Raw genomic sequence first — 288,358 nt, 5'->3', positions numbered from 1 at the left:
CAGGAGCCTCCACTCGTCGTGCTCTGGAGTTAAGCTGTAAATAACCTGCTCTGTCATAAAAGACTGAGAGAAGAGAAAAATAACCAACAAGGTGCATTAACTCCAACCATATAATATCACTAGATAATAACTATATATATATATAATATATATGCTCACCAGATAATAACCTGCAATTCAAGCAAGTTACCAATCCTGAAGACAGGTCATCCATTCCAAGGAACTGGAATACCACTTTAAAGGGGTTATCACCCTTTAAAAAACTGATGGTCTATCAGTTTTAGGTTGGAGGGGGTCCAACTGTTAGGACCCTACAGATCAGTTGATCAGAGAATGCAGCTCCCAGCAATGTTTAAACATTGCTGGGAGCTGCATGCTCTGATCAGCTGGATGCTGTGCTGCTGCTTCATCTTGGAAATACATTATAACCATATCTCTTAATAACAACCGGCTAATGTAGGCTTCACTGTATAATCAATCACCAAAGCAACAGCGAACAAATCTTTAAAACATAACGTTTACTTCCACAGCTAAAAAAATATACACACCAAAAAATAACCAAAATGGGTTAAAATACCATATTATCAGACCTCTTCTATATTCAATACATAAAAAAGGTTTCGTCTTCCCAGCTGCTTTTTTATGGCATTCAACCAGTCCAGTCCTCACACAGTCTAGGTGTAAAATCTTTGCCCATTCAGACTTCTGCGCTATCCTCCGGTGGCATGTTACGGTGCAGGAGACATGTCCAGTTATGATCCTCTGCTTCTGTTGAGCATCGCTGAGAATTTGTTGCAGTGTACCAGTCCAGCCAGTACTATAAGTTCCTCTGGTTACTAAAGTGTTAACATTAGTAGCACTTTGATTGACATCCTTCTTTGCCAATCAAGCCTGGGGCGGATTCTTGATATCCTTTTATATAGTTTTCCAACCCTCTCTTGGATCCTTGCTATTAGTCTCTTTGAGCGTGCTAGTATTACTATTTCTATTATTATTTAAGAAGTGTAAAAAATGGCTGCACTCCAACAAATAGAAAAAAGTGTGGGTTTATTCCATTGCTACAAAAGCATCAATGAGTGCTTTTTTTATGGAGCAATGTAAATGGTCCCTTCCCCAGGTTTGTCCATGTATCCAGATTATGCAATAGAGCTACATCAGGGAGCAAATCCAGGGGAATGCCCAGTTCCTGACAAATACACATATCTTTATATCTCCCTATATTATAAAAATGAATTTCTGTCTGTCTGTCTGTCTGTCTGTGCTCTAATGCGAACCAAACGACTGGACCGATCTTCACCAAATTTGGTACAGAGATACTTCAGATATCCGGGAAGGTTTAAGACGAGACTCCAACTCGCTCGGACGTACCGTTGCTGAGATATAGCATTTCAAACACAGTGCCCCCCTTAGCCAATACAAACCTGCAAGACTTTCACTCATATTCCAACTGCAATACACACGGTCACTCCACATGCACAATACAGCACTGATATCCAAACTGAGATACACGCATCAGAGGATTAGATACACAGATCAGCACACAGTATCACACGCCAGAGGATTAGATACACGGGTCTGCACACAGTCCCACAAACCAGAGAATTAAATACGCACTTCTGCACACAGTTCCACACACTGAAGGATTTGATACACGCGTCTGCACACGGTTCCACATACCGAAGGATTAGATACAGGCGTCTACACACAGTTCCACACTCCAGAGGATTAGATACGCGCGTCTGCACACAGTTGTACACGCCATAGGATTAGATACACGCGTCTTCATACAGTACCACATGCAGTAGGATTAGATACATGCGTCTACACACAGTTCCACACGCCGAAGGATTAGATACGCGCCTATTCACGCAATACCACACAGGGAAAGATTAGATACGTGTGTGTGCACACAGTACCACACTTTGGAGGATGAGATACATGCCTCTGCACACAGTACCACAAGCCAGAGAATTAGATACGCGTCTCAGCACACAGTACCACATGGGGGAGGATTAGATACGCGCGTCTACACACAGTACCACATGCCATAGGATTATATACGCGCGTCTGCACACAGTACCACATGCTGGGGGATTGGATACATGCGTCTACACACAGTTCCACACACTGTAGGATTAGATACGCACCTCTTCACATAATACCACACAGGGGAGGATTAGATACACGTGTCTTCACACAGTTGTGCACGCCATAGGATTAGATACAAGCGTCTGCACACAGTACCACATGCCGTAGGATTAGATACGCGCGTCTACACACAGTACCACATGGGGGAGGATTAGATACGCGCTTCTGAACACAGTACCACATGCCGTAGAATTAGATACGCGCGTCTACACACAGTTCCACACTCCAGAGGATTAGATATGCGCGTCTGCACACAGTTGTACACGCCATAGGATTAGATACACACGTCTGCACAGAGTACCACATGCCGTAGGATTAGATACACACGTCTACACACAGTTCCACACTCCAGAGGATTAGATACACGCGTCTGCACACAGTTGTACACGCCATAGAATTAGATACACGCGTCTGCACACAGTACCACATGCAGTAGGATTAGATACGCGACTCTTCACACAGTACCACACAGGGGAGGATTAGATACGTGTGTGCACACAGTATCAAACTTTGGAGGATTAGATACATGCCTCTGCACACAGTACCACAAGCCAGAGAATTAGATACGCGTCTCAGCACACAGTATCACACGGGGGAGGATTAGATACGCGCCTCTTCACACAATACCACACAGGGGAGGATTAGATACAGACCTCTGCATACAGTACCACATGCCAGAGAATTAGATACGCGTCTCAGCACACAGTTCCACATGGGGGAGGATTAGATACGCGAATCTGCACACTGTACCACACGCCAGAGTCATTAGATACGCGCATCTGCACACAGTTTCACTTACTGGAGGATTAGATACGCGCCTCTTCACACAATATCACATGGGGAGGATTAGATATGTGCATCTGCACAAAGTACCACACCAACAAGAATTAGACACTTGCATCTAAACACAGTACTACACGGGGAAGGATTAGATACAGCTTTACTCCAGGTATCCATAACAACTGATCACAGGTTTTTCACTGACATCCAAAATGAGATACAGATAATCACATGACGCTTATGGACATACACACAAACCACATACAAAATACACCAGTGCAAAATTGGACAATTCTTATGGGGCCAGTACACAAACATAAAATGTAATATACCCGTGCGAAGCCGGGTCCTCCCTCTAGTATATATATATATATATATATATATATATATATATATCTCCCTATCTTATAAAAATGAATTCTTGTCTGTCTGTCTGTCTGTCTGTCCGTCTGTCTGTCTGTCTGTACTCTAATGCGAACCAAACGACTGGACCGATCTTCACCAAATTTGGTACAGAGATACTTCAGGTATCCGGGAAGGTTTAAGATGAGACTCCAACTCGCTCGGACGTACCGTTGCTGAGAAACAGCATTCCAAATATAGTGCCCCCCCCCCCCCCCTTAGCCAATACAAACCTGCAAGTCTTTCACTCATATTCCAACTGCAATACACACGGTCACTCCACATGCACAATACAACACTGATATCCAAACTGAGATACACGCATCAGAGGATTGGATACACAGATAAGCACACAGTATCACATGCCAGAGGATTAGATACACGGGTCTGCACACAGTCCCACACACCAGAGGATTAAATACGCATTTCTGCACACAGTTCCACACACTGAAGGATTTGATACGTGCATTTGCACACGGTTTCACATGCCAAAGGATTAGATACAGGCGTCTACACACAGTTCCACACTCCAGAGGATTAGATATGTGCGTCTGCACACATTTGTACACGCCATAGGATTAGATACACGCATCTGCACACAGTTCCACATTCCAGAGGATTAGATATGCGCGTCTGCACACAGTTCCACATTCCAGAGGATTAGATACACGCGTCTGCACACAGTACCACATGCAGTAGGATTAGATACGCGAGTCTACACATAGCTCCACACGCCAAAGGATTAGATATGCACGTCTGCACACAGTACGACACGGGGGAGGATTAGATACGCGCGTCTACACACAGTACCACATGCCATAGGATTAGATACGCGCATCTGCACACAGTACCACATGCCGGGGGATTGGATACGCGCGTCTACACACAGTTCCACACGCCGTAGGATTAGATACGCGCCTCTTCACACAATACCATACAGGGGAGGATTAGATACACGTGTCTTCACATAGTTGTACACGCCATAGGATTAGATACACGGGTCTGCACACAGTCCCACACACCAGAGGATTAAATACGCACTTCTGCACACAGTACCACATGCCATAGGATTAGATACGTGCGCCTGCACACGGTTCCACATGCCGAAGCATTAGATACAGGCGTCTACACACAGTTCCACACTCCAGAGGATTAGATACACAGATCAGCACACAGTATCACACGCCAGAGGATTAGATACACGGGTCTCCACACAGTCCCACACACCAGAGGATTAAATACGCATTTCTGCACACAGTTCCACACACTGAAGGATTTGATACACGCGTCTGCACACGGTTCCACATGCCGAAGGATTAGATACAGGCGTCTACACACAGTTCCACACTCCAGAGCATTAGATACGTGTGTCTGCACACAGTTGTACACGCCATAGGATTAGATACACGCGTCTGCACAGAGTACCACATGCCGTAGGATTAGATACACGCGTCTACACACAGTTCCACATTCCAGAGGATTAGATACGCGCGTCTGCACACGGTTGTACACGCCATAGGATTAGATACACGCGTCTGCAGACAGTACCATATGCAGTAGGATTAGATACGCGCGTCTACACATAGTTCCACACGCCAAAGGATTAGATACGCGCCTCTTCACACAATACCACACTTTGGAGGATTAGATACGTGTCTCTGCACACAGTACCACAAGCCAGAGAATTAGATACGCGTCTCAGCACACAGTATCACACAGGGGAGGATTAGATACGCGTGTTTACACACAGTACCACACGGGGGAGGATTAGATACGCGCGTCTACACACAGTTCACATGCCATAGGATTAGATATGCGCATCTGCACACAGTACCACATGCCGGGGGATTGGATACACGCCTCTACACACAGTTCCACACACCGTAGGATTAGATACGCACCTCTTCACACAATACCACACAGGGGAGGATTAGATACACGTGTCTTCACACAGTTGTACACGCCATAGGATTAGATACACACGTCTGCACACAGTACCACATGCCGTAGGATTAGATACGTGCGTCTACACACAGTACCACATGCCTTAGGATTAGATACACGCATCTACACACAGTACCACATGCCGTAGGATTAGATACGCGCGTCTACACACAGTTCCACACGCCGTAGGATTAGATACGCGCCTCTTCACACAATTCCACATGCCGTAGGATTAGATACGTGCCTCTTCACACAGTACCACACGGGGGAGGATTAAATACGTGCGTCTGCACACAGTACCACACGCCAGAGGATAAGATAAGCGCGTCTGCACACAGTACCAAATTCCGTAGGATTAGATACCCACGTCTACACACAGTTCCACATGCCGTAGGATTAGATACGCGCCTTTTCACACAATACCACACAGGGGAGGATTAGATACGTGCATCTGCACACAGTACCACATGCCAGAGTATTAGATACGCGCATCTGCACACGGTACCGCACGCCAGAGTCATTAGATATGCGCGTCTGCACACAGTTTCACTTACTGGAGGATTAGATACGCGCCTCTTCACACAATACCACACTGGGAGGATTAGATATGTGCATCTGCACACAGTACCACATCAACAAGGATTGGATACTTGCATCTAAACACAGTACTACATGGGGAAGGATTAGATACAGCTTTACTCCAGGTATCCATAACAACTGATCACAGGTTTTTCACTGACATCCAAAATGAGATACACATAATCACATGACGCTTATGGACATACACACAAACAGCATACAAAATACACCAGTGCAAAATTGGACAATTCTTATGGGGCCACTACACAAACATAAAATGTAATATACCCGTGCGAAGCCGGGTCTTCCCTCTAGTATATATATATGATGCACATATCTAATCCTCCCCGTATGGTATTGTGTGAAGAGGCGCGTATCTAATCCTCCAGTAAGTGAAACTGTGTGCAGACGCGCGTATCTTATGGTAGAGTTGGAAGGGACCTCAAGGGCCATCTGGTCCAACCCCCTGCGAGTGCAGGTTTTCCTAAATCATCCCAGCTATATGTTTATCCAGTTTCCGCTTGAAGATTTCCATTGATGGAGCGCCCACCACCTCCCGTGGCAGCCTATTCCACTCTCTCACTACCCTCACTGTCAGAAAGTTTTTCCTAATGTCTAATCTGTATCTCTTTCCCTTTAGTTTCATCCCATTGCTTCTTGTACTTCCTTGTGCTAATGAGAATAGGGTAGATCCCTCTGCACTGTGACTACCTTTCAGATATTTGTAGACTGCTATTAAATCTCCCCTCAGCCTTCTCTTCTGCAAACTAAACAATCCCAGTTCTTTTAGCCGCTCCTCATAGGACATGGTTTGCAGACCTTCCACCATTTTGGTTGCTCTTCTCTGGACTTGCTCCAATATATCGATGTCTTTCTTGAATTGAGGCGCCCAGAACTGCACACAGTATTCCAGGTGTGGTCTGACCAGGGAAGAGTACAGCGGAATAATGACCTCTCTTGATCTAGATTCAATGCTTGTCTTAATACATCCCAGAATTTTATTAGCCTTTTTTGCAGCAGCACCGCACTGTTGGCTCATGTTGAATTTGTGATCTACTATTATGCCCAAGTCCTTTTCCCCTATGCTATCACTTAGTTCTATTCCTCCCATACTATATATGTTTTTTACATTTCTGTTACCCAGATGTAGAACTTTGCATTTGTCCCTGTTAAATACCATTTTGTTCGCCTCAGCCCATTGTTCCAGTGTGTCTAAGTCCTTTTGAATACACTCTCTCTCCTCTCTAGTGTTGGCTATTCCTCCTATCTTCGTATCATCTACAAATTTTATGAGTTTCCCAATAATTCCATCGTCCAGATCATTTATAAAGATATTAAAAAGTACTGGGCCCAGAACAGAGCCCTGCGGCACCCCGCTTTTGACTTTCTTCCAGTTCAATGTGTAGCCATTTAGTATTACTCGTTGTGCCCGATCATTAAGCCAGTTGTGAATCCACCTAACTGATTTTTGTCAAAGCCATACTTAATCATTTTTTCAATAAGAAGGTTATGTGATACTTAATCAAATGCCTTACTGAAGTCAAGATATACTATGTCCACGGCATTCCCTTGGTCCAACCATTCAGTGATTTTGTTGTAGAAGGTAATCAGGTTAGTCTGACAAGATTTATTGGTCATAAAGCCGTGCTGGCTCTGGTTAATTAATGCCTTCCCTTCCAGGTACCGAAGTAAATGTTCCTTGACAATTTGCTCAAAGATTTTTCCTGCTATCGAGGTCAGACTTACCGGCCTGTAATTTCCTGGATCGTCCCTTTTCCCCTTTTTGTAGATGGGGACAACATTTGCCCTTTTCCAATCTAAAGGGACCACTCCTGTTTCCCATGACTTACCGAAGATTATAGCAAGGGGTTCTGTTATTTCCTCTGCTATCTCTTTCAGGACTCTAGGGTGTAAATCATCTGGTCCTGGGGACTTGGTTTCCTGTAACTTGGCTAAGTGCTCTCTTACTTCGCATATAGTCAGCTTGGAGTCCTCCTTCCCCTCATCTCCATCACCATTAATGTCGATATTTCCATTAGTTTCTTGGGAGAAGACGGATACAAAATATGAATTTAGTAGCTCCACCTGCTGTTCCACCATGTTAACTGTTTCTCCTTTGTCATTCTTCAGGACTCCAATGGTCTCCTTCACTTTTCTTTTGCTTTTAACATATCCCCAAAATCCTTTTACCTTACTCTTTGCCTCTTTTGCAAGATTCAATTCGTGTTCAGTCTTAGCTCCTTTGATGCTTGTCTTGCAGAGTCTGCAGACTGCTGTGTACTCTTCCTTAGGTATAGTTCCCATCTTCCACTTTTTGTATGTTTCCTTTTTCCTTTTTAGCAGGTTATGTAATTTTTTGGTCATCCATCCTGATATTTTTAGGTGCTTCCCATTTTTCTTCCTTCTAGGTATTGTTAGTTCCTGTGCTTTAATGATGTCCCTACGGAAGATTTCCCACCCTTCATGTGCATTTTTGTGCTTAAGAATTTAGCACCATGGAATTCTGCTAACCCTTGCCTTCAGGCTCTTGAAGTCTGCCCTGCTAAAGTCGAGCCTTGAAGTCTGTGTCTTCTCAGGTCTTCTTCTTCTTGCAACCTCAAACTCAAGTATAGCATGATCGCTGAATCCCAGTGTCCCTGCTACCCGTAGTCCCTTAACCATGTGCTCTTTGTTGGTTAGGACTAGGTCCAAAATGGATGTTCCTCTCGTGTTTTCTTCTACTAGCTGGGCAATGAAGTTGTCTGCTAGAGAGGATAAAAATTTGATGGAGCCTTTACTCTTGGCTGTGTGGGTTTCCCAATGAATGTCAGGGTAATTGAAGTCTCCCATGATCACTATTTCATGTTTCTTTGAGAGCGTGGTCATTTGCTGTGAAAAAATCTCATCCATGTCTTCTGTCTGTCCTGGTGGTCTGTAATAAACGCCTAGTATGATGTCCTTATCATTGTTTTTCCCTTGAATTACTACCCAAATAATTTCCAGTAGATTATCTTTCTGTAAAACTGTAATTTCTGTGGAGATGTGTTCTTTTTTAACATACAATGCAACTCCACCCCCTCTTTTATTAGTTCTATTCTTTTTGAATAAGTTGTATCCTTCCATCTGTATGTTCCAATCACGCATGTCGTTCCACCAGGTTTCTGTGATGCCGATGACATCATAGTTTTCCTTGTGTATCATCAGCTCTAGTTCTCCTTGTTTGTTTCCCATGCTTTGTGCGTTTGTGTAAAAACATTTCAGATTGTGCTCTGCTGCATCCTTTTTCGTATTTTCCTTCTGAGTATCCTGTCTTGGGTCCTCTTTACCACATCTAGTAACCTTGTTTAGTATGTCTTTTAGCTGCATGTTCTTGTCTTTCTTTTTTCTTCCCATCCCCTCTTCTTCTAGTTTAAAGCCCTTCTGATGAGTGTGGCAAGTCTTTTGGCAAATATGTTTTTCCCAGGTTTTGTGAGATGTATCCCGTCTCTAGCAAGGAGTCCATCATAGAGGTAATTCACGCCATGGTCCAGAAATCCAAATCCTTGCTCTCGGCACCACCGTCGAAGCCAGGTGTTTACCTCTAGTATTCTATTCCATCTCCTGATGCCATGACCATCAACTGGGAGGATTGATGAGAATACTACCTGCGCATCCAGTTCCTTCACTGTCTTCCCCAAATTTTCAAAGTCTTTATAGATAGTTGGTAAATCATTTTTTGCCGTGTCGTTTGTACCCACATGTATCAGTAGGAATGGGTAGTCGTCCTTGGAGCTGAGGAGGCTTGGTATCCTATTGGCCACATCCTTGATTTTTGCTCCTGGGAGGCAGCATACTTCTCGTGCGGTTAAGTCTGGCCTGCAGACAGCTGCCTCTGTGCCTCTTAGCAGTGAGTCACCCATAACCACTACTCTTCTTTTCTTCCTTGCAACACCATTTCTTGTTGCTCCTGATTGTCTCTGGGTGACTTTTGTTTCTTCTTTTGCTGATAGGTTATTTTTGTCATTTTCATCCGCCTGCATGAGAGTTTCATATCGGTTACTTAGCTGTGTGAGTGGTGATGGCCTTGTGATATATTTGCATCTCTTGGTCACATGTGTCCAGTTTTCTGCCTCTGTAGGTTCTCTAAAGTATTCTTCCCTTACTGTATTTGGGGTACTTGCATCAGTCTCTGCAACTGTAGGCTCTCTAGCACTTTCATCTCCTACTGTGTTCTGGAGGCTTGCTTCAGCTTCATCAATGAAAACCTCACTTTCTTTGATGCTTCTCAACGTCACTATTCTTTCTTCCAACCTCTGCACTTTTTCTTCTAAAAGGGCCACTAGTTTACATTTCATACAGGTGAAGTTGGCTTTATGGTCCGGCAGATCTGTAAACATATAGCAAGTGTTGCAGCTCACCATGTGGGTTTTCTCCTCTTCCATGATGCTCATTAAATTTGGATGAATGATCTTGTATATGTTTTTTTTTTTTTTCCTCGTCAGACGCCGTCTACGACTCTGGCGTGTGGTACTGTGTGCAGATGAGCGTATCTAATACTCTGGCGTGTGGTACTGTGTGCAGATGCACGTATCTAATCCTCCAAAGTGTGGTACTGTGTTCAGATGCACGTATCTAATCCTCCCCTGTGTGGTATTGTGTGAAGAGGCACGTATCTAATCCTACGGCGTATGGAACTGTGTGTAGACGCGCGTATCTAATCCTACAGCATGTGGTACTGTATGCAGACGTGTGTATCTAATCCTATAGCGTGTACAACTGTGTGAAGATGCATGTATTTATTCCTCTGGCGTGTGGATCTGTAAGCAGACGCACATATCTAATCCTACGGCATGTGGTACTGTGTGCAGACCTGCTTATCTAATCCTCTGGTGTGTGGAACTGTGTGCAGATGCACGTATCCAATCCTCTGGCATGTGGTATTGTGTTCAGACGCATGTATCCAATCCCCCGGCATGTGGTACTGTGTGCAGACACACGTATCTAATCCTACGGCATGTGGTACTGTGTGTAGATGCGCATATCTAATCCTACGGCATGTGGTACTGTGTGCAGACGCGTGTATCTAATCCTATGGCGTGTACAACTGTGTGAAGACATGTGTATCTAATCCTCCCCTGTGTGGTATTGTGTGAAGAGGCGCGTATCTAATCCTACGGTGTGTGGAACTGTGTGTAGACGCACATATCCAATCCGCCGGCATGTGGTACTGTGTGCAGACGCGCGTATCTAATCCTACGGCATTTGGTACTGTATGTAGACACGCGTATCTAATCCTCCTCCATGTGGTACTGTGTGCAGATGCGCAAATCTAATCCTCCAAAGTGTGATACTGTGTGCTGAGATGTGTATCTAATTCTCTGGCTTGTGGTACTGTGTGCAGAGGCATGTATCTAATCCTCCAAAGTGTGGTACTGTGTGCACATGCACGTATCTAATCCTCCCCTGTGTGGGATTGTGTGAAGAGGCGCGTATCTTTTCTTCGGCGTGTGGAACTATGTGTAGACGCACAAATCGAATCCGCTGGCATGTGGTACTGTGTGCAGACGCGCGTATCTAATCCTATGGCATTTGGTACTGTATGTAGACACGCGTATCTAATCCTCCCCCAGGTGGTACTGTGTGCAGGCGCGCGTATCTGATCCTCCAAAGTGTGATACTGTGTGCTGAGATGTGTATCTAATTCTCTGGCTTGTGGTACTGTGTGCAGAGGCATGTATCTAATTCTCCAAAGTGTGGTACTGTGTGCACATGCACGTATCTAATCCTCCCCTGTGTGGTATTGTGTGAAGAGGCGCGTATCTAATCCTTCGGCGTGTGGAACTATGTGTAGATGTGCGTATCTAATCCTACGGCATGTGGTACTGTGTGCAGACGCATGTATCTAATCCTATGGCGTGTACAACTGTGTGCAGACGCATGTATCTAATCCTATGGCATGTACAACTGTGTGCAGACGCGCGTATCTAATCCTCTGGAGTGTGGAACTGTGTGTAGACGCGTGTATCTAATCCTATGGCATGTGGTACGCTGTGCAGACGTGTGTATCTAATCCTATGGCGTGTACAAATGTGTGCAGACGTGCGTATCTAATCCTCTGGAGTGTGGAACTGTGTGCAGACACCCGTATCTAATCCTTCGGCATGTGGTACTGTGTGTAGATGCGCATATCTAATCCTACGGCATGTGGTACTGTGTGCAGACACGTGTATCTAATCCTCCCCTGTGTGGTATTGTGTGAAGAGGTGCGCATCTAATCCTACAGTGTGTGGAACTGTGTGTAGACGCGCGTATCTAATCCTATGGCATGTGGTACTGTGTGCAGACGCGCGTATCTAATCCTCCCCGTGTGATACTGTGTGCTGAGACGCGTATCAAATTCTCTGGTTTGTGGTACTGTGTGCAGAGGCATGTATCTAATCCTCCAAAGTGTGGTACTGTGTGCACACACATGTCTCTAATCCTCCCCTGTGTGGTATTGTGTGTAGAGGCACGTATCTAATCCTTCGGCATGTGGAACTATGTGTAGACGCGCGTATCTAATTCTACTGCATGTGGTACTGTGTGCAGACACGTGTATCTAATCCTATGGTGTGTACAACTGTGTGCAGATGCGCATATCTAATCCTCTGGAGTGTGGAACTGTGTGTAGACGCGTGTATCTAATCCTAAGGCATGTGGTACCCTGTGCAAAAGCGTGTATCTAATCCTATGGCATGTACAAATGTGTGCAGATGCGTGTATCTAATCCTCTGGAGTGTGGAACTGTGTGTAGATGCCTATATCTAATCCTTCGGCATGTGGAACCGTGTGAAGACGCGTGTATCAAATCCTTCAGTGTGTGGAACTGTGTGCAGAAGTGCGTATTTAATCCTCTGGTGTGTGGGACTGTATGCAGACCCGTGTATCTAATCCTACGGCATGTGGTACTGTGTGTAGACGCGCGTATCTAATCCTACGGCATGTGGTACTGTGTGTAGACGCGTGTATCTAATCCTACGGCATTTGGTACTGTGTGCAGATGCGCGTATCTAATCCTATGGCATGTGTTACTGTGTGTAGACACGCGTATCTAATCCTCCCCGTGTGGTACTGTGTGCAGACGCGCGTATCTAATCCTCCCCCGTGTGATACTGTGTGCTGAGACGCGTATCAAATTCTCTGGCTTGTGGTACTGTGTGCAGAGGCATGTATCTAATCCTCCAAAGTGTGGTACTGTGTGCGCACACACACGTATCTAATCCTCCCCTGTGTGGTATTGTGTGAAGAGGCGCATATCTAATCCTTCGGCGTGTGGAACTATGTGTAGACGCGCGTATCTAATCCTACTGCATGTGGTACTGTGTGCAGACGCGTGTATCTAATCCTATGGCGTGTACAACTGTGTGCAGACACGCGTATCTAATCCTCTGGAGTGTGGAACTGTGTGTAGACGCATGTATCTAATCCTAAGGCATGTGGTACTTTGTGCAGACGCGTGTATCTAATCCTATGACGTGTACAAATGTGTGAAGACGCTCGTATCTAATCCTCTAGAGTGTGGAACTGTGTGTAGACACCTGTATCTAATCCTTCGGCATGTGGAACCGTGTGCAGACGCACGTATCAAATTCTTCAGTGTGTGGAACTGTGTGCAGAAGTGCGTATTTAATCCTCTGGTGTGTGGGACTGTGTGCAGACCCGTGTATCTAATCCTCTGGCGTCTGATACTGTGTGCTGATCTGTGTATCTAATCCTCTGATGCGTGTATCTCAGTTTGGATATCAGTGTTGGGTTATGTATGTGGAGTGACCGTGTGTATTGCAGTTGAAATATGAGTGAAAGTCTTGCAGGTTTGTATTGGCTAAGGGGGGGGGCACTGTGTTTGGAATGCTGTATCTCAGCAACGTTACGTCCGAGCGAGTTGGAGTCTCATCTTAAACCTTCCCGGATATCTGAAGTATCTCTGTACCAAATTTGGTGAAGATCGGTCCAGTCGTTTGGTTCGCATTAGAGAACAGACAGACGGACAGACAGACAGACAAGAATTCATTTTTATAAAATAGAGATATATATATATATACTAGAGGGAGGACCCGGCTTCGCACGGGTATATTACATGTTATGTTTGTGTAGTGGCCCCATAAGAATTGTCCAATTTTGCACTGGTCTATTTTGTATTTTGTTTGTGTGTATGTCCATAAGCGTCTTGTGATTGTGTGTATCTCATTTTGGATATCAGTGAAAAACCTATGATCAGTTGTTATAGATACCTGGAGTAAAGTTGTATCTAAACCTTCCCCATGTAGTACTGTGTTTAGACTCAAGTATCTAATCCTTGTTGGTGTGGTACTGTTTGCAGATGCACATATCTAATCCTCCGGCGTGTGGTACTGTGTGCAGATGTGTGTATCTAATCCTCCCCTGTGTGGCATTGTGTGAAGAGGCACATATCTAATCCTCCGGTAAGTGAAACTGTGTGCAGACGTGCATATCTAATCTTACGGCATGTGGTACTATGTGCAGATGCGCGTATCTAATCTTCTGACGTTGTGGTACAGTGTGCAGACAGGTGTATCTAATCCTCTGGCATGAGGTACTGTGTGCAGATGCGCGTATCTAATCCTCCCCAGTGTGGTACTGTGTGTGGAGACGCGTATCTAATTATCTGGCATGTGGTACTGTGTGCAGAGGCATGTATCTAATCCTCCAAAGTGTGGTACTGTGTGAAGAGGCGCGTATCTAATCCTACGGCATGTGGAACTGTGTGTAGACACGCGTATCTAATCCTACAGCATGTGGTACTGTATGCAGACGCATGTATCTAATCCTATAGCGTGTACAACTGTGTGGAGACGTGCGTATCTCATCGTCTGGCATATGGAACTGTAAGCAGACGCGTGTATCTAATCCTATGGCATGTGTTACTGTGTGCAGACGTGCTTATCTAATCCTCTGGTGTGTGGAACTGTGTGCAGATGTGCGTATCTAATCCTCCCTTGTGTGGTATTGTGTGAAAAGGTGCGTATCTAATCCTACGGCGTGTGTGTAACTGTGTGTAGACGCGTGTATCTAATCCTACGGCATGTGGTACTGTGTGCAGATGCGCGTATCTAATCCTCTGGCTTGTGGTACTGAGTGCTGAGACGCGTATCTAATTCTCTGGCTTGTGGTACTGTGTGCAGAGGCATATATCTAATCCTCCAAAGTGTGGTACTGTGTGCAGACACACGTATCTAATCCTGCCCTGTGTGGTATTGTGTGTGAAGAGGCACATATCTAATCCTGAGGCATGTGGTACTTTGTGCAGACGCGCGTATGTAATCCTCCCCGTGTTGTACTGTGTGCTTAGACACGTATCTAATTCTCTGGCTTGTGGTACTGTGTGCAGACACACGTATCTAATCCTCACCTGTGTGGTATTGTGTTAAGAGGCACGTATCTAATTCTGCGGCGTGTGGAACTGTGTGTAGACGCGCATATCTAATCCTACGGCATGTGTTACTGTGTGCAGACGCGTATATCTAATCCTCTGGCGTGGGGTACTGTGTGCAGACGCACGTATCTAATCCTCCCTGTGTGGTACTGTGTGCTGAGACGCGTATCTAATTCTCTGGCTTGTGGTACTGTGTGCAGAGGCATGTATCTAATCCTCCAAAGTGTGGTACTGTATTCAGGCACACATATCTAATCCTCCCCTGTGTGGTATTGTGTGAAGAGGCGTGTATCTAATCATATTGCGTGTGGAACTGTGTGAAGACGCGCGTATCTAATCCTACGGCATGTGGTACTGTGTGAAGACGCGTGTATCTAATCCTCTGGCGTGTGGTACTGTGTGCAGATGTGTGTATCTAATCCTCTGGCATGTGGTACTGTGTGCAGATGTGCGTATCTAATCCTCTCCTGTGTGGTACTGTGTACAGATGCGCGTATCTAATCTTCTGGCATGTGGTACTATGTGCAGATGAGCGTTTCTAATCCTCCCCCGTGTGATACTGTGTGCTGAGACACACATCAAATTCTCTGACTTGTGGTACTGTGTGCAGAGGCATGTATCTAATCCTCCAAAGTGTGGTACTGTATGCAGACACATGTATCTAATCCTCCCCTGTGTGGTATTGTGTGAAGAGGTGCGTATCTAATCCTACAGTGTGTGGAACTGTGTGTAGATGCATGTATTCAATCCCCCAGCATGTGGTACTGTGTGCAGACGCGCGTATATAATCCTATGTAATGTGGTACTGTGTGTAGACGCGCGTATCTAATCCTCCCCCATGTGGTACTGTGTGCTGAGACGCGTATCTAATTCTCTGGCTTGTGGTACTGTGTGCAGAGGCATGTATCTCATCCTCCAAAGTGTGGTACTGTGTGCACACACATGTATCTAATCTTTCCCTGTGTGGTATTGTGTGAAGAGGCGCGTATCTAATCCTTCGGCGTGTGGAACTGTGTGTAGACGCACGTATCTAATCCTACTGCATGTGGTACTGTGTGAAGATGCATGTATCTAATCCTATGGCGTGTACAACTGTGTGCAGACGCGCGTATCTAATCCTCTGGAGTGTGGAACTGTGTGAAGACACGTGTATCTAATCCTATGGCATGTACAAATGTGTGCAGACGCACGTATCTAATCCTCTGGAGTGTGGAACTGTGTGTAGACGCCTGTATCTAATCCTTTGGCATGTGAAACCGTGTGCAAATGCACGTATCAAATCCTTCAGTGTGTGGAACTGTGTGCAGAAATGCGTATTTAATCCTCTGGTGTGTGGGACTGTGTGCAGACCCGTGTATCTAATCCTCTGGCATGTGATACTGTGTGCTTATCTGTGTATCTAATCCTCTGATGCGTGTATCTCAGTTTGGATATCAGTGTTGTATTGTGTATGTGGAGTGACCGTGTGTATTGCAGTTGGAATATGAGTGAAAGACTTGCAGGTTTGTATTGGCTAAGGGGGGGGGGGGCACTGTATTTGGAATGCTGTATCTCAGCAACGGTACGTCCGAGCGAGTTGGAGTCTCGTTTTAAACCTTCCCGGATACCTGAAGTATCTCTGTACCAAATTTGGTGAAGATCGGTCAAGTCGTTTGGTTCGCATTAGAGTACAGACAGACAGACGGACAGACAGACAGACAGACAGACAGACAGACAGACAAGAATTCATTTTTATAAGATAGGGAGAGGAGATATATATATATATATATATATATATACTGCCGTTCAAAAGTTTAGGGTCACCCAGACAATTTCGTTTTTTCCATGAAAACTCACACTTTTATTTATCAATTGAGTTGCAAAATGAATATAGAATATAGTCAAGGCAGTGGCAAGGTTAGAAATAATGATTTTGTTTGAAATAATAATTTTCTCTTTCAAACTTTGCTTTCGTCACAGAAGGCTACATTTGCAGCATTTCCAGCATTGCAGACCTATCTGTTAGCTGTTGTTTTGCTGAGGTAATCTGGAGAAATTTCACCCCACACTTCCAGAAGCCCCTCCCACAAGTTGGATTGGCTTGATGAGCACGTTTTGCGTACTATACAGTCAAGCTGCTCCCACAACAGCTCAATGGGGTTAAGATCTGGTAGTACTGCAGCATTGTTAGGATTGTGCAGCAGGTGCGGCCATGATATGGGAGTTGCAGCCTGTTCCACTCTGCAATCCAGCATTGCACGGGTTAACCTTCCTTGCAGTAGCCGGGTGTGGTCGGCTGTCTGACTGACTGGGGTGTCGACCAATGTACGTTCAGCGTGGGCAGCTGGGCTGTTTGCTTGGGACCGCCCCTTCCCCATACCTCCCAACTTTTGAAGAACTGAAAGAGGGACAAAATGTGCGGCAAATTTAGCCCTGCCCACTTTTGTAATGACTCCGCCCACTCGTTAATTTTTCATGTACCCGCACACAGTATAATCCTCCTACAGTCACCCGTAAATTATATGTCCCCCCTCTATCTCTCCCCCAGTTTCATATACACCCTTCATCTGCCCCCAGTTTCATGTCTCCCTTCCATCTCTGCCCCGAGATTCATGTCCCCTCCATCTCTGCCCCCAGATTCATGTCCCCTCCATCTCTGCCCCCAGATTCATGTCCCCTCCATCTCTGCCCCCAGTTTCATGTCCCCTCCATCTCTGCCCCCAGATTCATGTCCCCCATCTCTGCCCCCAGATTCATGTCCCTACATCTCTGCCCCCAGATTCATGTCCCTCCATCTCTACCCCAGTGTCATGCCATCCTCTCCATCTCTGTCCCCAGTGTCATGCGTCCTCTCCATCTCTGCCCCCAGTGTCATGCCGTCCTCTCCTTCATCTGCCCCCAGTTTCACGTTCCACCTCCACATTACACTTACCTTCTCCTCCGCTCCCTCGCCGCTCTCTGCGCGCCTCCTCGCTTCGCCGCTGCCGCCGGTCTCGCTGACACATATGCGGCTGAAGCGAGGAGCTGACCTGTGTCAGCTCCTTGCTTCGCTGCTGCCGCCAGCTACTGGCTTGTAGACGCGATGTGTGTCACAAGCCAGTAGCCGGCGGCAGCGGCGAAGCGAGGAGCTGACACAGGTCAGCTCCTTGCTTCAGCCGCATATGTGTTCAACTCAGATCTGCGTCCTCTGGACGCAGATCTGAGTTGAAATCGGGACATACCTCCCTCCAACCGGGACCACGGGACCTGTCACCCAAATCGTGAATGTCCTGCGGAAATCGGGACGGTTGGGAGGTATGCTTCCCTATTTAAGGTGGCTGGTCTAGTTTGAACTAATATTAGTGTGAACTAATATTTAGTTGGCCTTAGTTTAGTAATTTCCCCTGAGACAGCAATCTCATTGCTAGTTGGGCAGTAAGCTGCCTTGTGTGTTGTGTGGAACTGGTAACACACACTGGTGAGTTGGTCTCTGTCTAGTTCAGGAGTTCTGGCTAGACAGTTTTGTTTGTTGTAGCTGCACAGGTTTGCTCTGTGATTTTAACAGAGCACACCCGGTTAGTGTAGTTATCTGGCAGTGACACTAACTGTCAGACTGTGTTCACACCAGGGTGTTATTGCACTTCAGAGTCCAGTAGGGCTCCGCAGAGTTTTTGTGTTTATTTATTTTTTAATAAACCCTGCTGACCATAACAGTATCTTAGAGACAGAGCCCCGCTGCATAATGGATTCACGTTCGCATTTAGCGAATCTTGTTGAAAGCCTGAATACATGCCTGGGCGCGGTGGAGCAACACTTGCAGCGATCTCCACCAGCTGCCCCAGCTGACATTTCCGCCCTGTCTCTGGGTTTATCAGGCTATGACTAAGTTGGTGGGTAGTCTGCCAACCCCTGCAGCATCACCGTGTCCACTCCCACCTCCGGAGCGGTATGCGGATGAGCCGCAGGGATGTCGGGGATTCATTCACCAGTGTGACACGTACTGTACATTGAGGCCTGTCCTAGTCTCTTCCCAGATGAGAAGTCTAAGGTGGCCTTTGTGGTTTCCTTGTTCACTGGGAGAGCATCAGCCTGAGTAACCCCGTTAAAAGAACGGGGCGCGGCGTAGTTGGCTACGCTAGCTTTGCTGTTTGAAGCACTACGCCTGGTGTTTCATGGCCCAGTGCCCCAGTCCACCTACGCCTCTCAGCTCTTGCGCTTAAGGCAAGGCCAGAGCTCGGTAGCGGACTTTGCCATTGAGTTTCAGACCTTGGCATCAGAGCTGGATTGGCCAGACAGGGTACTGATGGCAATTTTTTGGGAGCGTTTGTCCTCACGTATAAAGGACGAACTAGCAGGCCGGAAATCTTCTATTAGACTCTCAGCCCTTATAAATTCGTTGACTCGTTTTGATACACAGTTGTCAGATAGGAGAGTAGTGCAGGCACTCAAGCATTACCTCATGTCTCAGAGGGGGGTCTTTAAATCCACCACTGCCTCACCTGTTGAGGAGTCCACGGAACCTATGGACACCTCCCATGCTTCCTCTTCTGGTGGCAGCAGGAGAAGGAAAACTAGGGAGGTGATCTGCTACCGTTGGAACAAGCCAGGGCATATTGCCCTTCAATGCTTGACCTCAGCATAAAAATGTGCGAGCCAGGTGTCCATTGGGGGTGTTCTATTTGGTACACAAAAGTCCGGTACTTGTATCCGGTTCCCAGTAGCCCTTAAGCTGGGTAATGATTGGGTGAACACTAGGGCATTTGTAGACTGGGGCCATGGGTAATTTCGTGTCAGTTAAATTTACCCATGAAGCTCTCCAGACCCCCATTAACATTACGGTGGTTGACGGGTCTCAGATTCAGCCGCAGATCCGATTTGAGACGCCACCGTTGCTTCTGCAGAGTGGAGCACTGCACACAGAGCAGCTCTCCTTTTACATCGTTGAGGGCTTAACTGATTGCTTAACTGGGGCATAATAGTGTGTGCAGGGGCCACTATGGAGCATAATAGATTGTGCAGGAATGCGGGCAGGGTCTTTGGCGGCGACTGTCGGGGGGGGGCGCCGTTCCTAGTTACGGCACTGTGTATACTACTATATATACTACTGTATGGGGGCTACTGTTAGCATGTAATACTGTGTGGGGGCCACTGCTGAACACATAATACTATGTGGGGGCCACTGCTGAGCATATAATACTGTGTGGGGGTGTCTGTGAGCATATAATGCTGTGTGGGGGACACTGCTGAGCACATAATACAATGTGGGGTTCACTGCTGAGCATATTATACTGTGTGGGGGTGACTGTGAGCATATAATACTGTGTGGGAACCACTGTGAAACATATACTACTATGTGGGGACCACTTTGAGCACATAATAAACCCATTGTGGAGGTACCAGGTCAACACAACCTCTCAAAAGTGGAAGGGGCAGAAAGCCGCAGAGCCCCAAACAAGGCAGACATAAAATGGACTAATTGACTGATTGTTGATAATGAAACCATTCTGATTGAGGCAAACCCAGAGCAGAGGTGAGATAACTAAAAGGCTTAACAGGATATAGCGTAGGTGGGCCACCCAGTAGTAATGGTTACGGTGCGGAACTGATAAACCCCCTCAGCCTTACCAATCAACATGACAGAGCAAGGAATGCGCTGACATTTCTCTTTACATATAAATTGAAAAAGGGCCTTCTGGAGGGAGTGCAATTGATGTCAAGGAACAACTATACGGAGAGTCTCAAAATAGTGTAGAAACTCTGGCAATAATGTCACTTTAATCACTGTGATATGGCCTATAAATGATATGTGTAAAAGACGCCATTTATCTAGGAGGGAATAGCATTTGGGGAAAAGATGGGGGTAGTTAGAGTAGAGTAGAGTTGAGTAGGACTGTTAGTGGGCTGGTCAGAGCTTCAGGTAGTGAAGTCTCCGGTGAGAGGAGGTGACTGGGACAAATTTATTTTACAAAAGGAAGCTCAGTGGATCTATAGATTAGATACCCTGTCTCCTGTGGGACTCCATGAACAGTTGGATTTTACGTGTTACATATGATAATATTGTAGATCCAGACTCATTGACCCACAATGAAATAAGAGTGATTATCTCCTTTTGGAGTTTAGATTTGGCCCAATGACTGTGTGCTTCGCCTAGATCAACACTTATGGGCTAATAATAATAATTTTTTACATCATATCATATAGTGATGCCTTTTCTCCCTCCTGAATTTGTGTCTTTAAATTGTTTCCGGGGGACTTTGTACTGCTTTTGTTGTGCTTTTTTCTTGTTTATTCTTGTTTTTGTTTCAATGTTTCTTTCTTTCGTAATTAACCATCCTCTTATTAATAACACTAATCGAATCCTTGATAGCTCCGTAATTAGAGGCTTACGTGGACTGTAGTGATATATATAGGAATGTCCCCTTATATTGTGGACTAGCCACGTACATTTTTCCTGTCTATATGCTTAAATCGATAGGCAATGATAATGTGTATACAAAGTTTGTGAAGTTAGGGAGGTTATTTATATATACAGTCCTATGAAAAAGTTTGGGCACCCCTATTAATTTTAATCATTTTTAGTTCTAAATATTTTGGTGTTTGCAGAAGCCATTTCAGTTTGATATATCTAATAACTGATGGACACAGTAATATTTCAGGATTGAAATGAGGTTTATTGTACTAACAGAAAATGTGCAATATGCATTAAACCAAAATTTGACCGGTGCAAAAGTATGGGCACCTCAACAGAAAAGTGACATTAATATTTAGTAGATCCTCCTTTTGCAGAGATAACAGCCTCTAGTCGCTTCCTGTAGCTTTTAATCAGTTCCTGGATCCTGGATGAAGGTATTTTGGACCATTCCTCTTTACAAAACAATTCAAGTTCAGTTAAGTTTGATGGTCGCCGAACATGGGCAGCCCGCTCTCAAATGATCTGAAAACAAAGATTGTTCAACATAGTTGTTCATGGGCAGAATACAAAAAGTTGTCTCAGAGATTTAACCTGTCAGTTTCAACTGTGAGGAACATAGTAAGGAAATGGAAGACCACAGGGACAGTTCTTGTTAAGCCCAGAAGTGGCAGGCCAAGAAAAATATCAGAAAGGCAGAGAAGAAGAATAGTGAGAACAGTCAAGGACAATCCACAGACCACCTCCAAAGAGCTGCAGCATCATCTTGCTGCAGATGGTGTCACTATGCATCGGTCAGCAATACAGCGCACTTTGCACAAGGAGAAGCTGTATGGGAGATTGATGAGAAAGAAGCTGTTTCTGCAACCACGCCACAAACAGAGCCCCCTTAGGTATGTAAAAGCACATTTGGACAAGCCTGTGGACTGTTGAAACAAAGATTGAGTTGTTTGGTTATAAAAAAAAAGGCGTTATGCATGGCGTCCAAAAAAAAACAGCATTCCAAGAAAAACACTTGCTACCCACTGTAAAATTTGGTGGAGGTTCCATCATGCTTTGGGGCTGTGTGGCCAATGCCGGCAGCGGGAATCTTGTTAAAGTTGAAGGTCACATGGATTCCACTCAGTATCAGCAGATTCTTGAGAATAATGTTCAAGAATCAGTGACGAAGTTGAAGTTACGCCGGGGATAGATATTTCAGCAAGACAATGATCCAAAACACCGCTCCAAATCGACTCAGGCATTCATGCAGAGGAACAAGTACAATGTTCTGGAATGGCCACCCCAATCCCCAGACCTGAATATCATTGAATATCTGTGGGATGATTTGAAGCGGGCTGTCCATGCTCGGCGACCATCTAACTTAACTGAACTTGAATTGTTTTGTAAAGAGGAATGGTCCAAAATACCTTCATCCAGGATCCAGGAACTGATTAAAAGCTACAGGAAGCGACTAGAGGCTGTTATCTTTGCAAAAGGAGGATCTACTAAATATTAATGTCACTTTTCTGTTGAGGTGCCCATACTTTTGCACTGGTCAAATTTTGGTTTAATGCATATTGCACATTTTCTGTTAGTACAATAAACCTCATTTCAATCCTGAAATATTACTGTGTCCATCAGTTATTAGATATATAAAACTGAAATGGCTGTTGCAAACACCAAAATATTTAGAACTAAAAATGATTAAAATTAATAAGGGTGCCCAAACTTTTTCATAGGACTGTATATATAGCTTGAGGTGTAAATGATGTATAATACCATAGGCTAAGTATTTAAGTATAGGATCGACTAATGGGTGAACTTATTTTGTAAGATCGGATCATCACCTGAATGAAGTACATTAGCGATCTATTCTTACCTTAAGCATACTCTAAGTCCGCACGCGTGACGTCAGTAGGGCTTCAATAGTGAATGGCAGGCAAACAGACCAATGGTATCCCACAAGAGGCGCATGCGCAATATATAATAGGGGATTGTGAGAAAATGGGACCTATCTATGAACATGGGAGGCGCATGCGCATCAGGGAGTAAAAAGGGTGTGTGTTAATACCTACCAATCAGAATCCCTTTGCTAGCATCACATACATATGTATCGCATTGCTAAAAAGGATGGGCGCATATACCGAGCGTGATTGGCTCGGCTAAGGTACAGGAGGTGTGGCTAGTATTTTTAAATAGCTAAGCTATAGCAGTGCGCTTCACTGCTGCGTGTGGAGCATTCCTGCCAGCGGGCAGACCACTTACCGTCATGCTATTGGCATATGCAGTTTTGGCTGCTGGTAACAGTAAATCCTTTGTTAATAGTACCCCTGAAGATTCTCGTCCTGAGATGAAACGCGTAGTGTTATATTTGGAGCTATTTTTGCCTAAGCGCTTTGAATTGAGCTTTGCTTGACCCTGGGCGTGACTACCCTGAACCCTTACTCCCTGTTGGTGTGGCATTAGGCCAGTAGCCTCAGGAAAGGGGGGAAAGTGGCTGCCTTGTGCATTATCTGGGCAAGTGAACTCTTTACATGTTCGCACTACAGCATATTATTACTATAATTGAGGGAGGTAGGGCATTTGTTTATAGGGACACTTTCTAGTTTACACCCTTGCCCTACCCCTCATAGAAGATTTAATAGTAGACATATTTTTTGACCACTAGCAGTGGTAATATGGTCTGATATCATTGTTTTAACCTTTCAAATATTTTTATGATGATAAATAATAAAGGTGAAGTTTTATAATAATCTTTTTTCCTATTTTGGGAATTTGTGCCCTTCAGTGAAAATAGTTTGATAAAATAGGATATTCCATCATTGTTTCAGTGAATTATATGGGCTAGTCAGAGCTGGCATGGGTTAATCTCTGTATGCCTTAATTCTCTGGTGTTGCGTGGGGTTTTTCCCTGAGATTCTGCTACACCCTTTGGTGTGCTATTCAAGCTGTGTTCTGGCACCACTGCAGTGATGGCTATTCAGTTGAACTAGTGTGCTGGTAGTAGCGTTCTCCTGTTATCTGATTCCCTGTGAATATGACCCTTTTGCATTGACCTTGCCTTTGCCCCCTGACTTTGTATTGTGCCTGTTTCTCTTTACGACCTCTGCGCTTTCTTCTATTGTCCACAAGAAAATGGTGCTTGGGCATTTGAAGTAGTTCTCAGAAGTGAACGTTACTGCGCATGCCCAAGATTTCAAAACACAGGGATCAAGATTACAGAGAATAGAGGCGGTTCCACCTATGGAGGAGAAGAATATCACGGAGAGGTTCATTTGCATATCAGTTTTACCGATATGTAAAAAAAAATGGGGGGGGGGGTGTCTTTTCAAAATCTAGTATCCGCACTTGAATATACTTTTCAAAGGCTATTCAGGCATATCACTATCTAAAATGATGATTTCCAAATTATAGAGCCCCTTTAACGACTGGGGCCTTTGTTTCTTTGGCAAAAATAACAGAGACTCTATTAAATAACTAGATGTTGTCCTGATGGGGACCGACCAAGGGATCTGTACCAAGACCTATTTCAAAAAGGATGACTGCAATGGTTTTCTGGACATCCGCAGTCACAGTGCCGCACCTCCCATGAGGCGACCTGAAGCGAGCGCTTCAGGCGGCACTGTGCCAGGTCCTCAGGGAGGGCAGCATTTTTGCCAACCTAAGCCAGTCCAGGACAAGCTGTCCTGGACTGGCTTATCACCGAGCGGTGGTTTGGGGAGGCCAATGGAGCAGCGCTGCTCCAGCAGCGTCCCCTCACGCTCAGGCAGAGAGCAGGCAGACTCCGGGCCTACTCTCTGCCGGTGAATGGGGCTAAGCCCCGCCCCTTCACTCGGCCACGCCCCCATCCACACGGGCACGCCCCCATCCACCGACCACGCCCCCCAATCCGCCCCCTCCTCCCGGCGGGGTGGGGGGCGGCTTTCTGTAGTTAGCCTCGGGCGGCGAAAGGAGCAGGCTCACCCCTGCGCAGTCAGCACTATAGAAAGTGGAAGGCAAATGTGCCTTATGACCAATTTAAACAGATCCGTCGTAACTGCACTAAGGAATTTGAATATAAAATAGTCGGGTGCTGATTCAGCGAAAAACACTACTCGCATGAGATTTAGTGCGGCTGAACTCAGAGCACGGACACTCTCACAGTCGGACTCTTTGTAACCTAAAGAAGTGAAGGAGGCCAGCGACTTTCAACACAACTTTTTCACGACCTACAATGGCACCCATGAGAATATTAGACAGATCCTGAAGAAGCACTGGCACATTCTCTTGAATGATCCCCATCAGAGGGCTCTCTCCCCAGTGCCCCAAGACTGACGTACAGATGGGCCAGGACCTTCAAGAGCCTAGTGGCCCCGAGCCATTTGAGGAGAAGGTATGTTGTACAACAACATGAAGTGCCTACAACTACTAAGAAAGGAAGCTATAGATGCGATAAGAAGAGGTGCAAGTGTTGACTTTGCATCGGGTGAAAGCTTTCCTTTTAAGAACCATCTTGACTGCTCCTCTTCATTTGTGATATATCTGTTGGAGTACCCTTGCAGGCTCCAATACATAGGCCACACAATCATAAGCTTGAGGGAAAGAGTCAACAAACATTGATCGAATATTAATAATAGCTTCCTAAAGCACAGTGTATCCAGGCATGCTGCCAAAGCAAATAACAGTGACTATAATGGTTTTAGAATCACTCCTAGTGACACTATACATCCCGAGACATCGAATAGATTTGATACATTGAGAAAAAGAGAGATGTATTGGATTTTTAAGTTTGACACACTGGTCCCAAGGGACCTTAAAAAAGCATTGGAAAAGATTGCCTTCTAACCTCCATGCCTCTTATATAAAACTCTATGCCTTTTACGTTTTTTTGTTTTTTTTTACATCTCCATTTATAGATGTAAACAGGGAGATAGTGCCTCTATTATGCTGCCTTCTATTGGGAAGCACCCTGAACATCATGCCCGACTTTCCCAGAAGTCTTTACTGCATAATGCGGGGTTATAACCAAATCAATTTCTCAGCTACGGACGGCACCGTTGCTGTCTGGTTGGACTGCATCAGCGCAGCCTAGAGAGAACTGATTTGGTAAAAGTGAGAGGCTGAGAGACCAGATTATGGGGATAATGTCACTCCTTAGGGAGAGACCACCTTCACAGGTGTGTGGAGACTTATACAGCCATGCAAATCTGTCTCCCAAGATGTAAACAGGGAGACAGTGTCTCTGTTATGCTGCCCTCTATTGGGAAGCACCCTGACAGCAACCAGATAGAAACGGTGCCATCCGTAGCTGAGAAATTGATTTGGTTATAACCCCGCATTATGCAGTAAAGACTTATGGGAAAGTCGGGCATGATGTTCAGGGTGCTTCTCATAGAGGGCGGCATAACAGAGGCAATGTCTCCCTGTTTACATATTGGGAGACAGATTTTCATATTCTTCCCATGTTCCCTTGCAGTGGAGCAACTATGGCTGTATAACTCTCCACACACCTGAAAAGGTGGTCTCTACATAAGGATGGACATTATCCCCATAATCCATTTATATTGAGTTACTAATGTGTGATTTTTGTTTATCACTTTCTATTACATCTCCTTTTACATTTATTTATTGATGTATATTCACTTATGTTTAAATTTGTCACTGCTTATATTATTGTATTTTTCCCCTTTATAGATACCATTATTGTTACACGTATGCATTAAACTATCCTTTATGCATTATGCGTTTTACTGTTTATCCTTTACATGTTCATTAGCCATTTATTTGTATCTCAACAAGGTATTTATTATCACTTTGGGATTCAAATGCTTCATATATTTAGTTATTAATTATTATATTAATTATATATATGTATTTATTGTATGTTTTATGTATGAATTCCTTATCACCACATACATTTTTATTATTCCTTAATTATATTTGGCTTTGTGTGCATTTACAAACTGTCACGTTCTTATAATTTATTTATTTCCATATTTTACTAACCTTTCTGTGTTAGTTTTTTTTTTACGAGTGGTCTATTAGTTTACTTATTCCCGAGCTCCTTGTTTTGTACTAGGCCACTTTCTTTTTTCTTTTCTCATGTTTATTCACTATTTGTTTAATGTGCTATTGTGTTGGTTAGTCTTGCACAATCTCATTGGCAGCGAAGTGTTTCATTCATTCAAACTCTATTCAGTATGCATTATCCTTGTGCATACTCTATTCACTGGCATAGGACACTTGCTGAACTTGCACGTGCATCTGATTATTCCAGTGCGCATGGGCAACCTAAATTCACCTGGGAAATCCTCCTAGCGCATCTATTTTAAGAGCACAACATACTCACATGGCTTCAGGCTTTCAACCGTCGCACTTTGTGAGTTATTAGCATCTTTGTCTTTATTCCTCTGTACAGTCTGTTAATCTCTTTTTTTTGGATACAATACCTTCCATAACATCCCAGTTGCTTTTTTGGCAGTACAAGTGCACACAAATTTGGATAGATAGTCGCTCCCACTTCCAGTAATCTGTTAATGTCCATTTGATTATGCTTATTTGCTCATTTCTGTATTTAGGTGGCATTATTTGTATTTATCAGATCCGTTCATTTATATACATATTCTTACATGACCGGTGATGCATTCTTATACATTTCTATTGATTACAGAGATTCTATCATTGGGAAAACTCATTTTTAACTAAGCATATATTTGCATAGCCTTTAGAAAGGCTATTCCACACATACCTTTTGTTTGTAAATCTCTCAGCTGTTTTTGAATTAGCCAACTTTTATTGATATGCTAATTATCCTCTAGCGTGCACCTGGAAGTTCAGTGAGCACTGTCTGCTGTGTGTACATAGGGGTAGGTGAAAGCAGGGAGGCTGACGAAGTCAACAGCAGCAGCAGCCTCCCTATGTACACATATCACACAGGCAGTGCCAAGAGAGAATAATGGACACTTCCGTGTGCACGGTGGAGGCTAATTAGCATATCAATAAAAGCAGGCTAATGCAAAAACGGCTGGGAGAATTCACAAACAAAAGGTATATCTAGAATAACCTTTCTAAAGGCTATGCAAGTATATGCTTAGTTAAAAATCACTATAGCCAATGATAGAATCCCTTTAAGGGCTCTTCCCTTGCATGTGAACTATGATTTTACTCATGATGTGTACTTTGGCCATTAGTCCTTAATGTGTAACATTCAGCCTCCATAATTCTGGGCCAAAGTAACTGTTTATGAACAATTTGCTTCACTTATTTTATGTATTGGTGTTGTAATGTTCCTTCTGTGTTATCTGCACAGGGACATGTTTAACCATTTCATTTATTTCCGATATTTTATTTCTGTATGCATTTTTGTTTCATTTGAATTTATTTGTGAGCCATGTTTATTAGAGATGAGCGAACAGTGTTCTATCGAACACATGTTCGATCAGATATCAGGGTGTTCGCCATGTTCGAATCGAATCGAACACCACGTGGTAAAGTGCGCCAAAATTCGATTCCCCTCCCACCTTCCCTGGCGCCTTTTTTGCACCAATAACAGCGCAGGGGAGGTGGGACAGGAACTACGACACTGGGGGCATTGAAAAAAATTGGAAAAAGTCATTGGCTGCCGAAATCAGGTGACCTCCATTTTAGACGAATAGTGGATTTCAAATCCGGGTCATATGAGAATGTGAACTTTGTGACTATGAGACAGGGATAGCTGTACAGGCAGGGATAGCTAGGGATAACCTTTATTTAGGGGGGAATGTTATTAAAAATAACTTTTTGGGGCTCTATCGGGTGTGTAATTGTGATTTTTGTGAGATAAACTTTTTCCCATAGGGATGCATTGGCCAGCGCTGATTGGCCGAATTCCGTACTCTGGCCAATCAGTGCTGGCCAATGCATTCTATTAGCTTGATGAAGCAGAGTGTGCACAAGGGTTCAAGCGCACCCTCGGCTCTGATGTAGCAGAGCCGAGGCTGCACAAGGGTTCAAGCGCACCCTCGGCTCTGATGTAGGAGAGCCGAGGGTGCACTTGAACGCTTGTGCACCCTCAGCTCTGCTACATCAGAGCCGAGGGTGCGCTTGAACCCTTGTGCACACTCTGCTTCATCAAGCTAATAGAATGCATTGGCCAGCGCTGATTGGCCAATGTATTCTATTAGCCTGATGAAGTAGAGCTGAATGTGTGTGCTAAGCACACACATTCAGCTCTACTTCATCGGGCTAATAGAATGCATTGGCCAGAGTACGGAACTCGACCAATCAGCGCTGGCTCTGCTGGAGGAGGCGGAGTCTAAGATCGCTCCACACCAGTCTCCATTCAGGTCCGACCTTAGACTCCGCCTCCTCCGGCAGAGCCAGCGCTGATTGGCCGAAGGCTGGCCAATGCATTCCTATGCGAATGCAGAGACTTAGCAGTGCTGAGTCAGTTTTGCTCAACTACACATCTGATGCACACTCGGCACTGCTACATCAGATGTAGCAATCTGATGTAGCAGAGCCGAGGGTGCACTAGAACCCCTGTGCAAACTCAGTTCACGCTAATAGAATGCATTGGCCAGCGCTGATTGGCCAATGCATTCTATTAGCCCGATGAAGTAGAGCTGAATGTGTGTGCTAAGCACACACATTCAGCACTGCTTCATCACGCCAATACAATGCATTAGCCAGTGCTGATTGGCCAGAGTACGGAATTCGGCCAATCAGCGCTGGCTCTGCCGGAGGAGGCGGAGTCTAAGGTCGGACCTGAATGGAGACTGGTGTGGAGCGATCTTAGACTCCGCCTCCTCCAGCAGAGCCAGCGCTGATTGGTCGAGTTCCGTACTCTGGCCAATCGGCGCTGGCCAATGCATTCTATTAGCCCGATGAAGTAGAGCTGAATGTGTGTGCTTAGCACACACATTCAGCTCTACTTCATCAGGCTAATAGAATACATTGGCCAATCAGCGCTGGCCAATGCATTCTATTAGCTTGATGAAGCAGAGTGTGCACAAGGGTTCAAGCGCACCCTCGGCTCTGATGTAGCAGAGCTGAGGGTGCACAAGGGTTCAAGTGCACCCTCGGCTCTCCTACATCAGAGCCGAGGGTGCGCTTGAACCCTTGTGCAGCCTCGGCTCTGCTACATCAGAGCCGAGGGTGCGCTTGAACCCTTGTGCACACTCTGCTTCATCAAGCTAATAGAATGCATTGGCCAGCACTGATTGGCCAGAGTACGGAATTCGGCCAATCAGCGCTGGCCAATGCATTCTATTAGCCCGATGAAGTAGAGCTGAATGTGTGTGCTAAGCACACACATTCAGCACTGCTTCATCACGCCAATACAATGCATTAGCCAGTGCTGATTGGCCAGAGTACGGAATTCGGCCAATCAGCGCTGGCTCTGCTGGAGGAGGCGGAGTCTAAGATCGCTCCACACCAGTCTCCATTCAGGTCCGACCTTAGACTCCGCCTCCTCCAGCAGAGCCAGCGCTGATTGGCCGAATTCCGTACTCTGGCCAATCAGCACTGGCTAATGCATTGTATTGGCGTGATGAAGCAGTGCTGAATGTGTGTGCTTAGCACACACATTCAGCTCTACTTCATCGGGCTAATAGAATGCATTGGCCAGCGCTGATTGGCCGAATTCCGTACTCTGGCCAATCAGCACTGGCTAATGCATTGTATTGGCTTGATGAAGCAGTGCTGAATGTGTGTGCTTAGCACACACATTCAGCTCTACTTCATCGGGCTAATAGAATGCATTGGCCAATCAGCGCTGGCCAATGCATTCTATTAGCGTGAACTGAGTTTGCACAGGGGTTCTAGTGCACCCTCGGCTCTGCTACATCAGATTGCTACATCTGATGTAGCAGTGCCGAGTGTGCATCAGATGTGTAGTTGAGCAAAACTGACTCAGCACTGCTAAGTCTGCATTCGCATAGGAATGCATTGGCCAGCCTTCGGCCAATCAGCGCTGGCTCTGCCGGAGTCTAAGGTCGGACCTGAATGGAGACTGGTGTGGAGCGATCTTAGACTCCGCCTCCTCCAGCAGAGCCAGCGCTGATTGGTCGAGTTCCGTACTCTGGCCAATCAGCACTGGCCAATGCATTTCTATGGGGAAAAGTTAGCTTGCGAAAATCGCAAACTGACAGGGATTTCCATGAAATAAAGTGACTTTTATGCCCCCAGACATGCTTCCCCTGCTGTCCCAGTGTCATTCCAGGGTGTTGGTATCATTTCCTGGGGTGTCATAGTGGACTTGGTGACCCTCCAGACACGAATTTGGGTTTCCCCCTTAACGAGTTTATGTTCCCCATAGACTATAATGGGGTTCGAAACCCATTCGAACACTCGAACAGTGAGCGGCTGTTCGAATCGAATTTCGAACCTCGAACATTTTAGTGTTCGCTCATCTCTAATGTTTATATGTTTGTTTGTTTTTTTGTAGATTGTGAGCCCCACATAGAGCTCACAATGTACATTTTTTCCCTATCAGTATGTCTTTGGAATACGGGATGGAAATCCATGCAAACACGGGGAGAACATACAAACTCCTTGCAGATAGTTTTTTGCCCTTGGCGGGATTTGAACACCAGGACTCGAGCGCTGCAAGGCTGCAGTGCTAACCACTGAGCCACCGTGTGGCCCCTCCATGTTTATGTTTTTATTATTTATTTATCAGTCAATTTATGCATTTGAGAAAGGGTTATACCCAAAACGCGTTGTGTGTGCCTGCGCTATAAATTAAGAAAACTCTAGTTTACTCTATTGGATTAGCGCTGATCATTGTGTTAGTCCATTTGGTTGGTTCATCTTCATCTTGTGTGTTGACATCGAGGAGACGACAGATCTGGTTGCTGTCCTATAACTCATTTATTTCTATATGCTCTTTGGTAGTTGTGACTAGAGATGAGCGAACACTAAAATGTTCGAGGTTCGAAATTCGATTCGAACAGCCGCTCAATGTTCGTGTGTTCGAACGGGTTTCGAACCCCATTATAGTCTATGGGGAACAGATACTCGTTAAGGGGGAAACCCAAATCCGTGTCTGGAGGGTCACCAAGTCCACTATGACACCCCAGGAAATGATGCCAACACCTCTGGAATGACACTGGGACAGCAGGGGAAGCATGTCTGGGGGCATCTAACACACCAAAGACCCTCTATTACCCCAACATCACAGCCTAACAACTACACACTTTACACACTCAATACCACCTCTCTGACAGTAGGAAAACACCTTGAAACATGTGTATTTGGCACTTGCAGTGAGGAGAGCTTGTCACCAGCAGTGAATTTGGCCCTTGTAGTAAGTTGAGGTTGGCACCAACATTTGTTTTGAAAATCAGGGTGGATTGAGCCTCTAACCAGCAGAGTTTGGGCAAATTCATGGTGGAGGGAGCCTCTAAACACCCCAGTTTGGGCAAATTCATGGTGGAGGGAGCCTCTAAAAACCCCAGTTTGGACCAATTCATGGTGGAGGGAGCCTCTAACCAGCCCAGTTTGGGCAAATTCATGGTGGAGGGAGCCTCTAAAAAACCCAGTTTGGACCAATTCATGGTGGAGGGAGCCTCTAACCAGCCCAGTTTGGGCAAATTCATGGTGGAGGGAGCCTCTAACCAGCCCAGTTTGGACCAATTAATGGTGGAGGGAGCCTCTAACCAGCCCAGTTTGGACCAATTAATGGTGGAGGGAGCCTCTAACCAGCCCAGTTTGAACCAATTCATGGTGGAGGGAGCCTCTAAACAGCCCAGTTTGGGCAAATTCATGGTGGAGGGAGCCTCTAAAAAACCCAGTTTGGACCAATTCATGGTGGAGGGAGCCTCTAACCAGCCCAGTTTGGACCAATTAATGGTGGAGGGAGCCTCTAACCAGCCCAGTTTGGACCAATTCATGGTGGAGGGAGCCTCTAAACAGCCAAGTTTTGGGAAATTCATGGTGGAGGGAGCCTCTAACCAGCCCAGTTTGGACCAATTCATGGTGGAGGGAGCCTCTAAACAGCCAAGTTTTGGGAAATTCATGGTGGAGGGAGCCTCTAACCAGCCCAGTTTGGACCAATTCATGGTGGAGGGAGCCTCTAAAAAACCCAGTTTGGACCAATTCATGGTGGAGGGAGCCTCTAAACAGCCCAGTTTGGGCAAATTCATGGTGGAGGGAGCCTCTAACCAGCCCAGTTTGGACCAATTAATGGTGGAGGGAGCCTCTAAACAGCCCAGTTTGGGCAAATTCATGGTGGAGGGAGCCTCTAACCAGCCCAGTTTGGACCAATTCATGGTGGAGGGAGCCTCTAACCAGCCCAGTTTGGGCAAATTCATGGTGGAGGGAGCCTCTAAAAAACCCAGTTTGGACCAATTCATGGTGGAGGGAGCCTCTAACCAGCCCAGTTTGGGCAAATTCATGGTGGAGGGAGCCTCTAACCAGCCCAGTTTGGACCAATTAATGGTGGAGGGAGCCTCTAACCAGCCCAGTTTGGACCAATTCATGGTGGAGGGAGCCTCTAACCAGCCCAGTTTGGACCAATTAATGGTGGAGGGAGCCTCTAAACAGCCAAGTTTTGGGAAATTCATGGTGGAGGGAGCCTCTAACCAGCCCAGTTTGGACCAATTCATGGTGGAGGGAGCCTCTAAACAGCCCAGTTTGGACCAATTAATGGTGGAGGGAGCCTCTAAACAGCCAAGTTTGGACCAATTCATGGTGGAGGGAGCCTCTAAAAACCCCAGTTTGGACCAATTCATGGTGGAGGGAGCCTCTAACCAGCCCAGTTTGGACCAATTAATGGTGGAGGGAGCCTCTAACCAGCCCAGTTTGGACCAATTAATGGTGGAGGGAGCCTCTAACCACCCCAGTTTGGACCAATTCATGGTGGAGGGAGCCTCTAAACAGCCAAGTTTGGACCAATTCATGGTGAAGGGAGCCTCTAAAAACCCGTTTGGACCAATTCATGGTGGAGGGAGCCTCTAACCAGCCCAGTTTGGGCAAATTCATGGTGGAGGGAGCCTCTAAACAGCCCAGTTTGGGCAAATTCATGGTGGAGGGAGCCTCTAACCAGCCCAGTTTGGACCAATTAATGGTGGAGGGAGCCTCTAACCAGCCCAGTTTGGACCAATTAATGGTGGAGGGAGCCTCTAACCACCCCAGTTTGGACCAATTCATGGTGGAGGGAGCCTCTAAACAGCCAAGTTTGGACCAATTCATGGTGGAGGGAGCCTCTAAAAACCCCAGTTTGGACCAATTCATGGTGGAGGGAGCCTCTAACCAGCCCAGTTTGGACCAATTAATGGTGGAGGGAGCCTCTAAACAGCCAAGTTTTGGGAAATTCATGGTGGAGGGAGCCTCTAACCAGCCCAGTTTGGACCTATTTATGGTGGAGGGAGCCTCTAAACAGCCCAGTTTGGGCAAATTCATGGTGGAGGGAGCCTCTAAAAAACCCAGTTTGGACCAATTCATGGTGGAGGGAGCCTCTAATTAGCCCAGTTTGGACCAATTAATTGTGGAGGGAGCCTCTAACCAGCCCAGTTTGGACCAATTAATGGTGGAGGGAGCCTCTAAACAGCCCAGTTTGGGCAAATTCATGGTGGAGGGAGCCTCTAACCAGCCCAGTTTGGACCAATTCATGGTGGAGGGAGCCTCTAAAAAACCCAGTTTGGACCAATTCATGGTGGAGGGAGCCTCTAACCAGCCCAGTTTGGACCAATTCATGGTGGAGGGAGCCTCTAACCAGCCCAGTTTGGACCAATTAATGGTGGAGGGAGCCTCTAACCACCCCAGTTTGGACCAATTCATGGTGGAGGGAGCCTCTAAAAAACCCAGTTTGGACCAATTCATGGTGGAGGGAGCCTCTAAACAGCCCAGTTTGGGCAAATTCATGGTGGAGGGAGCCTCTAAACAGCCCAGTTTGGGCAAATTCATGGTGGAGGGAGCCTCTAACCAGCCCAGTTTGGACCAATTAATGGTGGAGGGAGCCTCTAACCAGCCCAGTTTGGACCAATTCATGGTGGAGGGAGCCTCTAAACAGCCCAGTTTGGGCAAATTCATGGTGGAAGGAGCCTCTAACCAGCAGAGTTGTGGGAAAGCAGGGTGGAGGGAGCCTCTAACCAGCAGAGTTGGTGGAAATCAGGGTGGAGGGAGCCTCTAACCAGCAGAGTTGGGGGAAATCATGTTGGAGGGAGCCTAGTATTAGCAGAATTGTGCAACGCTTATGGTGGATGAGTATGAGGATGCGGAGGAATTGGAGAGGTTGAGTACAGACATGGAGTTTCATGTTGGGGTGCTTTACACAGGTGGGCACAAAAATGAAGGCTCTATCCAGTGGTGGTTCATTTTTATCAAAGTGAGCCGGTCGGCACTCTCAGCTGACAGACGGGTGCGCTTGTCAGTGATGATGCCACCGGCTGCACTGAACACCCTCTCAGATAGGACGCTGGCGGCAGGACAGGACAGCACCTCCAAGGCATATAGGGCAAGTTCAAGCCACAGGTCCAACTTCGACACCCAATACGTGTAGGGCGCAGAGGGGTCGGAGAGGACAGGGCTGTGGTCGGAAAGGTATTCCCGCAACATGCGCCTATACTTCTCACGCCTGGTGACACTAGGACCCTCCGTGGCGGCACTTTGGCGAGGGGGTGCCATCAAGGTGTCCCAGACCTTAGACAGTGTGCCCCTCGTTTGTGTGGACCGGTGAGAACTTGGTTGCCTACTGGAGGAACTGCCCTCCCTGCCGCCACTGTCACATGCTGGAAACATCTCCATCATATTCTGCACCAATTGCCTGTGGCAAGCATTGATGCGATTGGCCCTCCCCTCTACCGGAATAAAAGACGAGATGTTGTTTTTATACCGGGGGTCAAGGATAGCAAAGATCCAGTACTGGTTGTCCTCCATGATTTTGACAATACGCTTGTCGGTTGTAAAGCACCCCAACATGAACTCAGCCATGTCTGCCACAGTGTTAGTTGGCATGACTCCTCTGGCCCCACCGGAAAGTTCAATCTCCATTTCCTCCTCATCCTCCATGTCTACCCATCCGCGCTGCAACAATGGGACGATTCGAAGTTGCCCGGAAGCCTCCTGTATCACCATCACATCATCGGACAACTCTTCTTCCTCCTCCTCCTCCTCCTCCTCCTCCATTAAACGCAGTGAAGCGGACAGATGTGTGGACCTACTCTCCAGCTGTGACGGATCGGATGCTATCCCTAACTCCTCTGTGTGATCTGAGTTATCCCTGATGTCAATCAGGGATTCTCTCAGAACACACAAGAGCGGGATTGTAAGGCTCACCATCGCATCCTCAGAGCTCACCCTCCTTGTGGACTCCTCAAAGACCCGTAGGATGTCACAAAGGTCTCTCATCCATGGCCACTCATGGATGTGAAACTGAGGCAGCTGACTTTGTGGCACCCTAGGGTTTTGTAGCTGGTATTCCATCAAAGGTCTCTGCTGCTCAACCACTCTATTCAACATCTGAAACGTTGAGTTCCAGCGTGTGGGGACGTCGCACAAAAGCCGGTGTTGTGGCACATGCAGGCGTTGCTGGAGAGATTTTAAGCTAGCAGCGGCTACTGTCGACTTGCGAAAGTGGGCGCACATGCGCCGCACTTTCACCAGTAGCTCTGGAACATTGGGGTAGCTCTTTAGGAAACGTTGCACCACTAGGTTGAAGACGTGGGCCAGGCATGGAACATGTTGGAGTCCGGCAAGCTCCAGAGCTGCTACCAGGTTCCGGCCGTTATCACAAACGACCATGCCTGGGCCCAGGTGCAGCGGCTCAAACCATATTGCCGTCTCATCGAGGAGGGCATCCCTCACCTCGGAGGCAGTGTGCTGTCTGTCCCCCAAGCTGATCAGCTTCAGCACAGCCTGCTGACGTCTACCAACGCCAGTGCTGCAACGTTTCCAACTCGTAGCTGGGGTCAATCTAACAGCGGAGGAGGAGGCGGTGGCGGAGGAGGAGGCGGTGGCGGAGGAGGAGGCGGTAGAGGAGGAGGAGGAGGGGGGTGTTCTTCTCGTGTCCCTGCCAGGAATGTTAGGCGGGGAGACGAGGTACACCGGGCCAGTTTGGGAAGCAGTCCCAGCCTCAACTACATTTACCCAGTGTGCCGTCAGTGAAATGTAGCGTCCCTGTCCGCATGCACTTGTCCACGCGTCGGTGGTCAAGTGGACCTTTGTGCAAAGCGCGGAACTAAGGGCCCGCCTGATGTTGAGTGACACGTGCTGGTGCAAGGCGGGGACGGCACACCGGGAGAAGTAGTGACGGCTAGGGACGGCATAGCGAGGTGCCGCAGTTGCCATCAGGTCCAGGAAGGCGGGAGTTTCAACAAGCCGGAACGCCAACATCTCCTGGGCCAGCAGTTTAGCGATGTTGGCGTTCAAGGCTTGCGCGTGTGGGTGGTTAGCAGTGTATTTCTGCCGCCGCTCCAATGTCTGAGAGATGGTGGGTTGTTGTAAAGAAACGCCTGATGGTGCCTTTGATGGTGCAGGAGAAGGAGATAAGACAGGACCAGGGGAGGATGAGGTAGAAGTCAACAAAGTGGCGGAGGCAGATGAAGTGGTGTCCTGGCTCGTCCTCTGGAGTGCATCGCCAGCACAGTCAGCAGTGGCAGTGGCAGAGGCAGAGGCAGAGGCAGTGGCAGTGGCGTGAACGGCAGGCGGCCTTTGTCCTGCCGTTGCTGCCTGCCACTGATTCCAGTGCTTGGATTCCAAATGACGGCGCATTGAAGTGGTGGACAGGTTGCTCTTCTCAGAGCCCCTAATCAATTTCGAGAGGCAAATTGTGCAGACAACACTATATCTGTCCTCGGCGCATTCCTTGAAAAAACTCCACACCTTCGAGAAACGTGCCCTCGAGGTGGGAGTTTTTCGGGGCTGGGTACGAACTGGAACATCTTGGGAGATTCCGGGTGTGGCCTGGCTTCGCCTAAGCTGCTGACCTCTGCCTCTGCCTCTAGCTACCCTTTTTGGTGCTGCACCTGCCTCAACATCCACACTACTTTCCCCGCTTGACATCCCCCCTGTCCAGGTCGGGTCAGTGTCCTCATCATCCACCACTTCCTCTTCCAACTCCTGTCTCATCTCCTCCTCCCGCACAATGCGCCAGTCAACTGGATGCCCTGACGGCAACTGCGTCACATCATCGTCGATGAGGGTGGGTTGCTGGTCATCCACCACCAAATCGAACGGAGATGGAGGAGACTCTAGTGTTTGAGCATCTGGACACAGATGCTCCTCTGTTAGGTTCGTGGAATCGTGACGTGGAGAGGCAGGTTGAGGGACAATGAAAGGAGCGGAGAACAGCTCTGGGGAGCAGGGACAGTTTGGGTTATTGTTCTGTAAAGCTTCGGAATTTTGGGAGGAAGGAAGACAAGACTGTTGGGTAATAGGAGGAGAGGAGGCAGAGTCTGACTGGCTGCTGGACAATGTGCTGTAAGCGTTCTCTGACAGCCATTGCAAGACCTGTTCCTGGTTCTCGGGCCTACTAAGGTTTGTACCCTGCAGTTTAGTTAATGTGGCAAGCAACCCTGGCACTGTGGAGTGGCGCAATGCTTGCTGCCCCACAGGAGTAGGCACGGGACGCCCTGTGGCTTCACTGCTACCTTGCTCCCCAGAACCATTCCCCCGACCTCGCCCACGGCCTCGTCCACGTCCCTTTCCGGGAGCCTTGCGCATTTTGAATTCCTAGTTAGAAATTGGCACTGTATACCAGTAGTAAAAATTGTGGGTGCACGTAACCCCAATATATTCTTTGAATTCCCAGTCAGACACTGGCACTATATGGCAGTAGCAAGAAATGAGGGTATTTGTATTCCCAATATACTCTTTGAATTCCCAGTCAGACAATGGCACTGTATACCAGTAGTAAAAATTGTGGGTGCACGTAACCCCAATATATTCTTTGAATTCCCAGTCAGACACTGGCACTATATGGCAGTAGCAAGAAATGAGGGTATTTGTATTCCCAATATACTCTTTGAATTCCCAGTCAGACAATGGCACTGTATACCAGTAGTAAAAATTGTGGGTGCACGTAACCCCAATATATTCTTTGAATTACCAGTCAGAAACTGGCACTATATGGCAGTAGCAAGAAATGAGGGTATTTATAACCCCAATATATTCTTTGAATTCCCAGTCAGACAATGGCACTGTATACCAGTAGTAAAAATTGTGGGTGCACGTAACCCCAATATATTCTTTGAATTACCAGTCAGAAACTGGCACTATATGGCAGTAGCAAGAAATGAGGGTATTTGTATTCCCAATATACTCTTTGAATTCCCAGTCAGACAATGGCACTGTATACCAGTAGTAAAAATTGTGGGTGCACGTAACCCCAATATATTCTTTGAATTACCAGTCAGAAACTGGCACTATATGGCAGTAGCAAGAAATGAGGGTATTTATAACCCCAATATATTCTTTGAATTCCCAGTCAGACAATGGCACTGTATACCAGTAGTAAAAATTGTGGGTGCACGTAACCCCAATATATTCTTTGAATTCCCAGTCAGAAACTGGCACTATATGGCAGTAGCAAGAAATGAGGGTATTTGTATTCCCAATATACTCTTTGAATTCCCAGTCAGACAATGGCACTGTATACCAGTAGTAAAAATTGTGGGTGCACGTAACCCCAATATATTCTTTGAATTACCAGTCAGAAACTGGCACTATATGGCAGTAGCAAGAAATGAGGGTATTTATAACCCCAATATATTCTTTGAATTCCCAGTCAGACAATGGCACTGTATACCAGTAGTAAAAATTGTGGGTGCACGTAACCCCAATATATTCTTTGAATTCCCAGTCAGAAACTGGCACTATATGGCAGTAGCAAGAAATGAGGGTATTTGTATTCCCAATATATTCTTTGAATTCCCAGTCAGACAATGGCACTGTATACCAGTAGTAAAAATTGTGGGTGCACGTAACCCCAATATATTCTTTGAATTACCAGTCAGAAACTGGCACTATATGGCAGTAGCAAGAAATGAGGGTATTTATAACCCCAATATATTCTTTGAATTCCCAGTCAGACAATGGCACTGTATACCAGTAGTAAAAATTGTGGGTGCACGTAACCCCAATATATTCTTTGAATTCCCAGTCAGACACTGGCACTATATGGCAGTAGCAAGAAATGAGGGTATTTGTATTCCCAATATACTCTTTGAATTCCCAGTCAGACAATGGCACTGTATACCAGTAGTAAAAATTGTGGGTGCACGTAACCCCAATATATTCTTTGAATTACCAGTCAGAAACTGGCACTATATGGCAGTAGCAAGAAATGAGGGTATTTATAACCCCAATATATTCTTTGAATTCCCAGTCAGACAATGGCACTGTATACCAGTAGTAAAAATTGTGGGTGCACGTAACCCCAATATATTCTTTGAATTACCAGTCAGAAACTGGCACTATATGGCAGTAGCAAGAAATGAGGGTATTTGTATTCCCAATATACTCTTTGAATTCCCAGTCAGACAATGGCACTGTATACCAGTAGTAAAAATTGTGGGTGCACGTAACCCCAATATATTCTTTGAATTACCAGTCAGAAACTGGCACTATATGGCAGTAGCAAGAAATGAGGGTATTTATAACCCCAATATATTCTTTGAATTCCCAGTCAGACAATGGCACTGTATACCAGTAGTAAAAATTGTGGGTGCACGTAACCCCAATATATTCTTTGAATTCCCAGTCAGAAACTGGCACTATATGGCAGTAGCAAGAAATGAGGGTATTTGTATTCCCAATATACTCTTTGAATTCCCAGTCAGACAATGGCACTGTATACCAGTAGTAAAAATTGTGGGTGCACGTAACCCCAATATATTCTTTGAATTACCAGTCAGAAACTGGCACTATATGGCAGTAGCAAGAAATGAGGGTATTTATAACCCCAATATATTCTTTGAATTCCCAGTCAGACAATGGCACTGTATACCAGTAGTAAAAATTGTGGGTGCACGTAACCCCAATATATTCTTTGAATTCCCAGTCAGACACTGGCACTATATGGCAGTAGCAAGAAATGAGGGTATTTGTATTCCCAATATACTCTTTGAATTCCCAGTCAGACAATGGCACTGTATACCAGTAGTAAAAATTGTGGGTGCACGTAACCCCAATATATTCTTTGAATTACCAGTCAGAAACTGGCACTATATGGCAGTAGCAAGAAATGAGGGTATTTGTATTCCCAATATACTCTTTGAATTCCCAGTCAGACAATGGCACTGTATACCAGTAGTAAAAATTGTGGGTGCACGTAACCCCAATATATTCTTTGAATTACCAGTCAGAAACTGGCACTATATGGCAGTAGCAAGAAATGAGGGTATTTATAACCCCAATATATTCTTTGAATTCCCAGTCAGACAATGGCACTGTATACCAGTAGTAAAAATTGTGGGTGCACGTAACCCCAATATATTCTTTGAATTCCCAGTCAGAAACTGGCACTATATGGCAGTAGCAAGAAATGAGGGTATTTGTATTCCCAATATACTCTTTGAATTCCCAGTCAGACAATGGCACTGTATACCAGTAGTAAAAATTGTGGGTGCACGTAACCCCAATATATTCTTTGAATTACCAGTCAGAAACTGGCACTATATGGCAGTAACAAGAAATGAGGGTATTTATAACCCCAATATATTCTTTGAATTCCCAGTCAGACAATGGCACTGTATACCAGTAGTAAAAATTGTGGGTGCACGTAACCCCAATATATTCTTTGAATTACCAGTCAGAAACTGGCACTATATGGCAGTAGCAAGAAATGAGGGTATTTGTATTCCCAATATACTCTTTGAATTCCCAGTCAGACAATGGCACTGTATACCAGTAGTAAAAATTGTGGGTGCACGTAACCCCAATATATTCTTTGAATTACCAGTCAGAAACTGGCACTATATGGCAGTAGCAAGAAATGAGGGTATTTATAACCCCAATATATTCTTTGAATTCCCAGTCAGACAATGGCACTGTATACCAGTAGTAAAAATTGTGGGTGCACGTAACCCCAATATATTCTTTGAATTCCCAGTCAGAAACTGGCACTATATGGCAGTAGCAAGAAATGAGGGTATTTGTATTCCCAATATACTCTTTGAATTCCCAGTCAGACAATGGCACTGTATACCAGTAGTAAAAATTGTGGGTGCACGTAACCCCAATATATTCTTTGAATTACCAGTCAGAAACTGGCACTATATGGCAGTAACAAGAAATGAGGGTATTTATAACCCCAATATATTCTTTGAATTCCCAGTCAGACAATGGCACTGTATACCAGTAGTAAAAATTGTGGGTGCACGTAACCCCAATATATTCTTTGAATTCCCAGTCAGAAACTGGCACTATATGGCAGTAGCAAGAAATGAGGGTATTTGTATTCCCAATATATTCTTTGAATTCCCAGTCAGACAATGGCACTGTATACCAGTAGTAAAAATTGTGGGTGCACGTAACCCCAATATATTCTTTGAATTACCAGTCAGAAACTGGCACTATATGGCAGTAGCAAGAAATGAGGGTATTTATAACCCCAATATATTCTTTGAATTCCCAGTCAGACAATGGCACTGTATACCAGTAGTAAAAATTGTGGGTGCACGTAACCCCAATATATTCTTTGAATTCCCAGTCAGAAACTGGCACTATATGGCAGTAGCAAGAAATGAGGGTATTTGTATTCCCAATATACTCTTTGAATTCCCAGTCAGACAATGGCACTGTATACCAGTAGTAAAAATTGTGGGTGCACGTAACCCCAATATATTCTTTGAATTACCAGTCAGAAACTGGCACTATATGGCAGTAGCAAGAAATGAGGGTATTTGTATTCCCAATATATTCTTTGAATTCCCAGTCAGACAATGGCACTGTATACCAGTAGTAAAAATTGTGGGTGTATATAGCCCCAATTCTATTGCTAGGGGACTTGCAGGGTATTTCTGGGGTGAAGGTGGGGGGGCACACCGTTGGAACGGGTATCGGGGTATATATCGGGTATACGGGAATACACTGACAGTGTATTCCATTCAGGATCCTGGGAAAGCTGGGTTGCGGCGATTGAGCCCGTCAGTGCCACGTTACACTGACAAGCTTCTCCCTGGAATTTAGCTCTTACAAGAGCTGTTGGTTGTCTTCTCCTTCCTATCCTAGCCTGTCCCTGCCTACCCAGAATCTAAGCCCTAGCTAGCTGGACGGAAACCTCCGTCCTCGGTGAATTGCAAGCTCAGAATGACGCGAAGCTGGGCGGCGCTGTTCTTTTAAATTAGAGGTCACATGTTTTCGGCAGCCAATGGGTTTTGCCTACTTTTTTCAACGTCACCGGTGTCGTAGTTCCTGTCCCACCTACCCTGCGCTGTTATTGGAGCAAAAAAGGCGCCAGGGAAGGTGGGAGGGGAATCGAGTAATGGCGCACTTTACCACGCGGTGTTCGATTCGATTCGAACATGCCGAACAGCCTAATATCCGATCGAACATGAGTTCGATAGAACACTGTTCGCTCATCTCTAGTTGTGACCTTTTCAGAACTCTAGAAGGTGAATGACCAATTCATTGATTTGTCTATCACTAGAGATGAGCGAACACTAAAATGTTCGAGGTTCGAAATTCGATTCGAACAGCCGCTCACTGTTCGAGTGTTCGAATGGGTTTCGAACCCCATTATAGTCTATGGGGAACATAAACTCGTTAAGGGGGAAACCCAAATTCGTGTCTGGAGGGTCACCAAGTCCACTATGACACCCCAGGAAATGATACCAACACCCTGGAATGACACTGGGACAGCAGCGGAAGCATGTCTGGGGGCATAAAAGTCACTTTATTTCATGGAAATCCCTGTCAGTTTGCGATTTTCGCAAGCTAACTTTTCCCCATAGAAATGCATTGGCCAGTGCTGATTGGCCAGAGTACGGAACTCGACCAATCAGCGCTGGCTCTGCTGGAGGAGGCGGAGTCTAAGATAGCTCCACACCAGTCTCCATTCAGGTCCGACCTTAGACTCCGCCTCCTCCGGCAGAGCCAGCGCTGATTGGCCGAAGGCTGGCCAATGCATTCCTATGCGAATGCAGACTTAGCAGTGCTGAGTCAGTTTTGCTCAACTACACATCTGATGCACACTCGGCACTGCTACATCAGATGTAGCAATCTGATGTAGCAGAGCCGAGGGTGCACTAGAACCCCTGTGCAAACTCAGTTCACGCTAATAGAATGCATTGGCCAGCGCTGATTGGCCAATGCATTCTATTAGCCCGATGAAGTAGAGCTGAATGTGTGTGCTAAGCACACACATTCAGCACTGCTTCATCAAGCCAATACAATGCATTAGCCAGTGCTGATTGGCCAGAGTACGGAATTCGGCCAATCAGCGCTGGCTCTGCTGGAGGAGGCGGAGTCTAAGATCGCTCCACACCAGTCTCCATTCAGGTCCGACCTTAGACTCCGCCTCCTCCGGCAGAGCCAGCGCTGATTGGCCGAAGGCTGGCCAATGCATTCCTATGCGAATGCAGACTTAGCAGTGCTGAGTCAGTTTTGCTCAACTACACATCTGATGCACACTCGGCACTGCTACATCAGATGTAGCAATCTGATGTAGCAGAGCCGAGGGTGCACTAGAACCCCTGTGCAAACTCAGTTCACGCTAATAGAATGCATTGGCCAGCGCTGATTGGCCAATGCATTCTATTAGCCCGATGAAGTAGAGCTGAATGTGTGTGCTAAGCACACACATTCAGCACTGCTTCATCAAGCCAATACAATGCATTAGCCAGTGCTGATTGGCCAGAGTACGGAATTCGGCCAATCAGCGCTGGCCAATGCATTCTATTAGCCCGATGAAGTAGAGCTGAATGTGTGTGCTAAGCACACACATTCAGCACTGCTTCATCAAGCCAATACAATGCATTAGCCAGTGCTGATTGGCCAGAGTACGGAATTCGGCCAATCAGCGCTGGCTCTGCTGGAGGAGGCGGAGTCTAAGATCGCTCCACACCAGTCTCCATTCAGGTCCGACCTTAGACTCCGCCTCCTCCGGCAGAGCCAGCGCTGATTGGCCGAAGGCTGGCCAATGCATTCCTATGCGAATGCAGACTTAGCAGTGCTGAGTCAGTTTTGCTCAACTACACATCTGATGCACACTCGGCACTGCTACATCAGATGTAGCAATCTGATGTAGCAGAGCCGAGGGTGCACTAGAACCCCTGTGCAAACTCAGTTCACGCTAATAGAATGCATTGGCCAGCGCTGATTGGCCAATGCATTCTATTAGCCCGATGAAGTAGAGCTGAATGTGTGTGCTAAGCACACACATTCAGCACTGCTTCATCAAGCCAATACAATGCATTAGCCAGTGCTGATTGGCCAGAGTATGGAATTCGGCCAATCAGCGCTGGCCAATGCATTCTATTAGCCCGATGAAGTAGAGCTGAATGTGTGTGCTAAGCACACACATTCAGCACTGCTTCATCAAGCCAATACAATGCATTAGCCAGTGCTGATTGGCCAGAGTACGGAATTCGGCCAATCAGCGCTGGCTCTGCCGGAGGAGGCGGAGTCTAAGGTCGGACCTGAATGGAGACTGGTGTGGAGCGATCTTAGACTCCGCCTCCTCCAGCAGAGCCAGCGCTGATTGGTCGAGTTCCGTACTCTGGCCAATCAGCGCTGGCCAATGCATTCTATTAGCCCGATGAAGTAGAGCTGAATGTGTGTGCTTAGCACACACATTCAGCTCTACTTCATCAGGCTAATAGAATACATTGGCCAATCAGCGCTGGCCAATGCATTCTATTAGCTTGATGAAGCAGAGTGTGCACAAGGGTTCAAGCGCACCCTCGGCTCTGATGTAGCAGAGCTGAGGGTGCACAAGGGTTCAAGTGCACCCTCGGCTCTCCTACATCAGAGCCGAGGGTGCGCTTGAACCCTTGTGCAGCCTCGGCTCTGCTACATCAGAGCCGAGGGTGCGCTTGAACCCTTGTGCACACTCTGCTTCATCAAGCTAATAGAATGCATTGGCCAGCACTGATTGGCCAGAGTACGGAATTCGGCCAATCAGCGCTGGCCAATGCATCCCTATGGGAAAAAGTTTATCTCACAAAAATCACAATTACACACCCGATAGAGCCCCAAAAAGTTATTTTTAATAACATTCCCCCCTAAATAAAGGTTATCCCTAGCTATCCCTGCCTGTACAGCTATCCCTGTCTCATAGTCACAAAGTTCACATTCTCATATGACCCGGATTTGAAATCCACTATTCGTCTAAAATGGAGGTCACCTGATTTCGGCAGCCAATGACTTTTTCCAATTTTTTTCAATGCCCCCAGTGTCGTAGTTCCTGTCCCACCTCCCCTGCGCTGTTATTGGTGCAAAAAAGGCGCCAGGGAAGGTGGGAGGGGAATCGAATTTTGGCGCATTTTACCACGTGGTGTTCGATTCGATTCGAACATGGCGAACACCCTGATATCCGATCGAACATGTGTTCGATAGAACACTGTTCGCTCATCTCTATCTATCACGCTTGACTTACCTGTCCCTGATGCTACAGAGTCATTGAGATTCTAGAAAGGAGTTTAGCCACATGTTAAATTATGCCTCACACACATAAGGAGGGCAGAACAAGGTCCAAATTTGTCATTTTCACAAAAGGGTAAAAAGAGAAAAATCAACTCACAGTTTGTTAAAGAATTTCTTCTGAACACAGCAAGTGGACTCAAAATCTTTGTGTCAGTTAATTAAAAACTGTGTCATAATTTATCACTTTAGGGCTCGTTCACATCTGCGCCCAGTCTCCGTTCTGGTTTCCGTTTCCTGCAAAAAACAGAGGCAGGAGACGGAAAACTGCAGGACTCTTTCATACCCATTCATTTGAATGGGTTTGAAAGATGTCTGGCGCTGAGCGGTGGTGAGCGTTTTATGCTCTCCGCCGCGAAACGTTTTTTTTTTTTAAATCGGACAGAGTCGGACATGCAGTACTCTGTGTCTGATTTTAAAAAAACGGTTTCGCGGCGGAGAGCATAAAACGCTCACCGCCGCTCACGGCCAGACCCGTGCATGCATGCAGAAGACGGAAACCGCAGAACGGAGACCCGAACGCTAGTGTGAACCTAGCGTAATTTTAAATATATTCTTGTGTCTCTTGTAATAGATAGTATTCCATATTTTATATACATTGTGTCACATATATATATATATATATATATATATATATATATATATACACACACATACTCGAGTAAACGCCGACCTGAATATAAGCAGAGGCCCCTAATTTTACCACAAAAAACAGGAAAACTTATTGACTCGAGTATAAGCCGAGGGGGGAAAATGCAGCAGCTACTGGAAAATTTCAAAAATTAAAATGGTCAGCGTTTTGGTGCAGTAGTTCCTGGGGGCTGGGAAAGGGGAGGGGGTGTTTTGGTTGTCTGTCTGCCCCTTCCCTGAGCTTGAGGGCTAGGTTTTTTTTTTTCCCCCACTTGGAACTCAGTCTGGCTGAATATAGGGTATCTGCAGTGCTCCTATTAACCCTTTCACGACGGAACAGGAGCACTGCAGATACCTTATATTCAGTAGAGCGGGCACTTTCAGACACAGGGATACCTAATGTGTATGTTTTTCACAGTAATTTTCTACTTTTATATGTATTCTAGGGAAAGGGGTGATTTAGAACTTTTATTTATTTTATTATATATTTTTTTAAAGCTTTTTTTTTTCACTATTGTCTGGGACATTCTATGCATTACTATTGCAGCTGGTCAAAAACTGTGCTGAAAAACTCAGATTATACTCAAGTATATACGGTATGTAAAACTCAAAATCTGCAGTAGTCTGCTCTATACAAATCCACAGTTCTCACCCGATTTGGGTGAAATTTAGCACACCTCCTCTCCACTTACAGGAGCAGAATACTGCGCATGTTGGATCTCGATAGCGTCCCCCCGTCATGAGATTGGGGCCCCTAAATTTAGGCCCTATGCATATAATGGGGAAAAGTGAAAGCGAAAGCGCTGAGGGGAAAACAACAGTTGTGACTGACAGGGATGGATTATAGCGACGGCGCCAAAGAGTCGCTGCTAAAGGGGCTGCACCACCACACACAAATATTTCACACACACCTTATAAACATCACACAGACAACACACATATACCAACCCACAAGCACACCATACAAATGCCACGACACACCACACAAACAGCAGACCACTCTAGACACACACAATATAAACAATACAACACAAATACCACAACACCACCCCATAAATACCACACACGCACGCAAAGACACTCAGATGGATGCACACTACACGCACGGATGAACAGAGCACACATGTGCACACACATACAAATAAATACACGCACATGCACACACACACATACACGGACCACACACATGCATGCACAAACGCATACACATGGATCACATGCATGCGCGCACACACATAAGCATACATAGACACGGACCATACACACGTGCATGCACACACGCATACAGTACATATACATGGATCACACATATGTACATGCACTAACAAAACATGTCTGGTATTCTTAGTGGCTGCTTGCACACTGCAGTATTTTTCACGGGCCTCCAGGAAATGGATTTGGCGGTTTCATAGACTTCTTTGTGCACTGAAGCACTACAAAAGATACTTGCGTAACTGTAAACCAATTTTTGGCCTGGGGCTCCACAGACCGGAAATGCTACGATTTGCCCGCATCAGAGATGCTGCAGGAAAAATCGCGGCGTTGTACAGTGCAGGCAAAGTGGATAGGATTCATACGAATCCCATCCCCACTTTGCGGAAAAGATCGCAGCGCGAACACGCTGCGATTTGCAAAGCTGTTGTGGCTTTGCAAATTACAGTATGTCAATTATATCTACGGAAACGCCGGTGGCTTTCCCGTAGATATAATGTTAAGAGAAAGTCCACAGAGGAAAACTCTGAACTTTCTCTTAAAAGCGCTGCGGAAAGAACTGTAATGCGTTCACGCAGAGGTTCTTCCCGCAGTGCTTTAGTGCGGATACGAACCGTGAGACTCTTAGCCTTACTCTTTTGTCCATGAACTACTTATAAATTACACGGAGGGAGGGGGAAGGGTTGCACTATGTTGTTAGTTGGGTGTACAGTGTTGGCCAAAAGTATTGGCACCCCTGCAATTTTGTCAGATAATACTCATTTTCTTCCAGAAAATGATTGTAAGCACAAACTCTTTGGTATTAATATCTTCATTTATTTTGCTTGCAATTAAAAAAAAAAACACAAAAGAGAATGAAAAAAAAGTCAAATCATTGATCAGTTTACACAAAACTCTAAAAATGGGCCGGACAAAAGTATTGGCACCCTCAGCCTAGTACTTGGTAGCACAACCTTTAGACAAAATAACTGCGGTCATTGTCCTGCTGGAAGACCCATGACCTCTGAGGGAGACCCAGCTTTCTGGGCCCCACACTATGCTGCAAAATTTGTTGGTATTCTTCAGACTTCATAATGCCATGCACACGGTCAAGCAGTCCACTGCCAGAGGTAGCAAAGCAACCCCAAAACATCAGGGAACCTCCGCCATGTTTGACTGTAGGGACCGTGTTCTTTTCTTTGAAGGCCTCTTTTTTTCCCTGTAAACTCTATTGATGCCTTTTCCCAAAAATCTCTACTTTTGTCTCATCTGACCAGAGAACATTCTTCCAAAACGTTTTTGGCTTTCTCAGGTAAGTTTTGGCAAACTCCAGCCTGGCGCTTTTTTATGTCTCTGGGTAAGAAGTGGGGTCTTCCTGGGTATCCTACCATACAGTCCCTTTTCATTCAGACGCCGACGGATAGTACGAGTTGACACTGTCGTACCCTCGGACTGCAGGGCAGCTTGACCTTTTTGGGATGTTAGTCGAGGTTCTTTATCCACCATGCGCAAAATCTTGCGTTGAAATCTCTCGTCAATTTTTCTTTTCTATCCACATCTAGGGAGGTTAGCCACAGTGCCATGGACTTTAAACTTCTTGATGACACTGTGCATGGTAAACACAGGAACATTCTGGTCTTTGAAGATGGACTTGTAGCCTTGAGATTGCTCATGCTTCCTCACAATTTTGTTTCTCAAGTCCTAAGACAGATCTTTGGTCTTCTTTCTTTTCTCCATGCTCAATGTGGTACACACAAGGACACAAGACAAAGGTTGAGTCAACTTTCATCCATTTCAACTGGCTGCAAGTATGATTTAGTTATTGCCACCACCTGTTAGGTGCTTCAGGTAAGTAACAGGTGCTGTTAATTACACAAATTAGAGAAGCATCACATGATTTTTCAAACAGTGTCAATACTTTTGTCCATCCCCTTTTTTATGTTTGCTCTGGAATTATATCCAATTTGGCTTTGTGACAATTCTTTTTGTGGTTTTCCATTGAAGATAAATTAAATGAAGATAATAATACCAAAGAGTTTGTGATTGCAATCATTTTCTGGAAGAAAATGAGTATTATCTGACAGAATTGCAGGGGTGCCAATACTTTTGGCAAACACTGTAAATCAGTGGCATAACTAGGAATGATGGGGCCCTATGGCAAACTTTTGACATGGCCCCTCCCCCGACGCTGAAAACCCTGACCAACCCACCCGCCCACATTCCTGCGCACACTATTATACTCCATAGTGACCCCTGCACACAGAATTATACCCCATAGTGGCCCCTTAACTCAGCATTATGCCCCATTGTGGCCCCTTCATCTAGCATTATGCCTCATTGTGGACACCCATGAACAATTATACTCTGGGGGCTTTTCAGAACCCAGAGCATAATAATCGGAGACCAAGGAGGGATACAAACATAAAAAAACCCACTGTTACTTACCTATCCCTGGCTTCACTGTACTTCCCACTGATGGCGGCCATCTTCAATGATGTCCGGGATGTCACGTAACCCGGGGGGCCTGCATCGCAACGGAAAGGACCGGTCATGTGAAGTCAGAGACGTCACACAAGTAGGCCCGAAGCCTGCCCGGAGAGGTAAGAAACTGTTTTTTATGTTCCATTACCTCTCCTGGGCCTCCGGTCATTATACTCGGAGGTCTTCACACCATCCGTGCTGAAGCAATGGGATGCACTGAACTTCCCCTCAAGCCTCGTGTGGGACAGTGACATGAAATGCCACTTCATCCCCCTCGTCTTCCTCCATTAGCCAACGGTGCGAAGATGATAGGAGTGTGCTCTGAATGCTTTCAGCTTAGCAGAGGCTACTTTTCACTTACGAAAATGGCCACACTTTCACCAGTATATCAGGCACAATGGTGTAGGTTTCAAGGAACATTTGCACCAACAAGTTGAAAACGTGGGCCATGTTTGAATCTGGCAAGCTCCAGATCTGCTACCAGGTTCCGGCCTTTATCACATATGCCAACATGCCTGGGCCCAGGTGCAGCGGGGAAAACCACATTGCCGTCGCATCGAGGATGGCATCCCTAACCTCGGGGGAAGTGTGTTTTCTGTTGGCCAAGCTGATGAGCTTCAGCACGACCTGCTGACATCTCCACACCCCAGTGCTGAAGCACTTACAGGTCGTAGGTGTGGTCGAGGTTGCAGCGGAGGAGTAGGCTTTCAGAGAGGCCCTGCCAGGAATTTTGGGCTGGGAGAGGAGATAGGCCACCCCAGTTTGCACCTCGGGCCCATCCTCAACTACATTCACTGCCTGTCATTAAAGAGAAGAAGTGTCCCTGACCACAGGCGCTTGTCCATGCATCGGTTGTCAATTGGACCTTACAGCAAAGCGCAGAACTCAGTGCCCGACTAATGTTAGGGGACACGTGCTGGCGCAAGGTGGGGACGGCACATCAACAGAGGTAGTGACAGCTAGGGGCATCATAGCGAGGTGCCACAGCTGCCATCAGGTCACGGAAGGCATGAGTCTCCACTAGCAGGAACGCCAACATTTCCAGGGTCAGCAGTTTTGATATGCAGCTGTTGAAGGCTCGGGCATGTGTGTGTGTGTGTGGGGGGGGTTGCGCTGTACTTCAGCCTGCAATGAAACGCCTGGGAGATGGGGAGTTGCTGGGAAGAGGCACATGATGGTGCAGGCGAGAGGAGCAGAGGCAGGAAAAGGGGCAGAAGAGGGGGCAAGGGTGGGATGAGTCTGTTGGGAAGACTGGGCATGTTGGGAGGAAGGAGGAGCAGACTCTTGGGTATGAACATGACTGCAGGTAGTGGCTGACTGGCTGGTGGAAAAGCAGCTGGAAGCATTATCTGCTAGCCATTGTAACACCTGTTCCTGGTGCTCGGGCCTGGTGTGCATTGTACCCTGCACCCTGCTTAACACAGCTGTCAAATCAGGAATTGTGATGAGCGCATGCTAATGTTTCTTTCATTTTAAAGTTATGTTTCTGTCCACATTAATGTAGAGGAAAGAAGGTTTCAAATTATTTATCCACTTTCATAGAGGTTCTAGTGAGTTTGTAAAGTGTCCAATGGAAAGGATGGGATAGTATTTCACATAAGTCTGTCATCCATGGGCACTCATGGTGCAGAAACTGAGGGGAGCTGACTTTGATGAACCTTTGGGTTTTGGAGATGGAACTCCAATCAAAGGTCTCTGCTGCTCACACACCCTGCTCAACATATGGTATCTAGGGTTTCAGCGTGCTGTGACCTCGCACAACAGCCGGAGCTTCAGGCAGATGTAGGCGTTGCTGGAGTGTATTGAGGCTAGCAGCAGCTACTGTAGACTTGCAAAAGTGGGCACATAAGCGCCGTACTTTCACCAGTAGCTCGATAACATTGGGGTACGTTTTTAAAGACCGTTGCACCAATAAGTTGAAAACGTTGGCCAGTCATGGACCGTGTTGGAGGCTGGCAAGCTCCAGAGCCGCTACCAGGTTCCGGCCATTATCACACACGAAAAAATGCCTGGGTCCAGGTGCAGCGATGAAAACCACATTGCCGTCCCATCCAGGATGGCATCCCTCACCACGGAGGCAGTGTGCTGTCTGTCCCCCAAGCTGACAAACTTCAGCACGGCCTGCTGATGTCTCCTCATGCCAGTGTTGCGTTTCCAGCTCGTAGCTGGGGTCGATTTAACGGTGGCAGAAGAGGAGGAGGGTGGTGTTTCAGCACTCCTGCTAGCAATATTGGGCGGGGAGACAAGGCAAGCAGTCACAGTTTACGACCCGGTCCCAGCCTCAACTACATTCACCCAGTGTGCCGTGATTGAGATGCAGTGTCCCTGGCCGCATGCACTTGTCCACGCATCGGTGGGCAAGTGGAACTTTGTGCAACTAATGGCCTGCCTGATATTACGGGGCACGTGCTTGTAGCACACAAAGTCGTCTGGTAGCTCCTGGGATTGGTGAAGTGGTTGGACAGTTAAAGGACCTGAAAACTTCTCCTGGGAGGGGGGAAATGTGGGATGACTGTGCTGGGAAGATTGGGCATGTTGAGATGAAGGAGGACCAGACTCTTGGCAAGGAAGAGGACTTGAGGTAGTGGCTGACTGGCTGGTAGATAAGGAGCTGTAAGCATTATCCGCTAGCCATTGTAACACTTGTTCCTGGTGCTTGGACCTGTTCAGTGTGGTACCCTGCTTAACGCAGCTATCAAGTCAGGGATTGTGATTAGTGCATGCTAATGCTTCTTTAGCTTGAAATTTGGGTTTCTGTACATACCATACCATAACATACATAACATACCATAGAGGTTGAATTGAGTGTGGAAAGTGTGTAGTTGTTAGGCTGTGATAGTGGGGTAATATTGTGACTTGGGTGTGTTAGATGCCCCCAGGCATGCTTCCCCTGCTGTCCCAGTTGCATTCCAGAGGTGTTGTCATCATTTGCTGAGGTGTCATAGTGGACTTGGTGACCCTCCTGAGTCGAATTTGGGTTTCCCCTGAAACAAACTTTTTTTTCCCATAGACTATAATGGGATTCGAAATTTGTTCGAATAGTCGAATATTGAAGGGCTATTCGAAACGAATATCAAATATTTTACTGTTCACTCATCTCTATTAACCATTTAAGCATTCAAGGCAATTAAAACAATATGGAGGTGAAATTTAGACTTTTTCCTTTTTTTTAAATAATACATTAATTTAGCCCTAAAATTAAAACATTCAGAAAGGGTTAAAGGAGAAAATGCATCTCACACTTTGTTATACAATTTATCCTTAGCACAGAAATACCCCACATGTGGGTGTAAACTGATTTTTCGGCACACAGCAGCGACACTGGGGGTATGAAAAGCAGATTTTGCTGCAAAAAGTTTTTGGTGCTATGCCTCATTTGCAGAGCCCCTAAAGTACCAATACAAAGGAAACCCCCAAAAAGTGACCCCATTTTGGAAATTACACACCCTGACAGAACTCATCAAGGGGTATTGTGAGCATTTTGATCGCACAGCTTTTTCACAGAGTTTATTAACAATGGGATGTGTAAATGAAAAGTTATTGAAATATCACTTTATACCCAAAGTTTTCATTTTCACAAGGAGTTAAAACAGAAAAAGCACCCCAAACGTTTGTTACACAATTTCTCCTGAACATAGCAATACCCCATATGTGATCATAATCTGCTGTATGGGCACATGGTGGGGCTTGGAATGGAAAGAGTGCTATTTGGCTTTTGGAGGGCAGATTTTGCTGGAATAGATTTCAGGTGCCATGTTGTCATTTGCAGAACCCCTAGAGTACCAGAATTCTGGAATCCCCAAAACCATTTTGGAAACTACACACCTCACAGAACATATCTAGGGATATAATGAGAATTTTTACCCTACAGCGGTTTAACATATTTTATTAATATTGGGATGTGAAAATGAAAAATTACTTTTTTTCGAGTAAACTGTAACTGTAGTCCCATATTTTTTATTTTCACAAGAGGTTAAAAGAGAAAAAGCTCCCCAAAGTTCTTTACACAATTTCTCCTAAACACGGCAATACCCGAAATGTGGTTGTAAACTGCTCTATGGGTACATGGAGGGGCTCACAATGGAAACAGTGCTATTTGACTTTTGGAGGACAGATTTTGCTGGAATAGTTTTCAGTTGCCATGTCACATTCGCACAGCTCCTAAAGTACCAGTAAGATGAAAATCCCCAAAAAAGGACCCCATTTTATAAACTAAACCCCTGAATGAATTTATCAAGGGGTATTATCACTGTATGTCCGTGCATTTCACGGTTCTAAAATTGTGTAATAATATCCAAAAACCAAACCATCTAAATCTGTGCTCAAAAAAAATAATAATGCTCTTTACCTTATATGCCTGGCTGCTTATACAGCAGTTTATACCTACATGTGAAATTAAGTACGTTATCCAGGGTACAACAGTGTCATACATACATGTTAGCATAAACTGCAGATTGGTTACACAGCAGGGTGCAGAAGGGAAGGAGCTCTATGTGGCTTTTGAAGTTTATATATAGATGTTAGGTATGTGGACGCCAAGTCATGTTTGCAGAGCCTAAATTACCAGAAAAGTGGAATCCCATAGGAATTACTCCATTTTGAAAACTGTACCCCTCAAAGAATTTATCAAGGGGTTTAGTGAGCATTAGTATCCCAGGCGTAAATGCACAGTGGATGGTGAAGATTGATTATGTAAGCTGTGCGGAGTACATTGGGAACACCAAGTTCCCCACTATATCCCCAGTAGCTCCTATGAATGGGGGGGGGGGGGGTCACTTCTGGTGTCTTTTACATTATTAGCTGTAAAGCTGGGGAATACCCTGAAATAGGCTGACTCAGCTCATACATTTCCTTCCTGCTGCAGTCAGTTGTGTTCTAATGATTTGGTGATTTGGGGGATTTTTGTCTTCATATTGTACAAGCTCTATTTTTTTTTAATCTTTCTGGTGGTGTAGCTACTTGAGGGTTTGTTTTTTGCGAGATAAGATGTATTTTATAATGACAAGATTTCTGGTTGCCTATAACTTATAGAATAAATTTTATCAACTCTTTTCTGGTAACATGTTACCTTTATTCAGTACAATTACGGAAATACCTCATTTATATTGTTTTATTTTTGCGTTACTACCGGTATTTCTGAAGAACAAAAAACCTTTTGGGGAAGGAAATCAATTATTTTTGCAACGCCATCTTCTGAGATGTTGAGCATTTTTTTTCGGTTGACAGAGTTGGTGTGGGTTTATTTTTTTCAGGATGTTCTGTGCTTTTTATTGGTACTGTTTTGGGGTATATTACTTTTTGATCACTTTTTATAGCATTTTTTTTAAGGCGACATGGCAAAAAATCATTATTTCTTTGCGTGATTAATTGATTTTTTTCATACACTTTTTTTTTCACTTTTTAGTGATGTCTACTAGGAGACCTAAATCATCAATGCACTAATCGCTGGTTCAGCGCTATAGACTGCAATACATGTGTATTACAGTCAATAGAAGAAGTCAGCCTATGCAGACGCATAGGCTGACTTCCTCACTTCTTGCCAAGATCAACCAGATATGGGGGATTTCAATCTCACCATGGGGTGTGCCCAAGGGGGACATTTTGGATGGCATTAAGGGGATAAAGACATGTATCAAAAGAGAATAGATATGCATATTAATTAACTGATTCATAAATTAGATAAAAGTGATAAAATTTGTGAATCAATTAATAATGAAATACACTATTAAGTAAATATAATGATAATATAATTAAGTGACTACAATGCTAGAGTGAAAAGATAAGTTTACAGGAGAAAACTGTACAATTGAAAGTAGGATCTGGTATCCTGATGGGTTACATCTAGCCTGGATACACCTGGAGGAAAGAACGTTTCATCGGCATCATAAATGTGGACTACTTATTGTAAGAGCAAGGGGGTATGAAACTCTCAGCGACAAAATGTTTTGATGGATTAATTGTACAGGTTGAAGAAGGGTCTGTATGCCTTTCTTAAGAAAAAAAATATTAATTAGATTATGATGAAGACTAGTTGATCCAAGGTTTTTATCTGTGGTCAGGAAGGTATTTTTTTCCTGACATAGGGCAATTGGCACCAGCCTCGCAATGTTTTTTTTGCCTTCCTCTAGATCAACATTGTAGAGTTACAGGTTGGACTTAATGAACCTGTGCACATCTAATCTCATCTACTACGTTACTATGACAAGAAAACTGAAGAAAGTTATTGTTTTATATGGATCAAACAATCCTCTCTACTGGTGGTCTGTCTGAGTCGGTGTGCATCTGTGCATGCCCTCAAGTACTCAACACCTACTAACTGCTGGGTTAGAGCTTTGCTCATTCCAATAATGTGCCTCTGCTCAAATTCTGTCAACTTGGCAAAATGTCTTTTAGTGGATTGTAGAGGTATACCTAGCCACCAATGATCTTTCACCAAGAGGTAAACTTATCTAAAAGCATCTTCTAGTAGCCTCTGATAGGAGGGGATGCATCTTTACACCCTCTTGTGTCAAGAACCAGTGTCTAAATCAAACCATACCATAATCCTTTACATATTTGCCTGAGTTATAAAAGAATATCAAGTTTTGCAGCACTCCATCCTTCTATTTGCATGCGCTATTTCTTTAGTCAGTAAGTGTATTTCATATATATTGTTGTTTCGCATTTAATTTTAAAAACAAATTTTAAAACAACCAAAATGACATTAGTGGTGCCCAGTAAAAAAAAAGAAAAATGCCCCTTTCTTTTGTGAACATTTTCCAACCTTTGGAACATTTCAAACAGAAAAAAGGTTAAGCTGCTTTCTCCTATTCTTTTCAGTGTATATGCAATGCAACTTGTGCAGCAGAATGAGAAGTAGGATGCGTGGCATGTTATATCAGTACTTGCCATTTCTTTTCAGCCTCAATAGTTCAACAATGTGTGCCACAGATGCCATGGTGCATGGTAGAAGTCCCTCAGAATGAAGTCACTACGTAAATGTCACGGACATATTTAAACACACACCTTATATATGCTTGCTTACCACATACAGTACTAGGAAACACACATTCATGCTCTCCACAAATATGCATGTACATAAAAGTAGGCTCACCACACAGTCTGTGTATGTCATGTTCGCTGGATGCATGCTAAAAACTAGTCAAGGCCAAGGCCCCAAGTAACGTAATCACTGCAATTTTGAGTTTTCCATATAAATGTAATTGAAACAGAAAACTTTGCAGACTTTCTGTGAGAAGTGCTGTGGGAAAAGCCATGATGTATTTCCGCCGCGGTTTTTCCTGCAATGTTTTTTTGGCTGCGGCGTGCTATGTGGGACCTTAGTCTAAGGCCGCTTTCACACAACATTTTCTTTCAGGCAGAAAACATATATATTTTCCCTCCTCCTCCTTTCGATTCACAGCCTCTGTCTCTTCCCTGCTAGTGGCACACGACTACTGCTCTACGATTGGCTTGTCCCTGTGATGACGTCACTACAAGGTCCTTCGTCGTCTATCATAGATCTCCATGTGTACATTAGATCCATGCTATGATACAGAGGGAGCTGCAGCCCCTGCTCTATATAGATCACTACTTAGAAGATGACCAAGGACCTTACCTTGTAGTGACGTCATCACAGGTCCTGTGCCACTAGCAGGGAAGAGACAGAGGCTGTGAATCAAAAGCAGGAGGAGGGACTTATATACAAGAACCAAGAGAGGAGGGCGTGAACAGGGTATGACGTGAGGGGTGCACAGGAACGCCCACAGTGCACATTTACATATACGTTTAAAAGGTAATTCATTAAAACGGGGTGGTCTTTTAACAAACGATTAGCTGGACCTGAATAACCTTTTTAAAGGCTATTCAGGCATATGTTTATCTAAAATAGCGAAAATCCAGTGATAGAGCCCCTTTAACCTAAAACTGGTGAGCAATAGGCAGGGCCATAATCAGTTCTTTTCAAATTACAGCACTATCATGTCAGTTATAGCATGTGGGGATGTTGCCTCACACAGACAAAGACACTTAAGAATCAAGCATGCATTAAAAGGTCGAAAACAGTCAACACAAGCAATGCTTGCACTTGTAATTCTATAAGACTTTCTTTGACATAGTGTGGTTTGAACTAGTTTATTGTCTTCCACATTTTTCACCTCGCGTTCCCTTTTAATTTTCATTATATCCACTTATATTTTAGTTTATAACATTAACAAAGAATACATTATTAACTTTGAGATGGACACATTTTAACTGGGAACATTCACAAAGAAATGAAATAAAAAGTATTGTTGAATATATGTTTTCCAATGGTACAACTTTATAAATACATCAAAAAACCAACATGCTACATGTTACCAGAATGGTACTGCCCCTACTATTCTGTTCAAAAGACATCAAGGACTTGGAATAAAATAAAAGGCAAACAATAGAGAAGTTTGTGTACAAATAAGGAGGGAGAATGTTTTATAGGTCCCACCTAAATTAAGGCCACTGATGTCATAGGGTATATTCAGACAGGGCAGTAGTGGTGCGGCAGAAAGTTATAAAACTGAGGCAAAAAATGCATGTATTTACATGCAGTTGTTTTTTTGTTTTTTTTTAATTTCTGTTTCTAACCGCCATGTGTAAATATACTCTTTCTGGTTTTATAAGCACCATGATAATTCTTGCTTGGCCAGAAAAAAAATCTAGCAGCAATATTTAGGCCTTTTGAAAGGGGAACTTTAAAATTATCCCTTACTAGCACCTGTAATCTTTTGTATAAAAGTCAATGGTTCTGAATTCTGAAAACAACTGTACAATTGTGAAACCATTCTTTCTTCTGCATTGTTTTTCCCTATCTTGTATTGAATTTTCATCCATTTTATGATGTGTAATAAAGAGTACACAAGTTTTCAATAAACACTATTATAACTTGCAGCTGACAAACAAGTCACTGTTTTTCATGATGCTACAAGTAGCTTGCATTTCAGTTCCACACAAGACAATATCTACTTCAGTAAAAGTATTTGACTGAAAAATTTCAGTGTGATTTTGGTCTAACAATGGCTCATTATACAATTGATTGCTGAGATTTCTGCTCCATATCAAATATTGCTGAATCCTTCACTATTTTTGTGGCAACTTTGCATTTTGTGTTCAGAATAAATACACGTTCTCACTGGTCGACTGAAGATGGAGAAAAGTCCTGTCCTAATTCTTAGATTGTCCCCACTATATTAATAGTAATGGATTTAGATTACTTATATAGGACTTCTGCACGAACAAACCGATACAGAAACATTGATAATAGCCAGAGGACAACACAAGAGGTTCAAATTCATGCTCTTTTTTGTAGGCAGGATCATTTATATGTATAACAAGGCTATAAAGCACCATGAAGTTTCAAACTCCAGTTTGGACATACTGAATAAAAAGGGAGAAAAGTTAACATCAGTACAGTTCTCTCGAATCTAACAAATTGTCTTAGCACCAATGCCAAATGCAGAGCCCTATACACCAGTCATTATTCTCCTACTTTCATGATATTAAAGTGGATCTGCCTGGTCTTCTATGCTATTGAAACTGAGGACAGCATGACATAGAGGGGTATAAAATGAGGTTAAAGACTATACAGTTTTTGATTTTTAATGCTGGATGAAATTGTAGACAATTTGTATACCTCTGACCTCAGCACTTCCCTGTCTATGACATGCTGGGAAACATAAGAGACCTGAAAAAGTCAATTTTAGGCAGGGGCCCCACGTGGTGAATCCCATCCACACCTTGCAGAAAAATATGTGCAGTGGACACACTGCGATTTCCAAAACCGTTGCATTTTTGGAAATCGCAGAATGTCAATTATACCTATCCTAAATGTATAAGTGAAGCAGAAACTCTTTCACTTTCTGTGAAAAACCCTGCGGGAAAAACCCCAATATGTTGGTGCCACAGTTTTTCTCGCAGCGCTTTTTTTTTTTTTTTTTGCTGTGGCTGCAATGTGGGGCCTTAGTCTTAGGCTAAGATCCCACAGAGCAAATTGCTGCAGCATTTTTCATAGAAAGTCCGCAGAGTTTATCTCTGTGAACTTTTTCCCCCTGTTATACGAACAATGCCAGTGTTTTTGAAATCGCAGTGTGTCCGTGATTTTTTTTTTCCTGCAGTTAATGTAACACCCAACACTGAGTGTTTGTAACATAGGGCCCCAGCCTCAGTCATGAAGACACTATCCTCCTCAACTTGCTTACCAGTTTTAAACCACAGAAAACATTAATGTGGAACAAACACTACAGTGCAGTTTAGATAAAGTGAACGTCATTAACTTAAACTCAGCACTAATGGTACATTAATTTTAACAGCACAAAATGCCTCTAAAATGCCCATTGCTTTTTTCAGCTGCAGGAGTTGCACACAAAATATAAACACCTGGAATAAAACTATTCTAAAACTTGAATTTTCAGTCATAGTCACCTAAACAACATTACTAGGGAGCTTTCTAAGTCTAATATGTAATGGAAAAGGCTCAACTTATAGCTTTTGAAAATGAGCATTTCCAGTTTGTATGTTGAAAGCGAGATAATTTCACTTGTTAGTGCTGTTATACAATTTTACACAATATCTCTGTCACCATAAGCAGTGTTGTAAGATTATGGGTCAAAAGAAGATTTGCTAACAATTACTAAGATATTTGTTGTAAGTGGCAAACAGAAGTCAATTGTCTTGTAGATCTACAATGTTTTAAGGAAAAAAGATACACAATTTATTTAGTGTACCATGTCAATGTTGATACTGAATAGAACACTCTACACCCTACATTGTTACAATATATTTAAGCAGTATTGACCAAAATATGAAATAAATAGCATGTCCTCAATGCTGGGGTACATTTCAGTGTGATCACAATGGCTTTACTCCATACTGAGAATTGATTGGCTACTTGTAGATGATAGTTCTTATATGATGATATGGTGTAAACATAATAAAATAGTCATAATGCTGAATTCAGATTATCTTATCAGGTTGTAGTTAATTAATGTATTGATCATTTGTTTTAAGTCACTTGGGTGAGGCTAGTCCAACTCAGTTTTGCAGGATATTAGCAAATACTAGGATAAAAGTCTAAAAAACATATTTGCATATAAGAAGGAAAGAGATTTCAGAATACATTTTAAAAATGAATAAAAAAAACTCACTCAAAATTCCTAAATCATATATCCCAATTTAGTGTATTGACATCAGTTATGTTGAGTTTCTTTTGTTTAATGTAATGTCTTGCTGCAATCACTAGTGAATTTCTATGTCTTGGTTTGTTTCAAATGGCTCTTAACTGTACGGTACTTGGAAAAGATATGTTCCACAGTCAACTATTTTCTTACTTGGAACTATACAAGCGATTTCAAATTTTTCAATAAAGAACATGTAGCAATATATACTGCCCAGATATAATGTCAGGCATGGTTTTTGTGAAAATTTAACAGTAGGGGGTCCCAACTGGCAGCAAGATAGAAAAACAAAAGAATAGCATGAGGAAAATGCTTCATGGAAAGAATGATATTTAGGTTAGGCCTACACAGAACAGTTTTGTGCAGCTTTTGATGTGTTTTCAAACTTATCTTCTTCTTTCCTGGATCCACACCTAGATTATGGAATAAATACATCAAACACTGTATGAAACTGCATTGTGTGAATTTTGACTTACATTATTTTTGATGGGTGCTTAGCCAAAGGCTGACAATCATACGTTCAATAATATTTGTCAAATTTTCATCTAAGAAATACAGTTATTCTAATAACAGTCTTGAAAGTGAACATTCTGTTTTCTCATATTTCATTTAAGTATAAAAAACAGTATCTACCTCTTTTGTCCTTGGCAAAAGAAGATGCCATCCATGGAATTAATTAACATTTTGTAATCAGACCTGGGAAATAATGTTAACTTGCATGTATAAGAAAGGAAATCTTAAGAAGTAAATTTCTTCAAAAGCTTGATTTGCGAATTTACCATGATAAAAAAAATGATTCAATATGTAGCAACATTTGGTTTCTGAGCCAGGATGGCAAAATTATTACGTAATACAGGTGAAAATAGGAAATAACAGGTGTAATAGACAGAGGGCATCTAACTAATGCAATCCCTCCCCATTTTGCAACTAGGGTTTTATGTAGAGGATAGATTTCCTTTTAAAATTTTAGACTGTTTTCAGAAGATATTAGATTCTTCAGATGGTGGAAGTTAAATCGCCATCACACATTGTCTCTCGGTCAGGTGATTCAATAAAATTGGCTGCTTCTTGGAGTTTTAAGAGCATTGCCATCTGCAAGACAAAAAAAAAATCTGTTAACTCACGACAGTCTAGCTAAATTTCTCATGTGTTTAGCTAACTCAATTGAGAACTAGTCTGTGAACCAATTACTTAACCTCCCTAAGGTTTTGGGTAAGCAGAACTTTGGGCTTGGGCTAAGGTCTGGTTTACATCTGCGTTCAGTATTCCGTTCAAGGAGTCCACTTGGTGACCCCCTCGAATGGAATACCGAACGCATTACAAAAAGGTTAGCAAAGAAACCACACGGACCCCATAGACTGCAAGTACCTAACTTGTTTTACAGAAAAAAAAAAGGAAAAATAGACTTTTTTTCCTCCTTGTTAAGGCTCCGTTCCCATGGAGTACCACGCTGCTCATTCTGACACGTTAACACATGTTAAAGTGAGCGCTGTAAAACAGAATCCCATTGACTTCAATGGGTGCCATCTTACGCATGCTACACATTGAAAAACCGGGTAGCCGCGACTGAAAGGTAGTGCACTGCACCGGCATCCAGCCGCGCACTCCGCTCCAGATTAGGCCTAATGAATGGGCCTAGTCCGGAGGAGGGAGTTTCTTCAGGCCGAAATGCGAGGCAACTCGGCCTGAAGAATGAACATCTCGCTTCTTTTTTTCTGGGAGCCGGAAGAATCGGCTCCCGGAAAAAAAGACCTGAGTGGCTCCTATTGATTTCAATGGGAGCCGTCTTTTTGGTCAGGTTTTGAGGAGGATACGGCCTCAAAACCCTGACCAAAATACTCCATGTGAACTCACCCTTAGGGTAAGTTCACACGTAGTTTTTTGGTCAGGATTTTGAGGCCGTATCCACCTCAAAATTCTCACCAAAAACACACATTGATTTCAATGGAAGCCGCTAAGGAGTTTTTTCTGGGAGCTGTTTCTTTGGGCTTATGGAAAAAAGAAGCGAGATGCTCACTCCTCAGGCCGAGTCGACTCGCAATTCAGCCTGAAGACACTCCCTCTTCCGGACTAGGCCCATTCATTGGGCCTTATTCCGGAGTGGAGTGCGTGGCTGCATGCCGTTGCAGTGGACCGGCTTTCAGTCGCGGCTACCTGGCTTTTGGACCGGAACCGCCACCTCAGGTTCCGGTCCAAAAAACCCAGTGTGAACTTACCCTGAGGGGGTTAAATGACTACAGTACACATAAAGAGTAAGCACAGGATCTATTAGCAGTATGTGATACACTGAAGAAAAGCTGCACCTTTCTACTTTCTTTATTCAGTAAGCTATTACTACGTCAGGCTAAGGTCCCATGCAGTAGATCGTAGCAAGAAAGGCGCAGTGAGAAAAACGGCAGCAATGCATCACAGTTTTTCCCTCAGTGCTTTTCACAGAAAGTCTGCAGAGGTTTCCTCTGCAGATTTTCTGCTTCAGTTATAACTATGTGGAAACAGTTGGAGTTTGAGTAGGTATAATTAACATACTGTGATTTCCAAAACTGCAATGTATTTGAAATTGCTGCATGTATTTTTCTGCAGGAGACTTAAAATGCCATGTTTTTTTCCACGGTATTTCCTGCACAGCCAAACCATAGGGTTTACACCACATGGGGCCCCAGTCTTAAGGTCCATACACACAGAGGAAAATGGTGAGGCATTTGGTGTGGAATTTCAGCGCTGAAATGGGTTACTTTTTTTACTAGCAGGCTTTTTTTTCAGCGCTGAAATTCCGCACCAAATTCCTCCCCATTTTCCTCCGTGTGAATGGTCCCTTAGGGGCCATTCACATGGAAGAACATGGTGAGGAATTTGGTGCATTGATTTCAATGGTTTAGCAGAATTTTCCGCTGTGGAAAAAAAAAGCTAGCAGAACCCATTGAAATCAATGGGAGGCTATTTTTTCAGTGTAGGAAATTCCACACCAAATTCCTCACCATTTTCTTCCGTGTGAATTGACCCTTATACAGATTTGAGTATTGGAACACACATCTTATTTAGAGATGAGCGAATACCGTTCGATCGAATAGGTATTCGATCGAATAGTAAGGTATTCGTGATATTCGATTCCAATCGAATACCACGTCCTAAACACACTAAACATTTGTATACCCTCCCACCTTCCCAGGCGCTTTTTTTGCACCAATAACTGTGCATGGGAGGTGGGACAGGAAGCAGGAAAATGTAGGCATAAAAAAAAAAAAGAAAAATAGGAGAAAGTCATTGGCTCGCTAAATCAGGTGACCTCGGTTCATAAGAATTGTGTCATATTCGTCTCGGTTTGGAGAGATAGGTTTGGAGTTGCGGTTTGGAGAGATAAGGAGAAACATCTGCTGAGGGTCAGATAGAATTGTAGCTTCTGTTAGGCAGGAAAACTGAACAACAACAGCTCTTTTCAGAGCTATACTGCAGGGAGAGGAGATATACACCTTCGGTATATCGAGTCAACCTATCAAAATATCCCAAAGACCTTTTTTCCCAACCACTGGTATACAGTATATACCTGTCCCATAGGGGTAAGCAGAAACCTGTATACTCACATAGGGTGTATAGGATCCCATATACGTTCAATCCAGATTTCCTCAGTGTATACCCCCCAAAAACCCAAAGTGGTATACAGAAAACCCATCAGGCCATATACGCTCAATCCAGCTTTCCTGGGTGTATCCCACAAAAAAACCGAAGTGGTATACAGCAAATCTGTTAGTACTATATATACACTTAATCCAGCTTTCCTGGTTGTCTTCTACTCCACTGTATACTCTGCTGGGGCAAGTGAACTGCAAGATGGGTGTGAAAGAATTAATCCTGCGGGTGGCACGGCTGAATTGGCACCAACGGGCACAAAAGAGATATATGTTTGTGGGCTGAAGCAACAAGGTGGGCCTGACCCTGTATACGCTGCTGGGGCAAGTGAACTGCAAGATGGGTGTGAAAGAATTAATCCTGCAGGTGGCACGGCTGAATTGGCACCAATGGGCACAAAAAGAGATATATGTTTGTGGGCTGAAGCAACAAGGTGGGCCTGACACTGTATACGCTGCTGGGGAAAGTGACAACTGCAAGATGGGGGTGAAAGAATTAATCCTGGGGTGGTACGGCTGAATTGGCACCAATGGGCACAAAAAGAGATATCTGTTTGTGGGCTAAAGCAAAATAATGGGGCATAAACTTAAAATGTAGGGGAACCAATCCACTCTAACTCAAGAGAGCATAGACACGAACGTTCTATCATGCAAGAGTGGCTCAGCAAGTGACAGTTGGGGTTCATTGTGTACACTCTATGCCACCAAAAAGGCTAACTGCGGGGCGTACTTGTACCCTTTTGCCAAACTCACCCAAACCTCAGCTGGGGGAAGCCTCCACTCACCCCAAGGGCCACAGGTCCAACTTCTACACCGGATAAGTGTAAGGCACAGAGGGATCAGAGAGGACAGGGCGCAACATGCGCCTATACTTTTCCTTCTTGATGACACTAGGCCCCTCAGTGGTGGTAGTTTGGCAGGGGGGAGGCATTAACGTTTCCCAGACTTTGGAGAGTTTTCCCCTGGTGGTTGTGGACCGGATGGCAGTTGTTAGCCTCTTGGAGGAAATCACTTCCCTGCCGCCAGCGAGGGTTTACAGAAACATTTCCATCATATTCTACACCAGTTGCTTGTGGCAATCATTTATGCAATTTTTCCTCTCCCCTACCAGAAATGTAAGACGTAAGAGATGTTTTTTTTCTACCGGGGGTTGAGGATTGTAAAAATCCAGTATTGTTTGTCTCCATGATGTGAACAATGCCTTTGTCTCTGGAAAAGCAGCCCAACATGATGTTTAGCCATGTGTGGCAGAGTGTTACTTGGCCTGACTTCGCTGCCCCCACCAGAAGGGTCACTCTCCATTTCCTCCACTTTCCACTCCCCTTCACACCATCCGTGCTGAAGCAATGGGATGCACTGAACTTCCCCACTAGCCTCGTGTGGGACAGTGATATGAAATGCCACTTCATCCCCCTCGTCTTCCTCCGTCAGCCAACGGTCAGAAGATGACAGGAGTGCGCTCTGAATGTTTTCAGGCTAGCAGAGCACTTACGAAAATGGCCACACTTTCACCAGTATAGCAGGCACAATGGTGTAGGTTTCAAAGAACCTTTGCACTAACAAATTGAAAACGTGGGCCATGTTTGAGTCTGGCAAGCTCCAGATCTGCTACCAGGTTCCGGCCATTATCACATATGCAAACATGCCTGGGCCCAGGTGCAGTGGCGAAAACCACATTGCCGTCGCATCGAGGATGGCATCCCTAACCTCGAGGGAAGTGTTTTTCCTGTTGGCCAAGCAGATGAGCTTCAGCATGACCTGCTGACGTCTCCACACCCCAGTGCTGAAGCATTTACAGGTTGCAGGTGTGGTCGAGGTTGCAGCACAGGAATAGGCTTTCAGAGAACCCCTGCTATAAATTTTGGGCTGGGAGAGGAGATAGGCCACCCCAGTTTACGCCCCGAACCCAGACTCCCTGACCGTAGGTACTTGTCCATGCGTCGGTGGTCAAGTGGACCTTACAGCAAAGTGCAGAAATTAGTGCCTGACTCATGTTAGGGGACACATGCTGGTGCAAGGGGGGACGGCAAACCAAGAGAGGTAGTGATGGCTAGGGGCAGCATAGAGAGGTGCCGCAGCTGCCATCAGGTCACGGAAGGCCTGAGTCTCCACTAGCATAAACGCCAACATCTCCAGGGCCAGTAGTTTTGAGATGAGGCCGTTGAAGGCATGTGGGTGGGTTGCGCAGTACTTCTGCCTGCAATGAAACAACTGGGAGATAGGGAGTTGCTGGGAAGAGGCTCATGATATTGCAGACGAAAGGAGCAGAGGCAGGAAAAGGGGCAGATGAGGGTGAACTCCCCAAAGTGTCAGAGGCAGATGTGGAGGTGTCCAGGCTGGTGGTCTGGACTGCAGCACCAGCACTGGAAACAGTAACAGAGGCAGTGTCAGCAACGCTGGCCGACGATTGTCCTGCGTTAGCTCCCTCCCACTGAGCCCAGGGCTTGCCTTAAAAATGACGGCACATGCCAGAGGTGCTCAGGTTGCTTTTCTCAGAGCCCCTATTTAATTTTGAGTTTAACAGTGTGCAAAACGCACTCAGTTTGTCGTCCACACCTACGTTTCAAAATCTATGCAACATCGAGGGAGGTGGCCAACTTGGGCAAGTGGATAGTACAGGGAAATTCTTGGGCCTTGCTGGCCCTGGCCTGGCTTCTGTGAAGCAGCTGTCCTGTGCCTCTGGGCATGCCTCTGCCTCTAGCCACCTTTTTTGCTGCTGCGTTTGCCTCCACATTTTCACTGCTTTCCCCGCTAGACATCGCACCTGTCCATGCCTCTGCCTCTAGCCACCTTTTTTGCTGCTGTGCTTGCCTCCACATCTACACTGCTTTTCCCACTAGACATCACCCCAATCCAAGTCAGCTTGGTGGCCTCGTCGATAACCACCTCCTCTTCCAATTGCTCACTCTCCTCTTACTGCAAACCGCACATAACCACAGCCTGCCCTGATGGCAACTGTGTCTCCTCATCATCACTGAGGCCCAGAAACGCTGGTTGTGTGTCCACAACCACAAAATTGGCAGAAATGGAGGATTCTCTAGTGTTTGGGCATCAGGACACACAAAGTCGTCTGCTAGCTCCTGGGATTCGGGAAGTGGTTCAACAGAGGAAGAGACAGTAAAAGGACCCGAAAACAGATCCTGGGAGGGGGAAAGGGTGACGTGACTCTGCTGGGAAGATTGGGCGTATTGGGAGGAAGGAGAGGCAGACTCTTGGGTATTAACACGACTGGAGGTAGTGGCTGACTGGCTGTTGGAAAAGCAGCTGGAAGCATTATCCACTAGCCATTGTAACACCAGACCTGGTCTGCGTTGTACCCTGCATCCTGCTTAACGCAGCTGTCAAGTCAGGAATTGTGATGAGCGCATGCTAAGGTTTCTTTAGGTTTAAATTTATGTTTCTGTCCATATTAATGTAGAGGAAAGAAGGTTTCCAAGTATTTTTCCACTTTCATAGAAGTTCTAGTGAGTTTGTAAAGTGTCCAGTGGAAAGGATGGGATAGGATTTCACATAAGTCTGCCATCTATGGGCACTCATGGTTGAAAAAGTAAGGGAGCTGACTTTGATGAACCCTTGGGTTTTGGAGTTGTAACTCTATCAAAGGTCTCTGCTACTCACACACCCTGCTCAACACATGTTATATAGGGTTTCAGCGTGTGGTGACCTCGAAAAAACAGCCTGCGCTTCAGGCAGATGTAGGCGTTGCTGGAGGCTAGCTGCTAGAGGCTAGCTGCTAGTAGCTGCAGGCTAGCAGCGGCTACTGTAGACATGCGAAAGTGGGTGCACAAGCGCCGCACTTTCACCACTAGCTCATGAACATTGGGGTATGTTTTTAAAAACCGTTGCACCACTAAGTTGAAAATGTGGGCCAGGCATGGACCGTGTTGGAGGCTGGCAAGCTCCAGAGCCGCTATCAGGTTCCGGCCATTATCACACACGAAAACATGCCTGGGCCCAGGTGCAGCGGCGAAAACCACATTGCCGTCTCATCCAGGATGGCATCCTTCACCTCGGAGGCAGTGTGCTGTCTGTCCCCCAAGCTGATGAGCTTCAGCACAGCCTGCTGACATCTCCCCACACCAGTGTTGCAGCGTTTCCAGCTCATAGCTGGGGTTGATTTAACGGCAGAGGAGGGTGGTGTTTCAGTGCCCCTGCCAGAAATGTTGGGTGGGGAGACAAGGCAGGCCGACACAGTTTGCGACCCAGTGTCAGCCTCAACTACATTCACCCAGTATGCCGTGATTGAAATGTAGCATCCCTGTCCGCATGCACATGTCTACGCGTCGGTGGTCAAGTGGAACTTTGTGCAAAGTGCGGAACTTAGGGCCCACCTGATCTTACGGGACACGTGCTGGTGCAAGGCGTGGATGGCACACCGGGAGAAGTAGGGACGGCATAGCGAGGTGCCGCAGTTGCCAGCAGGTCACAGAAAGCCTGAGTCTCCACAAGTCGGGATGGCAACATCTCCTGGGACAGCAGTTTTAAGATGAGGCCGTTGAAGGCTTGAGCATGTGGGTGGGTTGCGCTGTACTTCTGCCTGCGATGAAAGGCCTGGGAGATGGGGAGTAGCTGGGAAGAGGCGCATGATGGTGCAGGCAAAAGGAGCAGTGGCAGGAAAAGGGGAGGATGAGGGTGAACTCGCCAAAGTGTCAGAGGCAGATGTGGAGGTGACCTGGCTGGTGGTCTGGACTGCAGCGCCAGCACTGACAACAGAAGGAGAGGCAGTGGCGGCAACGCCGGATGACGATTGTCCTGCGATTGCTGTCTCCCACTGAGCCCAGTGCTTGCCTTACAAATGACAGCGCATGCCAGAGGTGGTAAGGTTGCTCTTTCCAAAGCCCCTACTCAGTTTAGACGTGGCCTGCTGGTGTAGAAGTATAGCCACCAGGGGATGGGACTGACATCAAGTTTGCTCAGCACTGTGTGTACAGATACTCCTGCAGCACAGTGCTGCACACTCACACACCAGCAGGTCCTGCAGTTCACACTAAGTTCCATTAGAGCTGCTCCGCCTCCTGGATGATGAATCACCCTGGCTCCCGTGGCTCTGCTCACTCTGTATCACTCTCCGTTGCTGCAGTTGCTGACCTGACACAGCCTAAGCACAGTGGGCAAAACAACTTTACCCAGAGTCAGTTTGGTGTAAGGTTTCTCCAATCTCCCTCCCAGTAGATCTGATCTAGTCCTGCTTCCTGCATAGAGCCGCCCTGTGCCCTGTTCACAAGCTTATAAAACAAGTAAGCATTAATGCAAGTAATGTTAATATGAATACAAGCAGGGGCGTAACTACTGTTGTAGCAGCAGAGGCAGCTGCCACGGGACATTAGGGGCCCAGTGACAGCCGCTACCGCTGCGTTTTTTTTTTTTTAATAGGCCGTTACAGTAATGGGCCCTATTTATTTACCAATCCTGGCTGAGCCGGGATCAGTAAGTGACAACGTGGGCCCCACAAACACTATCATTATACTCGGGGGTCTTTTGCAGGGGCCACTAAGGGACATAATAGAGCGCGCAGAATGCGGAGGAGGGGGTCAGTTGAGGTCTTCGGGGGCGGGGGGGATGTCAAAATTTTGCCACGGAGCCCCGCCATTCCTAGTTACGCCACTGAATACAAGCAATGCTATAAAATGTATTTATCCTCTATGCTTAGGATAGAGGATTGATGGGGGTCTGACCGCTGAGACTCTCACTGATCCTGAGGACAGGGGTCTTTTTCCCTCTGTTATGAAATCTGCCTGACTGAGACAAGCATACCCCCTATACCTGATATTTTATGTCTACCATGTGACCTTTTTATTATGATCATTATCGCTGTTTTGTCTATCTATGTATGCATTTATTTATTAAGTTTTATCATGTTTTGATTATTGATTTTAATTCTAGTATTTGTCTGTTACTGTATATTTTAGTGGCCTGAAGAAGACACCTGCCCAATGTCGAAACGCATAGCCGTTTTAAGCTGTTGTTTATGTCCTTGGAGCAATAAACAGAACCAATTCATCTTAACCATCCATATTGTTATTTTTATTTTCAAGTTTATTACGGATTTTGCTGCCATTAGCGTTCTATCATTTCCCGGTTTTTCTATACATCCTTTCCCTTCTCCTACCTTTGTTATTCTGATCCGCACTGCCGTTCCTGAGAAATTTTTAATTTCTTCCTAATGCAAATGAGTCTTCAGAAAGCACAGGCGGCATCCCCTTCTCCACAAGGACTCTCCAGCAATACCTCTGTCTTGTTTCACCGGCACCTCTCCACCGCGTCATCAAATGCATCATCAGCCGGCAGAATTCAACAGCAAGTGTCAGTTGAGTCTAATGTTATGTCTGTTGTGTATGTCCTCCAGATGCCACTGCATATTTCTCACTGCCAGGGACTGAGCAAGGGAGTACTTCAGAAATAAGGAACTGGAAATCCTGTTCTGTGGGCAGACCTCTGTGGCAAAGCCTGACAGGGGTCACCAGGTTGAGGAGCAGGGCCAGTAACTGAATTCAGCAGATCTTCTCCAGTGGGTTTGCTTGTGGGGGAAGAGGGGGGGGGGAAATCAGAGTCCTATGACAGACAGTCCATCTGGGGAGTTGGAGGAGATGGGTATTAGGAGTCAAACTGTAGGTGTGGGTGGCATAGTGGCTCAGTGGTTAGCCGTACAGCCCTGGAGTCCTAGGTTTGGACAACATCTGCAAAGAGTTTGTATGTTTTCCCTGTGTTTGTGTGGGTTTCCTCCCATACTCCAAAGACACACTGATAGGAGTAAAAAAAACGCTAGATGTGTGACTGTATGGGAATTCCCTTCCCACAGCCTAGACATTTCCAGGATGAGTTGTGAGAGGGCTACTACTTACCTGGACTCCTATATTCAGGACATGTGCTGGACAGCGCAGGCTTGCTGCAGACGAGCATCCAAGGAGGAGGAATCAGTGCCATTATAGCCACATTGCCAGGATCCAGAATGCAGAAGCTGTTCTAGGACAGACCTGAGAGTGTGGAGGCAGCAGGGTCCCTGCCAGCCGAGCTGATGCTTGGGGAATCCCTTGGAGCAGAATTTGTGGCAGCCGAGACCGTCGGAGCAGGCCAAGAAGGCTGTGGCCGCATGGAGACCCGGATAGTTGAGGAGGCTGGGGTAGTCAGATATTCGTCTACATTGGAGTAGTATACTTTCTTCCCCATAATCGCGGTGAGAAGTAACCCCAGGTTAGGAGCAGTGCAGGGTCAGAGCTCAAAGAGTCAGTGTCTTACTCCATGCGTGTTCATGGAACCCCCACATGTTTTACCAATCATTAGCACTGTAGATGGCAGATGGCCTTATGTGAGTGGCACAGAGCTCAGATTGGAAGCTCTTGTGAACTGTGTGAATGTACCCCCCTCCCCCATCTCCATTTCTAATTTGTATGCTCCATTAAAATCCAAAGTGTATGCTACAATCAAATCCAATAAGATAAAAAATAATCATTACTATCTGAACCATTGCATTAACAAAATCTGATTTAGGATATTTCTCCCTTGGATTCCTCTCTTTATTATCTGTCTTTTACTATTCCCTTCCTAGTTTTATTTGAATATGCTGTGCTGTGATCTTGCTCTCATATTATTGGACCCCTGTGTGGAGATTTTGCACTATATTTGTTATAGCATGGTGTATTTTTTGTTGTCCCTTGATAAAAAACCTTTTTGAAACTAAAGCTATAGATGGCCTATCCTAAGCAATATCAAATCAGTGGGGGTCTGACAATCCGGACCCCCATCAATCAGCTGTTCTCAGGATGAGCAGGAAACTGTGTATTTGCTGAGTCCAAGTTTATGGGAGATAATCGGCAGTAACCTGGGCAGGGGCTTACATTGTCGTAAATTATGCAACAACTTTTGTTGCAAGTGGTGTTTGAAAAGTCTCAAAACCCTTCTGTTACACCATGTTGTAACCAAACACTGATACTGTTGAAAATTTTTTACAGCACTAAGTCTCCTTTCACATCACGTTATCCAGGTACACTTGAGGCTGGGTTCACACCAGCATCCGATCTCCGTTCTGAGGTTTCCGTCTTCTGCATGCAGAAGACGGAAACCTGTCAGACCGTGTCCTGCCGTGAGCACAGGTGAGCGTTTTAAGCTCTCTGTGGCGAAACAGTTTTTTTGAATGGGTTTGAAAAATGCCGGCAGGTTTCAGTCTCCTGTCCAGTTTCGGAGATTGTTCATTTTCAATTTACTTTAGCTCCCTATGTAAATGGACGCGAGCGATTTAAGGTGCTTATAACATTCTGTTATGGTTTGTCATCCCCTCAAAAGGGAACCCTCCCCCATTAGCTACAACTCTGCCCCTTAAGCTTAGTTCACACGGAGTTAACGCGCGCGCATTCTGACACACATACACATGTCAGAATGTGAGCCCTCAAAACAGATCCCATTCATTTCAATGTGTCGGCTTACGGGCGTATAACGCGCATAATTTTGCGCCCACAAAATTACGCGCGTTATACAAAAAAAAAAAAAAGCCATTGAGCTCAATGGCTTACCACATTTTACACGTGTATTTTTCCATGTGTAATTTGTGGTAAAATGCTCGGAGCGTTACTCAGTGTGAAGGCTAAAAGCCTCTTATTGATTTCAATGTGTAGCGCCCGTAAGCCCACACATTGAAATGAATGGGATCTGTTTTGAGCGCTCACACTCTGACATGTGTATACATGTCAGAATGCGCGCGCGATAACTCCGTGTGAACTAAGCTTTACTTTCGTGCTGAAATCGTACACCAGGGTCTTGTAGGAAGGAGAAGTCAGTGGAACTCTCCATAAAGTAAGCCCAAACCCACTTCTTCCTTACCTAATCTCAGCATGAATGATCCTGCCATTGTGACCCTTATAGAGAAATGTCTCCAACGCCAGTCCTTTCTTCTCTTCCCCTGCCACGAGTAGTGCCGCCCCTCCCCCACCTCATCCAGAAGCCGAGACTGGCCAGTGATGAAAGGTGGGGGATGGGCGGCACTTGTGAAAGGCGAAAAGATAGGACTGGGATGGCGCTGGAGACATTCGGGACCCTGGACATACGAAAGGTGGGTGAGAGGCGGCAGCAGCAGCCATTTCTCTACTGGGGGTTACAAATGTCAGGATCATTCATGCTGGGACCAGGGGTAGCACACTTTGGGAGGTAATCAATCCCTAATGGCTGCCCCCCCCCTCCACATGTGCTACCGCTAATGGTATTAAGTGAAACACATGTTGGGGTAGCAGAGAAGCTGTCCCCCAAGCACTACAAGTCACAGCACAATTTTTTTTATTTGCACTGTAATTTGGAGTGCATGGGGACAGGGGTAGCACACGTGTTGGGGCAGCCATTGGCTATTGATTGCGCCCCCCCCTCCTTCCCACATGTGCTACCCCTGATGGTATTAGGTGAATCACGTGGGAGGTGGCACAGATCAACATAAAAAATGGATCCTTTTTTTTTTTTTTTTTAGCAAATAACTGATGCAAATGGATGCGCATTTGGTAACTGAGCAGTTTTTTTGATGCATGAATAAACATCAGTTTGTGTCAGTTTTTTGATTAAAATAATGGATCCGTTAAACTGATCAGTTGAACTGAGATTAAAAACATGTTGTAAAAGGCACATAAACTATGTGGAATGCATCCATATGGCCTGTATCAAAAGAGTATTTTTTTTTTTGGTTTATCTATGGGTGTAAGCTTGGCGTGGGAACCATTATGTTCAGTGGCCAACAGACAGAAAATAGCAGTCCTGCCATTCAGGGGCATATCTTCCATGAGGCGACAACCTTATGTAGCGCCTCATGGAATAAACTTGAGAGTGGCATATTTTTTTTTTTTTTTTTTTTTTAATTGGCCACTAATTATTGTATTATTGCAACAGGTAGCGACTGATAATTTACTCATCCATCCACGTTCCTGTCCAGGACGGTGACTGCTGCTACCTCTAGACGGCACTGTAGTTATGTCACGACACTGAAGAACAACAGGGCAACCTGGCATCCTTCAGCAACAGATACAGCGTGCCTTCGAGGAAAACTATAAGTTCTTTCTTTATATTTCCTATCTTTTGGCTCAAAAATACACTCTAAGGGTGCATGCACACTACGTAACGCCGGGCGTGTATGAGAGCCGTACACGCCGGCGTTACAGCAGGGCTGCCGAACACTTCCCATTCACTTCAATGGGAGCGCTCGTAAACGCCGCTGTTACGAGCGCTCCCATTGAAGTGAATGGGAAGTGTTTGGCAGTCTGCTGTAATGCCGGCGTGTACGGCTCTCATACACGCCCGGCGTTACTCAGTGTGCATGCACCCTAAAGTGTATGTTTGCATATGTCATGGGTAACATGATCTCAATCATGAGGTGAACCAAGTCAGATTTCATAAAATTGCAAGGCTTAGGCTTACCAGTGGGTCTGACTCCAAGGAAGCTGGGGGTGATTCTTTCACAATATGATCTCTAGGAGGCGATGCTGACAAACTCATGCCCATACTGGGTTGTGGTAGATGTAACAACTTTGACTGGTCCTGTTGTGCCAGAGGCCAGGGTAGTGTGTCTCTCACCCACTCAACAGGGTCCTCCCAGGCAGCTCTTTGTCCATGAACCTATAATGATAAAGAGAGAAAAAAAATTGCCTTTAGTGTTGGTCAAAACAATTCACATTATTACAATGAATATTAACCCTTTCACTGCCAGGGTTTTCAAATATTTTGCTTCTTTGGCTGCCAGGGCAATTTTCAGAGTTTTTAGATAGACCAATAAAAGTTAAATTGCATCATTAAAAAATTATGCTACCCCCCCCATACCTACAGTTGTATGCAAAAGTTTGGACACCCCTGGTCAAAATGACTGTTATTGTGAACAGTTATGCAAGTTAAAGATTAAATGATCTTTAAAAGGCATAAAGTTAAAGATTAACCCCTTCCTAACATTCGCCATACCTGTACGGCAGATGCCGGGTGTTTAACGATGTTTTAGGGTCTATTCACATGGAGTAAACGCGCGCTCATTTTGGCAAAATACATGTGTAAAAATACACGTGTAAAAATAAGACTCCCATTGACTTCAATGACATTTTTTTACACGTGTAAAAAAACACGTCAAAATACACGTGTAAAATGTCACTGAAGTCAATGGGAGTCTTATTTTTACACGTGTATTATTTACACGTGTATTTTGCCAAAAAGAGGGCATGTTTACTGCGTGTGAATGGACCCTTATACAGCAGACACCCGGTGCTAATACCTGCAATCGATGCCCATACCGATTGCGGGCATTAACCCCTCTGGCCCCTTGGTCAAAGCTGACCGAGGCGCCATTTTACTGGCAGCACGTGGGTGCGTTCAGTACTTCTGAACGTCTGGATGTTCCTGGTGACTACCGGCGAAAGTCCGGGGCTGGCATCACGTTTCTATGTCAGCTGAAGTGAAGTGACCATCTCCCCTCTGAAACCAGGTGAGATATACACCCCATCCACAATTTTACAATACACTTTATCACATATCCCCTTCACTCGCTCTTCTCCAGACCAAAGGTCTAAACACTTCTGAACATACAGTACACCTTGGCTAACATATCTGCATTTTCTTGTAATTTCCCTGGCCTATGTTCCACTTTAAAACTGAAAGTTTGAAACGAAAGAAACCATCTGGTCACTCTTGCATTTCTCTCCTTATTTTGTTTCATCCATGGTAGGGGAGAATGGTCCATCACCAATACAAATTCTCTACCCAGCAGATAATATTTCAGGGACTCCATCACCCACTTGATATCCAGACACTTTCTTTCCACTATGGCAGGGGTAGGGAACGTACGACTCTCCAGCTGTTGCAAAACTACAACTCCCAGCATGCATACTGGCTCTGCTGTTCTGGGAACTCCCATGGAAGTGAATGGAGCATGATGGGAGTTGTAGTTTCACAGCAGCTGGAGAGCCAAAGGTTCCCTACCCCTGCACAATGGCATAGTTCTTCTGTGCTGGGCTCAGTTTCCTACTTGGATACATTACCAGGTGTTCTTCCCCATTTACCACCTGTGGCAGGACGGCTCCCAAGCCTGTATCAGACGAATCCGTCTGAACTAGAAACTGTTTTCTGAAATCTGAGGACATGAGCATGCCTTTTCTGCCTCTGTAGTCCACTTCACCATGTCTGACTCACTGCCCTTTGTTAAGTCCATCAATGGTGATGCAACTGAGGCAAAACTGGGCATGAACCAGCGGTAATACCCAGTTATACCAAGGAAGGCTTTGACCTGTTTTTTTTTTTTTTTTTTTTTTTTTTTTTTACTGGCCTAGCCCAGTTCTGTATCGCCTCTGGGATTTAACCAGCCCTTTAGCCAAGGTATGTTGCTTCCTCTAGATGCACTGCATACTTCTCAGGGTTTATAGTTAGGCCTGCATCACTGATAGAGTCTAATACGGCCTGTACCTTACTTCTCCAGTCAGATGAAAAAATGACATCATCGTCCAGGTAAGCATCAAATTTTGACATCTCATTCAACTTTCTGAAGTCATTACAGAACCTCCATGTCCCATTGGGCTTTGGGATTACCACAATGGGGCTTGACCATTCACCGACGGACTCCTCAACAACATCCACTTCAAGCATGCACTTGACCTCAGAGGATTCCGCCTCTGAACCTGAAGCCATACAGGATATCAGAAGCGCTCACTTTATTGTTAGGCAGTGTTAATATGGTGTTTTATCAGGTGAGTATGGCCTGGTAGGTCAGAAAACTGTTTTCTGTTTTTCTGTAGGAATTCCCTTACCTCATGCTTCTGGTGCACTTACAATGCCTCACCTATCCTTCCTGGGGGTACTGGCTGCAACCCCTCTTTAACCACAGTTGAGGTGGCTACCAAAGACTCCAAATCGTTCCACTGCTCGATCAGGTTTACATGATAAACCTGGAAGGGCTTTCTCCTGTCTGTTTGATGCACCTTGTAGTTCACCTCACTCAACTTTTCTACAATCATATAGGGACCCTGCCACTTTGCCAGAAACTTACTTTTGACGGTGGGTACTAGAACCAGGACCCTGTCCCCAGGATTGAAGGCCCTCACCCTGGCAGAGTTGCTATAAATTCTGCTCAAGGCCTCCTGAGCTCTTTGCAGATGCTCTTTGACAATAGGCATCACATTCGCTATTCGTTCCTGCATCTGGGCCACGTGTTCAATAACACTTTTATATGGGGTGGCCTCGGTCTCCCAGGTTTCTTTGGCAATATCTAATAAACCCCTTGGATGCCGGCCATAGACTAACTCAAAAGGTGAAAACCCTGTAGACGCCTGGAGTACCTCTCTGATAGAGAACATGAAGTATGGTAACAGTTCCAGTCCCGGGCCATCCTTTTCCACTACCTTTTTTAGCATATGCTTCAGGGTTTTATGAAATCTCTCCACTAATCTGTCCATTTGAGGGTAGTACACTGATGTGCATGATTTTAAATAATTAGCACAGTTCTTTTATGACCTTCAATATAAAGGGTGTACCCTGGTCAGTAAGGATTTCTTTAGGGATCCCTGTATATGAAACAACTCCCATGCAATATTCTTGGACACCATGTTTCTTAAGGGTACTGACTCCAGGTACTGGTTACCATAATGTATTAATGTCCCCTAGCAGATTTGACAATGAGCCCCACCAGGTCTTTTGCAATTCTCTGAAATGGGACCTCAATTATGAGAAGTGGCACCAAAGGGCTACCAAAGTGTTTTGTTGTGGCACTTATAAGGCATGTGGGATAAAACTCACAGTATCTTCTCACTATTTTATATACCCCAGACAAAAAAAACCTTTGGAGGACCCGCTCTTGTGTTTTGCTAGTCTGCAAATGTCCGCCAATTACATGATTATGAGCTTTGTCCAACAACATTTCTTGGTATGGTTTTGGCACCAGAAGCTGTTCCACAATTCCACTGTTAACCTGGGTGACCTGGTACACCAGATCCCCATTCATGGCAAAATGTGGAAATTTCTGGCCAGCTTCTGGTTCTTGTGGTACACCATTTATTACCGTAACATTGGCCTGTGCAGTACTCAGAGTGGGGTCTCTCCCTTGCTGAGTTCCCAAGTTACCTCAAGACATTTCTAAATCTAACACCTGTTGACCAGGTAGGGAAGTATCATCTTCTTCTTCCCCAGCTAACACCTGCAAGGGGGAAAAGTCAGTAACATATATTTCAGGTAAATTCACTTTTCCATTTCACCCGTCATTGGTATCATTGTTTCCAATGATCATTTCACCTGATCCATTATTTACAAAGGAAGGTAAAGATTCTGTTGGAATTTTTTCACTGGTAGCAGAAGTGTTACCCCTCTTCCACAACTCCAAAACAAAGGGAAATCATGGCCTAATATTACTTTATACATAAGCCTTTTTACGATCCCGACTTCGTAGGTCACAGTTCCAGGTGAACATGCCAATTTAACAGGGGCCATGGGGTAAAGTACAACATCCCCGTGGATGCATAACACTTATGTGTTTGTCCGGCACATAGTCCCTTAGGCACAAGACTGGTCCAAACCAAAGTCACCTGGCTACCAAAGTCCAGAAGAGCCTTCAAGGAGCGGTCATTTAGCTTCACCACACAAACCTGCGGCTCAGTCCCTGGCTCTAGAATGGCTGCAGAAACAGATTCTGCAAACAGCAATTGTCGTCAACTAGCGTCACACACCATGGGCTCTGAGGTAAGAGGGCAATTGCCAGCCACATGGTCCCATTCACGGCACCTCCAGCACTGGGGGGTCCTGGGCCTCCTTAGCATGGAGTCCTTTCACAGGAGAACTAAACTCCACTTGTGGGGCTGAGCTGCAACAGTCTCTTTGAGTGTAGAAATCTGCTCCATTAACGGGCCATTTGTTTCCTATTGCTGCATATTGGCTTGCTGTTGCGCTTGTTGCTGAGCTTGTAAAGCCTCTGCATGAAACTTTAGTTGCTGTTCCATTGACACCAAGTTTACAAATTTTTATTTAGTTCATGGATATATTACATAATACTGGTTCACCTGCTTTACTATTCTATTTTATATGTAAACAAACAATACATATTTAGTATCGCCACTCTCATAATGACCCACAATATAAAAATAATGCCCTAATCAAACATGTTGAAAATTAATATGAATAATGTAAAATAAAACAGTTTGAAAATTGGGGCTTGTTACATCCCTCTCTGAAAGGGTTGACAACAACAGTAAGGTCCGTGACAGTGCATCCGCGCTCATTGGTATGAAGAAAATGCGCAGGTGGCCACAAGAAACTGGATGATGGGAAAGAACTCTGGACAAAAGTTGATTTGCACCTGAGAAAGGGCTTTTATACGGCCTGAAACACGTCGTGCCTTTCTGTTTTTATACTCATCAAATAAAGGATCTTTCCTCTTGAAACACTCGACCTGGGCATTTTCTTCATACCAGTCAGTGTTCGGGAAAATACTAAATACTTTCATCCCGAAGTATTTTAAATTGAAATACTAAATACTACTTCAAAAGTACCATATATGCTCGAGTATAAGTCAACTTTTTCAGCACATTTTTCATGCTGAAAAAGCTCACCTCGGCTTATACACGAGTCAAGGTCCACGGAGCACAGAAAACTGGAAGGACCTGGAAGAGGGGGGTCTTTTAGTGCTACTGCTCTGTGATTGGCTTGTCATGAGGTCACGTGACTGTGATGTCATCAAAGGTCCTGTAGCCACTAGTATGTAACATCTGCAGATAAGGTTGAGTCTAAATCCTAGTAGCTCCGCCCACACCAGAGTCCAATCACATAGTCATGACGTCATCAGAGGTCCTTTAGCACACTAGGATTTAGCATCTACCCTGCAGATGAGTGGCCAGGATTCATTGTGTCTTATGGAAGATGTCTGTTGTATGGAGGAGAGGAAGCTACAGTAAAGTGACACACAGGGACCTTCCTTTAGTTACTCTGCCTATTAATGTCAGGCATTTGGAGTTATTAATTTAGTTTCAGTAACACCATGTGCCTCACATTAATAACAGTTAACCCCATCATGTCCATCATATTAACCCCTGAGTGCCCCATATAAGGGTTACTAATATGTGAGACACATGAGGGTACTAATGAAGGACCTTAATTATGAAGATACCTAATTATTACCTCCATATGTCCTACATATCAGTAACTCTTATGTGAGGCACACAGGGAGTTAATGTAAGGGACATGATGGGGTTAACTGCTATTATTATGATCCCCATGGAATTACTAAGCAGCAATGCACATGACCAGACTTTTTATCTGCAATGGTGGATTTCCCCCCCCCCTCGGCTTATACTCGAGTTAATAAGTTTTCCCAGTTTTTTGTGGTAAAATTAGGGGTCTCGGCTTATACTCGAGTATATATGGTAGTTTAAAAATACTAAAATACTTGAAAAATTTAAACAAAAAATTTAATAAAAACAAAAAATAGAACAATTGAACATAGGCTAAAAGAAGCTAATTTACTGTATTTCATGACAGAATCATACAATAATACATTCCCGATCGGATACTTTTTAAAAAAAACAAGTAAATAACATGTAGACGTAAACGTAGAAATTTTTCGTTTTGATCATTAATCAATTAACAAGTTAACGCAGCGTGCGCGAGATTCTCGTCAATTCTCGTTAATCTCGGGACACGTGAGAAAATTCTTTGAACGTATTTTACTTGTTTTAAAAAAAGGTACTAATTTTGTTTTGTATATTTTATATAATTATATTTAATTTTTAATTTGAAATCGGCTTTTTATTTTAATTTTTAATAGTGTGATAAAAAAAATAAATCGACCAAAAAAAAAAAAAAAGGCAAAAGGCTTTTACTATCACTTTCAACTCACGCACCCCTAAACTGTACGTCCAGTTTTAGAAATTTGCTTCGGGGTTGGGGATTGTAAAATAAAAACCAAACCATGATGTAATTAAATAGCTTACCCTTAAGTGCTTAAAGGGATTCTACCATTAAAAATCTTTTTTCTGTGGCTAACACGTCGGAATAGCCTTTAGAAAGGCTATTCGTCTCTTACCTTTAGATGGGATCTCCGCCGCGCCGTTCCTTAGTAATACCGTTTTTTACCGGTATGTAAATTAGTTCTCTGGCAGCGATGGGGGTGGGCCCCAGCGCTGAAAATGCGATGTGGGCGTCCCCACCGCTGCCTGAGAACAGGATCCTGCGCCACCTCTATCTTCTGCTGGATCCTCCCCTTCTTTCTTCGTCTTTCTTCAGCGGCTTCACCTCTGTCGGCTCTGACACTAGTAGAGCCGACTGCGCATGCGCGCAATTGCGGCCTCGGAACTATGGCCGGGTATGCGCAGTCGGCTCTACTAGTGTCAGAGCCGACAGAGGTGAAGCCGCCGAAGAAAGGAGGAGAGGATCCAGCAGAAGATACTAAGGAACAACGTGGCGGAGATCCCATCTAAAGGAAAGAGACGAATAGACTTTCCAAAGGCTATTCCAACGTGTTAGCCACAGAAAAAAGGTTTTTAATGGTAGAATCCCTTTAAGGAAGTTGGACGTTGAGTTTATTTGACCCGTGAGTAGCTTGTTTGGACAGGCCTTGCAGTAAGCATACACTTTTTGTCCTGCCGCTTCGGATTTAGTCTTGTTAATTTTGAAAAATGTTCCATCCAAAATTGCAAGGAGATGTGGGTCTTTGAGATCTGAATCATTGTCGGTTGCATCCCCTTCTCTGGTATTACGATTTTTCTCCATTTTTGAAGTAATTTTATGGAATGGATTACGCAATCGGGATGATTAAAAACTAAAAATAAATCACACTTCACTACAATGCTGACTTGTGTTGCTGGAATGCGCTGGAACATTCCCTCCTCTCATCGCACATTGCACGAGATACGAGAAACGAGAGTGATGACGTGACTCGTGCTGTTGTTTGTTTTTTTTTTAAGTGCGGTGAAGCAGGTTATTTAAATTCCAACATTTGTTTTGAATTTAGACAGAAATTAAAATACGTAAAATACTTCCTAAAAGTATTTCAATTACAAATATAAAATACTGAATAAAAAAAGTATTTTAATTACAAAATACAAATACCTGACAAGTATTTTAAATACTATTTTAATTACTTGTATTTTAAATACTCCCGAACACTGATACCAGTGAGCGTGGATCCCCTGTCACGGACCTTACTGTTGTTGTCTACTGTTCTCTATGGTGCAAACAGGCTGAACCGCTGCCACCCTCGCCTTGATTCAACATCTACATGTATTATAGGGGGTTGTGAATGATCACAACCCCAAAAGATGAGAGGCCATCTGGTACCATACAATAAAATTATACTATCTCCAAGTTACTAGGTTTAATACTGCACTTAGTACGCTCAGTGTCGTTCTCCCCTTTTCTCTCTGAAAGGGTTGATTAACTTTAGTCAATAAGTTATAGCCATCCTGCAAAATACAAGCCCTCAAACAGCTATAGTGCCAGGAAAATTAATAGTTATGGCTTTCTGAATTTTGACAAGAAAATAAGGTCAAAACTGACTGCCCTTAAGGTATTAAAAAAAGCTTACCAGACAAACATTCTTCACAATATAGTATAACACTTGCCTTAAGTCCATCCTTCGCTCCTTCGGAAAGGTATGGAATAATAGAGTTGTTCCAAAGATCAATAAACCATACACGGAAGTCTTCAATTCCAATTGGACAGGATAAGAAAAAGCAGGGACCTAAAAAGGCATTTTATTAGGGGTCCAACCATTTTTGCAGTCAAATTCATTAAAGTTAAATATAAGCAGCTTAATGTAAAATAAGTCTGAAAAATCATTCTAGATGACTAGATTCTGGAGTGCAAAAATACAGTTACTGCTTTTAAAATGAATCTGAATGCATTGCTAAAAGTAAATTCACAGAAAATACAATACAAATACAATACAACAAAACTGTACACTCCTCAACATTGAAATTGCAAGATCAAGAAGGGCAAGGCATTGAAGGGTATGCACACTGATGAAATAACAGGGTTAATTAATTGCAAATGATCACATTTTCAAGCATCTAGCCAATCTGTGTCATGTGGGAAGGGCATAAAATCTAGATTGAAAGCAAAATTTTTCTAGGCACATGAAACCTCAAAGACAGGATTAGGTGGTGTTGATATATATAATGATAATTATGCAATGTCTCCTGTACCAGTACATGCCTCAATGTACCAGTTTTCGCCCCTTGCTGCAAACTGAGTGGAATAGAATCCTTAAACTGAGAGACCTTGGTTTATCGCTCCAGCAATTCGCTAGGTGCCTATCCCATACTGCCAGCACTGTTGAATGTTGCAGGTCCTGGAGAAAAATGGAATGACAGCATGAGGTGTGCTGAGAATCATTTGAATGTAAAAATGGCACATAGTGATCCATTCTGTACTGTAAGTGAAATTGGATATCACATCTCAAGCCTAGCGCACCTAACAGTGTCGATAAAAATCACAAGTCATTTGCATGACAATAGACTGCAAATTCCACTGACCTCATGCCACTGCTCTCAAAAGCTATTATGGTGCACAGGAAGATGGTAATGGGGACTGGAGGCTTATCCTCTTCAGGGCGAGTTCCACTTTTGTCTCTGATTTAATGATAGCCAGAGATTGGTCTGAGACCACATGGACGATGCCATAAAAAGGCCATCATAATCCTACTCCTATGATTATGGTGTGGGGTAGCATAATGTAAGGTAGCTGGACACCTCTAGTCATCCTTTCAGGTACACTAGTAGCTGAGCGGTACTTTGACTTGTTCTTCGAACCTTGATATGACCAATTCTACAAATTCTACAGAAAAACGCTAGGCTACAAGTGGATTCTGTGTAACAGTGACATAACATTCCTCCAGTAACCTTCCATAACCATTAATAACCTTATTATTACGGCAAGGAGTGTAATTGCATAAACGAATATGTTTTGGATATTGGTTTCCTTTTTTATCTTTTTATATCATTAATATGTTTATCAATTGTGTTATTTCCATAATTCCAAGAAATCCTTATTCATGTTGAAATTTCAATGTTGAGGAGTTTTTGTATACTGTAATCTTATATTTACTTTTCTGTATTACTGATATAAGTTTTATATCACTTAGAGCAGGGGTCCTCAAACTTTTTAAACAGTGGGCCAGTTCACTGTCCCTCGGACCATTGGAGGGCCGAAATATAGTTTAAAGGGATTCTACCATTAAAATCACATTTTTTCTTGATAACACGTAGGAATAGCCTTTAGAAAGGCTATTCTCCTAACTTTAGACGTCTTTCTTAAGGCTATTCCTATGTGTTATTGAGAAAAAATGGAGATGAATGCAACCGTGGGGTGGAGGGGCATACTCAATCTTCAATCTCAGGGGGCGTTCACACCTGTGCTCGGTGTCTGCTGTATGCATTCCATTGGGTTTCCATCTTCAGTCCCAGCGAAACCGGACAGGGGACGGAAATCCGGCAGTCACCTTTAAAACCCATTCAATTGAATGGGTTTGTAAAGGTGACCACCAGTGTCCGTTTTTTTTTAGCCAGACACAAAGTCAGACATGCAGGACTTTGTGTCCAGCTAAAAAAAAAACGGTTTCCCCGCAGACAGGCCACAGGCAGACACTGGTGGTCACCTTTGCAAACCCATTCAATTGAATGGGTTTTAAAGGTGACTGCCGGGTTTCCGTCCCCTGTCCAGTTTCGCTGGGACTGAAGATGGAAACTCGACAGAATGAATACACGAGACACTGAGCACAAGTGTGAACGCCCCTGAGGTGTTATTTATCCTACAGTAAGATATTATACTGCTTACTTCAGGGGGCACAGGTAGGGTCCGTCCAGGAAGGCAGCAGGCACTAAACCTGACCAGTGAGACCACTGCTGAGCGACACAGCAAACTGTAGTACGGTAGTGGCTTTGCTTACTGTAATGTGGGCTGCGTCAGGTCAGGTCACTTTGCTAGGGTGACCTGACTGACAAAGTGACGGAGGGGCACAGTTGACTATATTGGGCCAGGCCATGGAGAAAGCGCGCTTCACTTTACCTATTGGAGGGCACCGCTCCTGATGTGTGTGCGAACTGCGCTGCTTCCGGTGCCCGTCTGTGTCCTCCTGTCACATCGCTTGTATGTGATGTAAGGAGGATACAGGAGGCACCGCTCCTTATGTCTGCGTGGCCTGATCTGCCTCCGGTATCCTCCTTACATCGCATACATGCGATGTGACAGGCGGACATCGGAGGCAGAGCAGGTCGCACAGACATCGCGAGCGGTGCCTCCTGTATCCTCCTTACATCGCATACAAGCGAGGTGACAGGAGAACACACACTGACACCGGAGGCAGAGCAGGTCGCACAGACATCGGGAGCGGTGCCTGCCAATAGGTAAAGTCAAGTGCGCTCCATGGCCTGGTCTGAGCTCCCCAAGAGCTTCATTATAAATGTACACCTGCCGGGGCGGGGCTGGACAGAAGTGCTTGGCAGGCCGCATGTGGCCCACGGGCCGCAGTTTGAGGACCCCTGACTTAGAGACATGGGAATTAAATCAATGGCAAAGAAAAAAAATTGAATATGTAATGATATATACAGTAATGTAAAAAAAAAAAAAAAAAAAAAAACAAAGTAAAAAATAAAGCATAAAATTTTATTTATAAAGGAAAAAACATAACAAAAATTGTTTTGTATACCTATGAGGAAGTCTGGAGTACTGTGTTTCTCCAGGAAAGTGTGCAAGTGGTACCACAGCCGGGGGACCCAGTCAAGAACCTTGAGTAACTCCCCATGTCCAGTTCCAATGCTACCTTCAGATTCTAGCAGCTTACGACGTAAATATCGACCTAAGAAACCATTTGCTGGTTCCACATTATTTGAGAATGTTAGCATCCTGTGAAGGACAAAATGATTTTACTGTATAATATCCAAGTAAAACAGTGAAATGTGAAAATTAAGGGGCTCGTTCAAAACCAGCACTACTGCTTTCAATGGGAAGATTAAAGCCTCTTGTAGACGACCGTGACTGAGATCAGTGTGCTATCTGTGTTTTCCCCGTATAGCACACTGACCCATTAATTTCTACAGGCCAACAGTCAGAATATAGAACAGGTCCTATTCCTGTCCTATTTTGCAGCCCTGCTTTTGAAGCAGGGCCGATGCATGGGCGGCAAACAGGTGGCATCCACGTGTTCCCCTGTGTGCCGCCCGTGCTTTTAATTCACAGTCATCTGGAACCAACCTGATTCTGTGGCTGATTCAGCAAGATAAGCTAAACCACTAAGGGCTCGTTCACATCTGCGCCCGTACTCCGTTCTGCAGGTTTCCATTTCCTGCACAAAACAGGGCAGGAGATGGAAACCTGACGGCATTTTTCAAACCCATTCATTTGAATGGGCTTGAAAAGTTTCCAGCTGTGTGCGCCGGTGAGCATTTTATGCTCTCTGCGGCAAAACGGTTTTTTTAAAAAACCGGACACAGAGTTGCACTTGCAGTACTCTGTGTCCAGTTTAAAAAATAACGGTTTCGCCGCGGAGTGCATAAAACGCTCACGGCCGAACTCGGCATGACAGGTTTCCTTCTTCTGCACACAGAAGACGGAAACCTGAGAACGGAGATCGAACGCTGGTGTGAACCCAGCGTAATTAGGCATATTCGCACAACGAAGTATATCGGCAAAGTCTTGCCCAAGAACTCCATTAAAGGGAGTCTGCTGGCAAGAAATAGCATCATAAAGTACACACATTATCTTGATGGCCTTTGTATGCACTTTCAAAAGATATGTTTTACACATCAACTTTTAAAACCGTGCTCGGGTGCAGTGTGACGTCATGTACATTTTTAGTTGGTAAACATCGAGTTTGACGATGTCTCCCCAAAGCCCTGGTCCAGATAGAGGGCGGAACTACATGGCCTGTTCATGGGCTTTAAAGGGGTTTTCCAGGCAAAAAGGTCTCTTAGTGCTATTAATGAACTAATAAATGTTACCATAGCAGTGTTTTGACTGATTTCTGAGGTTCTCAGTAAGCTCATTGCATCCTTTGCATTTGTTTACATCCCTACCTTCCTCTTCTATATTTCCTACAAGTTCCAGGTTGCCTCACTTCTCCTCCCTCTCTCACTGACTGACCATTTCCTTTTCTCACACACTCCCCCCCTCCCTGTTTCCATAGCTAGCCCGCCCACTGCACCCTCAGCAGCCATCATTAGAATACTATATATCCATCACCACACCTTCCTCTCAAACTCAATGTCCCCCTACCTTTTAAAGCACTCCCCCTCCTTGTTTCCCTAGCTATCCCAGCCATTTCACCACCAGCAGCCACCTTTGTGACGGCGCCAGGCGGCTCACACATGCGCAATAGCCCACAATCGAATGCTGTGCGCTTGTCGTTGATGATGCAAGGTAATTGTGATGGGGAGGAATGTAGTGAGGGGAGGGGATGGTAAGTAAGGGGCCGGGAGAGGAGGGCTGGGAATGGGAGGAGTATAATGAAGGGAGGGGACAGAAAGTGAGTTGATATAGTATGTGACCCCCGTCTCCGGAAGTGGCAAGACGGAGAGTCACAGGATAATATGGAGATGTGCCTGGAACGATCACGGGACCGCCTCAGCGATCATGGTAAATAATACTTTTGCTAATAAAAGTAATTTTAATTTTAGTATAATGTAAAAAATTTTTTTATTTTTTTTTTTTTAATCCCAGACAACCCCTTTAAGGGCATGTAATAAACACATCACCCAAGCTCATAGCGAAAATTACATGCTCCTAAAGCCCACTGCAGCTAATCTGCATAGTTTTAAAAGTTATCTTTTCATAATCACAGAGCCTTGTACAGATACAGTAAACACATATTTTGAAAGTACATACAAAGGCCAGCAATATAAGTTGTGTACATTATCACGTTATTTCTTACTGACAGACTTCCTTTAACTACACATCCAAGTCTAAACTCAGTCAAGTGAATGAGGCATGAATCTAGTCACCAGGTAAAAGCCACGGTGAAAAGCTGGAGGGACATAAATGGATTAGGAATTTTAGGTGGAAGTCCTCTTCCATTTGTGCCATTTGTACTATTTACCTTTTGTGTTACCGCTATGCCCTGAATATAAAAATCTTTATTCTGAGTATGAGTGAAAATCTAAAACCTTATTAGCCTCTATAACATTTACCTGAAACTTAAATGAAGGCCATGGTTTGGACTCATTTTCACCGGCTGATTAGTAGTTCCAATAATGTAAGGGCTGCAAGTAAAGCATACAATAAAATAGGTTGTAAAATGAAAACAATAGTTTAAAATATAAACAGTTTACTATAGTAGATATCTGTCCTTAATATATAATAAACTTAGCATTAATAATATATTTATCTATCTTATATTCTATACCATGATCCAAATTATTATGCAAATGATATTTTTCTCTGATTATCTTAAATGGTCGATGCAAATGAGAGTCAGTATAATGTTCAAATCTTCAACTGTTAGAGAATAAATCTAATTTTGTTGGACAAACCTCCCAATGATACATTTTTTTTTCCACAAATTAAAAGATCAAAATATACTTTTCCAAATTATTATGCAAGACAGAGTTTATAAACATTTTACGGGTTGTAAAGATGTGAAAATGGTCATTTGTTTAATCTGCAGTACCAAGAGTTCAAATTTACTGAAATCAAAAGCTACAGTACACAACAATCCCCGATACCTTTTGCCTACAGCAGCAGCAGGCTTTCTCCACTGTCTCATCTGAGTCCATAGCTAATTGTGGCCACCGGTGAGTCTTGACTCCCCTGCCACAATGTCCCCTTCTCCTCTCCCCCTTCTTCTGCGCATGGCCATCTTGCTCTCCTCCATTTGCACAGCTCCTGATGTCTGAGCCTGTGGCCTCCATTGCATTGCGTGGCACTCCATTCAGCTGGGTGGTGGTGACAAAGGCAGGTCCATCTACCTGCCTTTGTCACCACCACCCAACTGTCCCCATGTGCTCCGCTCACAGCCCTGCCTCATGCTCTTCCAGGGGGCCTGCACCTTGATGTATGGGTAACTCAGACTGGGCTATAGGCCCACTAACTAAGAAGTCCTTATTCAAGTCTCCAGCCATTAAAAGACACATAGCATGCTCACTAACTGCTCTAAACTCTAACCTGTCCTCAGAAGAAGATGCAGACCCTCACCTCACATGCCGCAGGAACAAGTTTGAGGAGGGCGCCAGTGCCCCACACCAGAACACAGGCAATCCCTTCATCTCACTTCTTCTACTGTCGGAGGAGGTCAGGACCTACTCACCCTCCTTCCCAGCCCTGTGATGTTATCTGCAGGATACACTACTATACTCTCAAGGAAGTAAAAATTATGAAATCCAGAGAGCAAAATATCATTGACTTTGCCATTATTGGGGGAGGGATGCATTTCTGGTTTCTTTTCCCTTGTAAGCTCTAAATCTGGGGTGTCCCCGATAAATGCTTGCACAGCTTATACATTCTTTTCCTGTCACAGCCAGTTGTGTTCTGATTTTTGTCTACACAATGTGTAAGCCATATTTTTTTTACATTTTTCTGGTGATGTAGCCATATGAGGGCTATTTTATTGTGGGATGAGACCTATAAGTTATTTACTAAATTTTCTTAACTCATTTTTGATAGATTTAAAAACACGTTTAGATTAAAGTAACATGTTACCTTTAATCAGTATATGGTTATGATTACTGCAATACCTAATTTATATTTTTTATGTGTGTTTTTTTGCAGAACAAAAACCCACATTAATCAATTATTTTTGCAGCAAAATTTTCTGAGATGTGTAACTTTTTTTTCTAGTTGACAAAATTGGTTGAGGATTTATTTTTTTGTGGGACGACTTGTGCTTTTTATTAGTACTGTTTTGGGTATGAAACTGAAATCTCTATTGCAGACCCTGAACACTCTGGAACACAACATAAATTCTCCAATCTTCCACCCTTATTGCCATGATGGTGACATGCCATGAGATCAGGTCTCTGCTTGAGCACAAGCAACAGTGACTCCGAGTCAGCGATCCTTTAATGAATGGGGATAACAAAGTGGGCCATGTTCTAGCTTGTGCGATTCGGGATCAACAATCGGCCTTACACGTTGTGCCCAATAAAACCCCATCTGAATGAGTCTCCCATCTCATGAAAAACATAGCCTCGACCTTCCTGGAGTAATATGAGTCCCTTTATAATCTCCTCCACCCCATAACTCCAACCAGAAACCCGCTCTTCCTCTTAGCCTCTCTCAATATATCACAGGCACATCCCTGTCTTCCATTACAGCGGAAGACACAGTCTAGCTAGACTCTCCCTTTTCCCCATCAGAATTGGAGGTAGTCATTTCTGGCCTCCCAGGGGGGTTAGAGCCCAGGCCCAAATGGCTAACCAGCATACTTCTACAAAACCCTTTTATACTGAAAGCCTACAACGCAAACTCACCCAACACACTCTTCCCCTCTTCCTTCCACCATGCCCATTTTACAGTCATAACTAAAGAGGGTAAAGATCCCCAACTCTGTCCTAGCTACAGACCCATCTCCATGATTACAACTGATGCAAAATTATTTTAGCAATTGATTGCAAATAGACTAGGTCACTATAAGAGTGATTTAATCCATCCCGATCAGGTGGGCTTTATCCCACAGAGGGAAGCTTGGAACAACACTCTGAAGGCCTTCTCCGTCATCCACCATGCTCAACACTCTCAGACAACCTATGATGCTACTTTCCTTAAACGGGGAGAAGGCCTTTGACAGGGTAGATAGGAGATTCCTTGAATTAACCCCATAGACCCACTTTGCATTTAATGTAAAATGTGGCTCAAATCGCAGCATTGTCATGTGTTCATGACAAGAACATAGTTATGCCTCTATTCAAATCACAAGTAGTGCCTCACAGACTATTGTTTGCAATTTTAGGCTCCAGTGTCCAAAGAAGGACATAACTACACTAGAGAAAGTGCAGTGAAGGTCGACCAGTGAGTGAACTGGAGAACAGAGACAGATTAATACATTTGGGCTTACTCAGTTTGCTATTAGATATTCCTATAGACGTCTTTTCAATGTACAAACATATGAGGTGGTTACTTGTACTGGTTTTGAATTAACAGGTATGCCCTGTCAAGAGCAAAGTTCTGGAATTTCTTGCCTTCATAATGTGATTGAGACCATAAGTTGTGATGTGCAGAGGTAGGACTGTTTCCATACGGTGCCTTCAGATCAGAACCCACTTACATGCCTCACAGAGATCAAGTACCAAACACACCCCAACCTTAGTCAGAAAAGCAGGGCCAGCTCCAGGTTTATGTGGGGCCTTGGGCAACAGAACCTTATTTGGAACCTTTGTGATGCAAATGTACACCACTCACATGCATTCAGTCATCGCGACCCATCAGTTCTCTAGTAGCCCAAATCTTCAATTGACTGTGGCATCAAGGGGATTAAACCAAGTAGATGAAATCAAAGCATGTGGATAAGATTTGTTCAATCACAGTGGGTAAACTGCTGGCAAGCTTGTGGCGGCTGCTCGCTGTTATAGCTGTCTTGGCCATATCGATAAGTGCTATATAACCATACTAGATCCCAAAACTGTCCCATCATCAGAACGCATACAGATAGATAGAGATCACTATGCAGAAACTAAACAATACCTCCATATATGTGTACCTCCAATACCCCCTGTACAATCCTTAGCTACCGAGTTACCCAGCCTGGACAATAGTCAAATACAAAGTATATTTCACCTGTTATGATGTTGCACAGTTGATTAGTCCCTGATGAATGGTCCTAATCCGTGGGCTGTCTCAAATCACAAACTCTGTAGTTGAGTCAGCCAGAAATTCAGGGACAATATTGAGCAGGGCATTGCAATGGGAGGTATAATAAGATACTAAAATCTGCTGCTGATTTGTTGCTGAAATCTGATTGAACAGTTTATACAAATGTTGCAGCTAAATTTTTGGTCTTGTCGTTATTTTCTCAAAAACTAAAGCAAAAGTCACTGTAAAGTTTCATTAAAAGTGCAATAAGCAATCTCCCTATATTCCCTCATATGTACAAAAATTTCCAATATCATTCTGTCTCAGATTCACACACACTGGTTACAAGTATCTTGTTTTTATGAGACACAGAAAAGGTAAGCAGATGGTTTCTAATAGTATGGTTCCCACTGTTAAGCATGGGGGAGGAGGTATGATGGTGCAGAGGTGCTTTGCTGGTGACACTGTTGGTTAATCATTTACAGAAAATACAAGGCATACTTAACCAGCATTGCAACCAAAGTATTTAGCTACAACAATCAGTAATCAGAGCCGGGTATAAAAGTAAGAGACACAGAAATGGTTTCTACTCTTGTTAAATTTGATGTTTATACACACTCTCAGGCACTTGAAACAAAATAGAATATACAATTGAAGTCAGAAAACTCAACCTGCATGAGTCCAGCCTAACTGTTCACAAAAGCTGATATAATCAGGGGATCACCTCTCACTGTCCCATCCGGAGCTACTATCACTCAAAATGGCTCCTCACGATATTCCATTGGTGTTTTATAGCCCACTACCTCCTCCCCTTCAGGACTATCAAAGTTGTTCCGCTAACACAGAGAACGCACACAGAAGGGAAAGACACAGTGACATACGGGAAATACAATTTATTTCACCAGAGTTAGCTAGCACACAAAGGGGCATTTATGAATGATATAGGGCATATCCTCTCTGATTTGCTCTTAGTGGGACCATTATTTGATTTTCAACAGAACAATTATTTATTTATCTTACTTCTGTAGCAACATCATATTCAGATGCACTTTACAAGCACTGTCAGTCAGTGTTCCACATAGGGAATTTAGATTGTGAGCTTTATCTATATGTCTTTGAAATGTGGTAACCATTGCTGCAAGACAACGTGGCACTGAGTCATCCTGCTTGTTCAACCTCCAGATATGTTAAGGCTATATGACCAAGAACAAGAGTGATGAAGTGCTGTGTTAGATAGCATGGACTCCACAAACACTCAACCTAAATCCAATTGTGATGGGTTGGGATGAGCTGGACTGCAGAGTGAAAGAAAAGCAGCCAACAAATGTTCAGCACTTCTGAGAACTCCTGCAAGGCTGATGAAAAGCCATTCCAAGTGATTAACTTAGGCACTGATTGAGAAAATGACTACAGTGTGCAAAGCTATGATCAAAGCTAAACGAGGGCTGCTTTTAAGAATCTAAAATATAAAACATTCTGTTTAACACTTTTTTGGTGGTGGTCATTGGTTTCAATGGGGGGAACAGAAATAACTACACTTTGTAGGTAGCACTTTTTAATTTGATGTGAAAATTAAGTTATAGAAGTTATAAGTAATATGTATTTGTTCAGTTTGGATACAGTTTTGCTGTTGACTCTTACCACTTGTGATATTTGCAGGTCAAGGCCCCATTCACCAATTCACTAATGGCTCCACCTTCACTAACATCGTCCAGTAAGATGACTAAAGGGACATCGCAAGGTCCAGTCTCTCTGTCAATCTGGTTCGCAAGGTTGGATAAATATAATTGCAAATCCTATGAAAGTATAGTAAAAGTTACACATATTAACAGTTTTCCTAGCTAAATATATAATGTCAAGATAAAAAAAGAAATGTAATTTTTACAATTACCATCACCATATCAATTGTAGAAGGTTACCTAACAGGATTTCTATATAAACAAATCTGCTAAAACAGCAAATATTAACCTAAAGAACCTATTGAAAAGTCGGAGCTTGAATGATACTCTGCTAAAGTTAACACTTTGTGTTCTGCACCATTGGTCTTGTTTTTACATTGCTTCTGTTCATTATTAGCTGGTGAAGTCTGCCCCACCAGCTAAGTGTTGGGCATCTATACAATCTATATCTACACCTAAAGCTGGGTTCACATATGCAATCGCTGACATTTGGGGAATCCGTTCCCCATTCCTCTTGAAAAATGAAGAGAGAAAAGTCCTCTGTGGTGTAAGCAGACTGCCTGGCTGCTCTTAGTGGGCGTGCAGCTAAGTACATGAGCATAATAGGTTGCATTCATACTGAGTAACGCTGGCGTTTTTTGTGCTTATTTTTGCACATAGCGCCGCGTTAACGCCGCGTTTGCGCCGTTCAACGCGACCGCAAAATAGCGCAGCGCAAACGCGGCGTATACGCGGCATTATGTGCAAAAATAAGCACAAAAAACGCCAGCGTTACTCAGTGTGAATGCAGCCTTATACTGTGTGGGGACCACTATGGAGTATACTATGTTCCACAGTGGTTCCCACACTTTATATTATACTCTATAGGGGCCATTTTGAGGAGGCCATTGTGGAGCAGATTGTATTGTCTGGGGGCCACCATTGAGCATATTGTACTGTGTGGGGGCCACTGTGGAACAGATTGTACTGTCTTGAGGCCAATGTGGAGTAGACTGTTCTGTGTGGGGGCCACTGTGGGGCAGACTGTATGCTTTGGAGGCCTTTCACTATTTATATGACACAGTATCTGTTTTATAGCAGACTTGTGCTATTATTAAAGGCTGTGATAACATTACACGGTCACTATCAAACAGATCCTGTGCCCCATTCACATGACTGTATTTTGTGGTTCCGTAACTATCCGCAATTGTATTGCATAATGGTATTTAATAGAATGTTTTCTTGGCTTTGATAGGTGATTCCTCAGGCAAGCCCGACAGGAGTGGAGGGGTAGGGAGTAAGCGCGCACACCAAAGCTGCTGCTATAACACCTTTTATATGCTCATATGATGTTGTGACTATTTCACAACACCAATAGGTAAGAGACCATTCACATATCATCACCAAGAGTGCTTGTATTTACTACACTATATTGGCGCTCAGTGTCTCTCCCATTTTATGTTTTCTTGGGATAGCCTCAGTCCTCTGATATCTGTGGATGTTAACTGTGTGTGCCAAAACAATTTGCTGCAGGTCTAAATTCCCAGGGAGGGTCAACACACTACTAGATGGATGTTTCTAATAATGTTACCATTTAGTGTATATTAATCAAACTATTCAATCTTGTTTTTACTATTTTATATTATTGAACATACTTTCTACAATACTACCTATGCAGGACTTTAAAATTAAAGACAAACCTTCACCACCTCACCTAACGCCATCTTTTTTCATCATTCAATTGGCACTGCTGTACTGACTTAAGTACAATTAGAATTTTTCTGTAGCCTCCTCCATTCTTGAGCAATTAGTGCTGTATGTTTCAGAACCCAATATACTAATTAGGCTTTTCACTTTAGGCTTATGCTGTCTTAGCCAATCTAGGACTGTCCACCTGACAAAGGTCCTAATTAGAATATTTGGTGCTAATGATAACCAACTGCTTAGGAATGGTAGAGGTAGAGAAAAAGACAATCTACTTGTGGTGCTGCTGTTACAGTTGCAAAATAAAAAATAAATAAATAAAAATAAAAGGAAAAAATAGAAGATGCAAACACTGGAAAGAAATTCACTAACCTTGCAAGACTGTTGATGCATGTTGAAAGCTGTAACAATGCCTTCAGTCACCTCTCGTCCTGATCGCTCCACTAAATATTCTGCCAGTCTATGTGCTAGGAAGCTTTTCCCTGTCCCACTTGGACCAGACAACAGCAGTCGTCTATGCTTAAGCAACAAGCTAACATAGTGCTGAAGCATTGGTTTGGGGATTAGTGACTCAAAGACAAGAAGGTCAACACATCTCTCCTTCAAACCTGAGTAGAGACATTGCAGAAAGAGAAAAAAACAAAATTATTTTTAGTACTTGTACCATAAATAAACCACCAACCATAGGCTTGACATCCAACCTTTTAAGTATAAAATAATATTTGTAGTGCTACGCAGGTTCCTCGAAGGGAGAGTATCAGGAGCCTGTGTATCTATATCCCTCTTCATATGTCCGAGGCTATATCCACTCACAGAATCCCTTCCTAGACCTAATGTAGCTCCTGGGTCGACTTCATTAACATAATCCTACAAGAAATGATATATAAAATCAATTACAATGAAAGAAACTACTACATTAACATCCAAACATAACTGAAATAAACTACAGAGCTTTGACATAGATAATTACCTTAAAAATTTGGCAAACAGCATCATCCAGACTTTTCCAGTCAGCTTTGTTACTAATTTTCACATAGCCCACAAAGAACTCCTGTTGCTTTAGATCCTGAAATATAAGCAGATGACTAATAAAATGAACCAAATATAAATAAAAATATTGTTGATTACTAGGGTTGAGCCGATCTTGACTCTTCAGGATCGATTTTGAAATCCGATTTCCGATCATTTTTCATTTGAACCCGATCTCGATCCCAATGCAAGTCAATGGGATCTTTTTTAACTAATCGGAGATCGGATTTTAAAAACGATCCTATTCATTACACAGCTGGAATCTAAAAATTGAACGTCTCCCCTCCCAGTACCCGCCCACACTCTCCTAGGCCACAAGCCCTGCCTTCTTCGTAGGTCTGTAACACTAACCTGGGAGGCAGGGACAGCGAGGCAAAGAGGACCGAGAACAGCAGGTACTGGATCAGCGATCTGTGCAGGTAAGTAGCTACTAGAGATGTTAGCTAGTTTCCCATTAGAATGAATGGACGCAGCCGGCGCACAGGGGGTTAAGGCTGTGTGCCGGCTGCATCTATTCATTCCTATGGGACCTAGCTAACATTGTTAGCTTTTCCCACGATGCTTGGCCAGTAGCAAAGCATTGTGGGAAATAATCCTCGGTCTCGATCCCACCTAAAAAGATCGCTCAACCCTACTGATTACAACCAAAAATATTAATTTCCTTCTCATTCGTGCAATAAATAATAGTTTAACAAAAATGTGATTTGTAATGTAGGTAAATAAGATAGACTTACACCTTTAATAATATGCTGTGGTGGTACTCTTACTACAGTACGTAGTGTAACTTCCCGTTGAAGAGAACCATTTACACCTTCCATTGGTGAAATATCTGTAAAAGACTCACAATGTATAAGTTTCAGAAATGTTTACAAATAGGATAATTCATATCTGTAAAATATACAACATAAATGTACTTCTATTTTGCATGGGGAAAAACAGTGGCCATAATTATTATGTGGAGGCACAAAAGGGGATGTTATCACTGTCTAGTGGGCACAAGGGTAGGCTACTAAGAGGAGCACTATTCCTACCTGGGTCCTGAAAGGGACACTACTATCTTTACAGAAACTAAAACAATCACCATTATTGGAAATTCTTCAGACCCTTTCAGTTTTTTTGGGTTTTTTTACGTTGCGTCCTTTTGAAAAATAAAGAATTGATTTGGATTCATCAGACTAGAGAATCTTGTCAGCCAGCTCTAGGATGTGTTCTGGTTGTTTCAAACCTCTTCCATTTAAGGGAAGGCTCATACTAGAGTTTGGGGACTCCATTCCTCTTAAAATAGGCAGAGAGAAAAGAGCTCAGAGGAGGACTTTTATCCGCTGAAAGTAAACAGAATGTATGACAGCAGAGATCTAGAAAACCATGAGTAATTGATACAGAAAATATACTAGAAAATTGGATGACTTTTTTTATACAAACAATTATATTTGCCCCTTAATATTGGTCTGAAACCAGACAACCATAAGTGCAGGAAAAGGTATACTGTTACAAAATAACCATTACTCATCCAGTTAAATGCCTTGTTCCCTGATGATCCTGCAATGATGATATTATGTGCATAATTCACGTGAATGGTGTAGGCTGCAGTGATCACATGTATGATGTATATGACATGATCACTCCAGAACCATCATGGACAGCTGGTAAAGACCAAGGGAGGAGTGAAGGATTTAACCTGGAAAATATTTCTTTTGTTTTTCAAAGCAATTGCTGTACATGCTCACATATCTCAACATCCTGGAAAGTCTCTTTAAAGGGGCTCTATCACTAGGAAAAGTCATTTTTAACTAATCACACCTTTGCATAGCCTTTAGAAAGCCTATTTCACACCTACCTATAGTATGTAGATTGCCTCAGTTGTTTCTGAATAAGTCCGTTTTTATTCATATGCTAATTAGACTGGTGCACGATAGATCATGCACACCTCTCCTATTGTTTTCTATGGGAGACTGCTGTTGCTGATGACTCAGCTTCCTGTTTGCCTCACACACATAGGAGATAATAGGGGAGAGGAGGCTACTGGGAACTTCCTGTACTGGCTGGAAGCTCATTAGCATATTAATAAAACGGACTTATTCAGAGACCACTGAGGCAAGCTACATACTAAAGGTAGGTGTGGAATAGACTTTCTAAAGGCTATGCAAGCATGTGTTTAGATAAAAATGACTTTTCCCAGTGATAGAGCCCATTTAAGTTTATATTATAGAGCAGGGTTACTCAACTGGTGAAGCTGACCAAACCCAGATTGTAAATGCCAGCTGTCCAGACTTCAGTCTATCTAATCTTCTTAATGATATAGGTCCTGAGAAAGACTGATCTCCCAATCACTGTTCCCTTTTGCACTGATGTGTCAAAGTAGCAACAGCAAGGATCAGCATTCATCCCTGCTGGCTACACAGAAGTATCGCAAACATTACTGCTTTGTTGATCCCTGCTGCTTCTATGAAATATCAAAAAAGAGAGCAGTCATAAGATCAGTATTTCTCACAACCACTATCATTATTAAAATACAAGGAGAGAGTTTTATGCAGGCACTATGGAAGCAAATTACTGTGTGTAGTCACTATATGGTGACAAAAAAGGACAAAGGGGGTATGGATGGGACTTCATAACATATGTAAATGTTGGACACTTTCAGCTATTATTCATCTCAGAAGTTCACCTAAGGAAAGCCCCACTTCACGCGTCCTTTATTAAAAGTAGTTGAATACCCCTATTTTAGAGCAATTCTCTGGAACCTATGGTCCATTAACATACTAGAAGTAACTTGACTTCAATGAGTTATACAAAGGCATCGGTATAACTTAATATATGACACCAAACATTTTATATAAGGTCTGCCTCTTGCACACCACCCTTTCATTATATGGTTAATTATCCCATTGATTTCTATGGTGCCAATACATACCAAATAGATCCCAGACCAAACATTCACAGTACTCCTGATAAGTATATACATATAAATAATACCCCCCCCCAAAAAAAAAAAACAAAAAAAACAAAACAAAACAAAAGAAAACAACAAAAAAAACCCCCACAGGTTCATCAAATACACCATTTGATTCAGGAGACCCTATCCTATCGGTGGGGCTGGAATGATATGCTTGATTCCAGTGACAGACTCCCTTTAACCCCTTCCCGCCGATGGCATTTTTTGATTTTCGTTTTTGACTCCCCTCCTTCTAAACCCCATAACTTTTTTATTTCTCCGCTCCCAGAGCCATATGAGGTCTTAATTTTTGCGGGACAAATTTTTCTTCATGATTCCACCATTAATTATTCTGTATAATGTACTGGGAAGCAGGAAAAAACTTCAGAATGGGGTGGATTTGAAGAAAAAATGCATTTCTGCGACTTTCTTACGGGCTTTGGTTTTACGGCGTTCACTGTGCAGCCAAAATGACATGTCCCCTATATTCTGTGTTTCGGTACGGTTCCAGGGATACCAAATTTATATGGTTTTATTTACATTTTGACCCCTAAAAAAAATTCCAAAACTGTGTTAAAAATGTTTTTTTCTAAAAGTCGCCATATTCCGACGGCCGTAACTTTTTTATACGTAAGTGTACGGGGATGCATAGGGCGTCATTTTTGCGGGGCCGGGTGTACTTTTTAGTTCTACCATTTTCGGGAAATTTTATTGCTTTGATCACTTTTTATTCAAATTTTTATCAGAATCAAAACAGTGAAAAAACGGCGGTTTGGCACTTTCGACTATTTTTCCCGCTACAGCGTTTACCGAACAGGAAAAATATTTTTATAGATTTGTAGAGCGGGCAATTTCGGACGCGGGGATAGCTAACATGTATATGTTTCACAGTTTTTAACTACTTTTATATGTGTTCTAGGGAAAGGGGGGTGATTTGAACTTTTAATGCTTTTTATATTTTTTTTAATTTTTTTTTACTTTTTTTTATTTTTTTTTTGCATTTATTAGACCCCCTAGGGGTGTTGAACCCCAGGGGGTTTGATCACTAATGCAATGCATTACAATGCTAATGCATAGCAATGCATTGCAAAAAATCATCCTTTCTTTTGCAGGCTGCATAGACCAGCCTGGAAAAGAGAGGATTTGCAGACAAGCCTGGGAGCCTAATACAGGCTCCCGGCTGTCATGGCAACGGGACGTCGGCTCCAGGAGCCGGCGATCCCAGGCAAAATGGCGACGCCCATGCACCGCCGGGAAAATGGCGCCTCCGGCGCCTTTGACCGCGGCGCCAGAGGGGTTAATGCCTCCGATCGGTCCAGGGACCGATCGGAGGCATGAGAGCTGGTTGTCTACTGCTTAAAGCAGTAGACACCCGGCGGCTATGGCGGCCGCCCGGCTCCCGGGCGGTCGCCATAGTTACAGACCCGACATGCGCCGTACTATTACGGCGCATGTCGGGAAGGGGTTAAAGTGTCAACCCTACCACTCCTCTGGATAGATACTAGAACCATGACTTAAAGGGATTCTATCATTGGGAAAACTCTTTTTTAGCTAAACAAATATTTGCGTAGCCTTTAGAAAAGCTATTCCACATAAATTTTCTTTGTAAATCCGCAAAGCAGTTTTTGAATTAGCCCGCTTTCATTGATATCGTAATTAGCCTCCAGCATGCACCCAGAAGTTTATGTGATTCTCTCTAGAAACTGCTTGTGTAATCTGTACACACAGATTCAGGAGGGGGGGGGAGGCTGCTGTTGCTGACTCATCAGCCTCCCTGCATTAACCTCCACCTATGTACACACAGCACACTGTGCTCACTGAACCTCCGGGTGCACACTGGACGCTAATTAGCATATCAATAAAAGCAGGCTAATTCAGAAACAGCTAGGAAGATTTACAAACAAAAAGTATGTGTGGAATAGCCTTTCTAAAGGCTATGCAAATACTGTATATGCTTAGTTAAAAATGAGTCTTTCCAATGATAGAATCCCTTTAAAGGAATTTTCTGGGGAGAAACTATTTTTTTTAAAGGTCTGTTAGTGCTAATAATGGATTATTAATAGAGATGAGCGAACAGTGTTCTATCGAACTCATGTTCGATCGGATATTAGGCTGTTCGGCATGTTCGAATCGAATCGAACACCGCGTGGTAAAGTGCGCCATTACTCGATTCCCCTCCCACCTTCCCTGGCGCCTTTTTTGCTCCAATAACAGCGCAGGGTAGGTGGGACAGGAACTACGACACCGGTGACGTTGAAAAAAGTAGGCAAAACCCATTGGCTGCCGAAAACATGTGACCTCTAATTAAAAAGAACAGCGACGCCCAGCTTCGCGTCATTCTGAGCTTGCAATTCACCGGGGACGGAGGTTTCCGTCCAGTTAGCTAGGGGATAGATTCTGGGTAGGCAGGGACAGGCTAGGATAGGAAGGAGAAGACAACCAACAGTTCTTATAAGAGCTAAATTCCAGGGAGAAGCTTGTCAGTGTAACGTGGCACTGACAGGCTCAATCGCCGCAACCCAGCTTTCCGCGGATCCAGAATGGAATACACTGTCAGTGTATTCCCGTATACCCGATATATACCCCCGATACCCGTTCCAACGGTGTGCCCCCCCACCTTCACCCCAGAAATACCCTGCAAGTCCCCTAGCAATAGAATTGGGGCTATATACACCCACTATTTTTGCTACTGCCATATAGTGCCATTGTCTCACTGGGAATTCAAAGAATATATTGGGCTTACATATAACTTCAATTCCAGGGAGAAGCTTGTCAGTGTAACGTGGCACTGACGGGCTCAATCGCCGCAACCCAGCTTTCCCAGGATCCTGAATGGAACACACTGACAGTGTATTCCTGTATACCCTATATATACACCCCAAATCCCCGTTCCAACGGTGTGCCCCCCCACCTTCACCTCAGAAATACCCTGCAAGTCCCCTAGCAATAGAATTGGGGCTATATACACCCACAATTTTTGCTACTGGTATATAGTGCCATTGTCTGACTGGGAATTCAAAGAATATATTGGGGTTACGTGCACCCACAATTTTTGCTACTGGTATATAGTGCCATTGTCTCACTGGGAATTCAAAGAATATATGGGGGTTACGTGCACCCACAATTTTTGCTACTGCTATACAGTGCCATTGTCTCACTGGGAATTAAAAGATTATATTGGGGTTATGTGCACCCACAATTTTTGCTACTGCTATACAGTGCCATTGTCTCACTGGGAATTCAAAGATTATATTGGGGTTATGTGCACCCACAATTTTTGCTACTGCTATATAGTGCCAGTTTCTGACTGGTAATTCAAAGAATATATTGGGGTTATGTGCACCCACAATTTTTACTACTGGTATATAGTGCCATTGTCTGACTGGGAATTCAAAGAATATATGGGGGTTACGTGCACCCACAATTTTTACTACTGGTATATAGTGCCATTGTCTGACTGGGAATTCAAAGAATATATGGGGGTTACGTGCACCCACAATTTTTGCTACTGCTATACAGTGCCATTGTCTCACTGGGAATTCAAAGAATATATTGGGGTTATGTGCACCCACAATTTTTACTACTGGTATATAGTGCCATTGTCTCACTGGGAATTCAAAGAATATATGGGGGTTACGTGCACCCACAATTTTTGCTACTGCTATACAGTGCCATTGTCTCACTGGGAATTCAAAGATTATATTGGGGTTATGTGCACCCACAATTTTTGCTACTGCTATATAGTGCCAGTTTCTGACTGGTAATTCAAAGAATATATTGGGGTTATGTGCACCCACAATTTTTACTACTGGTATATAGTGCCATTGTCTGACTGGGAATTCAAAGAATATATGGGGGTTACGTGCACCCACAATTTTTACTACTGGTATATATTGCCATTGTCTGACTGGGAATTCAAAGAATATATGGGGGTTACGTGCACCCACAATTTTTGCTACTGCTATACAGTGCCATTGTCTCACTGGGAATTCAAAGAATATATGGGGGTTACGTGCACCCACAATTTTTGCTACTGCTATACAGTGCCATTGTCTCACTGGGAATTCAAAGAATATATTGGGGTTATGTGCACCCACAATTTTTACTACTGGTATATAGTGCCATTGTCTGACTGGGAATTCAAAGAATATATGGGGGTTACGTGCACCCACAATTTTTACTACTGGTATATATTGCCATTGTCTGACTGGGAATTCAAAGAATATATGGGGGTTACGTGCACCCACAATTTTTGCTACTGCTATACAGTGCCATTGTCTCACTGGGAATTCAAAGAATATATGGGGGTTACGTGCACCCACAATTTTTGCTACTGCTATACAGTGCCATTGTCTCACTGGGAATTCCACAAATAATTTGGGGATTCATTCACCCTACATCTCAGGCTCTTGCCATATTCACCCAGGTTGTCAGTGCTGCACCAGCTCGTTCCCAGACAGTTGGCCCGAAAAACACGTTACCTATATAGAGGATTTGGACAATGAAGACAACATGTTCTAAATCAAATGTCTGCACCTTCTCCAGAATTAAAATAAAGGCAGCGTTTAACTTTCAAATAGCACTGCACAAAGGAAGAGTTTATCAGCTTGTCTCATGACATGCTACTGAAAAGTGTCATTTGTGTATCTTAATGTAAATATAGTTGTATAAGCTTTTTGGGTTTTAGGCACTGCCAAGTTATTTATTACCACCCGCTCCCTTATAATGATGATGACGCCAAAGTCACTGTGGGTGTTCAGAGCTCACAGCTTTGGTTGACATTTGTCTTGCTCTCTGTCGGTACCAGCTGTCTTTTTGGATACCGTAAAGTTATGTTGACTTTATTAACAGCTATAGAAGCTTTAGCCAGGTTGTGACGGTGTGTAACCCTAACAACACTAAGTGGGATACACATTAATAGTCAGTCTATGTACGCTAAACGTATCACTGAAGTAATTTTTTTTCCCTCTCCCCTAATATAAGAAAGGAACAGACATTAGACCTAGACCGGGGTTCGAGGCTTGTAAAAATCCAGTATTATTTGTTCTTCATGATGTGAAATATGTGTTGAAAAGCAACCCAAGATGAAGTCAGCCATGTGTGCCAGTGTGTTACTTGGCATGCCTTTGCTGGCCCCAACTGTAAGGGTCACTCTCCATTTCCTCCATTTTCCACTCCCCTTCACACCATTTGTGGTGAAGCAATGGGATGCACTGAAGTGCACCCTCTAGCCTCGTGTGGGACAGGGACATCAGATGCCACTCCAACCCCCTCGTCTTCCTCCGCCAGCCAACGGTGCGAAGATGAGAGGAGTGTGCTCTGAATGTTTTCTGCCTAGCAGAGGCTAGTTCTCACTTACGAAAATGGCCCCACTTTGACCTGTATATCAGGCACAATGGTGTAGGTTTCAAAGAAACATGGCACCAACAAGTTGGAAAACGTGGGCCATGCGTGGACCGTGTTTGAGTCTGGCAAGCTCCAGATCTGCTACCAGGTTCCAGCCATTATCACAGGCGCAAAAATGCCAGGCCCCAGGTGTAGCAGGGAAAAAAAAAATGCCATCTCAGCCAGGATGGCATCCCTGACCTCGGAGGCACTGTGCTGTCTGTCCCCCAAGCTGATCAGTTTCAGCACGGCCTGCTGACATCTCCCCATGCCAGTGTTACAGTGTTTTCCGCTAGTAGCTGGGGTGGAGGTTGCAGCATCGTAGGGTTTCAGTCTACTCCTGCCATGAATTTTGGCCTGGGAGAGGAGATAGGCCACCCCAGTTTGCACCCGGGGAACAGACTCCACCACATTCACCCTGCCTGTCATTAAAGATAAGAACTGCAGCATCCCTGACCACAGGCGCTTGTCCATGTGTCGGTGGTCAAGTGGACCTTGCAGCAAAGCGCAGAGCTCTGGGCCCGACTGATGTTATGGGACACATGCAGGCGCAAGGCAGGGACAGAACACCAAGAGAAGTAGTAACGGCTAGGCCCAGCATAGGGAGGTGCCCCAGCTGCCATCTGCTGACGGAAGGCCTGGGTCTCCAGAAGCATAAACAAACACCAACATCTCCAGGGCCAGCAGTTTATCGATGAGGCTGTTAAAGGCTTGGGCATGGGGGTGGGTTGTGTTGTACTTCTGCCTGCAATGAAAAGCTTGGGAAATGTGGAGTGGCTGAGAAGAGGCGCATGATGGTGCAGGCCAAAAGGGCGCATGAGGGTGAACTCCCCAATGTGTCAGAGATAGGTGTGTAGGTGTCTTTGCATCATATACTTGCACCATATTTGGCTTTGGAAGTTAATTTTGTGCCAAAAAGTGGTTAAGACAGCGATCCCTCAGCTACTCCCGTTACACTGTCTAGTGAAATTACCATCTTTGGAAGTGGACCACCACTTGTAAGATCCCAAAGGAAGCAGGCAAGAGATGTGCAGTGCAGAAAAAAAGATGAGAAAATAAGTGTAGGCTGTAGAGCACAGAGGGATCGGAGAGGACAGAGCTGGTGTCGGCCAGGTATTCCCACAACATGCGCCTATACTTGTCCCTCCTGGTGACACTAGGCCCCTGAGAGGCAGTAATTTGTCCAGGGGGGCCATTAACGTGTTCCAGACCTAGGAATAAGTCTTCCAACAGGGTAGAGTTTTGCATGTCTTTGCTTCTACCCACTGTTCTTGCTGCTTAGCTTCCCTCCACATCTACACTGCTTTCACCCCTAAACATCACCCCAGTTTATGCCTTTGTTTCTACCCTGTTTTTTTTGTTGAATTAGCTTCCCTCCACATCTACACTGCTTTAGCCCCTAAACATCACCCCAGTTTATGCCTTTGTTTCTACCCTGTTTTTTTTGTTGAATTAGCTTCCCTCCACATCTACACTGCTTTAGCCCCTAAACATCACCCCAGTTTATGCCTTTGCTTCTACCCAGGTTTTTTGTTGATTTAGCTTCCCTCTACATCTACACTGCTTTAGCCCCTAGACATTACCCCTGTCCATGTGGGGTCGGTGGCCTCGTCATCCACCAACTCCTCTTCCAATTGCGCACTGGCCCCTTACTGCAAACCGCACATGACCACAGCTTGCCCTGATGGCAACTGTGTCTCATGATCCCCACTTAGGTCCAGACAAGTCGGTGGCGGGTCCAAAACCCCAAAATTGGAAGGAAATGGCAGATGCTGCAGTATTTCTAACACCTGTTCCTGGTGCTCGGGCCTGGTCTGTGTTGTACCCTGCACCCTGCTTAACGCAGCTGCCATATCCGAAGTTGTGCTGAGCGCATGCTAATGTTTCGTGTCCAGTGCAATGGATGGGATGGGATTTCACATAAGTCTGCCACCCATGGCCACTCATGGTTGAGCAACTGAGGGAGTTGACTTTGACGAACCCGAGGGTTTTGGAGTTGGAACTACATCAAAGGTCTGTGCTGCTCACACACTCTGCTCAACACATGATATGTTTAGTGCCAGCAGTGTGGAGACGTCGCACAACAGCCGTTGTTCCAGCAGGTACAGGCGTTGTAGGAGTGCATAGAGGCTAGCAGCGGCAACTATAGACTTTAAAAACTATCCGCACAAGCGCCACACTTTCACCAGTAGCTCAGGAACATTGGGGGACCTTTTTCAAAAGATTAGCAGCAATGAGTTAAAAACGTGGCCCAGGCATGGAATATGTTGCAGGCTGCCAAGCTACAGAGCCAATCCCAGGTTACGGCCATTATCACACATGACAACATGCCTGGGCCCAGGTGCAGTGGCAAAAACCACATTGCCGTCTCATCGAGGATGGCATGACTCACTTTGTAGGCAGTGTGCTGTCTGGCCCCCAAGCTGATGAGCTTCAGCACGGCCCGCTGACGTCTCCCCACACCAGTGTTGCAGTTTCCAGCTCGTAGCTGGGGTCAATTTAACAGCGGAGGAGGGTGGTGTTTCAGCCCTCCTCCCAGGAATGTTGTGTGGGGAGACAAGTCAGGCCACCACATTTTGCGACCCGGTCCACGCCTCAACTACATTCAACCACTGTGCCCAAATTGAAAGGTAGCGTCCCTGTCCGCATGCACTTGTCCATTCGTAACTGGTCACATGGAACTTTAGGGCTAAGCGCTGAATTTAGGGACCGCCTCATGTTTGGGGGAAAGTGCTGGTGTGGACGGCACAGTGCGGTGGCGCAGTAGACACTCTGCCCAAAAAGGGCAGAGTGTCCCCCAGCCGGGATTCCAACATCTCCTGGGCCAGATTTCTTGAGATGAGGCCGTTGAAGCCTTGGGCATGTGGGTGGGTTGCGCTGTACTTTAGCATGAAATGAAAGGCTTGGGAGATGGGGAGTTGCTGGGAAGAGGCGCATGATGGCGCGGGCAAAAGGAGAAATGGCAGGAAAAGGTGAGGATAAGGGTGAACTCCCCAAAGTGTCAGAGGCAGATGTGGAGGTGTCCTGGCTGCTGGTCTGGACTGCAGCGCCAGCCCTGTCAACAGTGGGAGAGGCAGTGGCCGCCAGGCCAAACGACGATTATCCTGCGCTTGCTCTCACCCGCTGAGCCCAGGGCTTGCCTTCCAAATGATGGCACCCGCAAGAGGTGGTGAGATTCCTCTCCGCAGATCTCCAAACCATCTTGGACTTGCAAATTGCACTAAATTTGTCATGTAACTGACATGTATATGATGAGTCTATCCATTGTCTGTTCATTTTGGTGAAAGTCAGCCTGTCAGCTGACAGACAGCTGTGCTTGTCAGTGATGATGCCACCGGCTGCTTGTACCCCCAGTTTTTGCTGCTTAGCTTGCCTCCACATCCACACTGCTTTTGCCCCTACACATCACCCCTATCCATGCCTGTGCCTCTAGCCATAAGTCTGCCACCCATGGAAACTCATGGTGCAGAAAGTGAGGGAGCTGACTCTGAGGAACCCTTGGGTTTTGTAGCTGGTACTCCATCAAAGGTCTCTGCTGCTCACACACCCTGCTGAACATACGGTATCTAGGGTTAGAGCGTGTGGTGACCTCGCACAACAGTAGGTGCTTCAGGCAGATGTAGGCCTTGCTGGAGTGTATTGCGGCTAGCTCCAGGTACTGTAGACTTGGGAAAGTGGGTGTCCAAGTGCCGCACTTTCACCCTTAGCTCAGCTAATTTGGGGTATGTTTTTAAAAATCATTGCACCACTACATTGAACACGTGGGCCAGGCATGGAACGTGTTGGAGGCTGGCAAGCTCCAGAGCCCTCCAACAAGACAAAAAAGCCTGGCCCCAGGGGCAACGGGGATAAACAAATTGCCATCTCATCCAGGATGGCATCCCTGACCTCAGAGGCAGTGTGCTGTCCGTCTCCCAAGCTGATGAGCTTCAGCCCAGCCTGCTGACGTCTCCCCACACCAGTGTTGCAGCGTTTTCAGCTCGTAGCTGGGGTCAATCTAACAGCGGAGGAGGAGGAGGGTGGTGTTTCAGCCCTCCTCCCAGGAATGTTTTGTGGGGAGACAAGTCAGGAAAATTCTTGAAACGGGAGAGTTTTGCATCTTTGCCCTTGCTGCCTATGGACATCCCTTTGCCTCTAGCCACCATTTTCCCTGCTTTGCTTGCCTCCACATCCACACTGCTTTTGCCCCTAGACATCACCCCAGTCCATGCCTTAGCTTGTACCCCCAGTTTTTCCTGCTTAGCTTGCCTCCACATCCACACTGCTTTTGCCCCTAGACATCACCCCAGTCTATGCCTTAGCTTGTACCCCCAGTTTTTCCTGCTTAGCTTGCCTCCACATCCACACTGCTTTTGCCCCTAGACATCATCCCTATCCATGCCTCTGCCCCTAGCCATAACTCTGCCACCTCTGGAAACTCATGGTGCAGAAACTTTGGGAGCTGACTTTGAGGAACCCTTGGGTTTTGTAGATGGAACTCCATCAAAGGTCTGTGCAGCTCACACACCCTGCTCAAGATCGTCCTCTGGAGTGCATCGCCAGCACTGTGAGCAGAGGCAGTGGCATGAACGGCGGGCGACGTTTGTCCTGCCGTTGCTGCCTGCCACTGATTCCATTGCTTGGATTCCAAATGACGGTGCATTGAAGTGGTGGACAGGTTGCTCTTCTCAGGGCCCCTACTCGATTTCGAGAGGCAAATTGTGTAGACGACACTATATCTGTCCTCGGCGCATTCCTTGAAAAAACTCTACACCTTCAAGAAACGTGCCCTCGATGGGGGAGTTTTTCTGGGCTGGGTACAAAAGGGAACATCTTCGGACATTCCGGGTCTGGCCTGGCTTCGGCAAAGCAGCTGACCTCTGCCTCTGGACATGTCTCTGCCTCTAGCTACCCTTTTTGGTGCTGCACCTGCCTCAACATCCACACTACTTTCCCAGCTTGACATCCGCCTTGTCCAGGTGGGGTCGGTGTCCTCGTCGTCCACCACCTCCTCTTCCAACTCCTGTCTCGCCTCCTCCTCCTGCACAATGCGCATGTCAACTGGCTGCCCTGACAGCAACTGCGTCTCATCGTCGTCGATGAGGGTGGGTTGCTGGTCATCCGCCACCAAATCGACCGGAGATGGAATGGAGGAGACTCTAGTGTTTGAGCATCTGAACACAGATACTCGTCTGTTAGGTCCGTGGAATCGCGAAATGGAGGGGCAGGTTGCAGTACAGTCAAAGGAAGGGAGAACAGCTCTGGGGAGCAGGGACAGTTGGGGTTATTGTTCTGGGAAGATTGGGAATTTTGGGTGGAAGGAGGACAAGACTGTTGGGTAAGAGGAGGTAGAGGCTGACTGGCTGGTGGACAATGTGCTTTAAGCGTTATCCGACAGCCATTGCAAGACCTGTTCCTGGTTCTCGGGCCTACTAATCTTTGTACCATTCAGCCTAGTTAATGTGGAACTTTTGTGCAAAGCGCAGAACTTAGGGCCCGCCTGATGTTAAGGGACACACGCTGGTACAAGGCTCAACTCACCCTAAGTGCCAAAAACACTGCTGGTGCAAGGCTCTACTCATGCCAAGGGCCTCAATCTCTGCTGGTAGCTCAGCTTAAGGTCCTGTAACTTTGTTTGGAAGGGCTCATGTTAAGGGCTAGAAAAGTGAATTTTGGAAGGTCTTACCACATCACACACACACACACACACACACACACACTCAAAATGACAGTTAAGGGTGAGGGCTTTTGGAATTCCCATTGCCTATTCCATTTGTGGTTGTCATGGGGAACGTGATTTAAAGGGGTGGTTGTTACTGTTTGTTGAGCTTAAATTGGGGTTTGTGTCCATCCATTTGGGGAGTAAAGAAGGTTTCCAGGTATTTTCCCACTTTGATAGAGGTTTTTTTGAATGTGGAAAGTGTGTAGTTGTTAGACAGTGATGTTGGGGTAATAGAGGGTCTTTGGTGTGTTAGATGCCCCCAGACATGCTTCCCCTGCTGTCCCAGTGTCATTCCAGAGGTGTTGGCATCATTTCCTGGGGTGTCATAGTGGACTTGGTGACCCTCCAGACACGGATTTGGGTTTCCCCCTTAACGAGTATCTGTTCCCCATAGACTATAATGGGGTTCGAAACCCGTTCGAACACACGAACATTGAGCGGCTGTTCGAATCGAATTTCGAACATTTTAGTGTTCGCTCATCTCTAATTATTAAGTATACCCATATACCTTTAGCAGTGTTTGGAGTGATTTCTCTGGGTGTCTCTGGTTGCTGCTGGCATTGTCTAGCTTTGTTTACAAGGTGCTAGCTTCCTGCTGTGCAGCTTCCTGTGTAGCTTCTACACTAGTTCCCTCTCGATCAGCTGCCCCCTCCTCTCTCATTCCATTAAACCCCTTTCCTGTCTCTCTAGTCTAGCGATCCCACCAATTACTAGCCTCTTCCATGTCTCTCAAGTCTAGCGATCCCGCCCATTCCTAGTCCCTCCCAACTTCTCCTTCTCTCTAGCCTAGTGATCCCATCTATTGCTAGCCCCTACCACCCTCCCCACATCTCCCTATCTAACCTATTCCGCCCACTACTATCAGAGAGAAGGACCACTCCAAGGATATGGGTAATTATTAGAGATGAGCGAACAGTAAAATGTTCGAGGTTCGATATTCGTTTCGAGTAGCACCTCAATATTCGACTACTCGAATCGAATATCGAACCTTATTATAGTTTATGGGGGGAAAAAATGCTCGTTTCAGGGGTAGGCAACGTTCGATCAAATTATACTTACCAAATCCACGAGTGAGGGTCGGGCTGGATCCTCTGAGAAGTCTTCTCCTTGCAGCGTCCCCGCGGCATCTTCCGGCTCTGAATTCACTCTGCCAAGCATCGGGCCTGGGCAGAGCCGAATGCGCATGCCCGCACTACAAGCGGACATGCGCAGTCGGCTCTGCCTAGGCCCGATGCCTGGCAGAGTGAATTCAGAGCCGGAAGACGCCGCGGGGAAGCTGCACGGAGAAGACTTATAAAGGCAGGAGAAGAACCAGCGTTGATTGGCCGACTGTATAGCATTTGGCCAATCAATGCTGGTTCTGCATCGAACTTTTACATTCGAATAGCGAGTGGTACTCGATCGAGTACGAGTATTTCGAATACCGTAGTATTCGATCGAATACCTACTCGATCGAGTACTACTCGCTCATCTCTAGTAATTATAGATTTTTTTTAATTACAGTAAATTAGCTGATATAGCAGATATAACTAATCGCCTTAGTGGAAGAACAGAGATGTATTTTTGTGTATTTAGTTGAATATAGCATGATAATGTGGCTATTGTCCTAGGTCAATTATTTATATTTACAGTGTTGGCCAAAAGTATTGGCACCCCTGCAGTTCTGTCAGATAATACTCATTTTCTTCCAGAAAATGATTGCAATCACAAATTCTTTGGTATTATTATCTTCATTTAATTTGTCTTCAATTGAAAACTACAAAAAGAATTGTCAAAAAGCCAAATAGGATATAATTCCACTGCAAATATAAAAAAGGAGGTGGACAAAAGTATTGACACTTTTTGAAAAATCATGTGATGCTTCTCTAATTTGTGTAATTAACAGCACCTGTTACTTACCTGAGGCACCTAACAGGTGGTGGCAATAACTAAATCACACTTGCAGCCAGTTGAAATGGATTAAAGTTGACTCAACCTCTGTCCTATGTCCTTGTGTGTACCACATTGAGAATGGAGAACAGAAAGAAGACCAAAAGAACTGTCTGAGGACTTGAGAAGCAAAATTGTGAGGAAGCATGAGCAATCTCAAGGCTACAAGTCCATCTCCAAAGACCTGAATGTTCCAGTGTCTACCGTGCGCAGTGTCTTCAAGAAGTTTAAAACCCATGGCACTGTGACTAACCTCCCTAGATGTGGACGGAAAAGAAAAATTGACGAGAGATTTCAACGCAAGATTGTGTGGATGGTGGATAAAGAACCTCGACTAACATCCAAACAAGTTCAAGCTGCCCTGCAGTCCAAGGGTACAACAGTGTCAACCTGTACTATCCGTCGGAGTCTGAATGAAAAGGGACTGTATGGTAGGATACCCAGAAAGACCCCAGTTCTTACCCAGAGACCTAAAAAAGCCAGGCTGGAGTTTGCCAAAACTTATCTGAGAAAGCCAAAAACATTTTGGAAGAATGTTCTCTGGTCAGACGAGACAAAAGTAGAACTTTTTGGAAAAAGGCATCAACATAGAGATTACAGGGAAAAAAAAGAGGCCTTCAAAGAAAAGAACACGTTCCCTACAGTCAAACATGGCGGAGGTTCCCTGATGTTTTGGTGCTTTGCTGCCTCTGGCACTGGACTGCTTGACCGTGTGCATGGCATTATGAAGTCTGAAGACTACCAACAAATTCTGCAGCATAATGTAAGGCCCGATGTGAGAAAGCTGGGTCTCCCTCAGAGGTCATGGGTCTTCCAGCAGGACAATGTACACTTCAAAAAGCACTAGAAAATGGTTTGAGAGAAAGCACTGGAGACTTCTAAAGTGGCCAGCAATGAGTCCAGACCTGAATCCCATAGAACACCTGTGGAGAGATCTCAAAATGGCAGTCTGGAGAAGGCACCCTTCAAATCTCAGGGACCTGGAGCAGTTTGCCAAAGAAGAATGGTCTAAAATTCCAGCAGAGCATTGTAAGAAACTCATTGATGGTTGCCGGAAGCAGTTGTTCCCAGTTATTTTGTCTAAAGGTTGTGCTACCAAGTATTAGGCTGAGGGTGCCAATACTTTTGTCCGGACCATTTTTGAGTTTTGTGTAAAATGATCAATGATTTGACTTTTTTCATTCTCTTTTGTGTTTTTTCATTGCAAGCAAAATAAATGAAGATATTAATACCAAAGATTTTGTTTTTGCAATCATTTTCTGGAAGAAAATGAGTATTATCTGACAGAATTGCAGGGGTGCCAATACTTTTGGCCAACACTGTAGCTACAAAATAAATAATTTCTTATTAAACAGATCAAAACTTTTGTACAGAGTTCAGATGTATGACATGCAGATGGCATTTTATTTACATTTTCTGAGATTGTACAGATTGTCAGACTATATTCTGTATTTCCTTTGTAGCCATTCTTGGCTTTAGCTCAAAAAAACACAACAAAAAAAGCTTCAATGTGGAGACGTAGCCTAACATAGGAAAACTCCTTGACACCTTTGTGCTAATTTTATGTCATTTCCCAATCACAGAACACATTGTTAAATTTGATCCTTTCCTAACCATGCCACACTTCGTTATGCTAAGCCTTACCGTATCATATCTTTTTTTTTTTTTTTTTTTTGGCGCCGCCCCCCTGAGGGGCTTGGCTGCCTTGATGCAGTGCTCCAAGCTGGGAGCAAACTTTTTTCTTTCCTTTTTCACTCTTTTTCTCTGTATCTTCAAGAATCCTGTAACCAAGCAATCTAGCACTATGAATTAGCAACTATAAATCGAATGGAAGACCCTGTGGAGCATTTTGTTCCTTTTGTTTCCATTGTAAAGCATGGACAATGACAAGACCTGGTTCAGCTGGTTTCCACATGTGCCTGTTACCATCCCCCCAGGTAGGACAGCATGGCTCACCATGCGGCATGGAGGAAAACCTACATGGAAGTGTGGACTTCTTCTTCAAGGAGATGATTTTTTGGCGTCAATTGCTGATGTGTGAAGAAGCTGACTGGTATTTCTTTCTTTTTATTACTGTGGACACGTGGGACTCTGCTACAGCCTGGGAACCTACCATCACCCACCTACCCCAGGAGTTATGGAAGCTTGGCAAGAGAGCAGCACCATGTATACCTGGATGGTCTCTGACTTCCTTGGGGCAGTAGAACACTGTGGTAAGAAGAAAGGAGGAGGGGGCTTGTGATGAAGGACATTTGGGGCATTTTTTTTTTGTGGTTAAAAGGACAATAGTGCTGATACAAGATACCGAACTATCAGCTGTGAGCAGGAGATCTCACTACCTACCAAGAACTACCATATGTTATCATAATAGCTGACTATGTCCCCCACCTCTGCAAAAATTTCTGCTTGTTATATCTACATGCTGTGACCCCCCTCCTCGTGTCCTACAACCAAGTCAGCTGTATTATTATTATTATTATTATTATTAACATCAATCCGCACAGAGAACAAATGATCCTGCAGTGTGTCTGTGTTTCTTTCTTTTTTAGTTGCTCTGATTCCTAGGATTTCTCTATCTGCCATGAGCTTGTATGTGTTTTCTCTCTTGTTATATACTACTGTACCATCTATGAAACTGTATCACTGAAATTTCCCCATTGTGGGACTATTAAAGGATTATCTTATCTTACTTTATCTATTATCTGTTCATTTATTTTTTAATTTATCTATTTAGAAATATGAAATATGTACACAGCTTTCAAGAGCTGGGAGGGTTGCAATGTAAAATGGTGAAAAGCTCAGGCTGGGAAGGATCAGTTCAAACACACATAACTTGAGCATTAAAAATCCTAGAAAAGTGATTATGGCGTCATAAGAAATATGAGACAGTAGTTCTACCTGTAAAATATACTGTTAGAATTTGGAGCAGCAGCAGCTACATATAAATATTCCAAACTTGACTGTGTTTTCAACTGGTTATATCTCTGGATATTTTACATTTAGAACTAAGATCTTGGTGGAGAATCACATTTTTTTCATGTGGCACCAAAAGCACCTTTCTAGATTTTATATTGTCAAATATAACTCAGACTGAAGTGACTACCTCCTCAGCCACAGTTTCCTTGTGTTACATAAGAGTACGTACACCAATATATCTAATGAACACAAGCCAAAATTTGTTAACTTAAGTATATTACAAAATTAATTATTGACAAAAATAGTGCTAGAAAAATTTAAAGTTGTTTGAAAGTTTTGTTTTATCTTCAGAAACTTTGTAGGTCGGAAGGTTTACTTAATCCAGATGTGATTTGCACTACATGGTCTTATCTAGATTTATCTGTGACAAATATCTAGAAGAAACAACACACACTGGGCAATGGAAATTAAAATATTGCCTGAAGGTAAAATTGCTGAACTAAGCTTTCAATGGTCTGGTTATAAAGTCACGACAATCCACTGCAGATCCAAAAAATACATAAGGATATAACAGCAATCACTAGGACCATAATAACACATGTGAAGATGGCTTATCCGATATCATTGCTCACATGTTTGTACCTGTATCTGATGATGGAGTGACTCCTAAAGATTGGGTTAAAGTCAATGCCAAAGAACGCCGTGGAGAATCAGAGGAAGGGAGATTGCTTGTAGGTAAGGAAGGGGGTACCTTCAAACGGTCATTTTCTGCCTTTAACAGGTCAACTTCCAGCTGGTGAGTAATGACAAAACAAGAAAAAGTAAGACAAGCAGAATGCAGCTTTAGGGTCCATTCACACAGAGTAACATGCCGCGTGATGTGGCACGTATACGGTGTGTGAGACTTTGCGCGCCGTAAAAGCTCCCATTGATTTCAATGGGAGCCTGAATCGTATACGCCGCGTTATTTTGCGGCTGCAAAATAACGCGGCGTATACGATCCAGGCTCCCATTGAAATCAATGGGAGCTTTTACGGCGCGCAAAGTCTCACACGCCATATACGTGCCACATCACGCGGCATGTTACTCCGTGTGAATGGACCCTTATATGGTAAATTGAATTCCTAAAGTAGCTGTTATTTTATATGCCAAGTTACCTGCATGTTATGCATGGTCTCTCTAAGCTGTTCCAGTTGGTGAGCAGAATTAAGTGCTTCTAGGCGTATATCAGTTAGCTTCATCTCTTTCTCCCACAATTCCGAACGTAATTCAGACACCTCTCTCTTTTCTGGCTCTTCTCCTTCTTGAGCTTCAAATATACTAAACAACCATGAAATAGTTAAATCTCAAGTAATGTCTGATTTTATTGGTACATCTAACCTCTGAATTGATGCTATATACAGTGCTGTGTTAAAGTTAGATGCAAAGTAAGAATGTGTTAAAAAATAGAAGTGTTAATATCTATTCCTGTCAATTAACAAAATGAATGAAAGAGAAATCTAAATTTGGTGTGACCACCCTTTGTTTTCAAAACTGCATTTCCTTTAGGTGTAGTACAGTTTTTAAAGGATCTCAGCATGGAGGCTTTTCCAAACAACTTGGAGAATTAACCACAGCTCTGTTGTGGATGTAAGATTGCTGAAATCCTTCTATCTTTTTATTTAATCCAAGACTGATTCAATGGGATCAATGTAGCTTTGTGGGCCATATCATCACTTCCAGGACTCCATGTTCTTCTTTACACCGAATATAGCTTTCAATGACATTGGCTGTATGTTTGGAGACAATGCACTGCTGAAGAATAAATTCGGAGATAATCAGCCTCCCTGATAGTACAAACTGCCTTCTATTACAGCCAAGTTTGAATTAGAGCCAAAGAAACGGGCAACATTAGAAGCAGTGATCGTCCAGAAAAACTTCGAAGCAGATAAAAGACACCTCATGCTTACTTTCCTTCAAAACTGGAAGATGTCCAGCATTACCACTAACTCAGAATGGAATAAACCAGCGAGACCCAAGGTACACTCCTCTTCTCTTTGGAGAGTCTGAGCAGTAGTGGTCTTCATAGAAAAATCCTGGCAAAAAGCCATACCTTTCACATGGAAGCAAAGCTAAGCACCTTAACTATGCATGAAACTACAGGAAATGGGGTGCAGAAAAATGGCAGCCTGTGCTCTCAAAAAAAAAACTGGCTGTAATAAAAAGCATTTATTTACGACACCACTCACAAATATAGGCAGATACTTATTCATCATGCCATACCATCAGAGAGGCATCCGATTGGCTCCAAAAATATTCAGCAGGACAATGATACATCCAATGTCATTAAGAACTATCTTCAGCATAAAGGATTTTTTTTGTCATGTCACCTCCCCAAATTTTTTTTTATATAAAACCTCCACCATGAGCACTGTAAAAATGATGCCCATTTTTCTCTAATTCTACCCCATTCTGAATTTTTTTTTTATACTTTCCTAGTACATCATACGGAATATTAAATGGTACCATTACACAGTACAATGTGTCTTGCAAAAAAGCCTTCCTACGACAATGTGAAAATAAAATAAAAAAATGTATGACTATTGGAAGGCAGATTGTAATAGATGAAAATTGAAAAATGGCTGTTGAAGAAGGAGTAGAATAACCATTTTGCATACTGTAATAATGTTGCAGACAAATCAACCTCTTTGTATATTTTAAACCATATTGTTATAGTATTTTTAACTCTAAGGTTGCTCAATAGTTCCCAGTGTATTACCTAGAACTTTAGGATGAACATGACATTTGATGGTCATAACTCAGATAGACTTGGGCTAAGGGTGGACGTTCTAGGATATTCAATATTTTGGCCTCATAGGAAACTGTGTGTCCATACTTACTGAGTATCACATGCACATGTAAAATAGTTACATAATTTCCTTTGTTACATAATGGTATAAAATAATGTTGTCCTTTGGCAGCCATCTTAGAATTGTCAAACCTTATGCTGTGGATTCAGAAGCAACTATCAGTTATCCAAGGCTCCATGTCTTGGCTGGCTTGGGGATTTACAGTCGGATGTGAACTGGATATGCTTTTTCTTGCTACATTAACTGATGATGTATCTTTTTGGTCTGATGTTAAAGTTACTAAACAAAGATGAGTCAGAGACGAGGGTCCGATGGCTTATGGGCACCGGGTTTTGTTCCAGTAGATTATAGAGTTGTGCATAATATGTTCTGAAAATTCCAACAATGTCTTTAGTATCCATTACTTTATCTGCAGACTTCGGGCGCTTCACATGATTTTTGACTTTAGCTGCTCTGGCTTTTAGTTGATGAGCCAACAATTTCCCAGCTTTATTGCTTTGAAAATAAACTCTAGCTTTTAGATTTCTTTAATGCTTTTTTGTAATCATGATGTAAAAGAAGGCAGAGGTCGATGAAACTAGGGGAAGAGCGATGTTTATTAGCACATTCCTGAGTGGACACAAGGGTGAGGGTATCGGTTCCACCTTTTTGACAAGATTTCCTATCTCTATGGGCCAATTTGATCAGAGCGCCACAAATAAGTGCCTTGCAATTGTTCCACATTGTATAAGGGTCTGAAGTGGAGGGAGAGTTGGTAGCAAAAATGTCTTGCAGTTCTTTATCAATGGCAAGTTTATATGTAGAATGGATCATGATAAAGGTATTATTTGTCCATATTCTGGTGTTGGTGGGAGGTGTAGATTTCTCTATTGGCATGGTTCCACCAAGTGATCAGCTCAATTTAGTACCTAGCAGAGTCTCTAGAAACAAGTCTATACATGCGTTTTTATGGTGAACTGAGGAAAAATGTGTGTAGTCACGTTAAGAGGAATGTTGTACCCACCAGACATTGTGTAGATTTTACTTAAGAGAGAATGGAATCTAGAGATGGGTCTATAACAGAGATAATGTCTCCTCAAAGTGCCTACTCGAAGCTTACATATATACTTGTAGACCTTGTTCAAGAAGAGTAGTGATTGTTGGTGAGGGCTTAAACGTTGACTATAGTACATTGTTTTTATTGATAAGCTGTACCACGATAAGATATCATCTACCTTGGGTGTCTACTTCTTGGTCTAATAAAGTGAAGGCCACTGAGTTTCTGACCCCAATCAGGACACCCCTCCTTTTTCTTAATGTGATGGACATAAAGAATAGTTGGAAAAAAGGGATGCCGGAGTTTAGTAGCATCCGTTTATAGCAGATGAGTCTCTTGGATGAGAGAACATCAGCAGTAGTGAGAGGGCTTCATTCATGGTATTGTTGGAAGTGAATAACAAACCTGGTATGTACAACTAGATGTGTGAAAGAAAAAATATATGTCTCAGCCCTACGGTTTTGTTATGGTCCTAGTGCAGACAACATGCTTTTGTCCTGCTAATATGGTGCACGGAAAACTATAAAATCCTGCCGGTGCAGGTACCAATACTAAATTCAAAAGACCAATAGTGATCCAGCAACCAGATTTGCATTAAATTAAAACTTTTGTTTATTAGTCCATTTGTTTAAAATTTCTTTAGAAAACCAGTGAAAAAATATAAAACGGACACAGCACTTACATGAAAAAAACTGTTTCGGATTACATGGAACAATGGACACACGATGCTTTAGCCGCCTACGCGTTTCAGGGTCAGAGCCCCTTCCTCATGGCGAAGTAAAGACTAAATGCAAGAGGGTGGTTACTTATACCTTCCCTAGCTAGATGTTAATCAGCTGGGATTAAACACAATTGTGTTATGGCATGAGCTACCCCATTACTCAAACCTGCTATACATACATTTACCTACATTTAACACCAACATAAAAACATATACTATACACCATATTTAATACAAATGAAAGTACAAAAGAAGAATGAAAATAAAATTGAAACTATAAAAACAAAACTAACGTGTTCCGTAGATCTTGTATATTCATTCCTTCCTCATTTGAATAATTTTACTTGTACTGGTAAGTATTTAAACTAGGTATTCCCAATTTTTTGACATATAGACTACCAACTTGTGTCTAGGATTCTATAGATCCTCTCGTGTATATGTTATATATTATTAACTAACCTTCAAAGAAAACGATCTACCTGTATGGAGTACGTGTGTACTTTCTCTTTGTAGCCATCTGTTACCTCTTTTTTCTTACTACGTTGATACGCACTACGTCGGTCACGTGTCATTGATATGCTGATGTTGCCGTAGCAACAGCACATATCATGTGATCCTCCGTACCAGCTCCCACGTTGCGTTATACCGTACTAGTTTTGTACATAAAACGAAACGAATAGGATACATCTGTCAAACAGGATGATTTAACTCTTATACAGGTAAGTGAAACCAGCTTTTGATTGATGCTATTATACTTCTAATATGAGCGAATTATTCCGCATTCTATAGCTTTAATATAGGAACTACGATGTACACTCCTAAATTGGCTATCGCATCAAAAACGCATCTGCACCACAAACCCACCGCAGAGAAACTAATGGATGCTTGTTCTAAAGTAGGGGTGCCTTCATATTATGTAATGCTTAGAAATTTTTTGCCGAATACTTATGTATATCCCAGTGCTTGCATTGTTAGATGTTTTTTGCTGCTGTGGCAATCTCCTATTTACCTATAGCTATGTATACTTGAAAATTTATTTTACCCTTCCAATGTGATTAATAGAAATATGATAGATCGGTTCTATAATTTAAACCCTCTGGGAACCTAGTCCCTAACTCCAGAATCCAAAAAAATTGAGGAAGGGGCTCTGACCCTGAAACGCGTAGGCGGCTAAAGCATCGTGTGTCCATTGTTCCATGTAATCCGAAACAGTTTTTTTCATGTAAGTGCTGTGTCCGTTTTATATTTTTTCACTGGTTTTCTAAAGAAATTTTAAACAAATGGACTAATAAACAAAAGTTTTAATTTAATGCAAATCTGGTTGCTGGATCACTATTGGTCTTTTGAATGTACAACTAGAGTCTATTTAGTTCAACAGGGCAATAAAAGAAAGGAAATAAAATAATAAACTTACAGTTCCGGAGACAAATATACTAGTACTGTATACGAGGAAGAGGGGTATCATCACGGGCTAGCCGGAATAAAGGGTCCATGAGGAGGCCTCACACCATGTGTGTGCAGGTTGGAGCCCCATACTGTATTCAATTACAGTCAGATGAAGGGTGACATTTAAGTCGAAGATGGGAACAAGGATTGCCGGCGTTTTGCAGGAAAGAAAGCGGGAACCTGGCTAAAACTCCTTGAGGTATACTGTTGGTAAGGTGGTGTTGACGTGGCAGTCTATGTGCCCTATCAATAACGATGTTGATGAAAGAAAAACCTGAGAGCAGAAATTTGGCAAAATCTAAGATAAGAGTGTAAATCAGATGGTGCCACAAAATATGATATTGTTGCGGCACGAACAGTCTTCCAAGTCTACTAGTTTAGTTTTAAGTTTCTCATAATCCTCTGTTAGGTCATTATGAGCGCCTATCACTTTGTTGTGAGAAATTGTGATGTCACCCATTTTGTATTTTGATGTCAGCCAATATTTGTAATTGCAGCAGTGTAATAAGTTGAGATATATACGACGGTAGTGAGCTGCAGAGGGCCAAGAACATGTCCTTTAGTGTACTCTCACAGGCCAACCTATTGGAACGTGTCAAGGCCACTGTCCAGAGCTTGTGCAGGGATTTATTGCTATTTGAGGGTATTTCCTGCAGAGGAAGTCCAGATGAGGTTTTTGTTTGACTGGACTAGCAATGGTGGACGATGAACTTGGGAGTCAAAGCAGGAACCTCTAGGTGAGCCAGTTGTTTTGGAGGTTGGAGATTTTTGACCGCCTGGCAGATGTCTTCTGGAATAGGGGGCAGATGCAGAGCCGATGTGTCCATGGAGTGATCTGGAACTGCTGCATTCAAATAGTCTCCCATGGTGATAATGTTGACAGTTGGGGATGGAGAAAGTGAGGAATGCTCACCCTCGCAGTCTCTGCTGTGATCCCACTCAAAGTAATTTAAGTTGTTTCTTGCTTTTCACCATTTTGGATGTACAGATGTCATAGAATCGAGCGGCGAGAGATTGGACTAGAGGTGAAATATATGCGTTGGGTTGCTGTACAGTACTTGAGGCTGGAAATTATGCTATCATAGCTGGTAAAGCAAAGTGGTGTGCTGACTGAGCTGCAGTTCAAATGAAGAGAGATCAAGAAGTTGTGTGGTAACTAAACATTTACAGGGCTTCTTCATTGTCAAGTATGGATGCAATTATCCTTTCACATGGAGTGGCTAGAGGAGAGATTCAAAGAATCTAAATTAAACTCACAGTTCAGGAGTAATAGAGCAGCCAGGGTGGGTACCTAGTCCAGAGTGTGGCAGGGGGAGGAACCCCCTGATAGATGAGTAGGGGCTTAGCACTCCCCTCCCCAAGACAGGCTCAGAGAGGTGCTCTGCCCGGAGGAGCAACAGAGGGCCAGATGGCTAATTAGTCTTGTCAATAGAGTAGCAGGTGTATACAGCCAACCTAGAATATGTCAGGGGAAGGGGTAGGAGCTCCCCAGATGGATGAGTAGGTACTCAGCATTCCCCTCTCCAAGACAAGCTCTTAGAAGCGCTTTGCCCAGAGGAGCAACAGAGGGATAAGTGGCTGATGGTCCTCCTAGTTTTGAAGTAGAGGCTGTGTGTACGCTGTTAGGGGATGATGGGCCTCTAAGTAAGATAGGATTGGCGTATAGTCCACTGAGAGAAGATTAGATGTATGCTTGTAGGGCCCAGGTAACAGAGGCACGCTAGTGTTGAGGTTGTAGATCTGGTATGCTTCTGGGTTTTCACCATGCAGGTGAAGAGACCTGGAGGTTAACTATGTGTCGGTAGTGGCGTTGGAAATAGCGCAGGGAGGCAGATATTGATGTGCTCAGGGAAGAGTACTGGAGGACACCAGGAGCTCCTACTGGAGAGTCTGATATGAAGGGAGTCTGCGAGGACCTGTGGGACTCACCTCTGTGCTATATAGCAGCACCAGTGGTAAAGCGTAACTGAAGGTGAGCCGGCTGGAGAAGAAGGCAGGTCCCGGTCTGGCAGATAGCGATTGAGTCCAGTTTGGAGAGGATGTTGCTAGTCAGGGACCCACTGAGGCCGAGTCACGTGGTGCTTACAATATCTGAGGTAATTGAATGGGAGGTCAGGAGGTGCACCATGAGGAGGATAGATAAGAAGTAGACCACAGGGATCCAGGCCCAAGATGGCGGGCGACTGTGTGATGAAGGTAGGCCGCGGTCTTCACTGGACCCTGGAACCCGTCAGAATTGGAGAAATAATGCCCTGGTTAACAGACTGAGGATTGGAGGACAGCGTCGGGACAGTAGGCAAGAAATAAGGGTTGGAATGAGGCTAATAATGTGGTAGATTGTTGATGGTGTTTGCAGGTGCTCAGGGACATGCATCCTTTCACTTAGTCGGCTAGCCACACCTCCCACATTTATTGTAAATACACAAAAGTCTTGTTATGATAATTTTCTATGTACTCAGTGGCAATCCGGATGGCCACACCCAATGCTATTTTTTAAAAACATTTTTGTCCACCCATGCCTAAAACTTTTGCACTGTAATTAAATATTATTTTTTTTTTATTTACGATTTACTTTTGAAAAAAGTTACTGAAAAGTATGTAGGCTTGCTTTGGGTAGAAAGTGACTGCCAGAAACCTGCAGTGGTGATTTCTCAAAAAAACAAAAGCATTTGGCATTTTAAAATCATGCCTAAAACTTTTCTCCCCCTGACATTTGCTATTACAGTAGGGGAGAATTGGAATGACACATAAATATTATATAGTCTATTGATCCTGCCAAAATTGCCAGACTCAGCTAACATACCGTATTTTTCGGACTATAAGACGCACCTAGGTTTTAGAGGAGGAAAATAGGGGAAAAAAAATTTGAAGCAAAAAATGGTAAAATATTTAATATATGGGAGTTGTAGTTTTGCAACAGCTGCAAGGCCACATTGACAGGTGACCCTGCAGCTGTACGGGGATGCATAGAGTGGGTTTTTTTGCGGGGCCAGAAGTACTTTTTAGTTATACCATTTCGGGGAATATCTATTGCTTAGATCACCTTGTATTGAAAAAAAAAAAACCCGGTGGTTTATGACATATGATTTTCTACTTTTATATATATAGTCTAGGGACAGGAGGTGATTTAGAACTTTTATTTTTCATATTTTTATTATATATTTTTAAAGGGTTTTTTTTTTTACTATTTTATTCCCCCCCCCCCCCCCCCCCCCCCCGATATCGCCGCGCAGGAGCCGGCCTGCAACTCTACAGGTACGGGGCCGGTGGGGACCGGCCCCGGGGGAGAAGAGGCCGCTGACAGACTGCAGACCCGGCATCCGCTGTACTAGAGAGGCGGATGCCGGGGAGGGATAGACGCCGGGGCCTGAGACATCGCTCCTCTGCCCTGCCTGAAGCCAGCGGCGGGGGGACGGAGGAGCAGAATAGCATCACTCCTCCCGCTGCTGGCTTCATTCAGGGCAGAGGATCGCAGCGATGTCTCAGGCCCCGGCGTCTATCACTTGCCGGCATTCGCCTCTCTATTACGGCGGGTGCCAGGCTAGGCACATTCAGACTATAAGACGCACCCTTCTTTTCCCCAAAAATTTTGGGGAAAAAAAGTGCGTCTTATAGTCCGAAAAATACGGTACATCTAATGTACAGATGTGGCAGTGTTAACATGAACTTATCCAATTTGTTCAACTGTTGCAGAATAATATCTTATCACCGAAGGCAATAAAGACAATGAAAAGTCATTGAATAATGATTTTCTAATGACTTTTCATTGTTTTTTGGTGTCTTTTGGGACACTGCAGCAGTTAAAAAGTTCATGTTAAATCTGCAACTTTTGTATATGATCATCCAAACTACTTAAAGGGATTCTACGATTAAAAACTTTTTTTTCTCCCTAACATGTCGGAATAGCCTTGAGAAAGGCTATTCGTCTCCAACCTTTAGATGTCTTCTCCGCCCCGCCGTTTGGTTAAAATCCTATTTTCTGCCAGTATGCAAATGAGTTCTCTCGCAGCACTACCTCCATCTTCTTCAGGAACGGGGACTTCACCGCGTCTTCTTCAGGGTGTTGGCTTAAACTTCTAGGCCTCGGGCCTGCGGCAAAGCCAACTGTGCATGCCCGCCGGCCACAAGAAAATGGCCGCTTACAATACTGTCGGCTTAGAATAGTCGGCTTTGCCCTAGCCTAGAAGTTTAAGCCAAACCCCAGAAGAAGACACGGTGAAGACCCCGTTCCTGAAGAAGATGGAGGTGGCGCTGGAGAGTTCTCTCGCAGCATTGGGGACACCCCCAGTGCTGTTTGAGCGCTGGAGTCCACTACCCAGTGCGGTGAGAGAACTCATTTGCATACCGTCTGAAAACGGGATTTTTTTTTTTTTAATGTAGATTGTGAGCCCCACATAGAGCTCACAATGTACATTTTTCCCTATCAGTATGTCTTTTTTTGGAATATGGGATGGAAATCCATGCAAACACGGGGAGAACATACAAACTCCTTGCAGATGGTTTTTTGCCCTTGGCGGGATTTGAACACCAGGACTCCAGAGCTGCAAGGCTGCAGTGCTAACCACTGAGCCACCGTGTGGCCCCTGAAAACGGGATTTTAACCGAACGGTGGGGCGGAGAAGACATCTAAAGGAAGGAGACAAATAGCTTATCTTAAGGCTATTCCGACGTGTTAGGGAGAAAAAAAAGTTTTTAATGGTAGAATCCCTAGTAATACTAATGCATAGTGCACCTAGTACTTATTATTAGATTGTATGGTTCATTATGCCCTCACCTAATTCTGTAATGATCTACTGCAAAGGGCTTGTTTTTTATCCATATTAAAGGAAGTGTCTAATAACTTCATACTCGCCATAAAATAAGATACTTACACTGAGGATGAGGGTGATGAATGCAAAGAAGGAGACTCTGGACCTTGTGGTCTATGGAGTTGTTTTGGTGATGTTGGTGCAGATGAGTCAGGAGTTGCCATCTCTTCAATATCAGAGTAAGAGGTGCCTGACTTGGGTCCTTTTTTCATACTGAATGCTTTATTAAATGAGCTGCGCAACTAAAAATATCAATAAGAATATATTCAAGAAATGATAATGTTGCGTATATAAATTACTTGAAATAAAAATCAGATGTGCCCTAATTCATAAATATACAGTATATTCAAATTATTTTATTATTCTGAAAAACAGAAATATATTCAATTAAATGAACAGAAAGTATTGAGAAAGGAAATGTCATAGGCTACCAATATCTTTAAGATGACCTTTCACCACTCCAAGCCTGTGCAGCTTTCTGCCCCATGTCATAGATGCAGCTGCACAGACTCTGGTGCACTTTAAATTATGTCTGTAGCCCCCCTCGTTTTGGAGCTCTGAGCCCCGTTAATTCTAGCGCCCTGTATGTTAATTAAGGGCTTCACTGTCAGAAGGGCGTTTCTGACAGTGAAGAAAGCAGCTACGTCAGTCTAACACTGTCCAATTAGCAGTGGACAGTGTCCGAGCTGCTTCTCTTGCGTGATCTCGGGAGTTCTGGTGAGATCAGGCAGTCCTCTCTTCACAGAGCTGCACATAAGACCCAGAGGAGCAATCCAGACTGAGTATTGAAGTGGATGAAGAAGAACTTCACTGACATTACTACAGGTAAGTAAAGAAACCCCTAAGCAATGAGCATAAGTGCCCAGTACACTCTGTGGACCTAGGTCTAGCCCCTATACAACGAGCATTAACCCCTATAGCCCCTATGCAATGAGCATTAACCGCTATAGCCCCTATGCAACGAGCAGTATCCACTACCAACTAGCAGTATCCCCCCTATACAATGAGCATTAACCCCTATGCAACGAGCATTAACCCCTTTATAGGGGAAAACTGCTCGATGCTAGAGGATACTGCTCGTTGCATAGGGGCTAATGCTAGTTGTATAGGGGCTAATGCTCGTTGTATAGGGGTTAGACCTAGGTCCACAGGGTGTACTGGGCTCTTATGTCAGAAACGCCCTTCTGACAGTCAAGCCCTTAATTAACATACAGGGTGCCAGAATTAACAGGGCTCAGAGCTCCAAAACGAGGGGGGCTACAGACATAATTCAAAGTGCACCAGAGTCTGTGCAGCTGCATCTATAACATGGGGCAGAAAGCTGCACAGGCTTGGAGTGGTGAAAGGTCCTCTTTAAGGACAACATTGTCATATTAAGCTACAGTGATACAATTAAGAAATCCCTAGGCAAACTGCTGACATTATCATAATCTCTTTGGTGCAACAATGACCTCACACGATTGTTATTGCACAAGTGTTGCCATATTTATTGTAAATACTCTAAATTGATAACGTTTAGAATTACCCAAATAAGGCCCTATTCACACCTGCGTTCGGGTTTCTGTTGGGGGAGCCCCCCAGCGGACTCCCCAAACGCAGATGTGAACCGGGCTTTAGAGACGTTTCATAAAAGTTATATAAAATACAGATCTAAATACAGTTGATAAAGGATGTACATTATTGCAGCTTTAACATTATTGTATATGCTATGCTATGAAAGGGAAGCATAACTCTTTTTAGGAAAACAAGTATACACAACACAGATTACAAAAAGATTACAAATCAAAACTAACAGGCTGAGGGAGTGGTTTTAATACTTCTCTAAGGCAAAGTCCCCATGTAGTATTTTTTTTTTTTTACTGCGTTTCACTATGTGGGGCCTTTGCCTTAGAAAAGCATTAAAACCACTCCCTCAGTCTGTTAGATTTGATTTGTAATTTGTCATTTACAATCTGTTCATTTTTTCATTGCGTTTTCACAGAGTTTGGGAGCCTGCACACGGAGTTTACGCTCGCTCATTCTGAACGTAAAACTCGTTCAGAGTGAGCGGTGAAAAAAACAGAACCCATTGACTTGAATGGGTTCCGACATACGTGTGCTCCCCATTGAAATCAATGGGAGGCTTTTTTACCTATTGCTTTCAATGTGATACGCGCGTATCACATTGAAAGCAATAGGTAAAAAAAAGCCTCCTATTGATTTCAATGGGGAGGGCGCGTATACTGGCACCCATTGAATTCAATGGGATCTGTTTTTTACGTCGCTCACTCTGAAGGAGTTTGCGTTCAGAATGAGCGGAGCGTAAACTCTGTATGAAGGCTCCCTTTGACCTTGCTGATTTTCTGCCCTTATTATACCTATAGGAAAAAATACCACCATTTACACAGGTACAATTGACATGCTGTTATTTTCTAAAATGCGATCATTTTGTACTATTGCATAATTTACTTTCATGTATACATAAGGTCCTATGTCTGTTCTGGAGCACAGCAAACCATTGAAGCAGATCAGTAAATAATGTAAATGTCCTTGAAAACCCCTTTAACTACACAAAAATGTAATGTCACTGGTTTCTCAAAGTAGGCATTTCTCAAAGTAGGCATTTTCAGATGAAAAAAAATGAAAATGAAAAATACAGCATAACTTACCCAGCTCTTCTTCTTCTTCTTTTTGCTGTCAATATCCTTGACACTCCCTGCACTACAATGACTCGAAATGCTATTTAAGCTGGAAATGCTATCTGATGAATTCTGCCGCCTAATTCGCAACTCTAGAATAACAGAACACAAATGCAATGATAAAAGAAAAATAAATAAATAAACAAACAAATAAATAAACAAACAAACAAGTATAGCCTGTATTTTACTCTTGGAACATAAACTACAATTAAAAAACACGTAGTACGGTATGTAGTACACTAATGTAGTATACTGTAGCATTCAAGAATAAATAATACAATTGCAATAATATAATTTTGAAATTAATATAATAAAATAGTCACAATTTTTCATTCACATATTCACAAAGCTTTAAATTTCCAAGGGGCCACACGGTGGCTCAGTGGTTAGCACTGCAGCCTTGCAGCACTGGAGTCCTGGTGTTCAAATCCCGCCAAGGACATAAAACCATCTGCAAGGAGTTTGTATGTTCTCCCCGTGTTTGCATGGATTTCCATCCCATATTCCAAAAAGACATACTGATAGGGAAAAATGTGCATTGTGAGCTCATTGTGGGGCTCACAATCTACATTAAAAAAAAAAAAAAAAAAAAAAAAAAAAGCTTTAAATTTCCAAAGACTAATCATAAAATTTTCACATTATTCTTGAACATGCAGAATAAAGGGTTAAATCACTTCATTGTATGAGCTATGAGCTATTAGTGGGAAAATTAGTAAATGTCTGGAAACAGGTTTTTTTTTGCATGGACACAAAGTCGGACATGCATGACTTTATTTATGTTCATGGAAAAAAAATGGTTTCCCCGCGGAGAGGCTGCATAAGGACACCGGCGGTTTGCTTTAAAAACCCATTTAAATGAATGGGTTTTAAAACTGACCACCAGCAATCCGTCCCCTGTCCAGCTTCTCCAGGAATTAGGATGGAAACCCCTGGGCGGATAGCAAGCGCTAGTGTGAACGTCACTTCATACAGATGTATCTCACTCACTTTATTAATTGATTCATACTTTTGACATTGTTTATGTTTCACATAATATAATAATATAGAGTTGACTTACCCCTGGGTGCAGGATCGTGAGGATTAAGAGCACCCTGAATAACAGCTTGTGCTTCAGAGTTCTTAGATTTAAGTAAATCAATAGTTTCCCTCAATTCCACCAGCTCAGAGTCCTAGTAATGAGAGGGAACATACAATTAACACAAGACAGAACTAAGACATTATAGTATTGCAGCATAAGACATCTAGAAGTGAGTTTGGTAGAATTAAAACAGTCAGAGTACAATGCTTAGAATAATCCCACTGGTGTATTGCTTGCAGCTGCAAAAAAACTAATTACACACAGTTTGATTTTTTATCATCATGTGGCAAAGCATGTTATAACTCTAAGGTCATATATACATGAAGAAGTGCAGGGTTGAAGCGGTTAGCAGCTCACTTCATGGCCGATCTGGCATTCTTTGTCTGAAATTCCTTCTTTTGCCTGGTGAAGGACTCTACATCATCAAAGCATTGTATTTTACCTAGACCAGTGAAATAAATCAATAAACACATTCCCAATATTCAAATTTAGCAAAGGAGTTCTATATTGATTCATGGAGAAAAGCCTGAGGGAGAGGTCTCTCAAAAGCGTTCACTTACCGTATTTTACGGACTATAAGGCGCACTGGACTATAAGCCGCATTGCCCATGAGCGCCTTATAGTCCGTCTCGGTTCATATATAAGGCGCACCGGAGTATAAGCCGCAGTCCGGTGCGCATTATATGTTATTGAAAGCGGCGGCAGGCAGACTTTGCCAGCGGCCGCTTAACCCCCCGCGTGCCAGCCGCTTCTATTGGAAGCGCTTGGCAGGCGAGGAGGGGCTCTATCAGCAAAATCATGCTGATAGAGCCCAACCATAAAAGTTAGATTACACAACCCCCCCCCCGTTTTAAAATAAAAGCCTGAAACAGAATGTGAAACTTACCGAGCGGTGCAGGGTGGGCGGGCATTCAGGCCTCCTCTTCCTCCGATGTTCCGTCCTCCTCCTCCGCCGCTCGCTAACTGATAATGGCCTGGGCGCATGCGCAGTAGTAGAAGCATTATGATATTGCGCATGCGCCCAGGCCATTAGTTCGCGAGCGCCGGAGGAAGTGGTCAGGACATCGGAGGAAGAGGAGGCCTGAATGCCCGCCCGCCCTGCACCGCTCGGTAAGTTTCACGTTCTGTTTCAGGCCGGCGTGACAGCAGGGCTGCCGGACACTTCCCATTCATTTCTATGGGAGCCGGCATGCGAGCGCTCCCCATAGAAATGAATGGACTGCTTTTTACCATTCATTTCTATGGGGAGCGCTCGCATGCCGGCTCCCATAGAAATGAATGGGAAGTGTCTGTCCATTCATTTCTATGGGGAGCGCTCGAATGCCAGCTCCCATAGAAATGAATGGGAAGTGTCTGTCCATTCATTTCTATGGGGAGCGCTCGCATGCCGGCTCCCATAGAAATGAATGGGAAGTGTCCAGCAGCCCTGCTGTAACGCCGGCGTGTACGGCTGTGATACACGCCGGCGTTCCGTAGTGTGAATGCACCCTTACGGTGCCTTTTATGTATGTATGGAAGCGGCACGCAGACTTTGCCGCCGCTTCCATCCATATATAAGGCGCACCGGACTATAAGCCGCACTTACGATTTCTGAGGAAATCGTAGGTTTTTATGTGCGCCTTATAGTCTGGAAAATACAGTAACTATATGGAGGAATTCTCTGTATCTGCTTATATTATGTGTGGAGATAGTGGCATGAAACTTTGATGGATAGGTGCATGTAATTAATGAACAAAATATAAGAATAAATCAACAAAAGCTGAAAATGATCAAGAAAGTGTGGACAGATCATCAGAAACCAATGGAAAATACCCTTGCTATTTGTCCTTGCTGTATATAATTATACAAGTTTCCTTTTTACCTTTTTTCTTGAATGGAAATGTTCAGATATGTATGTGTGTCATGAGATGACTAGATTTTCAAAACAAAAATATGTGCACCACTCAGTGGTTGGCTTGTGAAATGTAGCCTTTCAAGGGTTTTGCTAGCATGGCCTGATTTTACACTGATTTTATGAGAAATTGGGGAACTTATCCAAAGAAGCTTGAGTATAAGCCGACCCGAATATAAGCCGAGGCCCCTAATTTTACCATAAAAAACTGGGAAAACTTATTGTGTCAAGTATAAGCCGAGGGGGGGAAATGCAGCAGACACTGGAAAATTTCAAAAATTAAAATCGTCGGAGTTTTGGGTGCAGTAGTTGCTGGGAAAGGGGAGCTTCCCTGAGCTTGAGGACTGGGTTTTTTCCCCCACTTGGAACTCAGCCTGGCTGAATATAGGGTATCTGCAGTGCTCCTATTAACCCCTTCCCAATGGAACAGATACCCTATATTCAGTAGACCGGGCACTTTCAGACACAGAATACCTAATGTGTATGTGTTTCAAAGTAATTTTCTACTTTTTTATGTATTCTAGGGAAAGGAGTGATTTAGAACTTTTATTTATTTTATTATACTAGCAGTTACCCGCGACTTCATCTGCGGGTTGGCGGTGGCGCTGAACGGCTTATATTTCTTGTCCCCCCATCTCTGCCCCCAGTTTCTTGTCCCCCCATCTCTGCCCCCAGTTTCTTGTCCCCCCATCTCTGCCTTCAGTTTCTTGTCCCATCTCTGCGCCCAGTTTCTTGTCCCCCCATCTCTTCCCCCAGTTTCTTGTCCCCCATTTCTGCCCCCAGATTCATGTCCCCCCTTCATCTGCCCCCAGTTTCTTGTCCCCCCATCTCTGTCAACAGTTTCTTGTCCCCCCTTCATCTGCTCCCAGTTTCTTGTCCCCCATCTCTGCCCCCAGTTTCTTGTCCCCCCACCTCTGCTCCCGGCTTTATGTCCCCCCCTACATCGGCCCCAGTGTAGTTGGACTCACCTTGCCACGCTCCCCCGCCGCTCTCTCCGCTCACTCACTGCACATAGTTGTCATGCGGCTGGCTGCGTGTGGCATATATGAGGCAGAGCGGGGGCTGGCGTCTGGTTGCTATGACAGGCAGAAGCCTTGCGCTGCCTCCCTGGCCTGTCAGTCTTTCGCTTCTATTGCAGCCTAGGCAGGTAGACTGCAATAGAGGCGCCGGTATTCTGTAGTGCATTGCAGAATACCGGCACCTCTATTGCAGTCTACCTGCCATACGCAGCCAGCCGCCCGACACCTATGTGCAGTGAGCGAGCGGAGAGAGCGGCGGGGGAGCGTTTGAAGGTGAGTCCAACTACACTGGGGCTGATGTGGGGGGGGGGACATGAAGCTGGGGAATGTAGTTGATCCCTGGGGACACCGACCTAGAGTGTAGGTGGCCTGGGATAGCTGCAGCGCCGGGGCCATGTGGGCTGCCGCCATCTTGCTCATTGTGTCCCTGCTGAATCGGCACGCCCACCTTCAGCCCCCAACCTATGGTGCCGCAGCCCTGACTCCAGAGCCCGCCCACAGCCTGCCATGCACCAATAGGAGGTGTGTGCACAGACCAGCGCTGGCGGAATGCCAGCTGCTACAGCCGTGCCGGAGGGTTCTTTGGAGGGTCACGGTGGCGATTTGGGGTGAGTGACCCACATTTAGAGTAGCCTATTATCTTTTCCTGGGTAATATGTGTGTGCGTGTGAAATTTCCCCAAAATCCATTCACGCAGCCCGTGATTTGCGGCTGCAAAATCACGGGCGCAAAATAACGTGGCATATACGCTCCTAACTCCCACTGAAATGAATGGGAGCATTTTGAGCGCGTCATCTGCCGGTACGTGTATACGTGCCAGATCACGTGCAACGTTACATCCTGTGAATGCACCCTAAGTGTGAAAAGCGGCACTTTTTTTTTTATTTGTACCTAATGTTTCTGCAATGCCTCTAAATTGGAGCTTTTGTACTTGTATATATATTGTATTATATATGTTGCTGTAAAACACTGAAATTCCCCATAGATTATCTTATTTTTTTATTTTTTTCATTAATAAGAGAAAAAAATATCTTGACTTTCCCTGTAAAATCACTTAGGTGCTATGATCAGCATTAAAAAGTTGTTATAACTCGCACTGTGCATAGAACTAACACTATAATAACAGTAACAACTTTATTTATATAGCGCCAACAAATTCCACAGCACTTTTACAAATCAGGGGACTCAGACAATATGAGAAATTACAATGTGACAAAGAAAACAACATATAAAACAGTAGGAGTGAGGGCCCTTCAGAGCTTTCATTCTATAAGGAGATAGGGGGACACAAATAGTCAGAGGGGTATGGGCTGTGAAGCTGCAGGCATTATTTCCAGGTCTCACTGTATTACTCAGCTAAGGCCAGAGACTAGTTGAAGTATTTTCTGACTCTGGTAGCTTAACCCCTGCGTTGTCGTGATCAATACCAATCACAGCATCCAGGGAGTCTGGAGTGCAAGATCACCCCCCTCCTTTCTGTAACAAACCTAGCTCATCACCTCAAATTCCCTCCTATTTCCTCAGTAGCTCCTATGATTGGGGAAGGGGGGGGGGGGGGGTCACATCTGGTTTCCTTTCCGTCATAAGCTCGAAATCTGGGGTGTCCCCTGATATACACTTACACGGCTTATACCCCCCGTCGCAGCCAGGTTTGTTCTAATGATCTTGTGATGTTGGGGGGGCTTGTCATCCAATTATACAAGATGTATTTTCGTTGTCTAGTGATGTAGCCATATAAGGGATTGTTTATTTGTAAAGACACCAGTTTTGGGCACTTTTAGCAACTATTTGTTTACTGGATTATAAAAAAAAAACATCAATTCTAGAATTGCGTTTTAACTTTTAAATTTTTCGCCATGGAGCATACAGTATAAGTAACGTTACCTTTATTTTGCGGATTGGTACAATTATGGCGATATCTGATTTATATAGTTTTTTTATGTGATGCTAATTTTGCACAACAAAAATCCATTTGGGGAAAGAAATCAAATATTTTTGCATCGCCATCTTCTGAGATGAATAACATTTTTATTTTCTTATTTTACGCATGACAAGCTGTGCTTTTATTGGTACTGTTTTGAGATACATATTGCTTTTTTGATCGCTTTTTATAACATACTAGCCTCTGCCTGCGACTTTGTCTGCATGTTGTTGGTGTCGATGATCCACCTATAGTCAGCAAATTGCTGCCGTTGATGGTTTGCCTGCTCCGGCGTTTCGGCAGCTCTTAAAGGGGTATTCCCACCTCACATACTCAGCAGTCTTCACTCTTGTAAAATCTTCTTTCTTCCTGGTTTCTTGCATCATTTGGTGGGCGGGGTTTCACAGGCAACCTGCCGTTTAGCTCCGCCCCCAAATTTGCGTGTAGCTCCGCCCACCCACATTGGACTATGAAGTACAGGCAGCAGCAACTCCATTCTGTGTTACATACAGAGATTGCCTGTCTCTGCCATAATGAACACAGCTAAATTAGCTAGCCTGATAACTGGGAGAACAGAAGAAATGAAAGCAGCTCCTCTATCTGAGTGCAGGACCTAGGTCACGTGGTGTAGACACAGGATTAGCTAGATACACAGGCTCGCTCCCTGCACTTCGCTCATCCTCCCTCCCCCCTGAGAGCAGCAGATACATCATTTGACTCATGAGCAGCTAGGTCAGGGCTGTGGCCACAAAAAATTGAATAAAGTAAGATAGTGGACAGACAAAGCAGTTTTGCTGAAGCATTGTATTTAGGAAAAGTCTTACATTCTCATTAACAAGCAGTATAGATAGGATCCTTGTGATGGGACAACCCCTTTAAGCTGTCCTGCTGCTGAACTTCTTCCTCGTGCTGTGCCCATGATTGTTCCGGCATCTCAGCAGCTCGCTGGGACGCCATATAATGAGCGTGTTGTTAGTTGAGTGTTTACACAGAGAGATAACAGACCTGGCTTTATAAGAAGCTGAGATAAGCTCCTGGCAAGAGCAGTGTAAATATAGTATGTGAACATAAATTCATAACAGTCGTGAAACCATGTCATTTACCAGGATAAAAAGTAGCATATGTTTTAAGCGAGGTTACAAACTATATATGTGCCAAATTTCATTCAAATCCATTCAGCGGTTTTTGCGTGATTAAGTAACAAACACACAAACATCCAAACACACACTTTCACATTTATAATATTAGTAGGAAGTAGGATAGGATTAGTAGGATTAGTAGAATTTTGTAACGTAAGATGGCAAAAAATTATTACTTCCATTTTATTTTCCGACATTCATTATGTAATTTAAATATTGTTTTACTGTACAGGTTGTTACTGACTCAGTGATAACAAATATGTATTGTTTTTTTATAAAAAAAAAAATGGTTTTTTTTATATAATTCATTTTATTTAGGAAAAGGGAATTATTGGGACTTTATAACTTTATTTATTTATTTTTTTTGGCACTATATTTCTTTTAACTTTTTATGCATTTTTTTATTTGTCTTATAAGGATACCTGATTGCTCTGATCACTACAGATTGGAATTCATTGTGATTATTTTGTTGCAAATAGAGTTTATTTGTTCATTTATAGATGTTAAGTGAAGGTAAAAAATTAGGCCTTTGTTGCTAAAAACAAAGAACTGCAGAAGAATATGCTTATTGATACTAAAAGAGAAAGAGGGGCAGCACCAGTGACTCCAACAGTGAGTGAAAGATCTTAGGTCAATAGGCAATTGACCACAAACAGTAAAGTAAAAAGTGAACAGGTCAGTACTCCAAAAATAGAAAAAATATAGGTTTTTAATAGCCCAAGGTGTTCTATTTTTGGAGTGCTAACCAGTTAATTTTTTACAATACTGAAGAATAGACAGAAGTCAAAGCAATTCTCTCCATTATGTTCACTTCCTCTTACCCACTTCTGCTCTCTTTATTGTGATTGGATGGTATGAATTACCTTTTCTTGTGCAGTATCAGCTAGATGACGTAGCCTTGAAGTCATGTTCACTAAAGATTGTTCAAATGCTGCCACTAAATTTGCCTGCAAATGAAACATATATTAATACTATAAATAACTAGTACTGTCATTAGTGGTTATGTCTCTAGCACATCAAATGCCATTAAATGATATACCGAGGGCATATAACTATATGTTTAAATATATTAGATATAAATATACAAGACTCTAAGCCAGGGGTCCTCAAACTTTTTAAACAGTGGGCCGGAGGCAGAGCAGGTCGCACAGACATCGGGAGCGGTGCCCTCCAATAGGTAATGTGCAGTGCGCTCCATGGTCTGGCCCGAGCTCCCCAGGAGCTTCATTATAAATGCACACCTGTCGGCGTTGTCGGAGTTTGAGGACCCCTGCTCTAAGCTATCAATCGTGCAGGATTTATAGATGAAGCTGTAAGGTGAAAGTTTCATTTTAAACTTGAGTTGTGCTATAAAACATTTGTGGGTACAATCAATAGCAGATAATTTAGACCGGCCACAAGCTCTCATGTACAAAATGTTAAAAATAAAAGAAGTTATACAGGTTGCCAAAGGATACAGCTGTACAGGTAAAGCATAAATAAGTGTTTCTTCAGATAGCCACCTATATTACTTATTTAAAATTCTACTACACTTAGGCTTCATGCAATGTCAGTGTGCTAAAAGTGTTTTCATGGCTTGCACACTGACCCATTATATTCTAATGGATGTGTATACATGACCATGTATTAACATGGGCCTGGAGCAAAACTCAGGACATGTCTTATTCCTATCCATTTTGCATCTCGAGCTCACTGAAAAAAATAAATGGGTCAGTGGAGGCATGGGCAGCAGTCGGACATCATTAATGACCCATTATACTCTAATGGCCCCATATACATTTTCATATGTTTTACTAAATAAGTAACAAAGGATAATAAAGGGTTTATTGCAAATATAGTATACTTTAAATTATATCCATTCTCTTAGAGAGAAGTCCCACAGACTGCTGTAGGTAATAAAACATGGAAGGAACCTTCTGTTCTTTTTAACATTGCAGTGAAAGATAACAGATACAAAAGATAGGTGGTCTGTTTGTATCAGTCATTTTGTCACTTTTCCAATTTGTTGTTCTAATCCCCTGATGGACTATGAACTCATATGACTAGTTTCACACTACAGATTTAAACAATTCCATAACCTTACAATAGAATATCATAATTTATTTGGGCAACACAGTGGCTCAGTGGTCATCACTCTTGCCTTGCAGTCCTAGGTTTGCATCTATAAAATGAGAACATCCCACGTTTGCGTGGGTTTCCTCCAGGTACTCCGGTTTCCTCCTACATTACAAAGACATACTGATAGGGAATGGAGATTGTGAGCCCTTTATGGGACAGTGATTGACAATGTCTGTAAAAGCGCTGTGGAATATGTTGGTGCTATGCCAGTAAGCAAAATAAATCATTTATGTCCTCTTACAATTTATGGCACTTACATTGGCAGAAAGCTGAGAGGTCAATGCTGCCACTTTCTCTTGTGAAGATTCTAGTTCTCTTCGTAGTTTCCGAATTTGCTGTATGCCAACATAGAAATAAAAATAAGTTCAATAGTTACAAAGAATGTTATTTCTTGCAGAAAGCTGGAGCGGCTAAAGAAAAAACTCCACCTCAGGAGAGAATTTAAAATGTACCTCTGACTGCATCCTTTCCTCAGCCTGATAGAAAAGTGTGGCATGCCAAGGAAAAAAAACAGAGAGGAGGTTACAGCATTAGTAGATCTATGCTCTTGTTCAAAGCACAAGCAGAGGTTCTTTCATGCACTGGTAATGAACTTAATGTTTTCTACAATGGCAGCAATGTATGCAACCAAAGTCAGTTCTTACAGAAGAATATGTTGAAGATGCACTTGATGCCAAAGACAGAACAGAACCGTGGACTGAAAAATAAATAGTTGAAAATATTAGTATAAAAGGCATATCTCAACAACAAAAAATAACACAGTTACAGCTTTTTAAAGAGAAATATAGTAAGTTTAAAGTATAACTCCAGTTATATCTATAGCTATTCATAAATAGTGCGTGTGAATAAAATAAACTCTGTAATATGTATTATTAAGGTTATTGGTTTCTTTCACTACTTGTTAAACTGCTTTCCTCTTCCTTATCTTCAATCAGATTGTTTGTTTACATAGAGATCCCTCTGTAGACAGTTGTATGTAGAAAGTAACTCAGATAAATGAAGAAGGCTGGGTTTCTGGACTAAAAACCGGATAGCTACGACTTGATGCCGATGCAGTGCACCAGCATCCAGTCGTGCACTCCATTCCAGATTAGGTCCAATGAATGGGCCTAGTCGGAAGGAGGGAGTGTCTTCAGGCGGATTCGCGAGGAGACTCCGCCTGAAGAATGAGCATGTCCATTCTATGTTCCGGGAGCCGGAACAAACAGCTCCCGGAAAAAAGAACTGACAGGCTCCCATTGATTTCAATGGGAGGCGTCTTTTTCGTCAGGAGTTTGAGACGGATACAGCCTCAAAATCCTGACCAAAATATCTTGTGTGTGTGTGTGGGGGGGCCACACGGTGGCTCAGTGGTTAGCACTGCAGCCTTGCAGCACTGGAGCCCTGGTGTTCAAATCCCGCCATGGGCAAAAAACCATCTGCAAGGAGTTTGTATGTTCTCCCCGTGTTTGCATGGATTTCCATCCCATATTCCAAAAAAAGACATACTGATAGGGAAAAATGTACATTGTGAGCTCTATATGGGGCTCACAATCTACATTTAAATAAAAAAAAATATATCTTGTGTGAACTCAGCCTTAAGCCCACCTGGGAATACCCCAAGAATGGCCATTTCAGTGTAGCCCAGACCTGGCAAAATTAGCATTGCTGGCATGTATGCTCAGCCCCTCAGTGGCAGATTGCATTGGCTACAACATTGGCTACAACTCTATTCCAGTGAGACAAGGACAATTTCCCTTTTTTGCAGGTCTACTACCAGTGACATAGTGCAGCACACAATTATGTCCACATTGGTCTCACAGTGTAGATAATTCCAAAGATGTGGGCTTTTAAAGGATTCACACTGAAAAATTTACTCACAAGAAAACGGTCAGGGGTTGTATACGGAGGTGTAAGTATAAGTAGCTTCCTTTCAGTATAATAGGAGAAAAATCAGCCACTAAAAGAATCTTTACGAGAAAGGTTTTCTTAGAAGAGTGGTCTTTTGGAGAGGTTTCACTGTATCCATATGGTGTATCAATGTAGATGAATATCTTGATACTGCTTGTTAAAATTAAAGGGGGTTTTCCAAGCAAAAAACTATTTTGTTTTACAAAATGTCTGTTAGTGCTATTAACAGGTTAGTAAGTGCACCCAAATACCTTCAGCAGTGTTCTGAGCAATTTCTAGGTTTCTTTGAGAGCTCCTGACATCTCCTGCATTTGTTTACTTAGTGTAGCTTCCTGCTATCTTAGCCTACAACTACCATGATGCATTGTTCTTCACTCAGATCCCCCTCCCTGCTCCCTCTCTGTCTCTCTTGCTAGCCTGCTGACTACTACCCCTTCCCAAACTAACTCGGCCCACCCCCTCGCTGCCTGAAGCAGGGCCTGATGTCATTTCCAGAAGTGACATCACGGCTCAGCTCTGGACCGGAAGCAAGAGAAGCTGGGTAAGTATTGTATGCTGGACTCCCAGGCACTATCGACCGTACGTGGGGGGCCGGCACACAGAAAGAAGAGTAAGGATATGGATTATAGACTGAAGACCCATTATATCAGCAGCAAAGTGACAAATGTACTATATATACTGAAAAACTATACAATATATATAAAAAGATATATTAGAAAGTTGGAAGGGGGAGCATAGGAGACTTAGTCACAAATTGTTGATTTATAATGGACAACCCTTTAAGTTTACTGCCCACCAATATTCCCAAGTCTTTTCAGCAGTAGTCTTACCCAGTATTTTATTATTTAAAGAGGACCTTTCACCACTTTTGGGCACATGCAGTGTTATATACTGCCAGAAAGCCGACAGTGAGCTGAGTTCAGCGCACTGTCGGCTTTCCCGATCTGTGCCCGGTGTAAAGAGCTTACGGTGCCGGTACCGTAGTGCTCTATGGTCAGAAGGGCGTTTCTGACCATTAGCCAGAGACGTCCTTCTGCCTCGCGGCGCCACTCGCGCTGTGCTGTGGAGCCGGGAGGAACACAGCTCATCCATAGACGAGTATTATCAGGAGCGGGAGGGGGGCATTCCTCCCCGCTCCACAGCACAGCGCGATAGGCGCCGCGAGGCAGAAGGACGTCTCTGGCTAATGGTCAGAAACGCCCTTCTGACCATAGAGCACTACGGTACCGGCACCGTAAGCTCTTTACACCGGGCACAGATCGGGAAAGCCGACAGTGCGCTGAACTCAGCGCACTGTCGGCTTTCTGGCAGTATATAACACTGCATGTGCCCAAAAGTGGTGAAAGGTCCTCTTTAATACTGAATTGTAACACTTGTTTCCACAGCCCAGGTGCATAACTTTACATCTATCAACATTTCTCTGCCCATGTTTCCAGCTTTCCTAAATCTTTCTGTACTAATGTCTACTATACAGAACTTAACATCACCCACAAATATACTACTCTGTAAAAACTCTACCAGATCATTAATAACCTTACTCCTATTGTTTGATATGTTATTTCTTTGCCAAATTTTAATGTCAAATAGTGTTTGTTGATGTACCCTCTGATTTGTAAAGTGCTGCGGAATATGCCCGCACTATATAAATAAAGTTATTTGTGAACCAGTTATTAAAGGGATCCTATCATTGGGAAACCTCATTTTTAACTAAGCATATACTTGCATAGCCTTTAGAAAGGCTATTCCACATATACCTTTTGTATGTTAGACTGGTCTTACACGACCGTAGTGGTTTTTGCGGTCTGCAATTTGCTGATCAGCAACACTAAATCTCACGCCAAAAAGTCATTCCGCAGACGTCCGTGTCAATCCGCACGTGCCCATAGCGTTCCATGGGATAGTCCTTGCCATGCCGTGATGTCCGTGACTTTGCGGACCTTCGGTATTCAGTGCAGTCCCACGGTCACGGCACAACACACCACTGATAAAATATCAGGTGGTGTAAGAGTCTGCACTGAATACAATGTGTCCGCAAATGGTCCGCAATTGAGAACCCACAATTGCGGACCATTTGCATTCTAAACTTACTGTCATGTAAGACCAGCCTTAATCTCCTCAGTCGTTTTTGAATGAGACCGCTTTTATTCATATGCTAATTAGCCAGGAACGAGCACCGGAAGTCTCAATGAACACTGCCTGCTGTGTATGTGAGAGCAGGGAGGCTCTGTGGTAATTTATAGTATTTTTAATTGGCATATCAACAAAAAAAATATTCTATTAAAATGGGTTACCTAGTTTATTACAAACATTGTGATATATTATATGTATCTTTTCGGATGAAGAGGGCGGTTATGGAAATGGCTTGTTGTCATTGTTTTGTTTTGGTTTTTCTTTTTTAATTTGTATTGCTTTTTTTTAGGGCTCACAATGTACATTTTTTGCTACCAGCATGTCTTTGGAGTGTGGGAGGAAATCCACGCAAACACTGGGAGAACATACAAACTCCTTGCAGATGTTGTCCTTGGCAGGATTCGAACCCAGGACTCCAGCACTGCAATGCTGCAGTGCTATCCACTGAGCCACCATGTTGCCCTCAATTTATATTGCTTTTGTAACATAATATATTCATAAAAGACCTCCGGGGGTCTTACCATTTTTTTTTCCTTTTATTGCATTATTCCATAGTAGCTGCTGCTACAAACAACCTCCAAAACAATCTCCATTATTTGCTGGCGAATTGATCTGGGTCTGCTAAGACCCAGCAGCTCTACTACATTGGTATGTACCCAGAGATTAAGTGACTGCCTAGTCCAATAGAGGCAGCAACTCCACTGCTTTCTCTATTTATTATGTAATGCTTACTCAGCTCCATGTGACTTATAAAGAACACAGAAGCACTAATAAATTGCTTCTATGGTCTCACCATAGTCTCTAGTTGTCAAAGATTGCTACAGTAGATTGAAGGAGAATAAATTGCAGTGACACTGAAAGATCTCACAGCCTTAGGACCTATACCGCCTGATGTCTGAAGTCATCGGACAGTAAGCAGCCTTTTAATAAGCAAATCACAGTTGTCCCCTCCTGCCCTATTGACATCAATAAATTATTTGCCTATATAGGACACTCTTTGCAGCTGCTTTCTACTCTAATTCAGAATATCCCTTTAAGATTAGGCTAGCATATCAGGTATCTATATAAATGTGATATATTGTGAAAATATCATTTCATTCTTTTACCACCCAGGTACAGATTTTGGGAACATAAAAAAAAAGTTATTCTTATTTTCTTATGATGCCAGGGAATTAAACATACTGAAGATGTCAAGTGAACATTAAAGTGTATATGGTTCATAATTATGCATAGTTTCCTAGCCAAAAAACTGATTATAGGTTACATTTAGTTTTACCATGTAGGTCTTGCCTTGACTTTAATAATTGCTTAATTCTTTTTAACTACAAAAATTCTAAATTTTCAATTTTAAAATAAATAAAATTCATGCACTTACCATCATCTGGATGATCTCTAAATGAGCCAGACCTAGTCATTGTTCCTTTAGGTCGATCAGCAAGAGATAATGAACTCCCTAAATTTGAAGAACTGAAAAGTTCAAAAGAAGAGTCTTGAGCTGGAATACTGCTTGACCGAGCAATACGAGGAGCAGAAGAGGGACTCACTGTTGGGTAAAAATATTAAACAAAAACATTGATTATTGACTGTATGATTTTAAAGGGCACCAATTTTTTCTAGATTTTTTCAGATTAAAATTTGTTTTTCAAATGGCTGTTAAGCTAGTCTCAACTGATTCCAATGGAAACTAGATTCTCTAGCCCCCACCATTCCGGAGTACTAAGCACAGTTAGTTTTGGTTTCTGATACGCCATTTAAGCTCTGTAATGTCAGAAGATCAGTGTCAGGTAGGGGGACTTATTTAGATTTCCAATCAGAGGTAGGTAGTGTCAGAGCTCAGAATCACACTCCTTGTCTGCTCCTGCCCGACACCACTCTCCTGAAAGTACAGGGCCTAAAAAGCACATCAGACTCCACAGATACAGCATTGATTGCTCAGGAATGGTGGGAGCTAGAGAAAAAGTTTCAACTAATCCAGAATTAGTGGAGCAGCAGCTATTAATTGATGTAAAGGGCTGGACTTGATAGAGGTGGAGAAAGGCTCTTTAAGTGAAAGCACCATTTCATAATTGGTTTTAGCTCATAACTAAATGTGCAATAACCTGCAAAGTCATAAAGCCAGTAATGAGAAACAAGCACTAAGCCATCAGCACTGTCACTTAAGTGGAAGTATACTGTTCACAGTATACGCATACAGCACACACACACACAACCAAGGCCTCCTGCACATGACTATACTGGTTTTTACTATCCAGATACTGATCTACAATCTGTCTACTTGTCATCCGCAAGCATGGATTCACAAAAAACTTGTATGATTCCCTGCACTGTGCTAGTGCTGTGCTGTCTGCTAGTCTGTGCTGCAAATGTGGGCAAAAAAGGTCATACTTCATAATTTCCGGTCCTTGTATTTGGCACGGAAAAACTACATGTGTATAGGCCAACAGAAATCAATGAACCTGTACTTTTATCCATAATTGTGGAATCTTATTCATGAGGCCTAAGATATTAGACACCAATAGCACATGCCACTGATTTCACACATTACTTATATATCAGACAAATACAGCACTTATGTCACACGCATATTAGACACATACAGTATGTCCCTCACAGACTAATATAACATACCTTACTAACATATTAGACACATATAGTGAGCTCAGGGCTCATTCACATCTGCGTCGTCGGTCCTTATTGCAGGTTTCCGTTTCCTGCATAAAACAGATGCAGGAGACGGAAGCCTGCAGGAGACTTTCTCACCCATTCATTTGAATGGGTGAGAAAGCTGTCCGGCCGTGCGCGGCAGTGAGCGTTTTGCGCTCTCCGCCGCGAAACCGGGTTTTATAATCCGGACACAGAGTCGGACATGCAGTACTCTGTGTCCGGATAAAAAAAATCCGGTTTCGCGGCGGAGAGCGTAAAACGCTCACCGCCGCGCACGGCCGGACCCGGTCTGTGGTTTCCGTCTTCTGGCATGTAGAAGACGGAAACCACAGAACGGAGACCCCAGACGCAGGTGTGAACCCAGCGTCAGTTAGATATTAGACATGTACTGCACACATAAAACTGTTAATTGCTAGAAGGCCTAAGATACAACTAAGCCCCACCTCCATTGTACAGCTACGGTCTGCCCCTTGTGTAAAATTTGAGAAATACACACATTAACAAAATTTGTACATCACTACACATCACTCTGACTTGGCTGTTAGATGGTGAGCAATGCTTATGTGACGGCACCCACACATGGCAAACAGGCCCTAGATGGGCCAGATAGACCAGAAGTAGAAAGGATTTTTTATATGCCAGTAAGCATAAGCAGCTCCCAGAAATTATTTGTCAATCATTCACACACAGGTGGCAACTTCATTACACACGCCTGTCTCTTTCCAGACTCTTTCTATGTGGAAGGAAGGAAATTTGACGTCACAGAGCCCATTTCGTGTATTGCGATTAACAGCCAATTACAGTCCCCCCTCATTTACAGTGTTGTGAGCCAGAAACCTGAACTACTATGATACCATATTGTCATACCATATTGTCTTTAGGAACAAATCCAGGATTTGACTGCAATCCAACAACATTTGGGTTATAGTATTTAGGCCTTGTGGTGAGAACGTCAATCCTGCCGTTACTGGTAAGATGATTTGGTGAGCCATTACATACAACAGTCTATCACCACTATTAGTAATATGAGGGACACTAACAGTTCAGTGATATGTGCAGAGCATCCTGCAGACAACTTGCCACATATGTTGTGAACAGAAAAATGTTCACCCACACACACAACAAGGGTTTCCCAGGAAAGTCTCTGCCAGATTGTACACTTCATTGGCCTGCTCGGTCATAAGTTTCATCCCCAATCAATCATTTATGAGATTCCAAATTTGGCGATCTAAAAGTGTACATGATTTACAAGTCCAACTGCAACATCTGTGGGCAAATGTAACTTCTATACAAGCTAGAAACAGCCCAACTTTTTTACTATGCTTATAGTTCCATAGGGACTGTTCTGGTAGCAATGAGAGCTGGGGCTGGGGCCCCATATAGCCACAGCAGAAACGACTTGGCAAAAACTGTGGCATATTACAGTAATTACAAAGTGATTAGGGTTCTGGCTAATCCCATTCACGCACAGCAGAAAAATATCCGCAGCAGACATGAAGTGATATTTTGTAAATCGCAGCATGTCAATTATACCTATGAAAACGCTGGCGTTTTCCCTATAGGTGTAACTGAAGAAGAAAAAGAGAAAAACTCTGCAGACTTTCTGTGAAAAGCACTCACAATAAAACCGTGATGTGTTTCTGCCGCAGTTTTTCCTGTGTAGTTTTTTGGCCCACTCCGTGGGGCCTTAGCCTCTAAGTCTCAGAAATTTCTGCAACAATGTGGTCACGTGAACTCATCCTTAGGCCGGGACCCCACGTGGCATAAACCCTGTGGTTTGGCCGTGAAGGATACATGAATTCCATCCACACATTGTGAAAAAATATACATGGCGACATGCTGCAATTTCCAAAACGGTTGTGGTTTTAGAAATCACAGAATGTCAATTATACCTATGGAAACGACAACGGTTTTCCTATACGTATAACGGAAGCAGAAAGTGCAGAGAGGAAACCTCTTTCTGTGAAAAGCGCTGTGGGAAAAACTGCGATGTGTTGTCGCCACAGTTATTCCCATAATGCTTTTTAGCTGACCCGGCCACTGAGTGGCGCCTTAGCCTTAGGCTGGGGGCCCACGGGTCTGAAACGACACGATTTGCAAAAATTGCAGCATTTTACAGAAATTGCAAAGTGGATGGGATTCTTGCAAATCCCATGCCCACTTTGCGTTAAAAAACCGCAGTGTGGACACGCTTTTATACCTGATCTCTGTGTAGTCTCCACTCGTAATTTAGACTTACAAACACTGACAATGCCATGTGAAAGCAGCCTAAGGCCTTTTCACATCTGCGTTGGTATTCCATCCGGGGGAGTCCGCATGAGGACCCCCCTGAACAGATACCGAATGCAACTGCAAGCCCTTGCAATTGCATTTGCTATTCCGTTCGGAGGGTCCACACGCGGACTCCCGCGGACGGAATACCAACGCAGATGTGAACGAGGGGTAAGTCACACGGCCCCACGTTGCATAAATCCAGCCTTTCTGTTGCAGATTTTGCTGTAGTCTGTTGAGTCAGAAGTGGATTCAACAGAAAGGAAATGTCTAAGAGTTGCCTTTATATTTTTTAATCCTTTTAAAGCTACTCCTGACTTTGGCTCAGCAAAATTGGCAAAATCTGCAACAAAAAATGCTACGTTTCCGCATTGTGGGGCCGCAGAGTTAAGTAGATCGGCAACAAATTATTCATTCAGTTATTTATACAATATCGACAATTGTATAATATAATTAAAATGTATAATTTAATTTAAAACTGGAATGGGTCACTTTAAAATTAAAAATAAAAAGTGGACTAATTCTTTAACAGTTCTACCACTTGTACAGTATCACATAATTAAACGTAATGGAATCATTCTCTACAAGAACACATAGAAAGAAAAGGAAAAGCTTAATTCTCCAGAATTCTATGGAAAATTATGACAAAAAAATTGTGCATCAAATTTCTGATTGATTTTTGACGTTTTTACCAAACGGTTATTCAAAGCTTGAGATAACTTATGCCATAATTGCTGACGTTGCTGTTATAAAAAACATAGACACTGCATAATCATAAAATGATCACATCTATTTTTATTTATTTTAAAGATAAAACAAAAATAACAAATCTCAAACTCACCCAAACAAGCTAAGGGAGGTTTCCCTACATTAGTAAGGGGCAAAGGTGGAGGTAGAGGAGATAGGTCATCACTATCTTGAATGCCCCCAATGGTGTGTGAATGGCGCCTCTCCTTGGGTTCATCCTGAGAATGTGACTGGTATCTGATATGGTAAAATAACAATCAAATACAATTCTATTACTGCTTTCACAGTGTGTTAGCATTGTCAGCTTACTGGATGCACTTGGGAGAGGTATTGGTCCATTAAATTAATCCATTGTCCCACATTCACTAAAAGGAGGCCAATTAGGTTTCTATTCAGTGGTATACCACAGCATTTCAGCTTTTTTTATTATTATTGCTGTACAGAATAGCACATTGGGCTCGTCTATTCAGTATATTGTATCAAAATAAATAATGCATGGTATACTATAGAGGATGTATACTTTCTTGATGTGTTAAACTGAGGAGGAAAATACACAGAGTAAAAGTAGCCTTGAGTTCAGTAGTATAAAATAGTTTCATAAACCATAATTCATTAATACACTGCTGCCAGGGCAGATTTTAGCTATAATGGCATACATCTTAAAACTGCCCTTCCCTTCATTAAACAGAACCAATTGAAGTCAATTGGGAGGCTTTTTTTCCTGTGCAGATTCTGACGCGGATTCCGCGTCAGAATCCACGCCAAAAAATTCTGTGTGCATTGACCCTTAGGGCCCATTCACACGGAGGAAAATGGTGAGGAATTTGGTGTGGAATTTCAGCGCTGAAAAAAAAAGCCTCCCATTGACTTCAATGGGTTTCTTTTTCTGATAGAAAAGTGCTAAAACCAGCTTCCCTGATACTTTATATTGCCGATCACACTCAGCTTCTGCCTTTTTTTTTTCTAGTAGACTGGTACCATGTTTCTCCAAAAATAAGACAGGCTATTTCTCTGAAAAAAGGGCTAGGGCTTACTTTCAGGGCGGTCTTAATTTTTTCCATGACAACAGTCACACATTTGATCACTTTATATTTACATTTTAGTCAAGAGGCGAAATAGCGAAAAAGAACACTTGGGCACTTTTAATTTTTTTTTTCCCACTATGGTGTTCACCAGAAAAATATTTTTATAAGTTTGTAGACTGGGCATTTTAAGACATAAGGATACTTAATGTGTATGTGTTTTACATAATTTTTTTTGTTTGATATCTATTCTAGAGAAAGATTCTAGTTGAACTTTAATACTTTGTTTTTTTAATTTTTAAACATTTTTTTTTTTTTTTAAATTAACCCCACTAGGGGCTTGAACCTGCAATCCTCCCATAGACTGCAATACAATGTATCTCAGTTTATGAGAGATTCTCTACATTACTATAGACCAGCATCAATAGTAATACTCATATGATAGGCCTTGGAGCCTTCATAAGCCTTCAATAATAATATTCCTATGACAGGCCTTGGACCCTTCATAAGGCTCCCGACTGTCAAAGGAACAGGTTGCATCCGGCGATCTCACCTGGCCTGCAACAAGAAAGGGGTCAGTTGCTCTAAATTGGAGGGTGGGTTTGGGAGGGGGTCACGGACGGGTGGTCACGTTCATGAAAGCCCGCAATCAGAGTGGACTGGGTCTCCTCTCAGGAGACCCAGAACAGTAGCTGAGAGGGGTTTTGACCTGTCCTGGGGACAGTTATGCTAACTTGGGGGAGGGAGGGGAGAGGTCAAACTCAACAATGCTCACGATCACAGTGGACTCTGATCGTGGGCATTAACTCAGGGTCTCTGCTGTACATTACAGTAGAGATCCAGTATGGTAGCAGCTCTGTAGTAGGGCGGCTGACATCTTTAAGGAACCATCATCTGCTGTAATTGCACAGCAAATGTCGGGAAGGGGTTAAGCTAGCTAGGGCTTACAGTATTTTTGGAGTAGGGCTTATACTGTATTTCAAAACCAGGAAAATCTAGCTAGGGTTTATTTTCGGGGTAGTGCTTATTTTTGGAGAAATATGGTAGCATTTTATGTACACACTGCCAAACCACAATAGATTGCCTCAACCCACCGCCTCAACCCACCCAATTACAGGCTACAGGTGTCCCTGAGTGCTACAATAACAAAAAATACATACCTCAATCCTTTTTTTGGCAATGTGTTTCGGTCCTGGACAGAACTGTGGGAGTAAATTTGAAGAGTAAGACTAAGAACTTAGTTTAAGCAATACATGCAGTATTACTGTGTACAATTTTGAGGATATGTGTGATAAAAAGGACTCAGCAGAGCTAGAGATCTAGTTCAAAGATGGGCATCCAATGTAATAAATATTGTGGAAAGGATGATTTCCCAATTATCACAATTATAGAGGTCGGCAAAAAATTAACTAAAAGGGCATTCACACTTGTGCCAGTGTCTGCCTGCCTTTTTTCCGTCCTAATTCCCAGAGAAACTGTATAGGGAACGGTTTTTAAAGCAAACCGGTGGTGTCTGTATGCAGACCCTCCGCGGTGAAACAGTTTTTTTTTTGCACGGACACAGTCGGAAATGCAGTTTCAGTGCAGAGAGGCTGCATACGGACACCAGCAGTTTACTTTAACAACCCATTCAAATGAATGGGTTTTTAAACTGACCGCTGGCAAGCCGTCCCTTATGCAGTTTCTCTGGGGATTAGGACGGAAATATGGTGGGCGGACACGGGCGCAAGTGTGAATGCCCCCTTACCTAAACACTATGAATAAACATATTAACGGTCTATAACTGATCTCTTTATACTCATAATTGTAAATATACAACAGGGGACATTTTCTGCAACAAAGAAAAGAAGGTTTGTACAGCAAAGCAGGAGGTTTTTCCTTACTATACAAGCAGCAAGACTATTTTTTTTTTTTTTTTGCCACTGGACTTATGGTTAATTTGATAAAAGTGTTTAAAATGGTCTACATGCTTTCCTCTAAGGCATAACTAAACTTTCGGCCAACTTTTAACTTTCTGGCAGCCAGCATTAGAGTAATTAATCCCTTCCCGCCAATGGCATATTTTGATTTTTGTTTTAAATTTTTGATTCCCCTCCTTCCAAACTCCATAACTTTTTTATTTTCCACTCTCAGAGCCATATGAGGTCTTAATCTTTGTGGGACAAATTTTTCTTCATGATGCCGCCATTAATTATTCTGTACTGGGAAACTGGAAAAAAATTCTGAATGGTTGGGATTTGAAGAAAAAATGCTTTTTTACGATTTTCTTAAGGGATTTGTTTTTACAGTGTTCACTGTACAGCCAAAATGACATGTCACCTGTATTCAATGTTTTGGTACAATTCTGGGGATACCAAATTTATATGGTTTTATTTACTTTTTAACTGTGCCATTTTTTTTTTCTAAAAGTCACCATATTCTTTGCGAGACAAATTGATGTTCATGATACTACTATTAATTGTTCTGAATATTATACTGGGAAGCTGGAAAAAATTCTGAATGGGGTGGATTTGAAGAAAAAATGCATTTGTGCGACTTTTTTACAGGCTTCGGTTTTACGGCGTTCACTGTGCTGCCAAAATTACATGACACCTGTAATTTATGTTTCGGTACGATTCCAGGGATAGCGAATTTATATGGCTTTATTTACATTTTAAGCCCTTAACAAAAATCCAAAATTCTGTTAAAATCTTTTTTTCTAAAAGTCGCCATATTCTGACACCCATAACTTTGGTATACTTCCATTTACAGGGATTTATAGGTTGTCTTTTTTTGCGGGGCGGGGTGTACTTTTTAGTTATACCATTTTGGGGAATTGCTTTTGCTTTGATCACTTTTTATTCAAATTTTTATCAGAGGCAAAACAGTGAAAAAACAGCAGCTTGGCACTTTTGACTTTTTTCCCCGCTACGGTGTTTACCGTACAGACAAAATATTTTTATAGATTTGTAGAGCGGACGTTTTTAGACACAGGGATGCCTAATGTGTATGTGTTTCATAGTATTTAAGTACTTTTATATGTGTTATAGGGAAAGGGGTTTCAATATTTTTTTTTTTTTTATATATATATTTTTTTAAAACTTTTTTGCATTCGTTAGATCCCCTAGGGGTCTTAAACCCCAGGAGGTCTGATCACTAATGCAATGCATTACAATGGTAATGCATTGTAAAATACCAACGCTTCTATTGCAGGCTACCAAACATAGTCTGCAATAGAAGCAACAGAATGACAGGCCGGGGAGCCTACACAAGGCTCTCAGCTGTCATAGCAACTTGACACTGGCCACAGAGCTTACTCTGGGTGCTGGCGATCACAGGGAAAATGGCGCCTTGGTCAGCTTTAATGGAGGCGCTAGTGGGGTTAATGCCCCTGATCGGTGCGGGCACCAGCACTGGGTGTCTATTATCGAAAAACAGCAGGCATCTGGCGGCAGATATTGGGAAGGGATTAATACATTTTGGAATATACTTTATAACAAATTTTTGATCTTTTCTGTTAATTCCTGCATTTTTTCACTCTTTCTGTTGCTTCTATATTGAGACAAGACAACTTTTCCTGCCTCTCACTGAATGTTACTGTGTACAGTAAATGAGGGTAGAGGAGGGTCACTTCAAACGGTTATATCTGGGTCATTCTAAAACTTGCTTTATGTGTCATAAGTCTGAAGTGCGATCAAAATTATTTCCAGAGCTATCAATGGTTGAAATCACAGCTGGGATTGGGATTTTTACATCATATATATTATACAGCTAAATATAAATATCCTAAACCGGACAGCGATATCTCTGGAAATAATTTGCCAATACAGTAGGGGTTTCTTAGTAGTAGTCTTTTATATCACAAACAGTATATTCAAGATTAAAACAGAAGATAGAACCTGATAACACCACTGTCCCATCTTTGCATCAACTCTACCACAAACCTGAATGCTGTTAAAGGAGCAGAGGAGAAGCTCAGGCAAAATGGCAGCCAAGAAAATCATGTACAGAAAATAGAATAAAAATATGTACAATCAGAAAAAAATGTTGTGTTTGTTTTTTTTTAAAAAAAAGTGTTATATTTCAATGGTTTAAATACATTAACCCTTAATGTTAATGTATGAACCATCCCTTTAAATAAAAATAACAGTATATATTAGATTTCTCAAGACAGGTCTTGGATGCAGGAATGTATTCTGCATGCCAGGAAGAAACTGTCACCTAAAATGATGAAAATAAACTACTACTACTACAGTAACCTATTATGCAATAATAAAAGTTTTCAACATTCTGACAAAATACCCTTTTCATTGCAAACAAGTTTGAAAATAAAAATTACCACTCTGGTCCAGGTGACTTGGGGTTGCCATCACTCCACCCAGTATCTGGTGTTTGATTGTCAGCATCTCCAGTACACTGGGCAGGCGGAACACTGATCGTGAGTGGAAGTGACTCCATGCTGCGATGTAATCCTGATAATTTAGGATACATTCTAAGGTTAGTCAGGCCCTGGGAAAAGCTGGCTGAATTGATGTTTAGGATAGGAGCCGGACTTGGTGTTAGACAAACAAGACCTGTAGGAAGCTCATGCTGTTTACTTGGTGCCAATTCCGTAACAGACGGTGTAAAATCTAGACTGTTTGAGTTGACTTTGTCTAGATTTGATAAAGTTGGTGTCTTCACAAAAGGTTTTGCAACAGCCCTATAATAGATTGAAAAGTTGATCAGTGTGATCAAAATTATGAAAATTGATGAAAAATAAATTATAAGAAATAAAATAATCCAGGCCCACCTGTGAGGTGTAGTGGGGGTTCCTTCCTTTACCACATTTGATTCAACTTGATTGGTTGTGTTTGTTCGGCTTTCTGTGTCTTGAGCTACAGCCTTTGCTTTAGCCTTCTCTTTTTCACGATCAGTTTGGTTGACTCCCAGTCGACCTCCACCAACTTTTGATGGTTCCTTAAGACGGGAAGACGGAGTTCCCACAAACTTTCCTTGCACAGGCACAAGACTTGCATCCACACTGCTGCTTAATGGCCGGTTTGTACTTCTCCCTCCAGTGACACTTATAGAGCTAGATTTGGCCGGCCGTGGGAGGCTACGGTACTGTATATTAGTACGGGCAGATGGAGAGAGAAACCCAGGCTCAGCAGCTCCTGTAACATCCAAGCTAGTTTTCCGGTTCCCACTGTTAGATCCTGAAGAAGGTTTCACAGGAATCCCTGAAGATTTTGGTGTCTTACCTAGTGTGGCTGAATTACCAGTAAGTGGAGAAGAAGGGGCAACTGGCTTTTTGTAGCCAAAAGAAGATCCTGGCCGAGTGATGCCTGAGGGAGGTTTCTTTGCATCAGGTGAACGAACATCTCGTCCTGCATCTGAAGATGACCGCTGAAGCCCAGATGTTTTTATGGTCAGTTTAGACTTATCAGCTGCTTTCTGTTCAGGTTTAGATGCTGAAAAATACAGTAGAAACAAATATACCATAAATAGGAAATAAAAATAAAAATACCTACAGAAGTTAACCTGTTGTGGACACAACAACATTCCATTATTGCATTTTTGCTTTTTAGTCCCCACTTTCCAAAAGCTATAACGTTTTAATTTTTTTTTTTTTTTTATGAGGGCTTATATTTTGTGGGACAAATTGTACTTCATTTAATTTACTGAGTAATGTACTGGCAAGTGTGCTATTTTCTTATGGGTTTTATTTTTTTTTTACAGCATTCAAATGTATAAATAAAGTTACGCTAGTAGTTTGATTCTGCAGATCAGTATGATTATGGTGACACCAACTCGATAGAATTCTAGGCATAAGAAATATACCGTATATATTTGATTCTGCAATCTCTTATTGAAGTTTTGGAGCTAAGGATTTAACTAAGGTATCTTTGAATTTGATTGTTGCCTTAACTTTATTGATCATATTCATTGCTAAGTGAATACTCAGGTACCCACTGACTGCAAATTTATTCTGTAGAACCTCTTTGAGGCCGCTAGAAACATTAATTACCACAATCTAGTATTTTTTCTCGTTATACGTTTATGGTGATATTTTTGAATAGGCTTCAGTAGTCGACCTGATGTTTATGAAAGAGGACTCTAAATGTGTAAAAGACATAATGATGTCATAATACAGTGGATGTTAGTATACTTGTTATGGAAGGGGTAAAGGTCTATGTGTTTCATATGAATATATTTATTGATTATTTTCTTCTATTTTTCTGTGTAAAATATATACAATTAATAGATACAATTACAAAAAACACAAAACATAATAAAACTTTAATATGGTATCCTTGTACTACTACTACTACTAATAATAAAAATAATAATAATAATACTATGAAAAAAGTTACCATGTAATTTTGAAAACAGTAATTGTCATTAAAATTAAACAGGACTTTTTCTTGGAGGGCCCCCAAAACATTAATAATAGATTATGAAAACATTAAATGTATTATAAAATTGTGCCATCTAAAAATACAACTAAGCATGCATATAAGGAGCCCATGTATGTCACTGAAAAAAATGTAAAAATCAAAGTTTTTAAGCATGGAAATGGAAAAAAAAAGTTACCAAAACCATACTACGTCCAAACAACTTGGTATAATTAGGGTCCATTCACACAGAGGAAAATGGTGAGGAATTTGGTGTGGAATTTTCCACGCTAAAAAAATAAGCCTCCCATTGATTTCAATGGGTTCTGCTAGCTTTTTTTTCCAATAGTGAAAAAAAAGCTAGCCGAAAACATTGAAATCAATGGGAGGCTTTTTTTCAGTGTGGAAAATTCCACACCAAATTCCATACCATTTACCTCCATGTGAATGGACCCTTAAAGTGTTATTTGTTTGATTATTGAAATAAAAATTAAATATAAATTTGGCATTGCTATATCTAAACATATGTTTTGTACCAAATGGTTCAAGTCATAAAAAAAAAAACCTCAAATACTATTGCAATGTTTTTTTCACCTGTCCGTCCCATAATTTTCTATTCCCTTCAAATAGCTGAATGATACCATTAAAATAAAACTTGTCCTAAATGTGACTATGTCAACAGAAAAATTGAAACAGTATGTCTTTCAGAACACAGCAGCGGTGCAAATACAAAAAAATAATACTTGTCTCAAGAACGAAAGTGCTTTACTGCACAATATATGTTCTGTATTTTGATATGTAGTTTGCAAATCTGTAAATAAACCAGAAATATAAAAATATCATCTTTTAGTACCTCCTCCTTTTGAAACAGTTTGTCCAATTTGGGTGATAGGAGATGTAACACCAACTGGTGGGTTTTTTCCTTTCCTCAATGGCTGTCCCAGACTGACAGGTTTTTTTATATCAGATTTTGGAGTATCATCATTCTTTTCTCTGCGCCAGCGGGATGAACCATGCTCTGACTTTAAGCTTCCACTGTCATATTCCATCTTTCGTGGCCCTCGATCTTCTGACTCACTGTGCCAGCTTAATCCACTCTCAACCAATGACCGCTTTTCAGAATCAGTGCGTAGCTACGGGACGAATAAGACATATATAAGTGGTGTCATTGACTAAAAGTTAATTGTATTATTTACACTTAAAAGGGTGACATGACAGCAGACAATCTTCTCAAGTAAGTTCCACTGTGATATGCAGCCATCCACCTCTGCCTGCCAACCTCCATCCTTCTCTGCTTTTTCCATACTCCTATGCAACCCTCCAGGGGCATCACTACCGTGGTAGCAGTGGAAGCGGCTGCCACAGGGCCCGGGACATTAGGGTGCTGGTGACAGCCGCTACGTTTTGGTTTTTTTTATATAGGCCGTTACCGCTGGAGTTACTCCAGTCGTTAACGGGCCCTATTTACTTACCCATCCTGGCTGGGCCGGGATCGGTAAGTGACGCCGCGGGCCCCACAAAGACTATCATTATGCTCGGGGGGTTTTGCAGACCCCCGAGTATAATGATCGGAGGCCCGGGAGAAGTAAGAAACATAAAAAACACTGTTACTTACCTCTCCACGATCCGGGCAGGCCTCAACTCAGGCCTAGTTGTCTGGTTTGTTGGTTTTTACGGATTGAAGAATAAAGGTTCAAGTTTTTTATTCATCCATGCCTGGTGTTTGCTGGAATTCCGTCGTCGCTTCTGCTAGAATTTTCACCGGATCAAGTTCCACTGGTTTCTGTGCATCCCGGCTATGGTATTTCTTGACTATTCAAGGGTGAGCTGGACTACATAATTTTTTATTGCTAGTTGTCTGACGTCCTGTGTCCCGGGTCATGTGACGTCCGACATCATTGAAGAAGGCTGACAGCGGATTCCAACAGCATAGGAGCCAGGGATCAGGTAAGAAACAGTAGTTTTTTTATCTTTTTATTCCCCCAGGTCTCCAATTATTATACTCTGGGGTCTGAAAAGATCACAGTGTATAATACTTATTTATGGGTGTCCACAGTGTGGCATAATATTGTGTGCAGGGGCCATTATGGGGTACAATACTGTGTGCAGAGGCCACTAAGGGACATAATACTGTGTGCAGGGGCCACTGAGGGACATAATACTGTGTGCTGGGGCCACTGAGGGACATAATACTGTGTGCTGGGGCCACTGAGGGACATAATACTGTGTGCTGGGGCCACTAAGGGACATAATACTGTGTGCAGGGGCCACTAAGGGACATAATAGAGTGCGTAGGAATGCAGAGGAGGGGGTCGGTCGAGGTCTTCGGGGGAGCATGTCAGAAGTTTGCCACGGGGCCCCGCCATTCCTAGTTATGCCACTGCAACCCTCAATTCTCCTCTGCCATGCTTTTGTGCCTCCGTTCATCCTCCTCTGCATCCAGCCATCCCTTTCCTGTGTTTCCTAGGAGTTTATCTTCCCTGGGCCTTCCCTGGTTATACTCTATGGGATGAGGAAAATACAGAGCATGATAGTGCTTCATGGTTGAAGAGCTCCCAAAAAGTTGGGGTTTGGGCCAAAACTTTAGTAAAATTTGTGTTGAATCTAAGACTGACATATCACTATGTGCACCAAAGAGGGGCAGCAAGTTGGGTGGGGGCTAAAAATAAAAGGGCAATTTACTGTGTCGGTGACTAAAAAAGTACAGTATATAGCATGGGAGCCAGTAGAGGGGGCAATAAATTGGGTGTAGGGACCAGCAAAGAGTACAATATACTATGTGGTGGCTAGTAAAGTGGGGCAATTTACAGAAGGGTCAGTAAAAATGGCAAAAATGGCAATATACTGTGTAGAGACAAGTAAAGAGGACAGAATATTGTATGAAGGTCAGTAAAGGGGGTTTTATACTGTGTGGAGCCCAATAAAAGGAGGATTACACTGTGGGGCCAGTAAAGAGAATAATATACTGTGCAGGGCCATTAATGGCGGCATTATACTGTGTGTGTGGGCCAAATAAGGGGATTTTTTTAAATCTACAAATGGATGGGTGTGGTCTACAATGTTAATTAGAAGGCCAAATATAACATGGATAAAGGACTACCAAAAATTGTAAAGCATCAAGAATAGGTGCTCACCAAAAAGATTTTTTTTTTTTTTTAATAAGATAAGATAATCCTTTAACCGGTTAAGGACCAGGCCCAAAAGTATGTTAAAGACCAGGCCTCTTTTTTCAAAACTGACATGTGTCACTTTAAATGGCAATAACTTTGAGACGCTTTAACTTACACAAATGAATTTGAGATGGTTTTCTCGTAACACATTATACTTCATGTTAGTGGTAAACACTAATCAATATTTTTGCATTTATTTATAAAAAAAACTAGGAAATTTGATGGAAATTTGAAAAAAATTGCAATTTTCAAAATGTGAAATTCTCTGCTTTTCAGGCGGATAGTCATACCATCCAAATACATGAATAAATATTATCTCCCATATCTCTGCTTTATATTGGCATCATCTTTTGATTGTATTTTAATTTATTTTGGACGTCACAAGGCTTACAAGTGTAACAGCAATTTTCCAGATTTACAAGAAAATTCTCCAAACCAATTTTTTAGGGACCACTTCAGTTCTGAAAGTAATTATAAAGGCCTGTATAATAGAAACCCCCATAAATTACCCCATTTTCAAAACTGCACCCCTCAAATTATTCAAAACAGCATTTGGGATGTTTGTTAACCCTTTAAGCATTTCATAAGAATAAAAATAATATGGCAGTGAAATTTAGACATTTCATTTTTTTTCACTAATACATTCATTTAGACCCAAAATTAACACATTCACAAAGGGTTGAAGGAGAAAATGCATCTGACAGTTTATTGTGCAATTTCTCCCGTGCACAGAAATACCCCACATGTGGGTGTAAACTGATTTTTGGGCACACGGCAGTGCATGGAAGGGAAGGAGCGACACTGGGTGTTTGAACAGCAGATTTTGCTGGAATAATTTTCAGCGCCATGCCTTATTTGCAGAGACCCTAGAGTACCAAAACAATGGAACCCCCCAAAAGTGACCCCATTTTAGAATCCACACCCCTCACAGAATTCATCAAGGGGTATAGTCAGCATTTAGACCCTACAGTTGTTTCACAGATTTTACTAACATTGGGATGTGTAAATGAAAAATTACTAAAATGTCACTTTATCTCCAAAGTTTTCATTTTCACAAAGGGTTAAAGGAGTAAAAGCCCCCCACAGTTTGTTAAACAATTTCTCCTGAACACGGCAATACCCCATATGTGGCTATAATCTGCTGTATGGGAACATGGCGGGGCTCAGAATGGAAGGAGCGCTATTTGGCTTTTGGATGGCAGATTTTGCTGGAATAATTTTAGGTGCCATGTCGCATTAGCAGAGCCCCTAGAGTACCAATACAGTGGAAACCCCCTAAAAGTGACCCCATTTGGGAAACTATACCCCCCACAGAACATATTAAAGGGTAGAGTGAGCATTTTGACCCTACAGTTGTTTCACAGATTTTATTAACATTGGGCCATGAAAATGAAAAATTACTTTTTTTTCAACAAACTGTCAATTTAGCCCCAAATTTTTAATTTTCACAAGAGGATAAAGGAGAAAAAGCTCCATAAAGTTCGTTACACAAATTCTGCTGAACACAGAAATGCCCCATATGTGGTCATAATCTGCTGTATGGGAACATGGCGGGGCTCAGAATGGAAAGAGGGCTATTTGGCTTTTGGAGGGCAGATTTTGCTGGAATATTTTTCAGGTCCCATGTCGCATTTGCAGAGCCCCTAAAGTACCAATACAGTGGAAACCCCCTATAAGTGACCCCATTTTGGAAACTACACCCCTCATAGAATTTGTCTAGGGGTAGAGTGAGTATTTTGGCCTCACAGGTGTTTCACAGATTTTATTAACATTGGGACGTGAAAATGAAAAATTACTTTTTTTCCCAATAAATTGTCCATTTAGCGCCATAGTTTTAATTTTGCAAATAGTTTAAGAATTAAAAGCCCCCCACAGTTTGTTACACAATTTCTTCTGAACACGGCAATACCCCATATGTGGCCAAAATCTGCTGTATGGGTACATGCTGGGGCTCAGAATGGAAAGAGCGCTATTTGGATTTTGGAGGGCAGATGTTGCTGGAATAGTTTTCAGGTGCCATGTCGCATTTGCAGAGCCCCTAAAGTATCAATGCAATGGAAACCCCTCAAAAGTGACCCCATTTTAGAAACTACACCTGTCAAGGAATGTATCAAGGGGTATTATCATTTTGAGCCTAAAATGCTTCCCAAAAATTAATGTACAAAATGAAAATTGAAATTTTTAAAAATATGCCATTTCGGTGCCCAATACGTTGCACCCACTTTGTGTTGTCAGAGACCTGCACTCCTAAAACTATTAAGTGGGCCATCCCGGGGGTCAAAAAATTATATATGTGGGTGTAAACTGCTGCTTGGGCACACAGCAGGGCTCAGAAGGGAAGGACCACTGTGCGTTTTAGCTTTTGGGATACAGATTTAGAGGGACCCTCTGGGCGCCATGATGTTTTTGCAGAGCCCTGGAGGTTCCAGTAAACTGGAATTCACCAAGAAGTGACCCCATTTTGTAGGGGCAATTTTAGGGTCTCTGCAAATGTGACGTGGTGTCCAAAAACGAAGAATCTAAATCTGCACTCCAAAAGCACATATTGCTCCTTCACATCTGCACCCTGCTGGGTACCCAAATAGCAGTGTATGCCCACATGTATGACACTGGTGTACCCCGGATAACGTACTTAATGCCATATGTGGGTAGAATCGGCTGTTTGGGCACAACCGGGGACAGAAGGGAAGGAGCGCTATTTTGGTTTTTGGAGCACAGTTTGGTTTTTTTTGCCACTTTTGCAAAGCCCCTGAATTGCCAATAAAGTGGAATCCGCAGACATGTCACCCTATTTTGGACACTACCCCACTGATGGGATTTATCAAGTGGTGTAGCGAGAATTTTTAACCCTTGAGTGTTGCATTTATTTAGTTTCCAGAAATGAAATCGCAACTGATAGAGAAGTTAAAAATGAAAATTTTACAGATTTGCCATTTCAGTGTGCAACATGTTGTGCCCGACTTATGTCAGCAGAGACACTCCAAAAACTGTTAAACGGGTATCCCAGGCACAACAGCTTTTAGAGCGTTCATCTCTGATACAAGTCGGGCACAATATATTAGGCACTGAAAGGACGTATTCCTGGAAAAATGGTCATTTTCACCTCTCACAATCCACTACAGTTATAGTTATATATATAAAGTTATAGCAACACTTGGGGGTTAAAAATGCTGTCTGTACCCCTGGATAAATCCTTCAGGGGTGTAGTTTCCAAAATAAGGTAATTTATCAGGGGATTCCAAATTACTGGCGTTTCAGCTCTACAAAAGTGTCATGGCATCCAAAAACCAAACCGTCTGTGCTCCAAAAACCAAATGACCCTTCTTCCCTTCTGTGTCCGGCTGTGCCCTAGTATCAGTTTATACCCACATATGACATTATGTCCGTTAACCGGGGGTACACCAGTGTCATACATGTGTCATACATGTGTCATAAACTGCAGTTTGGACGTACAGCAGGGTGCAGAAGGGAAGGAGCGCTATGCGGCTTTTGGAGCACAGATTCAGATGTTTGGTATCTGGACGCCATGTCATGTTTGTAGAGCCTGTAAGGTACCAGAAAAGTGGATTCCATGGGGTACCAGGAGTGACCCCATTTTGAAAACTGCACCCCTCAAAGAATTTATCAGGGGGTGTAGTGAGTATTAGTATCCCGGACGTGACTGCACAGCGGATGGCGAAGAGGGAATGTATAAGCTGTGCGGAGGACATTGCAAACACCAAATTCCCTACTATGTCCCCGTAGCTCCTATGATTGGGGGAGTCACTCTGGGGGTCACTTTAGGGGTCACTTCTGGTGTCTGTTCCCTCATAAGCTGTAAATCTGGGGTGTCCCCTGATATCCGCTCACACAGCTTATATATTCCCTACATGACGCACCCAGTTGTGTTCTAATAATTTGGCGATTTTTGAGGGTTTTTGTCTTCACATTGTGAGATGCTATATTTTCTTTATGTTTCTGGTGACGCGGCCATATAAGGGCTTATTCTTTGCGGGATGAGATGCATTTCGTAATGACACCATTTTTGGGTGTCTACATCTTATTGAATACATTTTATTAACCCTTTTTTGCTGGATTTAAAAAAAAAAAAATCAATCCTGGCATTGAGTTTTACTTTTTTAATTTTGCGCCATGCAGCGTACAGTATAAGTAACATGTTCCCTTTATTCTGCGGGTCGGTACGGTTACGGCGATACCTCATTTATAGTATTTTTTTATGTGTTACTAGTTCTGCAGAGGAAAAACACATTTGGGGACATAAATCAATGTTTTTTGCATCGCATCTTCTAAGAGGCGTAACATTTTTATTTTTCGGTTGACAGAGTTGGTTGAGGGCTTATTTTTTGCTGGACAACCTGCGCTTTTTATTGGTACTGTTGTCGGATGCATATGACTTTTTGATCACTTTTTATAGCATATTTTGTATGGTGAGATGGCGAAAAATCATTACTTCCGGCGAGTTTTTTCCGTTTTTTTTTTCCGGCGTTCGCCGTGTACATTAAATATTATTTCAGTTTTATTGTACAGATTGTTACGGACGCGACAATACCAAATATGCATTGTTTTTATTACTTTTTAGTTCTTTTTTTATATAATTCATTTTCTATTGAGAAAAAGGGATTTTTGGGCTTTATAACTTTATTAATTTTTTTCATACACTTCATTTTATTTTTTTTACATTTTTTTTTTACTTTTTCATGTGTCCATTTAGGACACTTCAATCAGCAATACTTTGCTGATATAGAATGCCATGTGAGACACAGCCTGCAGGTGTCCCACATGGCATTCCGTAGCAGGATGTCAGGCTGTGTAGACGCACAGCCTGACATCAGAAGGTCCTGGCAGGATCACCAGGTATGTGGGGGCTTCGGGCAGTCTGGGGTCACTGGCCAGACCCCAGACTACCTTTTACTGCTATCGGCACCCTCCGATCTCGCCGCGGGGGGTGCCGATCTGATTCAATTGTCGGCGGATGCCTTTCGATCGCGCCGTGATGTTTCACGGCGCGATCGAAAGGGTTAAAACGTCCAGTCGGACTCAGTTCCGACTGGACGTTATTGAGGAAGGGGTTAGGTGTTAGTAACACCTAACCCCCGTCCTCCCCGCACCCATCCCCCCGCGAAATAGGTACCTAAAGACAGGACGTATTTTTACAATAGTCCGGTCTTTAGGTACCTGGACCGCAGGCCGTAATTTTACGTACGGCGGTCCTTAACCGGTTAATAGTCCCACAGTGGGGAAATTTCAGCATGTTACAGCAGCATAGTAATACAGATATAGGGATAATACACAGTAATATATTACAGACGTAGGCACGCATATGCTGAGAAGAGAAAATAAGCTAAGGAACAGAAGAGAAAGAAGGAAGACTTCATAATCATAATCATTCGTTTTCTGTGCAGAGAGATCTTCGCTTGGACTGATGTAAATTATACAGCCTGGTCGCAGTTGGAAGGAAGGACCTGCGATAGTGCTCTCTCACACACTTGGGGTGAAGCAGACGGTCACTTACAGTGCTGCCAAGTCCCATCAAGATCCCATACATGAGGTGGCATTTGTTCTCCCGCATGGGAGGTCACCACGGACAGTATCCTTCTGTACTGGGTCCAGGGGGCTCCCCAGGACAGAGCTGGCCCTTCTGATCAGCCTGTCAAGTCTATTTCTGTTCCTGATTGATATACTATTCTCCCAGCAGGACCCACCGAAAAAGATGGCTGAAGCAACCACAGAGTTGAAGAAGGCCCTAAGAAGTGGCCCCTGGACTCCGAAGGCCCTCAGCCTCCTGAGCAGGTAAAGTCTGCTGTGGCCCTTTCTGTGCAGCACCTCCAGGTGATCAGCCCAGTCTAGTTTATTGTTGAGGAGCACACTCAGGTACTTATAGGTCCTGACTATCTCAATACATGTCCCTTGGATCTCCATCGGGATCGGAGCAGTTCTCCGTTTACTAAAGTCCACCAGCATCTCCTTGGTCTTCCCAGCATTAAAGGGGTTGTCCCATCACAAGGATCCTATCTATACTGCTTGTTAATGTGAATGTAAGATTTTTCCTAAATACACGGCTTCAGCAAAACTGCTTTGTTGTCCACTATCTTACTTTATTAATTTTTTTTTTTGACACATCCCTTGACTTATCTGGTCATAAGTCAAGTGATGTATCTGCTGCTCTGAGGGGGGAGGGAGGAGGGGCTAAGTGCACGGGAGCGAGCCTGGAGGGGGGGTAGTTTACCCTTTGGGGGGAAGGGGCCGCCAATACAGACCCGGCATCCGCTGTAATAGAGAGGCGGATGCTGGGGAGGGTTAGACGCCGGCACAGATGCCTGCAACATCACTATGCTCCTGCCCTGCATGAAGCCAGCAGCGGCAGGAGTGATGCTGCCATTCCGGGGGGAAGGGGGCCGAGGAGCGGAATAACAGCATCGATCCTGCCGCTGCTGGCTTCATGCAGGGCAGGAGCATACCGATGTTGCAGGCACCTGTGCCGGCGTCTAACCCTCCCCGGCATCCGCCTCTCTATTACAGCGGATGCCGGGTCTGTATTCGCATTGTGAAGGCTAGACTGGTCTCACCATCTATGAGCGTGCACGCAGGGCCAGCGGCATCTTGCCGCTGGCTTTGCATATGTAACCCCGCCCACCAATGACGCAACAAAGCAGGAAGACAGAAGATTTTACAGCAACGAAAACTGGTGATTATGCGACGAGGGAATACCCCTTTAATCCTGAGGTGGTTCTGCTGGCACCATTCAACAAAATCCTGGTTTAAGTCTCTGTATTCCCTATCGTCGCCATCAGTGATAAGGCCTACTATTGCAGAGTCATCGGAGTACTTCTGTAAGTAACAGCTGGATGAGTTGTGCCTAAAGTTAGCAGTGTACAGTGTGAAGAGAATTGGGGCAAGAACTGTACCTTGTGGTGTTCCCGTACTACAGATCAGAGTGTCAGACACGCAGTCCTGGGCTCTCACATACTGAGGGCGGTTAGTCAGGTAGTCTAGGATCTAGTTGGACAGGTGATAGTCCACACCACCAAGGTTCAACTTCTCCCTCAGTAGCCCTGGCTGAATGGTGTTGAAAGCACTGGAGAAGTCAAAGAACATTATTCTCACAGTGTTCTCGGGTTTCTCCAGGTGAGAGAGAGCTCTGTGAAGAAGGTGGATGATGGTGTCATCTACCCCAATACACGGCCGATAGGCAAACTGGAGGAGGTCTAGAGCGGAGATCACTAGGGGGAGTAGGTGTGTCAGGACCAGTCTCCCTAGGACCTTCATCAGATGGGATGTCAGTGCTACAGGTCGGTAGTCATTGTAGCCCATTGGGTTGGGTTTCTTTGGGACTGGTACCACACAAGATGTTTTCCACAGTTGAGGTACCACTCCCAGCTTTAGACTCATATTGTACATGTGTGTAATAATACCATCTAGCTGGTCACTGCACATTTTAATCCTCTTGATTTCCCTACACACCTGAGACTCCTGGAGGATCAGATAGTCAGATTGCAGTTGACTGCAAGTCGATGGGGGTTGGGTCTTGGTGTGTGAGGGGAGGGGGGTTGACTGACATGCTGGTGAAGGGAGTGTTGGCTTGGAGTCAAATCTATTGAAGAATAGATTAAGCTCATTAAGCCACTTCTTGTCACCTTTTATCTGAGGGCCAGTCTTTTGTTTGTGTCCAGATATAGCCTTAAGACTGTCCCACACCTTCAAGATTCTACCCTCCCCATGTGTAGTTCCATCTTCCGCCTGTAGTTGGCTTTCCCTTCTCTGATCAGTTGTCTTAGCTGTTTCTGCACCTCCCCCAGGTGTAACTTTTATTAAGCTCATTAAACATCAACAACACATTGACCACTGTTCCAACTCCATAACACAGGAAAGTAAGATCCTTAATTGGGAGTGATAAAATATAAGTAAACATGCAGGGAGGGGTTGGTAGCTGTGAAACTATACCCTATCCTAAATTTTGGGTCAAATGACTCCAATAAAGCAGTGCTATTGCAGTTGCTATTAGCAGCACTGCTATTCCACCCAAAATTGTGTGTTGAACTCCCCCCCCCCATTTTATTTAAAATACAAAACTAAGGACTGAGATACATAAATGAGTGTGCTGTACAATGTGCATAGGCCCACCGGTGATGGGACCCCAAGTATCAGCCAAAGTGTATAACAACGGTAGCTATCATGTGACAGTCTGCCAAACAGCTTAAAGCCTCCAATGTGCAAGGAAACTAATGCCCAAGCTGCACTGAACACTAATTGAAAAAGAAGAGCACATTTAAAGTCCTGCTAAAGGTGCTCCAGCGCAAGTCTGCAGACTGTAACCCACTATTGCCGCTCATACAAGTGGGAACAGCACACCCTGTCTAAATAGTCAAATAGGTAAAAGTCTCTGTGCGTTTCATTAAGTAAATTAACTCATCAGGAGACCATATGGAGAATGCAAACCTAAGATAAGACGTGATGCGGTAATAACTACAGTTCCCGGGACTCTGATGGTGAGTCCCGGTACTTCACCTCGAGTAATAAGCTGACCCGAATATAAGCCGAGGCCTCTAATTTTACCACAAAAAACTGAGAAAACTTATTGACTCGAGTATAAGCCTAGGGGGGATAATGCAGTGCTATGACTGGGCATGCTGGGATATATAGTACCACAATAGTTGTAAAGCTATAGACCTTTAGCTATACATATATAAGAACATATAAATTTGGTACCATACAGGCCCAAAGCATGTGTTAACAGTAACACCCTGCTACCATACAGGCCCGAAGACTGTGCTAGTAGTAACAGCCTGTTACTGCTAGCACAGGCTTTGGGCCTGTATGGTAACAGGGTGTTACTGCTAGCACAGGCTTTGGGCCTGTATGGTAACAGGGTGTTACTGCTAGCACAGGCTTAGGACCTGTATGCTAACAGGCTATTACTACTAGCACAGGCTTCGGGCCTGTATGGTACTGCTAGCACAGGCTTTGGGCCTCTATGGCAATGTCCCAGACCACGTGACGTCTCGGACATTATCATATAGGCCCGAAGCCTGCTAGGATTAACATCAGATCCTGGAGAGGTGAGTAACACTGTTTATTATGTTCCCTCACCTCCCTTGGGGCTCCGATTATTATACTCAGGGATCTGAAAAGACCCTTGAGTATAATAATAGCGGTAGTGGGATCTTGGCATAGGCCCGGGCCTGCTCAATGCCGCCCTCTGCGGCGTATAGTAGAAGGGGAAGCAGGGGCGGCAGTGCGCAAGCCCAGGCAGGTAGGTAAATAGGCCGCTACCTGCTGGGGATACTCCAGCAGGTAGCTGTCTATTATAAAACAGAAAAAATATATAACTCATCGATCTCGCCGCTGCTCCCACTGCCGATGCTTCCTCTTCACTGCACCCAGCAATGAGATGTCTGCGTCTCAGTGCAAGCGGCGTGATGACGCTACCTGTGCTGAGATACAGAAGTCTAAACCAGTACAGGAGAGGGGCCGCTTGGGTTGTTTTCAGAGCGGCCGCTCTCCTGCGCTAGCTTAGGGGAAAAAAAAGTAAAAAAAAAAAAAAAAATGCTGTGGCTGCCGCCTCACCTTGCCTCGTTAGAGGTGCAGCGCTGCCTCCATTCCGCTCACAGACAGCCCGCTCAGACACCAAATCGCAACACTGCCACCTGCTGGAAGGAGGAGCTTAAAGAGGACCTCTCATGTCTTCTGACTCGAGTATAAGCCGAGGGGGGCTTTTTCAGCCTAAAAATTGTGCTGAAAAAGTGGCTTATACTCGAGTATATACAGTATTTTAAGTCTTATGTGTCCTGAAAAAACATGATAAAAATAGTTGGGAAATGCAAAGCCATTAAAAAGACATTGCTGTGTAAAGCAATGCATACCAAATTGCTAAAGTTGGACTGAGCTTTGGGACTTAGTGATGCTTGGTCATAAAAGAGTTAAGCGGACAGTCTCTCCATATTTTCAGATCCCCATGCGAACCCGAACAACTGAGACTTGAGCACTAGTGTGAACCTATCGTAAGAGTATAAGAGCCTGAATGTTGTTTTCATGAACTTAAATAATAATCAAAAATTTTTGTCAATATTTGAATTAAATATTTATGAAACAGAGGAAAACCACTATAAAGAAAGATAGAGCAATCTCTTCTTACAGCAATAGTTGAACTTCGTCTTGAAGCAGTTGGTGTGGATGGTAAAGAGGTAAGAGAAGAACTGGCATTGCATTCCTCTGAACTAAGATTTCCGGAGGCATCGCTCAGGCCACTGCTTATGGAGCTGCTCTCATCCCAACTGTAAAAAATAAGACAGATATATAGTTATTAGTGATAGAAACGTATGCAAATTATCAGAATGACTTTTGTTTTCAAGGAATAACACTGATAGCATAACAAAAAATACAAATATCTTTAACGTAGTTAAAACTTTTTAGATCTACTTATAGAGCTACTATGAAACAAAAAATGGCAATGCTTTGCAGTTTATGGACATATACTGCACGTTCCCTAAAGTTTAAATGGTAATGTTTCAACATTCCTTTGCAAATCCTTTTAAATCTTATTTAAGAGAGCAGATGATTTTAGACAAAAATGTATTGCACTTTAAATTTTTTAAATGTTGCTGCTTTCTGCCTGAAAAACCTTCCTGAGGCTAAGGCCCCATGCTGCGTAAATGCAGCTTTTTTTTGTTGCAGATTTTGTTGTGGTTTTTGGAGCCAAAGCCAAAAATGGCTACATAAGGAATGGGAAATGTATAAGAAGTAATTATACTTCTACCTTCTGCTCAATCCACTCCAGGCTTTGGCTCAAAAAAACAGCAATAAAATTATTATTATTATTATTTATTTATATAGCACCATTAATTCCATGGTGCTTTACATTTGGGGGTTACATACAATACACAGAATATACAGGTAGATATAATGCTAACAATGACCAACTGGCACAGTGGGGTAGAGGGCCCTGCCCGCGAGGGCTTACAATCTATGAGGGAAGGGGGTAGAGACAGAAGGAGAGGGGGAGACTGTACAGATGGGGGTGCGGTGATAGTGTTATTGGAGGTTGTAAAATCTGCAACGTCGGGCCTCAGCCTTAAATTTCTGACACTAGGTGTCTCCCATCTAACTAATTTGCTGTTTACTCTCTATTACTAAGGCCCTTTGCAGATGACCATGGTGTAGGTCAGTGTGCTATCTGTGTTTTTCTCGGAGAGCACACTGACCCATTCATTTCTATGGGCCTGTACACATGACCGTGATTTTCACGGTACCGTCTGCAGGCTGATAGTCTGGGTCACATCAGATAGGACTCCAATTCATTTAATGACATCTTCGTGTACCCCATGTGCAGACCATGCTCTTAATTCACGGCAGGCTGCTTGGAGCACGGCTGTGTGCAACCAGCCTAAGAAAGTGCGATCCAAGGAGTTGGGCCTACCTGTCTCCACTGTTGGGAGCATCATCCGGAAGTGGAAGGCTTATGGAACTACTGTTAGCCTTCCACGGCATGGACAGCCTTTGAAAGTTTCCTCCCGTGCCGAGGCCAGGCTTGTCCGAAGAGTCAAGGTTAACCCAAGGACAACAAGGAAGGAGCTCCGGGAAGATCTCATGGCAGTGGGGACATTGGTTTCAGTCAATACCATAAGTAACGTACTCCACCGCAATGGTCTCCGTTCCAGACGAGCCCGTAAGGTATCTTTACTTTCAAAGCGTCATGTCAAGGCTCGTCTACAGTTTGCTCATGATTACTTGGAGGACTCTGAGACAGACTGGTTCAAGGTTCTCTGGTCTGATGAGACCATGATCGAGATCTTTGGTGCCAACCACACACGTGACGTTTGGAGACTGGATGGCACTGCATACGACCCCAAGAATACCATCCCTACAGTCAAGCATGGTGGTGGCAGCATCATGCTGTGGGGCTGCTTCTCAGCCAAGGGGCCTGGCCATCTGGTCCGCATCCATGGGAAGATGGATAGCACGGCCTACCTGGAGATTTTGGCCAAGAACCTCCGCTCCTCCATCAAGGATCTTAAGATGGGTCGTCATTTCATCTTCCAACAAGACAACGACCCAAAGCACAGAGCCAAGAAAACCAAGGCCTGGTTCAAGAGGGAAAAAATCAAGGTGTTGCAGTGGCCTAGTCAGTCTCCTGACCTTAACCCAATTGAAAACTTGTGGAAGGAGCTCAAGATTAAAGTCCAAAAAAAGTAGCTTATGTATTAATCAAGGTTACAAACTGTCTATTGAAATAATTATATACGATAAAGAAGTATTACGTGCCAAAATAGTATAACCAAAAAGAGTGAGTGAGCTGCTCACTAATGGACGTATTAAAAAGCACAACCTTTATTGATATGCATTAAAAGAAAGGCAATTTTAAAATGTATAGTAGCAACCACTTAAATAAGGGTAAAAATATTTATGTGTATAAACTCAAAACACATTGAGTGGCCAAGCAGTACCGTGTCCCTTTAGAAGACACTCCTCTCTGCACCTATTATAGACCACTAGTGTATTAAATACACAAAGGGAGGATAAAGAGCAGGACAGGGATAGCAGGGGAATAGGCACTCAGAACCAGCCGTATGATAACACTAGCTGGATATTTATACGAGCCCTCCTATTTCCCCAATAGTATAGCCAAAACCTGCCTGCCTATGAGCCAAGAGCTGGTAACTAGCCTAGGTTCATTACTCATTCGTTTCACCTAAAGGCTAATAACTATCTAAAGCTCATTGGTATTTTATATTGCCTAACAAACTGTCTATGTGCCAAATTTCATCCAAATCCGTTCAGCCGTTTTTGCATGATCGATTAACAAACACACAAACATCTAAACTTTCACATTAATAATATTAGTATGATATATTATAGTGTGGGGGGTCGCTGTGGATCATATGATACTGTGTGGTAACCACTATGGAGCATATGATATTGCATGGGAGTCACGGTGGAGCAAACAATACTGTGTGGGTGACACTCTGGAGCATATTATACTGTCCCAATATTGTTTACATGCCAGGTGCTGCGCTGCTTACTCACCATAATCTTGATAATTGCAGTTGTGGGAACTAAAGCTGTATGTCTTTCAGATATCTGAGATATCGCTCGCTGCAGCACCCATAACCACCACTATCAAGAATTCGTTCAAGGGAGGGTGCCCCTGACAAAAGATTGCATCTGAGCCCACAGACTTTAGTTATGCCACTGCTACTCGGCTGCCAGGTGCTGACTCCTATCTTTTTTTTTTTTTTTTTTTTAAATAGGTCATTACCTGTTGGAGTAATGGGCCCTATTTACTTACTGATCCCTACTCCTGGCCTTAGATGCCTTTGCTTCCATTTCAGCCCTCCAGGGGGCCCTGGTCTGCCCATATCATGTTGCTGTTGCTGACCCACGGCAAAATAATTTGTCTGGTGAATCCAGTGCAGATCCTTGGAGTGTAAGGAGGTGTGTGGGTCTGTATTGTAACCCTCAGTCTGGTGAGTTAAGCTTGTTTTGTTTGTGTGGCTGATAGTAAGCCACACATATAGTTAGATTATCATTATTGTTTAGCTAGTCGCTCAGATGAACAGGTTGTTATTTTGTTTTTGCTTGAAATGAAGGCTGTATTTTGTTTTGTCCATTTTGTGTCTGAAGTTAAGGTTTATTTATTTTTCTGGTTGTTTTTTCTAAATAAACTGGTTTGCTGCATATTTTGTGTCCCTGTCTTGACTGTTTGAGTCCGCAGCACTGCTTCTACCGAGCTAATTTCCCCTCAGCAATAATAATTGCTGAGGGGAAATGCTATACATTGCAATTGCCACTTTTGCAGAGTTCCTCAATTGCCAGTAAATTGAAATGCACAGACACATGGCACCATTTTGGTAACTCCATTTTGTCTAGTTCTGTAAGGACCCAAACTTCCAAGCAGAACTCAGCAGCTGCACAAAATCGTGCAGCTGCTGAAACAGGGAGCCGGCTATAACTTCAGCCAGACCCTCTTGATCGCTGTGTATACAGAGCTATGGGTGCCGCCATGATGTAGCCGCTCTCTGACCCGGTGGTCACGTGATCTGCCGGGATCAGCGTCTTACAAGAGCTGCTGGGTCATACAGGACCCAGTTAAGGTCCCAGTCTTCCTGAGGTAAAAAAGTCACCATTCTGTCCCATTCAGAAGGGGAATAGCAAAGTGGCAGTATTTGTGAGCTAGGAAAAACTGTAATACTTTGCAGTCCTTCAAGGCACAGGCTGAAGATCTGCGACAGAAATTCCTTGAGAGGGGATTCCTGGAGAGTTTTTTTTTTTTTTTTTAAATGTAGATTGTGAGCCCCATATTGGGATCACAACGTACATATTTTTCCTATCAGTATGTCTTTGTAGAATGGGAGGAAATCCACGCAAACACAGGGTGAACTTACAAACTCCTTGCAAATGTTGTTCCTGGCGGGATTCAAACCCAAGACTCCAGCGCTGCAAGGCTGCAGTGCTAACCATTGAGTCACCGTGTTGCCCCATTCCTGGAGAGCTTTTTGTGATCTACTTATCAACAGGTTCTATCCCATACACAAGAATCTCTGTTATGAACATAATCACATAGAATTGAGGACAATGGGATAATCAGACTAGTGGGGACTTTTGATAATGGTGAACAGGATGTGAGAAATAAACTTACCAAGTAATGGTATATCTTGTCCCTAGACAGTGACATTAAAGCGATTTTACCACTAAAACGCTGTTTTTTTGTGTGCTTTAGATGTCGGAATAGCCTTTAGAAAGGCTATTCGTCTCTTACCTTTAGACGTGGTGCGCATGCCGGCCCGCAGCCATATTTTCAAGGCCGCAAGGCAAGACTGCACAGGCGTCAGAACTGACGAAGAAGGAAGATGACAGAGAAGGGGAGGATGCAGCTGAAGAAGAAGGCGTCACTGGAGCAGGTTCTCGGGCAGCAGTGGGGATGCCCCCATCGCCATTTGACTGCTGGGGCCTGCCCTCATTGTTTCGGAGAACTCATTAGCATACTGGTAAAAAACAGTTTTTCTAAGGAACAGCGCGGTGGAGATCACGTCTAAAGGTAAGAGACGAATAGACTTTCTAAAGGCTATTCCGACGTCTAAAGCACAAAAAACAGCATTTTAGTGGTAGAATCCCTTTAAAGATGTCATCAGCTCATTTCCCCACATTAATTATAGACTGAGTAGTTCCATTCAGAACCGAGTGGTATATAGACACTTGGAACCACTCGTGGCTGCAGGTACGTGGCTCGTTTAAAAAGTTAAGGGCTGGTTTTGATGTGTGGGATGCATTGCATGCACCTACATATGGACAAGCAAAGAGTTTAGGAGTAATGTGAGTGGGCAAAGTTTCATTAACTGTAAATCAAAGGGTGTAATCTACAAAGCAATTTGTACATGCACTCCGAATTAAGAAGGAGAGTAGAAGATCATCTAGGTGACATCAATTACCAGCGAGACACTCAACTGGCAAAACATATCCTTCAGATGCATGGGGGAGATCCCAAATTTATTTCCTTTATAGGAATTGCTATTACCCGAGGATGATTGGGGAAAGATTGGGACAAAAAGATCTTGCAGCACAATACAGCTTGGATATTTAAACTTGATACCATACATCCCAAGGGGTTAAATTAACAATTGTTCTTTGGGAGTTTCATAGCATAACTATCATCTATTGGTGGTATATTAGTATTTAGGGCATTTATATGCCCTCCGAGGTTCCAGCTACATTTATTGTACTTTTGTCTTTCATGGCGAGGTTGGGGGGCACTACTAGTACTTAGGTTGAGCTTTATACCATTCATTTACTTTTGATTGTGTTTCTCCTATAACTGTCAAACAGACATTGTTTAGCATGTTGTTTATCTCATTCATATCACTATGGCCTACACCCGCATGCTCGTATCTTCAGAAAATCACCAGAACTGGAAGGAACAAAAATCTGGTTTGAAGTTGGAAAGGTTAAAAAAGTATCATCCTAGAAAATGTAGTGATTACACACCGTGAAAACTAAGTGAACCATAAACCCTATATATTTTTTGAAAGTAGACAACCTGAAGATTACAATTGTCTTAAAGGGGCTCTATCAGCAAAATTATGCCAGATGCCTGAATATGTGGGAACTTAGAACTAGGACAAAAATGCGCCGGAGCAAACTTCTTCATTCTGGAACAAAAGAAGATGAAGGCGTGGAAGAGCGAGCCCAGGAGGATGTCACTGGAAGAAGACACAGGAAGGCGTGCCAGCAAGATGACGTCCATCAGTGCACGAACCGCCCACCGTGCACGGGTAAGTATGGTTTTAATAATCGTTTTTAGGGTATTATCTAAAAACGGGGCGAGCTTTTAAATAAGATTAGTGGTGCCTGAATAGCCTTTTTAAAGGCTATTCAGGAATATGTGGGGTTCATACGGCATAATTTTGCTGAGAGAGCCCCTTTAATGGGTCATAGACAGCCACATCCACCTTCATGCAACTTTGTAACAAACAGGAAAAAAGCAATACAAAGAAACAAAGGCACTAATAATGAATTTCAAAAATGAGAAGCAAAAAAAGTCAACAAGTCAGAAATCCACAAATAAATAAAATAAATTATATTTATTGAAAAGATTTTTTAATAGAAAAAATTATGAATAAATTCATACAACACATATTACATATAAGAAAGGGGAACCAAAACAACCTGAAAAAACAATGTGGAAGGTCTGTAAAAAACAGTAGTGAGGGAGGGCATGAATAATACCTTAACAACAACAAATGCTGTAAACTAATCAAGAGACAAAGTCTCAATATTAAAAAAACAGCATTGTTACATAAGTATAAAACACATGTCCATAGCTCAGAGATAATGTAGTGGAGCTAAAATGAAGGGCCTGAAGCTGCACGAATACATGTTTTAACCCCTTAAGGACCAGCCCATTTGTTGGTTTCGCATTTTCGTTTTTACTCTCCTCACATTTCAAAAGCCATAACTTTTTTCATTTTTCAGTTCACAGAGTCACATGATGGCTTATTGTTTGCGGGACAAATTGTACTTTGCAATGGCACCATTCAATATGCTGTGCAATGTACTGGGAAGCTGGAAAAAAATTCAGAATGAGGTGCAATTGGAGAAAAAATGCATTTGCGCCATTTTCTTACGGGTTTAATTTTTACAGCGTTCACTGTTTGGTACAGGTGACATGTTACCTGTGTTCTACGTGTCAGTATGAACATGGTGATACCAAATTTATATAGTATTTTTAATGTTTTGATACTTTTTAAAAAATGAAAAACTTTGCAAAATAGAAAAAAAAAATTGTGTCGTCATGTTCTGACACCTGTAACTTTTTCATATTTACATCTATGGAGCTAGTTGTGGTGTCATTTTATGCGGGACAAGATGACTTTTCTATTGATACCATTTGGGGAAAGATCTGATGGTTTGATCACTTTTTATTAACTTTTTTATAGGAGGCAAAGTTTTGAAAAAAACGCTATTTGGCCATTTTTTTATTTTTTTTTGCCGCTACACAGTTCATAGTATGGGATAAATGTTTTAATATTTTAATAGTTTGGGTATTTTGGAGCGCGGGGATACCTAATATGTTTATGTTTAATGTTCTTTATTTACTTTTATATCTGATCTAGGAAAAGGGGGGTGATTTGAACTTTTATATTTTTTATTTTTTAATACTTTTAAAAACTTTTTTTTTCTTCTTTTACATTTATGATCAGACCCCTTAGGTACCTTGAAACCTAAGTGGTCTGATCGGTCATACTATTCACTGCAATACAGTATTGCAGTGAATAGCAAAATCACAGCAGTTCTATTATAATAGCAGTTCTAGTGCAATAGAACCAATGCTATGACAAGCCTGGAAGCCTTCAATAGGCTTCCGGCTGTCATAGCAACCGATCGCCGCCCTCCGGTGACATTCAGGAGGGCGGCAATCGGCGGAAAATGGCGGCACCCGTGCCGCCTGCACAATTTACACGCTGCGGTCGTGTTTGACCTCAGTTTGTAAAGGGTTATACAGCCGGCATCTGCCCTGTATGGAGCGAGCTCAGCTCCTGAGCTCGCTCCATACATCCCCATGCAACCCATGACGTAATACTACGTCAAAGGTCGCTAAGGATATAAGTATATAAAAAGTCAAACTTTTCTGAAAAATGGTAACCTTGTAAAAAGATAAAAAAATGTATCCATAACATGCAAGAAAACCAATCTAATAATAGTCAGAGGACGAAGCCATATCGCTGAAGCGCGCGTCGGGGAGCTTTCATACGTGGTAAGGTCTTATGACTGTTTCATATGGTGCTCTTATGTGGGTCTCGTGCATTAATACTTAGTATCTGGCTGAGTTCTTTCTCATGCCTTATTATTAGATTGGTTTTCTTGCATGTTACGTATATATTTTATTATCTTTTTACAATGTTACCATTTTTCAGAAAAGTACGACTTTTTATATACTTACAACATATGTATTCGTGCAGCTTCAGGCCTTTCATTTTAGCTCCACTACATTATTTCTGAGCTATGGACATGTATTTTATACTTCTGTAACAATGCTTTTTTTTTTCAATATTGAGATTTTGTCTCTTGATTAGTTTACAATTACAGCATTTGTAGTTGTTAATGTATTATTCATGCCCTCCCTCACTACTATTTTTTACAGACCTTCCACATTGTTTTTTTCAGGTTGTTTTGGTTCCCCTGTTTTATATGTAATATGTGTTATATGTATTTATTCATTATTTTTTCTGTTAAAAAATCTTTTCAATAAATAATATTTATTTTATTTATTTATTTGTGGATTTCTGTCTCGTTGACAATATTTTTTAACTTTGTGACAAACACAAATAAAAAATGCACTAAAACACATATTTGCACCTAAAACTCAAGTTCAATCTCAGATTCATATACAAAATACATTTAAAATAATAGCTTAAAATGTAGACTATATATATATGTGTGTATATATATATATATATATATATATACACACACACATATACATATACACACATATACATATACACACACACACTATATGTACTGCAAACATCAACTACAACTAGAGCTCGGACTCCCAAAAACATTACTACAGAAGACAGGCAGGATTTTGCTGTAATTCACTAATATGTTAAAAATCTATACTGCACCTACCAAACTGTGACTGATACCAAAATCTAACTTTTTTGAGATTACACAGCATACCATAAATAAAAACACAATTTAATAATTCATATATACAACCACCTTCATGCAACTTTGCAGCAAACAGAGATTGCAAGCAAAAATTGCACAAAAATTCAAATTTGCCACGAAAGTGCAGCTCAAGCAATCCCTTTCTGCAAACAAAATGTACTTTTCAAAAAACTGCAAGATGTGAGCAGTTCATACATACCACACTTGTACATATTTACAGGGGCGGGTGATAAAGAAACGCCAAAATCGTAGAAATGCGTCATCCCATTTTGTGCATGCAAATTAAATGGGACTTTACATAAAAATATTATTTTCCATCCAGCAGGGTTGTTGAAGGATCCAACTTCCCTGGCTGTTTCAGGCAACAGATGCATTAATTGTAGTATTCTGCTGTATTATGGATGCTTACTTATGCAAATGCTACTTTTGATATGCATAATATAAGTGATTGATAGATGATTGACTGTATCTAGGTGGTATCCATTTGTGACATTCTTATACAGTACATGGGATTCTCTGTCAATACATTATTGTTTGTGTATTTATTATTTTCATATTTTGGTGATGCAGCCTATTTCAGAGCATCTTAGAATAAATGTCCTTGCTGTCTAAATGACTACAACAAAAATTATTTTATTATTTTCCAATTTTTTATAAGTATCTGTATATGCAGATAAAAACACACCTCAAGTAGCACCAAAAATGCTCCACAAAGCATATAGTTACATGTTAATTGATAACTGCAAAGAAAGAACACTCTATTTTATCAGTAGAGCAATTAAATCTTACAGTTAACAATTCCCTTAATGATCATATAGTCCATATGAAATAATAATGTCGGTAATACTTGCCTAGTAATGATGTCATCATCTTCATGAGTCACTTCTTTTGCCAACTTGCAGTCAGAGTCACTTCCATAACCTGATTTTAACTCTTGGCCACTGGATTCTAGAAGCTCTAACCGTTGAGTAATGCTGCAGATTCGTGTACCACCACGGAGAGGCATAGTGTGAGAAAACTGCCAGCCTCCTCCACCATGCTCAGTACGACAACCACCAAGTGAGGGAGCTTCCCCTGCTTGCAGTCGTGGACTAGCTTGTCCATAGCGCCAGGATACCGGAGAAGAGCGATTGGACATACTGGAAATACTGCGAGGGTTAGCATCATCACTGTCATAACATGTCATATCCAAAGAGCTATAAAAAAAAAGTAAAAAATATATATAAGATTTTACAAGTCTAAAAAAGTAGCAAATTATGAATGTTTATTTCATGACTTCAGTACTATAAAGAACATTTCAGCAATTTTCCCATTTTAAACAGATGAAGCAGCAAGTGGTAAGATATATGTAAAAGAATATTGTGATTAATCAGACATTATACCTCAATAACAATTAATGACAATTATTTAGGTTACACCACTTTTAAACCACACCCCTTTTACTAGTATGATTAAAGGGGTTTTATCATCCCTCCATTTCAGCAGCTTTGTCTGCTTTCACTCCTTCTTCTCATATCCTGTATTCTTCCACAAGTTGGTGAGAGAGCTTTGACTGTTTGAAGTACTATGAAGTATCACAATACAGACTGTATCTTTGCCATGATAGATTATTTATTATCATTACTAAAAAAAATAATATGCATCCAGATCAAATAAAATGCACAGTAAATGTATATTACATTACACAGCTGTGTATAGAACACTTACCATGCATCTAGAGAATGGACTAAGTGTTATCTTTGAATTTACATAGAGAGAAAGCAGACAGGGTCTTTGAGCCTTTATCAGCAACTGCAATTAGCTGAACTGATTGTCCTGCAGGCAGAGCTGCAACAGTAATGCAGTGAGAGCACCCAGTTTCCCCGCCCTCCCCCAGAGTAGTCTTACTTTTAACTTATATCTACTTCCACATTTTTCCAAACATCTCAAACCATTGTATTCTCAGTAGACTATATCATGTTACATACATTCTACATAAATCATACACTACTTTATAGCATTCTTATTTCTAGTTCTTTTGTATTGTTTTTACTATCTGCCCCATTATTTCTTTATTCTATTCTGCCTCAGTATACTTCCCAAACCTGTTTTCCTTTTGTCCCCTTTTCTTTCCCTCTTAATTTGGACACCTTAGTCTAGATGCATTTATTAACACATCTACACATATTCTCAAAAGGTCCTGCATAGTTACACCTGGTTTCCATGGGAAATCAGCATATGTCTTCCACTGTGGAACGCATATGCATTCTGAGATCCAAAAGCCACGTGAAACCTCCAATGATGCGGTCTGGGTATAGACTGCACCTCTCCATTCAGGGTACACTGGAAGCAACGCGACCACATGTCACGTCACATCACCAGCAGTGGACCACATCACTAAGCACACCGACCGTTATGGCGCATGCATGACATGTCGCTCATGACGCAATTACACATCACGCGTCACTCATGTGTCCACTTGAGAGACACCTCTCCTCCTATTTAGAAGGATTTCCCACTCTACCCTATACCATCAATGCCTGAACCCTATACCATCAATGCCTAGGTATATTGATATCATCACTATATGGTGACCGTACAGTGGTAGATATCAGCTCTACACAGGGCTCTGCAGACGATTTAGGTGAATACAATGCAGCAACATTTAGTAACTTACACGTGAAGTCGCTGACTAATTTTTCACATTTCCATCATATTTCTCTTCCATCCGGACTAACATGGCCACTTCTTTCAATCTCTGGAAAGTTTGGAGCACAGACATCTATGGCTTCTTACTTTTCCTGGCACCTGACTCACATTGTCCTCACCTGTACACCCAACCTAATGCTACCTCCAATTATCCTACTAATATTATAAATGCGAACGTTTGTGTGTTTGTTACTCAATCACGCAAAATCGGCCGAAAGGATTTGAGTGAATTTTGGCATATAGTTTGTAACCTCAATTAACACATATGCTACTTTTAATCCCGGTAAATGACATGGCTTCATGACTGTTATGAATTTATAATATGTGAACATAAATTCATAACAGTAGTGAAGCCATGTCATTTACCGGGATAAAACGTAGCCTATGTGTTAATCGAGGTTACAAACTATATATGTGCCAAATTTCATTCAAATCCGTTCAGCCAGTTTTGCGTGATTGAGTAACAAACCGGATAGGATAGGATATGATAGGATTATATTAAACTGCTCTTGGCAACAGCCTTATCTCAGTTAATTGGAGATTGCCGATAACATCTGGTCTGTTATCTCTCTATGCAAACACACAGCTAACCCTCAGTCCATTATGTATATGCATTTGCATATTATCTGATATGCTCCAGGCAGAGTGCTGACACACTGGATACGAAAACACCTTTAATCCAAATAAGCAGTTTGCTAATTTTAAACATGCTGGGAAAAAAAAATCTAATTTGTCGCAATATTCTAAAACAACAAGAGCTATAGCGGTAGGCAGTAGTCAACAGACTTCTCCTCAAGCAGAGCTCAGGGGGATCATGCGGATCATCGATGCCAACAACATGCTCATTATATGGCTTCCCAGCGAGCTGCTGAGATGCCGGAACAATCACGATCACAACATGTGAAACAAGTTAAGCAGCAGGACAGCTTGAGAGCTGCTGAAACGCTGGAACAGGCAAACCATTGACGGCAGCAATTTGCTAAATATAGGCGGATCATCAACATCAACAACACGCAGACAAAGTCGCAGGCAGAGGCTAGTAAAAAATGTAATATAAACCCCCCTCCCATAATAAATAATCCCCAAGTGCATCTTTAAATTAATAACTTTAATAAACCCTGTGTACTCCCTTTAAATAGTGCCCCTTATCATTAATAACCTAGGCATTTTCTTATTAAATAGTATAAAATAATGAGTTGGGTTACAATACCCGAACCTCTGAGGATCAGCTGTTTGAATGAACAGTGATATCTGTGTAAGCACCGTGACCGCTTCTGTGTTTATGTAGTATCATACATCTCATAGCGGCCATGTCATGTAACTACTGCCTCATCCTATACACATCTATGTGACAATGCTGTAATTACACCACACTGCCACTATATATAGGCCGAAACAGCGCTGTCCATAGCTGGGAATCTGTTCTTTTTGGGACAGAAATACTGATTTAGCAATTAAATCCACATTATGATTAAAAGACTTTATAACTGAGTCGCTCATGATGTTAAGGATGCTGCCCTCTATAGGGTAGTGTACAGAGTGAACTCTGTTCTCCTAATTCCATCCAGGAGACTAGATTTGCATATTTTTTACCCATAATCCCTAGCGGAGCAGGAATGACTTGTAAGTCTCCGTACTGCCTATGTAGGCAAACACTCTCCCTAATGTGGACGAGTGCCCCCATACCCTATAAACAGACAGCGTGAGATATAAGTAGGCGCCATAGCCCCTTCATACAGCTGATCAGTGGGGATTCCCTGATCTCTAATTGAAGATTTATTCTGAGGATAGATCACCAATAAAAATGAGGTGGAAAACTCCTTATGCATGGGTCTCGTGTGGCATAAATGCCCCCCCTCCCCCAACAGACCAAGAGCTACAAGGCAACTTTAAGGACCATTTTGTGTATCCTGACACTAAGCTTACAACTCAAGACACTGACAGAAACGCATCCTATTTGTCCATATGAACCATTTATTTGCATAACTCTTATTTAGTCCCCATACTCTTCCTCTATGTGGTTATCTATATTGTTTTCCTAGTTAAACCATTTTGTTCATTCCCGCCTACTGTATTAACCTCCCTGCTCCACTTCCATCCGCCGCAATTGCCCATTTGAGTGGAGAGCAGTCAGACAGTGCATGCGTGGGAAACGCCACAATGTTAGGTGTTTCCCACACTTCTTCTATTTAAACATGGAGTGTACCAAGACCAGTAACAAATTTTATATGTGTTATTACCGCTATTCCATTGCACCCATGATTTCTATCTAACCTATATTTGCCTATATGTATACATTTGTATGTAAGCCAGTTACAATTCCAGTTGATATATTGTATAATACTTTTAGACATTCTGTTTCCCTGTGATCACATTAGAATGTTATAGCATATCCTTATATAGGGCTATATTTTCATTAACCGTTTCCGGTCGGGGACATTTTTCGATTTTCGTTTCTGGCTCCCCACCTTCCAAACCCCACAGCGTTTTTATTTTTCTGTTCACAGAGCTATATAATAATGAAATAATGTTTGTGGGACAAATTGTTCCTCATAACAGTACTATTTATTATTCTGTACAATTTACTGGGAAGCTGGAAAAAAATTCAGAATTGGGTGGAATTGTTGGAAAAGTGCATGGACTTTGTTTTTACAGTGTTCACTATGTATCCAAAATCACCTGAATTCTATGTTTTGGTACAATTCAGGGGATACCAAATTTATACAGTTTTATTTACATTTAACCCCTTTAACCACTTCCGGACCGCCCATAGACTATATACGTCCGGGAAGTGGTTGTCTAGTTCTGCCAGGACGTACCTGTACGTCCAAGCCAGAACACAGCAGCTGCACAAGATCGTTCAGCTGCTTTCACTAGGAGCCGGCTGTAACTTCAGCCGGAGCTCCCAGAGAGATAGCAGGGAAGGTTTATTATACACAGTCAGCTTTGACCGAGGCACTGTAGGCAATAGTGCCAGGTCTCTGCAGCTGCTCCATACTATTAGGGCAGATGTCGGGAAGGGGTTAATTAAGTCTCATATGTTCTATGATACCAATAGTCCTGCTATGTTATATGGCTACATTTTGTACACTGACTGTATTTTTTCATTTAATTGTTGTAGAGTCTGACGAAGGTCAACTGACCGAAATGCACATGTATCTATCTACTCTATCTGGAATATTGTCACAGAAATTCACATTCTATGTTATTTCTACACGCCTGAATGGTGAGTAAATATATTGCCATCACTTTAACCCATTTATGCCGGAGTTTGCATTTTTTGAGTTCCAATAATGGAACTAGTGGAAAATCTCTTACTTCCTGTGACTTAAAAGTTGGGACCCTACATCTACACTTATTAAATAAGAGAGTGCCACCTACATTGTTGTTTATAATTTTTTTTGTTGTTTTCCCAACTCTCATTATTTGTACGAGAAGTAAAATACCGTGTTTCCCTGAAAATAAGACAGTGTCATATAAAATTTTGGTCCTAAAGATATGCTGTGCCTTATTTTCAGGGGATGTCTTATTTTATTTTTGTGTGCTGCTGCCACCACTGCACTACGCTGAGATGTGCTTGCTGCACAAAGACTGTATGAAGAAAAACATTGCAGCAGGCTGAACACTATGCGCGATGTTCCGTGTGCACAGGTATGCCGGCTGCTGACGCCGCTGCGACACGTTATAGCCACTGTTCCTGCTGCTATGGGATGAGCTGGGAGAGTGGACCCTCTGCCGCATACGATGCTTAGTGTAAGCACAGCGGGCATCTCCCAGCAGGAACAGTGGATACAATGTATCGCAGCGGCATCAGCAGCCGGCATACCTGTGCACACAGAACATCGCGCACAGTGTTCAGCCAGCTGCAAAGTTTTTCTTCATACAATCTTTGGACAGAAAAAATTATTATTATTGGGGAATGTCTTACTTTCGGGGGGTGCCTTATATTAGACAATTCAACAAAACCTCTGCTGTGTCTTACTTTCGGGGAATGACTTATTTTCGGGGAAACAGTGTAGTAGTTCTGGTTTGGACCTTTTTTCTGTCTGAAAGAAACTGCATGGAAATGCTTGTGAACACTGTAATAACCGAAGTGCATAGGCTTTGGACCTGTATGGCAACAGGCTGTTACTGCTAGCACAGGCTTTGGGTCTGTATGGTACTGCTAGCACAGGCTTTGGGCCTATATGGTAATATCCCAGATCACGTGACGTCTGGGACATTATCATACAGGCCCAAAGCCTGCAAGGATTAAACATTGGATCCCGTAGAGGTGAGTAACACTGTTTATTATGTTCCCTCACCTCCCCTGGGGCTCCATTTATTATACTTGGGGTCTGAAAAGACCCTTGGGTATAATAATAGTTCATGGGGAAGGATGGGGGGGGGATTGTTTTGGTAGTCTGTCTGCCCCTTCCCTGAGCTTGAAGACTGGGGTTTATTCCCCCCATTTGGAATCCAGCCCGACTACAGGCAGGCTGAATATAGGGTATCTGCAGTGCTCCTATTCCGTCGGGAAGGGGTTAATAGGAGAACTGCAGATACCCTATATTCAGACAGGCTGAATTCCAAGTGGGGAGAAAAAAACCCAGTCCTGAGCTCAGGGAAGTGGCAGACAGACAACCAAAGCACCCCTTCCCCAGCACTGGGTGTTACTGGTCCCAGATGACATCTCCTGATGACACTATGTTTGTTCTTACCTACTGGTCTCAGCAGTAATATGTACGCAAATGTTATGTGACTGCTAAGACCAATGGGACACAATTCATTTGTGTATAGGACATTGAAGAGGCCAGAGGTGACCTGAGCACAAACAGAATGTCATGCATTTTCCCCCCTCAGCTTATCCTCGAGTCAATAAGGTTTCCCAGTTTTTTGTGGTAAAATTAGAGGTCTCAGCTTATATTTGGGTCGACTTATACTCGAGTATATACGGTAATCAGAATCCCATCCAAGTACTGTAAAATGCAGTGTTTGTTTGCCACAGCGTTATCTGCTTTTATACAAATAGTAATACCACTGAAACTACGTCATAAATCAAATTTACCATATCATTATGTTGGCTTCAAACTTTAAACATCATTTAAATTTATTTTGCAGATCAAGAAAAAATAGCATATAGGAAATTGCTTAATCTCTTATGCATTTCACAGGAGGTAAACATAAAGATGGTGAAATTTACACATTCTAATAATAAGAATAATTTTACTAATGCATTCATTTACTCCTAAAATTTACAAATGCACAAGGGGTTAATGGAGAAAATGCATTACACAATGTGTTATGCAAGTTCTCCCATCAACCAAAAAACTACACATCTGGATGTAAAAAGATGACATAGCAGAACAGAAGTAGCACTAATGAGTAGAGATGAGCGAACGGCGTTCGATCGAATTGGTATTCAATCGAATATCAGGCTGTTCGAGGTGTTTGATTCCAATCGAATATCATGCAGCAAACGCAGTAAAAATTTGTATCCCCTCACACTTTCCCTGGCGGTTTTTGTGCACCAATAACTGTGCAGGGGAGGTGGGACAGGAACTACGACAACGTAGGCATTGAAAAAAAATTGGAAAAAGTCATTGGCTGCCGAAATCAGGTAACCGCGGATTTATAAGAATAGTCGCCGCCATCTTCGTCTCATTTTGCGGCTTGGAGACATAGGGACAGAGATTTGCTGAGGGCTAGACAGGGATTAGCTTCTGCTAGGCAGGAAAAAAACTGAAGTATAACAACAATTCTTTTCAGAGCTATACTGCAGGGAGAGGAATCGATATATGCTCAATCCAGATATCCACGGGGTGTACCCCCAAACGCCAAAGTGGGATACACAGCAATTGTCAGGCAATATACGTTCAACCCAGCTTTCCACGGTGCGTACCCCCAAAACCTAACTGGGATAAACAGCAATTGTCAGGCTATATATACACTCAACCCAGCTTTTCATGGTGTGTACCCCCAAAACCTAACTGGGATACACAACAATTGTCAGGCTATATACGCTCAATCCAGCTATCCATGGTGTGTACCCCCAAAACCTAACTGGGATACACAGCAATTGTCAGGCTATATACGCTCAACTCAGCTTTCCACGGTGTGTACCCCCAAAACCTAACTGGGATACACAGCAATTGTCAGGCTATATACGCTCTTCTCAGCTTTCCACGGTGTGTACCCCCAAAACATAACTGGGATACACAGCAATTGTCAGGCTATATACGCTCAACACAGCTTTCCTCTGTGTATACACAATAAAATTCACATTTCTATACATCTAAAAATGCGTAAGGATAGCGCAAAGGGACAAGGATGGGGGTGTGGAAATGCAGCTGGCGAGCAAGGTTGCGGTCAACCTACAGTGTATCCCATGCCTACTGCTCTGCGGCAGCAAGCATTGCGTTTCCCCACAGTCCCCGACTTGATGGCCACATTAAGTAGGGTGCAGGGTACAACACTAACCAGGCCCGAGCACCAGGAAGAGGTGTTACAATGGCTAGCGGATAATGCTTCCAGCACATTCTCCACCAGCCAGTCAGCCTCTACCTCAACTCCTCCTCCTACCTAACAGTCTGGTCCTCCTTCCTCACAACATGCCCAATCTTCCCAGCAGAGTAATCCCACCTTTCCCACCTCCCAGGAGCTGTTTTCGGGTCCTTTTACTGTCCCTCTCTCTGTCTCATCACTTCCTGAATCACAGGAGCTACCAGATGAGTTTCTGTGTCCTGATGCCCAAACACTGGAGCATCCGCCATCTCCTGTTGATTTTGTTGTTGTTGACCAGCAACCCGCCCTCAGTGACGATGACGAGACACAGCGGCCATCAGGGCAACTTGTTGCTATGTGCAGGAGGAGGAGCCGAGAGAGGAATTTGAAGAGGAAGTGGTGGACGACGAGGACACTGACCCAACCTGGACAAGGGGATGTCAAGCAGGGAAAGCAGTGTAGATGTAGAGGGAAGCGCAGCACCAAAGAGGGTGGCTAGAGGCAGAGGCATCTCCCAGATGTTTGAGCGCAAGCAAAAAAAAAAGCGCTAACTCCTGGCCCAGCCTCAAATCACTCCAGCAACGCCTCCATCTGTCAGAACACCAGCTGTTGTTCGACGTCCCCACACGCTGGAAATTATTATAAAACATATATATATATATATATATATAATTATATAAATTTTAGCTTTTATTTTTTCAGAATTTTGTGTTATTCCAATACATTCAAAGGAAATACACAAGTTTATAACAAAACATGTATCTTGTATCATGTATTTTCTTTAAATTTCAGGGGTACCAACACTTACAGCCATGACTGTATATAGGTATTGGGGTATGGGTTTAGTATATTTTTTTAATGTTTAATGCAATTTATGTCTTGTCCATTTCAAAACTGTGAGAATTGTCCCAGCTACCAGATTAGCAAAATAGCAGAAACCAACTGGTGTTGAAAGGGTTAAATGATATTTACACAAAAAAAAGAGTGTTTCTGCTGTATTGTGGGGGTTCAAATGCAGAGGGCACCATCAATCATAAGGAGCAGAGGGTGCGTCATGTGCTAAATTCTGAAAATCTACAGAAGCATCTGTTCTGACTCGTAAAGGGTATATGGACAGGGGTTGCCTTTATAACCCACCCATAAAGGGAACCTGTCAGGTCAATTTGGAACACAAAGCCACCCACAGGTCTGCATAGAACAAGAGTTTAATATCCCAAATCATCCTGTTTTTAAATCCACCAGTGTCTACATTTAAAAAAACAAACAAACAAAAAAAACACCTTATACTTACCTAGAGATCTCAGGGGCTACTGGCACATGCACAGATATTCAGAAAAACCAAGGAGGTACATCCCAGCTTTCCTGGACAAGTGCCAGAGGTAAAAAGCATTTAAACTGAAGCCAAGGGGTACTTCTCTGGCTTTGTGAAGGTTCTAATCATGTAATGTATGAAAAATATTATCCTTACTAGAGATGAGCGAACAGTGTTCTATCGAACTCATGTTCGATCGGATATTAGGCTGTTCGGCATGTTCGAATCGAATCGAACACCGCGTGGTAAAGTGCGCCATTACTCGATTCCCCTCCCACCTTCCCTGGCGCCTTTTTTGCTCCAATAACAGCGCTGGGTAGGTGGGACAGGAACTACGACACCGGTGACGTTGAAAAAAGTAGGCAAAACCCATTGGCTGCCGAAAACATGTGACCTCTAATTTAAAAGAACAGCGACGCCCAGCTTCGCGTCATTCTGAGCTTGCAATTCACTGAGGACGGAGGTTTCCGTCCAGCTAGCTAGGGCTTAGATTCTGGGTAGGCAGGGACAGGCTAGGATAGGAAGGAGAAGACAACCAACAGCTCTTGTAAGAGCTAAATTCCAGGGAGAAGCTTGTCAGTGTAACGTGGCACTGACGGGCTCAATCGCCGCAACCCAGCTTTCCCAGGATCCTGAATGGAATACACTGTCAGTGTATTCCCGTATACCCGATATATACCCCGATACCCGTTCCAACGGTGTGCCCCCCCACCTTCACCCCAGAAATACCCTGCAAGTCCCCTAGCAATAGAATTGGGGCTATATACACCCACAATTTTTACTACTGGTATACAGTGCCATTGTCTGACTGGGAATTCAAAGAATATATTGGGAATACAAATACCCTCATTTCTTGCTACTGCCATATAGTGCCAGTTTCTGACTGGTAATTCAAAGAATATATTGGGGTTACGTGCACCCACAATTTTTACTACTGGTATACAGTGCCATTGTCTGACTGGGAATTCAAAGAATATATTGGGAATACAAATACCCTCATTTCTTGCTACTGCCATATAGTGCCAGTGTCTGACTGGGAATTCAAAGAATATATTGGGGTTACGTGCACCCACAATTTTTACTACTGGTATACAGTGCCATTGTCTGACTGGGAATTCAAAGAGTATATTGGGAATACAAATACCCTCATTTCTTGCTACTGCCATATAGTGCCAGTTTCTGACTGGGAATTCAAAGAATATATTGGGGTTACGTGCACCCACAATTTTTACTACTGGTATACAGTGCCATTGTCTGACTGGGAATTCAAAGAATATATTGGGGTTATAAATACCCTCATTTCTTGCTACTGCCATATAGTGCCAGTTTCTGACTGGTAATTCAAAGAATATATTGGGGTTACGTGCACCCACAATTTTTACTACTGGTATACAGTGCCATTGTCTGACTGGGAATTCAAAGAGTATATTGGGAATACAAATACCCTCATTTCTTGCTACTGCCATATAGTGCCAGTTTCTGACTGGGAATTCAAAGAATATATTGGGGTTACGTGCACCCACAATTTTTACTACTGGTATACAGTGCCATTGTCTGACTGGGAATTCAAAGAATATATTGGGGTTATAAATACCCTCATTTCTTGCTACTGCCATATAGTGCCAGTTTCTGACTGGTAATTCAAAGAATATATTGGGGTTACGTGCACCCACAATTTTTACTACTGGTATACAGTGCCATTGTCTGACTGGGAATTCAAAGAATATATTGGGGTTATAAATACCCTCATTTCTTGCTACTGCCATATAGTGCCAGTTTCTGACTGGTAATTCAAAGAATATATTGGGGTTACGTGCACCCACAATTTTTACTACTGGTATACAGTGCCATTGTCTGACTGGGAATTCAAAGAGTATATTGGGAATACAAATACCCTCATTTCTTGCTACTGCCATATAGTGCCAGTTTCTGACTGGGAATTCAAAGAATATATTGGGGTTACGTGCACCCACAATTTTTACTACTGGTATACAGTGCCATTGTCTGACTGGGAATTCAAAGAGTATATTGGGAATACAAATACCCTCATTTCTTGCTACTGCCATATAGTGCCAGTTTCTGACTGGGAATTCAAAGAATATATTGGGGTTACGTGCACCCACAATTTTTACTACTGGTATACAGTGCCATTGTCTGACTGGGAATTCAAAGAATATATTGGGGTTATAAATACCCTCATTTCTTGCTACTGCCATATAGTGCCAGTTTCTGACTGGTAATTCAAAGAATATATTGGGGTTACGTGCACCCACAATTTTTACTACTGGTATACAGTGCCATTGTCTGACTGGGAATTCAAAGAGTATATTGGGAATACAAATACCCTCATTTCTTGCTACTGCCATATAGTGCCAGTTTCTGACTGGGAATTCAAAGAATATATTGGGGTTACGTGCACCCACAATTTTTACTACTGGTATACAGTGCCATTGTCTGACTGGGAATTCAAAGAATATATTGGGGTTATAAATACCCTCATTTCTTGCTACTGCCATATAGTGCCAGTTTCTGACTGGTAATTCAAAGAATATATTGGGGTTACGTGCACCCACAATTTTTACTACTGGTATACAGTGCCATTGTCTGACTGGGAATTCAAAGAATATATTGGGGTTATAAATACCCTCATTTCTTGCTACTGCCATATAGTGCCAGTTTCTGACTGGTAATTCAAAGAATATATTGGGGTTACGTGCACCCACAATTTTTACTACTGGTATACAGTGCCATTGTCTGACTGGGAATTCAAAGAGTATATTGGGAATACAAATACCCTCATTTCTTGCTACTGCCATATAGTGCCAGTTTCTGACTGGGAATTCAAAGAATATATTGGGGTTACGTGCACCCACAATTTTTACTACTGGTATACAGTGCCATTGTCTGACTGGGAATTCAAAGAGTATATTGGGAATACAAATACCCTCATTTCTTGCTACTGCCATATAGTGCCAGTTTCTGACTGGGAATTCAAAGAATATATTGGGGTTACGTGCACCCACAATTTTTACTACTGGTATACAGTGCCATTGTCTGACTGGGAATTCAAAGAATATATTGGGGTTATAAATACCCTCATTTCTTGCTACTGCCATATAGTGCCAGTTTCTGACTGGTAATTCAAAGAATATATTGGGGTTACGTGCACCCACAATTTTTACTACTGGTATACAGTGCCATTGTCTGACTGGGAATTCAAAGAGTATATTGGGAATACAAATACCCTCATTTCTTGCTACTGCCATATAGTGCCAGTTTCTGACTGGGAATTCAAAGAATATATTGGGGTTACGTGCACCCACAATTTTTACTACTGGTATACAGTGCCATTGTCTGACTGGGAATTCAAAGAATATATTGGGGTTATAAATACCCTCATTTCTTGCTACTGCCATATAGTGCCAGTTTCTGACTGGGAATTCAAAGAATATATTGGGGTTACGTGCACCCACAATTTTTACTACTGGTATACAGTGCCATTGTCTGACTGGGAATTCAAAGAGTATATTGGGAATACAAATACCCTCATTTCTTGCTACTGCCATATAGTGCCAGTTTCTGACTGGGAATTCAAAGAATATATTGGGGTTACGTGCACCCACAATTTTTACTACTGGTATACAGTGCCAATTTCTAACTAGGAATTCAAAATGCGCAAGGCTCCCGGAAAGGGACGTGGACGAGGCCGTGGGCGAGGTCGGGGGAATGGTTCTGGGGAGCAAGGTAGCAGTGAAGCCACAGGGCGTCCCGTGCCTACTCCTGTGGGGCAGCAAGCATTGCGCCACTCCACAGTGCCAGGGTTGCTTGCCACATTAACTAAACTGCAGGGTACAAACCTTAGTAGGCCCGAGAACCAGGAACAGGTCTTGCAATGGCTGTCAGAGAACGCTTACAGCACATTGTCCAGCAGCCAGTCAGACTCTGCCTCCTCTCCTCCTATTACCCAACAGTCTTGTCTTCCTTCCTCCCAAAATTCCGAAGCTTTACAGAACAATAACCCAAACTGTCCCTGCTCCCCAGAGCTGTTCTCCGCTCCTTTCATTGTCCCTCAACCTGCCTCTCCACGTCACGATTCCACGAACCTAACAGAGGAGCATCTGTATCCAGATGCTCAAACACTAGAGTCTCCTCCATCTCCGTTCGATTTGGTGGTGGATGACCAGCAACCCACCCTCATCGACGATGATGTGACGCAGTTGCCGTCAGGGCATCCAGTTGACCGGCGCATTGTGCGGGAGGAGGAGATGAGACAGGAGTTGGAAGAGGAAGTGGTGGATGATGAGGACACTGACCCGACCTGGACAGGGGGGATGTCAAGCGGGGAAAGTAGTGTGGATGTTGAGGCAGGTGCAGCACCAAAAAGGGTAGCTAGAGGCAGAGGCAGAGGTCAGCAGCTTAGGCGAAGCCAGGCCACACCCGGAATCTCCCAAGATGTTCCAGTTCGTACCCAGCCCCGAAAAACTCCCACCTCAAGGGCACGTTTCTCGAAGGTGTGGAGTTTTTTCAAGGAATGCGCCGAGGACAGATATAGTGTTGTCTGCACAATTTGCCTCTCGAAATTGATTAGGGGCTCTGAGAAGAGCAACCTGTCCACCACTTCAATGCGCCGTCATTTGGAATCCAAGCACTGGAATCAGTGGCAGGCAGCAACGGCAGGACAAAGGCCGACTGCCGTTCACGCCACTGCCACTGCCTCTGCCTCTGCCACTGCCACTGCTGACTGTGCTGGCGATGCACTCCAGAGGACGAGCCAGGACACCACTTCATCTGCCTCCGCCACTTTGTTGACTTCTACCTCATCCTCCCCTGGTCCTGTCTTATCTCCTTCTCCTGCACCATCAAAGGCACCATCAGGCGTTTCTTTACAACAACCCACCATCTCTCAGACATTGGAGCGGCGGCAGAAATACACTGCTAACCACCCACACGCGCAAGCCTTGAACGCCAACATCGCTAAACTGCTGGCCCAGGAGATGTTGGCGTTCCGGCTTGTTGAAACTCCCGCCTTCCTGGACCTGATGGCAACTGCGGCACCTCGCTATGCCGTCCCTAGCCGTCACTACTTCTCCCGGTGTGCCGTCCCCGCCTTGCACCAGCACGTGTCACTCAACATCAGGCGGGCCCTTAGTTCCGCGCTTTGCACAAAGGTCCACTTGACCACCGACGCGTGGACAAGTGCATGCGGACAGGGACGCTACATTTCACTGACGGCACACTGGGTGAATGTAGTTGAGGCTGGGACTGCTTCCCAAACTGGCCCGGTGTACCTCGTCTCCCCGCCTAACATTCCTGGCAGGGACACGAGAAGAACACCCCCCTCCTCCTCCTCCTCTACCGCCTCCTCCTCCGCCACCGCCTCCTCCTCCGCCACCGCCTCCTCCTCCGCTGTTAGATTGACCCCAGCTACGAGTTGGAAACGTTGCAGCACTGGCGTTGGTAGACGTCAGCAGGCTGTGCTGAAGCTGATCAGCTTGGGGGACAGACAGCACACTGCCTCCGAGGTGAGGGATGCCCTCCTCGATGAGACGGCAATATGGTTTGAGCCGCTGCACCTGGGCCCAGGCATGGTCGTTTGTGATAACGGCCGGAACCTGGTAGCAGCTCTGGAGCTTGCCGGACTCCAACATGTTCCATGCCTGGCCCACGTCTTCAACCTAGTGGTGCAACGTTTCCTAAAGAGCTACCCCAATGTTCCAGAGCTACTGGTGAAAGTGCGGCGCATGTGCGCCCACTTTCGCAAGTCGACAGTAGCCGCTGCTAGCTTAAAATCTCTCCAGCAACGCCTGCATGTGCCACAACACCGGCTTTTGTGCGACGTCCCCACACGCTGGAACTCAACGTTTCAGATGTTGAATAGAGTGGTTGAGCAGCAGAGACCTTTGATGGAATACCAGCTACAAAACCCTAGGGTGCCACAAAGTCAGCTGCCTCAGTTTCACATCCATGAGTGGCCATGGATGAGAGACCTTTGTGACATCCTACGGGTCTTTGAGGAGTCCACAAGGAGGGTGAGCTCTGAGGATGCGATGGTGAGCCTTACAATCCCGCTCTTGTGTGTTCTGAGAGAATCCCTGATTGACATCAGGGATAACTCAGATCACACAGAGGAGTTAGGGATAGCATCCGATCCGTCACAGCTGGAGAGTAGGTCCACACATCTGTCCGCTTCACTGCGTTTAATGGAGGAGGAGGAGGAGGAGGAGGAGGAGGAAGAAGAGTTGTCCGATGATGTGATGGTGATACAGGAGGCTTCCGGGCAACTTCGAATCGTCCCATTGTTGCAGCGCGGATGGGTAGACATGGAGGATGAGGAGGAAATGGAGATTGAACTTTCCGGTGGGGCCAGAGGAGTCATGCCAACTAACACTGTGGCAGACATGGCTGAGTTCATGTTGGGGTGCTTTACAACCGACAAGCGTATTGTCAAAATCATGGAGGACAACCAGTACTGGATCTTTGCTATCCTTGACCCCCGGTATAAAAACAACATCTCGTCTTTTATTCCGGTAGAGGGGAGGGCCAATCGCATCAATGCTTGCCACAGGCAATTGGTGCAGAATATGATGGAGATGTTTCCAGCATGTGACGTTGGCGGCAGGGAGGGCAGTTCCTCCAGTAGGCAACCAAGTTCTCACCGGTCCACACAAACGAGGGGCACACTGTCTAAGGTCTGGGACACCTTGATGGCACCCCCTCGCCAAAGTGCCGCCACGGAGGGTCCTAGTGTCACCAGGCGTGAGAAGTATAGGCGCATGTTGCGGGAATACCTTTCCGACCACAGCCCTGTCCTCTCCGACCCCTCTGCGCCCTACACGTATTGGGTGTCGAAGTTGGACCTGTGGCTTGAACTTGCCCTATATGCCTTGGAGGTGCTGTCCTGTCCTGCCGCCAGCGTCCTATCTGAGAGGGTGTTCAGTGCAGCCGGTGGCATCATCACTGACAAGCGCACCCGTCTGTCAGCTGAGAGTGCCGACCGGCTCACTTTGATAAAAATGAACCACCACTGGGTAGAGCCGTCATTTTTGTGCCCACCTGTGTAAAGCACCCCAACATGAAACTCCATGTCTGTACTCAACCTCTCCAATTCCTCCGCATCCTCATACTCATCCACCATAAGCGTTGCACAATTCTGCTAATACTAGGCTCCCTCCACCCTGATTTCCCCCAACTCTGCTGGTTAGAGGCTCCCTCCACCCTGATTTCCACCAACTCTGCTGGTTAGAGGCTCCCTCCACCATGAATTTGCCCAAACTGGGCTGTTTAGAGGCTCCCTCCACCATGAATTGGTCCAAACTGGGGTGGTTAGAGGCTCCCTCCACCATGAATTGGTCCAAACTGGGGTGGTTAGAGGCTCCCTCCACCATTAATTGGTCCAAACTGGGCTGGTTAGAGGCTCCCTCCACAATTAATTGGTCCAAACTGGGCTAATTAGAGGCTCCCTCCACCATGAATTGGTCCAAACTGGGTTTTTTAGAGGCTCCCTCCACCATTAATTGGTCCAAACTGGGCTGGTTAGAGGCTCCCTCCACAATTAATTGGTCCAAACTGGGCTAATTAGAGGCTCCCTCCACCATGAATTGGTCCAAACTGGGTTTTTTAGAGGCTCCCTCCACCATGAATTTGCCCAAACTGGGCTGTTTAGAGGCTCCCTCCACCATGAATTGGTCCAAACTGGGCTGGTTAGAGGCTCCCTCCACCATGAATTTCCCAAAACTTGGCTGTTTAGAGGCTCCCTCCACCATGAATTTGCCCAAACTGGGCTGTTTAGAGGCTCCCTCCACCATTAATTGGTCCAAACTGGGCTGGTTAGAGGCTCCCTCCACCATTAATTGGTCCAAACTGGGCTGGTTAGAGGCTCCCTCCACAATTAATTGGTCCAAACTGGGCTAATTAGAGGCTCCCTCCACCATGAATTGGTCCAAACTGGGTTTTTTAGAGGCTCCCTCCACCATGAATTTGCCCAAACTGGGCTGTTTAGAGGCTCCCTCCACCATGAATTGGTCCAAACTGGGCTGGTTAGAGGCTCCCTCCACCATGAATTTCCCAAAACTTGGCTGTTTAGAGGCTCCCTCCACCATTAATTGGTCCAAACTGGGCTGGTTAGAGGCTCCCTCCACCATTAATTGGTCCAAACTGGGCTGGTTAGAGGCTCCCTCCACCATGAATTTGCCCAAACTGGGCTGGTTAGAGGCTCCCTCCACCATGAATTTCCCAAAACTTGGCTGTTTAGAGGCTCCCTCCACCATTAATTGGTCCAAACTGGGCTGGTTAGAGGCTCCCTCCACCATGAATTTGCCCAAACTGGGGTGGTTAGAGGCTCCCTCCACCATTAATTGGTCCAAACTGGGCTGGTTAGAGGCTCCCTCCACAATTAATTGGTCCAAACTGGGCTAATTAGAGGCTCCCTCCACCATGAATTGGTCCAAACTGGGTTTTTTAGAGGCTCCCTCCACCATGAATTTGCCCAAACTGGGCTGTTTAGAGGCTCCCTCCACCATGAATTGGTCCAAACTGGGCTGGTTAGAGGCTCCCTCCACCATGAATTTCCCAAAACTTGGCTGTTTAGAGGCTCCCTCCACCATTAATTGGTCCAAACTGGGCTGGTTAGAGGCTCCCTCCACCATTAATTGGTCCAAACTGGGCTGGTTAGAGGCTCCCTCCACCATTAATTGGTCCAAACTGGGCTGGTTAGAGGCTCCCTCCACCATTAATTGGTCCAAACTGGGCTGTTTAGAGGCTCCCTCCACCATTAATAGGTCCAAACTGGGCTGGTTAGAGGCTCCCTCCACCATGAATTTGCCCAAACTGGGCTGTTTAGAGGCTCCCTCCACCATGAATTGGTCCAAACTGGGCTGGTTAGAGGCTCCCTCCACCATGAATTTCCCAAAACTTGGCTGTTTAGAGGCTCCCTCCACCATTAATTGGTCCAAACTGGGCTGGTTAGAGGCTCCCTCCACCATGAATTGGTCCAAACTGGGGTTTTTAGAGGCTCCCTCCACCATGAATTGGTCCAAACTGGGGTTTTTAGAGTCTCCCTCCACCATGAATTGGTCCAAACTGGGGTTTTTAGAGTCTCCCTCCACCATGAATTGGTCCAAACTGGGGTTTTTAGAGGCTCCCTCCACCATGAATTTGCCCAAACTCTGCTGGTTAGAGGCTCAATCCACCCTGATTTTCAAAACAAATGTTGGTGCCAACCTCAACTTACTACAAGGGCCAAATTCACTGCTGGTGACAAGCTCTCCTCACTGCAAGTGCCAAATACACATGTTTCAAGGTGTTTTCCTACTGTCAGAGAGGTGGTATTGAGTGTGTAAAGTGTGTAGTTGTTAGGCTGTGATGTTGGGGTAATAGAGGGTCTTTGGTGTGTTAGATGCCCCCAGACATGCTTCCCCTGCTGTCCCAGTGTCATTCCAGAGGTGTTGGCATCATTTCCTGGGGTGTCATAGTGGACTTGGTGACCCTCCAGACACGGATTTGGGTTTCCCCCTTAACGAGTATCTGTTCCCCATAGACTATAATGGGGTTCGAAACCCGTTCGAACACACGAACATTGAGCGGCTGTTCGAATCGAATTTCGAACCTCGAACATTTTAGTGTTCGCTCATCTCTAATCCTTACAAGCTGAATGCTAGATATAGTTGCTTATGCTTGAAACTGGTATAATGTTATATGATAAGATGGCGCCTGCATCCAGGATGGGTGCAAGAAAAACAAATGCTTGGCTTGCCCCCAAAAGACAGCTCCCCAAGGTTACCACACAGGACCGGGATTAGCTGGCTATATATGGGACTGCTTAAACTTTTTCTGTTTGATTGAGTTGTACCATACCAATCAGGAATGAATATGAAAACTTACGTTGTTATCTCTCTTCCTTTCTCTGCTACTATTTAACTCCACGTTGTTTTAATAAAAGTGCATCGGTATTTCCTCCTTGGTTGAGAGAGGAACTAATACCAACATTGTGTGTCTGGTGTTGTTATTTCCTTGCTACTGGCACTCAGCTTAATTAATTAGGATGACGACAGTTACCCAAGATTATTGGTCAATTAGTCATAAATACGGCTTTGATCTTATCAGCTTCAGTGAAGAACTGCATTGGTTCAGGGAATACAGCTGCGGGTTGAGTATAAAGCTTATTTATTTTTATGGAGATTACAGATGGCTTTATAACAGGGTGATTTAGTATAAAATACCCAAAGTCCATAAGAACCTGTGGGTTGATTAATATCTTACATCCCCCTTTAAATATTCAGATTCCCTTTAAATATCATAGTGCATTCACATGGGCGTGTCCCATACAAGAACCAAGTTGCATGTGCTGCTGCATTTCTCTGACTGACCAAGGCCATGTGATCAGAACTCACAGGATCATAGCAAGTTAAGATGCTGACCAGTCGACAAGCTACTGCCTTGAACTCACAGCTTTACGACTCTTTACGTACAGTAGCACACTGGCAGTTTGAAAGCTCACAACTTACTATGATTCATTGAGCAGGCGTGGTCAGTCTGGGGAACATGTGAACCATGTTTCCGTGACAGAAGACAACTGTATGCATGAATCCCTAAAATAAAATCATTGTTTTGAATAGCATTTGTATCCAAAATCCTTAGATAGTTAAGGCCGGGGCCCCACGGGACGTAAACGCCGCAATGTGCCCGCAGCGGAGACGCTGCGGGAAAAATTGCGGCGTTTTACAGTGCAAGCGAAGGGGATGGGATTCATGCAAATCCCATGCCCACTTTGCGGAAGAAATTGCAGCTTTGCAAATCACAGCATGTCAATTATATCTACGGAAACGCCGGCGGCTTTCCCATGAATATAATGGGAATAAAAAGTCCACGGAGGAAAACTCAGTGAACTTTCTCTTCAAAGCGCTGCGGAAAGAACCGCAATGCTATCACGCAGCGGTTCTTTCCGCAGCACTTTAGCACTGAGATTACGGCCCATGGGGCCTTAGCCTAAAGAGGACCTTTCAACACCTTCAACAAATGCAGCTCTTTAAATCAGTTCATTGGTGCTGCTCCACTGAAGGCTGTGTCAGGCATAAGCAGAAAAGGGATGTGATTCTGAGCTCTGATACTGGCTGCATCTAAATGCAGCTCTGAATCATGTCATTCCCCACCCCCATCTGACACTGCTTTTCTGATATTACAGCAGCATCGGAACTGTGCTTATTGCTCAGGAACCCTGGGGGCTAGAGAGAAATTTCCAACTTTGCCAGAATAAGTGGATCAGCACCTATTAATAGATGTTAAAGGGGTATTCCCAACGGGCTTGTTCAGCAACCTGTATGCTCTGTTCACTTCCTGGTTTTCTCAGTACATTGGTGCCTGGGGTTTCACTTGCTGTCTCCCAGGCAAAGCTCTACTATCATAGTAGTACATGTTTGCAGTCAGTAATGAGGGATGGTTGTATATAAATTACCACAGTATCACTGGAAGATGCACAATATGAAGCTGATGTAGCAGAGCTGGATTTGATGAGAATCACAAATTTACACGCTACAGGAACAAGTGTCAGCTTGCAGTAAACTCCGTTTTAGGTCTGTGCTTACATACAGAGGTAATGGACTCCCTGTCTCAGCCATAATCAACAAAATTCAATTAGCAGAGCTGATAACTGGTGGAGCAAGAGATAAAGAGCTCAGAAATGCAAGCTGCTCCAAGAACTCCCCTATCTGAGAGCAGGGAGCTATGTCACTTGTCTGGGGCAGAGAGATAAACAGCCCAGAAATACAAGCACGGAGCACTCAGCTCCCCCTCCCCTCCTGGAGCAGGGAGCTACCTTACTTGTCTTGCCAAGGAGATAAGCTCATCCCGAGGCCCATGGTTATGAAAACGCAGAGTAAACAATGAAGTGAACAAATTAAGATAGCAGCCATACAAAGCAATTTTGATAAAGCAATGTATTTAGGAATAGCCCACATAAATCCACAAACTAGCAGTATAGATAGGATCCTTGAGACGGGACAACCCCTTTAAGAACGTGAGTGGGTGGTAGTGGTAAAAGGTATCTTTAAAGACATTAGATTAAGATTTTCTATTTCAATAGATGTTACCTACCTGTGTGTTACCTGAGATCCTCGAAGGCTCGACATGGTCTCCTCCAAATTTTGTCTCAAATCCAGTACATTTTGAACAGTTCTTTTCCGCTGTGTTTCGGGATCTGAAAAAGATATCAAACAAAATATGAGATTAGACTATTCTCCCTTTAACCCTCCGTCACATACAATATTGGTTCTAACGAGTTCAAATACAATGTGCCTGGGATGCAATCCAACTGAAGTATGAGGTTTCACAGAGCTGCTAGAGACAGGAGACTACCTGGAGGGGGGGGTTCCTCACTCCCTGGTGAGGAAATAGAAATGAAAGTAAAAGAGATGTGCCTGTCAGGCCTATTGTACGTGACGGAGGGTTAAAGTGAGCTTGTGATCAGAACCCACCATATCAACCAGCCTTGCATATAGATAAGTTAGAGTCATACCCCCCCCCCCTCCCCGAGTATAATGATCGGCGGACCGGGAGAGGAAAGGGAACGCAACTAGCACAGTTCCTTACCTCTCCACGATCCTGGCCAGGCCTCCTTCCTTCTTGTCTGACGTATCTGACGTCACATGAACCCGGCCTGCTTCATAGAACAAGGACGGCAGCGGAGAAGACAGCGTAGGAGCCGGGACAGTAATTTTTTATGTTGGTCTCCTATTATTATACTCTGGTGTCCACTATGGGCTATAATACTGTGTGCAGGGGCCACTATGGGGCATAATACTGTGTGCAGGGGCCACTAAGGGACATAATACTGTGTGCAGGGACCACTATGGGCTATAATACTGTGTGCAGGGGCCACTAAGGAACAAAATACTGTGTGCAGGGGCCACTAATGGACATAATACCGTGTGCAGGGCTTACTAAGGGACATAACAGAGTGCGGAGGAGGGGGTCGGTCGAGGTCAAAAGTTCGCCACGGGGCCCCGCCATTCCTAGTTACGCCACTGGTTAGAGTCATCTGAATCAAACAGTTATCCACTTGTAAATAAGTGCCTCTTTTGTCAAGATATCGCTATTTTTGTCAATATGCAAATCAGATATTTGGAGCAATGAGGGGGTTTTCACTTAACTTTTTACAGCAATCGCAACAACCTTGTTGCTCCAAAGAGCTGGTAAAAGGCTTCCTTTTAAAGAGGCTCTATCATTGGTAAAAGTCATTTTTAACTAAGCATATACTTGAATAGCCTTTAGAAAGGCTATTCCACACATACCTTTTGTATGTTAATCCCCTCATTAGTTTTTGATTGAGCCCATTTTTAATCATATGCTAATTAGCCACTCGGAAGTCTCTGCGAGCACTCTCTACTGTGTGTTCAGCACAGGCTGCTGCTGATGACTCATCAGCTTTCCCTGCTCTCACATATACAACAGAGAGCATGCTCGCTGAGACTTCTGGGTGCACGCTGGAGGCTAATTAGCATATGAGTAAAAACAGGCTCATTCAAAAACAACTGAGGCAATTAAAGAGGACCTTTCATAAGATCGGGCACATGCAGTTTTATATACTGCTGAATTCAGCGCACTATCGGCTTTCCCGATCTGTGCCCGGTGTAAAGCGCCATCGGTCCCGGGACCATAGGGCTTTACAGACAGAAGGGAGTTTCTGACACTTAGTCAGGGACGCCCTTCTGCCCAGCAGCGCCTATCGCGCTGTACTGTGGAGCGGGAAGTAACTCCCCCCTCCCTCTCCTGATAATACTCGTCTATGGACGAGCTGTGTGAGCAGAGGGAGGGGGCGTTCCTCCCCGCTCATACAGTACAGCGTGATAGGCGCTGCTGGGCAGAAGGGCGTCCCTGGCTGTCAGAAACGCCCTTCTGACACTAAAGAGCTACGGTACCGGGACCGATAGCGCTTTACACCGGGCACAGATCGGGAAAGCCAATAGTGTGCTGAATTCAGCAGTATATAAAACTGCATGTGCCTAGAGATGAGCGAACAGTGTTCTATCGAACTCATGTTCGATCGGATATTAGGCTGTTCGGCATGTTCGAATCGAATCGAACACCGCGTGGTAAAGTGCGCCATTACTCGATTCCCCTCCCACCTTCCCTGGCGCCTTTTTTGCTCCAATAACAGCGCTGGGTAGGTGGGACAGGAACTACGACACCGGTGACGTTGAAAAAAGTAGGCAAAACCCATTGGCTGCCGAAAACATGTGACCTCTAATTTAAAAGAACAGCGACGCCCAGCTTCGCGTCATTCTGAGCTTGCAATTCACCGAGGACGGAGGTTTCCGTCCAGCTAGCTAGGGCTTAGATTCTGGGTAGGCAGGGACAGGCTAGGATAGGAAGGAGAAGACAACCAACAGCTCTTGTAAGAGCTAAATTCCAGGGAGAAGCTTGTCAGTGTAACGTGGCACTGACGGGCTCAATCGCCGCAACCCAGCTTTCCCAGGATCCTGAATGGAATACACTGTCAGTGTATTCCCGTATACCCGATATATACCCCGATACCCGTTCCAACGGTGTGCCCCCCCACCTTCACCCCAGAAATACCCTGCAAGTCCCCTAGCAATAGAATTGGGGCTATATACACCCACAATTTTTACTACTGGTATACAGTGCCATTGTCTGACTGGGAATTCAAAGAATATATTGGGAATACAAATACCCTCATTTCTTGCTACTGCCATATAGTGCCAGTTTCTGACTGGTAATTCAAAGAATATATTGGGGTTACGTGCACCCACAATTTTTACTACTGGTATACAGTGCCATTGTCTGACTGGGAATTCAAAGAATATATTGGGAATACAAATACCCTCATTTCTTGCTACTGCCATATAGTGCCAGTGTCTGACTGGGAATTCAAAGAATATATTGGGGTTACGTGCACCCACAATTTTTACTACTGGTATACAGTGCCATTGTCTGACTGGGAATTCAAAGAGTATATTGGGAATACAAATACCCTCATTTCTTGCTACTGCCATATAGTGCCAGTTTCTGACTGGGAATTCAAAGAATATATTGGGGTTACGTGCACCCACAATTTTTACTACTGGTATACAGTGCCATTGTCTGACTGGGAATTCAAAGAATATATTGGGAATACAAATACCCTCATTTCTTGCTACTGCCATATAGTGCCAGTTTCTGACTGGGAATTCAAAGAATATATTGGGGTTACGTGCACCCACAATTTTTACTACTGGTATACAGTGCCATTGTCTGACTGGGAATTCAAAGAATATATTGGGAATACAAATACCCTCATTTCTTGCTACTGCCATATAGTGCCAGTTTCTGACTGGGAATTCAAAGAATATATTGGGGTTACGTGCACCCACAATTTTTACTACTGGTATACAGTGCCATTGTCTGACTGGGAATTCAAAGAATATATTGGGAATACAAATACCCTCATTTCTTGCTACTGCCATATAGTGCCAGTTTCTGACTGGGAATTCAAAGAATATATTGGGGTTACGTGCACCCACAATTTTTACTACTGGTATACAGTGCCATTGTCTGACTGGGAATTCAAAGAGTATATTGGGAATACAAATACCCTCATTTCTTGCTACTGCCATATAGTGCCAGTTTCTGACTGGGAATTCAAAGAATATATTGGGGTTACGTGCACCCACAATTTTTACTACTGGTATACAGTGCCATTGTCTGACTGGGAATTCAAAGAATATATTGGGGTTATAAATACCCTCATTTCTTGCTACTGCCATATAGTGCCAGTTTCTGACTGGTAATTCAAAGAATATATTGGGGTTACGTGCACCCACAATTTTTACTACTGGTATACAGTGCCATTGTCTGACTGGGAATTCAAAGAGTATATTGGGAATACAAATACCCTCATTTCTTGCTACTGCCATATAGTGCCAGTTTCTGACTGGGAATTCAAAGAATATATTGGGGTTACGTGCACCCACAATTTTTACTACTGGTATACAGTGCCATTGTCTGACTGGGAATTCAAAGAATATATTGGGAATACAAATACCCTCATTTCTTGCTACTGCCATATAGTGCCAGTTTCTGACTGGTAATTCAAAGAATATATTGGGGTTACGTGCACCCACAATTTTTACTACTGGTATACAGTGCCATTGTCTGACTGGGAATTCAAAGAGTATATTGGGAATACAAATACCCTCATTTCTTGCTACTGCCATATAGTGCCAGTTTCTGACTGGGAATTCAAAGAATATATTGGGGTTACGTGCACCCACAATTTTTACTACTGGTATACAGTGCCATTGTCTGACTGGGAATTCAAAGAATATATTGGGGTTATAAATACCCTCATTTCTTGCTACTGCCATATAGTGCCAGTTTCTGACTGGTAATTCAAAGAATATATTGGGGTTACGTGCACCCACAATTTTTACTACTGGTATACAGTGCCATTGTCTGACTGGGAATTCAAAGAGTATATTGGGAATACAAATACCCTCATTTCTTGCTACTGCCATATAGTGCCAGTTTCTGACTGGGAATTCAAAGAATATATTGGGGTTACGTGCACCCACAATTTTTACTACTGGTATACAGTGCCATTGTCTGACTGGGAATTCAAAGAATATATTGGGGTTATAAATACCCTCATTTCTTGCTACTGCCATATAGTGCCAGTTTCTGACTGGTAATTCAAAGAATATATTGGGGTTACGTGCACCCACAATTTTTACTACTGGTATACAGTGCCATTGTCTGACTGGGAATTCAAAGAGTATATTGGGAATACAAATACCCTCATTTCTTGCTACTGCCATATAGTGCCAGTTTCTGACTGGGAATTCAAAGAATATATTGGGGTTACGTGCACCCACAATTTTTACTACTGGTATACAGTGCCATTGTCTGACTGGGAATTCAAAGAATATATTGGGGTTATAAATACCCTCATTTCTTGCTACTGCCATATAGTGCCAGTTTCTGACTGGTAATTCAAAGAATATATTGGGGTTACGTGCACCCACAATTTTTACTACTGGTATACAGTGCCATTGTCTGACTGGGAATTCAAAGAGTATATTGGGAATACAAATACCCTCATTTCTTGCTACTGCCATATAGTGCCAGTTTCTGACTGGGAATTCAAAGAATATATTGGGGTTACGTGCACCCACAATTTTTACTACTGGTATACAGTGCCATTGTCTGACTGGGAATTCAAAGAATATATTGGGAATACAAATACCCTCATTTCTTGCTACTGCCATATAGTGCCAGTTTCTGACTGGTAATTCAAAGAATATATTGGGGTTACGTGCACCCACAATTTTTACTACTGGTATACAGTGCCATTGTCTGACTGGGAATTCAAAGAGTATATTGGGAATACAAATACCCTCATTTCTTGCTACTGCCATATAGTGCCAGTTTCTGACTGGGAATTCAAAGAATATATTGGGGTTACGTGCACCCACAATTTTTACTACTGGTATACAGTGCCATTGTCTGACTGGGAATTCAAAGAATATATTGGGGTTATAAATACCCTCATTTCTTGCTACTGCCATATAGTGCCGGTTTCTGACTGGTAATTCAAAGAATATATTGGGGTTACGTGCACCCACAATTTTTACTACTGGTATACAGTGCCATTGTCTGACTGGGAATTCAAAGAGTATATTGGGAATACAAATACCCTCATTTCTTGCTACTGCCATATAGTGCCAGTTTCTGACTGGGAATTCAAAGAATATATTGGGGTTACGTGCACCCACAATTTTTACTACTGGTATACAGTGCCATTGTCTGACTGGGAATTCAAAGAATATATTGGGGTTATAAATACCCTCATTTCTTGCTACTGCCATATAGTGCCAGTTTCTGACTGGTAATTCAAAGAATATATTGGGGTTACGTGCACCCACAATTTTTACTACTGGTATACAGTGCCATTGTCTGACTGGGAATTCAAAGAGTATATTGGGAATACAAATACCCTCATTTCTTGCTACTGCCATATAGTGCCAGTTTCTGACTGGGAATTCAAAGAATATATTGGGGTTACGTGCACCCACAATTTTTACTACTGGTATACAGTGCCATTGTCTGACTGGGAATTCAAAGAATATATTGGGGTTATAAATACCCTCATTTCTTGCTACTGCCATATAGTGCCAGTTTCTGACTGGTAATTCAAAGAATATATTGGGGTTACGTGCACCCACAATTTTTACTACTGGTATACAGTGCCATTGTCTGACTGGGAATTCAAAGAGTATATTGGGAATACAAATACCCTCATTTCTTGCTACTGCCATATAGTGCCAGTTTCTGACTGGGAATTCAAAGAATATATTGGGGTTACGTGCACCCACAATTTTTACTACTGGTATACAGTGCCATTGTCTGACTGGGAATTCAAAGAATATATTGGGGTTATAAATACCCTCATTTCTTGCTACTGCCATATAGTGCCAGTTTCTGACTGGTAATTCAAAGAATATATTGGGGTTACGTGCACCCACAATTTTTACTACTGGTATACAGTGCCATTGTCTGACTGGGAATTCAAAGAGTATATTGGGAATACAAATACCCTCATTTCTTGCTACTGCCATATAGTGCCAGTTTCTGACTGGGAATTCAAAGAATATATTGGGGTTACGTGCACCCACAATTTTTACTACTGGTATACAGTGCCATTGTCTGACTGGGAATTCAAAGAATATATTGGGAATACAAATACCCTCATTTCTTGCTACTGCCATATAGTGCCAGTTTCTGACTGGTAATTCAAAGAATATATTGGGGTTACGTGCACCCACAATTTTTACTACTGGTATACAGTGCCATTGTCTGACTGGGAATTCAAAGAGTATATTGGGAATACAAATACCCTCATTTCTTGCTACTGCCATATAGTGCCAGTTTCTGACTGGGAATTCAAAGAATATATTGGGGTTACGTGCACCCACAATTTTTACTACTGGTATACAGTGCCAATTTCTAACTAGGAATTCAAAATGCGCAAGGCTCCCGGAAAGGGACGTGGACGAGGCCGTGGGCGAGGTCGGGGGAATGGTTCTGGGGAGCAAGGTAGCAGTGAAGCCACAGGGCGTCCCGTGCCTACTCCTGTGGGGCAGCAAGCATTGCGCCACTCCACAGTGCCAGGGTTGCTTGCCACATTAACTAAACTGCAGGGTACAAACCTTAGTAGGCCCGAGAACCAGGAACAGGTCTTGCAATGGCTGTCAGAGAACGCTTACAGCACATTGTCCAGCAGCCAGTCAGACTCTGCCTCCTCTCCTCCTATTACCCAACAGTCTTGTCTTCCTTCCTCCCAAAATTCCGAAGCTTTACAGAACAATAACCCAAACTGTCCCTGCTCCCCAGAGCTGTTCTCCGCTCCTTTCATTGTCCCTCAACCTGCCTCTCCACGTCACGATTCCACGAACCTAACAGAGGAGCATCTGTGTCCAGATGCTCAAACACTAGAGTCTCCTCCATCTCCGTTCGATTTGGTGGTGGATGACCAGCAACCCACCCTCATCGACGATGATGTGACGCAGTTGCCGTCAGGGCATCCAGTTGACCGGCGCATTGTGCGGGAGGAGGAGATGAGACAGGAGTTGGAAGAGGAAGTGGTGGATGATGAGGACACTGACCCGACCTGGACAGGGGGGATGTCAAGCGGGGAAAGTAGTGTGGATGTTGAGGCAGGTGCAGCACCAAAAAGGGTAGCTAGAGGCAGAGGCAGAGGTCAGCAGCTTAGGCGAAGCCAGGCCACACCCGGAATCTCCCAAGATGTTCCAGTTCGTACCCAGCCCCGAAAAACTCCCACCTCGAGGGCACGTTTCTCGAAGGTGTGGAGTTTTTTCAAGGAATGCGCCGAGGACAGATATAGTGTTGTCTGCACAATTTGCCTCTCGAAATTGATTAGGGGCTCTGAGAAGAGCAACCTGTCCACCACTTCAATGCGCCGTCATTTGGAATCCAAGCACTGGAATCAGTGGCAGGCAGCAACGGCAGGACAAAGGCCGCCTGCCGTTCACGCCACTGCCACTGCCTCTGCCTCTGCCACTGCCACTGCTGACTGTGCTGGCGATGCACTCCAGAGGACGAGCCAGGACACCACTTCATCTGCCTCCGCCACTTTGTTGACTTCTACCTCATCCTCCCCTGGTCCTGTCTTATCTCCTTCTCCTGCACCATCAAAGGCACCATCAGGCGTTTCTTTACAACAACCCACCATCTCTCAGACATTGGAGCGGCGGCAGAAATACACTGCTAACCACCCACACGCGCAAGCCTTGAACGCCAACATCGCTAAACTGCTGGCCCAGGAGATGTTGGCGTTCCGGCTTGTTGAAACTCCCGCCTTCCTGGACCTGATGGCAACTGCGGCACCTCGCTATGCCGTCCCTAGCCGTCACTACTTCTCCCGGTGTGCCGTCCCCGCCTTGCACCAGCACGTGTCACTCAACATCAGGCGGGCCCTTAGTTCCGCGCTTTGCACAAAGGTCCACTTGACCACCGACGCGTGGACAAGTGCATGCGGACAGGGACGCTACATTTCACTGACGGCACACTGGGTGAATGTAGTTGAGGCTGGGACTGCTTCCCAAACTGGCCCGGTGTACCTCGTCTCCCCGCCTAACATTCCTGGCAGGGACACGAGAAGAACACCCCCCTCCTCCTCCTCCTCTACCGCCTCCTCCTCCGCCACCGCCTCCTCCTCCGCCACCGCCTCCTCCTCCGCTGTTAGATTGACCCCAGCTACGAGTTGGAAACGTTGCAGCACTGGCGTTGGTAGACGTCAGCAGGCTGTGCTGAAGCTGATCAGCTTGGGGGACAGACAGCACACTGCCTCCGAGGTGAGGGATGCCCTCCTCGATGAGACGGCAATATGGTTTGAGCCGCTGCACCTGGGCCCAGGCATGGTCGTTTGTGATAACGGCCGGAACCTGGTAGCAGCTCTGGAGCTTGCCGGACTCCAACATGTTCCATGCCTGGCCCACGTCTTCAACCTAGTGGTGCAACGTTTCCTAAAGAGCTACCCCAATGTTCCAGAGCTACTGGTGAAAGTGCGGCGCATGTGCGCCCACTTTCGCAAGTCGACAGTAGCCGCTGCTAGCTTAAAATCTCTCCAGCAACGCCTGCATGTGCCACAACACCGGCTTTTGTGCGACGTCCCCACACGCTGGAACTCAACGTTTCAGATGTTGAATAGAGTGGTTGAGCAGCAGAGACCTTTGATGGAATACCAGCTACAAAACCCTAGGGTGCCACAAAGTCAGCTGCCTCAGTTTCACATCCATGAGTGGCCATGGATGAGAGACCTTTGTGACATCCTACGGGTCTTTGAGGAGTCCACAAGGAGGGTGAGCTCTGAGGATGCGATGGTGAGCCTTACAATCCCGCTCTTGTGTGTTCTGAGAGAATCCCTGATTGACATCAGGGATAACTCAGATCACACAGAGGAGTTAGGGATAGCATCCGATCCGTCACAGCTGGAGAGTAGGTCCACACATCTGTCCGCTTCACTGCGTTTAATGGAGGAGGAGGAGGAGGAGGAGGAGGAAGAAGAGTTGTCCGATGATGTGATGGTGATACAGGAGGCTTCCGGGCAACTTCGAATCGTCCCATTGTTGCAGCGCGGATGGGTAGACATGGAGGATGAGGAGGAAATGGAGATTGAACTTTCCGGTGGGGCCAGAGGAGTCATGCCAACTAACACTGTGGCAGACATGGCTGAGTTCATGTTGGGGTGCTTTACAACCGACAAGCGTATTGTCAAAATCATGGAGGACAACCAGTACTGGATCTTTGCTATCCTTGACCCCCGGTATAAAAACAACATCTCGTCTTTTATTCCGGTAGAGGGGAGGGCCAATCGCATCAATGCTTGCCACAGGCAATTGGTGCAGAATATGATGGAGATGTTTCCAGCATGTGACGTTGGCGGCAGGGAGGGCAGTTCCTCCAGTAGGCAACCAAGTTCTCACCGGTCCACACAAACGAGGGGCACACTGTCTAAGGTCTGGGACACCTTGATGGCACCCCCTCGCCAAAGTGCCGCCACGGAGGGTCCTAGTGTCACCAGGCGTGAGAAGTATAGGCGCATGTTGCGGGAATACCTTTCCGACCACAGCCCTGTCCTCTCCGACCCCTCTGCGCCCTACACGTATTGGGTGTCGAAGTTGGACCTGTGGCTTGAACTTGCCCTATATGCCTTGGAGGTGCTGTCCTGTCCTGCCGCCAGCGTCCTATCTGAGAGGGTGTTCAGTGCAGCCGGTGGCATCATCACTGACAAGCGCACCCGTCTGTCAGCTGAGAGTGCCGACCGGCTCACTTTGATAAAAATGAACCACCACTGGGTAGAGCCGTCATTTTTGTGCCCACCTGTGTAAAGCACCCCAACATGAAACTCCATGTCTGTACTCAACCTCTCCAATTCCTCCGCATCCTCATACTCATCCACCATAAGCGTTGCACAATTCTGCTAATACTAGGCTCCCTCCACCCTGATTTCCCCCAACTCTGCTGGTTAGAGGCTCCCTCCACCCTGATTTCCACCAACTCTGCTGGTTAGAGGCTCCCTCCACCATGAATTTGCCCAAACTGGGCTGTTTAGAGGCTCCCTCCACCATGAATTGGTCCAAACTGGGGTTTTTAGAGGCTCCCTCCACCATGAATTGGTCCAAACTGGGCTGGTTAGAGGCTCCCTCCACCATGAATTTCCCAAAACTTGGCTGTTTAGAGGCTCCCTCCACCATTAATTGGTCCAAACTGGGCTGGTTAGAGGCTCCCTCCACCATGAATTTGCCCAAACTGGGGTGGTTAGAGGCTCCCTCCACCATTAATTGGTCCAAACTGGGCTGGTTAGAGGCTCCCTCCACAATTAATTGGTCCAAACTGGGCTAATTAGAGGCTCCCTCCACCATGAATTGGTCCAAACTGGGCTGGTTAGAGGCTCCCTCCACCATGAATTGGTCCAAACTGGGGTGGTTAGAGGCTCCCTCCACCATTAATTGGTCCAAACTGGGCAGGTTAGAGGCTCCCTCCACCATTAATTGGTCCAAACTGGGGTGGTTAGAGGCTCCCTCCACCATTAATTGGTCCAAACTGGGCTGGTTAGAGGCTCCCTCCACAATTAATTGGTCCAAACTGGGCTAATTAGAGGCTCCCTCCACCATGAATTGGTCCAAACTGGGTTTTTTAGAGGCTCCCTCCACCATGAATTTGCCCAAACTGGGCTGGTTAGAGGCTCCCTCCACCATGAATTGGTCCAAACTGGGGTTTTTAGAGGCTCCCTCCACCATGAATTGGTCCAAACTTGGCTGTTTAGAGGCTCCCTCCACCATGAATTGGTCCAAACTGGGGTGGTTAGAGGCTCCCTCCACCATTAATTGGTCCAAACTGGGCTGGTTAGAGGCTCCCTCCACCATGAATTTCCCAAAACTTGGCTGTTTAGAGGCTCCCTCCACCATTAATTGGTCCAAACTGGGCTGGTTAGAGGCTCCCTCCACCATGAATTTGCCCAAACTGGGCTGTTTAGAGGCTCCCTCCACCATGAATTTGCCCAAACTGGGCTGTTTAGAGGCTCCCTCCACCATGAATTGGTCCAAACTGGGCTGGTTAGAGGCTCCCTCCACCATGAATTTCCCAAAACTTGGCTGTTTAGAGGCTCCCTCCACCATTAATTGGTCCAAACTGGGCTGGTTAGAGGCTCCCTCCACCATGAATTTGCCCAAACTGGGGTGGTTAGAGGCTCCCTCCACCATTAATTGGTCCAAACTGGGGTGGTTAGAGGCTCCCTCCACCATTAATTGGTCCAAACTGGGCAGGTTAGAGGCTCCCTCCACAATTAATTGGTCCAAACTGGGCTAATTAGAGGCTCCCTCCACCATGAATTGGTCCAAACTGGGTTTTTTAGAGGCTCCCTCCACCATGAATTTGCCCAAACTGGGCTGTTTAGAGGCTCCCTCCACCATGAATTGGTCCAAACTGGGCTGGTTAGAGGCTCCCTCCACCATGAATTGGTCCAAACTGGGCTGGTTAGAGGCTCCCTCCACCATGAATTGGTCCAAACTGGGCTGGTTAGAGGCTCCCTCCACCATGAATTGGTCCAAACTGGGCTGGTTAGAGGCTCCCTCCACCATGAATTTGCCCAAACTGGGCTGTTTAGAGGCTCCCTCCACCATGAATTTGCCCAAACTGGGCTGGTTAGAGGCTCCCTCCACCATGAATTGGTCCAAACGGGTTTTTAGAGGCTCCCTTCACCATGAATTGGTCCAAACTTGGCTGTTTAGAGGCTCCCTCCACCATGAATTGGTCCAAACTGGGGTGGTTAGAGGCTCCCTCCACCATGAATTTGCCCAAACTGGGCTGTTTAGAGGCTCCCTCCACCATGAATTGGTCCAAACTGGGTTTTTTAGAGGCTCCCTCCACCATGAATTGGTCCAAACTGGGCTGGTTAGAGGCTCCCTCCACCATGAATTGGTCCAAACTGGGGTGGTTAGAGGCTCCCTCCACCATTAATTGGTCCAAACTGGGGTGGTTAGAGGCTCCCTCCACCATTAATTGGTCCAAACTGGGCTGGTTAGAGGCTCCCTCCACAATTAATTGGTCCAAACTGGGCTAATTAGAGGCTCCCTCCACCATGAATTGGTCCAAACTGGGTTTTTTAGAGGCTCCCTCCACCATGAATTTGCCCAAACTGGGCTGTTTAGAGGCTCCCTCCACCATGAATTGGTCCAAACTGGGCTGGTTAGAGGCTCCCTCCACCATGAATTGGTCCAAACTGGGCTGGTTAGAGGCTCCCTCCACCATGAATTGGTCCAAACTGGGCTGGTTAGAGGCTCCCTCCACCATGAATTGGTCCAAACTGGGCTGGTTAGAGGCTCCCTCCACCATGAATTTGCCCAAACTGGGCTGTTTAGAGGCTCCCTCCACCATGAATTTGCCCAAACTGGGCTGGTTAGAGGCTCCCTCCACCATGAATTTGCCCACACTGGGCTGGTTAGAGGCTCCCTCCACCATGAATTTCCCAAAACTTGGCTGTTTAGAGGCTCCCTCCACCATTAATTGGTCCAAATTGGGCTGGTTAGAGGCTCCCTCCACCATGAATTGGTCCAAACTTGGCTGTTTAGAGGCTCCCTCCACCATTAATTGGTCCAAACTGGGCTGGTTAGAGGCTCCCTCCACCATGAATTTCCCAAAACTTGGCTGTTTAGAGGCTCCCTCCACCATTAATTGGTCCAAACTGGGCTGGTTAGAGGCTCCCTCCACCATGAATTTGCCCAAACTGGGCTGTTTAGAGGCTCCCTCCACCATGAATTTGCCCAAACTGGGCTGGTTAGAGGCTCCCTCCACCATGAATTGGTCCAAACTGGGCTGGTTAGAGGCTCCCTCCACCATGAATTTGCCCAAACTGGGCTGTTTAGAGGCTCCCTCCACCATGAATTTGCCCAAACTGGGCTGGTTAGAGGCTCCCTCCACCATGAATTGGTCCAAACGGGTTTTTAGAGGCTCCCTTCACCATGAATTGGTCCAAACTTGGCTGTTTAGAGGCTCCCTCCACCATGAATTGGTCCAAACTGGGGTGGTTAGAGGCTCCCTCCACCATGAATTTGCCCAAACTGGGCTGTTTAGAGGCTCCCTCCACCATGAATTGGTCCAAACTGGGTTTTTTAGAGGCTCCCTCCACCATGAATTGGTCCAAACTGGGCTGGTTAGAGGCTCCCTCCACCATGAATTGGTCCAAACTGGGGTGGTTAGAGGCTCCCTCCACCATTAATTGGTCCAAACTGGGCTGGTTAGAGGCTCCCTCCACCATTAATTGGTCCAAACTGGGCTGGTTAGAGGCTCCCTCCACCATGAATTTGCCCAAACTGGGCTGGTTAGAGGCTCCCTCCACCATGAATTGGTCCAAACTGGGGTTTTTAGAGGCTCCCTCCACCATGAATTGGTCCAAACTGGGGTTTTTAGAGGCTCCCTCCACCATGAATTTGCCCAAACTCTGCTGGTTAGAGGCTCAATCCACCCTGATTTTCAAAACAAATGTTGGTGCCAACCTCAACTTACTACAAGGGCCAAATTCACTGCTGGTGACAAGCTCTCCTCACTGCAAGTGCCAAATACACATGTTTCAAGGTGTTTTCCTACTGTCAGAGAGGTGGTATTGAGTGTGTAAAGTGTGTAGTTGTTAGGCTGTGATGTTGGGGTAATAGAGGGTCTTTGGTGTGTTAGATGCCCCCAGACATGCTTCCCCTGCTGTCCCAGTGTCATTCCAGAGGTGTTGGCATCATTTCCTGGGGTGTCATAGTGGACTTGGTGACCCTCCAGACACGGATTTGGGTTTCCCCCTTAACGAGTATCTGTTCCCCATAGACTATAATGGGGTTCGAAACCCGTTCGAACACACGAACATTGAGCGGCTGTTCGAATCGAATTTCGAACCTCGAACATTTTAGTGTTCGCTCATCTCTACATGTGCCCGATCTGATGAAAGGTCCTCTTTAACATACTAAAGGTATGTGTAGAATAGCCTTTTTAAAGGCTATGCAAGTATATGTTTAGTGAAAAATAAATTTTCCTAATGATAGAGCCCCTTTAAAGGAATGTATTATTAAAAAAAAAACAAAAAAAAAAAAAACATACAACAGCTGTGTAAAGTTGACTATCGCTACAACTCCCTCAGATTTCTTACCTATTTATGGTAATCATCAGTCTGGCCCAGGAATTCAGGATATCACAGACCCAGCATTAGACCTATCGGCTTTCCCGTTCTGACAGTGAAGAGCTACAGTACCAGAACCGATAGCTCTTCACCTGGGGCACAGAACGGGAAAGCCAATAGTGCGCTAAATTCAGTGGACTGTCGGCTTTCTAGCGGTGTATTACACCACATGTGCCCCAGGAGGTAAAAGGTCCTCTTTAAGGACACAGCCTAAAAGTACCTTATGGAACAGACCTCATTTTTTAAAATTGGCATGTCATTTTATATGGCAATGACTTTGAGATGCTTTAAATTACACAGGAGATTTTTAGACAGTTTTTTCATGACACATTGTACAGTATTACATGTTTATGGTAAATACTGATTAATATTTTTGTATTTATTTATAAAACAAATAGGAAATTTGATGAAAATTTGAAAAATGAAATGCTTGCTTTTCAGACAGTCACCCAAATACATAAATAAATATTATTATCTACCATATCCCTGTTTTATATTGACATCATCTTTTAATTACCCTTTAATTTATGTTGAACATTATAAGGCTTACAAGTGTAAAAGCGATTTACCATATTTACTAGAAAATTTCCCAAACTAATTTTTAGGGACAACTTCAAGTCTGAAGGGGATTTTAATTTCTTTTCAATAATACAGTCATTTAGCTCTAAAATTAACACATCCACAGAGAATTAAAGGAGAAAATGCATCTCACAGATTGTTGTGCAATTTCTCCCAAGCACAAAATTACCTCACATGTGGGTGTAAACTCATGTTTGGGCACATAGCAGCACATGAAAGGGAAGGAGCGTCATTGGTTGTTTGAAAAGGAGATTTTACTGCAATAGTTTTCTTGTGCCAAGTCTCATTTGCAGAGCCCCTAGAGTACCAATACAAAGGAAACCCTCCAAAAGTGACCCCCATTGTGGAAACTATACTCCGCACAGAATTTATTAAGGGTATCTTGACCCCACACAAGTTTCACAGATTTAATTAACTTTGGGATGAGTAAATATAAAGTTCCTAAAATGTCAATTCATCCCCAAAAAAAGCACCCCACAATCTGTTAAACAAATGCTCCTGAAAACGGGAATACCCCATATATGGCCGTAATTTTTTTTTTTTTTTTTTTGAGTCCAAGAATGAATGTGAAAAATGAAAATGAAAATTTTTAAAGAAACATGCCATTTCAGTGCCCAATATGTTGTGCCCACTTTGTGTCATGAGAGAAAAGCACTCCCAAAACTATTAAAGGGGTTGGCCACCCTTAAGCTGAAAAAAATCAAAGTGCCCCAGGCAACTCAGAGAGATGGTTATAGGACAAATGTGCTGTAAAAATGAAATTTATCTTACCCGTCCCATTAAAATGAGATTTTGTAGTGTGAGCTCAGCCGGCCTGTGTGGGTGTGACTTCAACAAAATGAAAGTGAAACTCCTGCAACTAATAGCCGCTGAGGGCCGCTATGATTTGTCCAATTTGAATTGAGCGCCAAATTCAAATGGACTAATCAATAAAATGCCACCGGACACCATCGATTACAATAGGGTTGTGACTAAATACTATACTCCATAAGGACCTGGTCCTTATCACTTATAGTATTAGCCGCCTCAGTATGATCTATTTCCCATTCCTGGTCAGGACCTCTTTGGCCCCCTAGTGGTCAGGTCCTGAACTGTAGTAGTATTTAGCCAGCTCACAGTGGCTAAATCCCTTAGGTCTAGGGTTCACATTACCGTTGGGAGTCCGTTATGAAAGTGTCTGTTTTAAACCCCCTCCAAAAAAAAAAACACAAAAAAACAGACAACTATCATAACGGCCAAAAAACGGACAGTAACTGATTTTGTTTTTACAGCGTTCATTCACTGCATTAAAAATTACATTGCAGCTTTGTCCGGCAGGTCATTACGATTACAGTGATACAATTTTTATATTGGTTTTTATTACATTTCACCACTTTTACAAATAAAACATCACCTTTTGAAAATGAACAATTTTCCTTGGGTCACTGTATTCTGAAAGCTATAACTTTTTTACTGTACTGGTGTCAAAGATATGTCAGGGCTCTTTATTCATGGGGCAAATTGTACTTTTTATTGGTACCAATGTTTAGTACCAATCACTTTGATCACTTTTTATTGTTATTTATTGGGAAAAGCAAAGTGCCTAAAATACATTAACCCCCTCCACGCAAAATCACATACATATGACGTGATTGCGTGTGAAGGAGTGTATTGAGAGAGCTCAGGAGTTGCGCTCTAGCCATACAAGACAGTTGCCGACTGCAGAATACACTACTGCAGCATCTAAAGCGTGCCTGCGCCGTAGGCACAGCCATTTTTTCCCGGTCACCACCCTCCAGAATGTCAACGGAGGGAAGTGGCTCCCAAGCTTGTCATTACACTCTGCGAGAGGCAGTTTGTAATAGAAGTAATGGGATTTAAATATATACTGCAATACATTGGTATTGCAGGGTGTAGTGTGAGCAATCACACCCCTAGGGATCAAGGTCTTCTAAGGTCCTTAGAAGGTCTGATCAAAAAAGTAAAAACAGGGGGAAAAAAAAGTTTTTTAAATTACAAAAAAAGACACAAAAAAAACCACAAAAGTTTAAATCACCCCCTTTCCCTAACTCACATATAAAAATAAAAAACACATAAGTAAAAATATACAGTTTAGGGATCCAGGCGCTCTAAAATGCCTGAACTATTAAAATATTTATGCCATAAGCAGCAGGGAAAAAAATCCAAATCGCTGTTTTTCCAACTTTTTACCTTTTTATAAAAAATGGAATAAATAGAAATCAAACCATCTGAACTTCTCCAAAATAGTATCAATAAAAACACCAGCTTGTCTCACACAAAAAGATGCCTTACCCAGCTGCATACACATAAAGTTAGAAGGTATGGAATGGGAAATATTTTTTTTTTCTTTTTTGCAAAGTTTTTCATTGTTTTTTTAAAAGGTATTAAACATAACAAAAACTTTATAAATTTGGTATCGCCGTGATTGCACTGACCCGCAGAAAACAGGTAACATGTCATTTTTACCACACAGTGAATACCGTGAATACTAATTCCATCTCATTCAGAATTTTTTTCCAGCTTCCCAGTACATTGCACAGGATATTGAATGGCACAATTACAAAGTACAATTTGTTTTGCAAACAAGAAGCCATCATGTGACTCTGTGAACTGAAAAATGAAAGTGTTATGGCTCTTGGAATGGGGGGAGGGAAAAATGTGGATGCAACAACGAAAATGGTCTGTGGCATGAAGGGGTTAATTTGATCACACACACACACACATATATATATATATATATATATATATATATATATATATATATATATATATATATTTCACTGTATCGCAGATTCCGCGCCAATATCCGCCCCTTCTTGCCCCATGTGAACGAGGCCTAAAAAGTGTAAATTTTAAAAAATGCATGCGATGGAAAAGGGTTAACATGTATGATAATCTCGAAATTCACATACCATAAAGTCAAACTAGAGACAATCAATTAGAAGACTTCTAACTACAAAGTCAAATGACTAAGTCATATGAGAAGGATAGAGCAGCATATTTTGTTTTAGCGCTTTATTTTGGACAGACTTACAGTTCATTCCAGGCATTGCCATTTCTTTGGAAAATCTAAAAGCTAACTCCGAAATTTAATTTTACTGATTCCTAAATCTGTTTTTCACGTCAAATCTTATAAGTAGATTCAAGATATGCGCAAGGATACTTCATCAGTATTTTGCAAATATGCCTCCACCATATATCTCTTGGGATTTTCTGAATCTTGCAGTGAACCATTGCTTCACCTAACTTCAGGTAAATCTGGCCTTTCTTTCATTGGTATGAGCTATAATGTGCAAAAAAAGTGATTTCACGGTGGAGAGACTGCATTCGGACATCGGCGGTTTGCTTTAAAAACCTGTTCAAATGAATAGCCAACTGGCCAAATGCGAGCCATCCCCAAGCTGTTTTTGCTGCAATTTCGGCGGAATCACGGCAGGCAGACAACAGCGCAAGTATGAAGACCCCATTATGTGATAAAATACATCAGTTTTTCCAGTAATATGTAAAAAAAAAAAAAAAAAAAGTATAATATGCTGTAATGCCATTACGACACTGTATTACTAAACAAAAGAAAAGCAGAAACGCCGATGAATACTACTCGAAAAGAGGCTTTTAAAACTTCTACTACATTAATGGGGTCTACAAGTTCTTTTACCCCCTTCCCGCCGATGGCATTTTTTGATTTTCGTTTTTGACTCCCCTCCTTCTAAACCCCATAACTTTTTTATTTCTCCACTCCCAGAGCCATATGAGGTCTTAATTTTTGCGGGACAAATTTTTCTTCATGATGCTACCATTAATTATTCTATATAATGTACTGGGAAGCAGGAAAAAAATTCAGAATGGGGTGGATTTGAAGAAAAAATGCATTTCTGCGACTTTCTTACGGGCTTTGGTTTTACGGCGTTCACTGTGCAGCCAAAATGACATGTCCCCTATATTCGGTGTTTCGGTACGGCTCCTGGGATACCAAATTTATATGGTTTTATTTACATTTTGACCCCTAAAAAAAATTCCAAAACTGTGTTAAAAAAATGTTTCTCTAAAAGTCGCCATATTCCGACGGCCGTAACTTTTTTATACATAAGTGTACGGGGATGCATAGGGCGTCTTTTTTTGCGGGGCCGGGTGTACTTTTTAGTTTTACCATTTTCGGGAAATGTTATTGCTTTGATCACTTTTTATTCAAATTTTTATCAGAATCAAAACAGTGAAAAAACGGCAGTTTGGCACTTTTGACTATTTTTCCTGCTACGGCGTTTACAGAACAGGAAAAATATTTCTATAGATTTGTAGAGCGGGCGATTTCGGACGCGGGGATATCTAACATGTATATGGTTCACAGTTTTTAACTACTTTTATATGTGTTCTAGGGAAAGGGGGGTGATTTGAACTTTTAATACTTTTTATATTTTTTTATATTTTTTTTTACTTTTTTTTAAAAAAAAATTTTGCATTTATTAGACCCCCTAGGGGTGTTGAACCCCAGGGGGCCTGATCACTAATGCAATGCATTACAATGCTAATGCATTGCAAAAAATCATCCTTTCTTTTGCAGGCTGCATAGACCAGCCTGCAAAAGAGAGGATTTGCAGACAAGCCTGGGAGCCTAATACAGGCTCCTGGCTGTCATGGCAACGGGACGTCAGCCCTGGAGCATGCTCCACGAGCCGGCGATCCTGGGCAAAATGGCGGCGCCCATGCGCCGCCGGGAAAATGGCGCCTCCGGCGCCTTTGACCGCGGCGCCGGAGGGGTTAATGCCTCCAATCGGTCCGGGGACCGATCGGAGGCATTAGAGCCGGGTGTCTACTGCTTAAAGCAGTAGACACCCGGCGGCTATGGCGGCCGCCCGGCTCCCGGGCGGTCGCCATAGTTACAGACCCGACATGCGCCGTACTATTACGGCGCATGTCGGGAAGGGCTTAACATATGCCCTTGGAGCTTTCCTGCCATATACGATAAACATAGATGTAACACACAGTGTGAAAATAGCAGTGACTGACTGCTCATTTGCTGCAAAAACATAATTTTTCTCAAAAAACTTGACATAGGAACCCTATGTTTTCGGGGGTTTCTAACTTTTTTTTTTGTAATCAACTAGTGGACAATATGACAATGTCCCAAAAATAAAATGCTGTAAAAATATTAAAAAGCCATGCTTAACTCAACAATTACACTCCATTTCTCACAATCCCCATGGCTCCTTCCAATCTCTTCTCGTTTCCTGGTCCCATCTGCCCACTTAGCCAATCACTGGCTACATCAGTGACCTTAGGAAAAGTTCACACGGAGTATTTTGGTCAGGATTTTGAGGACGTATCCACCTCAAAATCCTGACCAAAAAGACAGCCTCCATTGAAATCAATGGGAGCCACTCAAGCGAGATGCTCATTCTTCAGGCTCTTTTGCCTCGCGATTTGGCCTGAAGACACTCCCTCCTCCAGACTAGGCCCATTCATTTGGGCCTAATCCGGAGCGGAGTGCGCGGCTCATCCATTCAAATTTCATGTGTCAAATGAAACAGGAAAGCATAGACTAGTGAGGTACCTCAGAAGCATTGGAACAGGATGGTTGAGGGATCATAACATGAGTATGACTTATTTTTAAATGTTACTGTAAAATGTGGAGCCTGTTTTAAAAAAAAATATTGTTTAGACAGCTCCTTACACTCTGTGACCAAAATACTGAATTGCAGGATGACTCATCACTTACTTTGGAAATATGAAGAAATATATTACTTTGTGAACAGACCCTATGTTTGGTGTAGAAATAACAATACATTTAAGGCTAAGGCCACACGGAGTGAGCCACAGCCAAAAAATGTGTAAGGTTTTATCCTACAGCATTTTTCACAGAAATTCTGCAGAGTAGAAAAATCCAGCGTTTGCGTAGGTATAACTAATATGCTACCATTCACAAAAATGCAAGTGTTTTTTTTAAATTGCAGCATTTACACTGCTGATTATTTTATGTAATGTGTGGATGCTAGGGCCCCACGGGACATACCGCAACAATAAAGAAGGAAAAATAAGAAAACACAACTAAAGGCAAAAAAGTTTTAGATGATAATCCAAAAAAATTAATATAGAACATGGACAATGGAATCATCATATGTAAAAAAAAATGATTTATTTGAAAATTAAAAAACATTGATGCAACACAGTGCAGAGACATAAACATATACATATAAGGGGACCACAGTGCGTAGCCGCTGCAGTTTTTGCCGCAACTCTTTATTGTTGCACAGAGACATAAACATATACATATAAGGGGACCAATGCTACCTGTCAAAGAACAATTGACAGGTAATTGAAAAAATATAAATATGTAACAAAAATGTAATCCAGCAATGGAGTATGGTGATAAATGATAGCCTTTAGCAGAGAGATCAACTTAAGTGAGTGTTTATATGTAGTGAAGTCATAGTGACAGCTTTCATATGGGAGTTAATGTAGTTAGCTCTGCATAAGGACAAGTGTAAAAAATACTGTGGATGCTGGAAAACAGTGAAGTAAATGAAATCAGATCATAAAGGATAGTACATACCACGATAAGAATGCGCCCCGACACACATTTCGCCTTAAAGGGATTCTACCACTAAAACACTTTTTTTTCTAGTTACCACGTCGGAATAGCCTTTAAAAAGGCTATTCGTCTCTTACCTGTGTAAGTGCTCTCCGCCGCGCCGTTCGTTCAAAATACCAGTTTGTACCGGTATGCTAATGAGTTCTCTCGCAGCGATGGGGGCGTCCCCATTGCAGCTCGAAAACTCACCGCAGCGCCGCCTCTCTGGTCTTCGGGGTCCTCCCCTTGCTTCTTCAGCGTACTGTCGGACGCCTGCGCAGTACGCTCTGTTCGACGAAGATTGCCGAACGTACTGTGCATGCGCGAAATTGCGATCCCAGCCATAGTGCGGGCACCGAACTTTTGCGCATGCGCAGTACGTTCGGCAATCTTCGCCGAACAGAGAGCATACTGCACAGGCGTCCGACAGACGCTGAAGAGGCAAGGGGAGGACACCGAAGACCGGAGAGGCGGCGCTGCGGTGAGTTTTCGAGCTGCAATGGGGACGCCCCCATCGCTGCTCCTGCGATGGGGACACCCCCATCGCTGCGAGAGAACTCATTAGCATACCGGTACAAACCGGTATTTTGAACGAACGGCGCGGCGGAGAGCACTTCCACAGGTAAGAGACGAATAGCCTTTTTAAAGGCTATTCCGACGTGGTAACTAGAAAAAAAAGTGTTTTAGTGGTAGAATCCCTTTAAAGGCTTCGCCAGGGGTCCCCTGACGAAGCCTTTACGGCGAAACGCGCGTCGGGGTGCTTTCGTATCATGGTATGTACTATCCTTTATGATCTGATTTCATTTACTTCACTGTTTTCCAGCACCCACAGTATTTTTTACACTTGTCCTTATGCAGAGCTAACTACATTAACTCCCATATGAAATCTGTCACTATTTATCACCATACTCTATTGCTGGATTACATTTTTGTTACATATTTATATTTTTTCAATTACCACGTATGTTCTTTGACAGGTAGCATTGGTCCCCTTATATGTATATGTTTATGTCTCTGCGCAACAATAAAGAGTTGCGGCAAAAACCGCGGCGGCTACGCACTGTGGTTCTTCCCGCGGTGCTTTAAAAAGAAAGTTCACAGAGTTTTCCTCTGCGGACTTTCTGTTACAATTATACCTATGGGGATACCGCTGGCATTTCTGTAGGTATTATTTGACTGTGCCGGTTTTGAAAATCACGGCATGTCTGCACGGCGGTTTTTACTGCAAAGTGGGCTAAGGATTCGCTAGAATCCCATCCACTTTGGTCATACTGTAAAAACGCCATGATTTTTCCCGCAGCTTTTCCGCTGCGGGCAAATCGCGGCATTTCCATCCCGTGGGTCCCCAGCCTTAGGCTGAGGCCCCACGTTGCAGAACAGCAGCTTTTATTTATTTATTTATTTTTTTTATTGCAGAGGTGGTCACGGTTTTTTGAGCTGAAGGCAAGAATGGCTATAAAGGGAATGGTAAATCTATAGGAAGCTCTTATAGTTGTACCTTTGTTCAATCCACTCCTGTCTTTGGCTCCAAAAACTGCAACCAAATCTGCCACAAAAAAGTTGTGGTTCCACAACATGGGGCTTCAGCCATAAGGCTAAGGCCCTACGGGGCATCCCGCAACAAAAAAGCGCTATGGGAAAAACCACTGTGCCAACGGATCGTTGGTCTTCCCACAGCACTTTACACAGAAAGTTTGCAGAGTTTGCCTCTGCAGACTTTCTGTTACAATTATATCTATGGGGAAACCGCCGACGTTTCTGTAGATATAATTGGCATGCTGCGATTTACAAAACCGCACCAGTTTTGGAAATCACGGCGTGTCCGCACTGCAGTTTTTACTGCAAAATGGGCATGGAATTAACTAGGATCCCATTCACTTTGCCCTGACTGTAAAACGACGTGATTTCTCCGCTGCAGGCAAATTGCGGTGTCTATGCCACATGCGGCCCCAACCTAAAGGGTTTTTTCAGAATAGGTCATCAATTAACTCTAGAGACACAGGGTAGTTTAAGCATGAAGGTTTGTCAATTTTTTTGTCATATTTTTTTCATATCTTCCATCTTTTAACTTTCAAAATTCTATTGTTTTGATACATTTTATTTTTAATGGTGTTCACTTTGTAATGGATATTAGTTTTAAATTCTACTAAATAAATCGTCACTTTTCAAAAGTAAACGATTTGCCTGGGGACACTGTATTTTGACATCCATAAGTTTTTTACCATTTTGTTGAGGGCAGTTTCTTTGCAGAGTAAGTTGTATTTTTGACTAGTGCCATTCTTTGGAATTTACCGGTAACATTTTTTTTTTATCACTTTTTGATGCAATTTCTGGCAGAAGCAAGATGATCAAAACACATTAATTTCTACATAATTAGGGTCAGTGCACACAGAGTTTTTTGGCACTGATTTTGACGCTGAATCCGCCTCAAAAATTAGGCTCCAAAAAAAGCCTCCCAACAGAGTTCTATTGGGAGGCTGATTTTGAGGCAGATTCCGCATCAAAATCAGTGCCAAAAAACTCTGTGTGCACTGACACTTTTTTTTTTTTTTTTTAAATTGTGCAGCGTTTTTCGTTTTTATTTAACTTTTCAGTATTTACTGTCTTTAATTTTTTTTCTTTCCCAAGTGGACTCTTGATTCCCTGTACAATATATTGCAATACCTCAGTATTGAAGTACATTGACATTTGCTCCCTATGGAAAAGGCAGCCAGGATGCTGTTGACTGGCCCCCTGCAACCGCTTGAACCCAGGATCTCACTGTGGAAGACCCCCAAGGTTCTTCAATTGATGAATTAAAAAGTCCTATAATATTCTTTTCTATTAATTCACCTTTAGAGCCCCATGTTGCGTAAACACAGCATTTTACAGTTCCTGCAAAACACATTGCGGGAAAATACATGCAAGCGGACATGAATGTCAATACACGCAAGCGGACATGAAACCGGCGGTTTCCCTATTATGTGCACAAAGTCCACAGAGGTTTTCTGCAAAAAAATGTTGCGGGAAAAACCACAATGCATTGAGATACAGTTTTTTCAGCATCACTTTTTGCTACGGTCCATTACAGGGGTCTTAGACTTAAAGGGATCCTATCATTTAAATCCTTTTTTTTCTAGATTTTTTTTCTAATCAGATTTTATTGGTAGAATCCCTTTAAATAAAGGATAAGATTAAGAAATCATGACCACTTTCATCCACAGCGACTCTAATCCACATGGACTCTAATAATAGCGCTCTATAGAAGTAAATGGATGTGGACATGTCGCAATAGCCTTAAGAAAGGCTATTCATCTCCTACTTTTATCAGTCTCCCCCGGCCCGCCGTTCGGTAGAAATACAGTTTTTTACCGGTATGCAAATGAGTTCTCTCGCAGCACTGGGGGCGGGCCTCAGCACTCAAACAGCACTGGGGGTGTCCCCAATGCTGCGAGAGAACTCTCTTCAGCGACGCCTCCATCATCTGCAACAACCACCTCTTCATCTTCTTTTTCTGGCTGCGGTCAGACTTGTGCGCCTGCGCAGTTGGCTCTGGCATCGGGACCCAGGCAAAGCCAAGTGCAGCGTCCGGCAATTTTTTTGGAGGCCGCTTACGCGCGCATGCACAGTACGCTCCTGTTCTCCATAGAACTACAGGAGCGTACTGCGCATGCTCGCATAGCGGCCTCCAAAAAAATGGCCGCCGGCCAGCCTGTGCACTCAGCTCTTGCCTACGTCCCAATGGCAGAGTCGACTGCACAGGCGCTGGAGTGTGACCCCAGCCGGAAGAAGACGGCAGAAGAGGCGGTTGCTGTTGAAGATGGAGGCGTCGCTGGAGAGACTTCTCTGTCAGCATTGAGGACGCCCCCAGTGCTGTTTGAGCACTGGGACCCGCCCACAGTGCTGTGAGAGAACTCTTTTGCATACTAGTAAAAACCGGTATTTCTACCAAACAGCAGGCCAGAGGCAACTGATAAAGGTAGGAGACGAATAGCCTTTCTTAAGGCTATTCCGACGTGTCAACTAGAAAAAAAAGTGTTTAAATGATAGGATCCCTTTAAAGAGGACCTTTCACAACCTCCATTGTCTAGCTCTTTATATCAATTATTAGGTGATGCTAAACTGATTCTGGCACAGCTTGAATTTTATTCTCTAGCCCCCACTGTTCCCGATCAACTGATGCTGTTAGTTTTAGTGTCTCACATGCTACTTAGTACTGTCAGGAGGCAGAGTCAGGCAGGAGTAGGCAAGGCGTGTGAGCTTTGACACTGGCTGGCTCTCATTGAAGCTCTGAATCAAACCCCCTTGCTTAAAATAGTTCATCAGGTATCAAAGCTAACTACACTTGTTTCTTGGAAAGGTGGGAACTAAAGAAAAAAAAATTCCAAATGCATTGGAATCAGTGGAGTGGCGGCTATTAACAGATGCTAAAAACTTGAATTGATAGTAGTAAAAGGTCCTCTTTAAAATGTAGGAAAAAGTGGTTTAGTAGGTTCAGTGAACTACATTTTTATAACTCAACATAAATCTTACATAAGAGTCAAATCTCAGAAAGCAACATTGCAATGCAAACCAACATAAAGGTACTGCAAAACATTGGCTTAAAAACAAAAAACACACACATGCAATCATGAAATGTTTACACCACTAAGGGCTTGTTCACATCTGCGCCCGGGGTCTCCGCTTTCAGGTTTCCGTTTCCTGCCCGAAACTAGGCAGGAGACTGAAACCTGCAGTCAGTTTTCAAACCCATTCATTTGAATGGGTTTGAAAATTGCCCGTCCGTGAGCGCCGGTGAACGTTTTATGCTCTCTGCGGAGAAACCGTTTTTTAAAACCAAACACAGAGTCGGACATGCAGGATTCTATGTCCGGTTTTTTAAAAAAACGGTTCCGCCGCGGAGAGCATAAAACGCTCATCGGAACTCACGGTCGGACTCGGCATGACAGGTTTCTGTCTTCTGCAGAAACTGAAAGCCGAGACCCGAACGCTGGTGTGAACCCAGCGTAACAAACCACAGATGATGTGTACACCACTAAGGACCCTTTCACACGAGGAAAAATTGTTGCTGTTTATGGCGCCAAATTTACCTCGCGTAAAAAAAAAACATCCCATTGATTTCAATGGGTGCTGCTCACTTTTTTCTATTCACGAAATTTACTGCGCAGCAAAATTTACCACACGGTAAATTCCGCATGTAGAAAAAAAGCAAGCAGCACCCAGTAAAATCAATGGAATGCTTTTTTTTACGCGCAGTAAATTCGGCGCCATAAGCAGCGCCATTTACCCTGTGTGAAAGGGCCCTAAGGGTCCATTCACAAAGATTTTTTTGGCGAGGATTTTGGCGCTGAATCCGTGTCAAAATCCACATGAAAAAAATGCCTCCCCATAGAGTTCTATTACTGAGTTCACACAGGGTTTTTTAGTCAGGATTTTGACGTGGAATCCACGTCAAAAATCTGAACAAAAAAACGCCTTGCACTGAAATCAATGGAAGCCGGTTATTTCCTTTTTTCTGCGTGATTTGTTCCTGCTCGTGGAAAAAAGAAGCAACATGCCCCTTCTTCAGGCAGACTCCGCGGCTGATTCAGCTGCGGACGTCCGCCTCACGACACCTCCCTCCTGACTAGGCCTATTCATTTGGGCCTAATCCGGAGCAGAATGCCGCAACTGCATGCCAAGGCACTGAGGCCATCTGAACAGGCGGATTCTGCCTGCAAAAACCAACGCAGTCAATGGAAGGCGGAAAAACCACGTGGAATTGGCAAAAACCACGTGGAAAAACCACTAGCGGTTTTATCAAGGTCCATACACAGTGCTGGAGGAAAAACTATTTCTTAATTCCTGAAGCGGATTTTCTGCTCGCCAAAATCCTCACCAAAAAAATCCATGTGTATGGACCCTAACATTTAAAGGGGTTGCCCAGTTCACTTAAATCGTTGGCCTATCCCTAGGATAGATCATTATAAAGAGATCTGTGGGGGTCCAACATCTGCTTTCCCTTAAAGAGGACCTTTCATGTCCTCAGGCACATGCGGTTATATATACCACTAGAATGCCAACAGTGTGCTGAATTCAGCTTTCCTGTTATGTGCCCCAGGCCTGGCGATATCATCGTATGACAGTACAGGACTATGAACGAGTACTCTTGGGGGGGAAAGGCGTTCCTCATAGCCCAGCTAAACTGTCAGGAACACCCTTCTGACAGTTTTCAGACATCAGTAAAGCCACCAATATCTCCAGTCCCGGGGCACATGACAGAAAAGCCGAGAGTGTGCACGGTCAGCTTTCTAGCAGTATATAAAACCGCATGGGCCTGAGGACATGAAAAGTCCTCTTTAAAGGAAGTCAGTCACCAGGGTGAATCATATTAAACCAACAACAGTTAGATAGGTCTGGTTCATCTGAATGCAATACTCTTTGCCTCTGTTGTAAAGATATTCATTTATTTCAGTATCTGCACCAACGGCGTCTCCACTGCTCCAAACTGCTTCATTGCACACTACCAGGTAAGACTTTAGTATAACTCCTTGGACCCAAAAAAGGGATGGGGGAAGCTCGGCGTATTAAAGCAGTGTGGGGCACAGTAGTTTGGAGTGAAGAAGCTGAACCAATATTTCAAACTACATTTTCAAGGGGGAAAAAGCATTACATTCAAATGAGTCAGACGTATCTAAGGCTACATATGAACATCATTGAAAACATCCATGAAAAATGAGCTTTCTTCATGGTCATTTTGCAACCAATGGGTTGCCCATTTTCAACCCACATACATTATAGTATTAGGCCAGTTTTACTAGCCTGATTCTACTTGGAGCAAGTATCAGACGGATATACACCCCATAACGCAGCTCAACTTAAATAGGCAAAATGCTAATTGGGGAGGTGAAAAAAAAAAAAATCATAATCTTACTCCCTGATACTCCAGAGACCTCCCAACGCAGTCCGGTCTAGCTGGTCCTGCATCTTATCAAAGTGAAACTGTTCACGAACTGTGACGTCACAGATCACTTCTGCTGAAGCCTCTGACTGGCCTCAGCAGGGCTCATACTTCTGCCATACGTCAACACTGGACCAAGAGGACTGTACCATGAAGGGAGGCACCAGAGCATTAGAGAAAAGTGAGTATAATTTTTTTCACACTGTGCGGTAAAAATCGGTGCGGTTTTGGAAATTGCAGCATGTCAATTAGATCTACCAAAACACCAGCGGTTTTAGAGATAGAGATCTATATATATATATATATATATATATATATACACATATACATAGATATATTTATAACAGCAACCCCATGGAGGAAAACTCCACAAACTTTCTGTTTAAACCGCTGCAGGAAGACCTGTGATGCGTTTATTGCTGCGGGACATCCCTTGGGGCTTTAGGGTGCTGCAAAAATACGCGCGTTAAAAAAAAAAAAAAGAAAGCATTGAACTCAATGGCTAACTACATTTTACACGTGTATTTTTACACAAAATGAGCGGAGCGTTATGTCGTGTGAAGGCAACCTTAGCCTTCAGGTCTTAAACTCACTACCATGACCTAAAGTCTTTGAAAAAATGGTCATCTAGTTCATTGAAGGGCTTATTCACACAACAGCAACACAACAACATAAACGCCTATAGGTCTATTCACTTGTCTATTTCTGGGTCTGTCAAAATGGACATGTACGTTTTTTTGAAAACTGTTTTTATACCCATAAACATCATAACATAACAACATAAGCTGTTTTATACACAAGATAAGCTGTTTTATACCCATAAACATCCATGGGTTTTAAAACAGCAATGTAATTGTCATTTGAATAAGCTCTAACCAAACTCCAAATATCAGTTCAGTTGAGCTAAGCGGTGTTTGAGCCAATAAATTCAGCTAATACAGGGACCAAGTTTCCTGGCCATAGCTGCATGAAACAGTCTTCATAAATGTATTAATTAACAACAGAGTGTTATGATATGGACTTGTCAAAGGGGTGTGATTCTACACAGTCAACACTAATTGGGCAGTGTCTGTGTTTAGGAAAACACTTCCTACTGCTAATGCCCAGCGATCAACAGATTCATTTATAAATATAGTATTAATAATAACCAAAGAATTGTACAATTGGAAAGTCTTATTAATATCTATTAAATCTGTCATGACGCCCAATTTGGAGTCCACCTACAGACTTATGTTATAGAATATTTACAGACTAATCATTATATTTTGCTCTTACCCAACATCTGACTGAAGAGAAGCTGCTCCAAATCACCAAGAACAGTCACCACTAATTCTGGATCAACTTTGAGAAATGTCTTCTTGTCATCAGAAGGTTCTTTGGCAGAATCTTCTGCTGAAGTGCCACCAGTGGTGGTTGTGTCTGATGTTTTGCTGAGTGGTTTGACCTCTGCATATGGACCACGAGGAATGCGGCTAGGTGTCCTGGGTTGAAGAAGGGAGTGTTCTGAGCGAGATAGCGCCCTAGACATGGCTGGAGATGCTGGGCCCACAGTATGGTTCCTTGGAGGCGTCACTGCAGATAGGTCATCACACCAGTCTGGGCCACATAAACGTAATTTCTTCTCAGCATCCGTCAACACAGAAAGATTGGTAAGAGACCGCTGGCGTCTAAGAGGTGCTCCAGGTAGACGAGACTCATGGGCTGTACTTGAGGGGCCACGAAAAACACGCAGCTCTGCAGAGCGGCCTGGACCCACCCCTGAGGGTGGCTTCACTTTCCTCTGCATCATTCCACCTCCCTTTCCTGAAGAAAGGGAATGCAAGAAGGAAAAAAATTAAAAGGGTGGCATATATGTCTTTAGGATTGTACACCCAGAGAGAGAGAGAGAGAGAGCAAATGACAGGCTGGCACACCAATGGCCTAAGCTAAATGAGAAATGAAGCTGCAATGAAAAAAGGACATAGGCAAGATGGAGAAAGCCTGTACGGGAAAATGAACAGAAAATGGTGGAGAGGGCTGTAGTATTAATAGCAGAAAGATACAGTAGGTGGAAAGGAAAAAAATAGATAACAAGCAAATCTACAGCAGACGCTAGACCGACAGGATGGGTGACGACAGCGAGAAACACTGATGGAGGTTATGAAAGGAATGCACGGCCCAAGCACGGGCGCCTCCGCTACGACTGACGCCCAGTCTGTTCCGACCGCAATTGGAAGGACAGCATACCCCCTCTTTGGTCCTAACGGTGCCGGAGCTGAGGGCACTCCCTCCGCTTTCTCTTTCCTCTACGTCCCCAAGGATGCTGAGCGAAAAGGAGGAGGGAAGTAAAGGGGGAGAGAGGAAGCGTCAGAAAGGAGGAGGGAGAGAAAGAGATAGACGAAGAAAGAGGAGGAGTGACTGCAAAGGAGAGGGTTTGATCTGAGGGAGAAGTACTGGCAGAGGCTATGTAAGCTGGACGGAAGGAGTAGAGCGATAGAAAGCAGGAGGGGTTATTAGAACTGATGCAGCATTGTGCGGGACATTGGCTCTTTGTATATTAGATAACATAGCTTTGTACATCCAAGTTCACACACACTGTATCACGCGATAAATGATTCCTGGAGTCAGTCACATGATAAAACAAGGGTTGGGTTGGCATTCTCTTAATTCCAGTCCTATTCCAAGTGGTCCTCCTCACACCTTCACCTTTTTTGGTATTTTTCGCTGTGGCTCTGTCTGTTACATACGGCCGTACTCTCAAGGGTCAGATTTGTGATGACAATCGTGTCGCCAACCCTGCTCTGTCCTCGCAGCTCATGGAGGATCCAACACCTCATTGTTTACGCTATTCGAATGTAGCCCCCCAGAGGACGAAGCAGGTATAGCAGTCTCGCCCAAATTCTTGCGCATGGAGGACAGCTGCAGAGATTTTACGTATTTCCGACGCATTTTCCAATACAACTGCACGTTTTAAGCTTAATATGTTAAAAAAAAGTTCTGGCTTACGCTGTGAATAACCCGCTCTTTTTTTCTACATGTTCTAGGTTGAAGATTCTGTTTAATAACTACAGTAGACTGATAGCATGGTTCTCCCAGCTGAGTCTGAAAGGCCGGGCATTCTCTGCAGAGTAGGAAGACTAGGCTTAACCCCTTAAAGCCTGGATGCACCTTCTTCTCCTTCTCACCAATGCCTGTGCAGTGAAAAATGAAGAAACATTTCACGTGTATCTATCATGCTGATGGCTTCTTCCTGGCACCAAACCACAAAGAAACTATTTAGTCTGATTCTGCTGCCATACTCTCTTCCATCTGGCCTCAGCATCTTGCCAGTTTATGACTGCAGCATGAGACTACACTGGTTTGTTTCTAGTTTCCTAGTTTCAATGTTGTTTCAAAGTGGTATTTCCTTGTGAGGTAATTATGCAGGGTTGGCTCCAAGTGTGTGGGCGACAGCAGAGCTTTCCTCTAAAGGGCGCCGAAGCAAAAAAAAAAAACACCCGGAACTGAGTAGCTTTTGCCGCGGTGACCAGCTGGAATGCTGTAGGTTTTCTGTAACTTTTACCTTTGCATTGCAAAGATTGAAAACCATGGTTGAAAATTGTAGTTATAATGATGCTCCGCCACACATACAGTATGAGGGCATAAGTGGTTACACCACCACAGTATAATGTTCTTCTTGCTGGAGAATAACTCCCATCTCATGCATGAGACCGTGATAACGCTGGGTAGTATAGTCAGTGACCCGACTGCATCACCCTAAGGGGGAATTCACACGGAGTAAAGTGGCACGCAATCTGGCACGTATACGCGTGTCAGCAGTTTCCGCGCTCAAAACGTTCCCATTGATTTCAATGGGAGTTACGATCGTATACGGCCCGTAATTTTGCGCCCGTATTTTTGTGTCACCCACCACCTATACTGGGTCCAGAGGGCTACTCAGGACAGAGCTGGCCCTTCTAATCAGCCCGTCAAGTCTATTTCTATCCCTGGCTGGAATACTGCTCCCCCCAGCAGGCTACACCGAAGAAAATGTCTGGAGCAACCAAAGAGTTTAAAAAGGCCCTATGAAGTGGCCCCCGGACTCAAAAGGCCCTCAGCCTCCTGAGCAGGTAGAGCCTGCTGTAACCCCCATATAATTACCTTTTTAATCCCCATAAAGTAAAATTAGTTCCCTTATGCCCCCATACAGATTTAACTTTATTTGTCGCTCATAGCTTCTCCAACTCCAACCCTTTCCTGCACTGGGAAGCCTGACAAAACTGGAGCAGGAAATGGGTGGAAGGTGAAGTATACATTTGTCTGTGGTAATGCAAGATGAGCGCTTCCATCTGTATTGATGGAAGCACTCATTGAAGAACCCAAGTTGTAAACCCCTCCCCAGCGCCCTAAACCTGCATTTGCCCAGGTTTGCCAGATTAAGAAAAAACAACCTGCGCTGCCCCTGAACTCACTACTATACCTCACAGACTTGACCAGTTGTGTTCCTGAGATAAGCGCACTCGGCGAGGTTCGCAGGTAACAAACAGGTAATATATACTCTCCTCAACATTGAAATTACAACAATAAGAAGGACGAGATTATACACATTGAGGAAGTAACAGGAGCCATTAATGTAAGTAATATAATGATTCTAATGAAGGGTCAAAGGACAACTAAACCCAGAATCAAATAGAAACAAATAGAAAAGAATAAATAATTCCCTGTATGACACCTGACACCATCTCTCTCTACCTCTACTTTTCTCTCATATCATAATTACTGAGTATGAAAAATAAGTTGGAAATGCAATATATTACATATGGCAGCAGCTATACTTCTGTCCCTCCCTCTCCCACTTTAAAGGGGTTGTCCCATCTCAAGGATCCTATCTATACTGCTAGCTTATGTGGATTTAAGACTTTTTCTAAATACATTGCTTAAGCAAAACTGCTTTGTTTGGCCGCTATCTGAGATTATTCACTTCATTGTTTACACTATGATTCCATAACCACTGACCTGGGTATGATCTTATTTCTCCGCCCAGGACAAGTGTTGTAGGCTTAGCTCCCTGCTCTCAGGAGGGGAGGGGGAGCTGAGTGCTCGGAGCCAGCTTGTATTTCTGAGCTGTTTATCTCCGGCTCTTCCAGTTATCAGTCGGTTAATTGAATTTTGCTGATAAGGGCTGAGATAGGGAGTTTGTTACCTTTGTGTGTAAACACAGACCTAAAAGTGAGTATATTGCAAGCTGGTCCTGTAGCATTTATGTTTGGATTCTCATCACCTAACAAATCCAGCTCTGCTACATCAGCTTCATATTTTATATCTTCCAGTGATACTGTGCTAATTTATTTACAACTATCCCTCATTACTGACTGCAAACATGTACAGCTATGAAGAGAGCTAGCAGAGCTGGCTTTGTCTGTAAGATAGCAATGAAACCCCGCCCACCAACTTATAGAGAAAACCAGGAAGTGAACAGAGCATACAGCCTGCAAGTTGTTGAAGAGGCGAGTTGGGAATACCCCTTTAATTCTAGTGCACATGAGCCAAGAAGTTCAGGAGCAGCGGGCAAGGTGTAGACTGCTTCCTTCTAATCTATGCAGGGAGTGTGGCAATTTTGCTGGAATGAATACCCCCAAGTAACTGACAGTATGAAATAGATACAAACAGTAGAACCAGTAGCAACAATGCTAGCAATGCTACTCTCATCCGCTCCTCACACAAGCGTCTCCAAAATTTCTCTCGTGCATCCCCCATACTCTGGAACTCCTTACCAAGACACATAAGACTGACCCCACAATCACAGGCTTCAAGAAGGCCCTGAAGACTCACCTATTTAGGAAGGCCTAGAACCTCCAATAACACTACTGTCACACCACCATCTGAACAGTCTCTCCCCTCACCTTCTGTCTCTATCCCTCTTCCCCATAGGGTGCATGCACACTACGTAACGCCGGGCGTGTATGAGAGCCGTACACGCCGGCGTTACAGCAGGGCTGCCGAACACTTCCCATTCACTTCAATGGGAGCGCTCCCATTGAAGTGAATGGGAAGTGTTCGGCAGTCTGCTGTAATAACGGCGTGTACTGCTCTCATACACGCCCGGCGTTACTCAGTGTGCATGCACCCATAGTTTGTAAGCTCTCGCGGGCAGGGCCCTCTACCCCACTGTGCCAGTCAGTCATTGTTAATATCATATCTGTTTGTGCATTTGTGTACTGTATGTAAACTCTCAAACGTAAAGCACCATGGAATTAATGGTGCTATATAAATAAACAATAATAATAATAATAGCAGAAGCGTATACACATTAACAACAATACAACTCTACAGGGAAAGTTACCCAACTACTGAATGGAAAATATATGTATTTATTCTTTAGTAATTAGTCTCGTTCCTGTATGTTAGTGATATTATACATGTTTACTTTTCAGGAGCTTTGTATAACTGAGTAACAACTAAGGCCTGGTTCAAATCTGCGTTCAGTATTCCGTTCGGGAAGTCCGCATGGGAACACCCTGAACGGAATACTGAATGCATTGACAAGCGGTGAGCAGTGAAAGCACACGGACACATGGACTCTAATCGGGTCATGCAGACAGGAAAGTATTTCATGAAGTACTTCTCTGTCCGCATGTTCTGTGCGGACATTGTGTGGAAAACACATGGACCCCATTATAGACTCAGGGGTCCGTGTGATTTCATAAGCTCACCGCTTGCCAATGCGCTTGGTATTCCATTTAGGGGGTCCCCATGCGGACTCCCTGAACGGAATACTGAACGCAAATGTGAACCAGGCCTAAGGCTACTTTCACACAGGAGTGTGTCAGTGATTATGTTCAGTAATTATAAGCCAAAATTACGAGTGGAGACTACACAGAGATCAGGTATAATAGAAATATTTGTACCTGTTCTGTGTTTTTAACCTACTCCTAATTTTGGCAGACTATCACTAATGAAAATCACCAACCACTGACTGTGTGAAAACAGCCTAAAGGATAGTTATTATACCAGACCTCACTATTGTCTTGATACTATATGTACTAAGTAGTATGGGATACTATGCCAATTTGTTTTTCAGAATCCTGAAAAAGCTGGGTAGCATACCAGGCAATGCTGTAATAGTGATTGCTGAATAATAGATGAAGTCACATAACATACAATAAATCTCATTGATCCAAAGCTTGTCAGCTTTGCCTTTCAGATTTATAGAAAAGCTGGGTAACATATTATGTGGAACTGTAATAAGGAATACTGAATACTGTATTTCTCTACATAAATCTACTTCTGACATTACCACTATCATACCATAGGATTTCCCTTTCAGGATTCTGGGAAAGCTAGGTAACATACCAGATAATGCAGTAATAGGGATCGATGAATAATCATTTTTCGCCATCTCGCCTTAAAAAATGCTATAAGATATAGGGGCCACATGGTGGCTCAGTGGTAAGCACTGCAGCCCTGGAGTCCTGGTGTTCAAATCCCGCCAAGGGCAAAAAACCATCTGCAAGGAGTTTGTATGTTCTCCCCGTGTTTGCATGGATTTCCATCCCATATTCCAAAGACATACTCATAGGGGAAAAAATGTACATTGTGAGCTCTATGTGGGGCTCACAATCTACATTTAAAAAAAAAAAAAAATGCTATAAAAAGTGATCAAAAATTCACATGTACCTCAAAACAGTACTAGAGATGAGCGAACAGTGTTCTATCGAACACATGTTCGATCGGATATCAGGGTGTTCGCCATGTTCGAATCGAATCGAACACCACGTGGTAAAGTGCGCCAAAATTCGATTCCCCTCCCACCTTCCCTGGCGCCTTTTTTGCACCAATAACAGCGCAGGGGAGGTGGGACAGGAACTACGACACTGGGGGCATTGAAAAAAATTGGAAAAAGTCATTGGCTGCCGAAATCAGGTGACCTCCATTTTAGACGAATAGTGGATTTCAAATCCGGGTCATATGAGAATGTGAACTTTGTGACTATGAGACAGGGATAGCTGTACAGGCAGGGATAGCTAGGGATAACCTTTATTTAGGGGGGAATGTTATTAAAAATAACTTTTTGGGGCTCTATCGGGTGTGTAATTGTGATTTTTGTGAGATAAACTTTTTCCCATAGGGATGCATTGGCCAGCGCTGATTGGCCGAATTCCGTACTCTGGCCAATCAGTGCTGGCCAATGCATTCTATTAGCTTGATGAAGCAGAGTGTGCACAAGGGTTCAAGCGCACCCTCGGCTCTGATGTAGCAGAGCCGAGGCTGCACAAGGGTTCAAGCGCACCCTCGGCTCTGATGTAGGAGAGCCGAGGGTGCACTTGAACCCTTGTGCACCCTCAGCTCTGCTACATCAGAGCCGAGGGTGCGCTTGAACCCTTGTGCACACTCTGCTTCATCAAGCTAATAGAATGCATTGGCCAGCGCTGATTGGCCAATGTATTCTATTAGCCTGATGAAGTAGAGCTGAATGTGTGTGCTAAGCACACACATTCAGCTCTACTTCATCGGGCTAATAGAATGCATTGGCCAGCGCTGATTGGCCAGAGTACGGAACTCGACCAATCAGCGCTGGCTCTGCTGGAGGAGGCGGAGTCTAAGATCGCTCCACACCAGTCTCCATTCAGGTCCGACCTTAGACTCCGCCTCCTCCGGCAGAGCCAGCGCTGATTGGCCGAAGGCTGGCCAATGCATTCCTATGCGAATGCAGAGACTTAGCAGTGCTGAGTCAGTTTTGCTCAACTACACATCTGATGCACACTCGGCACTGCTACATCAGATGTAGCAATCTGATGTAGCAGAGCCGAGGGTGCACTAGAACCCCTGTGCAAACTCAGTTCACGCTAATAGAATGCATTGGCCAGCGCTGATTGGCCAATGCATTCTATTAGCCCGATGAAGTAGAGCTGAATGTGTGTGCTAAGCACACACATTCAGCACTGCTTCATCACGCCAATACAATGCATTAGCCAGTGCTGATTGGCCAGAGTACGGAATTCGGCCAATCAGCGCTGGCTCTGCTGGAGGAGGCGGAGTCTAAGGTCGGACCTGAATGGAGACTGGTGTGGAGCGATCTTAGACTCCGCCTCCTCCAGCAGAGCCAGCGCTGATTGGTCGAGTTCCGTACTCTGGCCAATCAGCGCTGGCCAATGCATTCTATTAGCCCGATGAAGTAGAGCTGAATGTGTGTGCTTAGCACACACATTCAGCTCTACTTCATCAGGCTAATAGAATACATTGGCCAATCAGCGCTGGCCAATGCATTCTATTAGCTTGATGAAGCAGAGTGTGCACAAGGGTTCAAGCGCACCCTCGGCTCTGATGTAGCAGAGCCGAGGCTGCACAAGGGTTCAAGTGCACCCTCGGCTCTCCTACATCAGAGCCGAGGGTGCGCTTGAACCCTTGTGCAGCCTCGGCTCTGCTACATCAGAGCCGAGGGTGCGCTTGAACCCTTGTGCACACTCTGCTTCATCAAGCTAATAGAATGCATTGGCCAGCACTGATTGGCCAGAGTACGGAATTCGGCCAATCAGCGCTGGCCAATGCATTCTATTAGCCCGATGAAGTAGAGCTGAATGTGTGTGCTTAGCACACACATTCAGCTCTACTTCATCAGGCTAATAGAATACATTGGCCAATCAGCGCTGGCCAATGCATTCTATTAGCTTGATGAAGCAGAGTGTGCACAAGGGTTCAAGCGCACCCTCGGCTCTGATGTAGCAGAGCCGAGGCTGCACAAGGGTTCAAGTGCACCCTCGGCTCTCCTACATCAGAGCCGAGGGTGCGCTTGAACCCTTGTGCAGCCTCGGCTCTGCTACATCAGAGCCGAGGGTGCGCTTGAACCCTTGTGCACACTCTGCTTCATCAAGCTAATAGAATGCATTGGCCAGCACTGATTGGCCAGAGTACGGAATTCGGCCAATCAGCGCTGGCCAATGCATTCTATTAGCCCGATGAAGTAGAGCTGAATGTGTGTGCTAAGCACACACATTCAGCACTGCTTCATCACGCCAATACAATGCATTAGCCAGTGCTGATTGGCCAGAGTACGGAATTCGGCCAATCAGCGCTGGCTCTGCTGGAGGAGGCGGAGTCTAAGATCGCTCCACACCAGTCTCCATTCAGGTCCGACCTTAGACTCCGCCTCCTCCAGCAGAGCCAGCGCTGATTGGCCGAATTCCGTACTCTGGCCAATCAGCACTGGCTAATGCATTGTATTGGCTTGATGAAGCAGTGCTGAATGTGTGTGCTTAGCACACACATTCAGCTCTACTTCATCGGGCTAATAGAATGCATTGGCCAGCGCTGATTGGCCGAATTCCGTACTCTGGCCAATCAGCACTGGCTAATGCATTGTATTGGCTTGATGAAGCAGTGCTGAATGTGTGTGCTTAGCACACACATTCAGCTCTACTTCATCGGGCTAATAGAATGCATTGGCCAATCAGCGCTGGCCAATGCATTCTATTAGCGTGAACTGAGTTTGCACAGGGGTTCTAGTGCACCCTCGGCTCTGCTACATCAGATTGCTACATCTGATGTAGCAGTGCCGAGTGTGCATCAGATGTGTAGTTGAGCAAAACTGACTCAGCACTGCTAAGTCTGCATTCGCATAGGAATGCATTGGCCAGCCTTCGGCCAATCAGCGCTGGCTCTGCCGGAGGAGGCGGAGTCTAAGGTCGGACCTGAATGGAGACTGGTGTGGAGCGATCTTAGACTCCGCCTCCTCCAGCAGAGCCAGCGCTGATTGGCCGAATTCCGTACTCTGGCCAATCAGCACTGGCTAATGCATTGTATTGGCTTGATGAAGCAGTGCTGAATGTGTGTGCTTAGCACACACATTCAGCTCTACTTCATCAGGCTAATAGAATGCATTGGCCAGCGCTGATTGGCCGAATTCCGTACTCTGGCCAATCAGCACTGGCTAATGCATTGTATTGGCTTGATGAAGCAGTGCTGAATGTGTGTGCTTAGCACACACATTCAGCTCTACTTCATCGGGCTAATAGAATGCATTGGCCAATCAGCGCTGGCCAATGCATTCTATTAGCGTGAACTGAGTTTGCACAGGGGTTCTAGTGCACCCTCGGCTCTGCTACATCAGATTGCTACATCTGATGTAGCAGTGCCGAGTGTGCATCAGATGTGTAGTTGAGCAAAACTGACTCAGCACTGCTAAGTCTGCATTCGCATAGGAATGCATTGGCCAGCCTTCGGCCAATCAGCGCTGGCTCTGCCGGAGGAGGCGGAGTCTAAGGTCGGACCTGAATGGAGACTGGTGTGGAGCGATCTTAGACTCCGCCTCCTCCAGCAGAGCCAGCGCTGATTGGCCGAATTCCGTACTCTGGCCAATCAGCACTGGCTAATGCATTGTATTGGCTTGATGAAGCAGTGCTGAATGTGTGTGCTTAGCACACACATTCAGCTCTACTTCATCGGGCTAATAGAATGCATTGGCCAGCGCTGATTGGCCGAATTCCGTACTCTGGCCAATCAGCACTGGCTAATGCATTGTATTGGCTTGATGAAGCAGTGCTGAATGTGTGTGCTTAGCACACACATTCAGCTCTACTTCATCGGGCTAATAGAATGCATTGGCCAATCAGCGCTGGCCAATGCATTCTATTAGCGTGAACTGAGTTTGCACAGGGGTTCTAGTGCACCCTCGGCTCTGCTACATCAGATTGCTACATCTGATGTAGCAGTGCCGAGTGTGCATCAGATGTGTAGTTGAGCAAAACTGACTCAGCACTGCTAAGTCTGCATTCGCATAGGAATGCATTGGCCAGCCTTCGGCCAATCAGCGCTGGCTCTGCCGGAGGAGGCGGAGTCTAAGGTCGGACCTGAATGGAGACTGGTGTGGAGCTATCTTAGACTCCGCCTCCTCCAGCAGAGCCAGCGCTGATTGGTCGAGTTCCGTACTCTGGCCAATCAGCACTGGCCAATGCATTTCTATGGGGAAAAGTTAGCTTGCGAAAATCGCAAACTGACAGGGATTTCCATGAAATAAAGTGACTTTTATGCCCCCAGACATGCTTCCCCTGCTGTCCCAGTGTCATTCCAGGGTGTTGGTATCATTTCCTGGGGTGTCATAGTGGACTTGGTGACCCTCCAGACACGAATTTGGGTTTCCCCCTTAACGAGTTTATGTTCCCCATAGACTATAATGGGGTTCGAAACCCATTCGAACACTCGAACAGTGAGCGGCTGTTCGAATCGAATTTCGAACCTCGAACATTTTAGTGTTCGCTCATCTCTAAACAGTACCAATAAAAAGCACAGATCGTCCTGCAAAAAGTAAGCTTTCAATCAACTCGTCAACTGAAAAAAAAATGCTACACATCTCAAATGATGGCAATGCAAAAATAATTGATCTTTCCCTAAATGTTTTTTTTTTGTTCTGTAAAACTAATAAACGCATAAAAAAATATTAATAATACGCCATAATCGTACTGAGCTGCAAAATAAAGGTAACGTCACCTATACTGCAACTATATGTTGCGTGGAAAAAAAAATTAAAGGTAAAAGTCAATACCAGAAGTGCTGAGGGGGGTTTAATCCACCAAAAAAGAGTTAATAAAATTTATTCTATAGATTATAGGGCCCCAAAATGTTGTCATTACAAAACACATCTCATCCTGTGAAAAACATGCCCTCATATGGCTATATCTCCAGAAAAATGAAGAAAATATAGCTTGTACAACGTGAAGGCAAAATCCTCAAAAATTACCAAATCATTAGAACACAACTGGCTGTGACAGGAAGGGAATGTACAAGCTGTGCGAGCGTATACCCCAAATTTACAATTCACTACAAGGGAGAAGACACCAGAAGTGACCCCCAGAGTGATCCCTCAATGTTAAGAGCTACAGGGATATGGTGGGGAATTTGGTGTTCCCAATGTACTCCGCACAGCTTACATACTCACTATTCTCCATCCTCTGTGCATTCACGTCTGGGATGCTAATGCTTATTACACCCCCTGATAAATTCTTTAAGGGGTGTAGTTTTCAAAATGGGATCACTCCTTTGGGGATTCCACCTTAGAGGCTCTGATATCCAGATACCAAACATCTAAATATACACTTCAAAAGTCACATAGCGCTCTTTCTCTTCTGCGCCCTGCTGTGTAACCAAACTGCAGTTTAAGCCCACATGTATGACACTGATGTACACAGGATAACATGCTTAATGTCATATGTGGGTATAAACTGCTGTTTGGGCATAGCCAGGCACAGAAGGGAAGGAGTGCCTTTTTTTTTTTCGTTTTTGGAGCACAGATTTAGATGGTTTGGTTTTTGGACATCATTACACTATTGCAGAACCCTAAAATGCAATCTTGGGCTCAAAATGATAATATCCCTTGATAAATTCATTCAGGGGTGTAGTTTCTAAAATGGGGTCACTTTTGGGGGGTTTACCATTTTATTAGTACTTTAGGGGCTCTTCATGCCCCTAAATACGACATGGCACCTGAAAACTATTCCAGCAAAATCTGTCCTTCAAAAGCCAAAACTCGCTTTTTCCACTCTGAGCCCCATCATGTCCACAGCAGTTTACAAACACATATGGGGTATTTATTGTCTTTGTGAAAATAAAAAAAATTGGACTAAGTAATTTTTCATATTCACATCCTAATATTAATAAAATCTGTGAAACAGCTGTAGGGACAAACTGCTCATTATAACCCTTGATGTGTTCTGTGAGGGGTGTAGTTTCCAAAATGGGGTCGCTTTTGGGGGGTTTCCAGTGTTTTGGTACTCTAGTTGCTCTGCACCCGAAAGCTATTCCTGCAAAATTTGCCCTCCTAAAGCCATTCCATGCCCCGCCATGTAGCTATACAGCAGATTAAGACCACATATAGGGTATTGCCGTGTTCAGAAGAAATCGTGTAACAAACTGTTGGGTACTTTTTCAATTTTAAAGGTTGTGGCTGTGAAAAGGTTGTGGGTCAAAATGCTCACTATACCCCTTGATGAATTCTGTCAGGGATGTGGTTTCCAAAATGGGGTGATTTGGGGGGGTTACTTTGTATTGATACTCTATCGGCTCTGCATATCAGACATGGCACCTGAAAAATATTCCAGCAAAAGCTGTTTTTCAAACATACAGTGTCGCTCCTTCCCTTCAGAGCACTGCCGTGTGCCCAAGCAGCAGTTTACACCCACATATGCATTTTCTTCTTTAACCCTTTGTGAATTTCTTAACTTTTGGGCTAAATGAATGTATTATAGAAAAAAAATGAAATGTCTGAATTTCACCTCTGTATTGTTTTAATTTCCCTGAAATGCTTAAAGGGATTGGCCACTTTCAGACCAATATTGACAAAACAAATGTACAATAAAAAGCTATACAATTTTGCAATATACTTTCTGTATCAATTCCTCACGGTTTTCTAGATCTGTGCTTGCTGTCATTCATTCTGTTACATCTAGTGGATAAAAGTCTGACCATAGTCATGTGATATACGGTCCATGGTCATGTGATGAGCACACAGGTGAACAGCTGATTACCAGGCAGATATCTGATTACTGTGCAGTGACTATAACGAGTGGCACCTGTGTGTGCATCACATGACAATGGACCGTAAATCACATGACCATGGTCAGAATTGTATCCACTAGAGCAGGAGTCCTCAAACTTTTTAAACAGTAGGCCAGTTCACTGTCCCTCGGACCATATAGTTTAAAGGGATTCTACCATTAAAATCACATTTTTTCTCGATAACATGTAGGAATTCTTCTCCTACCTTTAGACGTCTTTCTTAAGGCTATTCCTATGTGTTATTGAGAAAAAATGGAGATGAATGCAACCGTGGGGTGGAGGGGGACACTCAATTTTCAATCTCAGGGGGCGTTCACACTTGTGCTCGGTGTCTGGTGTATGCATTCCTTCGGGTTTCCATCTTCAGTCCGAGCAAAACTGGACAGGGGACGGAAACGCGGCAGTCACCTTTAAAGCCCATTCAATTGAATGGGTTTGTAAAGGTGACCACCAGTGTCCATTTTTTTTAGCCGGACACAAAGTCAGATATGCAAGACTTTGTGTCCGGCTAAAAAAAAAAACAAACATTTTCTCCACAGACAGGCCACAGGCGGGCACTGGTGGTCACCTTTACAAACCCATTCAATTGAATGGGTTTTAAAGGTGGCTGCCGGGTTTCCGTCCCCTGTCCAGTTTCGCTGGGAATGAAGTTGGAAACCTGACAGAATTCATACACCAGACACCGAGCACAGGTGTGAACGCCCTTTGAGGTGTTATTTATTCTACAGTAAGATATTATACTGCTTACTTCAGGGGGCACAGGTAGGGTCTGTCCAGGAAGGCAGCAGGCACTAAACCTGACCAGTGAGACCACTGCTGAGCGGCACAGCAAACTGTAGGACGGTAGTGGCTTTGCTTACTGTAATTTGGGCTGCATCAGGTCACGTTGCTAGGGTGACCTGACTGACGAAGTGATGGAGGGGCACAGTTGACTGTATTGGGCCAGGCCATGGAGACAGCGCGCTTCACTTTACCTATTGGAGGGCACCGCTCCTGATGTGTGTGCGAACTGCGCTGCTTCCAGTGCCCGACTGTGTCCTCCTGTCACCTCGTTTGCGTGTGATGTAAGGAGGATACAGGAGGCACCGCTCCCGATGTCTGCGTGGCCTGACCTGCCTCCGGTATCCTCCTTACATCGCAAACATGCGATGTGACAGGCGGACATCGGAGGCAGAGCAGGTCGCACAGACATCGGAAGCGGTGCCTCCTGTATCCTCCTTACATCGCATTCAAGCGAGGTGACAGGAGGACACAGTCGGACACCTGAGGCAGAGCAGGTCGCACAGAGATCGGGAGCGGTGCCCTCCAATAGGTAAAGTGAAGTGTGCTCCATGGCCTGGCCCAAGCTCCCCAGGAGCTTCATTATAAATGCACGCCTGCCGGCGTTGTCGGCGGGGACGGACAGAAGTGCTTGGTGGGCCGCAGTTTGAGGACCCCTGCACTAGAGGTAAGCAGAATGAATGACAGCAAGCAGAGATCTAGAAAACTGTTAGGAATTGATACAGAAAGTATATTGGGAAATTGTAGAACTTTTTATTATACAAACCATAACATTTGTCTCTCAATATTGGTCTGAAAGTGGACAACCCCTTTAAGTTTTTCACTCTTTGTTTCATTGCAGTCATTTGCTAAAATCAAAAAAAGTTCATTTTATTTCCAATGTAAACTCGGCACCCCATCTTGACAGGAAAAAATCAGATATGTAGATATTTTTGAAAATTTATTAAAAAAAGAAAAACTGAAATATCACATGGTCATAAGTATTCAGACCATTTGCTCAGTATTAAGTATTTGCACCCTTTTCATCTAGTACAGCCATGATTCTTCTTGGGAAAGATTAAACAAGTTTTTCACATCTGGATGTGGGGATCCACTGCCATTCTTCCTTGCAGATCCTCTCCAGTTCCATCAGGTCAGGTCTCTCCAGAGATGCTCAATTGGGTTTAAGTCAAGACTCAGGCTGGGTCAGTCAAGAATGGTCACAGAGTTGTTCCAAAGCCACTTCTTTGTTACTTTAGAAATACGTCATTTAATTGCGCAATATGTTGAGGCCAGCTTGTGACAAACGCTCCAAATTCTGTTGTAATATAACCCGCTTACGTTTTTGGAGTGTGTGCTCTGCTCTCACAATCAGGCAAAACATATCAGGCACTGAAATATTGTATCTCTAGAGAAATTACAATTTTCACTTTTCACTCAGCATTTATTTCTTGAAATTAAATTAATGCAATACTCCAGGGTTAAAAATGTTCGCTATGCCCCTTCATACATTTATTGAGGGGTAGTAGTTTTCATAATAGGGGGTGCATTTTATATTTTTGCCTAAGTTCCTCTGCAATTGTTCACCAATGCAGTGCAAATAACTAAATTAGGCCTCAAATAAGTATGGCTCTTGTTAATTTCTTAGCCTTGCCATATATGTAGGCAAAAGAGTACGGCCACATATAGGGTGTTTCCGAAATCAGGAGATAGGGTATAAGAACTGGAGGGCTGACATTTTACAGTGCTGTGATATGGGCAGGACCTATTGGCCACTGAAATAGCCTATCTGGGAAATGTTAATTTTCATTTTGCACCATCTGCTGCGTATTTCTTTTTGAAAAGCATCTTTGGGGTCAAAATGATCACTATACCCTTTGAGGCATGCAGTATCCAAATTGAAGTCACTTCTTGATACTCTCCACTGCATTAGCCCCTTAGGGGCAAATGTGTCATGGTACCTAAAAATGATACTGCCCTCCAAAATCCTAAAGGCGTTCCCTGCCATCTTTACCTTGCCGTGTGCCAATACAGTAGTTTTCCTCCACATGTGGCGTTCCATAGTCAGGAGAAATTGCGTGACAAATTGTTTTTCTCCCCTTGCTTTTTATTGTTTTTAACTAGAGATGAGCGAACAGTGTTCTATCGAACTCATGTTCGATCGGATATTAGGCCGTTCGGCATGTTCGAATCGAATCGAACACCGCGTGGTAAAGTACGCCATTACTCGATTCCCCTCCCACCTTCCCTGGCGCCTTTTTTGCTCCAATAACAGCGCAGGGTAGGTGGGACAGGAACTACGACACAGGTGACGTTGAAAAAAGTAGGAAAAACCCATTGGCTGCCGAAAACATGTGACCTCTAATTTAAAAGAACAGCGCCGCCCAGGTTCGCGTCATTCTGAGCTTGCAATTCACCGGGGACGGAGGTTTCCGTCCAGTTAGCTAGGGCTTAGATTCTGGGTAGGCAGGGACAGGCTAGGATAGGAAGGAGAAGACAACCAACAGCTCTTGTAAGAGCTAAATTCCAGGGAGAAGCTTGTCAGTGTAACGTGGCACTGACGGGCTCAATCGCCGCAACCCAGCTTTCCCGAGATCCTGAATGGAATACACTGACAGTGTATTCCCGTATACCCTATATATACACCCCCGATCCCCGTTCCAACGGTGTGCCCCCCCACCTTCACCCCAGAAATACCCTGCAAGTCCCCTAGCAATAGAATTGGGGCTATATACACCCACTATTTTTGCTACTGCCATATAGTGCCATTGTCTGACTGGGAATTCAAAGAATATATTGGGGTTACAAATACCTTCAAGTCCTGCCACTGACATAGTGCCAGTTTCTGACTGGGAATTCCAAGAATATATTGGGGTTACAAATACCCTCATTTCTTGCTACTGCCATATAGTGCCATTGTCTGACTGGGATTTCCAAGAATATATTGGGGTTACAAATACCTTCAAGTCCTGCCACTGACATATAGTGCCATTGTCTGACTGGGAATTCCAAGAATATATTGGGGTTACAAATACCCTCATTTCTTGCTACTGCCATATAGTGCCATTGTCTGACTGGGAATTCCAAGAATATATTAGGGTTACAAATACCCTCATTTCTTGCTACTGCCATATAGTGCCATTGTCTGACTGGGAATTCCAAGAATATATTGGGGTTACAAATACCCTCATTTCTTGCTACTGCCATATAGTGCCATTGTCTGACTGGGAATTCCAAGAATATATTAGGGTTACAAATACCCTCATTTCTTGCTACTGCCATATAGTGCCATTGTCTGACTGGGAATTCCAAGAATATATTAGGGTTACAAATACCCTAATTTCTTGCTACTGCCATATAGTGCCATTGTCTGACTGGGAATTCCAAGAATATATTGGGGTTACAAATACCCTCATTTCATGCTACTGCCATATAGTGCCATTGTCTGACTGGGAATTCCAAGAATATATTGGGGTTACAAATACCCTCATTTCTTGCTACTGCCATATAGTGTCATTGTCTGACTGGGAATTCAAAGAATATATTGGGGTTACAAATACCTTCAAGTCCTGCCACTGACATATAGTGCCAGTTTCTGACTGGGAATTCAAAGAATATATTGGGGTTACAAATACCTTCAAGTCCTGCCACTGCCATATATTGCCATTGTCTGACTGGGAATTCAAAGAATATATTGGGGTTACAAATACCCTCATTTCTTGCTACTGCCATATAGTGCCATTGTCTGACTGGGAATTCAAAGAATATATTGGGGTTACAAATACCTTCAAGTCCTGCCACTGACATATATTGCCATTGTCTGACTGGGAATTCAAAGAATATATTGGGGTTACAAATACCCTCATTTCTTGCTACTGCCATATAGTGCCATTGTCTGACTGGGAATTCAAAGAATATATTGGGGTTACAAATACCTTCAAGTCCTGCCACTGACATATGGTGCCAGTTTCTGACTGGGAATTCAAAGAATATATTGGGGTTACAAATACCCTCATTTCTTGTTACTGCCATATAGTGCCAGTTTCTGACTGGGAATTCAAAGAATATATTGGGGTTACAAATACCCTCATTTCTTACTACTGCCATATAGTGCCATGGTCTGACTGGGAATTCAAAGAATATATTGGGGTTATAAATACCCTCATTTCTTGCTACTGCCATATAGTGCCATTGTCTGACTGGGAATTCAAAGAATATATTGGGGTTACAAATACCTTCAAGTCCTGCCACTGACATATAGTGCCAGTTTCTGACTGGGAATTCAAAGAATATATTGTGGTTACAAATACCTTCAAGTCCTGCCACTGCCATATAGTGCCATTGTCTGACTGGGAATTCAAAGAATATATTGGGGTTACAAATACCCTCATTTCTTGCTACTGCCATATAGTGCCATTGTCTGACTGGGAATTCAAAGAATATATTGGGGTTACAAATACCTTCAAGTCCTGCCACTGCCATATAGTGCCATTGTCTGACTGGGAATTCCAAGAATATATTGGGGTTACAAATACCCTCATTTCTTGCTACTGCCATATAGTGCCATTGTCTGACTGGGAATTCAAAGAATATATTGGGGTTACAAATACCCTCATTTCTTGCTACTGCCATATAGTGCCATTGTCTGACTGGGAATTCAAAGAATATATTGGGGTTACAAATACCTTCAAGTCCTGCCACTGACATATAGTGCCAGTTTCTGACTGGGAATTCAAAGAATATATTGGGGTTACAAATACCCTCATTTCTTGCTACTGCCATATAGTGCCAGTTTCTGACTGGGAATTCAAAGAATATATTGGGGTTACAAATACCCTCATTTCTTGCTACTGCCATATAGTGCCATTGTCTGACTGGGAATTCCAAGAATATATTGGGGTTACAAATACCCTCATTTCTTGCTACTGCCATATAGTGCCAGTTTCTGACTGGGAATTCAAAGAATATATTGGGGTTACAAATACCTTCAAGTCCTGCCACTGACATATAGTGCCAGTTTCTGACTGGGAATTCAAAGAATATATTGGGGTTACAAATACCTTCAAGTCCTGCCACTGCCATATAGTGCCATTGTCTGACTGGGAATTCAAAGAATATATTGGGGTTACAAATACCCTCATTTCTTGCTACTGCCATATAGTGCCATTGTCTGACTGGGAATTCAAAGAATATATTGGGGTTACAAATACCCTCATTTCTTGCTACTGCCATATAGTGCCATTGTCTGACTGGGAATTCAAAGAATATATTGGGGTTACAAATACCTTCAAGTCCTGCCACTGACATATAGTGACAGTTTCTGACTGGGAATTCAAAGAATATATTGGGGTTACAAATACCTTCAAGTCCTGCCACTGACATATAGTGCCAGTTTCTGACTGGGAATTCAAAGAATATATTGGGGTTACAAATACCTTCAAGTCCTGCCACTGCCATATATTGCCATTGTCTGACTGGGAATTCAAAGAATATATTGGGGTTACAAATACCCTCATTTCTTGCTACTGCCATATAGTGCCATTGTCTGACTGGGAATTCAAAGAATATATTGAGGTTACAAATACCTTCAAGTCCTGCCACTGACATATAGTGCCAGTTTCTGACTGGGAATTCAAAGAATATATTGGGGTTACAAATACCCTCATTTCTTGCTACTGCCATATAGTGCCAGTTTCTGACTGGGAATTCAAAGAATATATTGGGGTTACAAATACCCTCATTTCTTACTACTGCCATATAGTGCCATGGTCTGACTGGGAATTCAAAGAATATATTGGGGTTATAAATACCCTCATTTCTTGCTACTGCCATATAGTGCCATTGTCTGACTGGGAATTCAAAGAATATATTGGGGTTACAAATACCTTCAAGTCCTGCCACTGACATATAGTGCCATTGTCTGACTGGGAATTCAAAGAATATATTGGGGTTACAAATACCCTCATTTCTTGCTACTGCCATATAGTGCCATTGTCTGACTGGGAATTCCAAGAATATATTAGGGTTACAAATACCCTAATTTCTTGCTACTACCATATAGTGCCATTGTCTGACTGGGAATTCCAAGAATATATTGGGGTTACAAATACCCTCATTTCTTGCTACTGCCATATAGTGCCATTGTCTGACTGGGAATTCAAAGAATATATTGGGGTTACAAATACCCTCATTTCTTGCTACTGCCATATAGTGCCATTGTCTGACTGGGAATTCAAAGAATATATTGGAGTTACAAATACCTTCAAGTCCTGCCACTGACATATAGTGCCAGTTTCTGACTGGGAATTCAAAGAATATATTGGGGTTACAAATACCCTCATTTCTTGCTACTGCCATATAGTGCCAGTTTCTGACTGGGAATTCAAAGAATATATTGGGGTTACAAATACCCTCATTTCTTGCTACTGCCATATAGTGCCATTGTCTGACTGGGAATTCAAAGAATATATTGGGGTTACAAATACCTTCAAGTCCTGCCACTGACATATAGTGCCAGTTTCTGACTGGGAATTCAAAGAATATATTGGGGTTACAAATACCCTCATTTCTTGCTACTGCCATATAGTGCCAGTTTCTGACTGGGAATTCAAAGAATATATTGGGGTTACAAATACCCTCATTTCTTGCTACTGCCATATAGTGCCAGTTTCTGACTGGGAATTCAAAGAATATATTGGGGTTACAAATACCTTCAAGTCCTGCCACTGACATATAGTGCCAGTTTCTGACTGGGAATTCAAAGAATATATTGGGGTTACAAATACCTTCAAGTCCTGCCACTGCCATATAGTGCCATTGTCTGACTGGGAATTCAAAGAATATATTGGGGTTACAAATACCCTCATTTCTTGCTACTGCCATATAGTGCCATTGTCTGACTGGGAATTCAAAGAATATATTGGGGTTACAAATACCCTCATTTCTTGCTACTGCCATATAGTGCCATTGTCTGACTGGGAATTCAAAGAATATATTGGGGTTACAAATACCTTCAAGTCCTGCCACTGACATATAGTGACAGTTTCTGACTGGGAATTCAAAGAATATATTGGGGTTACAAATACCTTCAAGTCCTGCCACTGACATATAGTGCCAGTTTCTGACTGGGAATTCAAAGAATATATTAGGGTTACAAATACCTTCAAGTCCTGCCACTGCCATATATTGCCATTGTCTGACTGGGAATTCAAAGAATATATTGGGGTTACAAATACCCTCATTTCTTGCTACTGCCATATAGTGCCATTGTCTGACTGGGAATTCAAAGAATATATTGGGGTTACAAATACCTTCAAGTCCTGCCACTGACATATAGTTCCAGTTTCTGACTGGGAATTCAAAGAATATATTGGGGTTACAAATACCCTCATTTCTTGCTACTGCCATATAGTGCCAGTTTCTGACTGGGAATTCAAAGAATATATTGGGGTTACAAATACCCTCATTTCTTACTACTGCCATATAGTGCCATGGTCTGACTGGGAATTCAAAGAATATATTGGGGTTATAAATACCCTCATTTCTTGCTACTGCCATATAGTGCCATTGTCTGACTGGGAATTCAAAGAATATATTGGGGTTACAAATACCTTCAAGTCCTGCCACTGACATATAGTGCCAGTTTCTGACTGGGAATTCAAAGAATATATTGGGGTTACAAATACCTTCAAGTCCTGCCACTGCCATATAGTGCCATTGTCTGACTGGGAATTCAAAGAATATATTGGGGTTACAAATACCCTCATTTCTTGCTACTGCCATATAGTGCCATTGTCTGACTGGGAATTCCAAGAATATATTAGGGTTACAAATACCCTAATTTCTTGCTACTACCATATAGTGCCATTGTCTGACTGGGAATTCCAAGAATATATTGGGGTTACAAATACCCTCATTTCTTGCTACTGCCATATAGTGCCATTGTCTGACTGGGAATTCAAAGAATATATTGGGGTTACAAATACCCTCATTTCTTGCTACTGCCATATAGTGCCATTGTCTGACTGGGAATTCAAAGAATATATTGGGGTTACAAATACCTTCAAGTCCTGCCACTGACATATAGTGCCAGTTTCTGACTGGGAATTCAAAGAATATATTGGGGTTACAAATACCCTCATTTCTTGCTACTGCCATATAGTGCCAGTTTCTGACTGAGAATTCAAAGAATATATTGGGGTTACAAATACCCTCATTTCTTGCTACTGCCATATAGTGCCAGTTTCTGACTGGGAATTCAAAGAATATATTGGAGTTACAAATACCCTCATTTCTTACTACTGCCATATAGTGCCATTGTCTGACTGGGAATTCAAAGAATATATTGGGGCTACAAATACCCTCATTTCTTGCTACTGCCATATAGTTCCATTGTCTGACTGGGAATTCAAAGAATATATTGGGGTTACAAATACCTTCAAGTCCTGCCACTGACATATAGTGCCAGTTTCTGACTGGGAATTCAAAGAATATATTGGGGTTACAAATACCTTCAAGTCCTGCCACTGACATATAGTGACAGTTTCTGACTGGGAATTCAAAGAATATACTGGGGTTACAAATACCTTCAAGTCCTGCCACTGACATATAGTGCCAGTTTCTGACTGGGAATTCAAAGAATATATTGGGGTTACAAATACCTTCAAGTCCTGCCACTGCCATATATTGCCATTGTCTGACTGGGAATTCAAAGAATATATTGGGGTTACAAATACCCTCATTTCTTGCTACTGCCATATAGTGCCATTGTTTGACTGGGAATTCAAAGAATATATTGGGGTTACAAATACCTTCAAGTCCTGCCACTGACATATAGTGCCAGTTTCTGACTGGGAATTCAAAGAATATATTGGGGTTACAAATACCCTCATTTCTTGCTACTGCCATATAGTGCCAGTTTCTGACTGGGAATTCAAAGAATATATTGGGGTTACAAATACCCTCATTTCTTACTACTGCCATATAGTGCCAGTTTCTGACTGGGAATTCAAAGAATATATTGGGGTTACAAATACCTTCAAGTCCTGCCACTGACATATAGTGACAGTTTCTGACTGGGAATTCAAAGAATATACTGGGGTTACAAATACCTTCAAGTCCTGCCACTGACATATAGTGCCAGTTTCTGACTGGGAATTCAAAGAATATATTGGGGTTACAAATACCTTCAAGTCCTGCCACTGCCATATATTGCCATGGTCTGACTGGGAATTCAAAGAATATATTGGGGTTATAAATACCCTCATTTCTTGCTACTGCCATATAGTGCCATTGTCTGACTGGGAATTCAAAGAATATATTGGGGTTACAAATACCTTCAAGTCCTGCCACTGACATATAGTGCCAGTTTCTGACTGGGAATTCAAAGAATATATTGGGGTTACAAATACCTTCAAGTCCTGCCACTGCCATATAGTGCCATTGTCTGACTGGGAATTCAAAGAATATATTGGGGTTACAAATACCCTCATTTCTTGCTACTGCCATATAGTGCCATTGTCTGACTGGGAATTCCAAGAATATATTAGGGTTACAAATACCCTAATTTCTTGCTACTACCATATAGTGCCATTGTCTGACTGGGAATTCCAAGAATATATTGGGGTTACAAATACCCTCATTTCTTGCTACTGCCATATAGTGCCATTGTCTGACTGGGAATTCAAAGAATATATTGGGGTTACAAATACCCTCATTTCTTGCTACTGCCATATAGTGCCATTGTCTGACTGGGAATTCAAAGAATATATTGGGGTTACAAATACCTTCAAGTCCTGCCACTGACATATAGTGCCAGTTTCTGACTGGGAATTCAAAGAATATATTGGGGTTACAAATACCCTCATTTCTTGCTACTGCCATATAGTGCCAGTTTCTGACTGGGAATTCAAAGAATATATTGGGGTTACAAATACCCTCATTTCTTGCTACTGCCATATAGTGCCATTGTCTGACTGGGAATTCAAAGAATATATTGGGGTTACAAATACCTTCAAGTCCTGCCACTGACATATAGTGCCAGTTTCTGACTGAGAATTCAAAGAATATATTGGGGTTACAAATACCCTCATTTCTTGCTACTGCCATATAGTGCCAGTTTCTGACTGGGAATTCAAAGAATATATTGGGGTTACAAATACCTTCAAGTCCTGCCACTGACATATAGTGCCAGTTTCTGACTGAGAATTCAAAGAATATATTGGGGTTACAAATACCCTCATTTCTTGCTACTGCCATATAGTGCCAGTTTCTGACTGGGAATTCAAAGAATATATTGGAGTTACAAATACCCTCATTTCTTACTACTGCCATATAGTGCCATTGTCTGACTGGGAATTCAAAGAATATATTGGGGCTACAAATACCCTCATTTCTTGCTACTGCCATATAGTTCCATTGTCTGACTGGGAATTCAAAGAATATATTGGGGTTACAAATACCTTCAAGTCCTGCCACTGACATATAGTGCCAGTTTCTGACTGGGAATTCAAAGATTATATTGGGGTTACAAATACCTTCAAGTCCTGCCACTGACATATAGTGACAGTTTCTGACTGGGAATTCAAAGAATATATTGGGGTTACAAATACCTTCAAGTCCTGCCACTGACATATAGTGCCAGTTTCTGACTGGGAATTCAAAGAATATATTGGGGTTACAAATACCTTCAAGTCCTGCCACTGCCATATATTGCCATTGTCTGACTGGGAATTCAAAGAATATATTGGGGTTACAAATACCCTCATTTCTTGCTACTGCCATATAGTGCCATTGTTTGACTGGGAATTCAAAGAATATATTGGGGTTACAAATACCTTCAAGTCCTGCCACTGACATATAGTGCCAGTTTCTGACTGGGAATTCAAAGAATATATTGGGGTTACAAATACCCTCATTTCTTGCTACTGCCATATAGTGCCAGTTTCTGACTGGGAATTCAAAGAATATATTGGGGTTACAAATACCCTCATTTCTTACTACTGCCATATAGTGCCATGGTCTGACTGGGAATTCAAAGAATATATTGGGGTTATAAATACCCTCATTTCTTGCTACTGCCATATAGTGCCATTGTCTGACTGGGAATTCAAAGAATATATTGGGGTTACAAATACCTTCAAGTCCTGCCACTGACATATAGTGCCAGTTTCTGACTGGGAATTCAAAGAATATATTGGGGTTACAAATACCTTCAAGTCCTGCCACTGCCATATAGTGCCATTGTCTGACTGGGAATTCAAAGAATATATTGGGGTTACAAATACCCTCATTTCTTGCTACTGCCATATAGTGCCATTGTCTGACTGGGAATTCCAAGAATATATTAGGGTTACAAATACCCTAATTTCTTGCTACTACCATATAGTGCCATTGTCTGACTGGGAATTCCAAGAATATATTGGGGTTACAAATACCCTCATTTCTTGCTACTGCCATATAGTGCCATTGTCTGACTGGGAATTCAAAGAATATATTGGGGTTACAAATACCCTCATTTCTTGCTACTGCCATATAGTGCCATTGTCTGACTGGGAATTCAAAGAATATATTGGGGTTACAAATACCTTCAAGTCCTGCCACTGACATATAGTGCCAGTTTCTGACTGGGAATTCAAAGAATATATTGGGGTTACAAATACCCTCATTTCTTGCTACTGCCATATAGTGCCAGTTTCTGACTGGGAATTCAAAGAATATATTGGGGTTACAAATACCCTCATTTCTTGCTACTGCCATATAGTGCCATTGTCTGACTGGGAATTCAAAGAATATATTGGGGTTACAAATACCTTCAAGTCCTGCCACTGACATATAGTGCCAGTTTCTGACTGAGAATTCAAAGAATATATTGGGGTTACAAATACCCTCATTTCTTGCTACTGCCATATAGTGCCAGTTTCTGACTGGGAATTCAAAGAATATATTGGAGTTACAAATACCCTCATTTCTTACTACTACCATATAGTGCCATTGTCTGACTGGGAATTCAAAGAATATATTGGGGCTACAAATACCCTCATTTCTTGCTACTGCCATATAGTTCCATTGTCTGACTGGGAATTCAAAGAATATATTGGGGTTACAAATACCTTCAAGTCCTGCCACTGACATATAGTGCCAGTTTCTGACTGGGAATTCAAAGAATATATTGGGGTTACAAATACCCTCATTTCTTGCTACTGCCATATAGTGCCAGTTTCTGACTGGGAATTCAAAGAATATATCGGGGTTACAAATACCCTCATTTCTTGCTACTGCCATATAGTGCCATTGTCTGACTGGGAATTCAAAGAATATATTGGGGTTACAAATACCCTCATTTCTTGCTACTGCCATATAGTGCCATTGTCTGACTGGGAATTCAAAGAATATATTGGGGTTACAAATACCTTCAAGTCCTGCCACTGACATATAGTGCCAGTTTCTGACTGGGAATTCAAAGAATATATTGGGGTTACAAATACCCTCATTTCTTGCTACTGCCATATAGTGCCATTGTCTGACTGGGAATTCAAAGAATATATTGGGGTTACAAATACCCTCATTTCTGGCTACTGCCATATAGTGCCAGTTTCTGACTGGGAATTCAAAGAATATATTGGGGTTACAAATACCCTTTTTTCTTGCTACTGCCATATAGTGCCAGTGTCTGACTGGGAATTCAAAGAATATATTGGGGTTACAAATACCCTCATTTCTTGCTACTGCCATATAGTGCCATTGTCTGACTGGGAATTCAAAGAATATATTGGGGTTACAAATACCCTCATTTCTTGCTACTGCCATATAGTGCCAGTTTCTGACTGAGAATTCAAAATGCGCAAGGGACGTGGACGAGGCCGTGGGCGAGGTCGGGGGAATGGTTCTGGGGAGCAAGGTAGCAGTGAAGCCACAGGGCGTCCCGTGCCTACTCCTGTGGGGCAGCAAGCACTGCGCCGCTCCACAGTGCCAGGGTTGCTTGCCACATTAACTAAACTGCAGGGTACAAACCTTAGTAGGCCCGAGAACCAGGAACAGGTCTTGCAATGGCTGTCGGATAACGCTTACAGAACATTGTCCAGCAGCCAGTCAGGCTCTGCCTCCTCTCCTCCTATTACCCAACAGTCTTGTCCTCCTTCCTCCCAAAATTCCCAAGCTTCACAGAACAATAACCCCAACTGTCCCTGCTCCCCAGAGCTGTTCTCCACTCCTTTCATTGTCCCTCAACCTGCCCCTCCATGTCGCGATTCCATGGACCTAACAGAGGAGCATCTGTGTCCAGATTCTCAAACACTAGAGTCTCCTCCATCTTGATTTGGTGGTGGATGACCAGCAACCCACCCTCATCGACGACGATGTGACGCAGTTGCCGTCAGGGCATCCAGTTGACCTGCGCATTGTGCGGGAGGAGGAGATGAGACAGCAGTTGGAAGAGGAAGTGGTGGATGATGAGGACACTGACCCGACCTGGACAGGGGGGATGTCAAGCGGGGAAAGTAGTGTGGATGTTGAGGCAGGTGCAGCACCAAAAAGGGTAGCTAGAGGCAGAGGCAGAGGTCAGCAGCTTAGGCAAAGCCAGGCCACACCCGGAATCTCCCAAGATGTTGCAGTTCGTACCCAGCCCCGAAAAACTCCCACCTCGAGGGCACGTTTCTCGAAGGTGTGGAGTTTTTTCAAGGAATGCGCCGAGGACAGATATAGTGTTGTCTGCACAGTTTGCCTCTCGAAATTGATTAGGGGCTCTGAGAAGAGCAACCTGTCCACCACTTCAATGCGCCGTCATTTGGAATCCAAGCACTGGAATCAGTGGCAGGCAGCAACGGCAGGACAAAGGCCGCCTGCCGTTCACGCCACTGCCTCTGCCTCTGCCACTGCTCACTGTGCTGGCGATGCACTCCAGAGGACGAGCCAGGACACCACTTCATCTGCCTCCGCCACTTTGTTGACTTCTTCCTCATCCTCCCCTGTTCCTATCTTATCTCCTTCTCCTGCACCATCAAAGGCACCATCAGGCGCTTCTTTACAACAACCCACCATCTCTCAGACATTGGAGCGGCGGCAGAAATACACCGCTAACCACCCACACGCGCAAGCCTTGAACGCCAACATCGCTAAACTGCTGGCCCAGGAGATGTTGGCGTTCCGGCTTGTTGAAACTCCTGCCTTCCTGGACCTGATGGCAACTGTGGCACCTCGCTATGCCGTCCCTAGCCGTCACTACTTCTCCCGGTGTGCCGTCCCCGCCTTGCACCAGCACGTGTCACTCAACATCAGGCGGGCCCTTAGTTCCGCGCTTTGCACAAAGGTCCACTTGACCACCGACGCGTGGACAAGTGCATGCGGACAGGGACGCTACATTTCACTGACAGCACACTGGGTGAATGTAGTTGAGGCTGGGACAGCTTCCCAAACTGGCCCGGTGTACCTCGTCTCCCCGCCTAACATTCCTGGCAGGGACACGAGAAGAACACCCCCCTCCTCCTCCACCGCCTCCTCCTCCGCCACCGCCTCTTCCTCCGCCACCGCCTCCTCCTCCGCTGTTAGATTGACCCCAGCTACGAGTTGGAAACGTTGCAGCACTGGCGTTGGTAGACGTCAGCAGGCCGTACTGAAGCTGATCAGCTTGAGGGACAGACAGCACACTGCCTCCGAGGTGAGGGATGCCCTCCTCGATGAGACGGCAATATGGTTTGAGCCGCTGCACCTGGGCCCAGGCATGGTCGTTTGTGATAACGGCCGGAACCTGGTAGCAGCTCTGTAGCTTGCCGGACTCCAACATGTTCCATGCCTGGCCCACGTCTTCAACCTAGTGGTGCAACGTTTCCTAAAGAGCTACCCCAATGTTCCAGAGCTACTGGTGAAAGTGCGGCGCATGTGCGCCCACTTTCGCAAGTCGACAGTAGCCGCTGCTAGCTTAAAATCTCTCCAGCAACGCCTGCATGTGCCACAACACCGGCTTTTGTGCGATGTCCCCACATGCTGGAACTCAACGTTTCAGATGTTGAATAGAGTGGTTGAGCAGCAGAGACCTTTGATGGAATACCAGCTACAAAACCCTAGGGTGCCACAAAGTCAGCTGCCTCAGTTTCTCATCCATGAGTGGCCATGGATGAGAGACCTTTGTGACATCCTACGGGTGTTTGAGGAGTCCACAAGGAGGGTGAGCTCTGAGGATGCGATGGTGAGCCTTACAATCCCGCTCTTGTGTGTTCTGAGAGAATCCCTGATTGACATCAGGGATAACTCAGATCACACAGAGGAGTCAGGGATAGCATCCGATCCGTCACAGCTGGAGAGTAGGTCCACACATCTGTCCGCTTCATCGCGTTTAATGGAGGAGGAGGAGGAGGAAGAAGAGTTGTCCGATGATGTGATGGTGATACAGGAGGCTTCCGGGCAACTTCGAATCATCCCATTGTTGCAGCGCGGATGGGTAGACATGGAGGATGAGGAGGAAATGGAGATTGAACTTTCCGGTGGGGCCAGAGCAGTCATGCCAACTAACACTGTGGCAGACATGGCTGAGTTCATGTTGGGGTGCTTTACAACCGACAAGCGTATTGTCAAAATCATGGAGGACAACCAGTACTGGATCTTTGCTATCCTTGACCCCCGGTATAAAAACAACATCTCCTCTTTTATTCCGGTAGAGGGGAGGGCCAATCGCATCAATGCTTGCCACAAGCAATTGGTGCAGAATATGATGGAGATGTTTCCAGCATGTGACGTTGACGGCAGGGAGGGCAGTTCCTCCAGTAGGCGACCAAGTTCTCACTGGTCCACACAAACGAGGGGCACACTGTCTAAGGTCTGGGACACCTTGATGGCACCCCCTCACCAAAGTGCCGCCACGGAGGGTCCTAGTGTCACCAGGCGTGAGAAGTATAGGCGCATGTTGCGGGAATACCTTTCCGACCACAGCCCTGTCCTCTCCGACCCCTCTGCACCCTACACGTATTGGGTGTCGAAGTTGGACCTGTGGCTTGAACTTGCCCTATATGCCTTGGAGGTGCTGTCCTGTCCTGCCGCCAGCGTCCTATCTGAGAGGGTGTTCAGTGCAGCCGGTGGCATCATCACTGACAAGCGCACCCGTCTGTCAGCTGAGAGTGCCGACCGGCTCACTTTGATAAAAATGAACCACCACTGGATAGAGCCTTCATTTTCGTGCCCACCTGTGTAAAGCACCCCAACATGAAACTCCATGTCTGTGCTCAACCTCTCCAATTCCTCCGCATCCTCATACTCATCCACCATAAGCGTTGCACAATTCTGCTAATACTAGGCTCCCTCCACCCTGATTTCCCACAACTCTGCTGGTTAGAGGCTCCCTCCACCCTGATTTCCCCCAACTCTGCTGGTTAGAGGCTCCCTCCACCCTGATTTCCCCCAACTTTGCTGGTTAGAGGTTCCCTCCACCCTGATTTCCCCCAACTCTGCTGGTTAGAGGCTCCCTCCACCCTGATTTCCCGCAACTCTGCTGGTTAGAGGCTCCCTCCACCCTGATTTCCCCCAACTCTGCTGGTTAGAGGCTCCCTCCACCCTGATTTCCCCCAACTCTGCTGGTTAGAGGCTCCCTCCACCATGAATTGGTCCAAACTGGGCTGGTTAGAGGCTCCCTCCACCATGAATTTCCCAAAACTTGGCTGTTTAGAGGCTCCCTCCACCATGAATTGGTCCAAACTGGGCTGGTTAGAGGCTCCCTCCACCATGAATTGGTCCAAACTGGGGTTTTTAGAGGCTCCCTCCACCATGAATTGGTCCAAACTGGGCTGGTTAGAGGCTCCCTCCACCATGAACTTCCCATAGCTTGGCTGGTTAGAGGCTCCCTCCACCATGAATTTGCCCAAACTGGGGTTTTTAGAGGCTCCCTCCACCATGAATTGGTCCAAACTGGGCTGGTTAGAGGCTCCCTCCACCATGAATTTGGCCAAACTGGGGTTTTTAGAGGCTCCCTCCACCATGAATTGGTCCAAACTGGGGTTTTTAGAGGCTCCCTCCACCATGAATTTCCCAAGACTTGGCTGTTTAGAGGCTCCCTCCACCATGAATTGGTCCAAACTGGGGTTTTTAGAGGCTCCCTCCACCATGAATTTGCCCAAACTGGGGTGTTTAGAGGCTCCCTCCACTATGAATTTGCCCAAACTCTGCTGGTTAGAGGCTCAATCCACCCTGATTTTCAAAACAAATGTTGGTGCCAACCTCAACTTACTACAAGGGCCAAATTCACTGCTGGTGACAAGCTCTCCTCACTCCAAGTGCCAAATACACATGTTTCAAGGTGTTTTCCTACTGTCTGAGAGGTGGTATTGAGTGTGTAAAGTGTGTAGTTGTTAGGCTGTGATGTTGGGGTAATAGAGGGTCTTTGGTGTGTTAGATGCCCCCAGACATGCTTCCCCTGCTGTCCCAGTGTCATTCCAGAGGTGTTGGCATCATTTCCTGGGGTGTCATAGTGGACTTGGTGACCCTCCAGACACGGATTTGGGTTTCCCCCTTAACGAGTATATGTTCCCCATAGACTATAATGAGGTTCGAAACCCGTTCGAACAGTGAGCGGCTGTTCGATTCGAATTTCGAACCTCGAACATTTTAGTGTTCGCTCATCTCTATTTTTAACCCCTTGAAAAAATGAAAAATGTTGAATGTTGTAAAACAACATATTATGCAAAAAATATAATTTTTCATTTTCACTGCCCAATGTTAATAAATTTATGAAACAGTTGTTGGATCAAAAGGGTTAGTATAGCCCTTGATAAATTCCTTGAGGGGTGTAGTTTACAAAATGGGGTCATGTTTTGAGGTTTCTATTGTTCTGGTACTTTAGGGGCTCTAAAAGCCAAATAGCGTTTTTTCCATTTGAAGCTCTGCCATGTACCCATACAGCAGTTTATGATTACATATTGGGTATTGCCGTGTTCAGAAGAAATTTTGTTACAAACTGTGGTCTACTTTTTATCCTTTAACCCTTTGTGAAAAATATACGTTTGGGTCTCATACAACATTTTACTGGAAAAAAAGTAATTTGTCATTTTAACATCCCATTGGTAGTAAAATTGGTGTAACAGCTTTGTGTTCCAAATGCTGACTATACCTCTCTATAAATTCCTTGAGGGGTCTAGTTTCTAAAATGAGGTCATTTATTGGGACTTTCCACTGCACTGGTACCCCAGGGGCTCTGACAATGTGGCATGGCGCCCTCTGCCCTCTGAAAAGCTCAGTGGTTCTCCTTCCCTGCTGTTTGCTAATACCAACATTTATATCCACATGTGAGCCATGTTTATAGTCAGGAGACTGCATAACAAATTGTGGGGTGCATTTCTCCTTTAACCCTTTTACTGCCAAGCACGTAGCTCTACGTCCTCCCAAGTTGGCACATCAGTAGCGGAGGACGTAGCTACTACGTCCTCCATACTAATGCCGATATCTCTGGACTGCATCAACATATCTTGATGCTTTAAAATGTATTTTAAAGAGGAGAATCTCATCTTTAAAATTACACCAAGAACTTGATGATACAACTTACAGTTGTGGAGTGATTCACTGATGAAAATGCTATTTGGCATTGAGATCCAACTTCAGCGCTTCAACAGTGAATTGCTACAAAACTATAAATTGTATCATCAAGTTCTTGGTATCATTTTAAAGATGAAATTCTCCTCTTTAAAATGCATTTTAAAGCATCAAGATATGTTGATGCAGTCCAAAAATATAGGGCTCTAAAATGTGCCCCCCTCCTGTCTAAGCAAGCAATTTGCGAACTGTAACAGTAAAGGGAGGGGGGCACGAGCAGCCCAGCAGCGTGCACAGAGACAGAGAAACAATCTGACTCTGTACATAACTTGTATGTGACACCAGTAAGGTGGTGGCAGGGTCTCTTCTGTCCCTATTAACCCTTCTCCTGCCAATCAGAGCGCATACTATACTTTTGCTGTCTGATTGTCACATACAGGTATAATGTAATTCCCCCCTGAGCTTTACTAGTGGGGTATTCTTATGTAATACCCTCTAAACATAACCAGGAAGTTTATTGGCGCTGTGACCTAGACGTTTACCATTGTCCAGGTTGCAGTGCCAAAAAAAGTTGCACCAAACACTTACACAACATATACACAAAGTCATGAATAAAGTGTACATTTCACCCAATCCCTGTCATGTCCATACCTGAGCTTTCTACAGTAAAATACATCTACTGATATCTGTTACATGCTAAAATAATATTAATAACTATTATCACTAGAGATGAACGTATAGATTGCTAAAATTTTTATAGGGGGATGGAAAATAAGATTTTTATGTAAAGTCCTATTTAATTCATTTTCACGTCCCTATGGTAATAAATTCAGTGAAAATCCTGTAGGGTCACAATAGTCACTATACTCCTTGATAAATTCCTTGAGGGGTCTAGTTTCCAAAATGGGGTCAATTTCTAGAGGTTTCCAGTGTTTTGGCACCTCAAGGGCTCTGTAAATGGTGCCTGAAAATAATCACTTTAAGATCTGCACTCAAAAAGCTCATTGGCACTCCTTCCCTTCTGCATCTCACTGTGTGCCCATATATCAGTTTACACCCACAAGTGTAAACTATGTACTATGTATACTGTACTATGGTAGTCGGCAGAACTTGCATAATAAATTGTGGAATGCATTTTCTCCTTTAACCCCTTGTGAATGTGTAAATTCTAGGGCTAAATGAAAATCTTTGTAAAAGAAAATGAAACGTGTAAATTTCACTCCCATTTTGTCTTAATTCCTGTTGAAATACTTGATATATGTTGTTTTGGATTATTTAAGGGGTGCAGTTTTGGAAATGGGATGATTTATGGGGGTTTCTAATACAGGGAGCTTTCAAAACCCCTTCATAACTGGATTAATCCCTTAAAAAATATTATTTGGAAATTCTCTTGAAAATTTTGAATATTGTAGTTTGACTTGTAAACCTCATAATAAAAAATAAAAGGATGATTAAAGTTTGATGACAACATAAAGCAGAGATCTGATAGATTAGATTTATGATATAATTTTGGTGGTATGACTGTATCAATGCACATCATTTCAAACCTTTTAAGATGCATATTTTTCAAAATTTCCACCAATTTTCCTATTTTTCCATAATAAACACAGAACATATCAACCAAAATTTACCACTAAGACAAAGTACAATCTGTCACAAAAAAACAACATCAAAATGACTTTGGTGAGTTAAAGTGTTCCAAAATTATTGCTGCATAAAGTGACACGTCAGATTTGAAAAAGCAAACTGTCAGAAAGTCAAAAAACTGTCTTCAGCGGGAAGGAGTTAAAGATGAGAACATCATTATAGTTAGAGATGAGCGAACAGTGTTCTATCGAACACATGTTCGATCGGATATCAGGGTGTTCGCCATGTTCGAATCGAATCGAACACCGCGTGGTAAAGTGCGCCAAAATTCGATTCCCCTCCCACCTTCCCTGGCACCTTTTTTGCACCAATAACAGCGCAGGGGAGGTGGGACAGGAACTACGACACCGGGGGCATTGAAAAAAATTGGAAAAAGTCATTGGCTGCCGAAATCAGGTGACCTCCATTTTAGACGAATAGTGGATTTCAAATCCGGGTCATATGAGAATGTGAACTTTGTGACTATGAGACAGGGATAGCTGTACAGGCAGGGATAGCTAGGGATAACCTTTATTTAGGGGGGAATGTTATTAAAAATAACTTTTTGGGGCTCTATCGGGTGTGTAATTGTGATTTTTGTGAGATAAACTTTTTCCCATAGGGATGCATTGGCCAGCGCTGATTGGCCGAATTCCGTACTCTGGCCAATCAGTGCTGGCCAATGCATTCTATTAGCTTGATGAAGCAGAGTGTGCACAAGGGTTCAAGCACACCCTCGGCTCTGATGTAGCAGAGCCGAGGCTGCACAAGGGTTCAAGCGCACCCTCGGCTCTGATGTAGGAGAGCCGAGGGTGCACTTGAACCCTTGTGCACCCTCGGCTCTGCTACATCAGAGCCGAGGGTGTGCTTGAACCCTTGTGCACACTCTGCTTCATCAAGCTAATAGAATGCATTGGCCAGCGCTGATTGGCCAATGCATTCTATTAGCCCGATGAAGTAGAGCTGAATGTGTGTGCTAAGCACACACATTCAGCTCTACTTCATCGGGCTAATAGAATGCATTGGCCAGCTCTGATTGACCAGAGTACGGAATTCGGCCAATCAGCGCTGGCTCTGCTGGAGGAGGCGGAGTCTAAGATCGCTCCACACCAGTCTCCATTCAGGTCCGACCTTAGACTCCGCCTCCTCCAGCAGAGCCAGCGCTGATTGGCCGAATTCCGTACTCTGGCCAATCAGCACTGGCTAATGCATTGTATTGGCGTGATGAAGCAGTGCTGAATGTGTGTGCTTAGCACACACATTCAGCTCTACTTCATCGGGCTAATAGAATGCATTGGCCAGCGCTGATTGGCCAGAGTACGGAATTCGGCCAATCAGCGCTGGCTCTGCTGGAGGAGGCGGAGTCTAAGATCGCTCCACACCAGTCTCCATTCAGGTCCGACCTTAGACTCCGCCTCCTCCAGCAGAGCCAGCGCTGATTGGCCGAATTCCGTACTCTGGCCAATCAGCACTGGCTAATGCATTGTATTGGCGTGATGAAGCAGTGCTGAATTCAGCTCTACTTCATCGGGCTAATAGAATGCATTGGCCAATCAGCGCTGGCCAATGCATTCTATTAGCGTGAACTGAGTTTGCACAGGGGTTCTAGTGCACCCTCGGCTCTGCTACATCAGATTGCTACATCTGATGTAGCAGTGCCGAGTGTGCATCAGATGTGTAGTTGAGCAAAACTGACTCAGCACTGCTAAGTCTCTGCATTCGCATAGGAATGCATTGGCCAGCCTTCGGCCAATCAGCGCTGGCTCTGCCGGAGGAGGCGGAGTCTAAGGTCGGACCTGAATGGAGACTGGTGTGGAGCGATCTTAGACTCCGCCTCCTCCAGCAGAGCCAGCGCTGATTGGTCGAGTTCCGTACTCTGGCCAATCAGCACTGGCCAATGCATTTCTATGGGGAAAAGTTAGCTTGCGAAAATCGCAAACTGACAGGGATTTCCATGAAATAAAGTGACTTTTATGCCCCCAGACATGCTTCCCCTGCTGTCCCAGTGTCATTCCAGGGTGTTGGTATCATTTCCTGGGGTGTCATAGTGGACTTGGTGACCCTCCAGACACGAATTTGGGTTTCCCCCTTAACGAGTTTATGTTCCCCATAGACTATAATGGGGTTCGAAACCCATTCGAACACTCGAACAGTGAGCGGCTGTTCGAAATGAATTTCGAACCTCGAACATTTTAGTGTTCGCTCATCTCTAATTATAGTCCTTACAAATCCGATTCACTGTTGAAAACGCTATTCATCATTACATAGTTACATAGTTACATAGTAGATGAGGTTGGATAAAGACATGAGTCCATCAAGTCCAACCTATAACCCTACAATCCCCTACAGTGTTGATCCAGGGGAAGGCAAAAAACCCCATGAGGCTCATGCCAATTGCCGTATTTCAGGGGAAAAAATTCCTTCCCGACTCCAAATCTGGCAGTCAGTATAAAACCCTGGATCAACGTGTCCTTAAAATCTAGAGACCATAACCCATTATATTTTTCTCTTCAAGAAAGGCATCCAGGCCCTCTTTGAACTTGTTTAATGAATCCGCCATCACCACTTCCTGGGGCAGAGAGTTCCAGAGCCTCGCTGTTCTTACTGTGAAGAATCCCCTTCTATGTTTCTGGTGAAACCTTCTCTCCTCCAGACGTAGAGGATGTCCTCTTGTCACTGTCACTGGCCTAGGAGTAAAAATATCCTTAGAAAGTTCTTTGTATTGTCCCTTCATGTATTTGTACATTGTTATTAGATCTCCCCGTAGACGTCTTTTCTCTAAACTGAATAACCCCAAGTTTGTTAATCTATCGTTGTACTCCAGTCCACCCATTCCCCTAATCATTTTGGTTGCCCATCTTTGCACTTTTTCAAGTTCACTTATGTCTTTCTTGTATATCGGGGCCCAAAATTGCGCACAATATTCTAAGTGTGGCCGTACCAGTGATTTGTATAGAGGCATAACTATGTCCTTGTCATGAGAATCTAGACCTCTTTTGATGCATCCCATAACTTTATTTGCCTTGGCAGCAGCTGCCTGGCACTGGTCATTAAAGGTAAGCTTGCTGTCCACCAAAATCCCTAAGTCTTTTTCATTGACAGTCTTACCCAGTAATTTACTATTTAGTACATAGTCATACATTTTATTACGTCGCCCAAAGTGCATTACTTTACATTTGTCAACATTAAACTTCATTTGCCAAGTCTCCGCCCATGCTTCCAGCTTCCTTAGATCCCCTTGTAATATTCTACTATCCTCCTCATTATTGATTACCCTACAAAGTTTAGTATCATCTGCAAATATAGACACCCTGCTTTGTAAACCCTCTACCAGGTCGTTAATAAAGATATTAAACAAGAGAGGACCTAATACTGACCCCTGCGGCACCCCACTGGTGACTGTGGCCCAGTCTGAATATTTACCATTAACAAGTACCCTCTGTTTCCTATCAGTGAGCCAGTTGCTAATCCAAATGCATATGTTTTCCCCCAGTCCCAACACTCTCATTTTGCATACCAACCGTTTATGTGGAACAGTATCAAAAGCCTTTGAAAAGTCCAGGTACACCACGTCTACTGCATTACCCATGTCCAGTCTTGAACTTACCTCCTCATAGAAGCTGATCAGATTAGTCTGACAGGACCGATTCCTCATAAACCCATGCTGATTTGGTGTTATAAGATTATTTACATTGAGATACTCCAGGATAGCATCTCTTAGAAAGCCATCAAATATCTTTCCCACCACAGAAGTTAAACTTACTGGCCTATAGTTTCCAGGTTCCCTTTTACACCCCTTTTTGAAAATTGGCACAACATTTGCTATTCGCCAATCCTGTGGAACAGACCCAGTCATTACTGAATCCTTAAATATTAGATACAAGGGTCTATCTATGACCATGCTTAATTCCCTCAGAACTCGGGGGTGTATACCATCTGGACCGGGCGATTTCTCTATTTTAGTGTTTTGCAGGCGGCGCTGCACTTCTTCCTGGGTTAAGCAGGTGACATTTAATTGAGAGTTTACATTACCCCTAATCATGTTGTTGGCCAATGGATTTTCTTGTGTAAACACTGTAGAGAAGAAGGCATTTAATACTTGTGCTTTTTCCTCATCCTCCTCCACCATTACACCCAGATTATTTTTGAGAGTGCCCACATTGTCAGTTTTTATTCTCTTATTATTTATGTAAATTGAAGAATAATTTTGGATTACTTTTACTTTCCTTGGCAATTTTTCTCTCAGCCTCAATCTTCGCCTCCTTTATTTGTTTTTTGCACAATTTATTTTTCTCCTTATACTTTTTTAATGCTGTGTCGCTACTTTCTTGTTTTAGTACTTTAAATGCTTCCTTTTTATCCCTCATTGCATTCTGTACTGTTTTAGTTAGCCATATTGGTTTTCTATGATTTCTGGCCCGCTTATTCCCATAGGGTATGTGTTTTCTAGTGCTCTTATTTAGTATATTTTTGAAGATGTCCCATTTAGTTTGTGTTCCTGTCACGTTGAGGACATTGTCCCAGTTTATGCTGCTAAGCTCCTCTCTCAGCTGGTTAAAATTTGCCTTCCTGAAGTTTAGTGTTTTTGTACCCCCTCTAATGAACGTCTTCTTAATGTGTACAAGAAAACTTATTATGTCATGGTCACTATTACCCAGAGTCCCCCAACCTCCACTTTTGATAATGTGTCAGGTTCATTTGTTAAAATTAGGTCTAAAAGTGCCTCGCCTCTTGTTGGGTCCTGCACTAGTTGCGATAGGTAATTGTCTTTTATTACTGACAAGAACCTGTTCCCTTTTTTGGATCTGCAGGTTTCTGCCTCCCAGTTGATATCAGGGTAGTTGAAATCCCCCATAATAATGACTTTATTATGCTTTGCGGCCTCATCTATTTGAGATCCCAATGCAGATCTCATTTCCCAGCAGCGTTTTTAACAGTAGATCACTCAATCTCTACGGACTATAATGATGATCTTTAAGTGAATCTAAGTTCATCTTCATAGCCCTAACAGATCCTGAGAGATAGGGCTCTAAAGTGTCCCCCCTCCTGCCTCAGGTACCATCTTAAGAGCTGCAGTAGGAGGGGAGAGGAGCAGATCCTCATCATCTGTGCATAACCTGTATGTGACCAAAGTGTGGTTGAAGGGGGGGGGGGGGGTAGCATAGACTTGTTATCCCCTCTCCTATCAATCAGAGGGTATTATATACCTTTGCTCTCTGTCACATATAAGTATAATGTAACAATCTCAGAACCTTAATCACAGGGGTATTCTTATGTAATACCCCACTGAACATAACCAGGAAGTTTATTGGCACTATGACCCAGACATTTACCATTGTCCAGGTCGCAGCTCCAAAAGAGTTGCACTAGACACACAACACATGCTCAAATTCATCAATAAAGTTTACATTTCGCCCTGTCCATACATGATCTTTCAAGAATAAAATATGCCTCTATAGCGATATTCATTGCATGCTAAAATAATAGTAATCACAATTTTCCCTAGAGATGAACGTGAATTGCTCTAATTTTTATAGGAGGATAGAAAATTATATTTTTATGTAAACTCCTATTTAATTTGCATGTACAAAATTAGTTAGCACATTTCTGCGATTTTGATGTTTCTTTAACACCCACACCTGTAAATGTATATGTGTGGTATGTATCAATTCCTCAAATCTTGCCGTTTTTTGCAAAGTATATTTTTATTGTAGAAAAGGATTGCTTGAGCATTCACTTTAGTGGCAAATTTGAATTTTTGTGCAATTTTTGCTTGTCTGTTTGCTGCAAAGTTGCATGAAGCTGGTTGTATATATGAAATATTAAATTGTGTTTTTATATATGGTATGCCATGCAATCTCAAAAAAGTTAGATTTTGGACAGAGTTTGTTATGTGCAGTATAGATTTTTATCATATTAGTGAATAACAGCAAAATATTTCTTGTCTTCTGTATCAGTGTTTTTGAGAGTTCGAGCTCTTGTTGTAGTTGATGTCAGTGGTATATATAAATTGTGTACACCTTGATCTATTGTTTTATATGTATTTTGTGCATGAATGTAGAATTGAATAGGGGTTTTAGGGGCAAATATGGATTTTAGTGCATTTTTTTCAAAAAATTATTTGATCTGTCACAAAGTTATGTCGAGGTGGACATGGCTATTGATAACCCATTGAGACAGAAGTAATCTTCAGGTTGTCTACTTCCAAGAAGTATATAGGGTTCAGAGGTTCACTTGCTTTTCATGGTGTGTAATCCCTACATTTTATAAGCTGATACTTTTTGATATTTCCAGCTTCAAAGCAGATTTTTTTTTCTTTCCAGTTTTGGTGATTTTATAAAAATTGTGAGAGAGTGAAGGGTGTGGTCTGGGAATACAGGTATAATCCAGCCAGGCACCTAAAGGGTGTATGGTAAAGACCCACACCAGGGAGGTCAGCTGGGTAATCAAGGCCTGATAAATCTGTGTGTGAGGACTGGGAAGTCTGGCACCAAACTGACAGAGCTGACCTGTCCAAACGGAATCTACAGAGCAGGTACTGTGCCACCCATTGTTGTTGCCAAGGTGGGAGTCTGGTAGCCAGGCTTCTGTATAGACAGGGAAAAGTTTGCTTGTGTTTAGTTTAGGTCTCAGCCGAGAAGGTTTTGTTTTGTTTATTTGTGCCTTTGCAAAGGCAGTGTATGCACTACAAGTGAATAAAGCCTGAACTCGTATGCAACCCAGTGTCTGTGTCCCTGTTTCCTGCACTGCTACTGAGCATTTACCTGAGCGGTACCCCACAAGATATATTCATACAGGTGTAGGCCATGGTGATATGAATGAACTCTGCACATGTTGAACTTTATTTTTTTGTAGGAGGTTTGGTGCATATAACATTTTTTTTTTGGTATCCACTTTTAGCAACTAATACATATTTATTAGCATTTTTTACAAAATATTTTAAATCAAAGTTGCATGAAGATGCCTGTTTGTGTACAGTACCAAGTGGTATTTTGACAATGCTGCAGGTGTCTACTTTAAGAAAACATATAGGTATAGAGGGTTAGTATGATTTTAATATTGCAATTTAGGTTTTATTTGTCCATCTCAAAATTATGAAAATTGCCCTGGCAGCCAGAGGAGAGAAAAATCTAACAACCCCTGTTAGTCAAAGGGTTAATAACTAAGTTTCACTCTCAAGGTAGCTTCCCTAGTTTTCTTAGTAAGGCTAAGGCCCCACGTTGCAGAAACACAGGTTTTATTTTGTTGCAGATTTTACTACGTTTTTTTTGAGCCAAAGACAGAAGTGGATTGAGCAGACGGTAGAAGTGTAAAAACTCCCTATATATTTCCCATTCCTTTTGTAGCCATTCTTGGCTTTGGATAAAAAAAACACAGAAAAATATGCAACAAAAAAGCTGCGTTTCCTCAACATGGGGCCTCGTGGTGAACTGTTGACATGCCCCCCCCCCCTTGACTAACGCCAAAGACCCTGACTGATCCCTCTTCCCCCTGCATTCCTGCGCGTTTTACTATACCCTATACTGGCCACTGCACACAGTATTAATGCCCCATAGTGGCCCCTGCACACACTATTATTCCCCATAGTGGCCCCTGCGCACAGTATTAATGCCCCATAGTGGCCTCTGCACACACTATTATGCCCCATAGTGGCCCCTGCACATACTAAACAGGGACAGAAATAGACTTGACAGGCTGAGGCTCTAGGGCCAAACTACCTACCGTTGCCACGGGTTATCAGGACGGATTTGAAACAGTGGTCCAAGGGCACGTATACTTGGTTTGGTCGCTGCGGCATCTATAAGATGAATGTTATGCCTCGTCTACTTTATTTGCTCCAAACCCTGCCGATAAATGTCCCTCCCACCTTTTTCAAATTGCTATACAGCAACCTCCTGAAATTCGTATGGTAGGGTGGACATGCCAAACTGGCTCACTCAATCCTCACTTTGTCGAAACAGTGGGGAGGCTTAGGGCTTCCTGACCCCCGCAGGTACTATGAGGCTTCCATGCTACAGAGGGTGTTAGATTGGTGCCGCCACTCACCCTTCATACAATGGATCTCGTTAGAAGGTTCTTTTTCGGGGCCCCCACTCCATCTCCCCTGGCTGGACTCCCCTCCTGCCCCCTCTTTACGGACGCATCCTACCATCGGCCCTACTCTGAAGGTATGCAAGTCGCTCTTCTGTAAAGAGCAGATCTCTCCTTCCCCATCTCCAATGCTGCCCATTTTAGGTAACCCGGCCTTTCCAGGCGGGCCTTTCCCTGGAGCCCTTCCGGCAATGGCGTGATGCAGGCAGCGGGCCATACACTTTCATTCCGGAGGCGCCTGGAGGTATGTTCTGGTTCCGGCTTGCTTAGGCATTCTTTATCAGACTTTTACTTGCTTCTGGTTTCCCATCCTCTGGGCTACAGGCCTTCCTTCCTCTCAAAGTGGGAGTCGGATTTGAATTTAACCTTCTCTGACTCACAGTGCCAAAGAATTCTGGAGTTCGCCCACAAGAGTTTAGTGGCTTGTAAATTCCAGGTGGCGGGTCGGATTAATCTCATTAAAATGATTGTCCTGCCTAAGTGCCTATATGTATTGAGCCACTCGGCCGTGCCCGTACCCCTCCGCTTCTTTAAACAGTTGGATTCCCTGATTACTTCTTTTGTGTGGGGCCAGTCTAGATCTAAGTTGAGGCTATCCGCTCTTCAGAGACTGAAACAAATGGGAGGTGCATCTCTCCCCGACCTGTTCCTTTACTACCTGGCTGGTCAGCTTCGTTTTGTTAAGCCCTGGCTCTCCCTGGAGCAGCTCCGGGGCCCGGAGGCGCATCTGGCCCATCACCTGGACTTGCGTTCCCTGTGGCCGGTGTTAGATACTCCCCAACTGTTTAGAGGCAAATTTTTGCCTCTTCACGCTCTGGCGGCACAGGTCTGGAAGCAGGCCCTCCTATTCTGACACCCCTGAAGAAACCCCCCTTTGGGACAATCCTGGTCTGCCTGACCTCTATGGGTTACCTGATGCCCGGTCTTGGTCCCAGTATGGTGTACTCTTCCTTTCGGACCTGTATGTGCAGGGGGTCTTTGTTTCTTTTGACTCCTTATCTTCCTCACGCGAGATTCTCCGCCAACAGTTTTTTCGATTTCTTCAAATTCGTCACACTCTCTCCTCTCTGTTTCCTGGTCAGCCGAGTGCCATTTCTGAATACCCTTTGATTTGTGTGCTACGTTCTCAGGGTGCGCGGGGTCTGATTTCTGCCCTTTATGAATATCTGATTTATGCTAAAGTGTTCTTGGCTGAGACCCTGGCCCTGACGCGCTGGCGCACCAACATCCCAGAGCTGACGGACAAGACGTTCCAGGATATTTTGGAATCTCCTCTCTACGTTTCTCCCTCGGCTAACAATAAGTTGATCCAATTGTTTATCTTGCATCAATGTTACCTGACCCCGACCCGCCTTCACAAGATGGGTCATTTGCATGCCCCGAATTGCCTCAGGTGCCCACACCCTCGTGCAGACTTCTGGCATATGATATGGAACTGCCCAATTGTACAGGCTTTCTGGAGGGGGGGGGGGAATCTCCTGGCAGACGTCCTGGGCCATCCTATCCCATTTTCTCCTGAAATTTGCTTATTTGGTATCCTGGACGATGAGGCTTGGCACCATCACGTCCGGATCTTTCTTCGGGAAAGTCTATTCTACGCCAGGAAGACTATTGCCCTTCGGTGGATGGCCCCTCGGTCTCCGCCAGTTTCTCAATGGCGCAAACTGGTTAATTCGATCCTCCCCTTTAACCAAATTGTATACAAAGGTAGGGGCTGCCCCCAGAAATTTACTAAGGTCTGGGGAGCATGGTTGCGCCTCCCCCGTCACCCAATATTCTGCCCCCTCCATGCGCTCAGCGTTAGGCGCTTACATACCCTGAGGTGTGACGTCTGCCAGGTGGATCCGTTGCCCCTTACTTGTTGGTAAAATTGTATACTTGCTGACACTGTAATGCCTTTTGCTTTTGCAATTTTCTCTGCTCATGGTGGAGAGGCGGGGGTGGTATGGTGGTGTGGCAGTACCTTGATTGTTTCTCTGTGTTGTTCTGTTTCTATGTTTTACCCTTTCTGCTGTTCTGTACATGTTTTTCTTGATTATCCTGTTTATTTTGTTGCATCGCCTTCAATAAAACGAGTTAAGAAAAAATTCCAGGTGGCGGGTTACAAGATCTTGACTAGGTAGTACCTTGTCCCTTCTAGGTTGCACAGGATCTTCCCGGGCTCCTCTCCTCTCTGTTGGTGCTGTGGCACAGAGGAAGGGACCATGTTGCACATTTTCTGGAGCTACTCAGCATTGAGAGATTTTTGGGAGGACGTTCACAGGCTGATTACCCAGTCCCCTCTCCCTTTCTCTCCTGCCCTCTTCTTGCTTCATCTCTCTGACTTCTCCCTTCGGGCCTACCGGAGGTCGTCTCTCCGTCATATGATAAATGCCGCTAGGGCCTGTATTCCAGCACTCTAGAAGTCGCCCATTCCGCCCTCTCTCCGCCACTGGATCCGTAAGGTGGAGGACATCCAGAGCATGGAGGATCTCTCTGCTTCGCTCAGAGACACCTGTGGAGCTTTCATGTCTGCCTGGACACCATGGATTTTCTTCCAGGACTCACAAACTTACAAGGATGTGATGGGCTGAGGGTTTGCCACGGACCTTATCCCCTGGGGGCTGGGGTCCCTCTCTTCTTCTACACCTCCCCCCCTTTTTTTTTTTCCTTCTCTTTCTCCTGGTTTCTTTTTCCTCTTTCGAGGTTTACCCTAGATCTCCCCGGAGCTCACCTCTGTTTGATTGTAATTGTCTTTTAGACCTGCTTTGTCATTTGTATTTGCCCTGTTAGGTACCCGGATCCATGCCCGGGATTTGTATCTTGATGGTTTGTGTTGTTATCCTGTTTATTTTCTCATAAATAAAGAATTTATAAAAAAAATAAATAAAGGGGTTGTGCAGGATAAAAAATTTTTTTTAAATTACAGGTGAAAATAAAAACCCCTATACTTTCTCTTGTGTCCCCCGTGTTTCTCAGCGCGGTTCGGTCATCCAGCTCAAGTTCCCTCTGCATGCGACTACCTGTGACCCCTGAGGCCAATCAGCAGCCTAAGGGAAGAGACCTGGGACGTCAAAGCCTGTGAGGACTTCAAGAAGACGGGGCATGGATCTGGACCATGCTAGAAGGACATTGAACCACTGGGGCTAGGCGAGTATGTTTAGTATGTTTTTTGGGGGGTGGGATGGGTTCACCTCCCCTGGGCTAATTATAAAAAAAGAGAAAAAGTTATACTGCACATCCTCTTTATAGTGTCATGCATTAGGCGGGTTATATTAAAGAGGTCATCCAGGCATAATTTGTTATGGTTTATCCTCAGGATAGGCCAGAGATACCTGATCTGTACAGGGCTGATACCCAGCCCTTGGATCAATTAGCTGTACAGAGCCACTTCTGGCACCAGTCCTATACATAATACGTGGAAAGAAGCAGAATGCTCTGTCCACTGTATATCAGCCAGGACCTTCACTGCATCTCGGAACTTATTGAAGTCAGTGGGAGCTGAGCTGCAGTAAAGGAGTCGGGTGACTAAACAGCAGATGGATCTTTCTGCTTCCAGGCCTGCGTTGTGTACAGAACAGGGACCAGAAGTGGCTCCGTACAGCTGATGGGGCCATGTGTCAGCCCCCTACTGATCAGGCACTTATGGCCTATCCTGAGCAAAGGCCATAAAAATTATTAACCTTGGACAACCCCTTTAATATGCATCGCGTAGTTTAATTGCCCCCTCACAGAATGACAACCCCCATCATTGCTCCCACATAATATAATGGCCCCATCACTGTTCTCCTTACAAGTATGGGGGACCAGTGAAAAGGCCACTGTATGGGGGGACCAGTGAAGTGGCCATAAAAAATGGACATTCCCTTAAAAAAGGTTGTCCATAAACTGGAGTGATAACTGTGGCGGAAAGGGAGGTGTAAAAAAAAAAAAAGTATACTCGCCTGTCTCCAGCACCCTGTTGTTCCCCACCTGTGTCTGTTCGATCTCATGGCGGCACCTCATTTCTGGAAATCCTGTACCTAATTGGTCTTTACAGTCACACGAGGTGCAGGACTGCCAGCAAGAAGGCGCTGGCACAAGACTGAATGGACACTGGCAGCGGACAACAGTGTTCCGGGGTCAGATGAATATGCTTTTTTATTTATTTATTTTTATTTTACACCTCTTGCCCACCACATCTGTTGCTTCTCTGCAAATCAGCTTTTCCAGGACAGTGCAGCTACAGGTAATGGTAGCAATTCTAGGAGCCTCGCTGTTCACTTGCCATCCAGGGTGTTGCACTAGGTTTAGATAGTGCAGTGGTGCACATGGTACAACGGGTGAGCAGCATGGCTCCCAACATGTTATTACATTTAGCTGCCCTGTCTCGGTACTATAACAAAAACATAGCACATAGGGGTCAGGAAATATCAAAAATACATAAATGACCCCCAAACGTCAGCCCAATAAAGGATATGTCTCAACCAAACAACATGAAATATAAACAAAAAAAGAACTGGAAAGTCCAAATAGTTAAGCCATTCAACATAAAGATAGTTGTAAAAATGTAATTTTATTTATACAAAATATCTAAAAAAGTCCACATTACATATAAAAATACCACACAGAAACTAACATTCAATACTGTAGAAAACAGGGCCACCCACTGGACGGGAGCCTGTGTTGTAAATCACCACGCTAATGGACAGAAACAAGAAAAAAAAAAAGCAGCATAGGCGTCCTTATAGTACCCTAATCACACATGTGTGTAAATACGCTGTATCCCTAAGTAACAGGATAAAGGAAGGAAGGACAATGTTTGTAATATGACAAGAGAGATGTAAGATATGTATATACAGCAATCAAGCAAAAGGAAAAATGCTGCTCAGTAGTTCAAGTGCTAAACAAAAAAGCATCCACAATTTCAAGTCTGTCCACAGTATGTCTCTAAATTGTGACAAAAACATTTCTTACCCATAATTTGTGGTGGTTCTAAATAGATACACAGGATCCCGCCATGCTGGTGTAGCCCACCCAACGCACGTTTCGGCGTGTCAGCCTTCTTCCGGGGGGCAGTAGGTTTAGGTGGTGCACATGGTACAATGGGCGAGCAGCATGGCTCCCAACATGTTATTACATTTAGCTGCCCTAGAAACAATTCCACTGGTGGGCCTTAGACATCCCAGTCGGGGGCATGGCCTGCGTTTGCATCGAGTAAGATGTGCTTCTCCTCTGTTCCTGCCCTGCCTGCCATAAATTGAGCCTGAATGACCTCCAAATCTCTCCCTATGAGGAAGAAATCGTCCTCTGCGACGACCTCAATCCCGGCTTCCTCCCAGAGCCCTGGACAGCCCGGCATATCTTCCTACCTGGTTCCCCCTCTGACATCTACACGGGCTTCAGCGCGGTGGCAGCCATCTTTACAGGCCGCGCCGGCACCTCCTGCACTGCTCCCGACTGCCTCTTCTTCCAATAATTGTCAAGGAAAGTCCTTGACAGCTGACAAACCCCCATAGCATCATTTTATAGTGACACCTACCTCTGTGGGTTTGTCAGTAAACACCAATGACTATCAAGGAAGGTCCTTGATAGTTGTAGTCACAGCATTACTGGCTGTGTATACGCATAAACACTGTATACACAGCCAGTAATGCTGCACTCTACTAAAAACAATGCATTAAAACAATTGCAGAGCTATATGAATGCCAAACAAACATAAAAAAAAGTCTGGAGACACATCTCATTACATATGCCAAAATCTAATTAATCACTATAAAGGATTTAGATTTAATGTTAATGCTTAGCATTGACTGGACACTCTACTTGTCAATCAAACATCAGCCTCACTAAAAAGGAATTTTAAGCTTAAGGAGAGATTTTTTTCAAAGTTTCAAAATCTTTCCTATAAGATCACACACTTCATACAATCTGAGTCTGCAAGAAAGAAAAAAACCTGCTACATGAATGCCAAACAAACAGAAAAAAGCCTGGAGACACATCTCACTGCATAGGCAGAAATCTAGCCAATCTCAATGAAGGGTTTAGGTTTAATGTTAATGCTTAGCATTGATTGGACACTCTAGTTGCCAATCAAACGTCAGCCCCCCTAAAAAGGAAATGTAAGTTTAAGGAGAGATTTTGACTAATTTTAAATTGTTATAAGGGATCAAAAATTTCATCCCATATGAGACTGAACTAAAAAAAACAACAACAACAAAAAAAAAACCCTGCTAAATGAATGTGAAACTACCACAAAAAAGACAGGAAACACATCAAATTACGTATGCAGAAATCAAGCCAATCACCATGAAAAGATTTAGAGTTAATGATATGCATTGATTGGACAGTTGTCAATCAAACATCAGCCCCACTGAAAAGGAAATTTAAGCTTAAGGGTGCATGCACACTACGTAACGGCGGGCGTGTATGAGAGCCGTACACGCCGGCGTTACAGCAGGGCTGCCGAACACTTCCCATTCACTTCAATGGGAGCGCTCGTAAACGCCGCTGTTACGAGCGCTCCCATTGAAGTGAATGGGAAGTGTTCGGCAGTCTGCCGTAATGCCGGCGTGTACGGCTCTCATACACGCCCGGCGTTACGTAGTGTGCATGCACCCTAAGGAAAGATTTCGAGGAATTTTAAAGCTTTACTAAAGGATCAAAAATGTTATCCTCAGGGCTCGTTCACATCTGTGCCCGTGCTCCGTTCTGCAGGTTTCCGTTTCCTGCACAAAACAGGGGTAGGAGACAGAAACCTGATGGCATGTTTCAAGCCCATTCATTTGAATGGGCTTAAAAAGTCTCCGGCCATGTGCGCCGGTGAACTTTTTATGCGCGGTGAAATAATTTTTTTTAAAACTGGACACAGAGTCCCTGCTACCCATGTATCTAGCATCATTAAAATAAGGCCAAGAATATCAGGGAGTCATGCTGGAGCCTAGGAGAGGTGAATACGACTGGTTTTTATGTTTGTCACCTCCACTGCGCCTCTAATCAGCATACTCTGGGGTCTGAAAATACCCAGATTAGAACAATAGTTTATGTGTGATGTCCCCCAAAAATGTAGTGTTCTGCAGAACCAACAATTTTAGAATTATTTTACCCAAACACCTTAGGGGCCAGTGTGGGACATTATAGTAGGTGAAAGGGCCACTATTGAACATTATAGTGTGTGTAAATGGGGAAATATACTGTGTGGAGGATAGGGAAGGGTGGTTATGCCATGTGGGGGTGTGGTGGCCCTAAGGCCATATTTTGGTATGACATCCATTCTTTGCTAGTTACACTCCAATGTGTGATATTTACTACGTTACTATACACTATACTGCTAATGTGCAAATGTAAAACACAGTATGTTTTTTTTACTACCTCTTAAGGAAAAAAAACTATTTTATGAAAACTACATATACAGAGTGTATATATATATATATATATATATATATATATATATATGAGATAAAAAAAACTACAAAGTGCTTGTCCAAAGCTGGACTATCTGCGCTGTGCAGTCTGCTCACCACCAACACAGGAGTATTGCCAGGGCTCCTTCTGGAGTCATGAAATAGTCAGCATAGGCATCACGCACACGCAAACCACATGTATTGGGCCGACCAGGACCCCACCGGATGGCAGTGTCGAAAGCCGGTTGCAATGCATCCACATCTATTTCAGGACTGTAGTCCCTGTGGTAGTTGTGAAGCACACAACAGGCTTTGATCACTGCATCCATGGTTGATGGTAGCAATTGGATTGCACTGGTTAAGACCCTCCACTGACTAACCATGATTCCGAAGGTGCATTCCACTGTTCGACGTGCCCAACTCAGCCGATAATTAAAAATCAAATCCACTTCCGGTCATCGAGTCCCCTCTGTGAGTATGGGCACAGCAGGTTTGGTATCAGAGGGAAAGCCTCATCCGATACCATTACAAAGGGGACTGGATCAGTGGTGCCTGGAAGTGGTCTGGGGGCTGGGAGCAAAAAGCCATCTCGAAGAATTTGCATACCAATCTGTGAAACTTACAACACCCGAGAGTCCCCATCCCCTGTACTGCCATAGGCACCAACATCAATGGCAACAAATTTATAGTGTGCATCAGGCACCGCCATCAGGACTACAGAAAAAAATCTGTGAAAAAGAAAACAAAGAAAAAACAAGGTTTGAATATTTTAGGCTTAACCCCCCCCCCCTATATTTATATATACACATACATAGCAAACAATTGACTGGCTGAAAAATCTTATGCCTTAATGCAACCGGACAGAAGTGCACACTATGGCGAATCAAAATAGTAAGCTGGTTGAAGAGGTAGCAGTCACTACTGAGCCCAAAATCCCGAGGTCACTGCAAAGATTCCACTGCCATATTAATAAAATACACCTTGATTCAACATAACACAAGGTGGGTAGGGATATATTACTGATTTTGAAATGGAGCCCAGGAGCTTCACATGATGCTTTTATGATGAAATGTCTAAGCAACAACAGAAATGCAAATAAAATAGAGATGTTAGTGACAAAAACATCATATATCTTACCGCAAGGTGATGAGCAGGCGTTCTTCAGCGCAGATAGCCTTTCTCATGATGGTATCCGGGTAGAACAAGTCAGGTTCCACCATATCTAGTAGGTTGTCAAAGCCTGATATTGTCAATCGACAGAAACAAAGTTTCTTCCTATCCTGGCTCTTCCCCGCCTTTATCTTCTGTTCTTCCGGTGGGTTGCATTCAAATACTGCTCGTGCGAAGTAGCGCTCCTCCCGTAGCGCTACTGCGCACGTGCCGGCACCATTTTTGTTGTAGTTTTAAGAACCCTTAGAACTTTTTAAGAACCCTTAGAACTACGCGAGCATGCGCAGTACGCTCGTGAACGTCTTCACTCCGGAAGAACAGAAGATGAAGGCAGAGAAGAGCCAGGACAGGAGGACGTCGCTGGAAGAAGAAATAAGAGGAAGGCGGCACTGAATACGACGTCGGATCGTGCATGTTTTTATAGTTTTATTTTAAAACGGGAGCGGGGTTTAAAATAAGATTACCAGTGCCGGAATAGCCTTTTTCAAGGCTATTCACGCATATGTGGGGCTCATACAGCAAAATTTTGCTGATAGAGCCCCTTTAACCAACGTGACTTCACACTTTGCCTCTTCTATCTTTCGGGAGCCGGTTGCGCCTACCCCTACGTTGTTTCGGAGAATCTGTAAGGCTAGCACTGGGACGCAGGGTTTGGTCTCTGATATTTACCGCCTTGTGTCGGACCCCACTTTTGAGGTTCTACCTAGACACCCGTATATGGCTCAATGGGAGACGTATTTAGGACAACCCATTTCGAGTTCCGACTGGTCCCCTATCTGGAATAGAGGGGCTAAAACCTCGAGCTGCGTTGTCCATAAAGAAAACTTTTTTAAGATGCTAATGCACTGGTACTGGATGCCAACTCTTCTCCATTCCTTTGATAAGTCAATCCCGGATTGTTCCTGGTGTTGTGGTGCCCGCCCTGCACATATTTTAATTTATTTTGTTCCTGCCCCTCCCTTTTCCCTTTTTGGTGTCAGGTCCGGGATCTCCTGGACCGGGTGATGGGTGCATGTTTCCCTCTCTCTCCTAGGATCTCCTAAATCTCCCCCCAGTTAAATTGTGCAAGCCAGCCCTCCGCCTGTTCTTACTTCACTCACTAGATGTTTAATTGCCAAACAATGGCGTCCCCCCCCCCCCATCTCTTGAGGAATTATACTGCAGGATCAGGAGTGCGCGGTCTCTGGAATACCTGACAGCAATTTTACACAATGAGGAGGAGCGGTTTCATATTGTTTGGAACGTGTGGGATGTGTTCTGGGCCACCCAGCCCCTCTGACTAGCTGCCCACTGGAACTTTATGGTACCCCTTTGTTGTCTCTTTCCCCCTTGTTTTTTCGTCTTGTCTTGTATGTGTCTGTTACCAAGCTGAATGGCTTTAAAGTGATAAAGCTGGTCCGCAACTTATTCAGGTTTTTATAAAATATAACTTTTAATTAGCCTTATTCAAGATTCAAGTTTATATTGGTGAGCCGATGTTTTACCTTTTTTTTCTAAGCATATATATATATATTTAACCCCTTCCCACCGATGGCATTTTTTGATTTTCGTTTTTGACTCCCCTCCTTCTAAACCCCATAACTTTTTTATTTCTCCGCTCCCAGAGCCATATGAGGTCTTAATTTTTGCGGGACAAATTTTTCTTCATGATGCTACCATTAATTATTCTATATAATGTACTGGGAAGCAGGAAAAAAATTCAGAATGGGGTGGATTTGAAGAAAAAATGCATTTCTGCGACTTTCTTACGGGCTTTGGTTTTACGGCGTTCACTGTGCAGCCAAAATGACATGTCCCCTGTATTCTGTGTTTCGGTACGGTTCCAGGGATACCAAATTTATATGGTTTTATTTACATTTTGACCCCTAAAAAAAATTCCAAAACTGTGTTAAAAAATTTTTTTTCTAAAAGTCGCCATATTCCGACGGCCGTAACTTTTTTATACGTAAGTGTACGGGGATGCATAGGGCGTCTTTTTTTGCGGGGCCGGGTGTACTTTTTAGTTCTACCATTTTCGGGAAATGTTATTGCTTTGATCACTTTTTATTCAAATTTTTATCAGAATCAAAACAGTGAAAAAACGGCGGTTTGGCACCTTCGACTATTTTTCCCGCTACGGCGTTTACCGAAAAGGAAAAATATTTTTTTAGATTTGTAGAGCGGGCGATTTCGGACGCGGGGATAGCTAACATGTATATGTTTCACAGTTTTTAACTACTTTTATATGTGTTCTAGGGAAAGGGCAGTGATTTGAACTTTTAATACTTTTTATATTTTTTTTATTTATTTTTTTTGCATTTATTAGACCCCCTAGGGGTGTTGAACCCCAGGGGGTCTGATCACTAATGCAATGCATTACAATGCTAATGCATAGCAATGCATTGCAAAAAATCATCCTTTCTTTTGCAGGCTGCATAGACCAGCCTGGAAAAGAGAGGATTTGCAGACAAGCCTGGGAGCCTGTACAAGGCTCCCGGCTGTCATGGCAACGGGACGTCAGCCCTGGAGCATGCTCCAGGAGCCGGCGATCCCAGCCAAAATGGCGGCGCCCATGCGCCGCCGGGAAAATGGCGCCTCCGGCGCCTTTGACCGCGGCGCCGGAGGGGTTAATGCCTCTGATCGGTCCGGGGACCGATTGGAGGCATTAGAGCCGGTTGTCTACTGCTTAAAGCCATAGTTACAGACCTGACATGCGCCGTACTATTACGGCGCATGTCGGGAAGGGGTTAATGGACTTTTGTAAAACTTGGACACCTATTGAATGAATAATTATTTATAAATTGAAGATGAATGTTAATGGAGAAACACGTAATAAGAAAATTGCAGCAGTATTTGGACAGAGTAATGAGGAAGAGATAGAAATTGACATTCATATTAACCCCTTCCCGACATGCGTCGTAATAGTACGGCGCATGTCGGGTGCTTTAAGCAGTAGACAACCAGCTCTAATGCCTCCGATCAGTCCCCGGACCAATCGGAGGCATTAACTCCTCCGGCACCACGGTCAAAGGTGCCGGAGGCGCCATTTTCCCGGCGGCACATGGGCGCCGTTCTTTTTGCCAGTGATCGCCGGCTCCTGGAGCATGCTCCAGGGCCGACGTCAAGTTGGCATAACACCCGGGAGCCTTGTACAGGACTAAACTACCTTAAGTCAGTATATTCAAAAAGAGATGGTACCTCGTGGCTTACGGATTAAAAAATTTATATTTATATATATTTATATGTGTCTGTTACCCCTGTTTGTCTTTTCATGGCTTGTTGTTTCTTTTCTTATTGCATCGATACTCTGTTTATATGTTTTTGGACCAGTACTGGTTTATTGGTTGTGTTATATTCTATTATTGTTAAAACTTCTTAAAGAGGACCTTTCACCACTTTTGGGCACAGGCAGTGTTATATACTGCCAGAAAGCTGACAGTGCGCTGAATTCAGCGCACTGTCGGCTTTCCCGATCTGTGCCCGGTGTGAAGAGCTTACGGCCCGGTACCGTAGTGCTCTATGGTCAGAAGGGCGTTTCTGACCATTAGCCAGGAACGTCCTTCTGCCTCGCGGCGCCAATCGCGCTGTGCTGTGGAGCCGGGAAGAACGCCCCCTCCCTCTGCTCATACAGCTTGTCCGTAGACGAGCATTATCAGGAGAGGGAGGGGGCGTTCCTCCCCGCTCCACAGCACAGCGCGATTGGCGCGGCGAGGCAGAAGAACGTTCCTGGCTAATGGTTAGAAACGCCCTTCTGACTGTAAAGCGCTACGGTACCGGGACCGATAGCGCTTTACACCGGGCACGGATCGGGAAAGCCGACAGTGCGCAGAATTCAGCGCACTGTCAGCTTTCTGGCAGTATATAACACTGCCTGTGCCCAGATATGGTGAAAGGTCCTCTTTAAATTAACAATTTAAAATTAACCAACGTGACTGGTATAACTCTGTATTTGAAAAGAGGACAATTTCAAATTTTGAAAATTCCTATTTTTTTATAAACAAATTTTCTCTTCAGGTGGATGGAGTTGGATCAGCATTCCCCTAGTTTTTTTTTTTGCATGGGCTGTGTATATATATATATATATATATATATATATATATATATATATGTTAATTTATACATGTTTACCATGTCTCCCCTTAAATTCCTCTTCTCAAGACTGAAAAGATTTACCTCCTTTAACCCCTTACCGATGTATGGGGGATGCTCGGTGTTTAAAGATGGTGGCCGCTCGGGAGTCGAGTGGCCGCCATAGCTGCTGGGTGGCTGTTGTTTTATATAGCAGACACCCTGCGCTAATGCCCGCGATCAGTACTCGCACCAATCGCTGGCTTTAACCCCTCTGGCGCCTCGGTCAAAGCTGACCAAGGCGCCATTTTACAGGCAAGCTACTCTATATACACTGCGATAGAAATGCTGGATTTTTGCAATTCATTGCAATGTCTTAGCATTGTAATGCATTGAATTAGTGATCAGACCCTCTGGGTTCAAGACCCAAGAAAAAATAAATTTTGAAAAAAAAGTAAAAAATAAATTATATAATAAAAAATAAAAAGTATTAAAAATTCAATGGGACGACCCGACCCCTGTAGATACTATGAGGCCTTCATGCTCTAGATAGTGCTGGAGTGGTGCTGTCTCTCTTTCAAACATTGGATCTCCCTTGAGAAGTGTTTTCTAGCTCCCCCCTACACTTACTTCCCTGGCTGGACTCTACATACCCCAATTCCCAGAGGTCTCACCTTACTATAGGACCCACTCTCCAATTGTGCAGGTCGCTCTTTCAAAAGGATCAGATCTCCCCATCCCCCATATTGGTCAACCCCGCCTTTCTGGCGGGTCTCTCTCTCCTGGGCCATTCCAGCAGTGGCGTGAGGCGGGCAGGCAGAGGGCTGTGCATTTCCATGCTGGCAGCAACTGTCGGTCTCACCAAGACCTACTCGCAGACCTGAACCTCCCTCCCCACGGCGAGTCTTTGAGCTTACCCACTTCCTCTCCATGTTGCCCAACTCCTCATGCTATGATAGGCAGCTCTTGAGGTTCATGAGGGCCTGTTCTGAGTCTGGCATGGTCAGGCACTCCGTCTCAATTTCTACTTGCGTTTGGTTTCCTTGGGCCATACACCCTGCGTGCTTGGCTAAGTGGGAGTCAGACTTGAAGCTGATCTTCTCTGATTCAAGTGTGCCAGAATTATTGAGTTCTGGCACTGCATCCACAAAGTGGAGGACATCCAGGACATGGAGGATCTCACCGTGTCTCTCCGAGATGTACGTGGGTTTTTCATGGACGCCTGGACACCAAAGATTCTCTTCCAGGGTACTCAGACATACAGAGGCCTGGTGGACTTATGCTGATTCGCCAGCCGCAAGCTTGCTGTGCTCAGTTTTCCCCTCCCCCCAGTTCTGTTAATTTCTCCACTCTCTAACCCCCTTTTTTTTTCATTTCTTCTTCTCTCTTTTCCTCTTCCCCCTCCCTTCTCCTTTGTCGGCGCTTTATTAGAGACTCGGCTCAGCTGCTGTATTTGGTTTTCCCTGTACTGTCGCTGCTCTCTGCTGTTTGATTTATTCACGGGCCCTTATTGTTTGGATTTGTCCTGTTATTTGTTTGTGTGGTTTGTTTGTTGATAGAAAAAAAGTATTAAAAATTCAAATCACCCCTTCTCTAGAATACACATAAGGCCCTGTTCACATGGGGCTAGGGACCGTGTATTTTGGTCCTGATTCTGACGCGGGAAGCCGCATCAGAATAGGACCAAAATGCGCCTGCCGTGACTTC

At 43.8% G+C, this 288,358-nt stretch overlaps 1 protein-coding gene across 1 annotated transcript; it reads right to left on the bottom strand.

The window, feature by feature from the left end:
• Positions 1–59,426: 59,426 nt before the first annotated feature.
• Positions 59,427–233,007, bottom strand: NAV1 (neuron navigator 1). Its single transcript, XM_075264238.1, has 30 exons — positions 232,812–233,007; positions 231,861–232,388; positions 201,882–201,984; positions 180,163–180,507; positions 170,280–170,418; positions 157,831–158,110; positions 155,393–156,053; positions 154,940–155,302; positions 151,782–151,823; positions 149,694–149,836; positions 145,293–145,460; positions 140,542–140,594; positions 140,350–140,373; positions 140,155–140,232; positions 138,643–138,726; positions 131,789–131,900; positions 130,702–130,823; positions 128,117–128,295; positions 118,351–118,513; positions 117,836–117,986; positions 99,065–99,159; positions 98,272–98,367; positions 98,003–98,168; positions 97,674–97,909; positions 95,581–95,735; positions 90,345–90,416; positions 87,869–88,065; positions 84,786–84,904; positions 76,630–76,827; positions 59,427–63,712 (listed from the first exon to the last, which is right to left on the bottom strand). Exons 2-30 carry the CDS (start codon positions 232,372–232,374, stop codon positions 63,617–63,619), a joined length of 5,154 nt encoding a protein of 1,717 aa, XP_075120339.1. The 5' UTR covers positions 232,375–232,388; positions 232,812–233,007; the 3' UTR covers positions 59,427–63,616.
• Between the last annotated feature and the right edge of the window lie 55,351 nt (positions 233,008–288,358).

The sequence above is a fragment of the Leptodactylus fuscus genome, chromosome 2, assembly GCF_031893055.1.
Source record: "Leptodactylus fuscus isolate aLepFus1 chromosome 2, aLepFus1.hap2, whole genome shotgun sequence".
Taxonomy (NCBI): Eukaryota; Metazoa; Chordata; class Amphibia; order Anura; family Leptodactylidae; genus Leptodactylus; species Leptodactylus fuscus.
This window is presented reverse-complemented; position numbering and strand designations above follow the sequence as displayed.

Excerpts from the sequence above, each read along its gene's own strand:
- NAV1 (XM_075264238.1), bottom strand. The coding sequence starts at position 232,374 with ATGATGCAGAGGAAAGTGAAGCCACCCTCAGGGGTGGGTCCAGGCCGC. Across the intron at positions 88,066-90,344 it reads GGCCTTCATTTAAGTTTCAG|GATGCTAACATTCTCAAATA; the intron begins GTAAATGTTATA and ends TGTCCTTCACAG. Across the intron at positions 76,828-84,785 it reads GAGCGAAGGATGGACTTAAG|GTTCATGGACAAAGAGCTGC; the intron begins GCAAGTGTTATA and ends TTATCATTATAG.